This window comes from Aptenodytes patagonicus, chromosome 13, assembly GCF_965638725.1.
Source record: "Aptenodytes patagonicus chromosome 13, bAptPat1.pri.cur, whole genome shotgun sequence".
Taxonomy (NCBI): Eukaryota; Metazoa; Chordata; class Aves; order Sphenisciformes; family Spheniscidae; genus Aptenodytes; species Aptenodytes patagonicus.
Window position 1 is genome coordinate 7,556,706 of NC_134961.1, and position 276,096 is coordinate 7,832,801.

General features: G+C 47.6%; 6 protein-coding genes across 14 annotated transcripts; 3 read left to right on the top strand and 3 right to left on the bottom strand.

The window, feature by feature from the left end:
• Window positions 1–573: 573 nt before the first annotated feature.
• Window positions 574–6,939, top strand: TNFRSF13B (TNF receptor superfamily member 13B). The gene is made up of 5 exons (XM_076351350.1): window positions 574–700; window positions 3,018–3,158; window positions 4,272–4,388; window positions 5,004–5,255; window positions 6,605–6,939. Exons 1-5 carry the CDS (start codon window positions 574–576, stop codon window positions 6,877–6,879), a joined length of 912 nt encoding a protein of 303 aa, XP_076207465.1. The 3' UTR covers window positions 6,880–6,939.
• A 6,481-nt stretch (window positions 6,940–13,420) lies between these two features.
• On the bottom strand, window positions 13,421–127,199 carry USP22 (ubiquitin specific peptidase 22). Of its 4 annotated transcripts, none has more exons than XM_076351348.1 (14): window positions 127,000–127,199; window positions 85,447–85,579; window positions 71,446–71,559; window positions 70,866–70,910; window positions 65,886–65,987; window positions 41,320–41,489; window positions 34,353–34,500; window positions 26,949–27,054; window positions 25,096–25,254; window positions 22,743–22,869; window positions 19,830–19,921; window positions 18,303–18,365; window positions 16,210–16,359; window positions 13,421–14,332 (listed from the first exon to the last, which is right to left on the bottom strand). In XM_076351348.1, exons 1-14 carry the CDS (start codon window positions 127,123–127,125, stop codon window positions 14,290–14,292), a joined length of 1,578 nt encoding a protein of 525 aa, XP_076207463.1. In that variant the 5' UTR covers window positions 127,126–127,199; the 3' UTR covers window positions 13,421–14,289. The 4 variants fall into 4 exon arrangements, with proteins under 4 accessions (XP_076207463.1, XP_076207461.1, XP_076207462.1 ...); XM_076351346.1 differs by lacking the exon at window positions 127,000–127,199 and adding an exon at window positions 106,664–106,744; XM_076351347.1 differs by lacking the exon at window positions 127,000–127,199 and adding an exon at window positions 101,868–101,883.
• Window positions 127,200–146,465: 19,266 nt separating this feature from the next.
• On the top strand, window positions 146,466–161,887 carry DHRS7B (dehydrogenase/reductase 7B). 3 transcript variants are annotated; one of them, XM_076350986.1, is made up of 7 exons: window positions 146,466–146,495; window positions 153,338–153,513; window positions 156,639–156,754; window positions 157,440–157,650; window positions 158,329–158,421; window positions 159,904–160,056; window positions 160,413–161,887. In XM_076350986.1, exons 1-7 carry the CDS (start codon window positions 146,476–146,478, stop codon window positions 160,616–160,618), a joined length of 975 nt encoding a protein of 324 aa, XP_076207101.1. In that variant the 5' UTR covers window positions 146,466–146,475; the 3' UTR covers window positions 160,619–161,887. The 3 variants fall into 3 exon arrangements, with proteins under 3 accessions (XP_076207101.1, XP_076207102.1, XP_076207103.1); XM_076350987.1 differs by lacking the exon at window positions 146,466–146,495 and adding an exon at window positions 149,016–149,082; XM_076350988.1 differs by lacking the exon at window positions 146,466–146,495 and adding an exon at window positions 149,016–149,065.
• A 3,072-nt stretch (window positions 161,888–164,959) lies between these two features.
• TMEM11 (transmembrane protein 11) lies at window positions 164,960–174,025 on the bottom strand. Its single transcript, XM_076350676.1, has 2 exons — window positions 173,901–174,025; window positions 164,960–165,862 (listed from the first exon to the last, which is right to left on the bottom strand). Exons 1-2 carry the CDS (start codon window positions 173,963–173,965, stop codon window positions 165,346–165,348), a joined length of 582 nt encoding a protein of 193 aa, XP_076206791.1. The 5' UTR covers window positions 173,966–174,025; the 3' UTR covers window positions 164,960–165,345.
• Window positions 174,026–176,845: 2,820 nt separating this feature from the next.
• On the bottom strand, window positions 176,846–189,454 carry NATD1 (N-acetyltransferase domain containing 1). The gene is made up of 3 exons (XM_076350915.1): window positions 189,301–189,454; window positions 181,190–181,308; window positions 176,846–180,360 (listed from the first exon to the last, which is right to left on the bottom strand). Exons 1-3 carry the CDS (start codon window positions 189,395–189,397, stop codon window positions 180,244–180,246), a joined length of 333 nt encoding a protein of 110 aa, XP_076207030.1. The 5' UTR covers window positions 189,398–189,454; the 3' UTR covers window positions 176,846–180,243.
• Window positions 189,455–193,825: 4,371 nt separating this feature from the next.
• MAP2K3 (mitogen-activated protein kinase kinase 3) lies at window positions 193,826–229,231 on the top strand. 4 transcript variants are annotated; one of them, XM_076350672.1, is made up of 13 exons: window positions 193,826–193,889; window positions 214,246–214,278; window positions 214,696–214,765; window positions 216,641–216,689; window positions 219,589–219,702; window positions 220,199–220,318; window positions 220,796–220,912; window positions 221,073–221,124; window positions 221,953–222,080; window positions 222,714–222,791; window positions 224,996–225,135; window positions 225,938–225,983; window positions 226,439–229,231. In XM_076350672.1, the coding sequence occupies exons 1-13, from the start codon at window positions 193,874–193,876 to the stop codon at window positions 226,520–226,522; spliced, it is 1,047 nt and encodes a 348-aa protein (XP_076206787.1). In that variant the 5' UTR covers window positions 193,826–193,873; the 3' UTR covers window positions 226,523–229,231. The 4 variants fall into 4 exon arrangements, with proteins under 4 accessions (XP_076206787.1, XP_076206790.1, XP_076206786.1 ...); XM_076350675.1 differs by lacking the exon at window positions 193,826–193,889 and adding an exon at window positions 195,222–195,258; XM_076350671.1 differs by lacking the exon at window positions 193,826–193,889 and adding an exon at window positions 200,477–200,546.
• Window positions 229,232–276,096: the final 46,865 nt, after the last annotated feature.

The following is a 276,096-nucleotide window of genomic DNA, read 5'->3' on the forward strand; positions in this document are numbered from 1 at the left end:
CCCGCGGACAGGGAAAGACGTTGGTCCCGGCCGGAGGCAGGGTAAGCCGCAGCGGCTCCAGCAGGCGAGGGTGGCTGGCCCTCGGTGCCGTGCGGCGTCGGTGGGATGCTACCCGCGGGGCTCCGCAGCCGTGACACAGAGACCCAGGGAGGGGGACTTGCTCCTCTCCACCTGCAGCCCCACGCGGTGGCATCCCCTGTGGCTGCATGGCCTTTTGCTCTGACATAGCTGCTCCTCTGCAAAGCCCAGGAAAGCAATAACCCACAGGGTCGCCCGCTGGCTCTCCTGACCCATGATAACCGTCTCCTCTACAGAGCAAAACGCGCTTCTCTGCAGAAGGAATTATCCCATTGCAGCCAGGCAACGCAAGGGCAGGTGCTGCAGAGTCCCCACCACTGCGAGCCCCTCTGCAACGTGGCCCTCCCCACACCCGGCGACACACCGCCCCGCAGGGTGCCTCCCTCCCCGGCCCCCCGAGCCCCGGCAGCCCAGGGACGCCCGACAAGCCAATGCAATGCGCTCTGCGTGCGGCCGATTTGCATCAAAGGGATAAGGGGAAACCCCAGGAAACGCATGGCCCAGGCATTAATCAAATCTCTCTCTAATAATAAACCTCCCGAGCAATGTGCGGGTTCGGGGCTGGAGCTCGCAGTGCAATGGCAGGAGCCGAGGGGGACTAGACACCGCGGGAGAGTCAAACGTGAGTTACCCCACGGAGGGGCTGCGCGGAGAGATGGGGGTGAGGGGCTTGTCAGTGCCAGGGCTCAGGGCCACAGCGACATTTCCAGAGTGCTGGCAGGGAGCGGAAGGTCTCCCCGGGCTCTCGCTGGAGGAGCAGAGCCACCACAAAGTGCTTCCACCCTGCTGAAGACGGTCAGTGCCATGGGGCTGGAGATGAAACAGTCACTTAATGCTTTGGACGAGGGGTCCATAGGGGAGCTCGGGGTGCTGGTCCCTGGTGGGTGCAGAGGCAGAGGGGGAAACGCAGCCGGCTCTGCTGGAAAATGCGTGGCTGCAAAGCCCGGCTGCGCCGTGCCGGGAGCACCACGCACACCTTGAGGCTCCCCGGGGAGGGGAGCTCAGCCATCGGGCAGGATTTTTCCTAGATGGGGCTGAACACCCGGCTTGGACCTGCCCTCGCAGCAGAGCAGCAGCGGGGAAGGAGCTGCCCAGCCTGCAGCCGCCAAGCTCAGACACCGCCCCAAATCTCCGTTTCCCATGCAGTTATCCCACGTGAAACCCCACCGTAGCTCAAGGATGGCCAGGCTCACCGCCATCCCCAGGGCTCGCCGCCATCCCCAGGGCTCGCCGCCATCCCCAGGGCTCGCCGCCATCCGTGGGGGTCTGCTCTTTCTTCACTTTGGGTACAAAATATCTTCAAAGATGCATCTGAGGAAAGCACCGGCCTGAGCCTCGCTCTGCCCTGGGGAATGTCTTCAGTCAGCTCGATAGAAAGTAATTATTTAATTTTATAGCAATGTTAATTGAACGAGTGGAACTATACGGCCAGCATCCCTGTGCAGAGTGGATTTATCCCTGACAATGGGAGGGTTTTACATGTGCTGCCCCAGGTAGAGGCCAATTCACAGCAGGCAGCGGAGGAAGCCCGTCCTCAGCCCCTCTGCAGGGAAGGTGCTGTGTGGGCAACGGCAGGACAGACGGACATGCAAAGTGCCCGACTGCTGCACGCTCCCAAGTGTTAGAGAGAGAGAAGGAGAGATCCCCACCAGAGTACAGGGGGGTTTCGATATAAAAATCAAAGTTTGGCTTTGCAACGGCTGTGGTGCAGAGGCTCCGGCCGAGGCAATGTGCAGCCTTTGGGCATGCAGAGGCCAGCGCCGTGCTGCGGCATCAGGGAGTTTTAAACCTTTTGGGTCCTGTCAGCACCGGCAGGAAACAGCTGTGGCTCCCCGGCACGGCTCCGCAGAGGGATGTGGTTGCCCACGAGCCCTCTCGGTCAGCAAACGGCACATTTCTGCCGCGGCCGCCCTCGTGCTGGGTTAGCGCTTCGTGCAGTTGCTCGGTCGCGCCTGCCGCAGACCCGGCGTGCGGCGCCGGCAGGTACTGCTGGGCAGCGGGGGGTCAGCAGGGGCATGGCCAGGGACCGAGACCATCGCTTGGGTTGCCTCCAAGGCCAAACCCTGCGGTGGCACAGGTGAGGCTGCAGACAGAGATATGCAGCACCCAAAGATGGGGACATGCACAAAGATTTCAGCTGCTAATAAGTAAATGCTCATTAGCAAGCTAATTCTTACAATTGTAAGTTGTTGGCTAGGTTTTTGTGCTGCTGAGGGCTGCTGCCGATGCCTCGCTCCTGTGCCTTCGGCATCACATCCAGCCCACGCAGGCACAGGGTGCACCGTGGCAGGGGAGGATGGGACGAACGGCTTCTCGCGGGGAGAAGAGCACGTCCACCTCCAGGTGTCCCAGCTGGCGCTGGTTAAACCAGCGCTTAAAGCTCTCCCAGAGAGACGTCCCTCCTTCTGCTGCTTAGGGGACTTTTACACATCAAAATCGGGTTTCGTTATGATGCCAGAAACCAAAGGGAGATGTCAGAAATTATGCACAGGATGGCACGAACCGCCCCGACACCACAGAGGAATTCAGAAGTTTCCAGAATTAAAAATTGTTTCAGAAGGCGTTGCCAGTGGTCATTCTGGTCGTATTGCTGTTATTTTCAGAAAAGCATATAAAGACAGGAGTGGTTCCCACCGTTCTTACTCCCGCAGGCAGTTGCGTGCATCCCCAGACCCTCAGGGCGCAGCCCAGGGCCACCTATAAGCCGGGGTGGTCACCCTGCATGTCCCCAGGGACCGGCACAGGACACGCTCATGTAGGGTTACAATTTGAAGGGCTTGCTAAGCCTGAAGCAGATTTTGCTGTATGGTCTTGCCCGAGCCTAGGACCAGAGAGGGCTGGGGCACAGCCGGGCATCCCCCTGCGAGGTGTCCCAGCCCTAGCAAAGGGACGAGGTGGCTGCAGGGCCACCCCGTACCTACTTGCCTCCCGTTCCGCAGCCATGGATGGGACGCACATCGGGTGGGATGCCATGAACAACTGCACCGATCAGCAGTACTGGGACACCCTCGTCTGCCAGTGCATCCCCTGCAGCCTCGTATGCGGCCGGCCCACAGTGAGGAGGTGTGCTGCCCTGTGCGGTGAGTGTCGGGCGGCCGGTCGTGGGCACCGTGGGGCTGTAGCCTGAGCGGCCGTCCTTGGACCGAGCAGGCCGCGATGGGGCAAAGCTGGGAGGGGAAATCAGGCCGTGGGATGAACCACAGGGCAGGTGCCGAGCCAGCTCAGCTTAACAGAGCTTGAAGCCAAAAACGCTGGGGAACGGGACAGCTTCTCAGTGATGGGCTGGGTCTGGCAACAGCTCAGCACAGAACAGGATCAAGTTGTCCACGTCTCTGTAGCTCTCCTTTCTGGGGTCACAGGGAACCTTCCCAGAGCTGCATCAACACTCATATCCCCCATCGGTGACACCCCACCCTCCAAAGGCAGGGCCTTGAGATACATCAGGTTCAGTTGATGTGGATAATTATAAACTCAAGCTGTACGTTTGCAAGGCTGTACTGTGAGCCCTGTGCTGGGGCAGGCATCAAGGTGCGGTAATAACAGGTGAGGAGGAAGAGAGACAGATGCATTTTGCACCCAAACCCTGTACACAACCCTGTGCATGGCCCCTTCCCTCCCCAGCGAGCTGTGGTCTAGGACTGCTGCACCCTGTCCTAGGGCACAGGGGACCCAGCCCTGTGCCACGGCTGCGTGCAGCGACAAGTCACGTCTCCCTGTTGAGGATAGGAGATGCCATCCCCGGGGTCCCGAGCCAGTGCTCAGGCAGGTTTTGGCGTGACCCGAAAAGCCGTGCAAGCCCCAGGGCGGCAGCAGCTCTAAGAACAGCAACCAGGAGCTTGCTGCCGCAGGTGGGTTACGGCTGCACACGTCTGGCTGCATACCGTCCCCTCCCCACGCAGCTGCCAGCAGATGCCTTTCCCCAGTATTCATCATACGGCCAAACACCGCTGCAAATCCCGTGGATCTGTCACCCTGCCAGCCCTGGAGAGGTTGGCAACACTTAGAGCAGCGTGCAGGTCTCGTTCTGCGCCTGTCGGAGCCGTGAGTTCGTTCAGAGCGGCCGCAGGCTCGTCCTCGCACGAACCCAGGCACCGAGGGCGGTGGGAGGGCGGTGGTTTGGGAGCCTCGTGCTCAAATGACAAGGGAGGAGGACGTGCTCAGGACACCGCGTTCGTCTCCCTCTCCTCCTGCAGAGTCCATGGACTGCAACAGGAGAACCGGCTTCTACTACGACGAGCTCCTGAAAAACTGCATCAACTGCACCACGGTCTGCGGGCAGCACCCGAAGCAATGCGCCCCGTCCTGCGAAAGTAAGGCCACGCGCGAGGGCTGGCAGAGCGGGGATGCGGGGCAGGGCCCCCCAGGGCCGGGCTGGAAGAGGAGCCAGGTTACGGGACTGAAGCTAGGAAAGGGACAGCAAACCCCGCTCTCTTCATCCTGGGAGGTTGTGTGTGTGCTGCCATTTCACTGGGACCAGGGAAAAGAAAGCCAGGGCAGGGCGTCTGTCTCTCTCCCATTTTCTCCATCATACAGTGCGTTTTCCCTTTTGCGCGTCGGTGTTTCACAGACCCGTCCTTCGGCTCTACCAGCCAGGGGCAAGATCAGCAGTTGCATTTCCCACCTTGCTGAGCTGCCTCCAGCCCTCGGGGAGGGGGAGCAGGAGGGGACGGGTTATTTTCCCCGAGATCTACAAGTCCCACATTGGGGTTGAGATGTGATCACTGGAGAAGGGGGAAGGGATCTCCCCTACCTCGCCATGGAAGAGAAATGCAAGCAAACAGAGGCGGTGCATAGCTGCTTTCAAATTCTTTCCAAGCAGAGTGCACGAGTACCATTAGCAACACCCTTTCCCTATCAAAAAGTCAATAGTGTGAAGTGTGTACCCGAGGGGTTTCTAAGCACACCCGTCTCTGCCTGGCCCACAGCAGGTGGCCTGGTGGCCACCCCCCATCTGCCAGCCACGCTGGTCACGGCCTCGCCGCCCACGGCTGTGCTGGAGCAGAAGGCGTGCGCGGAGCCGGAGCCGTGGCTGGTGGTGTACCTGCTGCTGGGGCTCTGCCTCTGCACCCTCATCTGCTCCCTGCTCCTGGGCTGGACCCACCTGCGGAGGAAGGGAGAGGTGGTCTCCTGCCAAGCCAGCACTGGGACCTGCCACCGCAGGGAGGACTCCTCCAAAGGTGAGTGCTGGCTGCACTGGGGGGGCTGGGAGAAGATGGGGAGCTGGTGGTGGACAGGCTCCCAGGTACTGCTGGGAGGGACAGAAAGCAGAGCCAGTTCGTAAGAGAGGTAGGGAGAGAAAGCAAACGACATGCAACGCGGTTCAGTCTGAGCCTGGAAGAGGAGCAGGACTGAATCCCCATGCCCGGATTCTCCATCGTAACCCCCTTCTCAGTCACTCTCTTGCAAAGCCACAGGCACAGCTTCCCGCTGCCACGCAGGGCTGGGCTGAGGGCTGGAGCTGGAGCTGCACAGTCGACCAGCAATTCTCCAGTCTCTATCCAGAGGCTGAGCCACGGGGAGGAGGAATTGCAAAAAGCCAACCCTCTTCCAGAATGAACCACCTGCCCGCTTGCTCCTTGATGCAGCCGGTCTGCTGAATTATCTTGCAGCATCAAAACCTGAAGTTTTAGCCCTGGAACCAGGGGGGCTTCACAAGTCTTTAGGGAGAAAAGATAGGGAAAGGATTACGTGCAGTAATTCAATATAGAAAAGATGTTTTTATTTTCCCTCCTCCTCTCCTCCCCTGCCTTTAAAAATAAAAAGGTCTGTCTACCTATTTATGTATACCCGTACATGTTTACATACATACACTTCAAAGCCAGTCATGCTGGGTGTCAAAAGTCACGGAGAAAAAGCCCACGAGCTGGTGCGTGGCTCCGAGTCACTCTCCAGCAGCACTGTAATTCATGCCATTCCTATCTGCTTTGGTCGAAGGACACGGTGGCATTGAACGTTCACTTTTAAGGGAGGCTGCCAGGTTCAAAGAGATTTACTATGTGCTTTTTAATACCCCTGGTGTAACCTTGCTTATCAGATCTCGGATGACGGAGCAGAGCCCTTTGACAGCTAGCGTCCAGCCCGCAGAGCGTCATGGGTCCCTTGTACTGGCCGCGGGCAGCCAGCCTGCCACGCTGCACTCGCTGGAGCTCTGGCACCTTGCACAGTGCTGCGCCGTTGCATTTGCGTATGCTACAAAAGCAGCATTTAATGAAAAGAAAGTTTACATGTAACGTTATAAATATCACAATTGCTTTAGTGCTAAACCTCCAGCCTTCCCGTTCGAGGCACTTTCCAATTTCCCCCTCAGATCTCACCTCCCAGGGTGGCAGGACTGGGTGTGAGCATGTAGGTGATGCACTACGTACAACACACAGTGCCGAGGGCTTTATCAAAGTGGTGGGAGGCGGATGTCCTCTCCATTTCCAGGACTGGTTCTTTATAGCCTCTAATGCAGCACTGCAAAGCACTTCTTGGATAAAAGGTGCTCCTAAAAACGCTTGAGCTAATACACGTAGTTTATTCGCAGATCGTCTCGTGGAAGCGGGCAGCGTTGGTGATGGATCCACCGGCAGCAGGGTCCCAGAGCCGGTGGAAACCTGTGGCTTCTGCTTCCCTGGACACGGCTCTGCTGTACAAGAGACCAAATCGTGCCACAGCACCTCCTATCATATAGGGGAAAGAGCTGCTCCCTCTCACACGGGGATATGCAGCAGAGGAAGCGCTGGGGCCATTCCCAGCCCTGACGATGGCCACTTCAAAATCATATGTTCTCCTTCACAAGAGAAGACGCTTATGGCGTGACCGTAGTGAATGTTCCTGCACAGGATCAGAAAGGAGGGATGCTCCCTCTGCCCCCAAAACACAGCTGCTTCACCCTCCGTTTCCAGTGACCGTATCGGCTTCTACCAGGACCAGCGGACCTGGCACAGTCTTTGCCCAAGGGCTGTAGGCTACAGACAGTGCCGTTTTCTTCCACTCAGGAAATGAAATTCTCATTATTCTTGTGCACTCCCAGCGATGGAAGTCGCTTCCCATTTAGCATCTTCCCATTTAGGAAGTCTTCATCCTCTGACTTGACCTCTGCAGACTCCTCCATGCGTCCCAGTCACTGGGAGCGATGTCTCATTGGGGCTTTTCATCCTGGTTCCACCATCAGCATCACTTTGATCCTGGCTCCGCATCAACACCCTTTGCAGAGACAGACTGTGGTGTCCACCAGTCCCCATGGAAGGCACACCTTTCCCTGCTTGAAAACTCTACCACGTAACACAAGCGGTTCACAAGCAGAGCTGTAAGCATCTCAAACATGGACTCAGACCCAAGAAGTTACTCATGGAAGTTATAATGTCCACTGAAAGCCACTGCCACGCTCTCAAGAGTGGCGTGTTTTCTGACTTTAACAGACGTTTCTTTACAGGACAGAATATTCAGTAAGGCACAAGGTGTAAAGCTCCACTGCCAGCTTTCAACACTGCTCGGGAGGGGAGGACAGGTCATGGGTGACGGCGAGGCTTTGCCTTGTGACAGGACACAATGCTGCACAGCAGGAGCTGGGACAGGAACCAAAATCCCCGCTGCAATTGGGTTTAAATGTGAAACCTCATCCAAGTCCAAGAACTTTCTAAAAAACTGGATTTATGTACGTCTGGTCAGGGTTACTCAAAATAGCTGGTAAAAGCGATGAACCAGCTAGAGATACAGCTGCTTTGAGGGAAGATTTTTATCTGACCTGGCTTTGAAAGCTACTGTGGAAAAATGTGGGTTTCGACACGTAACTTGAAGTTCTCATTTTTACTAAAGGAGAGTGTAGGAATTTTTTGCTTGGTGGGAAATCACTCCTGGTAGGAGCTCATCCTCTCCACTTTCTCAAACTAGAGCTTCAAACTTGGAACAATAAATATGAGTCAATATATGCACAAATTGGTGCTGGGAAAGTAGACAGCTGGAGAAAGCACGAGCAGATAGTTATAACAGACTGCCCCCCCCCATATTATGTATTTCTTTAAATGTCAATGTTTTCTTATCACTAGAGAAGGCACCTCCTGGAGGGTGACCACGACAAAGCCAGTGCCACGAGCGATGTCCGGTCACAAAGCAGAAAGGCGTTAGGACCACATGAAACCCATTAGAACTAGAAAGTGCAAGAGGTGGTTTAAGGTGAGGACTAAGAGCCCACGCGTTGGTCCAACAGCTGGTACGTGGGGCAAAGTTTTGCTGTCTTGAATTGCTCCGGGAACCAACCTGACAATTCTCCATCTCGTTATCCTCGCGTATTGCCTTTCACCTCTTCCCTCTGTCTAGCGAAGTCCTTATCCCGCAGCAGCACAAGGGACGAGTTTTGTATTGTGCTGCATTTGCATCCGAGGGGAGAAAACAAGCCTTTTCAAAACTGGAATCTCGTTTTACTCAGATGGGTCTCCTAAACACGATGGGTGAGCCCTGAAGGCCACCACCCCACGGTGCGATGGGGAGAGCAAGGGCTTACCCATGTGCGCAGAGAACAAAACACAGACCCTGGCCACCAGCAAGCCGCTGGCAGGGTACGGTGTCAGCGGCAGCCTCCGCTGGCTGGGCCTACCCCCGGACCTCCACCCACCGAACCTCTCACACTTGTCACCTCCCACCCTCTCTCGGCACCCAGTCCATGGGCTTCCCACCCTCCATACTGCCTCTACCTCCCACTCTCTCAACCTGAAGACCCTCTTGGCCTCCCACTCCCTCTTGGCCACCCTGCCAGCTCGGCCTCCCACTCCCTCTTGGCATCTCCTCTCACACAGCCATGCCCCCAGGGCCTCCAACTCCAGAGCATCATCTTCCATGGCCTTAGCTCCTGTCGTTTCTCTCCTGTGGAATCTGCCTCTGGTGTTGTGGCCTCAGTTCCCATGGTCTCCGGTCCTGTGGCCTCCTGCTTCCATGGCCTGAGCTCCCATAGACTGACACCATGGCCCCAAATACATGGCATCATTAGCATCCCAATTGCTCTACACCTCCAAAAGCCTTTCGGCCCCAGAAGCCACTTTGGCCTACAAGCATGCTCAGCCTCAACTCTTCCTCGGCTTCCCACCCCCTTTTGGCCTCCCACCCTCCTTTTGGCCTTAACTTCTCTTCGGCCTCCATCTCTACATCCAGCTTCCCCCCATGTCTCCGTTTCATTTCCAGCTCTGCCTTACTCTTCCTTGCCCTCCCACCATCTTTTGGCATCTTGCTCCGCCTTTCATCTCCTACACCCTTCAGTCTCCCCAAGAGCCTCCACGTGCATTCTTGCTCAGCCTCCGCTCCTGCTCATCCTCACGCTCCTCTTCCGCCTCCCTCAGCCTTTTGCCCTGCCCGTGCTCCGTCAGGCTCCTGTTCGTGCTCGCCCTCTCCTTACCCTCCACTGCTGCTCAGTGTCCCGCTCCCTCTATGACCTCCTACAGCACTATGTCCTCCACTCTCACTGGGCCTCCCACTCCTGCTTGGCCTCCCCACCAGCTTGACCTCCCGCTCAGGCTGGGCCTTCCCCTCGACCTCCTGGCCTCCCCAGCGCTGAAAGCGCTGCCTCTCTTCCTCTTCTTGGTTCCCCCCCCCCCACGGCCTCCCCCTCTCAGCCTCTGCAGGGTGAAGGGGTTTTGCACTTACCCTGGGGCAGCACCAGCACGTCTCCCCCCTGGCACCAGGGCTGGGAAAGCCCCCAGCCCCGTGCCCCCCTCTGCCCAAGCACTTCCCAGCAAGGATGGGGGCTCCAGGAGAAGGAAAACCCCCATAAGCAGACCCGGTGCCTTGTCACGCTGCCCCTTCCCAGCACAGAGCTCCTGCAGGCAGTGCTGGGGACGCCCGGCTTCAGCCCGGCTCCCGTGCCCCAAGGACGTTCAGGTGTCACCTCCAGGGACAGGCACTTGTCACCCGTGGGAACCCCCGGCCATGCTACTTGTGCAAGGAGATTCAGAACCTTATTTAAAAATAGGATAGAAATAACTGAACATGTGCCACCAGTTTTGCAATTAGGGCATCTCTTGAGGATCAAGAGGCATCAATTAGTCAAACGAGAAAGCTTTTAGGACAGCACGTATGCCAGCTAGCACAAGAGCTCACCCTGCATGGCGCTGGCAAGCAGCAGCTCCTGCTCCAGCTGGCCCAGGAGGCCACTCGCCTTCTCACACCAAGGCAGAGCCTGCGCTGGGCTGGGGCTGTCCCTCCCGTCACCGCGCTGCCTGCAGAGCGGCGCTGCCCGGGCTGCTGCTTAGTGCTTCTCTGGTTTCTCCAGCACTCGCTGCAGTAGACGGAGGAAGCAGCAACACCCTACAGCAGCCAGCATCACTTGTGTCCCAGAAACCGGGGAAAATGCTCATCAGAAACCAAGTCCTTCCCTCCAGCATCGATACACAAGAGGGGAGCATTCCTCACGCCCTCACAGACGTGCCTTCTCCTCCTTCAGGAGGATAACTACTGTTATCAGCATATAAAAGAAAAGGTAACATGGAGCAACTTGAACACATCAGCAGTGAGAACAATATACATGCTCCCAGCTACAACCCTTAGATGCTGGAGAACCAAGAGGAATCAATGGATTTGGTATCGCCTGTGCAGCCACTGGCCAACAGCTCTGACAGAGCACTCCTGGAGACATCACTTCCAATACTAGAGGGACATTGTAAGTGTGGGACACAAGCAGTTACAGCTGGGACAAGTTAAACTAGGTGGAATTAAGGGCACTGATTTTGAGCAAGAGCATCCACCTGGGGGTTTAATCAATTCTCACATTTCTGCTTTTGCTCAGGTTTTCATTAGGCACCAGCATCAAGTAAAGCTTTATCTCCAGTCAAGTGGCTGAGGGACAAGACAGTAGTATGCTGAAAGCCACTTTCTGGCTGTTTTTGTGCCCCACGTAGAGCCGTGTTCATTGCTGGTAGATAACAGAATATGCACTCCAGCATGAGCCCGCGTCACCACACCAGTCTTTGTTTTCAGTCATTTCTGCAGATGCTTCCTCACAACAGACCAAGCTGTGCTGATATAAAACCGTACCTCAAAATAAACAAGTCAACCCCAAACTGCTCCCCGAAATGAAGAGGGTCAGCAGCCGAAGCAGCGCGGTCATCACTCGTGGAGGAGGCGGCCCTTCACCGCTGTCTGCCAGCACGCGAGGGAGGCATAACTTCATCAGCCATTCGTTAGCGTCTTGCTGCACAGGAAGGTGCTTTGTGGTCGGCGTTTTCCTAAAGGTGATGTCAAGAGAGTTCTGCACAGAGAAACCTCCCGGTTCTGCAGGGAATAAACCCGGTGTACGAGCTGCGTGGCTGCTTCTGAAGAGATGAAGAGTAAGAGAAGGCTGTGTTTGAGAAAAAGCATCATGAGGGGTAGTGCTGCTCGTATGACAGCAGCTGTTCTTCCATTTTTATAGGAAGAGGGAAAACGCTCTCCCCTCCTCTAGCAACCTGCGCTGATTTACTGTTCCTGGAAATAGAAACATGCCTGGTACGATTCAGAGAGAGACACAGGGGGTGGGATGGCAAGGGGAAGAAAAGAATAAGAGCTTTTAATACACCAGGAATTCTGGTTTTGAAACCAGAAACAGAGCAATGAAATCCACCTCGCTCTCCATCTCCCACTGAAAACTGTCTGTACCAGCACAGTTGCACACAGCACAGCCCTCTTCACCAGCCTTACAGGCGTGGCGAAAAAAAATGAAGGCTGATTTATATGGCTGGCATCGTCCCTAAACAATTTGTTTCTGAAGGATTAACGAAGCAGACTGCATTAGCTCCGGTGGCCAAGCGCGTGCTGGTGGAAAACAGAATTCATTTGTTCAGGCTCCAGCATCAAAAAAAGCAGCCAAAGGCTCAGACCTCGGCATCACAAAGCGAAGGCATCCCCGCACCGCGAAACCCAGCCGCCGCGCGGTGGCACTCCTCCTCCAGCAACAGGACAAGGTGGGGACGCCAACTGCAGCAGCCCTGGGAATAACGAAAGGCTGATTCTCGTCTTCCTCCGCAAGCTTGCTGCATTATTAAAAGGTAGCAGAAAGCGTCGCCGAGCATCTGCACGATACCGTGCCCAGTTCGGGGAGGGAGGGGCCCCCTTTCCTGCGGATGCGCCATTCATCTGCATTTCTCCAGCCATTTTTCATTTGCGACAGGAACGCTCAGGTTAAATCTTGCGGCACCCAATTACAATTGAAAATTATTTCAAGCATGACGATAGGGAAAGACAGGTTACAAAACCAGAGTACGCTATCACTTCTGCAGCAATCAGGCTGCCTAGGTAACTCCCATGCTGTACGGTACGTTTTCTGTGTCCGATTTGGTATTCAGGGTGCTTCAATTAACTGCCCCTTCTGCCTTCTCTGTTGCAAGCTGTCGCAGAAATCTCTTGATGTACCAAACCGCCTTGAACTCTTCCAGTTTGTGTACAAATCGAACGCAATTCCACCATCCTTTTGTTCAGCTGCTCTTGCAAGATGCTCATTTAAAAAACAAACAAACCCACTTCCCTTGTTTTCCTCCTATTTCTTCTGTTAATCAGATCACTTTCCACCTCTGGTCTCAGGTAGGTTAGGCACCTGTAACTCATTTCTAGAGCACAGTATCTAAAAGGTTAGAGCCATCCATGTTTTTAACCACACTGTGGTTAAAAGTGTGGCTGGCTGGATACATAGGCAGAGCTTAGTGACCTTTTTGGTGTGGCTCTTACACCAATTTATACAGTGCCTAACTCTTACACATAGCTCCCTATAGGTTCCATAAGGAAGGGAGAACAAAGCTATTTTTGCTTGTTTAAGCTCTACGCTCTGAACGGTTTCTCTCACGGGCTGCAATCCAAGGCACAGCCCAGCCTCCTGAGAGGAAGATCCAGCACACCAGCGGTTACTGCTGGTGTCTCGACAAGCCAACGAGCTGCTTTTAAAAGACAGCGGCGGAGGGGGAGAAAAGGAGCAAAACCGCATTTGTGACAAAAGCGAGAATAGGCTGGTGCACCGAGCGCTGCAAGCTAAGGACGCCGATACGGAGGCTGTGATTCTGCAAGGAGGAGAGGAGTACGTGAGGAGTTAATACATGTGGGAGGATACAAGGAACCAATACCAGCCTAGCACATACCAGGAAAATGTGTTGTTTACTTAAAAACGGAGTGCACTGCAGAAGTGCTCAATAGCGGTGGATCTATCGCTCGATGCTGCCCCCAGCAGCAACCGTTTCTAACAGATGGCACATTTTTCAATGCTGAGGCTCTTTCAAGTGTCATATATATGCGCCTTTGGAAGGCAGCGGGGGGGGGGGGAACAAACCAAAACCAGCAACAAGAAAACAAACAATTTTGAGAAATTCAAACTTATTCACAAGATTTAAAAAAAGAACCAAGACCACTCTTACAGTATAAACACGCCAATTCATTCGTTTTTACTGATGGTTGCATTTATGAATTTCATTCTCGTGAAAAAAAGGGAATAAAAGGAAAAAAATTAAGAAAATAGCTATTTATAGAAAACAAAACAAAAAAGGGCTCAAACAGAAAAGAATCTGTGCTGATGCTTTTGATGAGCAGTCCGATGGCATTAAACATTACCTGTGCAAGCAGGCATGCTTGAAAACCTGTCTTAGTACTGTAGCTTCAGTTCCACAATCCAGGATTTCTTTTATGGTTGTTGAAAAAAAAGAGCCTAATAGTTTCATACTGTATTTATTTAATAACTAAAATTCACAAATAAAAAGATACTTGCAAAGTCCTTTAGTTGTGTCATCCCCTCCTCCTCCACTCTACTGCTTTCAGACCCATATGCATAAAAAATGGGCTTGGATTTTTAATTTTAACTGTTATATGATTGGTCGTTGGAGCTGAAGCACCAAATGGAGAAGATGCTTTATGGAGATGAGGGTATAACCCCTTGCCTTCCCACACACATTTTGGAGGAACATAGGAGATGTACCAGTGCCCGGACTCCTCTGCTCCCATTTCCCCCACCCAGAGCATTCCTTTCATTTTATATTTCCTCTGTTAAGTGACTGACTGTAGCCTCTTTTTTTTTTCCCCCTTTCTGTCCTTGCGGGACTGCATACACGTTGGACATTGTTCATTTCTTACTCCGCCAGGCTTTGAGTCAGTGTCAAGTAGGTCCTGTTACAGCTCAGTGCTAGTTGTTTTTTAATGGGTCTTTTCATTTCAGGTAGGTTTGTGTGTCGATTCAGAAGGCTTGCTTATTTTCTTCCTTGTTTATATCTGACAAGCTGCTGGATAAGGCTATTCATACTCCAGGAACTGTTTGTGATAGAACAGCAAATATCTGCAAGAAAGCAGAGGTACAATTTCAGCTTTCTGCTAAGCGTTGGAGCAGATTAGTATTTCCATTGATGCGATCATAAAAAATGAGGACTATTAATTTTGTTTTTCTTTTCAATTTTAAGCGATTCCAGGGACACGCCAGTTCCCTACAGTAACCACGGATGAGGAGGAGGGAAGCCAGCTGAAATAATTTTACCAGCAACTCGGGAAACTGAACAGTTGTACATCAAACAGCCAAACCTTCTTGTTGTACAATCTACTTCAAACCTGAAAGCTCCGGAAGATTGGACCGTGTTGGTGCCCAGACAGGCAGCATCCATTTAACACTATCATGACACAAAATACAACAGAGGGTCCTTTAAGATGCAACTGTTGCTTTAGAGTCATACTACCGAAGCATCAGACACTTAGGATTATTGCAAACTGTCTGCCATTTACTGTTACAGAAGCAAAACGAAGAACCGGGCATGTGGGTAAAACCTCATGTGTCCCAATCAAATCCAACTCCAATAATCTAATGTCTCAATCTGTACTCAAATCTGGTGTTTTAATAGGATGAAATTCTTCCTGTCCTTAATTACTTTATGCGTACTGCTACATAACGGAGCCCAGCCCTCAAGCAGTTACATGTCAGAGGGAAGTGGACTCATTTCTACATACTCTTTACACACCACACACTGACAGGGTCACTGCATGACTCTTAAAATGCTTCAAAGCACTTTTGAGACTTTCCAATTATTATCATTCCACCTCACGCCCTATGGAGCTTCCCTTGTACAATGCAGATGTATTTAGTGTCAGCCTTTATCTGAACCAGGGAAAATGGATCAGAGCTCAAACCAGCCTTTAATGAGACGCATGGGCAGCAGTTGCGTTCCGTATCCTCTCCTCCTTGCCTGTGGCAGTTTCTTCCACAGACATACCCCACCTGAGGACCAGAGCTAGCCACTTGTTATCGAAGAAAAACAAACTCATTTTTCTGCTCACCTCAAAGCACAAGTTACTTTGTCAAATCATTTAACACTAAAATTCAGATATTACAGGATAGATTTTTTTACTTCCTGGTTGAAGTTCAAAAAGTGAAAAAATGGGAAAATCTGTTAAAAAAATTATGAACTGAGCATCTGTGCCTGCAGCAATCCATGGAAATGTCAGGAATAATTAAAACAAGAACAATAAAGGCTTATCTTTCCAGTACCAAGTCCATAGTTGAAAATGCAAAATGAAGACTTCAGATTTTAAGTTACCTTATTCTTGAAACATGTACCAGTCCCCAATGCTTCCCTCAAACGAGGAACACCAAGATGCTTCCCTTGCAAACTACTGCTCTGCACTCCCAATACTTGTCTAGTGCAAATATCTGAAACCGTAATGTCAGTCTGAAATCAATTTAAAGCCATGAGCTAAGAAACAGCTCACATTCTATACCTGCCTCCCATATAGCCTTGCCACTCTGGTTCACAGTATTTTCTTAATGGCTTTTCTTCAAATCTTTTACACTCATAGTAATCCAAAGGTTCTGCAGACAAAGACTGGATTGTGTCATGGAAGTAAATACTGCTCCTACACTGGACAATCATATCCCTTTGGTTTTCAGAGTCCTTTCCGTTAGCAAGCAAGAGTTTAGACGTAAGCGCTGGTTACAGACACTGCAGAGTCAGCTGATGTCCCTCATCCTTCCCTCCTCCTTCCTTCAACAAATCCAGGATTATAAAGCAACATTCTGAAGCACTGACACATACACAGAGAGAGACATTAGATATTCAAAGAGAGAAATTAAGTCTTCCCTATGATGAAAGGGTCTTTTAACTGAAAGTAAGGAAAACCCAACAAAGGTCAAAATTCCCCTTCCTTTCTCCTTTCCAGTTCACAACTTACCCTTCACTGTCTAGCACATCCTTAATGCTAGCCTTGGTGATAATGGCATCATCACACTTGAACCACTGGTCCTTGTGCTGCCGGATGAAGCTGGTATAGTGCCCACTCTCCAAGGTTCCCTGGTGATTAACTACTGCAAACAAGGAATACCTGGTACAGAAAAGTTAATGAATAAGTGGATCAAAAGGGTAAAAACAGCTGACATTTTAGACAGGCAGAAGCTTGTGTTCATAAACGCATATAGAAATAGTAAAGGATCTGATCCATCAATAAAACTCCAGCTCTTAACATTAACTGGGAAGAGGGCATCCTTGCCCAGGGAAAAGAACCACATTTTTCTTTTTCTGTCTTGCTATTACTGCAACGCTCCAGTCTGATGACAGCTGTCAGCTTTACCAATACTGGCTTCCAAATATTTTTCTTCTAAAATAGGTCAATATTGATGCTTTCCTGAAGAGGACCACTGATTATCTAGTCTGACCTTCTATTTCCCTGAATTAGTTACTCTAGTGAAGCAGAAAAATGCATTTAAGGGATGGGGAAGGACGTAATCTTAAATATAGCTAATCTTAAATATTTCTAGTGATAAACTGCTGTACTGATTGTCCTTAATCTGGAAACTCTGTACCTGTTTTGAAATACTGAACATATTCAGCCTCGACTTCCAGCTTTCAGATGCTGCTGTGCATTTTGCCTGCTAGCCTGAAAACTAGCAGACACATCTCTGTTCCAAAGAAGGATACTGACAGACTGATCAAGTTGCTCTTAACGTTTTTTCCTCTTCTTTTCTTAAAAAGGACAAGACTGAAGTCCTTGGCTCTTTTGTTCCAAGGTAAGATTTTGTTTCCAGTCTTAAATATACTCGCGGCTCTTTTTCAAATGTTCTCCACTCTCTTTAACTCTTTCTTAAAATGCTATCCTCAAACTGGGATACAAACACAGCTGCACAACGGTAAAACCACCTCTCTAATCTCACTTGATATTGTTCTACTTATGTTCAAAATTCACAGAGCTCTTTTGACACAGTGGTGCCGCAACAAGGCACCTATTCAGTTGACTGTCCACAGAGCCACTGGTTTATAAAGTCACCCTCTTCCTAGTGGAGTCCTTTAATCCAGCTAGGATGGACACCATTCTTTAGTCCTAGATGGAGGATTCTAAGATGGCCCCAGCTGTTTACTGGCATGCAGCTTACTAAGCAGCCCAGATGTCTCTGCCCTCATTACCTAACCCTCTTCATTGTTAACAACTTCTCCAACTTAAGTCATGTGCAAACCTCAAAAGTGATCAGCTGTGTTTTCTTTCAGATCTTTGCTAACACTATTAAACCCCATACGTCTAATGAATCAATCGCTCTAGGACCACACATAACACCTGCCGGGTATCTGCTTGTATGACAACTGCACCAAGACCTAGTTAGCTAGTTTTTAAATCTATCTATTGTGTGATTCCAGTTTCTTAACAAAACTTTTAGTGCCAAATGAAGTGCCTTGAAGAATTGAAATACACAACATCAGCACATGACTGTAGCAAACAAACTTGTAGCCTTATAAAAAAAGAAAAAAAAAAAGAGAAGGTATCTGTGACCATCTCTACTCCCATACAGCTATGGATATTGCTTTCAATTACACTCCCTTCACAGTCTTGAGCAAGTCCCGCATCAGCCCGTCATTTATTCTGACTGGAATCAATACCTAACCAAGAAACCCCAGAATTACTGGGGTCATCTACTGGTGACTTTGAGTGTCCCAAAAACTTTCTTTTGGTCCTCTGGAACTCCCTTTGCTATTGCAATAGAAATAGGATTATTTAAAGGAAACACCCATCCCTTTTAATACTGTAAGCATAGCTTTAAATTTTGCTCATAGACCGATTGCTGGGGTTATCACCTTCAGATCTGAAAGTCAGCTGCCACAAAGCCACGAAAGGGTAGGCAATTGTAGTGAATGAAGCTTTATTCTGCAACAGTTCAGACTTACTGTGCTGTCAAATATGGTAATGCACTTTGCACTGCAGGATATACATCAGACTGTATATCTCCTTCTAGAAGCCAACTACCTTTCACAATAGGAGTCATGGAATGTACCACTTACTTATTATCATTGTTTAGACTATCCGTCGGCTGCTGGTATTGCCCGTTCATTCTGCTCTCTTTACTGCAACACACACACAAAAATCCAGTCACTTAAAGCAGTGGCTTCCCAAGCCAAGGAAATAGGTTTTACATGACACAGCCTGTTTGCCAAATCCAGGTCCTTATTCAAAAGCACAATGCTGCTTAGCAGCAGAGAAGGGCTGCTGATTAGGATGCTAACGATGCTTTATTTGTTCTCACAGCAATGCTACATAAGAAACACCATTTCTCCTCCCGGTCAAGGCTTCAGTGCTGCAAATGCAGATCTGTTTACGTCAAGTGTCCTATCCAGAAAACAGGTTAGGAAAAGATTTGTATTTTAAACCTGGAAAAATATCTAATTACATCAATCCTTTATCCTGTGATGGGTCAATCATCCTGGCTCTGACTTGTAAATTCATTTTGTGTTTTGACAGCAGCAATAGGATTATGCTGTTGATTTCACAGCCGATGAAATTCAGATTACTGAGTTATGCCTGCTGATTATCCCATCTATATTCCATTATGCTTGATACCTTTCATCAGCAGAGCCTGTTCTATCCAGGGAGAATTCACCACAGAGCAACAGGGAAGTCTCAAAATCTCCAGAATATACTGGAATAAACCATATATTCTTAATGTAACACTATTCAACAGAGCTGCAGGGCTCTCCTTTCTCTCCTGGCAGAAGCATCTACTTTTCTCCAGGGGCTGGGCAGCGGGAGGGGGCGAAGCTTGAAATTACTAGTAAAATTTTAGCATCAAATAGAGCCCCCGTGTTAAGAGATGCCATGTTTTGGGGCTTTCTGCATTGCTTCAGATATAAATTAAATCTGAATATCCTCTTGTATATTTGAATGGAATACCTGACAAATACTCGTTAACTGAGATGATTAAATTCCTTTCATAAAGGTGTCATGTCTTTCACAAACCTCGGAGGTGGGAGAAGTCTTACTGTTTCTGTTTAAATACCAATTCGAAATACCTATTTTAATCTGGACTATGTTTTTTCTTCTTGCAGCATTCTCTAAACAGAAGTTGAAGGTACAAAACAAAAAACCCTAGATTTGCATGTGTGCAGGAATAAAGAGGAAGAATTTTTATAACTTCAGAAATACTAGGTTAGGCATTAGGTTATGGCTAGTCTGCCTAATTACACAAGATGACTGGCGGGTGGGCACTCAGATGATGGGACCAAAGCAGAGATCTGAAGGCACGATGGATCTGAGTCTATAAATTTAACATGCAACCAGAAACATAACACACATTAATAAAAAGAATTAACGTTTAAATATAAAACCTTTTCTGGCACACAAAACTCAATAGTTTATCTAAAAATTGGTTTAGAAAAGATGCACATTTCAAGGAGAAGCTTACAGCAGAAGCATCATTATACATACTGTTCTATAACCTTGATTCAAGGATGTTCCATGTTTCATGATGCACATGTATGAACTGGTAAACAGTTCTGTCCAGGTCTTTGGGGGATTTTGAACTTGGTACACACCTGGAAGCCATGAACGGTGTCATGTCCAGCTCCAGCGGAAATGAGACATACGTAGTGATCTTCCGCCTCAGTTTGGCTGAGTGTTCAAAACGCTGGAGACAAAGTGGAAGATTTTTTTTTTCTTTAGAGAAAGGCTAAATTTTCTTTTATAAAAAAGTCCTAAGCTTAGGAACAATGACATGAAAGCGTATTAGCAGTCAGTAGCCAGGGACACCCCCAGATTTTTTCCACCGACTAGCTGGACTGGGATCCCCCATGTAAATGCTAAAACATTTCTACCAGGAAAATAAACCATAATTTGTGGAGGAAAAATACAGTATTCATTAGATTGTTTACCTTAGTATCTATACACACAAACTTATTCCCAACTGATATTAAGAAAAAAATATATTAAACAGAGACAGCACACACAGCCTTTCCCAAACCAGTGTTCATTTGCACTACACACTATTCAAATACATGGCTGCTGCCTACACTAGCACACAAAACTGGTGACAATGAGAGCTTGCCATCAGATTCACATACTTAATCCACCCATCCAGTCATCTCAAGCGACAGGAGCCAAGCCTACACAGGAATAACAATTCAAATTAAGGCAAAAATGGAATATGATAATAAAAAAGCTTTGTCCCTCCACTAAAAGAAGCCTCCAATACCCACTATTCTCTCCTCATCTTCTCAACTGAAGATTAAATGGAAACAGGAACAAATAACAGAAAGAGATGAATGAGTTTCTATTTAAAGGCAGCTTCTCTCCCTATTTCTCAGAAAATCTGCTCTATTTACACTTCAGGTTAATTGTTTTCCAATTGTGGTGCCATAACAATTCCCTAGCAACAGATCCAGACGTGAAACGCTGAGGCTTCTGTTATCTTTTGTGTTTCTTTTTTGCTTTAACACATGAAATGAAATTTGCATGGACAGGACAACACAATCACTTAGGAAAAGTAATTTATTTTCAAAAAAATCTTCACTCCTTCTGGATAACAGAAATACTGAACCAAGCGTAAGAAAGGGGTTGAGCACTTTCACATTGCCTTGCCCAAAGAGCAGAATCACCTAGGCATATCTTGCCAACTACTCTGCAATAATAAAATAAAAATAAAATAAAAACAAGAGCCCAACACCCCCAAAACTCCCCCCAAAAGCCAAGCAGCCAGCCAAGCACTCCTGAAACCTCAAGTCAGTCATGCAAGAACGCTCTTCAGGATGACCACAAACAGCCAAAGAAGAACAAAGGAACTGTGCTACTGTCTATTCCAGTCAGGCTATATCTTTGGCATATCACATTGCATATCATCTTGATTAATACTCAAGATGCAACTGAAGAACTGCTGGTATATGAGGGTGAACATCTGAAGGCATGATTGTCCCAAACAGTCTGAAAAGTCCCATAAATTACAGGAGAGGCAATTCTTTCCACCTGTAACACCTTTTTCCAGTAGAAAGCAGAATGAATCTTTTCTCATGAATACAGACCTTCCTATGGCATTCTGTTTGCGTGTCAAGACCTCTGCATTTCATTAACAAGCTTCTGTACAAGCCAGATTTTGAAAATAAATTTTAAATTGCTGCTACGCTGGATATGGAGTTGCTATGTAATTTAACAATTCCAAACTACAATCATTTCTTGAATACAGTCCGTGACTTGCTCAGTGAGACCATGACACTATCGTTACACAGCTTATTAGATTTTCCAGTATGAACGTACTGACCTAGCTTAGAGAGCTACTGGAAAATAAACCCCAAAAACTGCCTGCATGCTACAGCAAAGCTCAGCACGCACTTTGCCATGACAGCTACAAGATAAAGGTCTACTTCCAACACTATTAAAGTTACCCAGGTGTTTTACTAAAGTTCAAAGCCTAGAAGCCATGTAAGAATTGAACAACTGAATGAAGTCTCTGGAGCAAAAGGCCGGAGCGTGTGTTCTTTCAATTCACCGTTCCCCAGTTGGAAAGAGAAGCGATACAAGCCTTCATTTGTACACAGCATATAGGCTGCTGTTTTAAAATCTGTTTCCAGTCACCATGGTGGTAGGTACAACGCTGCTTTTCTTCATGTAGCTTATCTGACATTAGTATCATCATCAGATAAGCAGTTTCTTGAAACACTGGTCATCGTAAGAGCTGAGGCCAGTGATCATCAGTTCCTGCATAGCAACGAGAGGACTTTGTCATTCTGTCCCAGGAGACACTCAAGACCTTAGAGGTCTGCATCTGAAAAGCTCGAGCAGATCAAAGATGAAGTTAAATTATTATGGTGGCTGCCTCTACAATGGCCTGTGGCATCCCTTGTCAAGGGCCCTTTGCCTCTTGACACAGAATGACCTTCATCTTCTGCAATAGCTGCCTACTTTGCACCACAGTCATACTCTTTATATTTAAGACATAAAACATACAGGACTAAACTACCTGAGGGCACCAACTGTAACACTATTTCCCATCGTTACATCTGACATAATCTGGATTGGAAATGTTGAAAACTACGTCACAGTTGGGAAGATACAAGCAGCCTTCTCCATTGCAACCGATAACTTTTTCATGCTTTTCCTTCAACATGGGAGTTTCTCTGTGGCATTCTTCCAGTGGAAGTGTAGGGTAAAAATTTTACCATGCAGGATGCATGAGTGTTATTGGAGATGGGTTTCTATGCTGGTTCAGGTATTGTACTAGCCTTCCATTTTGTTTCTAGATTCTGATTAGTTAGGTTCCCACGGACATACTGCAAAGCTACATTATAATGTAATACTATCTTAATAGAAAATCTAGCTGGGCATGCAAGCTGTTCTTTATATTAATTTATATCATAAAAGATCAGTCAGTGAAAGCCAGAAGATTTGTCCAGGAATTTAGTCCATCCTCTCAGAGAGGAATACACGTCCTCTGCTCTATCTGCCCCCTGTGAACTTACTTTGAGATGAAAACAGGCCACAATGGGTAACTTCTTCATAGTGAGTTGTTTGGTAGATTCCTGGTAGCTATGGCAACCACTACATTTGATTTTGGCACTGCTTCCTAGATGTTCTGGCCTTGTAAACCTGAAAAAATATTAAAAAGCAAAGGGATGCACAAAATGATCAGATGACTTTCCACACATGCTGAAAACACTTTTTACTTCTATTTGTGGGTCACTGGCACCACAAGAGACAGAGTTCATGGCTTTTAAGTGTCATTTTGGAAAAAACCAACATCTATAATAATGTAAAGTGCTATGGTTCAGATATCCAAATCCGACATTTATCATTGCTCTACTTGGGAGCATTGCACTGAAATGCATCAGTGTCTGAGAAAGGAGCTAAATGTTAGTTCGTCTCCTACAACAGGACAGCTAATTTTCATACAGAAAGTAAAGATCTTTTGTTTTCAAAACCAAAAACATTGGTATGGAAGTTCTGAAGCAAGATGATATGACTTCTGTGCTCAGCTGCATGCTAGTCTGCAGGACACTCTTCTAGCTTGTAGCCCTCCAGGGCTAGGATCAAAGCTCCGAGATGGAAAGGGCTGTAAACACAAAGTTCTTTTTAAATCACAGATACCTTCCAAGAAAGCCCAAGTGCTGACAACTAGAAAAATCTCTTTCAAAATTTTCGGACAGGACTGCTCAAGGGAACTATAGGAAGAGATCATTACAGAATAGGGAACTGCTTAGAGAAAATATACCACCTCTATGTTCTCACAGATCTCTCTAGAGAGGAAAATCTCTCTCACTTTTTCAGAAACTGTCAGCACAGAAAAGGCTAGGAGAATGGACTGCTAAGTCTTTTCCTCCAAGTTTAGGCTTCCACGGGGCAAATAAATCATCTCCCCAGAGGCTGCTTTACAACTAGGATTTTTGAGATGAAATATTTTGAAATGTAATTGAACATTTTACATTAATGCACACACTAAGCACGTGAGGGCAACATGGTATCAGCTCGTCACTAACCCTACCTTGCCCCATTCTGTTTATGGCCAATGCAGCCTCCAGCATTAAACGATCATCACAGCCTCCTGGTCTCCCCTCTTGTTTGATTAACAAGATCTCCTTTACCTAGCCTATGTACCACCATTCTCTAGCTTTGGGTTTTGATTTTTTTTTTCCTTCTCTCAAGTCTGTAAAAAGGCTTATAAATTTGTTATTGTTGTTAGGAGTGCCTACATCTTTCTGTTTTTTGTCATATTCCTGCTCAATCCTTCCTCCTTCAAGCCAACTTCAAGTTGCATGGCTACACTGGTTGACACGAAGTTGCACACCTTCCTTGTTTGAATCGAATATTCAACCTGCTTGCTAATTTTTGGGTAAAAACCTAGACCCATCCTCTTTATCCATTAGAGTTCAACTCCTTTCCAAAATTCATACTCTTTGAGGGTTCTTTGAACCTGGATTTTTTTCCTTCCCTATCATCATCTCTCTCTAATTCTACTAATCCCCATGTTGAAGAAAATCACCAAAATTTGACTGGTTTTGCCTCTTGATGCATTCCTCCATCAGCAATTTCTCATTTGTACCAGTTCCCTTGTTTTCTTAAAATTATTAATCTTAAAAGTATCAAGAAGGTTGGAAATCCGATGTCAGAGGCTATGATTTTTTATTTCAGGAGGATGAGCTTTGCCCCAGGCCACAGGCAACCTCTTCCTCAGACAAGTATCTTCGACAAATATTTGCATGTGCCACAAGAGAATGACTTTCAGATCTGCTAAAAGATCCAAGTTAACTGTATATAAAGCCATGACATTCTCTCCAGTTACCTGTTTCCAAGATGCCTAAGTTTGCTGCTTGGAATGATCTTTTCTTTTTGAAAGCTCCATTCCTTTAATTCTTAATGCCATCCCCGCAACTAAGCTGGCAGTAGCTGACCCTCAGCTCTGCTTAGAGCAACATCAGATTCATACTTGGTGTTATAATTTAGACAAATATTAAAAGCATTGTGAGCTCTTTTTATGTGCTTGCTTAGCTGACACAACCAAGAACATGGAGACAGACACTGGTGGTTTCGATCATGTAAAACCACATTGCCTGGCGGCAGCCAATGTAAAATTTATTTTCTTTTTGTATCGTATGGCAACTGGTTTTGATTGCTTATTGTTAGGCCTACTGTTGCTCTGAGCCTTCTTTGCCTTCTCACTTTCTCTTATGCAAAAACCTAAAATATGTACAAAAATGCTGTTTGGGCATAATGCCATGACAAAGCATCACTTACTCCCATTGTTCAGCGCCACCTGGAGAACAGAACGAAGCCAAATTCTTTTTACCCCGCCAAAACTGTATTTGTCTCATTTCATACCTTCGCAAGCAGTCTGTGAGAGTGGTGGTGCCTGATACATGGCTTTCCCCATTTACGACACTGCCATCACTCCCCGGACTCAGTGGCCAGAACGGCGTGGAGGAGCCTGGCAAATCCAAACTGATGTCCCAAAATGGGTCTATCGTTGTGGAAACGCCACTATGAAAAAGAAAGCAGTTTAATACATGTTTAAAGGAAGTAAAATCAACAGTCTCTCTCACTTTAGGATGCACACCAGATACTTACTTTTACGCACTATGGGATCTACATCACCCCTAGAGGGCACTCAAAGATGACAGAAAATATAGTTGCTCCAGAGTGTTTTCCCACAACTGATTGTTTTTCTGAATATTTAAAAGCCATATGTTTTAGAAAATGTGTGTGATGTACTAAATGCAAAACATATGCATTTAATACATTCTCCCACTCACTGGAGCCCTGTGAGTCAAAGTGAACAAGCAGAGTTACTCAGAGATAGAGGTACTGGTCATACTACTGACCAGTATAAACCAGCTAACATCTATGATGATAGCTACATACAATCCAACTAGTTTAGAAGCATGGTTCTCTGGTCAAGACATGGAAGATGGTGCTTAAGGCTACTTCGATAAAAAGAGCGCCAAATACTTTTGCTATACAGTAGTGCACCGAATTAAGCTTTGCAGTTCATATTGCATCTCCTACAGCATTTGGAATTTCAGAGGCCAGAGAATAACTGCATCAAGAAGTAGCGCATGTTCTCGATCAGATTTTTCTACAAGACAGCTGAAGACAAGCCAACTACTAGACTGTGGAAAAATCATCTCAAAATTTTAACTTGTATTGACACCAATCTTTTCTTCCAGCATTCACATTTTTAAGAGAACTCCAAAACTTCAGGGGTCTAAGCTCCTTGTTTGGAAGCATTTTCTGTTTGTACTCGTTATGCTTATTTTTTGAGTTCTCTCTTCCTCTAAAACTAGTGTCTTTCACCCTGCGATCTCATTAAGCCTACAATATTCTGCCTTTTCTCCAGCTTCATTTGTGCAACTTCTTTTGTTAAAGTTTCATCAGTGCTAATATTGTGTCATAAGACATCAAGCTTATTATTATTAATTTTTATTATTATTATTTCTATGAGGATTCTGTGGCTCTACAAGGCAAAGAACAAAGTTTCATACGTTTTCCTTACAGTAAATCTTCTGCAAATCTCTCCAGGAAACTGAGAATAAAAGCAGATTCAAACAAGCACAGCAAAACAGTCCATCTGCAGGACAGCGTGCGTAATTATAAAGAATGCAAGATGGAACAAAAAACAAGAACTCTGACTTCTGCACTATGGCAACACCAAACATCTTGAAAAAGAAGTCAACTTGCTTCAGCACACAGAGTAGAACAACAAATACATTTTTCCTTACTCTTGTAAAACATTCACTTGCTGGTACCTGAGATTACATTAGTATCAGCCTCTTTGAAACCTCTCCTGATGGAGAGGTTCCCAACTGAAGGAAAATACGGTTGCATATCAGAATTTTCTTCAAATGTAGTGGCAATTACATACTTTCAAAACCAAAGAGATCTTGGAAGTCTTTTCCTCATGAACTTGGAAAAGAACAACCTTTTACACACTAGCAAAACGTTTATGTCCATAAGCCTGTGGTACTTTCCAGGTAGCTTTTTTGGTATGTCTTAATATATGACAGTTAACTAGTAATTGATTGCATTTAGCTGATGCTGTATTTAAACAGTTCTTGTCTTGCTGGAATTTTGCTGGTGTTTTATCAATATTCAAGAAAGAAAAGTTTCAGTACACTGTTGCACTGGAGGGTGTACAGCTTCAAATCAGAGTGCAGAATCAGAAGAAAATTACTTACTGGCAGACTTGACAGGTAACATCAGACTGCAGTCCGCCTGTGAAGATTTGGTCTATGATGCAGTTACAGTGGTTGGGGTTGTTGGCCTTCTTCCCATTATCATCACCTGGAGGAATGCAAACACAAACTCAGAAGTCAAAAATCCTCCCCGGGAACAGTGGTTTGTCTTGGACTGTCTCTCCAGTAACTCTTTATAATGCGAATTTATAAACATACTGCTAGTTCACATAGACAACACGGAACCCTGAAAACGTTGTGCATTAAAGAAAAACAAGGAAACGAGAAGTCCTAGCAAAATATAGAATATAATCAGAAGGTGACTAAATGCAGTTAACTCCTGTAGAGGTGAAGCTTTAAGCCATATCAGCTGTCAGCCAACCCCTTTTTCAGGGAATAGCCCTATCTCCCTTTACAGAGATTTGCTTTTTGCAATATCTGGTGTAAAGATCAGTTCCTAAGATGAAGGAGTTGCCAAGGTGGTTCATGAAAAAGACAATTTAAACTTCACTTAGAGGGCCACTGTGCAACATTTATATCTAAACAAATGGCCAGCTCTTTACCACAGAACCACTAATTTCTGCTTAGGCAGAGTATTCAATAGCACATTACTTTCCTAAATGAACACAGAGGAGAAATGTCAGCAGACGCTACTTTTTAATTCTATCCCAGTCAACTTCTGAGAGTGGAGTGAGGGGAGGAGGTTTGTTAAGACCCATTAACCTCCAGCCTGCTGCCTGCATCCTGTCCTTTCAACGTAAACATGTACCTTCCGCTCAAGTTTTCACCAGTGAGAAAATGAAAGATGTCCTTATCTGAAGTGGGAAGATAAGTGCTGTGTCTTCCTCCAGCTTCTTCGGAGACACGGCAATCCTCTAAGTTCCCAAGGGGCACAATGAACGCGTACCCATCTTTTAGGCATTATAAACTGTCATTGCAGTTCTCAGGAGCACAGCAATACATTTTTATGATTTGAGTGCTGAGATTAGGCCAATTCAGCTTTCTTAGACTAACCAGAGCATTAAGTAACCAAAAATTTCTTGGCACAGTTCTCAGCTTTAAAGCATACTCCTTCCATTCCCCATGGGTAAACTAGGAGTGATGCACTTTTGCTTTGATTTCCAAGACTGTACTGCTTATTTCCTTGGGTAGGATAGATGCAATTGGTTTTGCTTTGTAAACAGAGATGCACATACAAACTATTTCACAGCACCAGCTAATTATTTTGTAAAGTACATCTTAAGATGTCTTCCAATCTCCTACAACAGAAACTGCTAAGACAGAATCAAGTTTTGCCAGATTTCCTAGTATCTTTAACTTACTAGGAAGTGTTTCAGTTTCAGAAATTAAATACTAAGATGCTGACTCCTCAAATCAGAGCTATTACTCAAAAATAATTAATTTCTAGTCAAGCATGTCAAAAAAACACCCAAAGAAACTAAAAGCATAGAGCAAAACCCCCACCATTTTCTTGTGTCTAAGGTGCTCTAGCTCGAGTCTTCTTGCAGCAGAAAGGAATGAGATTCCCCCCCCCCCCCCCCAAATGAAGCTTTAGAAGTTTGTTGCAAAATATTATGTAAACTGACAAAGGTTCCACCTGATACTTAAGTGTGGAAAAGCAGACATAGGTGATACCTACTAAGCTGATATGGGCCACTTCAGTTAATTAGATCCTAAATGCCTCAGAAAAGCTCTCACTCAGCTGCTTGCTTTAGAAACTTTTGTTTGAATTGTCAAGAAAAGCGTATTGTCTCCTTAAAATGGCTCTTGAACAAAATGCTCTAAAATTAGATTTCAAATGTACAAGGTTCAAGCTGGGGGTTATCAGACCCAGTCTCAGGCACTTCTTGATGGGAATTCCAGCTAAATCTTACTGAACTTTTTAAGGTCTCAATTATGCTAAGCTAATGAATAGAGCATACCATATAGAGACTGTACAAGACATTCTTCACCTTTAGAAAAAGATCACTTATAAGCTTTAAAGACTACATGGGGATTTTCAAAAAAGAATTTAATGGTTTTTATCCTTGTTTTTAAAACTCCACTTTTTAAAGAAACAACATGCAACTGCCACATCCCTGTAATCTCACCATTTGAAACATTATCTCCCTCTGTTTTGTTTCGAGGGGGCAGAAGCAGAGAAACAGTGGTTAGAGATTTTCACTGGACCACAGGTAACATCCCTGTTGGACACCTTTAAGACACAGCCATTTCCGCCTACGGGAGAGAACGAACACTCCCTTTTCAATTATACAAGTCAGTTAGGATCAGTGATGAGAGGGTCTCAAAAGAATATCCTGTGAGCTCGTTCCCAGCAAAACAGAAGGGCATTACCCACTCAACATTACTTCCCATGACATTTGGTTGGAGAGGAGGAAAAAAAAAGTAAGATTACCACCTACTCACACTTGTCAATATGTAACAGATGCTGAGAGGAGGTATATTATGCAGCTGAGAACTAGAAGCTGCTAGATTGTTGTGCTCAAGTTAAGGTTCCCTTCAACATTTGTGTCTTACAAAGTAGGTTTTAGTTTCATACATTTCTGGTTTTAAAGCTGGTCATAATTCCTACTAGGGAAATCAGCAGCTTCTTGTAAGAGATCGGTCAGCACAAGACTAAAATGAAAACTTGAAAATAGATCAATGTATACGCTATAGGAGAATGGCAGAAAATTGAGTTTAAAAGTTTGGATTAAAATCAAATGCAACTCTTTAAAAAAACCAAACAGAACTTACTACTGCGTCTGTGCAATAACTAAGTATATTAACTTGTGTTCAAATATATACGCATCTAATATACTACTAAAGGTAAATCATATGTAACAACTCTAAGAACAGCTACAGATTACTTTTTAACATTGCTTTTGTTTCTGAAATAAAAATAAAAAAGTTTTGCCTCCAACTTCCATTATGTATTTTAAATGAGAAAAAGGAATTAAAAAATTGCCAGATTTTAAAAGGGGCATTTATCAAAACAAGACATTAATGTAAACTTTTCTGCTTTACTTTGGCCTGCAGTGTTCTGAACATGTGCTTGTTATTCTTCATGGCAAAGCAGTACACACATAAATTTATGTGGATCATAGCAGATGACACGTTTCACAAGCATATGCTTTATCAGTTCCTAAGAATATCATGCAGAATTCACAGAGCAGGGTAGTGTTTTACTCCCAAATCTCAGCACAACATTCTTTTTCTGTCATGATACCTAGCACCAGGCTTCAGATTTGCTTTGTAGCAGTCCTTGTTAAAGATGCATGCAAAATGCTTCATGAAAACCAGATAAATGAGGAATAATCAGCTTTAAAGTACTATTCTTTTTTTGTTAGACAATTGAGTAACACTAGCTGAATAAAGTTTGGGATAAAAATATAGGATTACTTCAATTTTTTTATCTTGCTTTTTGAACTTTTGTGTACAAATGCCCATCTCTGCCACTCTCTGCTGCTTGATTGTTGTTGCTCTTGCAATAAGTAAATAATAATAAAAAACAAACAAAAAAACACAGCTAGTGATTTCACTGGGCTGATTATTAACTTTTGAATTGCAGTGTTGCTCCATACAAGAAAATAACAACCCTGGTTTAAGTTTCTCCAAGTTTGAATATGTCTGAGACAAAGTTAGTAAACTACAAAGTGTTTGGACGATTGGAACCTCACTGTCATGGGGGTCTGCAGAATGAACTCTGAATTTCTTCCAGAGCACTGACAATTAAGATGTATCTGTCATGTTGACTAAAAGCTGACCTAATGCTTTACACACTAGGCAGAAATACCCATTGTTTACATTCCTCTAACAAATGAAGAGCCCTGGAACTCCTGAAGGATCCCACATGAAGAGTGGGGTATACTTTGTACTTGTTCTTCATAGAAGCATCTAAGAAAACATGCAAGAAGCAACAGATCAACATCTGATCATTTTCAGCATCTTCTATAATCCAGACATATTCAGAGACTGAAAATCAAAGTTGCCATGCATTTTAAAGATCAAAGGCAATACATGCCGAAGTCCAGGTGAACGGTTAGACTTTAGTACAAAGAAGGTGACCATTACCTACACAGCAAGGCTGTTTATAGCATTACGATGGTGAAGAAACTAATATCTGATGTAGAGTAAGCTCTGAATCTCATTTGGAAGCTTTAGTGGTGAGAAGGACCACAAACGCCAACGTACAATGACACAGCAGAACTCTGAGCACTATGCACCATCAAACCAGCAAGAGAGACCAGAACAGTACAAAATACAGGTACAACTTTAAGTGTCATTTATAGTAGCAACACTGGAAAAAGAATTCAGATTCAAGAAAGCTCTTGCCTTTTTTAGTTGGAGTATGCATTTAAGGACAGACCTTGTGCACACTTTGGGTGAATGGTAGAGAAAGAGGAGTAATTAATAGCTTCGCATTTTTTCCCCCCACCAAAATACTACTTTCCAGTCAGTCCATCTTTCCCCAGCTGTTGGAATGAAAAATAGTGATGCATAGGCATGACACACTAGATTCCTTTTAGTTAGAAACATTTTGTATTAATCTAGCAGCACAGAGGAGCCCTGTTAAGTGTTCAGAATATGCCCTGCACAGATGCCACAGCTCAACACAACAGTGCTAGCACAAGGAGAGCTATCACCCCTGAGACATGATTTACACAGGTGATCATACAGGTATCCTGGGCTTCCAAAACTACAGATGCCACTAAAACAAAGTATATATTCAACCAGCATTAAAAAAACCCCAAACGACTAGCTGGGCCAGCCCATATATGAATCTCAGGGCAGTTAATTTTATGCTTCGTAGGATGCAGTATTACAAAACTTATCTTTAAATGCACATCAAAATCACGTATTTTTCCTAATTTAGGCAATGACAAATATCAATAACGAGCATTCACAGCCTCTTCTAACTTGCATTAGGACACTTTCTAGAAAGCAGAGAAAATGGAATGGAAAAGGGATAAATGACCAATGTCAGCCAAACAAGTATCACTGGATATTTATACAGTTCTTAGCATAAGGAACGCTTTCATTTACTTTGGTGCCTGAAGCCTTGGTAATCATGAATAATGTCCAAAAGCTAGGGCTTTTGGACAAAATTTTCCCCATACTTTATTTTACTTCACTGTGTGTTAATTGTAGAACTTGATTACTATTGACTAGAAGCCTTAAAAGCTTTTTTGATTCAGTAAAATAAATATTTAATATTGGCAGGGGAGGCATTATTTGCTTATTGTAGCTTTAGGACATATTCTCACTATTAGTAATAATATTTTTAGATATGTGTACTTCACATGGGTGTGTGTCTGTGTGCATACATAAGTATGTAAGTGGGAAACTTTCTCATTACATAGCAACTAGTTCATTCCAAAAGTTTTTTATCGTGACTTGAAATTCTGGTTTAGATGAACTGGTTTGGTTCCCACACAACTGCTCAACCACTTCTTTTAAATTACCTTGATGTGGTATAGATTATTTACCGTAGTTTAATAAAAGTCCATTTCTTCAGAAACAGAAGTTTAAAAACCTGGGTGCACAGATGTCAAGGATCTAGCGCTAATGCCTTCCCACTAGTAGGGTTGTAACAGCTTAGCTATGTCCATGCAAGTAGCTCAAACTTAAGAATATCCATTAAATAACTGAATTTCACTCCTTGTATTAAATGTAAATGGTACCTCTGCCACAACCCAAAAAAGCTCAGTATTAAAGGTGCAAAACCCCTAATTCAATTCAAGCTGGCTGAAACCATTATGAAACTCGATACTGATTCAGAAGTCAATGTTTTCAACACATCTGTGATATCCAACCAGTAGTAAAAAAAAAAAAAAAAAAAAAAATATATATACACACATGCACGCGCTCTTTCCAAAGAATGTCTAACAATTTTTTCAAAGTTTTAGGACAGATCACAGTTTCATTTTCATTCAGGCCAGAGAGGCCAAATAGAACCAAGAATAAAGAAACTGTTGAGAAAGCTTGGTTTTGTTGGTAATTGCAGAAGATACATTTGATTCTTCATTTAAAGCCAAACCACACTTTAAAAAAAAAAAAAAAAGTCTTTTCAGATTCTTTCTCAGTTTGAAAAGAGTGCAGGGACCGTTATTGTTGCAAGTTTTTTCTTTACAAATCTGAGAAGAAAATATTCCTCCTTCATGAACTAATCAGGAAGTATAGAAGAAATACGAACATCATTTTATATCAAAAATGATGAAAAAGCTTCAAGATTTGTTAGATCAGTGGTTCAGAAACTTTATAGGAACCATGAAGTATTTCTGTTTGCAGCTGAGTTTATTCAGTGTTAAGAAGTGAGAGGTCAGTATTTGGATAGACTCTATTCCTTACAATATTCCAACACCAGTTTCAGTACGCTCATTGAATTTCAGTTAGTGACTGTCAAATGACAGATACTAATAATTACAGAAGAACTGTTCTATGTACTCCTCTCCTTAGAAATACTCTTTTTGCAGAAGACTCTTTTGGAGGACACCTATTATGAATCTGAACAAGCACATCTGCTACCACGTGAGACTATCTCAAAGATAAAAGCAAAACTTCAAAATGTTTCAAAGAAGCAGCAGCAGCCTTCCCTTTGATAGTCCTCTGATAAGCCAAAAAACTTACCTCTAAGTGCCTCTTCTAAGAAGAGCACTAGAGGAAAGCTGAGTGCTTTAAAGCTTATTTTTAGTGACTAATAGGTTTTTAGTTTGTTTGTTTTGCTAGTATCAACCCTACTATTTTTCCCTTACAAGTATAGTAAAAATTTCTGTGCTTAAGTGAATCAAGCTAGATCAAACATTGGCAGATTGGGAAAGTTTCAGTTCAGATTTAGTTCAGTTAACTAACATGAAATACATAATTTCATATGATATTATCAAATCAATTCGACTTAGATAATTCATCTCTAAAAGCATGTCACTGAATATTTTTACTGTATTGTACAGTTATGTATTTTTATATACAGACTAATAAAAGATACCAAAACCAAATACTGATTTTTCTTATTCACATTTCTGTAAGCAATTGGGCATCATAAATACAGTAGAATAATATTTAAGCAGAACAGCCATAGCCTCCCCTATGTTATTTTCATCAGTCCCATGACACACTGAGTAAGAGTTCTAACTACCTCAAGTATAAATAGAATTAAAATAGCAATTTAAAAAGACAGTGACTCACAATGATGGTTATTCAAATCAATGTACAGGCTTGTCTGCTTCTAACTCTGGGTAATTTTTGACAGTGGGAATGGTTTTATTTATTTATTTATAAATCTTTTCCTTTAAGTCTACCAAACATTTTAAAAGGAATTTGCTAAGATTGCTGTACCGGAAGACACTACGCTTGATTTAAGAAGAGATTGTTCTACCTCCTTTACGATCCAATATTCCTTGTTGATTGAAGACTCAGTACAAGCCTTACCTTTGCAGTGTCTGTGTAGCACATCTAATGCAGCAATGAGGAACTCGTGTGCATCTTGTTGCTCGTACCCTGCTAAATGCCGTGCATGAGTCCATACCAGGTGCAATAACCTATATGGAATGTGAGGAGATCGGTGCCCAGAGTAAAACTGCTCAAAGCAAAGAAAAGGACATGACTGTTAACAAGTTACACAGCCTCAGTGCATTTAATTATTAAAAACTTAAGAGTGCAATTAGTCAAATAAATTTAAAACATTTAATTCTGATGGCCTTAATAATAAAATACAGAGACAGCTTTGTATCATAGACTACTGAGGAAGTGATCTCAGAACTGAGCAGCTCAATTTTCTCCCTTGAAATTCCTTCATTTTGTGATGGATTAGCCTAAAATAAAGAGGGGAGGGGGAACAACACTCAAATTCCTTACTGATACCGCTGGCTTTTATTAAAATAGCCGGGGGGGGGAATTCCTACATTTGCAAGAGATCAGCAATTTTGTTCACAAGTTACATGCCCCCCAAAATCGGGGCAAACACCGAGGATGAGCATATCAGATGCCAACTGCCATCCAGCCCCTGAACCATGCCATGGTAACTTTCTGCATCCAATGGCTGTGCATGATCCTATCTCATGGAAAAATTTACAAGCAGGATAGCAGCCTTATGCCACTATTGGCCTTTTACTGTATAGCTACAGCAGTGCAAGGCTTTAGAAACAACTTTATTCAGCACAGCTGCTTGCAGAGCTGAAGATACCACTTCATTCACCTAGCCGACCAAAGTCGGCTGCCCGCTACCACTCCTGCAGGGTGTCACTGCTGGAGTTCTGGTCCTGGACCAGCTCCTGCATCTGCTTCAGTCAAAATCTGATGAGCTGGCTACCGTAGTGACTGCAATTGCCCCAGGTGATTTTGCCAGAAGCGTATTAGAGTGCACAGACAAATTATTCAGTCAGCAAAACCATGATGTGAAACACCACTGCCGAATGGTGACACACAGCTGGGGAGGTAAATCAACACAGAAGAGGAAGATGGATAACTGCCTACAGAAATGCATGCTTTTTTTTTTTTTTTTTTTTAAATAAAAACCAGCCAGGTCCCATTTAAAAAAAACCAACCAAACAAAAAAATGCCACCACCCCCCCCCCCCCCCAAAGGTCTGTGTTTCCCTGGGTCGAGGTTCAACTCCTTCCTTTACCCTCTCCATTTCCATCCAAGTGCTACTGCTGCAACCGTTCTACTTTCATCTTCCTGGGTCCTCACTTCTGCTGCCAATTCTGGCATCCAGAGTCTCAGACTAAAGCTAACAGTCCCTTCTTGAGCAAGCTGACTTTTGTATCTATTCACGAACCCCTGCACCGTGATACCAGTTCCAAAAGCAAAGCAGAGATGCTTGTGGTGTCCCTGCAGGGAGCCAGAAAAGGCCCAGAAGACTTTATTCACTTGGGGTTCAGGTTGTGTTTAACGGGGTAACATTTTATTTTTAATAAGTGGAAAATTTGTAAGTAATTTTCCCTAACCTTTGGAAAAGGTATTTGCCAGTAAAGGGTGCCTGCAACACCACAACTATGTTTTGTCAAGATTCTATCAAATCAATGGAGGTTTATTTTCAGTTACTTCCCAAACAGAAGACAGTAAGCAGCAAATACACAGAACAAAAATAAGATTTAAAACCCCAGCAGTATATAATTTCTCACTCTCATTGGAAAAGCTGGCTTCCTTCCCCAGCCCTGAGTTTCTCCCTGCCCAGTCTCTGAGCATTTTATATCAGTGCGAGCACAGGCACTGTGCTACAAACCTGCCTAGATAAAACATATTGTATTTTAAGGGACAGGTAGGCAAAAGGTAGTACAATCTTCTCATCTAGTCCTCACATCTGTAGGGTTTTCTGAAGGGTTTTAGTGTATTTCCTTGCAAAGAAATGTCTTTATTGCAAGCTCTGCTCTTTCCAAACAAGAAGATATACCTCTGCAGCCAAATGACACAAAACGCTTCTATAAATAGAAAGATCAATAGTTAACTCTGATGCCAACAAGAACGACACCAAGGGACTGGAGCAGTAGTATGGTAATTGAAATCTGCTGACGCAGCTGCTGCTCAACATAATTCAGGGAACTGCAGCAATAAAACTTCTCTGTTCTGTCACTCCTTACAATTAGTCCCAGAGCTCTCCAGTCATTTTAACCAACAGCACTCTCCATAATTACTCCACTGCAGACACTAGACCTGCCAGCAGATTTTACATTCTCTAGCGCTTCGTTAGGATTAGAAGAATCTAACAAGAAGCTTTATCAAATTATTAGCTATTATCACACAGAAACTAGAAACACACCTAGTAAGAGTACTGTTGAATATATGTGGGGGTGGGGGAAAGCTTCACTATTCTAATAAATAAAAAATGAAACAAAAGAATCTAAGCATACTCAATAGCAGTATTTTAACTGGAATGTATAAAACATCCATCCCATCTCTGTCATTTCCTTGTTGCTGGGAAGACCAGTCTATCACAGCTGTTCCAATCCACAAAAAGGAAAAAAAAGTCCATGTAAAGTCTTATTCAATCACTATTACACAAACCTTTTCATTAAAGTATGCAAATATAAACAATGATGTATTTGCAAGTCATCTTTAAAACACTTCAATGGCACAATTCTTCCAAACATAATTCAAAACAATTTCTGTTTAAATTTGTTTTCAATTCAGCAGTATCAGTTGTTTATATTGGAGAGAACTAGTTCAAGCAGTTTGAAAATGCTTGGTAATGCACTGTTTAATTGCTGTTCCAGGGAAGGGAAGAAAAAAAAAAAAAAAGAAAAAGAAACCAAACCAGGATTCAAAGCCTCCATTCTTACACGCAACCTCAGTAACATTAACTTTCTTTTTTTGCACTTGAACATTTGCTCTTAGATTCTAAAAGGAAGACTCTATAGGTGATTTAGAGGATTCTAGGCTTTGTATTTTGCATTACTGTTACCAAAAATATACAGATAACAGAGTCAGGTTTAAAAGAAACAAAACACCACCACACACATCTGTACTTCTTTCTCCTCCTGCCAAACACACATGCATGGAAGTTTCCCAATTACATGAACAGATACATTTGCTCTATCCTGCATATAGATCAACTAAACAGTCTCCAAGCTTTGTAATCAAGAATTTATAGGCATAAATCCTGTCCCAGGCTCCAGTCCAACTTCAGAAGGTAAAACCCCCTCTTAGAAATTGGTTCTCAATTAAGACTTTAAGCGTACTGAAAGTTTACAACGGATAAAGGGAGCGGGTAATACATGCGTCTTTCAGAATAAAAGAACACCTACTGGAGGTTTCCCAGCAAAGAGCAATGGTTCAAGGAGTCAGAAAAAACATATTGCTTGCACACACTCTGTACGTTCTATACTTATTTCAGAGAAAAGATTTTACTAAATTGGCACAAACTCTGTATTTTCCATTACAAAATGCAAGGCCTCCATCTATGGAAAGAGCCTTAACTACTTTTCTCCCTCGTACCTTTGTTGTAACTTATTTTATACATAAGCCATTTCAACAGTGTACCATCTTAAGGTATCAAAGCCATAAATCATCCCATTCTTTTTCCTTTTTGTCCACACTTCTCAACTCTCCACGTAGTTGTGCTGTGCACTTTGATAGGCTCATGAGGATGAGTAATGATGGGAATAAAGGCGGCTTTGTTCTTTACATCTCTGAGTGGATGCACTGCATTCTGCTATATTCCCAGGTATTCTTGCTATTCCAGTCACAGAGTACACTGAGATACAGATCCGCTAATCCTACCATCCTGATTGGTCATTCTGTAAAGGATTTAGATAAACCTTAGGGTGGGGACCATCTTGAAATTAATTTTCATTGGCGAAGACTAAAACACAAATACCAGTAGGTAAAAAGTAGTGCACAAACCCTTTCAGCCAAAAGGCTCAATGAACGGGTTCTGTGTGTTCTATCTTCCCTCCATCCAGTTTCACCACTATCTGTTATTCCCAAATGCTTTTCATTCCTTTTCTCATGCAGTGTAATTCAAGTCATGATTCTATTGAGAAATAGGTTTCAAGTAGCACAAATGAGAATGTTAATTGATGCAGTCAGATCTTTTTAAAGCAAACAGAGATTCAATGCTTGGCATATTCACAAGAAAAGCTACCAGGAAAAAAACCTCAATGCTAAGAACCATCTGACACTCATTACTCACCATCAACCTACTTGAAGGTGGAAGAACTTTGTAGCTTCCTATTTATCACAGAGAAATCACGCAACCTATATAAACAATCTTAAACAAAAAAAGGGACAAGTGTTTTCTGTTTAAGAAGCAAAACAGCAAAACTTGCTTATTTACGTATAGGAAGTTTCATTTAATGTTCAAAACAGTCTCTCTTTCTCCTGGAGAGCTCTTACTGGCATGCATTCACCAGATCCCCTGGCATTCCACTTGCCTAAGATCACACCTTCAGAAAAGAAGGGTGGAGGGGAGATGAAGTTAACCCTTGCCCTGATCGTTCGTCACTGGGTAAAATGCCTTGGGATAACTACATCAGTTAATCCCAGTGGGAAAGCTACGTAAAAACAAGACAGAACCTGAACCAAAGTTTCCCTGGTAATTCAATTACAAAGGAATTCTTAACCATAGCACTGAAATCTCCACTGGTTAGCTTTCCTTCATTCAGACCTCATCTCTGCAAAGACAGCGTAGGAATCTTCATCATAACCACTGCATGTAGTTGGGACATGAAAGAGAACCAGTCTGCTCCAAAAATGCAAGATTTTGGTTTTAATTCTGAACGTAGAGAAATTAAAACTCACTGGGAAACAGAATTTTACAATGAGTGCTGACAGAGCTATAAACATAACATGGTATTTACTGCTTCCAAGTTAAAATATACTGAGTTGGTTACAGTTTTGCTTGTGGAGGACTAAGCTCTAGTTTTACTTCAAGGTGGTTGAGTCACTTTTTGTTGTCCTCCCACAGCACATAGCTGCAGTATTTCAACGTGAAATAAGGACACTGACTACTGTACTGCTATCTTCACAGTCTGATATCACAGATATGGCTCTTCCCTCATTCATATACCCTCATGTCACAGAACATTAATTATTAGAACTAATGCAAGCGTAGGCATGAATTTTGATGGGGGAAAATGAAGGCTGAGATTCCCAAAGTTGTGTGTGAAATTAAACTTGATTACAACTGAAACTAATGCAAATGCTGTGTTTAAGCCCCATTTTGGCTAACAGCCTGTTCTTTGTTACATGCTTGTACATAGTCCAGCAAAAGGCATCCTCGGCCATCAACAGGGCTCCACATACAAAAATGGAAATAAAAATTATTACCTAGACAGTCTTGATCTTTCCTCCAGCCCTTCAATCTGTAACGCAATACTCATTTCTCCTTTCCCAAGGGATTTTTTAAAAATGCATGTGTGTAAGCAGAATGCGCTGATATTCATTGGAATGAGACTTTACACCACCATTTGATGAAAGGATATCAAGATTATAAAAGTATCTTTTTTTTAAATAAGCGAATAGGTTTCTGTATTAACAGTATACAGAAACTGGTGTTTCTATACCATGACTGATTTTTTTTTTTTATCTAGGCAGAGTGATCTTTCCCCATTTAACTGCACATCTGGTTTCAATAATCCTGCAGCTGCTACCTATTGGTATGCCTGCCTTTTGTTTTTACCTCCTTTCCTTACAGACTCAGGAATAATTGACAAATAAATCAAAAAATAAGAAGTATAACATACAATAATGACTGATAAGCAGCATGAAAAGTTGCAAATTCACATGAGTGCTGAGTATGAGCAGAAAACAACTTTCTACTGGAATGGCTAAGGGGGACTTTACCTTCCACATATGTTTAACTCGCCTGCAATGACTAAAAAGAATAATCTCTGGTGAAAAAGGCACCGAAGTAAAATCAAATTGAAAATCACAAGATAAAGGTAAAGCTATTTTAGGTTGGTCTCAGTTTGAACAAACTTCCACGACAGCATATACACAAAAGACATGCTCTGCGTACAGACATCTCCAGCTATCTTAAATGCTCTGTGACAGCATGTACTATAGCTTTTTTGGGGGGGTTTGGTTGTTTTGGCTTTTTTTACTTACCGAGAAAGCAGACCTATCACTGAGGAAAAGGCATAGGACTAGATTTGCTTGTTTGTTTTTAAAGACTCATCTTAAAACTAGAAGTCCATGTCTAGCCATAGTCCTTACAATTACTGATGTGCAACTAAGATAATAAATAGTCAAAGAGCTTTATTAACTAAGGAAAAGACTGTGCCTGTGTCATACAGCACAGACTAGACCTACAGAGAAAGGCACATTGCAAAGCCAATCACCTGAGTGAGAAAGGGAAAGAAGAGTAGCTCATACATAAAAGGTACAAACTGTATCAACACATTCACTTTTCTACATCCTCCTGGCCATTAATGGGTTTCCACGTAAGAGATGATAGCAAAGATGTTTCTCCCTGTTAGAAAGCACTGAATCGAGATCTTTAAAATATTTATACAGACCTACGTAATCCAGTGCCTTAAACCACAAGGCTATATACTATTGCTTTATTCTTACTCCCATTATCACCCAAAGAGCCTGTGACATATTTTCCAGTTACAACTTGCACCTTTAATTAAAGCACACATTCACCTTTAAGACTAAAGACTCGCAGATCAGTCTCAGAAGAGCAGGCAGCACTGTAATTATTTCCAATACCAGCTTTGCCTAAACAAAGGTGACTTAAGAATAGGATTTAAAAGGCCAATAGTTTCCTTTTCAGCAGTCGGGTATTTTTGACAGTAGGGTCTCACTCAGTCTTTACTGCTCTGTTTTGCCACACCTTGAGGGGAAACATAATTTACATTCCCTTTATATTTGCACATAGAACACAATCCCTTTTGGGGTAAGAAACAGCCAGTGTCTGTGGAAAGGCGATGCTATTGTGGCAAACAGCACTCACCTCCTGAAAAAGCGTAGACATTTCACAGACCAGACATGAGCTGGGGCTTTGCATTTCACATTTGTGCCTGTCGGAGAGGAAGAAATCTCGCAGCAGTGGAGTGTGGGTAAGTGCCTGGACAATACAGTTCATAAAACATGTGTTCCCAAGATTGATTAGCCCTCGTAGACCTAAAAAGACAGAAGGGGAGGGGATGCATAAGCGTTATCAAGTTAACAAAATGGTGTATTTGCATTTTTATATAGTTTTCACAATATTGCCACAGATTTACTATATATGCACAGCTCCAAGTACACAGTTTTCTATTGTTTTAGGTAGGCTATTGGTTTTGATGTACTCAAGGCACAAGCTGACCTACACTAGGATTTGCTTTTTTAAATTCTCAGAAGAAAGGAAACCCGAGAGTACAGCAACACCAATAGCATTATTTTGCAATGGCTGTTTTGCCATACATCACCAAAACATGCCCCCTCCCCAAGCTGATACCAAAGTGCAATGACAACAACTGGTTAAGTCACTATAGGATGAAACAAAACATTTAAATAAATCAATAAATAAGTTTTCAGATAGTTTGAAAGGCTTTCCCTCATGCAGGTCACGAAGCCAGAATAAGGTTTTTGTACTGTTATAATGCAACAATCATCTAAGACGGGCAGCAAAGGAAACAGCCTTGACAAAACAAAGTCAGGCTGTGACATCCAATGCAGACTTAGCATATCCTTTTTTTTTTATACAAAACCCGAGATCCGATCAAGACAACCTTAAAGAGAAACTGAACAATACTAGTTCCACACTTGTTTTAGCTAAGTTAAACATTAATCTACAGTATACATCAAAAGATTCAACTTGACATAAGAGGATTCATCACACCTTAAGTCAAATGTTCAGTAATGCCCAGAGACGATTTCTTGTGCTTGGAAACCAAGATGCTTAAAGGAAAGCTCTTTTGTTGCACAACAGAAGAGAGGTTAGGAGTGGGGAAAGCTTTTCAGTCATTTGCAAAGTCTAAGCGAGAAGAAAAACATGCTCAAATCCTTGAGTATTCTTCCAAAATGTTAACATAATACCACCATACAGGAGTGCTAAACGAGAAGAGCATCAGGTGGATAAGAATGCTTATTTTTAATCAAAAACTTACTTTGAAACAAGATAAAATGCACTGATAGATACAATTCTGGCATTAAAAATTAACATAGTCCTCTTCTGTAATATAAATGGGATTACTACACAAATGGTGAACAAAAAAACAGGATTACTTGACAGAGAACGAAGAATTTCCTTGCCATTCCGGGGGGGGGGGGGGGGTATCAGCTGGCAATGCTGTGGTAATTAAAAATGGTGCAGTTCCCTTGCAGTACACCAGATAGTGCTCAAAGGGCTCTTTAGCCTCTTTCAGCAGGAGGAGGTGTGGTCCAGTTGCTACGTGACCAGAGAGAAACGGCACTACATCAGCTTGAACTGCATACTAAGCTGTAGGCGATGGACACAGAGCCCTCTTAAATTTTCTTTCCTGTACCTAATGCAACACTGTCCTCCTTCCAACAGCTTCCTGTTGCTTCTGTTTACTCACAGTGCAGGACAAAGTTTCTCATTATATTATAGTAACTTCTACTGGGCAGAAAGCTTATTGCAATTATCTGCTTTATTTTCATGCTTGGAGGCAACAAGTGTATGCACAACATTAGCAAAGCGTTAAATAGTTAATTTGTTGTAGCAGCTTGAAATACGGTGTGATGCTTCAACTTTGTACACAATCCTATTGCAATCCCCAGTCTACATGTCTCTGCAAACAGTGTCACAACAGAAAGGTGTTGATGTTGTGCAAGTGGAGAAATGTTCGGTTGGTACCTCTTGCCTACCTCTCCTCTGTATTTTCCATTTTAAACTTACTGCTTTTATTTAAAATCACAGACTGTGCAAACAGAAGCCTGTAAGGCTCCCTGGACATGCCTGAGATGCACCAGGGTATTTTGAGAACCAGAAGAGTCTCTCCCTATTTCTCTCTGGAAAACTCGGTCCCTCTGGTTAGCGCCAGAATTCAAAGTCAGCCTGCACAGCGCAGAAGACTAGTGGAAAACCGGTAGTACCTCTAGAGACTCACCCTATCACTTTTCTTTTCAATATCTAATTGAGCAATCACAAGTAAAAGCAAACACATAAAGGCAGCTTTTTGGAATCATTTATTAAGCATCATTTATTACATGCCTGTGGCTGGACCTTCTTTCCCTGTGACCACAAGAATCAAATCTTCCTCAAAGTTGCCACCAGAAGACTAGTTACAGGCGTCAAACTCAGAAGGCTCTCTTGGTTTAGTCTACTTGCTTGGACTTTCGGTGTCAGTTTTTCATGGGTCTAAACGGACTGCTTCATACACTATGACTTCACTTGAATGAACCGAGACAAAGTAACCTGCAAAACAGACAAGGCTGAAACGTGAATACTCCAAACCCTAATAAAAGTAAGAAAGTGGTGAATGTAGCAAAACATGAGAACTTACTTGGCTGAAAAGGGAAAAATGTAAAGGAGCATACATCAGTCTTATCCTTGAGGTCGCAATGACTGCAGCTGCTATACCATCTCTTAAACTGACGTTTGAAGTGAATCAGGTATGATGCACTGAACTACAGCCAAGATACTGCGTAACTAATTGCAGCATCTTAGAAAACGTCAAAATTTGGGGTAGGTAAACTAAAGAGCTGACAGAACTCAGAACAACACATCCTCTTGTGCTTAACTTATGGGGAAAACATGAGTTTTGTTGGAAAGAAAAATAGCTAAAAATTAAAGCCTATACAGCATTCTGGTCAATAAAATATTAAGAATGTAAAAGACTTGCGTCTGCCACACCTTTTCCCTCCCCATTAATAAAGCCTGGCAATATTTAACTGGAATAGTCTAGCATTGCAACATGTGGGTCATAAATTAACAGAAAAATAACGTGCCAAAACCTCAAATGCAGCAGTCCACTTTTGCTAGCGTCAACAGTTGTCTCCACTAGCATCTAATCAGTAGACAGTATTTGTGCAGAGGAGTAGGCTAACTGTCCAAGGATTGCCAACAGGATCTAACCTCTAGTAATAAAGCTGCGGTACTTTGCAGACTTCTGCTGTGCTTCATAGCATTATCTTTATTTCTGTTTCTTATGAACTGTTTCTGAAATGAGCAAGAGCCACCAGTGAGATACTTAATATATTCTATACACAGATGTGTGCTCTTGTGGTAAGTGGAGTTAGCAGAAAAGCACTGTTGTACTTCTGAACCTTGCTAATGTAAATATTGGAATAAATTAATATTGCTGTCAAGACAATATTGTCATGTATGGTATAATCATAAAAAAGAAGACACCCTTTAATCAACATGCATGGTGTACGACCACTACTCTCATTCTGTCACATGCTGGACAGGCAGGGCATAGGCCAAGAAGCAAGAAATCTACTTCTGCAATGCCTTGAGCACACAGGTAAACCCATCTGGGAAATTCTTTTTATATTTGGTCTCAAAACTAGGTTCTAAGCAGCTGACTTACCTTTGTCAGCTTCAGTTCTTCAATCTTCTTCCAGTAACAGGTTTTGTTTTTTCAAATGCTCAAAGTAATAGGTCTGCAATACTGGGCAACAATGCTTGTTGTGATGTGATCTAGAACACTGGTTCTGCAAGTCCACCCACGCAGGTGAGATGAAAAAACCAAAACAAGATAAGGAAATTCCACTTCCCTGTGAAATGCAACTGTACAGCTGTTAAAGGTGGGGAAGCGAGGGAAATGAGAGGACCACACATGAATACAAAATACAGAAAAACCAATCAGGCGCCTATCTTGCTCTCCTGGAAGAGGTTCTGTTTGTCTCTAAAACTAGGCTTCGTGCTGGGATAGGAAAGACAGCAGACAAACCAGTCTGAACAAATATTACCACACAGAAACTGTGATTTATTTGAATGAAGGTTCTGGAAGTAAGAACATAGGTCACTATATAACGCAACTTTGTGAGACAATCAGGAAATCATTCAGATGCACTAAAGCACAGCCAGCTTGAGATCCTTTTTACGTTAAACACAGGTTGGCAACACCTTAGAGCAATTTTTTGTCCCCTACCCCCAGCCCTCCCAGTTCCCCATCTGGTGTTGATGTTTCCCTGAAGCTCCATCAGACAGTATCAGAAGTCAGTGCAAGCTGAGGAAGTGCTCACTGAAATATTTAAAGAGAGTTCAACATAACCCTTGGAAACAGTGTAGCATAGCAATGAAGATTTCTAGAACATTTTTAGGTTTTCATCCTATGTTCATCAACGGGAATTGCAACATCATTTAAGAGCATCTTTCTGAAAATGTATTTCAAGGGAGAACTGCCCTACTTCTTAGCACCTAAAACTAAAACCAAATTCTATCTCAGCTCTCAAGTTTCAGGTGCAGACCATACCATGCGTTACCAGAATGTATCTGTTACAAACACCGGCCCCAGCCAGGCCAATACACTACTGTTCCACTTGCGTGCCAGAAGCAGCGTAGTTTTGCTGATGGGGTTAGTGACAGCAATTATTCTCAAAAGATAATCCCTTTTGAAAGAAAAAAAAAATCTACTCATTTCAGAAAGCAACAGTATGCAGATACATGAAATTACAAGTCTACACAGGAAAAAGCATGACATGCTGTGACACTAGTGATCATGTAAGTTACCAAAAAAAAGAACCATGCAGTTTTGGTGAATTTATTCCACACCACTTCAGCTGAAGCATCCTTTCTCAGTGGCTGCATGAAACCCGCATGTAACTGCAGAAGCAGAAATACTGAGTCGAATGTATTAGAAAAGGTTTTTTCAGAGGTTTTTACAGAATTTTTTTTTTTTTTTTTAAACAAACTTAACAATGACACACTCAGGTATTAAATTATTTTGACAACAGTTTAAGAAAAAGCTACATAAACTTTTTGGCAGCGAAGTTAAATGAAAAAATTTCAACCACCTGATCTTAAAAACTAACTTAACAATTCAACATCTCTACCAGCAGCAAAACACACAGCATGCAATCTACCATGAAAGAAAAAAATAATCGGGTGGGGGGGGAAATGTGTTTGAGCACAATCTGAGTTTCCAAAGATGTATAAGTTGTATTCTTTAAATTCAAACAGTTTCATAGCTTTGCTTTAGAATTTATAAAGAATGAATTTCTTTTCCTTTGTTTATTCCTAAAGGGTACAAGGAGTTTGACCACATTGTTCATATTTTAATAGGAAAATTTTGACATAAAATTCTCAGAAGTTATCTTATCTTGAAATTCACCTGAGTTCTGCCAACGACATCTTGTACTTTTTCCACCACTTCTAAGACACAAGGCAAAAGCATGAATTTAGTCCTTCAGTAATAAGCCACCACATTTAGGTATTATGCCTTTATATTGCAGAAAGGTATCAAGACAGAAACTGGGGGTTTTGTTTGGCTGATTTTTAAACACTGCAAAAATAATATTAAAAAAAATAACACAGACCCCAAACAGCTTTGATGAAGAACACAGAAGGATGGAAAACATTTATGTGACCTGGTGCACGGCTGAAACACCTGTCAGCGACTACACTGCAATGCTTTGCTAGGAGGAAGCCTGCAGCAACGAGGAGGGCTTTGCTATGGGCTTTGGTTCCAGTGCCTGTTAAAGGAGCATATACAGAATGGAAGTGTATGAAATGTTTGGGAATTTCCCAACCCCCTTTCACATATATTTCAAGAGTTAATAAAAATGCCCACACAATATTCTGTTGGTTTTTAGGCCACATCAGCAGCGCCACTTCAGGAAGATGTAGTGAGCTTGAGAAAAGAATTTAAGCAAAAAAGTTCTGCCAGTACAAACTTTGAAACATCTACAAAATTCAGAGTATGGTCAAAACCTACTAAAAATAACCCTGAAATGAATATGCTCTGCCTAGAAGCAAGTTAAAGGCTATATCCGCAGAGCGATGATTTCACAGCAAGTTACATACTTGCACACAATTTGCTGTTCAAGTGGAATGAAGGCGGTCTCTCATGACCCCAGGTCTAAGACCATACAGTCAGCAACAGCACTGCAGGAGAACTTTCAACTTTGTGGTGAGCCTCTTAGACAGTCATAGGTGGACTTGCAGTCTTACTGCTGGCGAGAGGACACTTCAACAGACACTGACATTAAACCCTGAACAGAGTTCCTTCAATAAGTCAATAGTCATCTTTGTCAGATGTTAAGGTTTTTTTATGATACACTTTTAACACACACACCCCCACCCCCCCCCAAAAAAAAATTAAGTTAATAGTCAGCCTGCCAAATACCTACAATAGGAGTAAGCTACTGCAGTGCTGGTTAACGTAGCTTATGTTCAAGAAAAAGCCTGCACAACAGCAAAATATTCTGTCAATCCGAAAGGATTTCCAAAAAGGGTAAAAATTTAGGGGATACAAAACACAGAAGAAACTTTATAAAAGAAAATGCATAAGGCTACAATAATATGAACGACTCAAGATGCTGAGCACTTACAAACTGCTGAGTTGCAAGCAAGACGATAGACATTTGCAAGAGGCTAAGCTTGAAAACACTGTGCATCCCTACACCGAACCTTTCTCAGTTTTATACAATCATCAAGCTACTGAAAAACCCTCGCTAAGCAGAAAAGGTACTAGGAAGGGAAAAGGGATACGTGGCTTTGGAAGACTAGACTAAAACAATTCAGTTAAATGAAAAAGATGTGGCGAGATCCAAATACATCAAAATAATGAACAAACCACAAAAATGTTCTAGGAGCTCCCGTAACACGAGCAAACCCAGTAACATTAAAGAACACCACGAAGATGATGAGACCACCCCCTTCAAGCAGTGCTGAACAGCAAGATCAGGGACACTAAGGCTGCAGCTTCAGGCTTCTTGCTATTGCATCTCCCCATTGCCCTCACCCTCTCTCATCTAGCAGGCTTATCAGCTCGACTTCCCGCTGACACCGCCTTCCCAAGTCACCATGGGCTCTTCCTCACCAAACGCATCCTGCTCTGTCCTGCAGCTGATCAGCACAAGGAGGTTACAAACTAGACTGCTTATTACCACCCTTTTCCTCGGTACTTAAGGATCCCCAGCAGGTAAGTTGGGACAACTGCTTGAGTAAGTGCTCTCCAAACTGATTCATTGATTCAGACTGGTTAATCAGAGAATCTTTTTTAAACAGAGTATTTTTGACAGAAACAGTTAGCAAGGGATTACGTGACAGATCAAAGAAATTACAATGAACACTCAGGGCAATAATCTTTCCTCTTTGGGTTACTGCTGAACCAGGTGAAAACGTGCTGAAGTTCCCCTGTGTTTATTTTTCTGACTTGGCTCCTTTTCTCCAGTTATTCAAGGTTGCCAGGTTAGTCTGCTCATTTTGAACCACTGTAAATCCCTTCCGAAACAAACCACCTTTCTTGAGCTATACCACTACCACCGCCCACCCACTCTCCCAGCCCCCTCAAGCTATTCAATCACCAAGGGGCACAACCTGGAGAACTTCACTCACTCTTCTGCTCCACCTGACTTTTAAGTGAAGCCTTTTAAGTCACAAGTCAGAAGAGAGTTCTAGAGCAGTATTTCTTAACTTATAAAGAGAGATTTGTGATACATGTTTTCAATTTTTCTATATAGGTTATATTCTATATATTAATGTAAATATTTTCCTGTATTACGTTGTTCCATTATCTAAAAAATACCTATTAAATATCATATATGTGTGTGCATCAAGATTCATAGGCCATGTTGAATCCTGCAGTTTTGGGAGGTTGGGAGGATGACAGAGTACATTGTATTTAGATAACATTGTTATACAAATTTGGATTTCTTTTTCCTGTTTTAATTACAAACAAATATTTTCATTTGGCACTGACAGGACTCAAATAAAGGGCCAGCCCCTTCCATACTGAAGCCCTAATAGACACACACGTGCACTCCGGTGCAGTTGGAGGACACATTCTTTAGTTTAAATATCTGACCTGCACACACACCATTTGAGGGAACCGTAAGTTAAGTCCATTCTCCGGAGTACGGAGATTAGAACAGAAAGTAAATCTATCTGTATTTATTGCCACTGCTTACCCTATCCAAACACACAAGAGGAATGAGGTGGGTTGGTTTCCTTACACATACTGACCTAATGTTGGCATGCTTCCCCCCCACCCCAACCCTTCTGGGAAACTCTAACATAAGAACGAAGGTGCATAAGAAAACTAATTCAAAACATGGAAGACACTGAAAACAGAACCAGTCAGTATAAGACTATGAAAAAGAACAACTGTTAACAGAGAGAAAATAAATTGTAGGACTATTTTAGATACACTGCATTATGCACTGCACCATAAACTGCAAGTTTACCCACCCCCTACACAGACAGAAAGGCAATTACATCAGAAAAGGCTTTCTGGAAGGAAAAAAAAAAAGTATCTTAGGAAAAAGAAATATTTGCATTCTAAATGAAAACCCATCTTTAACCTTCCAATTTCTGGCAAAAGGATTCTGGATCACTGCATTTTTTCCATTGCTATTGAAATAACAGATTGCTCAACAGAAAAAAAGTTTGCTTATGTGTACAAAAGGAAATTGTCCTTGAGTTTGTTTCCAGCTGAAAATCCTGGAGTCCAGCTACAAAAGATGGTACACTGGAGGAAAGAAGTATATGCCACAAATGGCACATGTACAGCAAAATCATTAACTGTTGAAAGAAAACCAGGATATAGTAAGTATTCCTCCTTGTATGTATCACCAGCGCCAGAAGACAAAGACTATTTAGCTGGATCAATCACCCAAACCCAGGGAGTTCTCAGTTTCGGTATATCACTGCTGTACAGAGTAAATGGAATTCATCCTCGTTACTGATCTCTTCACCTATTAACACAACTTTACCCAGAGGCAAAGATGGGTTGGTCGGTCCATTTAAAGAAATTCACCAGACACATCTGCTCTATAGCTGAGTAACTGACAACTCAAAAAAAAAAAAAAGAACAGGAAATATATCCCATGCACCGAATGCAAGTTGTGACTTTAACTAGATGCTCTGCCATTTACTTATTTTTCTTAAGGTACTCATTACTGGCCAAGGGTGGTTTTGCTTTTTGAAAAGAGAGTCAATTCCCCACCTTTCAGATTACCAAGTAGTTAAAAAAAACAAAACAACATGTGAGTTCATATTTCCCAGTTTTGCTGTCTGTAAGAAAAATCTCACGTTAAGTGTTAGGACTTAAACGCAACACTTAAACGCATGCTCAAGTACTTCATTCAGGTTCACATGACAACTCAAAGTCTTTTTTTTTTCTCAGTAATTTCTGGCATATTTGTGTGCAGCTGGGCAGTTTTGGAGCGACTTCAACATTCACAAGAGACTTTCCAGATCTACCCTTTTTTGTGTTGTGTTAGGATTGCCATTCAAAAAGTAATTGTTTTTACTCTTTCTCTCCCTTAAAATATCCAAAAAACCATACAAAGTTACCAATAGGTAACAGTCTACCTACATTAAATCGTCAGGATATATGCATGGCGATGTCTGTCTGTTCGGCAGTAGAGATGAACATGTTTTCTAGCTTGTCTCCGAGGATGATCTAGTTCATCCACACCACAATGTAAAAACAACAGCACTGGTTCTGTACGGGCAAGGTTAAGTAGCCCAGACCAAGTAAATGTGGTTACATTCTGTATGCAGCCAGATTTAGTGCCTCTGCACTGCATTCCCCAGTACTTCTTGGAAGGCTCATTACCTCGGGCACCGCGCCATGTGAACATGTTCATACTGTTTACAGACCCACGCTGACACTGCGCACATTCATGCTGCTCTGAGCCTAAGCTGCATTTGCATTGACTTAGTGTGGATCGAGACAGCAATAATGTTTTTCCAGCATTTAGTCTGTCCCCTCCCCTCTTAGTTAACGGGGAATTGATTGGATTCACTATTTTTATTCAATAGCTTCAGTGACATCACATAATATATACTTACAGAAGGGACAAACTACATCAAGATAGTGCAAACGTAATTGGAAGACAGAACAATAATTCAAGAGCAACTTGTTAAATGGGAGAAACTATCTGAAATCAATTAAATTCAATAAAAACAATTATGAAGTAGGAAACAAGAAAAATTAAGTGGAAACACGAAGTAAGGAGCAATGGCTGTAGCAACTCAACCTAAATGACTTAATACTGTGCTGTAGTTCTGAGACAAACAGCATTTTGAAACTTAACAGGAATATGAGAAGGCCTGGAAGGTAATTATTCTGCCCTGGTGACAGGAAAACCTCAGCTGGATGATGTCTGGAATTGAGCACCCATTTTAAGAGAGATCTGTGCAAACTGGGGAGAGGTCAAGAACATGAGTGAAAATTTGCATGAAATTAATATTTGAGACTGGAGAAACAACTGAAGAACCCACTGGTTGAGTTAATTAATTAAAAAAGATAGTGCTGATGGAGGAAAAGCCAGGCTGACAATTTTCAAGTATGTTACAGGCCACTGCAAAGAGGACTGTAATTAACTCTTGTGGCCTACCAAAGCTATAATAAAAAAAAAAAGACAGCTCACAAGAAGTGAAATTTAATTAGGTATTAAAAATAATTGTCTCACAGTCACAAAACATTGCAACAAGGGAGTTTGGGACTCCCAGTTGTTGGAGTAGTTCCAAAAGCAACTCTGTCAGCCACCAGGAATGGCCCAGTACATTGACCCTGACTCAGAAGAGGTGTGTAACGCCCCCTCCACTTTTTCATCCCATGACTGTTCACACATCCAGATTAATATTACAGCCTGATACAAACCCACAGGAACCAGCTTTGACAGGGAAGAGGAAGGTGAGGGCATTTTCACGTGACAGCTAAGCCCATCTAACAGCTCACTGATGCCAAAAGGGATGTTCCCCTTGCACTGAGCTGGCATCTGCTTAACTCCACGGTGAAATGGTTCACCTTGCCCGTCTGACAGAAAAAGTAGTCTCACCTTGAGGGAATGAACTCATCACTTGCAAACAGTGATGAGTGTTTGACCTGTTTGAGCAGGTTCACACAGCTCACTGTGGGTCAGGACAAAAGGCCAGTGCCAGAATGAGGGAGGGATGCAGGAACTGTCGGCCTCTCTCAGAGACAGCCAGCCCTCGTATCCCCTCTACTGTTAACAAACTTCCAGCGCAGAGAGTTGTCTAAAAGCCACGGGCTGGGTAGACAAAACAGCCATAGCTCCAATGCCTGTATCCCTATTCCTACCACATGGCTCTGGAAACCAAAATTCACTGCCCTGCTGCCAATCAGGAAGGGATGGAGAACAGGTTAACAGCTGCTGCTAGGATCAGGGCTGCTAACCATCCTCAATGTCATTTTTAGACTACATAGGTATTCTGCGTATGAGCTTTTGCATTTGTGGCTCAATGCATCATTCATCCACTTTAGTAATGCAAAAAAAGTCACAAGATAATGCAATGAGATCACCTGGATCTGGTATTTCAGCTCATTTCCTTTGTGTCATACCTGCTAGTGTGTGTCAAGAAAAAAAATTAAGTTTGCAGCTATCAGCAGTGCTATAAATCAATTCTGGAGGAGCTCTGCAGTGTCCCTGTATCATGCTGTACCTTCAAGTAAAAGCAATCACATAACATTTAAACAACACTGGACTAAAGGCTCAGCATAGGAGATACATGTTTGTAGCTTATTTAAAGAAAGAATTTCTAGTAATGATATAGAAATAATCAGCAACAAATGGAGATGAGATTCAAGAAAGGTCACCTGTAACTTTGCCAGATTTGGGAGAAAAGTGCACATCTCTAAGCAATGACTACCAAAGAAGGCTTTACTATAGATTCTTCCTCAGAGCAACAGATCGGCCTTTCCACACATGCTTTTCAGACATGCATTGTTGGAAGAACTTATGGGCAAGTGACATCCTTAGAGCAAACGGATCAAACAAGTTACAAAGAGTATGTCAAACACAAAAAGTGTAGCATTTTATATTATTATTGCACAGATGAAACAAAACCCCCAAGCCAGACAATGATTCCCAAGTGTACACAGTGTGCCACACACAGAAAGTACTCTTTATACTATACTTGGACTAGGTACATCTTTGAACCAATTCACAAACTAATGATGCCAAAACATGAACTGTTTCACAGCCCAGAGGAGTTTCCATTCTTTGCCTTAGGGCACACTCCCTATGATTTCATTTACCTTTACATACTTTGTGAGTTCAGCGGCGTGCAAGCACTGTGTGCCCCTGATTCTCCAGAAGAGTACTGACCAATTACACTTATTTTTATTTCTGTTTCTCCAGGCTTAAAGCACTTCAAAAAAGGCAAGCGATTTCTTTTTAACGGTGCGGGCATGGTAAGGCAGGCTGTGAGATTACAGCCTTTCATTTACTTTGCAGTAACTGTATGCTTAGGTTAAGACCAAGCACACTGATGAGGTAGGAGCATTTGATGTTCTTTAAGTTCTCATCCTTCTGATTTGATGGTAATTTGCTCATGCGTGCACACCCTCGGCCTGGTAAAATGAGTCAGCATTCCTAAAATATCTGGCAATACAAACAAACAAACAAACCTCTTAAGGTTCATTTTTCATATAGCCCGTGTAAACAGAGAAGCTGTTTCAAGCAAGACAAGGGACTGCAAGTAATTTTTTCCCTATGAATTTAAATTAAGAAACATGCTTCCAAAACAAAACGAGTGTTTTTGACCAAACCACTGAAAAATGCATTGAATCCTCCACTAAAGTCACAGGAAACATAGCTGTAGAAGATCTTGAGAAGTCACCTGGTCTAGCCCTCTACCTCAAAGCAGAATTAACACTACCTATATTATTCCTGACAAATGTTTTCCTGAATTGTTCTTAAAACTCTCCAGTGATGAGATCCTGCAATATCCCCTGATATACTCGTATTCTGAAGTGTTCCAGTGTCATCTCAGTAAATAAATTAAGACAGAGTTTAAGAACTGCAACAACATTAATATGGAAGATACACATTCTCTATGAAATCTACAGATAAGCTCCTCTACTAGTAGTATTAGAGCTTCTGAATTAGAACAATTTTTTTTTAATATTTCAAACAGCAATAGCTTTACAAAAGCTCCTAAAATGAGGGAGGAGACAACTTGTCCAAGATACTGCAGTATCACTGGTTTTCTCCACCAGAAATTTCTGTGCACCTGAGTGGGTATGGCATGAGCCATTTTATTTCCCCATATGCTTCCCCACAAGGAGGAAGAGATAACAGCTAGACAGAAGCCTTCTGTAGGCCAAATCTAGCCAACATGTCCCCAAATTGATCACAATCACAGTAAAAAGGAACAGATCAGAATACAAGTAAAAATATTTACTCTAAAGGGAAGTATTTTGCTGTCTTGTAGCTGCAGAGCATGACAACAATCCTGACACAAGCACACACAGTTTCATGTGACAAGTCCACAAGGGTTGGGTTTTTATCTAGGTAGGATAAAAAAAAAAATATTCCAGGAGCAATTTCTCCTGGCCAGGATGTGAAGTTGAATTGCTCTTCCTGTTAAAGCAATGACTGTCTTGTATTATAAGTGTAAGGAATAACCCGAATTTAAAAAAAAAGTTCAGGAAAGGCCTTTTCATAAACTAAGGTGACAGTTATATCCACGCTTAAAAACTGATTTTAAAATATGTATGTGTAATAGGCATGCACATGAATTTATTGTCTCCCATAGCCAAGCTTAAGTTTAAAATAAACGTGGGGCAGGAGAGGAAAGGGGAGCTAAAGCCAAGGATCTCTGCAATATGCAAGATTAGTTTTCAATCTTTTGGTAAGTCACCTAGCAGGAAGAGGACCCATGAACACTCTACAAATAAAGGCCTTTTTTTTTTTTTCTTCAAGACTATGGAAAGTCAGTTTTTATATCCATAATTTCTTATCTTCAGCATTTTTACTGACCATCTGCATCACAAAATTGTTTTTCTCTCTCAGGTGTCTCAAGAAGAAATCAGTGCACCATGTTCTCAAAAACAAAAAGCTATACAGCATGTAATCATCCATGGGAATCATCTCTCTCTATTTGATTCTCTCAGCTGAAATGAGTAAGATTGAAAAAGACATTAAGTTCTGCAGCAGAACTTGTACCAAACTTCTCTGTATTCCTATCTTGGCATATCAAGACCAACTGAACAAATTTTGTTGTGCTTCAACCGGATCCAATCTCTGTCAGGATCTCTTAGCAGTGAGTGAACACATTGGGGAATGCATACATACAATCTGGATCTCAAATTTTCAGAACACGCAACAGAAGAAAACATCTTTCATATACGGCACTGGAAATAATCACATAATGCTTTGACACTTAGTAATAGATTTGATTATCTGATCCCTGTAACACACAAAGATCAATCGGCTGGAGGAGAAAGATGAAACACGGATGCACCCCAAGCACACGTCACATCAAGAGCTAGAGAAACAAAAAGGCGCCTATTTCTGCACAGCAGAAAACATGACGTGAAATGCCGCATATAGGTGTATGCATTGCACAAAATCCCTTAGCTTAACAATGAAGCCAGACCCCTTACAACTGTGGTGCTCATTGTACACTCAGATATACAGGGCTGAATGAATTTAAAGGAGTTGAATAAGGCATGGAGACGCTCCTAAAGCAACCACTTAACCGAAATAGGAGCTGCCCTGTCTCACACACCCTACAAAGCAAAGTTCAAGACATTAAAGTCCCATGAACCAGACCATGACAATAATGATTAATCTGATAATTGCAGGAAGGCCAAGGAGAACAGACAGAAGACACCCAACGTCAAAAAAAGAACAGTACTAGGCAAAGAACAGGAACTGTGTTTGTCAAAACAACTGAATGATCAATACGGAGCATTAAGACAACTAGCCTTTAAAAGCCAGTTAAGTTGTAGACCCTTCAAGGTATTTTTATATGGCAACTCGATGGCAAAGAAAAAAAGCCTTTATACAAAATAAAATACTTCAAAAGGTGGCACAGAATAAAATATTCTCTTTGCCCTCCCCCAAAGCAGCCAAACTTAAAAGCTCAGTGAGATCTTGCATGATCTGCACAGAAGCATAAGACTTACAGTGAGAATCCTGTGCAGATGGCATCTTTAAAGAACAAGAGGTACTCCCACTAAACTGACAAAATAAAATTCACACCCGCAGCCGTCCTTTCCCCCCAATATCACACCATATGCTGCCTACAAGTTTTTGCCCTTCCTCAAAACAGATTTCACAAATTAATAACTTAAGGAGTAGGCTAACTGCCAATGAAATTAAATGCATCCAAATATATTAATATGCGCAAATTATTGTTGATGAATTGGCACAGAGCTATTCCAACAATCCACAACACACAAACCATGCCACATGCTGTTTATGCATATTCCTAGTTTCAGCATATACTGTATCTACCTTCTGTCCACACAAAGCCCAACTCTAGAAGCAGATATGAAAGAGCAGAATGGAAGGTCATAGTAAATATAATCCAAAAGCGATCCACAAAAGAACAAAACTGAGATGGAGATTACTGGCCTTGCTGAAAATGCCACGCTCTCTGTAATGACACGGAGTTAATCAGGTTAAAATACAGTGGTAAATCAAAGTTAGTTTGTTTGGGTTGGGTTTTTCTAATAATAAGAAAAAGAACCTTCTCATGCTAAGGGTGCGTCTCTGCTCACGACAAGACGACAGGCACACGTTAAGACTGTAATCAGTGTAGCTACATGGGCTAATTCTGAACTTCCTTATGTGGCTCTTAATTTAGAGATTATGAAAGTATCTTTGCATTGACTGCACCACTGCACAGTGAAAATATACCCTCCATTTCAAGAAAGGCTTTGGTTTTTAGAGCATCGCTGCACGATATTGACAGAAAGAGCAATAGTCTGTAGCTTGGCGTATTGTGGTCAAGAGAACAAGAGACGTACCTGTTGACCTTAGGGTTTGCTGCCGAAGAAGGGTAAGGTCTGCTGTTTGTTCTGACAGACACAGAAAGCCAAGCACTTTTAGCACATCTGTTTTTCTGTAAGCATCCACTGTTTTGATTTTTTTTTTAAAGCCAGTTAAACACTACTTTAAAGAAATGCCCTGATAAATTTTCTTTAATTTTAAACAAACAAAAAAACCTTTATCTAAATAAAGGTATCTTGCTCAGAGGGTCAGAATCAAATTCTGGCTATATATTGCTGTTGGGTTTTTCTTGATAAGAAACCTCCCATTACCATAAAAACCCGATCAAGCAGATGATGACAAGTGACTAACATTTACTGCATTTTTCATGTTAAAAGCCTAGTGTTTTGACTGCATATTGAAGTTATATAATGACCTAGTGAAGAAAGCACGGCACAGGAAAAAAAATTAACTACCATTAGAAAGAGATAGGTAAGACAAATAGTTGAGTCAGCAAAAATTTTACACTTGAAAGTTGAATCAGCATCCAGGAGGGGGGGGGTGGGGGGGAAAGGCTTTTTTGTGCTGCTACCTAGCTGGATCCAAATGATGAAGTTTCACTTGAAGAAGTGCAGAACACAATTTTAGAAAAGTCAAATTGAAACTGTCTGTAAACTAAAAATGATGTGTATGGATCAGTAACAACCATGGATCCACTTTAAAGAAGTCCAGAGGAGGAAAATCAGGTTTGAGTTAGAAGTTTGGAACACGATCCAAGCCCTGGATTAAGAACCCTGTCTTCTAAGGAATTTCACATTGTGCACAAACTCAGTGTGTCTTCCTTTGTCTCAAATCCCCAAGAGCCACCTAGAGTTACAAAATTAAAGTATTTTCCATGCAAGTAATATGAATGGCAATTTTCCAAGACAGGATAACAGAAAAATTCAACCCCAACTGCAACCTGCTTATTTCACATACAAGTAGTTTTAACTTCGTACAGTCTGCAGGGGTTGTATTTGAGGTAAATACCCCTGAGGATTAGAATTCCGGCTTTACAAACTTGGATGCTTATGTCAACATTTCTTCATTTGCAATATTTTATATTATTGCAGCTACGCACATGCCTATACATCGGTGTCTCTCTCTGCTCTTATTTCCCCACTAATAAAACATGCAAACCAAGCTTTACAGGGAAGGAAAAAAGTCAAACCATTCACAATTTTTTTATATATATATATATTTTTTTTTAAAGAATCCTAAAACTTGTCTGAAAACCCACTACTCCTCAGACAGCAAATATACTCAAAGGTTCTACTCAGCTTGCTATTCTGTTTTAAACTAAACTGCTCCCACATAAAGCCATGCAAATTAAAACCTTCAAGCAGAACCCTGAACCTAAGAATGTCCTCCAGAACACATTTAGCGCATCACTACAAAAAAGCTGGTTCCAATGCCAACCCACCACCAAGCTCAAGGTAATTCCTCCTCAAAATTGTTTTTGACATTTCGTTAATTTTTTACTGGAAATCAAAGCAGCGGCATGGGATTTATTCTGTACACAGATATTGCAAAAAACCCAATCTCAAAGTATCTTATTTCTAAGAGCTGCTAAGAATACTCCTGATCTACAAAAGTTAGGTCTGGTGGTTCCTTCAACAATCCATACACTACTGCAAGAAGATCAACCAAAAAATACTGGGAGGCCTAACAAGGGCCAAAACTAGCCATGATTTCCTTGAATACATAATTTTATTTTCCAAGCTATCCCACTACTATTGCCTGGAGAAAAGATGTTAACTGGTTTATACCTCAACTTGTTACAGCATTTTAACTTGAAAGCAGGACTAAACCCTTGGGGGGAAAAAGTTCTTCGTAAAGGGAATCGGTATCCTTCTTTCACTAATCTTTACAAGCCGAAAAACACGCCCTGCAAGTTTCAACTATTCTTCAATCATCAAGCAAAAGATAGGCAAACATTTTATATTAGTTACTTCCAAAGAGCTTTTTTTTCCTCTTGGGGAGGGAGACTGTCTATAAAGGCTGAAAAGGAAAAGCCATAATCTTTGAGGTTATCTATATACACTACAGCAGGAACAGTAAATGGCATAAGCCAAAAAGGTCATTTAGATTTCAGCCTTACCACTGATTGATTTCAAAAAAGTAGTAAATTGATAAATACAAGATAACTGACTGATTTTAGAATCTTAGAAGACAAGAAGGAATTCACGTAATTATGTAATATTTACTTTAAAAAATATTAAGCTAATTATTCAACGATATAGGCCACATTATCACTGACACCAGCTTCTCAAAGAATTTATGGGATCCTAGAAAGCCTGAAAAGTTTGTTTTCTGTTAAAAACTGACTTCCTGGCTTACTCTAATTTCAAGCCTTACTAAGGTGACAATCCAAGAGTAGTTAATCTTTGCTGTAGGCAAACAAAACTACAGCTCGGATGCAGCGTGGCTTGCTGTCAGCAAGAGGAGGTTCCCCCTTCTCTCAGCCACGCATCCCGCTCCTGTGCTGTCCTCTCCTCACACCAGCTTTGTGCACGTGTCAGAACCTTTGTCAAGCTGTTGAGGGCAGTAACACAGGAGAACACTGCTCTTGCAAAACCACCACCAACAAAAAGCACAATGATTTCTGCCAGGTTAATGAACTGAACAGACTCTGCAACCAGCTTGACAGCATAAGAGTGAATGCCCAGGAGCGGGTGGGACCATGTGGCTGGAATTAAGGGGAAGCATACACAAGGGTGAAGAGAAAAAAAGGATTGTCCCCTGATGGAAGAAAGCTACCTCAGTTATAGCATGTATCTTCACCCTTAGCAGGTATTAGAGAGAAGTATACTGCTAGTTCTTTTGCTTAAAGCGTAGCATCAACATGGAGGGAGGGGAGAGGGAAAGATAATAAAGTCTTATTGCTTTCATCAGAAATGCTTTTTAGAGTTTGGTTCTCTTAACGTTCATTAAGGAGTATGCCCCTGCAAAACCATGACATGAAATGAAAACAAAAACAGGACAACTCATACCGAAAGACATCAGCTAATGTCCTTTCTGAAAGAGGGCCTAAAATTCAATCAAATAGTGCGATAGTAAGAGCAGAAAAACCCCCTCGTTCCTCAGTGAAGCTAGCCCAGGATCAGATAAGCATTCTGAAGAAGTACTGTTAATTAGTAAAGTCTTCAAACGTGAAGGTAAGATGACTTACTTTTCTATAACAAAAGTTTCTATAACAAAAATTTGCTCACTCTAAGCAGGCAAACACTGCAGGGACTTCAGTGATAATGTGGTCATCCCTAAGCTTACTCGCGAGCAATTAAATCAGATAATCAATGACTGCTGTGTAGATAAGCCATACAAAGTGACATTACAGCAGTGATGCAAATTGCTTTGTGGCACTAGTTTTGGAAAACTAGGTGACATGCTCTCAGACAACAATCAATACACAAAAAGGCTACTGAAATATCAAATCTGGACTTTCTTTTTACGAAATGTCTTCTGCAGAGGAAAGCTTTATATTTTATATTGCTAAAGAGGTAAACTTCAGAAGTCTAGCAAGACTTTCTGAAAGCAAATCTCTACAAACCTCAGCAAGTAAATCACAGCTTATGTTTTAGAATTCTTAAGATTAACGCCCCTCTACTTCTTAAAATTCCCTGGGAGCTTTGAGAGGAAAGGGGTTTTTTAATTTATTTTTACTATCAGGTTTATCAGTTTTAGACCTTGGAAAAATATTGCACAACTCAATCCAATGGTCAGAGCTCATGACAAGGTAAAGCAGGAACAGAAGGCTCTCCCTGCTAGAAGGGTAGCATTTTTTGATTTTACTAATCCAACCTTTTAGGAAACAGTTTTCCAACCAGATAACCATTCTAATTTTGAAGTTAGATGAAAAAAGTCACAGAGGAAACATTCACCTGAGTAGTCTTAAAGGTGGTTTTCCTTTCCTTCATCAAACAGCAGTCTAAAAAAATTTAAGAATCAGAGACTTCTAGTCAAGGTGCACTTTGTGTGGTCATTATTTCAAATATGAAAGTATTACTGCTTACAAATCAATAACTTTTAAATTTAAGTTACAGCTAAAAATTTGGTGCTGTACCAAACTATGTTTTTCATTCCATTTTTCCATTTTAGCTACCTTAAGCAGCATTCAACTAGAAAGAGTACACCAGAAAGCTGGTACATTCACAAAAAACTTCCAAGTACTAATGTAGTCTTCAACACCTTCAAGTTACTGCTACTTCTACGGAAGCGGAAAAGCTCCTGGTAGCTTGTCTAGAGAACCAGAAATATTTTCCAGGCCACTGTTCCCCTTCCCTTGCCACCTTTACATGGGAGCTCTGCTGCAATATTTATTCCACTCATGCTGCTCTTTGTCACATCACACTGCTTAGCATTGCACAGCTGCAAAAACCACCTGCTACTCCCATGTAGCTATTGTTTTTGCCACCTCCCCCACACCTCATCATTCTTTCTGAAAAGGATTTGCTCAGTCTCCTATAAAGGCTATCCCCTCTGCCTTTTTGCAGCACCGCAAATGGGAATCCCAGGTGGCTCCTGCTAATTATCCATGTGCCTTGGGAGTCTAATTCTTCCTATTGTTAATATACCAATCTTTAGCCACAAAGTCACTTCATATGCTAATCAGAGACCAGCTGATCCCAAGCTAATACTTCATGTACTCAAGAGAACTGATCTGCTGGGGGTATTAGTGATAGCAGAGCAAGACGAGCTTTGGAAAATAGTTCCCGAAAGATACTGTATCACTGTCACTTCTAGTCCAATCCCGTAATAAAAAATTTGCTTGTGAACTTGGAGCTTGGTCATTGCCCTCACTTGCTGAGGGCAGTCTCTTCACAGACAAGAGGCTGAAAAATTAGGTTTTCCTTTTACACTGCTAGAATCTAAATTTAATAATTGTTAAGTTTAAGTCTTATCTAATTTTCCATATAAAAGTTTTGGTGTTTATAGGATGTCTGAAACAGCAGCTTCAACCAAAAAATCAAGATGAGCATTTCTATTAATAGAAATATTCTATGAATTGAATAGCCTAGGCCACGATTCAGTACTGCTGCTGAGAACAACACACAGTAACTTACGAAATTTCTACTTTCCACTCACCCTCTGCGTTCCCCACAATATGCCATCCCTTCAGCCTGATCTAGTTCACCTGAAAACACCTGTGCCAGCACAATGAAAAAGGCAGCATGCTACAGCATCTGGGGCACGCAAGGTCTGAGAGCGTCTTGAGCTGATATTGCTTCCGAAGAGCATACGTTTATGGTCTGAGTAGACTATACAGTCTTCTTGAATGTCTTGAAATACAGGAACTCCATCAACATTTCAAGTCTGCTAGGACATCAGAATATGAAATGCCCCACATAAAATCAACACTATGCGAGGATTTTTCATCATGGCTTCTTGCATGTAGATAGTTCAACGTTTCCACTTGGTTAACAGTGCGTTCCAAGTCACTTTGAAGATGCTTATGTGCAACATTGGGAACAGTCCTGTGTTTATATCCCAAAAGGCAGGAATCAGCAGAGTTTCTATAGCCTGTAGCAGTGCCTGACGTGAGTTTTCATCTGAAGAGCAATTTGCTCTATGGCAAAATAGTGATTCAAGCAAAGTTACCTACTCTATCTTCTTACTAGCTGGAAAAGTATCTATGAGATGGAAACACACACTGTTTTAGAAGAGAATCAAGCAAAATTCATTGGTTTTTTAAGTTGTTTTTTTGTTTTTTGGTTTCTATTTTTGGTTTTGGGTTGTTTGGGGTTTTTTTTTTTTTGAGGATGTGAACCAGAAGTTCCTTCATTAATGGGTTTCAAATTGTTGCACCATTTAATTTCACTAAACCGAAAGCTAGGAGTTTTGCACAGTATTTCCTCTAATGAACTACCAGTTCAATCCTCCATTAGAACACATTCATTTCATGACTGAGTGTTCTTCAGATTTAATTTATGGTGCCAGTGAAAGACAAAGAATCCTGCAGCTGTATAGAAGTTCAAACAGCTCAGAAAAAGTAGCAGACACATCCAGCTGTTTGAGAAGCATCATGAGACCACTACAAATCTGGAATAAAAAAAAATCCCTTTATGTACGAAGAGGATTCTGCCACAGAGTAAAACAGTCACCTAAATGAGTGTCATGTAAATAATGTGTTTTTTTAAAACAAACATAAAAAACAAAACATATTTTGGTAAAAATACGGTAAAAAAAAATATGGTAAAAAACAAAACATATTTTACCACCTAAGTGTGTTCTAGATATGAATAACATCAATTTTAATGTATTTTATTATTAGGGCTAAAAAAATCATATGCAAGCCCTTCACATACAAGTTAAGTATACCCTTTCAAGACCATGCCTGTCCAGGTTTCAGAGTATCGTCCCACTTCCTTTGGTTATAATACTAATACACTTGTCTTACACAAATGCTGAAACGGGCATTGGCACAATAAACATTTCAGAAGGTCATCACAGAGCAGTTAAACACACCGTCTCCCAACTGACATCAGTGTATCTCTGGAGGTAAGAGAAAGCGGCAAACACCCCTGGCATTCTTCTTAAAATAGCTTTGCAGAGAGCATTTTATACATAAAAGGCAGCTAGTTATGCTTTAACAGACTCTTTTGTAAACAGAACTGATCAACAGATGTGCAATGCTTATAGATGGTTACCAACATAATCTTCATTTTCAGAACCAATAAAACTGGACATTATGCCTATTCTCTGAGCCATTTACCTACCTCAGAAGATAAACTGGATTCGCTAATATCTGCTATGGGATTGATAAAAACTTGATGTCAAAAGAATTGAGTATTAGAAAAAAGAGAGAGAAATGGGAATGTCCAGATAATTGCAGCATTTCAGTCTGCATATAGGCTCTTCACTGATCTGAAACTGCAAACAGACAAGTCAATGTGAGGAAAGCGAAGGGAAAAAGACTCTGAAGCAGATATATATTTAGCAGCAGGTTAGATGGAGAGAAAAGGCTCAAGGACAATGGCAGGTCTTTTCTTCCTTCACCTAAACCCCCAATGTATTTTTGTGAAAGCAAGCTAGTCTTTTGCTTTTAACTGTAGCCCAAAACTGCATTATGTCTCTCGGGTGCTTTCATTTTTTTCTCTTTCTAAATCTCAGCACATAGACAGCTCCAGGGCTCAGTAGGAGAAATTATTAAAAGCATGCCTGCAGAAGTGAAGAGATCAGTCATTTCCCTTATCCCCTGTGTTTCGTGAGCGCTCCCCCGCCCATGCAGCGTTGTATGAGATTTCACGCAACCAGACACGTCCTTTTAAAACAGCCTGAAAAATTTAAAATCCTTTAAGAGTAGGCATAGCATTCCTTCAAATTGGAAAGAGAAACACAAAAATGTGCTTCAATTCTTCAGAAAGGTCATATTCACCTTCAGAATTCTATCAAACTTTTTTTTTTGCCCTGCGCAGTTCTGTTATCTTAAGTAATTTGTAACAATCTTTACAAAATATCCTGGAGTTTCATAAAACACAAAATCCCAGTGTGAACATGATGCAAGCAATCTTTGCATGGTTATTTTTTCCTAGGCTGCTTGAAAGTCCAGATGTTTTTCCAACTGTCTTTCCTGTTCCACTATCGAGAATGCATAGGTCCCTTCTTTAGATTTACCCTTCTATATGCGTTTTCAACTTACTACAATTTACTCTGTGCTTCTCAGTCCATTTTTCCAAATAAATATACATATATTTTGGATTAAATATTACTTACTGTATCAGAAACATAACATTAGAAAGTTTTAGTAATTATGTCCAGTGTATTTTGACAAAAGCAAATGTGCTGAAAGCGTGACGCGTTCTCATAAAACAGTAAGTATCTTAAAAATTAGGAAAAAAACTTTTTAAACAGTTTCCTACTTCCAATGTCTATAGCTACATCTCCAACCTTGTCCCTTCACCATTAAAGTGTTACTGTGCATTTAACAGTATAGGAAAATGCCCAATAATGTGCATTAGAGCGTGTCAGGAAGCTGGTTTTAACCCCCTACTCCCCCAACCTAAAGACAGCAGAAAAAAAAAATTGGAAAACGCTGTTCATTTTCATCACCCTTCCCCAAATACTCTCCAGCCGTAAGTAGATATGCCCGCATTTCAGAGAGTTCTTTGCTCTAGACTACTGAACTCTAAACATTAAACATTTGATACGCATTTCGAAACTGCTATTTGACACACGCGGGAGAACAAATTACATCTTTTCAGAGTCAATATGAAATTGAAGAGACCCCATTTAGAGTTTAGAACATGAAGCAGAAAGACATCACTGTGCTTATTCTGTCTGCTAAAACCAGATTTACCAATAGACTGCTATAGTTAAGGATACATCTCAACTACAGGATTTTCCTTCATACACCTGCATGGGATCTCTGATGAAGACTGAGGTGCGATAACGTCACTGATTTCTGCTAAAGTCTTTAAACGCATATTGTCAAAAAAAAGTTCTGTTTTGTAGCTGTTACACAGATGAATCATCATCAGTACGTGAAGTGACAGAGCAGATATCCTTCTACAGTGAGAAAAAGGTAGTGTAAAATAAACTTATTTTGTTATCCTAATGGTTAAGGAAATCCACTACAACTACCTCAGGGAAAATATTTATGGAAAAACAACACAGAATTTTGAACATACAAGTGGCTGAGAATTGGCTTCGGAAAGGACTTCTAGAACTTACCTATGGTGCAGTTTGTGGTTATTTTTCTCCGCTTGGGGTTGTGTCGTAGCAATTCTAACTCCCGTTTGGTTGGCTCCCATGTTGAATACTTCTCTCCAATGCCTAAGCAGATGAAAAGAAAGTTTCAGGAAGTTGTTTAGTAAAAGGATTAAAAACTCTGTTCAAGTAAAAACTTTCAACATGCTGTCCATTAAGTTAGATTCAATCTATGTACAACTACAAGAGACTGATTTCTTTTTACCCCCCCAAAAAAATACTGTTCAGAAAGGTATCAACCAATCTTCCAACAAATAAGAACTAAAAGAAGAAAAGCAAAGCACTTTTTTACTTATAAAGAATACCTAGCCCAAACAAATTTTCCATTATTGGATTATAATCCTCCTTTCAGTTAAAAAGAAAATCCAGCACAATAATAAATCCACTATTACTCAAAAATGCATTTCTTTGTGCTCAGAGGAGGTCAAATGACAGAACCACCATATGATTTTAGGAGAAGATACAGGATAATCAAGAAATTTCATCACTGAACTTTGACAAGTCATTAAACAAATCAAAACTGACCCAACTTAATGGACAGATACAGGCTTAATCTTTACAGATGAACAGCAGAATTTAGTAATTCAATATACTAAACAGTTACTACATGTCTTAGGATATACCATTAGAGTATGACCTCTCCTTATAACCACTGATGTAGGACTGTGTATCAACAAGTTCCAATACTTGAGATTCGCTTTACTGACATATCTAACGTTACCTAAAAATGCAATTAGTAGTAGGTTTAAACACAACCCTCCCCCCACCAACCAACCAAAACTCTCCAAATACTTAACTACCCTTTCTCGTGAGCTGCAGCTAAAATCTGTCATTATTCTCTTTAAACATCAAGACTGTATTTCCAATACATTTCTTTTGTTCAAAGGAAAGCGCAGTAGAAATGAGTCAGGTAAGTAGTACGGAGAATAGATCTGAAGTAAGCACAGAGTTGCGTTCAGTGTAAATCTGATACAAGAAAAACACAACAGTGAAGGCTCATGTGCTGTCCAGCTAAGTACTGCCAGAGCATTCTATGTAGCACAGAGAAATTAGTATGCAAGGTCAATTATAGTGAGTCACAAAAGCAGCTCAGCATTAAAAGTAAAGAATAATAAGACGACAAGCAATCTCTTCTAAAACTGAGGATTAAAGTCAATTAAGAGTTATTTTTCACAGAATGCACAGTGCTGTGCTACAGAAAATAAATTATAAATCATACATATGAAAAGAAGAAAAGTAGAAAATATAGCTAGAGGCTTACACATTCTGCATAATATACATTAAATTTTAATAGCTCTTTGATCTTCATTTTCAGAAATAGCTATGCTTGTCAGAAGCTACCCACCCAAAAATGTTCAATTCATAGTTACTATTGACCCTCCAGGTTCTAGTAATAAAAGGTCTCATTTTCGGATTCTTGAGGACTAGAAAATTCTTATTTACATGGATGCACCCATCTCTCACTTTATTTGATTCAACAATAGATTATGCAAGAAGCATAAGAAAGAATACCCGAATCATATAGTCCCTTTCCTTTATCCAAGGCTCAGCATCAAGCTACACACCCAGGAAAACAGAAAAGGAAACTAATTACTGTGTAACAGATTGATGAGATAAAACAGCTGCAATGCTTTGAATACACTATACAGTATGCATAGGCAAACGAATGAAGCAACTTTAAGACGCACATATGGACAGTTCACATATGACAGAACATTGGCTTGCAACAAGTTTTACATTAGATGCCTTCAGCAATCCTCTTCATATTTGTAATACTCCCTTCGGAATTTATATAAATTGGTTTGTAAAAAAGCTCAAAATAATTTTCAACACCGTGTTAGTACCAGCTATTGCACTGGCCAGCTGTAAACTTGCACTCTTGCATTTGGGTTCACTGTAGTTTAAACGTGGCCAAGCACAGTTAGTATAATCTGACAATGGGATGAAGTCTCATAATAAAAAAAACCAACCCCTTGGATATGTTTAAATCCTGGTTTAAATCAAATATAACAAAATTCACACCTGGAAACACATGTGCGCTCAACTTTAGGCATGCAATAGTTCCACATATGTCAGTGGGACTATTCATATATATTTATATATATCTATATATAATTATATAGCTTAAATGCTTATAGAGGATGGGGACCAAAGCATTTCACAAGAGCAACTCTTCAAGTAAAGTTAAACATGACAGACTGGGTTACTTTGCAGGATTCTGGGTGAATCAAATTAAAAAAAGAAATGAAACCAAACAGAAAACCATATACAGTTAATGCCACAACACACACAGAGCAAAACAGACAGAAAACTTTCTTACAGAAGCCTTCCATTAGAAAGAACACAAAGTTAAGTCAGAGGCAGAAATTAAAAAGCATTCTGTCCTGGCTATATAATTTAACAAGAATATTGAGGTTTTATTACTCTTGAAAATTTGGAAAAAAAGACAGAACCATTTATTAGGAATAGTTCCGTATTTAAAAGTTTTAAAAAAAAAAAAAACAAAGAAGGAAAAAGGTTTAATAAAAGGTTTAATAACATCCACAAACATGCCAAAAACTCCAATAGAAACTATCTTAAACAAAGATTTGCAAAACAGGCACAGGTTACCATTTACAATTAAAGGAAAGTAGCGTTACAGGAGTGAAAATTCATCATTTTAAAAATAAAGCTATAAAATAGCCAGAGATTCAAGTCAGCATGTGAAATCTCCATCCAAGAATTAATTTCATTAGGTCAAATACACAAATTGTCATTTTTCAGGGAATTTATCAGGGACGTATAGATGAGTGAAAGAAAAGGCAATGAAGGCTCTAGTTTATAAAAGTCACAATTTTGCAAGTAATCATTAATATAGATTGTTTACTTTGCTATGCTTTAGCAGATCCCCTTTTTTCCCCCCCTCCCAAAAATCCAAACATTAATTAGAATGAAGGGCTCCGTGTATTCTCACCTCCCTCGTTATTGAAGAACATTCAATACCAGACAAAAAAAAAAATTGTAGAGTTGCAACTTGTTCAGAGTTATATCATATAACCCTGAACTACAGCTGGACATGGGAATTCATCACACTAAGAGTTAATATTACAAGAGTATGAAATGAATCTCATGGTATTTGGGGTTTTTCTTAAAGTTTTTTCTCCAGGCATCATGTTGTTATGTGAGCATCTATTGAAGTATATACTAATACCCTTCAAGCACTGTGGATAGAAGTTTGAAAATATACAACACTGACACCTCAATTTTTAAGCCAATCTTGGTTTTTGCAGACTGGATTCACTTCTTAAGTTCTTTAAGTTGGCAACACTATCTGAGGTAAACTAACTCTGTGGTAGAAATATAAAACCAAGACACTGAGTTTGGGGTTTGTATTAATCTTGACATTCAGTTTGGAGAAAGAAGGGTTCCCTCCTGCTTTATGCTTTACAATCTTTCAGATAACATGAGTCACTATGGGAAGGAGGGGATGGATTGAAGCAATGGAGAAAGAAGGAAAAAAAAGACTACATAATTCTCCATTATTTCTTCCATGTATCTCCCATTCGCATTCCTTAGATAAATTTGCGGGGAAACACACGTGGCTTCATGATCAAAAGCCATAAAACAAAAGATCCTATGCCATGACTTTAAAGAAAAAATGTCTATACTGTGTACTCCAGTAATTTAAAGTGTATTGCTGTCTATTCCTTCATTTTATATCTCCATTGGTCATTACAGATTTGTTCTCCAGGGACAGAAGATGCAATGTGCATATTCATATAAATATGCATTTATATATATATATATATATATACATTTAATATGCCATTTATTAGTCAGTTAACCAGTACAGAGAAGGTTTTCGGCCTGGCAGTTCCTCTCGGTGATTCTTCCCTTCACTGCACCACTTTGTGGTCCAAGACAAGAAGACGAACAGTCTTGTAGCTGTAATTACCCTAGAATATAAGCTATAGCAGCCTGACGTCCACTGAAGGACAAACTGGCTGCATCTCAGTCCAGAAGGCGCAAATACATCATTTGCTAAGGACAACAAAATTAAGAAATTGCTCTTTGAATTTTCATATTCAAAAGTAAGGAACTGGGGGGCCTTCCTCTTCAATAGCATCATGAAGTGTTATGTTGTTGTAGTTGATTAATTTGGTGCCCAAAACAACAGAGTTTAGAAGGGTTTGATGGAGTTTTCAGAAGAGGTACATATGCATTCTCATAAATGAAAGGCTTAAAAACACGTTTCCATTTTGTCTTGCTTTGAAAACCAGTGCTTCGTGCTAAAGCATTTTCAGCTGTATTTTCTTGTTCGAGGACTCACTGGCAATCTCGCTATCCTCCTTTCCTCTGACTCAATTCCCTCAAAATGGGGAATAAGCAGAAAGTAGTTCCTACTACAGATCCGATTCTAAGTAAGAGCAGCTATACTTTTGATACGCCATCGGAAAAGCTCTAGTTAATACGATGTTAGCTGCTATTTTTAAAATTGGAAATGAGGTTAAGAATGGTTTGAAGTCATATCAGCCCTCACTAAGGCTGTCACATTGAAACAGGATGCCATGGATTCAGTAAGAGACATTACTAGACAGAAGTCATCTGTCTTCAAATACAGACTTTCCCACTTTAAGAAAACATAACCCCTAGAGGCCACTGGAAATGGAAGATGACAAGCTTTTATAACTGATGCTTAAAAACTACTCAGTTAAAGGTAAATGCTACTTCCTTTCCCTTCCAAAAAAAGGAGAAAAGGTTTGTTTTGGAGTAGTTCTATCAAGGAAAGGGCATATGAAATCAAGTGTGCTGTAATTATTCAATCATTGGAACATATCCAAACAAGAGGAAAACAATTTGCACGATAAAACTGGCATTCTTAACTGTGATTCATGTCTAAAATGGCAGGATAATCAGCAAAGGGACGCTTGTTAGTGAAGTGCGTCGCCAGCCCACGCCTCTTACCTGTCATTGTACACTGGTAGTGAGAAACCACTGTTGGGGTGAAGGCTAAAAAAGAAAAAATTAGGGAAAGCAAACTGAATAAAACAAATGTGTGTACATATATTTGTGTGTAAATATTTCTACATAGATACTGTGCGTGTACCATGAAAGCACAGGTGTGTAAGTAAGCTGGCACGTTCTATTAAAAAAAAAAAATCACACACAAGGGTGGCATTTCATGTGAGGGGAACAGATTTATTGCCTATATCACCTAAATTAGCCTAAAGGAGCAGACTGTTACATTTTCTACCTAATACAGATCTGACTCTGATATTATGCAAGTTTTGCAGGATTAATGTTAGATTTTTTTTTTTTTGGCAATTAAAAATAAAATATTTTTGCTACAATTAGGTGCGGCGCACATGTTAAACTAACAGTCTAACTCCTGGAAAGTAATAGCTAGACATCTCTCTCTCCCAAGGCCTGCTCTACTATCTCTAAAGAGCTCTTTCTTCCCCTTACTGTTTTTTGCCATTGACAAATGGGAGGGACAGGTATGATTAAAAAACAGAAACAAGAAATTCAGGCAGGAAAACCAAACCTTGTAATTTCCAAGCTTTTCGTTGTTCTTCTTTGGCAATTTGTTCCATGTCTTTGTCGTATATGTAATCTTGACACATAAAGCAGTATATACCCCCATACAAAAGGTCTATGGCTGCAAAACAGAAGGGAAGTTGGGGAGGAGGAAAAAAGACGTGAGTTCATAAACTAGAAGACATTTTAAAGCAGGCTTCCAAGTCAGGCCCTCTTTCTTCTCAGCAGTCCACAAACAAAATCTGTACCTTAGAATTGGGGGGGTGGGGGCGGAGATAAAACAGAGAAATTTTTCCAGTTACAGTATCAGTTACTCAATTGCTTCTGGCACAGCAAGAAAACTGTGCAAGACAACAAAGCATTAGCTGCCTTTAAGTTGTTCGAAATTCACAATATACCTTTCAAAGACATAAGTAACCAAAAGGCATAATTACAGTGACTGACTAAAATACATGCAGAACTAGTACTGTAAGATTTGATATCTACATTTGAATTGTCTTTTTCTAAGACTTTAGTAATTTCTATTCAAAGCCATTAAACTAATTAGAAAGCACCTATCCAAATGAAGGTTCTAACAGAAGACAGCACTGAAAGCTCAAAGATAATTGTCCAGGGGAATGTTTTCTGGAGTAGTTGATTCCACAGGTTACACGTCTCAATTTCTTGTTTCACATGCCCTTTCAGAATGGACATGAACACTGACAATGTTAAAAATATTTTTCTTACACAACCCTAAACAAAAGAAAGCCAAGAAATTAAATAAATCAGCTAACTGGGAAATGACATTTTGCTTCAACATATACTGAGGAAGAAGTAAGAGCAAGCTAATCATAGCAAGTTGCTGATTTTCAGTACATAGATATGGAAAAAAGCCACAAAGGAAAGTTTAAAAAGAAGTTTCAGTGGGCACTAACAAATTCTTAGCCAGCTACTAAAATACAATCTGCATCTAGCAGACAGCTGAGAAACACAACACCATTCTTCCTCAAGAGCATATCTCCTCCATTTGTTTTATTTCCAGATAAAGAGCATTATTTAAAAAGTCTCACTACACTGGAAACTTGTTTTAAACAAAGGAGACTTTGAGACTCCAGGTGGGGTCTCACCAGAGCAGAGTAGAGGGGCAGAATCCCCTCCCTCGACCTGCATCCAAAGCAGCGTGGCCAGCAGGTCGAGGGAGGGGATTCTGCCCCTCTACTCTGCTCTGCTGAGACCCCACCTGCAGCACTGCGTCCAGCTCTGGGGTCCTCAGCATAAGAAAGACACGGACCTGTTGGAGCGGGTCCAGAAGAGGGCCACGAAAATGGTCAGGGGGATGGAACACCTCTCCTGTGAAGAAAGGCTGAGAGAGTTGGGGTTGTTCAGCCTGGAGAAGAGAAGGCTTCGGGGAGACCTTATTGCAGCCGATCAGTACTTCAAGGGGGCTTATAAAAAAGATGGCGGCAAACTTTTCAGCAGGGCCTGTTGTGACAGGACAAGGGGGAATGGCTTTAAACTAAAGGGGGGTAGATTTAGACTAGACAGAAAGAAGAAATGTTTTACGCTGAGGGTGGTGAAATACTGGCACAGGTTGCCCAGAGAGGTGGTGGATGCCCCATCCCTGGAAACATTCCAGGTCAGGTTGGACGGGGCTCTGAGCAACCTGATCTAGTTGAAGATGTCCCTGCCCACGGCAGGGGGGTTGGACTAGATGACCTTTAGAGGCCCCTTCCAATCCAAACTATTCTATGATTCTATTAAACCATTACCGTATTAGATGGCCTGCAAGAAACAGCACTGAATTACTCTGAAGTCATAAATAAGCCAAACCGCACGCTACGCAGCAGGTATTCTGCTGTCGGTCTCATCAGGCAAACAAAGGTGAAGTCTTTGGGCTCTCCCCTGTTAGTGGGCCAGTGGCCTTGGTAAGCTTGGTAAGGTTTCTTTCTAACCACATCTCATCCATCCTTCACAGCCTCCATCCATCACAACCTGCTACCCCTCTCCTTTAGTCCTGGTATGCCCTTTTTTTCTCCTCCTCCTCTTTCAAAATCACTTTTTCAATGATTATGTCAAATTGTTTTTTACTTCTGCTATTATGTAATAAAGAGAACAATTACTTCAAACAAGTTTGCATAACGTCTATTGGCTGTCATCTTGCCTATGTGCTTCATTATTTTATTCTTTTGTTTTGTCTATTTGGACCACAGTCAGTTTGCGGAAGAGGATAAGGACTGCTTACATTACCTTGTGTAATGCCTGAACACCAGAGTTTTCACCCTGGTGCCCAGAGGACTTCAACTCCTTTAGCAAAATATCGCAAAAGGGGATAAGAATCTTGGCTGTGGTGGAGATCAGTAACAAAACACTATGCCATGAGGGGGAAGGGAAAAAAAAAAACCCCACAATTAAGCTACGGAGTATTAGAGTTGTATAATATTTACTCCATTATCTATTGCATTACCAGTTATGCACAGTTTTCAACAAACAATTGTTGAAAAACCAAAGTATTGATCTCCAAACACAAAAATCAAATACCGTTCTCCATATATTTTTTTAAAAGATCCCACAAACAGCCGCCCGCCCCAATAATAAAACAGGGCTGGCAGAATATTAAATAAATAGGACCCTCTGTGAGCACTAATACTTTCAATCTACCATCAAAACGGGTAGGCATACGTTGCACTCAGAGGATTCCTTACCTTTCTCAGCTTTTTGGATTTACATGCACGAGTGATGAAGTATAGATGTCAAGATCAAAACCAACAAGAGACCACCTTACACAAACCACTTGTTCAGAGCAGATTGAATTTCTGGTGTAAAGAATCAGAAAGTTTAACAGAAACACTGGTGGAGTAAAAGCCGTAATTGTCCAGCGCCTGATTAAGGACTCTTGAGAAGATGTCCTCTCTCCAGCATACTTATGTGAACAATACAGTTGTATATATGCCAACACTTTTAATGTCATTAAAAAGACTGCAATAGGTTTTGGACAAATTACCTCAAGCACCAGTGACAAGGCGGCCTTACAGGCCTGATTACAGCACAAAGGAAGGGCAGGAGTTTCTCATGAAAGCCAAAACACGGCTGCTCAGTTTCAAGATCCTAGGAAAAGAGTCCACTAGTAAAGTTTGCAAGTTAATCGTTTCAAATTAGTATAATTTCAATTTTTCCCTTGAAATGTACTTTAACCTTCTTATTCTGGTCTTCTTGAGGTGAAAAAGAATGTTTTCTTTAGGGCAAAGCGCAAAATATCCACTGCCAAGTCACTCTGGTGAGCCACCATGCCCGTGGAGCCGGCCTGCAGGGCCTGGCAGGTTGCTGGGTAGAGGGTCCCCAACGAAGGAACCACTGAAGGGACTGTCCTCCTGACAGAAATTCTTCCTAAGCAAGCAATTCGTTAGCAATAACCAAAGTCACAACACACCAAAAGGACAAAGTCTATACAAAACTGTCTCCCTCAAACGACCTGGAGGGGGACACACACGCAAATTTCACCTCATTAATAGCAACAGGCTAAAACTTTTATTTGTTTAAACTAAATTGCTGTGAAGCTGTACCTCAAACTGAAACATCTGACCAGAAAATTCAGTAAAAAACACTATGACAGTAAAGTATGAGAGTGTACACGTAACAAATTTCATCATTTGCATTAGTATTTGGGATCAAAAAACTAACAGAAATGGGCCTCAAATTCATAAAAAGTTTGGGAACTACTAACCAAGAAGTGATGCCTAGATGTTTGAGATCAATCCAGTGCCAACTCTGCCACGATGCCCCACATTCCTCACGATAAACATCCCTTTTACAAGGCTCCTCCAGAACGGCTGCTACTCCTACCTTCCAGTATCTGCTTTTCCTAACGCTACTACTACCCCTCTTGGGAGGGGGCGGGGGAGGGTGAGATCACTATTTTAATTCAGTTTTATCTTAATACATGTACAGAATTGATTACACTGAAAAAATAAAATATGTGCTTCTACTGAATGCACTTTTTCTTTCATAGGAAAGAACGAGAAGAAATTTAAAAGAATCAATGTCATTTTATTAAATTCGATCCATCTAGTTTCCTGTTTCAGGAATTCAAAATACCTACTTGTGGATCACAGGCAAAGTAATTTAAGACTGAAAAGGCCTCTTGGAATGTAACATTTTTCTTTGCTTTTGTACCTTCTATGCTGACAACAGGCTACCATTATTTTGAAGTCAGATCTCCTTGTACCCCTTCATATACAAAATTCAAAACAGCTGCAACGCAAGAGAAAGTCAAAAGATCTCATTTTTCATTTAAAAATAAAGTTATCAGCCTGGAGAAAAAATGAGGCATCACAGAAGATCATGTGGGAACGAGAGCAACTTTATCTACTGGTGCAAGTGACAGTAAGTTTCGAAAGACAACAGCTCAAGGGTGAAAGTTTAAATTTAGGCAGCAAAAGGTCTTCAAACTCTCCATCTGGGAGCCAAGTGAACTGTTTTGTTTAAGCCCGAGTGCTTTACTTTGCCAAATATATCCACTGACATCCTTGTGAAAATGTTAAGAGACCAGGGATGATGGGAACGTAACAACACCACGTAAAAAAAAATCAGGGAATCATGCTACATCCAGAGTGTGTGTCTGCACGTGCGTCTCATCCTGTTAAGAAACTTTTATGTTCAGTTTTTGAAAAACCCAGGTGAACAGAACTAACTTTGCTCAGTTGAAAATGGGATACTTCACCGTATTATACAATGGCCTTCCATCAGGTACGATATTTGTGAATCATGCTTTGGTATCATGTTCTTTGGAACACTGGTTGCATTCAAGTACAACAAAACACACAGCAACACAGAATTCAGGTCAATTTTTACCTGTATTGAAATTAATTCCACCGTGAATTTCTATGACTCAGTCTTGGCATGTTATCAACCCGAAATCAACACACACTCATATTCTATGCAAGTCACCTACATTTTCTTCAACTTTTTTGTATTTTAAGTCAACATCCTAGGCTAATTCATAGTCCCTAATTTCTCGCATTAAGTGTTAATCATTAAACCAGTTTCAGATAATAGTCTCAAGTCCACAAGAAGTGATTTTCTAAACTTCAGCCAGCTCTCCACTTGTTCTTCTATCTGATACATTAGCACAAAACAAGTATCTGATGGCTTTCTTCCTGTTTTCCTGGCACCTGGAAACTGCATCAGAGATCAGAATTCCTGAACTGGTAAGATATTAAGGTTTACTGACATGAGTAAGAAAATCTTACTAATCTCAGTAAGAAAAAAAAAAAATATGCCAAAACACACCAGCAGACTCATCTGAGGCAATCAACATAAATATTTGAGTTTTTGTCAGAAACTAGTGAGCAGACACATTAAAGGCTATTCACACTTTTCCCTTATCCTTTCAGTCTCTATCAAGGCAATCACAGCCTTATCAACTCTCCAAGTCACAAAACAGGCATACTTAGTTTTATTTATTTATACCTATAAATAAAAATAAAAGGTTAGTCCTGCTAAATGGTGATCCAAGCTAGCTTCCACTGAAATCATTGAGAATCACAAGTACTTACTTGCAGGGTGGGGGAGAGGGGGTGGAACCCCAAACTTCCTTTTGTTGCCAAAAATGCAGTCTCAGATATCCAATCTTTTAATACACATTAAAAACGAAAGCCACGGTTAAGCATTATCCTTCCCTCCCACATTCAATATTTAACAGAAATGGTATTTTCTTCTCTTAATACTTGAAATAAAACCATTCTATTCTTCAAGTACTTCTTTTTCTTCTTTTAAACCAGCAGCCAACAGATAAGTGTTTTTGTGGGCTGTGCTCTAAAGTCTCCAAGATGCCTATACAGATCTAGAATTTTAATGTTTAAATGGACTGATTTGCCTGCAATCCAAACATGGCAACTACCCAATACTATGCTGCAAACCACTCAAATAAAACTAGGAGCCAAATGTCCAACCTCTATGCTGTACACTTGCTTCTGTGACGGTTTAGAGTGTCATCCTACATCAGCATGCGAATTCAAGCCAGGAAAGATGAGATGTTCAGATGAAGGAAAAATGTCCTAGCATCCCTGTTTTTAACTGTTATACCAAAAATGTTTTTAACTATTAATTTAGAGGAACCAATCTGTCAAAACATTTTATGTTAATTTATTAATGACCAGAATATTAACTTCAGCCTTTTGACCTCATTCAGAAATACAGATATTATACACACACGCTACTTATATGTGTGTGCATGTGCCCAGTATACTACAGAGGAGTCTGTAGCATGACTATACTTAAGCTGCCCTGCACTTCCTATTATAAAAGACATTTTGCCTTTTGCCAGTCTTCTCCCTGCCCTTCTCTGACCCTACAAACTTCAACAACTTCCCTTGTTTGTAGCAAATCTTTGAAAAGTGAAAAGGATTAAATCCTCCTGGATAAAGCACCTTTTCTTGATCCCACAAATTACTATTCAGGTTTAAAGGAGAGAAAGCGTTTAACGCTCCCTACTTAATCTTGCTGTTTTCTTCAGAAATTTGGGGACAGAATCCCAAAATCACAGCCACCAAGTTGTGTTTCTTCATATGACGTGATGCAAACTGCTTATACTCATCTGCATATTCTCATTTGATCAACAATGGAGCCTTACTTCAAAGCACTATTTTCAATAAAAGCAGTAGTAAGATCCAGAATTGCATAGAAGTTAGTAGTTGGGTCTGAGGCAAGCAGATGCATGCAAGAGCTGGCAATATGCAGATAAATATTCAGGAGGTTGGCTTTCTGAGGGCCAAGAATATTCCAGGTGGACAGAGAACTCTTCAGGAGTCATTTCTGATGCTACGAGGAGCTTTTGTGAGATGGCTTGCAGGAGCTCACAACTACCTGCACTTACCAAAGCAGCTCCTAGCAGAAGACAAGTGCAATGAACAAATGCCTGCTGTCTTCTTACGAGTCCAGTCTGGCTCAAAATTTGAGCTAAGCTATAGGAATGCCATGTTGGAATGTGCGTCACATAAGCAAATGAGGATTTGCTTGCAATACTTTGCACGATGCATCCTAGAACAGCAGATATTTTTAATGGCTGTGAGAAACATTGGAGGTTCAAAAACATACCCTGTGGCTGACCTATATATCCAAAATGCTTTGCTCCTCCTCCTCCACTTCCAATCAATGACCCTCTACTTTACATCGCAAGGATATTATTATGTTGAAGTACAAAGAGTTTGTACTTTCTATTATCAAATTTCATCTCACTTATTACTGTAGTCAATGAGGCTATTTAATTCTTATCGCAGGACTACCTAGCCTTCCTCAGTATAAGCAATACCTCTGAACTTTGTGACCGTCATGAATTTCATACACAGATATAATTCCTTCTCTTCAATGACTAGAAAATAGCAGTAAACCAGGACTGGTTCTGCTAGTAAAGTCCACGTGTCCAACACACTCTGCTTTCAGTTTATTCATCATCAGTCACCCTTTATCCTGCCACCACAATTCTTGTATTAATCCTTGTCACTTCTGCCTCGAGTAATAATTTCAAAGGGGGCAAAATGTCAAATTCTTCACTTGATCTAGAGCAATTAGGTCCAGTGTATTTCCTTTTTCCAAGAAAATCAGTTATATTATCAAAAAGACACATTAGTCTGACACAATCCATCTCTGACAGAACTAAAACCACTGTATCCTGTTTCCCATTTGCCTTCATCTCCTTAACAGACTTTTTTCAACACCCACACTAAGCAAAACATTAGAACAGAAGTCAAATCAAGAGGCTGGTAAAATGCCCAGATGACCTTTTCTACCCCTTTCTGAGCCTAGATGCAAAAGGAAAAACCAAACTGCTACTCTAGCACTGCAATACGCTGCATGGGAAGTGCTTTAATTGCCCCTTCCACGCAGAGTCTAATGGAAGTTTTAGCTGTTTACAGAAGAACTCAACTCTACTGCCATCATGCAGAATTAACACTTCAGTCAATACATTCCAACTCAAAAGAAAGTTAAATAACTTTTACTGTCATTCCTTTACATAAGTGTTCTGTCTCTACATACTGAATTTCAACAAACAGGTATGTATTAACAGCACTAACCAAATTTTTTCCTTTGACCAACTTCAAGTATAGAAACCAGCTTTTTGTCATGTTTCCTCTGAATCAGATGAAAAAAATTAGTTATTTGTTTTCTAGGGGAAGTAGAAGCTTTTTGAATTCTACCAAAAAATCTTCAACTTAATCTACGAGCATTATTATTATGCTCACCCACCCAGTTCCTCTCACCACAAAATATATTTATTGGACTGAATCTTACATCAGCATATACTTAGAAAAAACAGTTCCTCAACAAACAGTTTGTGATCGAGTAAATAATGAATGTGCTCTAACAGGACTAATTCTGAAATCAACTGTTTGCCAGTCTCCTTAGAAATTGAATGGTACTTCAGTCTTCCAACTGTTTCTTGTTTAGTCTTTTAACCACTGAACCTCAGTCCTGCTATTTCACCTACCTCTATTCTTTAACTCCAGAACAGGGCCTTAGAGCAGACCAAGACTTCATCCAAAAACTGCATTATGTGCTGTTTCAGAGGTACTATTCATGTGTTAAGAGTGCATCTTTAACAGATAGAAGCACAGCATGGAAATGCACGAGTTGGCTCCTTACCAAGGAGTTTAAATAGGTATACACAGGGCTTTGATACCATAATTGAACTAATCTAACTCAGAATGGTTATCTGCAACAGACTTTCCTAAGCCTCATACCAGTGATTTTTCTTGCAGCTAAGTAAGTGTGTGTGTGCATATATACACACACACAGAGCATGCATGTAGGGGAAAACTCTCAAGCAAGGTTACATAAATACTCCACTCAAAATCATCAATTTTGTTTTCTCATATGATATCCGCCCCCCCAAAGTTTTAATCATTACATAATAGAAACAGAAAATATTCACTCAGAGAGAACGTTAAAGCTTCATTTGGTGTCTGCCTAGGATTTTTCAGCCCCAACCAGGAAACTGATAAAAGAATCACTGCTACGGTTTCGAGATGAACTCTCTCTACAGCACCAACCTCTCTTCTCTTTTAGAGCTAGTGTTCACAGCCATCTTCCTGTTCCTGCTACTCTGGGACTAAGTTACTATGTAATTTTCCTTCATTGAGCAACTGTAGAAGAGATAAGGAAGGGACCATCAGTTTTTACAAGGACAGAAACCACCAGCAGATTCCCCAGGTGCTGGAACCTGATTTGGAAAGATTATATAGGAAGATGACAAAGTATGCTGATGGCACACATTCATTTAGAATAATCAAACCTGAAGCCCGCAAAAAGCTCCAGAAGGATTTCAAGATACTTAGGAAATAGGCAATACCACCAAGAGTGAAAGTCTAATCACTACCAAAGCGGACAAGTACCACTCAGGAAAGAAGTTTTGGAGTCACTGAGTATAACTCCCAAACAACATCAGGCTCAGTGTTGAACAGCATATTAAGAAACACAAAATAGAAGTCATGGAGGTATTAACTAAGAATACAAGTCATTAGTATAGTAAACTTTATTAATCCAAAGGCTTGTCACCACAGATGGACACATCAGAACTAAAAAAAGAGTATGATGAGGACGTTGAGAATCATATAAAGGTTTCAATAAGAAAAGCTAAAAATAGTTCAGGATCCTACGGGTTGGGAAAAAGAAACATCTGACAATATCAAAAAGATCAGGAATCCCAGAAGAGATCAGTAAGGACTTTTTATTCACCATTTCTCAATTCCTCACAAAAGAAATACAGAGCAAAGTTACAAGATCCATTACAAAGCAAACCAGAAAGACACATGCATTTTTCATATGGCTCAGAACAACCGTGGAACTCACTGCCTTTGCACGTTGTGGGTGCCAGAAAGGAACCAGGCTTTAAAAGCGGACAGGTTACTGGCAGCTACTGGAACACAAGCACCTAGAACCAGTTTCCTGTTCAGAAAGTTTTTGAAGAGCTGAGTAGTAGAAAAAGGGAGCGTACAAGGGAAAAAATGCTTAATAACTATACTGATGCCTATTCTTTAAGCTACCTCTGTTGACCACTACCAGGTAGAAGGCTGGATAGTTATGGTTCAGCTTCAGCCAGTACAACCACTTCAAAGAAGCAAAATGTTTTATGAAACTGGGAGAAGAGGAAAAATTAAGGATTCTGTATTATTAAAACTGCAACAGCAGAAACTATTTCCTGAAGTAACAACGTCTACAGACTAAGATACCACTTCGCTTAGGCTGCTGGATTTCAGATCTGTAGCATCTATAATCAGATGTCCCTTACAGTGACTTTGGTTCAGTACATTACAGTTCTCAAGGAGGGTATGGACAGACAGCCCTGCCTTATCTGCTACTGACAATTCCTTCGCATACTACGTATTTTGACACAGACCATCTCTGAGCAGTCCTAGGACATACCCATGGGTGTTTATAACTGAAGCCATTTTCATGTATTGGGCGGGCGCGGGGGGGCAGGAAATGAGAGATGCCTACACAGTAAGAAAACAGCAGTAAAAAGAACAGGAAAAGGCTAGTTTGAATAGTCCCAAGTCTTCCGAGGTCCTGAAAAGGTCATTCTTATCTACCTCTTTCTAAAGGTTTTCATACCTGTACAAAAATTTTACATTGCATTAACGATTCCCAAACCAGTGGAAATACCAGCCTACCATGCTGACCAACTAACAGAGACTGTGCAAGGCAGAGATTAAAAAAAGAAGCTCATGTAGCTGGATCTTACTTCACCTACCCGTCACCCACATCCACAACTCAAGGAATATATTAAAATAAGTACGGTATTATTAATATACACTGAATAGGCAAGCAGATGCAAGAGCACAGGTATCACTGTAAGGTCAGAGTGTGAGTGTCTAATTTATATTGCTCAGGGAAGCAGAGATAACAAGGGATGTATTTCAAGAACACTCTGGACTATGATCCTGAAGCCTCCTGAAACATATAGCAGTTAGCTGCAAAAACGTCGCTTCCAGTGCTCAGACAGCTGTTACAGCTGAAATCGATGATATTTCGTACAACTGTGATTAAGTGTGCAATTCCTGCTAGTCTCCATGGAGACTGATGTTGGCTCAGCAAAAAGTCACCAAGTGTTTTAAAATAATTCCTGTTCGTTTTGAAATTTCAAAGCACTTAACATCTGATAGGCAAAAACAAGTTATTTCCCCAACGAAAACTGCAGCAGTAAAAGCAACCAAAAGCACTAGCAAAACTACAAAAATATTTTTACAGCTCATTTCACATGCAGCTGGAAATTAAACACCAAAACATACATTAAAAAAAGAAAAAAGGAATCTCCAAAACTAGAAATCAAGCAGTCAGTTGTACAATCTTCACATTACATGTATTTGTGCACTGAGTACATTACATTTAACTGCAAAAGAATACTTTTTGGGATGATACAATACTGAATTATACAAGCCAAAATACAGAATAAACTCTTGCCCTTTTTATCTAAAGGCTATTCCTTTTGGGAAGTACCTTATCTGACACGCTCTTAATTGTAGTTATTGTCATGGTACTAGACAACAGTCTTAAAAAGCAAGAGTGCATCCTCAAAGCACTTCCCTCTGTCCAGTTTTAGTTTTCCTTTATGGAGACAGAAGATATTTCACTACAGCAGACACCAGCAAATTCTACCTTGCATAAAAATTAACTTGAAGAATTTAGGCTTCCCAAATACGTAGATAAAACAGCAGCTCACAACATGTGCAATTACGAAGCTCTTAAAAGGTTCTCTGTAAATATGGTAAGTTTAATGGTAAAAATATTAGTGTTTATACAGTATCCACAGATAAACAGGCAAATACTGTCTACAGTCTCAATTTAGCACTGTAATTTTTTAAACCTTAAACCTGGCCATAAACCTATATTGGCACAAAAGGTTTTTTATACATGTATACACTTTACCAGAAATCCTTAGATAGAGTTTACCTAGAGTAATTTGTACTTCTGCGTTGGTAAAGATTCCCAAATTATTTCACCTTATGAATTGACTTCAAAAGCTTTTTGAGATTACACCCTGTAAAAAGCAATAAAAAACCCTTTCATACAGGGTTAGTTTGTTTTTTTCAATTTTCAGAGAACGATTGAAGATGGCAAGGACCTCTGGAGGTCACCTTCTCCAACCCTCCTGCCCAAGCAGGGCCGTCTAGAGCAGGTTGCCCAGGACCACGTCCAGACAGCTTTTGAACATCTCCAAGGATAGACACTCCACAACCTCTTGGGGCAACCTGTTCCAGTCCTCGGCCACCCTCACAGTAAAAATGTGTTCCCTGATGATCAGACAGAACCTCCTGTGTTTCATTTTGTGCTCACTGCCTCTTGTACAGTCACTGGACACCACTGAAGAGAGCCTGGCTCCACCTTTTTTAACCATTCTTTCAGATATTTGTACACACTGATGAGATCCCCCTGAGCCATCTCTCCTGTAAGCTAAACAGTCGCAGTGCTCTCAGCCTTTCCTCAGAAGAGGTGTTCCAGGATCTCCACCATCTTTGTGGCCCTTTGCTAGACTCTCTCTCCAGTAGTTCCACTCTCTCTTACTGGGTAGCCCAGAACTGGACATAGGATTCCATATATGGCCTTATCAGCACTTACCAATTTCAGACATCTTCTCATACTAATACATTTCATTTTTTTCTCCTGAACTTACCATTTAAAGGACAGCTATGTATACATAGCTGTAAAGTATACAGTTTATGCTGAATATTGCTGCCTACCTTGACATCAAGAGTGATGATCATGCCACTCTCAAAGGCTAGCAACTTCATAAACATTATGGATATTCAGTACTATTTTCCAGTATTCTATTTTTCAAGGCATTTGCAAACTTAAGCTACACCACTGTGGAGCCTAAATTTTTTCTATATGGAGGAAGAAACTATAACGATTTGCTGTTTTAAATAATCTTTTCCATAAACAGTAAACTTACACACCAGTTTCTTAAGCACAGGAGTACACAGCACTGTTGGCCTTCTGGAGCATCTTTGTCTTCATGGAAGATACAGTTTGTTCCATAAGCACTTAAGATAAATTAAATGAGAATGGTGGCCACACTGGTCAAGAGAAAATTTATTCCATGAAATAATGCCTTTTTTCCTGTTTCTTGTATCACTCCACCAAGAATGTATTTTCATTTAAAAGAAAAATTGTGTCATACACCAAGCAAAATTGTATACATCCATTTTGACACAACCAGAATTTTGATATAAAATTATCAGGATTTTGCATTATAACTCTAAAATGTTCTAATCTATAAGCAGTAATTTAAAACAAAATTGAATGCTTTTGGTTTTGAACATTATGTAGCACCAAAGCTAACAGAATAGAAGAACTTGTTAGCATTTTACCAACGTTTTTGAGGCAGTTGAGGCAAAGGTACTCTGTATCAGTTACACTGTTTTCTTATTACTTAGGTTGTTGACCCCACTGGAAACAAGAAGCCAAGACAGGGGAAGGGGGGAAAAAAAAAACCCCAACCAAACCCAACAACAAAAAAACCTCAAAACACCACAAAAAACCCACCCAACCCAAAACTTTGAAAGTTTAAATAATTCTGATTGTCACTTGATGAGTCTTCTTTGTGATAGGAATGATGTTTTTTTCCTTAGCAAGAACAAAAAAAAGTGAAGATGAACTCCTGAAAAAAAGTTCACTGAAATAAATACTCTAGTTCAAGGCAGTAAACCCACCATTTTTCACACTTAGCAAAAAAAAAAAAATCTGTCTACACACATTTTTATTATTTTTCCCTGTATATGATATTAATTCATAAATACTAAGATACTAAACAGTAATAATTCAAATTTTAAGTTGTGAACAAAAACTTATCTGTGATGCAGTGGAAGCTTAAGCACCAAGTTTAAAATAATACCACTAAACTAACCCAAAACACAAATAAAATTGATCTCCCTGCCTAATGAGGTAGCTACAAGAAAATATCACCTTACTGGCCTGGAATTGACAGGGATAATACAGCGAGTTATAAAGCACCAGTGTCATCAGGATGACAGCTTACCTAAATTGTGTCGCTTTGTCTTTGCGTGCTCGTGAATATGTTTCTTTGTAAAACAGCCAAAGAAGACACAGTAGAGGCAAGAGTGGAGTCTGTTCAGGTGGGCACCACACATATGACAAATGCACGACTTTGCCTGAAATAGAGAAACAGACAGAACATGAGTGACAGAAACATATCTCCAAGGCCAGCTAAATGGTCGTAGATGTAACTGCTAGCTTTCCCTTTTACTCGGTGCCTGCAACTCGGTGGTGCAGCCCATCCGGGGAAACAGGAGTTCTGCCCTCATGTGACAAAATACCAATTAGACGTATTAACGGAGAAAACTCTTCCATTCGTCCAATACATTTCCAAGTCTTGATAGAGAACAGGCGTCATCTAAGAGCAGACGATAGTCAACCCACTTACAACTCTCAGCTTGTAGTTTAATGAACATTTCAAGCCAGGGTAAGCAGGCACTGCTGCCAGAATACACAGTCCTACCACTCCCTCGCTTCACCTGTGCATTTCTATTCCAATACCAACCACGTACCAGCAGAATGACCTACACAACCATCACAGCCATGTGCTCAAGCTGGGAGATAGATGTGTTTGAAACGAACCTGCCACTCCCCCCCATATTAACCTGTATCAGTCCCTCCATCCAGCTCACTATGAACCACGCAAACATTCACTGCTGGTGCAAAACCTTTGGGCATTACAGCTAGCGCAGCACGGGCTTAATATGACAGCAGCACAGATGCTGATTACCAGGGGAGCGAGGTCTCGATGCATCTGTTCTTGCTCAGTTCCTCAGAATCGCCGCCCACCCACAGTCCCTACCTTGAAGCAATGGGCTTTGCTGCTCAACAGCCCCTTTGCTAAGCTGGTTCAGCTTACGAACCTGGAAGTTGAAGCTAGACTAAAACTAATCTTTTGTCAGGTTAGTAAGTTTGGGGGGATGGGGGGAGATGGATTACACTCAGGTGAACATCAGAGCTTAGGGAAAGCAGATGCCCAGCAGGGAGGTAAAAGGGGTGAAGAGGCAGGAGCTTTGGGTGGTGGGACCACAGCTGTTTCACAGCACCGAGCTCCTTGATCCACTCAAAAGCTGTAATATAACTTGAATGTTAAAATGTTTGTGGGTATATGGCATTTCATTTCTCTGCTGGAAGATTCTGCCACATTCATTCATTAAATTTCTTTATACCAGCCCACGAAACAGTGGTGCAACATCAAATCCATACCAGTCAAAGAGTTACAGAAGTCACTTTTGCCCCTCTAAGACTAGCTTTGAATCGAGTTCAGAAAGCAACGTGCTGACTATTCCCCAGAGCGACCCAGAATGGGGAGGTATGTGATGAAAGTTACGATGATTCATTGGAAATTAATAAGCATGTAAGCCTAACATGATGGTTTGCATTCCTATAACAATACATTTTAACAAGTAGGCCTGGAGGAAAAAAAAAGGCAATTAGAAGGTTAAGTAGACTTTTTGACTCTCAATCACATTTGAAGCACTCTAAGCCAACAACACACAAAACCTTCTCTCAGCATTAAACTCAGGTTCTTCAACAAATCTTTTGAAAAATTACTCTGTCTAGTAAGAGACTTAAGAGGGTTTGAGGGATAAGTCTTCTGCTCAACACCACCAAAACCAATTCGGGTCCAATACCATCTGATTGGAAGATACAGACAGGAGAAATTCCTCACAGTAAATTCACTTTTCATCTCAGACAACAGCAACTGCATTCAGACATATGTTTAAGAGTAACTGAACTTCTGTAACAGCTCAGAGCTACAGGGATCACTTAGAGGTACGCCTTATTTTACAGGCTAATCTGAAAATACTATTCCTTTGCTTGTCAATATAGAAGCACCTTTTTTCCTTCATATTAAAAAAAATAAGAATCGGAATTACTAAAATACTAAGCTATCATCTAACCCAGGCATTTCATCAAAAATAACCCCCAAAGTTCTTCAGTAATATTTGCCCAGTCTGCCACAACTTAAAATTAGTGCTGAATAAATGATGCACAATCCTGTTCTCTAGTCTGGCATTTTTCTTTCAGAATACTTACAGTTGTTAAAAAAATAATCAACAAAGAAGCTTGCAATATGCCACACCATGTAACTTATTTTCTGCTTCTATAAATTAAGACTTAAATCCTGAATCTCACGTTGTGTATTGAAAGTTCTCCTAAGTTCTGTTAGATGAAAACAGATTGGTTGAATCAAAATCCACACACCTACAGAAAGAAATATTTTAAAGTAGGACCGAAAAAATTCACCACCACCAGTATATTTTCCATCTTTAGAAAAATACTGCAGAACTGTCAAACTGTTGCCTAACGGTCGCTCTTTGGCTGCAAAAGCTAAATAGGATCAGCCTATCTGTTAAGATTGCTGCTATGACAACAACTCTAGCAACTAGCTATTTTACTTAGCCAGCTAAAAATAAATCTTTTAGCATTAAATGTATTGTAAACAGATGACATAAGCAGCATTAAAACCTGATCATTTTAGGCTGAAAGGCAGAAAACTCATACCCTAAGAGTTTTTATCTCAATGAAAATTAAGAGAAATCGAAGAATGTAAAAAAAAAAAAAGCGGTAAGTTAAAAGAGAAGTTCAATCACTTATTTAAAGGAAGCTATTTATCCATATCCTCTATTTGCTCAGTATAGCTCAAGATGGTTTTTCTAAAATTGTAAGAAAACAAGGTTAAATGACAAAGTGAAGAAAGAAATCAATATCAAAAAACATAGTGGCTATTCTTAACTGGATTAGCTGTCTCCTTTTCATCTGTCTGTGCTTTTAAACAATTTGCTAAGTTAAAACAAAGCTGCCACAGTCCCAGCCCACCCCAAATAATCAAATTACTTTGTTTCATAATACTCCCACCCCTGCTCACATCTCTTGAGGCTACAGTCTAAGACAAAACAGAATACTGCAAATGAGTAATCAAAATCAGTCAGATCCATAAAGTCACAAGCTTGCTTTAAAACACGACTCAACTTTTTTAAAAAGCAAGTTAAGTCTTGCTTATGGTCCAGACGCTTTAGGGAAGTCAACTAGCATTTTGGGTGGAGAATCAACCTGCCACTTCTCCTTTTCTCTAGTATGTCCTCCTAGATACAAGAAGATCCCTTCCTTATCCTAAGGCATAAATGTAGAGTCTTCCCCTTCCTCCATACCCTCTCCTATTATTATTCTGCTGCCCCTATCATTTTATTCTGTTCCCTACTTGCTTCTCTCCTTTATTCTCCTCACCCTCAAGTACTCTTCTCTTCATCTTTAACTCTATTCTCTCTCCCCACATACTCATTCTTTCATCTTATGTCCCCAGCCAGTCTTCCTCAGTCCATACTGAACCTCTATCTGTCTATCCCCTTTAATTTTGCTTTGATATTCTAACAAACTGCACACGGAAGCCAGAAGAGGCACTGAGCATTTTCTTTCTGGAAGCTTATAATCAGTTTTTTAAATGATAGAAAACTGGAAAGAATGGTCCTGCACATATATACGGTGTATGCACACATATCGACAGTAACTGACATCATTTCTGACAAAGTTGCAGGAGCGAGCAACATTAGATATCCCAATTTCCTCTTCAGTGTTCTTTCCTCTACTGATCTCCTTTATTGCTACTAAGTGGTAGCAATAAAGGTAGTGGTAACACACACACACACACACAGATCCCTAGCAATGGTTCTGTACCTTCTTGAAAGGAGGTTTAAACAGCCTAGCAAGTGAGGGTGTAGAGTCTAGTGCACGATACACAAAAGGGACCTGGTTGTAGTGACCTGTAACACAGGTCAGAGTCTCATCTCTAAAAGGCTACCTGCTCTTGATTATTGTTAATAGCTATGATATGAAGTGAGTTAAAAAGAAAGCAGCAGGCATCAGTAGGTCAAATAAACTAGACTGCTGACACTTCAAGTCTTCCCAGATTGTCAGAATAGCTTATTATTAGTTTACCATCCTACCATCGAAACAGTGGTGGAGAAAATGAACACATCCAGCTGGCGTTTTTTTCCCTAGCAGTTCTCTGCCCGACAATTCCCGTTCCTGCTCTCCTTTCCTGGGCCAGCTCAGACTCCACCTAAAGCAAGAAGGTCACGCTGGGCACGTAGCATCAGTTGTTCCAAAGACCTACAAACCTGTTTCAACTTCATGTAATATTGGCTCCTCAAATCAATGAATGGCAGTTTCGAGTGGCAATACACTATCCCTGCAAAGCAAACTGTGCAGAAAAAGCAAGAGGCATACAACAGACACCTTAGCTACTGCAAACCACCCTTCCGTATTTCCAGCTATTTCAGAAGTAGCTTTAGAAGCTCAATTTTTATTTAATTGTACATGAGAGGAAAACATCTTTTTAAAGAAGTTTTCCATTAGGGTACTTAAGGAGTCTTGCCTCTTATGCTCACACTAAATATATCAAAGCACTTTCAGAATAGAGCTGTTTTCAGTTACAAGCTTATAAGCCAAAGACCTCCTACCTTTCACAGTCTGCAAACCATATTCACCACAAAGGTTCAACGGAAAAGATGAACTAGGTAACACTAACAAGACAGTGGGAGGCTTGGGAGGTTAAAAGATCATAAGGAAGGTGTTGCCACACTGTATGTGTTCACAAGTAACTCAAAGAAGCAGATTCTTAAGGTACTCTTAAAGCAAATACACTAGCTATGGATCCCTGCTAGTGTTTGATCGTGTACAAATTCTTAGCATTAGCAAAGTAAAAATTTCCCAATACAAATCTCTTCAATTTCCCCACCTTTTAAAGTAAGTTTTTGTGTAAAACAGACATAATATTTAGACACATCAGAAGCAAGAGGAGAAGGTATTTAATTTTCTAATATATTATCATCATTACTGAAAGTCTTTGGAGGGGTACGCTTCACTTTCTAGCCCAAAACCAAGTCTAATTCTTCAGAAAGAACTTTAATCTCAGTCTACACTGATTAAGGTGTTTGTTGTGCAGCTCTAAATATGCCTACCTACAGAATACAGGTGTACGTAGGAAATTCTCCCTCCATGCGTAAGTTTGTTACCATAATCTGCTTTGTTCCCAAGGAGAAGCATTTGTGCTCCAGAAGCGGTACGTCAGCTTAAACCATTTCTTACAAGGTACTCAAGTGGACTTGAAAGAAGGTGAAGTCCAGGCACATGGAGACACTGAGGAGTCCCACTCGTGGTTGTTGAATTTTGAAGTAGGATTTCTGTGAGAAATTGAGAAACCTATTCCAAAGTTAACCTTGGTACAACCACCACAGCAGTTATTTAGGCAGGAGAAGCTGCTAGCCCTAAAGCCAAGACGCAAAATTTAGCAATGCTATGAGATGCCTGGAAGCAGAGTATCTGTAATTCTCAATACTTTCTCTCAATACTTTCTCTCCCGTTACAATTTTATGTTTCTATGTTTAAACTTGCTTTGAGTTAAAACTAGGTATTATGAGATAAACAAATGCATTCTTCCAAGTCCCATCCCCTTTTCCCGGTGATGCTTCCACACGCTGGTGGGAGAGGCGAGTAAGAGAAAGCAGCAAATGAGGGTCCACTTGCCCAGAGCCTTAGGAATCTGCGACAGCTCCTGCAATAAAACTCTGCTTTCTTGAATCCTTAATCCCTTACAGACACATGAACAAATGTGAAGAGCCTGATTTAAAGTTTGCAGTGTTCATTAGTTTAACAGCAGAACAGGGGAAAGAAAAAAAAAACAAACCCAAAACAGAAAAGTCAGAGACTTTCAACTGAAACTTTTCAGATATGAAGTGCAAATGCCCTCAGTAGGCCACAGATCAAGACATTCAAGGGAAATTTAAACATTTCCTCACATATTCAGAGTTCCTGGTTTTTAATATGCACATTTCAGGTACAGTCAATCCTCTTTGCCAATTTTTTGCCTTTTCTATTCACCTTGCCATGTCTAGACCATAGCCTAGGCACAGACTCTTATTTTTATTCCTATCCATCCATGTTGCAACTAATTCCTGTCCAAATGTAATGTAGACACAGGAGCGCATGTTGAGTGATGAACAGCATGCTTCCCTTAGCCTATTTTTTGAAAGAAAAAAGGACAGATAATCACAAAAGGTCATATAACCGACCATTGCTTCTTTCTTTGCTGAAGATGGAGACCCTACGGCTATTCCAACAGCAGGGTTTCTTCTGCCTTGTGGGAGAAGAAAGCCAGTATTAAACCACAGCTGACAATATTTATTACTCTCGAGTATCCTTTGCACCTTAAGAGTAACAAATTTAGGTCAAATCTGCCTTATGACATTTCTATCACTTCTTAGTCTACTTTTACTTCAAGATTCACTGTACTGCTTTCCTAAGGCAGGCATGCCACAGACCCATCATCCATTAGTATAGCAGCTGGGATATTTCATAAATTTAAATACTTAAAATTTCAAAGCCATGTTCTTTGGTTTCAAGAAACAAAAAGACGGAATTGATTCTACATCTCCATGGTATGGCATATAAATCATTCCTCCACATGCTGATAGGATGATTCAGTTACTCTGAGTCAGCGCACATTTCTGACGCATCAGCTTTAAAAAAAAAAAATCAACTTAAGTATTGTTCACTCACTTCCTGCAACCAGGTCTTAATTATGATACTGTCCAATTAGAAATGTCAATTTTCTTTTTAAAAGAATATTCCATCAATACTGTAAGTTTTGTTTCCAGCCCCACTAAGGTCAGGGGTACTAGTAATGGTTTTATTAGTACTAGCAAAACCGTGCGCTAGTTACAGAATTTTGTGGCTTGGTAAGTGTTCAGAAAGTCACCTTAAAAAAAATCCAAGTACAGATAACTTCTTAAACTGGTTGTTCTAAAGGTTTGTTTAGACAGCAGCAGAAAAAGACAGTTAAGTATTTCAGCTCTGTTCAACAGCAAACATTAATTCTAAGGCACTTGCTCTGCACTGGTGTATTTGCTGGCTCCCATATTGCCATTGGGTGAGCAGAGAGATGTCTACACAGCTTTCCTAGTCTGCGAACAGGACTTTTGGCCCTGACCATCTGAGCACAAGTTTGAAGACAGCAATATCACAATTTATAATTAAAGATGAAATAGCCTAAGTTGTTAAATAACATCACAGTTCTCAGACTGAGTGTAAATAAAAATATACCATTATGACCATCTGAGCAGCTTGCTGTCCTTCTGTAGATTAGATTAACCCACGGCTAATTCCAACGAATCCTACTTCTGCCTATAAGTGAAAAAACTGTGAAAGAGGGAAAAAATGAAAGTACTGAACATGCTACAAGAGATGCTAGAAAGCAACTTGAGGAAACTTTTTTTTTCCCCTTCCAAACTGGTAAAACATTTCCATTATACCTTATTCAAGATGCTGCATCCCAGCAAGGGCACACACTACCTTTCGATAAGGCAAAGTAACATGTACATTAGATTCACGTGTTCAAACCTCAGAATTGTTTTATCTTAATTTAACCCTGATTTTGAAAAAATATTAGCGGCACAGTACCTACTGCCAGAGAAAGAATGAATAAGTATTTTCTGCAATTCAAATTCTGAAGGCAATTCCCCCCCCCCCCTTTATTTTTTCAGGGTTTTTTTTCCCCCCTCCTATCTTCGTGGAAGACACTAGCAACCACACCAGGGAAACGAGACTTGCAGGTTTTGAGGCCCATATCAGAATATTTTGAAAGATCTGCTTAATTAGTACTTTTTAGTCTAAAAGTTTTAGAAAGAACACTAATCCTATTCCTTTTTCAGTTGTATTTTTTTTGTTTTAACAAATTATCTCTATTTCCTCAGCAGAGGCTTTTCATTGCCAGATAAGTGTTCTGTGGTGCTCTGATGCCAGGCTGACAAATTCTCTGGAGGCTGTGGAGAATAGGAGTTTATCCTAATTGATAAAGCAGCCTGAGCTACCTTCTGCAGGAGCGATGGCTTGCCACAACAGCAGTGTGGCTAACCCACCAGGAACCAAAGCACAGTTGGCCAAATATTTTGACTGGACCAGGATCCCCATCCAGAGAAATAATAATGGTAGAACTGAGTTTAAAAAAAAAAAAGAAAAAGAAAAAGAGAGACACCAATTAGGTTGTTTCCAGCTCCTGAACAGGTCTTCTCAAGTGTAAAATTAACCACAAAAATGGCTGTGCAAACCTGACAGTATTTTGTCTTGTGCCTTTGGACATAGTAAACAATTGCTTTTTTTTCTCTGCTCAAAGGGTGGGAAGATGATGAGAGGTACCATGCTTTCAAGAGTTAGCTGAACACCAGAAAAATGCTCTATACAAAAGTGAATTGTTAGTAACAAAGAACACTGATCTGAAGACAAGACACAAGAGGAACACGCAGGTAAACCCTTCAAGTTCACAGGGCATAAGCAATACAGAGGGGCTGTTTCATAACACGCAAGAAAAGAGGCCAGCTATAAAAGCATCTTCTAGACACATCAGCTGGAAGCAACAACATTCAGAATAAGCCTGAAAGGACCACAAACATCCTTTGAAATAACACTATCCACTCTGCTGAAGGATGAAAAATCTGGATTAAGTTATCCCAGAAACTTTCACAAAGCAGGTAATATTCCAGCGTCCACTAACTTACGCATCAATAGCCAGAACATTCACTTTCCTTCTCCAAACTGTACCACAAAATGGGAATATTACTGAGCAGTTCTAGAGCACAGTGAGTAGTTACGTTAATAACTCATTTGCACAGCAGTACTGTTCCAGCCCTGAACTGGCAGGGGTTCATTCCCTATCACCTAAGGAAAATATGGGTAACTTTTCACTAAGCAGCAGTTGGAAAAAGGTGCAGTATAAAATAAGGAGACTCATTGATCTGAACTGAAAGAAGCAAGTTTGAAATAGCTTTGAGTCCATTAAAAAAAAAAAAAAAGACAGACGGCAAACAGGTTCCACATAAAAAGCTTTAAAAAATGCTTCTAGATGTACTAAGTGTCAGATAATATAGTAGGGTTTTTTATGACTCCACATGCTTTTCTGAATTCTTGAATGCATTAATTTAGAGAATAGTGTTAAAGACCATTTTCCACCATGCCCAAACATACTACAGCTGCTCTGAGACCAGTAAAGGGAGAGAGAGAAGGGGGGGGGGGGGGGGGGGGAATCACTGAAAGTTATTTCAGAAAAGATAACCTCCTTTTCCCCACTTCCTTATCCACAAATACTGGATTAATACATACAAAGACTTGTCTACAGGAGTCAGCAAAGCCTTCCCAGAGCCTTTCTTCCAGAAAGAACCAGACCTCTGAGGACAGATACTTTAGTTCTCATCTACTAAACTTGATCTAGTAGTTGCTAACATTATATGCCGTTACACATTAGCATCACCCTATCCTAAAGTGACCTTTCCCATTCCTAAGTGAGCTACTTCAACCAAGTCATTTTTTCCCAAGGATTCAGAACAAGAATAATGACTTGCTTGTAATGTGGTTTTTCATTCAGTAAGACCAAAGCTCCAATGAGGCTCTGCACTAAACAGCAGGATGGAAAACATCAGTAAACTCATCTTATTTGTCCCCTTCCTACTGGAAGGGACTGGTTTAAACTGTTCTGCTTCATCTCATACAATTTGCACCTAACATGTATTTTTCTAAACTAAGACAGGTGACTTCATGCTGATGAGGAGCACTCACATTATTTGTTCCACCGGCTCAACTGTAGGTGGAACCATCTCCAAACCAGGGGCAGTGACACACATTTAGAGCAACTGCAGCTGTTTGTGCAGTAATCATGCCTTCCTGCTCTCAAACAATTAGACTATGCAGCTGGAGAGTTACTTCTATTGACAATCTGTGCTATCTTAAGCTTGGAGTGTATGTACCCTGAAGGGAATTACAGTTAAAGCTCCAACACACTGAAGTCAAGGGATTATACGTATGGACAATACTCAGAAGAGAAACACATTTTTCTGAATCAACTCTGCAACGAAGGCATGTTCTTAAATGAGAACAATGTTGTAGCCAAAGTCTATCCAAGCTCCAGAAACACTGCTTTGGTTCAAGGGCTCTTCTCAAGAGAGCAGTGCAAGTCAACCTAAAACTAGAGAACTTTGATGAATTTAAGAATTGTATTTGGGGGTGAAACAAAGATTTGACTAGTATCATTTAACCTCTACATACAGGTTTTTTCTTGTTCTCCTTACTCTGCATGATATATAATGCCAAGAGCTGGACATTAAATCAGATTTTTTTTTTTTATTTTTTTATTTAAACACACCCCCCCTTTCCCCCCCCCCCAAAAAAAAAAACACCCACAACTTTTCCCAGTTTTTGTTTCACACAAAATTCCACAGCCGGTACAAGGCTGAAATGAAACTTGGGCAGGAAAAAAAAAGTTGCACAATTTAAAATACAGACAGCACAAGCTAGAGGAGAAAATAGAAGGATGCTCTAAAGATGTAATTTTGGTCTTCCCATATATAGTCACAGTAGTAAAAAAAAAGCTGTATTTCAACAAGAACAAAGCAATTCTCTGGAATTCAAATGACTATGCTGAAATTGCTTATTTGCTTCTCCTTTGGTAGGTGCTCATCTCCACCACTAGCATTTACAAATCTAAATGATTTCTCAAGTACTCTATAAAAGATGCATTTAAGAGCCTATTATGTTTTTAAATCATTTAAATAATGGATCTTGTTCAAATTAAATCGCATCTCCTTCTATAGTAAGATTCCTTTAAAAGCAGAAAGCATATTTGCCTTGTGAAAACATGTAAGCTGCTTAAGGTTCAAATGCATGTCTCTTCCCCGAATATATATGATGCATGGCTATGTTCTGTGTGTTGATTTTTATCTATTTCCTGCAATGCACCACTGCAGTAGCAAATTTCACATGAGAACAAGGGGCTTGCCAATACCGCAGTAGTGTATTCTAAGATCTAGTACAAAATCTATTACTTTACTTCACCATTCCCCCATGTCAGCAAATCACGGAAATGTTTTTAAACATCCTATTAGGTAATGTATTGATCTAATCTGCGAGCACGTGACTTGGGAAGCAATTCAAGGGGCAAGCTAAACAGACAAACCTGCCTGATGCTGTGCAGAGTCTTATTAAACCCTGCCCATGCTGCAGAGATTGTATTTTGCCCTGCACAAAACTAAGAAATCAGATTCTTCATATGAAAACAGGTATGCTCTTGGGAAGTTTGCCATACTACTTTGATGGAAATACTCCAGATAGCATCCCTTCAGAAAGAAAAGAAAAAAGAAACTTCAGGATACGTAGGATCAAAGCCCTAGCAAGTCCTACAGCCTCATTTAGAAAAGCACAGATATTTCAGCTATCTTTTCTTTAACTACTTTAAGATGTCCATAAAAATATGTGAACTTAATTAGTCCACATCAAAGCCAAAGCAATTCTGCTAGTAGGAAAGATGGATGGGATGATGCTACAGCACAGATTCTCTGTGGCATGACTTATTTATGAGACAAATACTCCCAGCAAAAAAAGGAGACTAGTAGAAAATGAGCAGCAATAGAGTGACAGAGTGCATCTGTTAGCAACTATTTGTTTTATCAAAAAAACCCCAAACAACCAATGCTGCACTAAATAGGGTAGATCCATTGTTGAGCCTAACCAAAAAGCATTAGTCTGGTAGAAAACATTTCTGCTTTTAAAAGCTTCCTATGAGTTATGCACCATTCTGTCAAGACTAAGAGTTATTATACATGACATTTTTATATTTACTGTAGCAAAGCAAGCCAACTGGTAGTACAGAAATTAACCCCATTGCTTAGAACTTTTCTGACAATTGTGGGTTTCAATGATGATACATATAACAAACAAATAAGGCATACAAGCCAAACTCTCTTCTTGCCATAAGAATTCCTCTTTGTCTAACAGGAGCTGAAGACAAGTTCTAGTCCCCTCACAGCGCCTACAAGAAAAACCATTACAAAACAATAAAATAAACTTCCCTTTTAGTTTTACAAGAGCTATACAGAACATTTGCCGATTCTCCTTCCAAAGACCGATTTGCCCAAAGCACCACAAACCATTCCCAAGAAGCACATTCCCCCTTGAAAAACATTCCAGAAAAATGTGCTGACACAGAAAAGACGATTAGCCCATACACACTAAATAGTCTTCATCACAGAACAAGTGCATCCTCTAAAATTACACAGTGAGTCTTTCGGAGAAAATAAGACCGAACATTCACAGGGTCTCAAACAACAGTGCTTTCACTGGGATGAAGCGTAAAATGGAATTATAATGGACAAACCAGGAATTTTGCTTGTCTAGTTCTACTTATGATATTAAGACACCAGCATCTGAGGACATATTTACGTTCACCTAGCTGTATATGTACTGGAATACTCTAAGCCAACTAGCACATTACTGCCTAGGAACACCCAGAGAATGAAAGCAAATTCTCAATATGCTTGCACAGAACATGCTTTGATATCTAGTAAGCTGAAGCTTACTACTTCCTCATACCTCAGTACAAAACAAATTAATAATTCATTTTACTAGAGCAAAATAAGAGGTCTTTCATTCACTAGAAAACTTTCATGCAAACTCGCAAACCTAAAGTTATGGAGATAAGACAGAGGTGGTCAGAACGGCAATTCACCCTTTAGAAGATTTAAGATTTAGACAGATGGATATTCTGAACTCTACAGATGTGCAAGTCAGCTTAGAAAAACTGTTATTAAAGCAATATGAACACAAAATACCTTTTGGAAGAGAAAAGTAGTTTTGAGTTTCCTTCATTAGAACGGGTAAGATGAATGAAAGCATCTTCAGGAAAAAAAACCTGGGAAATAAGCACCCATGACAAAAATTTATTCCTTTATGCATTTAATGAGTTTGCAAATTGCTGTGGTCCCACAGAATAATCATTACTCACAATGTGTGTAGGAAGGTGGGTGATAGTTTCTTAGCAAAGAGCTTCTGTCTTTTTACATAGGATGTACAGCCAGTTATTATGTTTTAACACTTCATGCTGCATTTGGAACATTAACTTGTTTTGCAAAGTAAGGTCATTTTACCTGCCTCTCAAAGGAGTGAATTGGGAGGAGCGGTACAGTTAAGTTGTTACTGCCTCTCAAGATCAGGGCACATGAAATTCTAGCTCCTGTTGTTCAGGAGGGCTTGGGGAAGGGGTGGTTTCCAAGTAGAGAATTTTGGAATCACCTAAATAGAATCAAGAAGCAACCAAGAAACCCTTCACAACCTGCCCCCCCCCCCCCCCCCCCCCCCCAAGAAACAAAGAACACCCCCAAAACCCAACACAAAACAAAAAAACATCACAATGCATTCTCAATCTGGCACTTCACTAATAAGACTCGGTTCTTGGAGCTGAGTTTAGAGCATCTTGTCCACATGGTAAGAAAAAAAATGCTGCCATAACAAATACTTGCCTTTTTTGTAGAAACATGGAACTACAAAGTTTCAACTGTCTGCTCCTTCCCCCCCCACCCCCAAGATAATACCAAGCACTTTGTTAATTATCTCAAAGCCAAAGTTCCATTAAGACAGGAAAGAGCATTTTAAGTTTGTTACATTTGAAGTATCTCTAACCTTACCTAGCTGTGTTTAAACTGAGTGTCTAGTATAATATACAATCTTTGTATTTTGTGGTTGAAATCTCTGTTCCTCCCGTACTACAGAAATATACACCGGCAGCAAATTCAAAAAAGCAAGGACACCATTTCTTGATGGTTTCAGAGTGCCACTGAGAAGCTGGGATAGCAATCCTTGGACAGGTTTAATACTGTAAAGGTCATAGTGGCTGTGAAGCGCTTTCTGAATTTCCATCACTGATGTCAGGACTGTTAAAGACGCTATTTTTTTTTTAAACGAAGTTTCAGTTATAATGCTGAAGCCTTCCCCGAGAAGTGTAGGATCACAACCTCACAGGAGAAGTTCTCATTTCTTTCCTCTTTTTAGTTTGTTGACTACAGCTGAAGAGATCTCCTTCTCATACTCTGATTTTATTTTTGCAGCAATATCCAACCACTCAACAATATTTTGTTGGTTTTTAATGTACCAAACAATAGCATTAAGTAAAAATCCATATATTCCCTTCTCACAGATGCCTGTAAGCCATTAACAGATTACATTTCACATATTAGTGTCATTGCTTTGTTCGGAAGACCTAAACAAATTTCTCAATTGAGATTTTTAAAGCGAGTGTAGAGAAATTCATCCTGGTATTTTTAGTAGTCTATTCTGTACGTTACTAAAAAGGAGTGCTATTAGGAAAAAAGTTGTGGTTTTTTTTTTTTTATTTAGTCACATGCAAAAGTTTGCCCTTTTTTAACACTGTAATTACAAATGCAATTATTTGTATCTTTTTGAGGTGTCATCATCAGTAGTTTTGAGTTCAGGAAATTTACTTCGATTCTGATCAGTCACAGTTTAACAAACATGAGGCAAACCTGTAAGTGAATGGAGTTGACATCCAGGCCCTAAATCTGTCCATTGACATTTATCTAAAGAGGAAAAAAAAAAAAAAAAAAAGGTCTAGAGCCTCACTGCAATGCAATTCTTTGAAGAGCAACATGGAGACCCATCAAACAGATTCAAATCTTCATCTTGACCCAGCTCAGACTGCTTGCCTACAATGAATATGAGAACAGGAGAGCATTTATGTGCAGGTCAGATGCCACTCACCGTAGCAGCAAAGGGAGAAGCTTCTACTCATAGCAGCTTTAAACTACATGAATTCACTACAAGAAAAAAGTCTGTCCTTACTACTGTGAGAATAAATATCCAAATAGGGTTAAAAATAGGTATTTTTGTTTTTGTTATTGTTTGTTGTTGTGGGGTTTGTTTATTTAACTTCCAAGCAGCTGCTGCATCTTATTAAAAAAAACCTGCTCTGGCACCTAACAGCAGAGTGGGAAGGGGCCAGAGCTTTGTATATTTGACTGGTACTATATGAAAAATTTTCATATTCAGCAATAAAGCCAGAGAAGAGGCAAGCCTACATCTCTCGTCCATGCTTACAACTGCACTGAGTGTGGCAACTGCAGCTGTAAACCAGGACCAGGCATGAACAGTCTGGAGGAGGGAAAAAGGAAGAAGGGTGCGCAGCTCAAACGGACAGTGAAAGGGGCTTAGGGGAACTGTGCCAGAACCCAGACTGTTGCTGTGACCCACAAGGCCAGAGAAGTAAAGCAGCAGCACTACCTAAAAGAGCACTGAAGGTGACGTAGCGCTAGCCTCATAGCTAAGGCTCTGCATCTCTTGAGAGTGAAGCCCTCATTACAATAACGCATCTATTACAGGTATCAGCCACAGTAAGTCTTGTCTTTGTCTACAGCTAAGGATATACGATCCAACAGTCTCAAAATCTGTGAGCAATCACAGAAGATAAAAGTATTCCTTTTCCCACTGGCAAATGTTTTCCTAACGAGAAAAACATCTCACATCACTCACAACTACAAAAACTAAGAGACAAGAAGAAAAGGGGGCATAAGAACAAAAACATTTTAAATTTCCACAAATACATGAAGAACAATCTTGCAGCAACAATTCTACTGTCACTGTTGTAGACTTGTAAATAGCGATTCATGAGTATTTTGAAATAGAATTTCTATTCCATGCTTCATCTTCTAACGTTTATTCTGTTCATTCATCATTTGGACCAAACCAGAAAGACACGGGGCTGAATTTCAGAGTTTTGAGTACTTGGAACTTTTATCAACTTCAGACTGCAGCAACCCTGAAAATTAACCCCTCAGTAGACTCCAGCTAAGTGCTACATGTTGATGGCATGCATAATCTCCTACAGCAAAAGATATGAAGATTTGACAAGAACATTTTGTGCTGACCAGCCAGACCCTGCTCTCTTCACTTCTCTTCTGTATTTACAAGAGGAAGTGGTAAACCCTTAATTCAATATAAACATTCCCTTCAACAAAGGCTGATCACTTCAGTTTAGCACCATTTACATGCCACCAGTATTATTTCCACATCTTCCTTTTTAGTAGGCTGCTTGATTACATAATGCTGCACATTGGAAACAAAAATTAGTAATTACAGTATTTGGTTTCATTTATGGACATTGTGCTCGGTTTGTCATTTAATGCAAAAAGTGTTAGTTTAATTTAAAGCATAGATATAAAAATTAGTTAAGACAAAACAAATACAGACTGCAGCAGCCAGCTGGGCTCAATGGCTAGGAAAGCTTATTAGGCAAAGCACATGCTTTTAGCTAGAACACACCTCTGCATTCCAAAAAGAAATCCCAGCAGGACAGCAAGCTTTTGCAACACAGGGATAAGAAAAGCAAGCAGAAAAACTCCCAGGCTGTTAATTACAGTGAAGGCCTATTTCATAATATCAACAACAGATCTTTCTTCCTATTTTCCTTGCTCTTTAAAGGACAAAATAAAGCAAAAACAAGGCACCTCCACTTTTGCCATTTTGCTAGCCATGTTTTAAAGAGAAGCCTGTCTCTAGAAAAGCTTCACCTACCCTCTACTGTTCCAAAGGAAGATGTTGGAAGGGCTGCAGAAGAAAGGGTGAAAATATAATTAAGTGCAGATAACATTACTTTCAGGACCTAAAACATCCCCTCCTTCCTTGATATCAAGCATGAAAGCATACCCAGAGCCATAAGCATTATACAATCTGTGTAAACACTAGTCTTTTTCTGAATTAATTAGGTTTCATAAAATTCTAATACACCTATTAAAGTATGAAAGATGGAAAGGAAGTAGACATTTCAGCCGAAGTGCTACTCAATCCTGGTGAGATAAAAACCAATCCACCCTCATGCTACCAAATACGGCAAATGCTAAGCCTCCTTTTTAAGTACCTTCAGAAGACAGTGAAAACTGAAGAGAAAAAAAAAAAGGCACAAAACCCCAACAACAACCACACACACCAAAACAAACAAAAAACCATAACACCACCACACCACTTTAATGGGGTAAAGACTTATTTTACAAAGCAATTGGGGAGTTCTGAGAACCATTTCTGGTAGCCAGCTCCAAACAATTGTTAGCGACCTTTTGAAAGGAACACAGCTTTTACTTAAATAATTGAAAAGCTGAGGCTAACAACTTAAAAAAAATCCTAAAACTATTCCAGTTCTTGAAACTATTCAGAGTTCTGCAGAACAGGAACCGTCAAGACAGAATGCTTTTGACACAATGCCATTGTTTCATTCCAGGATGCATCTTTTTGACAATACTTCAGAAGGCATAATATGCACATTGCTTCACATTCTCACAACAGGATGCTCTTCAAATTACAAAACTGGAACTCAAGTTACAAGACAGCAAAGAAAAACGTTTAAAGGTGCCGAAGAACATCTTAAAACTATATCCAAGAAAAAGCATATAAATCTCAGCAAAAGACAAAGACCTGATTTTAAAAAGAAATGCAAATGGATTCACCTTCAGCAGTTTTAACTACTGCCATTATACATGTCAGATCAGTGGAAACATTCAAAACACAATACTCTCACCTTTGAGATGCTCTACTAGCCATTAAGTCTGTGCCCTGTAAGCAAGAGAAAGTAACACGCTACATAATACATAACATTTTCCACTTCTTTTTGGTGAAGACATTAAGATTTCTATTAAAGATTTAATTTTGTCCACTGCCAGAGAGCTAGAAGAACAGTACTTTGATGTAGAAGACAATTTGCCTGTCAAAGTTAATTAATTACTCCAGTTATTCTTTGATTAATCACACAGAAATTAAGAACGCAGATAAAAGGTTCTCTAAGAGAGGGGAAATTTTTCTGCAAGTTTGCAGGCAAGTTCAAGTGTTTTTCATCAGTACTGTGAACCCATGCCCAGGCATTTCTTTCTCAGTAATGAAATAGACAGACTTAATCAGAGCAGGGTTTCCTAACACCCCATTTCTGATAATCAAGTGATAGCAGTGGTAACTGATGAGGGAAGTCGGGGAACGGTACTACCTATATGCGTTTAGCCCAAGATCTGCATTAGGACTCCCCAGTTCACCAATCCCAGGTAAAACTTATCTCATAAGAAAAATGAAGAAAAGATTTATCAAATATATTCAATACTCCACATGACCCTTTGGACAAGTGGTTTTGCACAGCAACCTCATCACTATAGTTTTGCTAGAGAAGAGTCAAATGATGACACTAAAAAGAGACAGGAGGAAAAAAATTCACATAGTGGACGGGTCAGGAACACTAGGAAGAAAGGGGGAAAACAGAACTCTAGTGAGTGCGACAACTTCTTAGGTATCGCTATTAAGGCAACTCCTTTAGCACTTGGTACAAGCAACATGAAGTAGATATAAATGCTGTTCTGTGCAGTGTCCAACTACTAGAACATTTAAATACGCAAGCATTTAGTGCAGCTAAAAGTTCATTTTGCCATTCATGTGAAGATTCATCTTCAGTTTTACGTATGACATACAGCTTGTCCTCCAAACTTTAAACAATTTCATGAAAAGAAAGACAGTAGCCCCCCCAGTAACATCCATGATAACAAGTAAGCAGGAACAACTATTTGTACATATCCCTTCAAAATCTGTAAATCAGCTCAGTTTTTATGTTTCGAGAAAAAAATATATGATTTTCTTCTCTATACGTTGTAAAACAGGAGTATTGCAAATAAGATCAAAACTTTCAGCCCATTTCATTCACGTCTCCTTTTCCTCCACTGGCTCTTGGGAAACTTTGGCTTTTGAAAAGAACTGTCCCATATTTGAAACTTCCTTATCAAATGAAAATACAACTTATGTACATATATACACACACGTACGTTAAAAAAGTGTAACCATTCTACTTAGAAAAAAGAAAAGGGAATTTGAATCTCAATTTCCTGTAAAGATAGTTTCAGAAGGTACTTTATGTACTCTCAATATTGAGTACATAGAGCTCCAGGAAGCCACTGCAAATTTTCTATCCAAAAATAGTATCTGAACACAGGTATAGTTTGTATGATGGGAAAAGATACATTTTTTTGTAGAAGCCTTGCTCTATTTATGTCTACTTATATTAATGCCACAGACATTCAGTAGTTAGCATCACACACTTGGACAGAAACATACCGGTTTCTGTAAGAGCAAAGAGACCTTTAAAAAGAGATAAATGCACAAGGAGAAACTACATGACATTCATCAGTTACAGAGAGCGTTCTGGAGCACATGCACCCGACAAATTAGCAGCATGTGGCATTTTAGTAATAACAGTGCCTGCAGAAGACGCTTGAAAGGAAGGAAGAAGATAGTCTGCTTATGCATTACAGGTGATTGGCAGCAACTACTCATGCACATGCCGTTGATTCATTCAGACAAGATAGTCAGAACTACAGTTACTGTCACATTTGTCAAACTTAAAAAGACGTAACTTAGATTATACCTGACATTAGCAAATACTGGGCCCACAGCATGTCCATTAACACTAATAATTAAGATAAGTGGTGTTTCATTTGCCAAGAAAGCATCTGTACAGTAAAGCTACAGACTGCTTTCAGAAAAAAATGGCTCAGATATAATTTACAGTTTATCTTATCAGAAGAGTTTAAGGGTACTTGGGTGCACACGCATTTTCATGTAAAGCAGAACACAGAAGAGACAACTTCAGTTGTATTAAATGTAATAGTCGTGTGATTTAAATAATCTATTTGGAAAGCAAAAATAATAGACCTGAGGACTCCCAACTGAAAAAAGACAACTCAAAATTGGAACGTGCATTGGTGGAACAAATTGCTTTTTAACTCCTATGGCAAACGTGATTGAGCTATCTGCAGACAGCAACTGTGAGAAAATCGTATCACCTTTTTTGATCATCCAGAGATTGGGTGTCACAAAGCCAGACTGGGCTGTAGTCAGTGACCTCATAATTCTGTTTAGTGGAATCTCACTTTAACATGGCTGCCACGATTCAAACAAGCTACCAGAAAAGGAAGTCTCCTCTTTGCCAGCTGAAGTCCCATAGTCTGTCTAATGATGAAGCAGAACCCGCTGTTCCTCAGGACACTTGCTCGAGGACAGCAGAGCTTACTCAGAGCTGTGAAGGAAATACCTGCTCGAGTCTGAAAACAGGACGGGAAAGCAATATCCAAGCACCCTTCCAAGTACAGCTTCAGATTTGAAATAATGCTCCAAAACGGATGGGAAAGGAAGGCTCCAGCATTCACGTACTTGGAAAAAAGATTAGTGCCGTGTCTATGGTAGGAAATACTGACATCTTGATGATAATCCTAACATAAGGGGCTTGTGCATGTGTGGAGTTAGTTACACTAACATCAGCGTAACTATTCTGTGTACCAATGTAAAATTGCCTGCAGCATGAGATTTTATTAAAAAAGATTGAATTGAAAACCAGAAACAAAGCTAGATCACCAGATCTTTTAAATTCTCAGAAAAACCCAAAAAGCATTACTGGAAAATGTGAGCTGCAAAGCCTCACAATCCACTGTGCAAACAAGTTGCTCTGTTATTTGGTTTAGAATGTAAGGTGGTCACCTGAAATAGAAGGGCTTTTACAGTTCATACAAAAATTATTCCTGGACTAGCTCAACACATCCCCCTGAGGGGTAGCTCTTTGAACATCAGAAGTTCAAACTCGCAGGTCAATATGTAAACAAAAGAGGTAAGCAGAATCCTGTTTCTTTGCAAGGGGTGGTGGCGGGAGGTGCTGGGTAAAGAGGAGGAAGGAGAGAAAGCAGTCCTATAGAGATGAATTCTAGCTACCTAAAACTGCTGGGCAAGCAGATAATGGGTTGAAATAACCAGAAGTCCATTTAGAGATAAATCATTCTGCAGTTCTTCAGAGAAGGGATTATTACCACTCAGGATTTGCAAGCATTACAAAATGGTCAGCTGCAACACCTTAAAATACAGATTTGCTATGTTTGATAAATATTCAAAATACAGTCCCATCCTCACAGCCACTGCACTGCACATACAGTATAAAACAGGGGTTTGGAGAATTTACAACAAATCCTCCATTATTTTAGTCACAAATTAACTAAAAAAGTGGGTCCTTTCGTATTTTACACATTGATCAGACTTCACCTCTAACGGTCAACATAATAACGAAGATTTTGCAAACTTAAAGCTGACTAAAATATTACAAGAACAGGCCTGGAAAGATTGCCCACCTCCTTTGTTTTTTTTTCCTAACATATTTTTGAAAGGGACTGAAGAACAACGCTCTACAGTAGTGACAATCTTTCAAAAGTGGCCACTATTTCCATCATTCTTCAAGAAGACTCTCGGGGAGGGAGCAGAGCAATGGTGTATGCATTTACAAGAACACTACTGTCTCCATTCACCTGTTCTTTGTGGCAGTTTCATCTTTCCATCTTTACAGCAAAAGAAGATACTCTCTCTCCTTGGGCAGCTAGATTCTGCTTCTACTGAGGAAAAAAAAAAGTGAGAAACAGCAGCTATTTCAAGGGATAGCAATTCTTTATTCCAAAGGTTTTATGCAGCTCTTTTGCTGCCAAGTATCCTGTTAGAAAACGGGGGAAAAAAATTCAGAGTAACCATTAATATTGCATGTAATTAAAAGAACTACTAATTTCCTCTTTTAATCAAACAAGAGGAGACAGGAACACTGATAGCCATGCACATCCAAAGAAATTACCAAAAAAAAAGATAAAGGGGAAGAAAAAAGAAGTTATGCATGTGGTCTAGCTGTGCTGCTCTGACAAAACACAGCAGACCTTGAATCCTCTTTAATTGATCATTAAATCAGTGAACCTGAGCCTTAAAAAAGCAGAGAAGAAACAGATTCTGTACTATACTGGATACCACACACCTTGAAGTATCTCGTATTACCATTCTCCACTTTTCCTTCCCAAGGTTAAGCAAATTACCATTGACTAGATATGTATTTGTTTTTAAATATAAACATACACACACAAAAAAACTAATTAAAGTCAAAAATCCATGGCAATTATATTCTGTGCAATGAAATGAAGGACTAAAACCTCAAAATTCAAATTGAGACTTTAAAAAGTTAAGATTTGGAAACACATTTATGTTGGCCAAAAAAAACCCCTGAGCTCTACCCAACAGCAACATCACAAAAAAGAAATAAATACGTGTTCTTACAGGCTTCTAAACACCAAAACACATTTTCTCATCACACAGTTCTGGTCTTTCATGATACGAGACAAAGTTCAATAGGGGTCTTCCATGAGACACTGGGATTGAAATGAGAAATACATTTTGAAACTATTTACAATAATTATTTGCATTTTTAGTAAAACAATATAGATGAAGTCACTGTACGATTAACACTAATACAACAGAACAGCGACTGTTCAGTGTACCAGTACTTAATAACTGAACGTAGACTGACTGGAACAACCTAAGTGACATTTTTCTTCTTTTATGGTTAAGATAATACCATGGAGAAAGGGAAGGCTTTACCAAAAGTAACTACTAAACCAGCCCTTACATACATTTTTTTACTTTTTTTTTTAAATTACCTACAGATACACATACATCTACATATAAAACACCAATTCAATGCGAGACACTGCCTGATAGACAAGACAGAACAGTGCAAAAAGCTTAATGAAGCGTAGGCTTAAGAATGAACCAACCACACACTTCAAACACAAAGACTGCTAGCAAAGCTAATAAAATTAATGCTTTGTTTGTTGATCATACATGAACTACAATTACAGTCTTATTGCTCTGTATTTTGTTCAAATATACCCCAGTTACCTTGGCACAAATCTACGCTTCAAAAATCAATGAATTAGAAAAGCTGTAGAAAATTAGTACATTGAGTAGTATTTCTATAATTTCTCCTAAGAAATTAACAGACACTAGATACCACAAGCAGTGCTTTTGAGGGACATAAGAGTATACTCATTTAGTTTTCCAATTAAAAAAAAAAGTTATTATTTCCAACTGGCTTCCCAGCAGCCAATATAACGGTACTTCAAGATTCTCTCTAAAAAAAACAAGGAATGGTGGTAGAAGCACAAAAACCTTATATGCTACCACAGCACGAAAGTGACAGGTTCTTGTTTTTCAGACCGAGAGAAAAATTTTCTCCTGTTAAGTGGCTTTAAATTTTAATTTCAACACATACCTGCACCAATGGAGAAAGTTATCAGTTCTGTTTAACATGCAACTACACAGACTTCACACAGAATTTAAGCATTTAAAAGAAATACTAAAAAGCAAGAAGGTTCATCCATATGAAAAAGCTGTGTTCATGCAACGGGGAGGCTAAGTCTACACAATAATTTCTGCTGACATCATAACGTCCTTCGGGGAAATGAAACTTGGCCAACAGAGTCTGCTCCAAGGCCTCACGTTAGCAATCTTGTATGAGAGAACACATTGCTGGGATAGACAGAATCAGCTATACCACCAAAAACCACTCTGACAGAAACAAGCCAAAACCATATTTCACCTTTGAGATACAGAGGGACAGTTACACCTGAACAGCACTCTGGCTTGTTCTATGCTGCTTGAGTAGCTAGTCACTAGAGTTACTTCCCTGGTGTATCCTCACTGCTTACCCCAGGGGTTTCCCGAACGGTCCATATTATGACACTCTTTCCCCATCATCTCCCCTCCCAAAACAAGAGGCTTTGCTTCCAACTCTTCCACCTTCCCTCACTTTGTATTAGATGTTGTATGGGCTTCCATCTCTCATTATTTTCAGTTTACCTACTTTCCACACAGAAACTGAAAAGTTTTTTTGCTGTGCTAGAAGGTAATAATTTATATCAAGTGGATATAAGCGGAAGACTGACTTGCAGAGAAGCCTGAACAAGCCAAAGGACAGATGGCATGGGTTCTGTGTCCCCTTCTGAATTTCAGTTCTCTCCCCAAATCAACATGGATGGTCTGCTGGTATCCACAGCTTCCCCTTAAGTAGGGAATCCACATGATGCAATCTCAAAAGTTACCACATTGCATTCCAACAGGGAAACATCATCAAAAGGTAGGACTCCACAAGCTCTGCCCCAAAGCTGCGAATGACTGAGGTCTGAAATCAATCAGTTCAAGCAAATAGATAAGCTTAATGCTTCTTGTCTCCCAGTTGAACAGTTGAATTTGGGAGGAGGGAACAGCTGCTTTGGACTTGAAGATCTGAAACTGCAGTCTCACTGGGAAAGAGAGAAGTAGGGTATTTATCATTATCTGCTTCCCTTGTTCTTCCCCATACTACAGGAACATTAACAGTTTTCAGAAACTCTTAATTATTTATTGCTCCCAACATACTAACAAATGTTCTTTGGCAGATGAGGCATACTTTTTAGTATGCTCTTCCATTGATCTAGCTCGTCCCTGTTTCCAAAACTAAGACAGACTTACCAACACTTTCTGCTGGTTAGGGCATTAGCTGGTATAGTAACAGCTTATTAAAGCTCCAGACCCCTTACCAAAGTTAACATAATAGTAGAAGTTTGCACATGCTTGACATTGGTTAAAAAAAAAAGTAGTTGTTGTATTTGCTATTAAAAATAACCACAGTGCAATCCGCATTTTGGTGGGAACAGAGAACTCATCTTGCAATTTGTTCTAAACAAATCCCTGTTTCTGCACTCACAGAAATGGTACCAGTAATAAATTCAACATCTATAACGCACATGGCAAGACAGATTCAGCCTCAATCCATCATTTACTCAGACATGTCAGTGGAGGCCAGAAATACGATAGAGAACTCAACCTTTCTCTAGTCAGTTCCAAAGAGCTGTGCAGGCTACCCCAGCAGCAGGATAAAATTGTCTGGGCTCTTAAAGCCCCTATATACAGAAAAATGAAAGGCTAATACATATGCACGAATCACAGCATTGGGATGGGAGCGACAAGGGAAAACGTGGGAGTGAGGGAGAAAGCGAATTATTAAGTCTTTTACCTGAGCAAAAACCAAAACTGCCTTGGCATACTTCACTTCAAAAACCAGTTAAGAGCTTGAAGCAAAACCAGGGGATTCTTGAGGAAAGTATTACAATTGCAAATCACCAGTAACCTCACAGAGTAGAGCAAAAATATTACATGAGATCCCATACAGATTTCTAGTTCTGATCTCTTGCTTTGTTTCTATGGTTATAAACATGTGCAGTGTTTTGTGGACAAATACATGGTCTTTACGCTTTACAGAGGGATTAAAAAAAGGATTTGAGAGTACCGCCCCAGGCCTTCTTGAGAGTATCCCAAGTTGCTTAAAAGCTATCTCTGCCAAGTAAAGAGGTGGTTTTCTCAGGTCTAGAAGAAGTCCTTCCTAGTTCTGATTTTCAAGATGGTGTTTCCTATAATCTAGTAGTGCAAATAATTGAGGCACAAAGAATGAAAAGTGGGGAAGGCTGCATGACACACATGATTTGGGTGATATTAGAGCAAACTTTCCGACACCACATTTTTGCCCGGATCTTGACCTATGGGAACACATTCATAATAATGTAACTTCTGTGGCAACTTCTCCTAAAATATAAGAGAGGATAAAGTTATTGGTGACACAATGCCTAGCCACCGGACATTATGAGATTTATGCTGGAAATACACCGGGAAAAGTGTATTAGCAAGTTTATGTCTGACTAAACAATCAGTAAATCTCACTTCCCTGGTAATCAAACACCACCGTGCACAAAATGTAGTTCTTTCAGAAGCTATCCATTAAATAACTTGCATTTTTCTGCAGCATGTATATGAGGGCAAATGTTAAGTTGTCCTGGGGGACCTCAGTTCCTATACCAAAAAGCCACCGATTTTCCTCTTCAGAGCTCTACAACATCTCAGAGACAGAGCAGCTACTGATGTAAGGGCTTGTAGAAGGGACAGATGTGACGAAATAACAGTGATGACCTGTACTCTGATCTGGCTTGCAGTATCATCTTCCAGTGAGCCCAAAAAACCAAGGAGCTTGTAAGTTACAGCCATAAATTCCAGGAATAGAATATGTATCCTTGGGTATTTAGAGCAGCATATAATAAAAATTCCAAGTGAGATAAAATTATAACCACCTAACCTAGCTAAAGCAGTTGTAACTAAACCAAACAGCATCTTACAGGCCAGTGCCTAGATATACTGGCTGTTATCAAACAAGAGTTCACAAAGTTTCTCCTTCTTTTGAAAGATCATAAGGACACAGATGGCAGAAGAAGTTACAGTTCTTCAGAATCAAGCCAATCTAGTCATTAGCACATGTTCTTAAAGAAAACATAAAACTTCCATAGCACCCAACTATTGCAGAGAACACGACTAAAACAGTAAGGGGGACACTGTTTAATTCCTTTTTAAATTGCCCTCACCCTACCTTAAAAGCCTTCCTTCCTTTTTAACCTGAACACAAAATGGAACTTCCCTACAAGCAAAACCAGAAAAATTAGCCACGATCAGAAGTTCATCTACCTCTTTACTAGTGCTCCACAGGAATGTGTTTCACTATATAATAGTTCTTCCTCCCTGAAGTCAGAACAGTCAAAAAAGGGGGAAGGGAGGTTGACTGCACTAGTTCTACAGCATCTGGCTATGCAATAAGACTCCTGAAATAATTTTCTCCAGTGTAGCACATAGCCAACAAACCTGGCAAGAAGCAACTTTAAACATGTGTTGCTGTGACAGTAATGAGTTACCACCCCAGTCTGCAGCAAGATTAACACTTACAACCTTGGCATGAAGAGCAGTCTGCTCAGATAGTATGTCAGGAGTAGCGCTCCATGATCAGACTCGAAAGGGTGGGCTCATGTTAAGAAATTAAGAGCACAGAAATGCAGACATTTGCCTAAACTGTAAACAAACAGATAATTTCTAGGGAAAAAGGCAGTGTACAGCCAAAGAAGTGGGAACATCAAGAGAACCTCAAGGTATGGAAGAAAAAAAAAGAAAAATGAAAAAGCAGCCATTGAAAACAAGGTACCGCCTATGATGGAGGACGTACTCCAAAGAACAATTACAGAACAAAAAAAATAGAAGACAGCCCACCAGATTCCTCCTGCTTAACACAAAAACATTAAAGTATCCAGTCAAACCAACCTGACATGAAATAAGCTACTCTGAAAGCTAGGTGCAAATTGTACAAAAAAAGCAATCACCGAGTCCAATTTAGGACGTTACTCATGCCGAGTTACAGAGTTTATCAAATCTTTTGCGTTCTACAACAGTACGTGCCATTACCTGTGAGTTAAGTGCAGATTCAAAAACAACTTTGGCCTCATTGGAAGGTCAGAGATGACATTACATCAAAACCAACTCTACTAAGGAGTTCTCTGGCAGATTCATGGTCATCCATTCCACTTTTCCAGCTAACTGACCACAAAGAGGAGAAACCTGAAAACAAAGCTCCTTACCACAAGTTTCTTAAAACAAAAACTGCAGAGGGAAGTGAAGAAAGCCATGAAGCTGAAGAAAACATGGTGGAATCTCCTTCCTGCTTGAACACTCACCATACTTAGACCTTCTTTTGCTTTGCAGAATTGATAGGACTATAAAGCATGACTTCTGCTCTTTGATCTGGTTTGCTAGAATTTTTTCTATAAACGCAGTTAGGAGATTCCACTGATCATCAGCTTCACCTCTAAGGCAACTTTACTTTGCTTCATGAACTAGAAGAAATGTATAATATCAATGCTGATAGAATTGATTTCACAGATTATGTGTTCTACTTCCAAGATCTTAACCTGAAGGAAATACTTTAAGAAGTTAAGCGGTGTGAGTTGAAGCATATGAATAGGTGAGGTTAAGGGATTCAGCACTGAGGGAAAGCAGGACAAAAGGATTTAATCTCTTAAAAAAAAAAAAGAAATCTAATTCACAAACTATTAGTAGTAGCTGGATATAAAAGTATGTTAAAGTGACAGGAACAGTCTAGTGGGCATCACGATCAGCATGGTTTTACATAGAACACAGCTTTCTGCATGACAAAAGGAAAATTTTACAATTTCCTTGAAAAGCTTTATTTCAAACACGTATCTGTAAGTAGATACAACATACCTCAAAACTCTCAAATATGACAGCATGAGAGAGAATTAAAAGAACAGTATGTGTTGAGAATTTTGTAAGGAAGTGATTGCAATTCATCTACTATCTTGCTAGGAAATTAGCTCCAATTCCCTGAGATTAGAAGCTTCTCTGTAAGTAAAAAAGTAGCAAAAACGTTGTCTAGCAACGAGGAGTAAACACTGAGTTGAAGCAGATCCTGTAACTGAAGTCAGTTTGGAAAAATCTACTTTGTAAAGAAATCAGGGAAGTGCATTTAAAGCTTCTTAATACTGGCTTGTAATGATGAAGTGAATGCTGTATTGCCTGGGAAGACCAACCTTCATCCAAGGGGCATAGTTTAGTGTGAAGTGTCCACAGACCAGACTCCAGTCTTCTGGGGCAGAGTGCTACCACTTAAGCGCCACTGAATACTCTCAAACACTAATTAATTCATACTATTCATAGAGATCGCACTTACTGCTGCCATCTACAGTTGATCACTCAGGAAAACAAAAAACAAACCAAATCAATCCTAACAAGAACACATTACCCCCCAACTGCGGCGAAATTACAAGGGGGCTAAAGTACAAAGTTCTCTTTTTAATTCCCCCAGAGCAGCTTGTGAATTATTTCTCACCATACTTTTCTTCCCAGTACTTTGTTACTTCAAACTAGTGTATCTTTCATGATAGACATAGCCTTAAATCATTCGTCTTTCCTAACAAAGACAAAATGATGACTCCCAAATCTACGTAATGTCCTACGGGATGACAAAAATACCAGCATTCTGTCTTCAAGAGCAGAGACAGATACTATTTAGGTTGGAATATGATAGCCACCGCTTTCTGTGGTCCATTCTCCTTCTAGTTCACTCCTCCAGCACAGAAAACCATTGGAGCAAGGAAGCTACAGGGCACATCCATCCTTGCCTCTTCCCACTAGTATCTATACAGTTCTGGAGGCTGATGGGGTTTTTGTAAATTGTTCTTCTGAGGAGAAGGGCCTTTTTACACACTCTCATATTGAGTTTATTAGCTTATCTAAATCAGACGCTTGAACTATCTGACCAAAACAGGCTTATGTGCCTCCACTGGGTTTTTTTTTCAGCTACAGTTCAGCATGTTGGGTTATATCAACTATCTGTGCAGCAAATGGCACCAGAGTAAAATCCAGGCTTGACAGCTATTTTGGGCTGCTGGATTAGAAGTGTTAGCTGCATTAATGGGGCAATGAGAACAAAGTCTTCTGTGACAAGAGAGTGATGAAACACCAGGTAAGTTGGTGTATCTCAGCTCCTCTAGAAAACGTCTACTGTTTGAGCAGCCACAGGTAATATGTTTCTTCAAGGAGTTTCACCCATTTGCTGTCCTCATCTCCACAAGATGGAAATTTTCAAACGCACGGTTTTTGCAGGGTACGTCTTCTGCAGATGAGGCTATTCTGCGGCTGCTGGAAGACTACTCTGACTAAGCTTGTTCTTGAATACAAAGAAGGCCACAGGGTTGAGGTGGACCAGCAGGCCTACCTGAATATAATGCAGTAATACCAACAACAGATTTCACTGGTATTCTAAGAAATAAATTTCTTTTAGTAAAAACTATGAAGTCAGCTCACCAAATGAAGGGATTAAAACTTCTGTTATCTTTCATTTTGAGCATGTTTAAAGTTGTCATTCTCTGGCAGTAAAATGATGGGTTTGGGGTTTTGTTTTGTTTCAATAAAAAAAAAAAAAAGAAAAACCATCAACAAGCTTTTTCTTGTCTGGATATCTTATAGATAACAGCATTTTTCAGTAGTCAGGAAAACAAAGCAACACATCAGGAAACACCACACTTGCTCAATATTAAGATAGATTTTTTTCGATTTGATTATCTGTACAAGCTATGGAATTTAACATGTCACAGATATAGTATGGAAGCATAAAACTAGGAAAAAGGAGATGCTAACACACCCAAAACGTTTCAAAAGCTGAATTTGTGCATCTCCTCAAAAAAAAGACCCACAAACCCCCTAGTCCAGCCCTTTCCAGGGCTGCACCAGTACAAGAGTAACAGAGTACCAGCACAACCGCTTGCCCAAGGATGCCCTGATGTGGTTGCACAGCTAGCACCTCTCCTCGACCCTAGGAAGCATGTTAGGGTTTTACCAGAGTGCTGCTATTCTCCTGCTGTCTCCATCTGGCACACCAGTCCCACAGAGCTACAGCCAGCTGGCACAGCTCAGAACAGCCTTGGGGCTGCTCTAGACTACACAAGGAAGCAGGCCAGAGGAAAACCAGTACCATAAAGAGCTAATTTACAATCCCGTTATCCCATTATCCTCAACTATATGCAGCATGAGCATGATCTAGGCACCCACCCCGTGACCAGATGCTTTAAACAAACAAACACACACACCCCCAAGTTAAAACATCTTAACAGAGTTTGATTATAAAAGACAGAAATCTTAGAGACAGGCCTGTTTAAAGAAGGAAACAAGTGGCTCATAACTTGATTACTTAGAAAAACACTTTTCATTTCATTAAATTAAATGTAATGTGAAAAGTGGATTTTCTATAATAGCTGATCACAGATTACAGGCATTCTACATTCCCTGGTTCATTTATTTTTCACAAGGAAACTGGAGTAGAAGCAAGTTATTTGCATACAGGAATAAGTTCTAATGACTGCAAACATAAGACAAGTTTCACGTATCAGGCTCAGCACACACTAGTACATCTGTGAAAGCATGCAATACTTACAACAGCAGGTACAATCACACAACTGTAGCGGTAACAGAGGTCTACCTTCACAGAACCTTTCAAATGAAGTTAGTATTAGCCACACTTTACAAAAGAAACCATTAGTACATGGAGAACATTCAAACACAGTCAATCTGTCAGTGGCAAAGTCTGGAGGAAGGCAGCAGTTGTTACTCAAACTGCCTTACGCAGTCTCCAAGCGCCACCACTCAGCCCCTCTGCCATCACCCAGGCACTCCTCCCCTCAAGCTACTAACGCTACAGCTGTTTGTTCAACCCTACATTGACACATAACATAGAGCCAATTCAGGTGAAGTATCATTAAGAGGAGAAAAAAATCTTTTTCATCCTTATCTGTTCTTTCTGGTTCACAGCACAATCGCACCGACATGATGCAGCGAATGGTATGACAGCAAGAACATGCAGCCAAGAGCTGGTAATTCCCTAGACTGTTAAGGAAAGACACACATACGCCCACAGCCAAAGAGCTGGATTTCATGTTCCCCACTCACTAGTCTTTGGGGATAATGCACAAAGGTCCAAATCTCACATCTCTTCCTCTCCTCTGGTAAATCGAGTATTGCTCTGTCCTGTAACTGAATGGCATTTTTGTCATCCAAACCATTTGCCAACTCCATCACATACTTGTGTCTCACTAGTACCCATATATATAGCTAGTTTTAAAATTTTAATTCAAGCTTTTAAAATCTGACAGATTTGCTAACTTGCCTTTTCCTCCTTACAGTCATTTTCTTGTGTTCTTTTTTTCCACTGCTTAAAACAACTTGTCTGCAAAACAGCTTCAAGCTACAGGTACAATGTGCTTACAGAATTAAATTGCTTGCTTTATAAAGAATTGCTATAATAAAGTAATTTTTCAGGTTACCACTAAACTGGAATTCTGTTTTCCCACAGAGTTTTGCAGTACGCAGCCTAAGACAGACAAAAAACCTCCACCTCCTACTGCCTGAAATCTTTCGATAAGGGCCTGAAAACTTGCATTCCAATTATGAGATGTCCCTGTGACCTCAGACATACCAGGATCTCTCCCCTCAAGTTTCCTTTTTGTAAAATACTTAACCGCATGGATGAACAAAGGATTTACTTGGCATCATAAAGCAATTTCTCTAATGCTCCATGTATATTTTTCATTTTTAAACTTGGCACTATTGCACAGATACACAGTGACTCCATATAATTATGAACTTTGGTACCATTCCATTGCACTTTGTGATTGAGATCCCTTCAATTAGCAAACAAGTGGTTGACAGTAACTCTTCTGCACATGCAAGTCTGAATCAATTCTGATAACTGAATCAATGCAGATTATAAAGAGATGCAGAAAAGAAATTTAACTTATTGGGGCAACACTAGAACTTAAACATCAAGAAAAGTTCTAAGAAGCAGAATTACTATGTGACAAGGAAACACATCACTAAAGGTAGTAATATAAAATTATGCTGGACAAAGTGCAAGATCAATTTCGTTAGGGAACAGCCTCATCATGAGAGACAAGAGCCTTGTTCCTCTTTATGCACATAACTGCAATAACTCTTGAAACTATTTTCACTACCTTCCTCATTCTGTGCTCCACTTCACTGTTAAGATCAACCCACAACCAAAAACACAAAATGCAGTCACAAATGACCAAAGAATTGAGTGTTAACCGTTCAGATAAACATATCCAATAATTAGCTTTTGGGGGAGGATGCTTGCTAAGAGAGCATGACAAAAGTCAGCAACGTACAGAAAACAAGATTATATGAGGATTTCACCCTGGTTACTAGCTGCCAAGCAGGACAGCGATCCAGTTTAAGAAGAAAACTGTGCAGTAACATGAAGAAAACGAAGCACAGCAAAGAAGAACATAAAACGTTAAGACAAATTTTGCATTTGTCACTGGAGGGCACAGGATCACAAAACCTCACCTAGCATAAATGAGGTACTGAAATCAGTCAGCTATCCCAGCTGTCTTCACTTATGAAGTCATCATACATCTGCTGTGCAATAAATCTTACCTTTATTTACCAAATATATTCTAAAGAATGTCCCTTAAAATCTGACTTGCATGCAATAACAAGCCTGAATGCACAGGCCAAAAGCCCAAATTATAATTAGACAAACTTTGTGAAATAACATTAGGTGGTTTGAAGACACAAGGAAGGGAAGATTAATTTTTTTTTTTTTTTTTAAACAGAAATTATGGGAGGAGGGAGAAGGCAGAAGTAAAGGTTATAGCTGCTGTTTTCTCTCCTTGTGCTAACACACACCAAAGCAATAGAATTCAAGTCTGTACCTTATGCAAAACAAAAGCCCTTTAAAAACAGAAGCAAAACATACATATAAAAGCCCTGGCAGTCAATTCAGTAAGATGAACTCAAAGTCAAATCCTATTTAAAAAAAAAAAGGCTACTTGGATGCATGAACTTCTGAGTGACAAGCGAGGCAATTACCACAAATGGAACTCAGTGTCACACCGGTGTTTGATACTCCATCATCCCCATCACTTAACTATATTCAAGTACTACAGGGTCTTTCATGTGTTTAGACAAAAATAAAATTATTACTAATTTTGTAATTTTTACTTTTTGGATTTATACATACTACTTTTTAAATTATGGATTAACATATATATATATATATAGATTAAAACAACTTGGTTTAATATACTAGGACAAAAGTTGCAACACAGAACTCCAGATTAAGATGCTAATGAAAAAGCAGAGATATTCTAATAATCTCTTAAGTGAAATACAGATTAATCATCTCTACAATTTAATTCTACACAAATACAACTCATTGAATTTATGAATAGTTATATTTTTACACCTTACATGTATGTGCAGAAGAGCTCGGCTGTGTGTGCAAACCAACTGTCACATTGCAAGAACAGCATGGTATAAGAACAAGACCACGTAAGCGTAGTTAAACCTCGGTTCTCTTTTCAGAGTTATTAAGGCAGCGTCACATTTAGTCAGCTGCTTCTCGCTACTACTTTTAATATGAGGATATTTGATATATTTGACACGTTTAACGTCAGAATTTGTTACTGGACATCAGAACTTCCACAGGCCCCAATATTTATGCTAAAAAGACAGTACATTTTTTAAGTGTGTTGAAAAGAACTTTTGTTACCACGTCTACTTTTTTTTTTTTGAGTTTCACCTCGTCTAACACCCAATTTTTTAATTCAATGACAAATTTAGTACACTGAAGACCTTCACAGAAATATTTCCCAGGGATATGCTGACATCACCAGTGATACTATGCAAAAGGTAGACAAGAAGAACCATGTTAATTTCAAGCTCCATTAAACACAGGAAAGGAAGAAGGAGAAGGGGGAAAAAGTTATCTTTACCAACTTGGAAAAGGAGCAGAGACAGACAGAAAAGAAATAAAAATTTTAAATTAGTGTTACACATAACTGACAGGTTTTAAAAAAAAAACAAACCAACTTGAGCAACATTCTACCCAAGTAGAGAACTGAAAAAAGTCAAGTATTTGCTGTATTTCACACACAAAGGAATGTGACAAGACAGACACTTACTGCTAATCAGTTACCAACTGATAAAGTGAATCTCAGGTTACTTTGAGTCAACTGGTGTCTGGTAACAGTTCACTTTACTGATCGTCAAATAGGTCTTGAAATAGATAAAATGATTCTTTTTCTTAAATGAGAGATATCAACATGGCGGAAGCCGTCCTAGCACTGAAGTAAACCACAGATCGTTCTGGAGTTGCTATGCAAGTTGCATGTGTTTTGAACCAAAAAGAATGCAGATTAATTTTGCAATGAGTAACTCTTTACAACATTGATTATATCACTAGCTAATGCAGCAAAATTCTTATCTTGAATTAAGCAGTGTACATAAAGGACGGCCAAGTCAATATGTAAAAGAATACAACTACCAAGACAGAGCTTTCATCCAGTCAGAAAAGATCTATCAGCTTCTAGAACTGCTTCTGCTAAGAAAAGGTTCCCAATTCAGGCCTCTTGGATAACATATGGCTCTCCCTACACTTCAGCACTGCTTGCTGACAACACAGTCCAGGATAACATAATAAACTGTAATGTCATCATAGCATTTCACTCACTTAGCTCCACTGCCCATAGGTTAACAAGAGATTGGAGATAACTGCTCTAGGCAGCTCTTTCTGTCCCAAGTCTAGAAAGGCTCTAACAACGATGGCTCTTTGCATGGTTAAAAAAAAAAAGGATTACTTTTTAAAAATATAGTTCTAGTAAATCCAGCAAAATGCATACAGGTCACCTTCAGATTGCCTTTCTTGTGATGTCACTATAATTGATACATAAGCAAGAGTACCTCTGTATCTCCTCACCTTAGATGCTGCCATGTGCTACAGACACATTATAAATACTTGGAGAACCATGGGAATACAAGAATTAAAAACCCAAACCCAACCTTTTCAAGTAGGCCCTATCAGCCAAATGAAAAGGAAGGGTATGGCCGACAAAAGCGCCCTACATCTACCAGGAAGAAGACATCAAGAAACCATAGTTCCAAGTCAATCGCACACAAACAGGAAAAACTATGGGTGCTAGGTTTAATGTGAGAAACACAAGCTTTTAAACCAAGTTAATCTTTCTCTGGTTTAAAACAATTCAGCCACCGCAGCCACCGTTGGGAATCAAACTAACAGTTGCAACAGCATTTGTTACGGAGCAGGATCCCCAGAGCATGTCCCAAAGGAAAACACTTTTTTTTTTTTTTTTTTTTTGCTCAGACTCAAGTAGTAGTAAGTCAGGAGAAGGGGAGTCCACAATTCACAAGCAGGCAACTTCCACTATCAGTCAGTAGCATTTGCCCGTTGGTTTGTTACTCCAGTTACTAAGACAGAAAATCCACAAATAAAAGAAGGAGAGTAGAAGGTTTGAAACTGATTTGCAGCTCCGGTTTCACGTTAACGCTACAGATTAAGGCCTGAAACAAAAATGAGGATATCAGCTAACCTTTGTTTGGGGTTTAAAGCTTTGATGGCTTAAAATAAAGCTCAACAGATAGTCCAACAGATCAAACAAAGCCACTCCGCTCTGCTCACCTTCACACTACTAGCTGTCATTCTAGTTTGAAAGCTTTCAACATTTTCAACATCAAGCAAATGAGATCGTTGACTGCAGACAAAATTAGAGATGCTACAACTGCTGCCGACAAACAGCCTGGCTATTAGCAAACCCTGACTGCTGATAAGACTACAGAAAAAAAGAAGCCTTCTTGTCCAGCATATCCCTATTTTTTCCCTTCGTCAGCTTGTGCAGATCCATCTTCTTTCTCTGCAACAGAGAACAAACAAATGTATGGGGAAAACTGCATTTATTGTGCTTGTTTGTCTCTCCATCCATATTAAAAAAACAGAGAAGGAAATGGTTCCAATACAACTCCTATTCATGAGTCAGCTTCAGTGAGAGATCTGCGTAACCTTTAACTCAGACTGCAAGTGCTGACCTGAGAGAGAGATATGAGCAAGTCTTCGGGTAAGTCCTGATGGTTCAGATCCCACAACTCAGGAATTGTTATTCACCACCATAGAGTTCATGGCACAAGACTAATTCCTAACCTTTGGCCCAGAAACCAACCATTTATTTAAAAAAAACATGGCAGAGGATACAAAATAGGGATTAACAGCACTAGGAAGAGGAAGGCCTTGTATTATATTCTTCTTCGGCACCAAAGACATAAGCTCAGTGGAGCATTTTCAATCTGGCTTGTCCCACATATGCAAGGCTCCGCTGTGTATGGACCTAAAATCTCATGTCTGAATCTCTCACACCAAAAATTGTGTCTTCACACCAAGAGGAAAGAGAACGTTACCTTCAGCAGGTCTAAGGACCTTTCTACTCCTTAGAGGTTAAGAACTAGGAAGATTGTTCAGTTATGAAACTGGAGACCTCCTGAACAATGAAGCTTGCAGATCATTTTGACACTTCTTATGGGCTTTCAGGGAGAAGGTAGTCCCCACAACACATGGCAAAGAAGAACATCCTTCCTGAGTGAATCAGACAGTTCACATAGGCAGCCAAAGCGGAGTATGGAGCTGAAAAAGAGACATGCTTCTTGAATCCTGGACTCCTCTTTCAAATTCTCCACAGGATTTGTAATCCGGAAGTTTGGTGCATATGCTAAAAACGTTAAAGAAAAACAAGCTAAGATTTTCTTATTAATTTAAGCAATCAAAACACCGAGCCTGAGAACGCAGCACAGCCTGGTAAGGTTCCTTGCCCATCTGTTACGGTACAAAGCAAATCACCTAAGCAACACTTCCCTGTTCCTTGACAGGTATATGGGGCAAGGCTGTAAGGGAGAAAGCAAATAAGCAAGCATGCCTCAACAGGCATTCGATGAGAAGTTCCACCATTAGCTTACCCTATGACTGCAAGGTCATTTTAGCAAGAACTTAACACGTTGATCTAGACTGTGAACCACAATACTTGCTACGGAAAACATGACATGGCATTTATTTGCTAAGATATTAAGCTTTTTCTACTTTGAAAGTTAGGAAATGAACCAAAATAATTTCAGTTTTAAGTATCTATGAATTAATTATCTGTCAAATATGAGAAGGAAGGAAGGACTGAAGTTGCAAGTACATGGGGAGAAGGATACCTCTGGAAAGGTCATCACCCATAAAAGAAAATGTTTCTTCATATCTGAAAGCATCAATGGAGGGTCCATGTAAAGAGAGAATAACAGAAAAAAACAACAGAAGCTCTCAAACAGGAAGAAATATGCTAGAATGCACCCGCTGTCAATGACAGCATACAACCCCTGACAGGCAATTATTCTTTGATCTATTGGCAGAAGCACAGAACAAACATTCTGAAATTCCAGATAGGACCTTGTGCATATCATGACTGCGGTCATGATGAGCAGTTTACTTCTATCATGGAGAACCTTTTCAGAGCAGTGATAATAAGAACCATTCAGAATGAAAAAGACGGTTTTCTCCAAGAGGCATAGTCCAGTAAGACAGAATTTAATTGTAAATTCAGCTGCCCTTCAAGCACTGAAACCATTACTTACCAACTCCTAAACACAAAGATGCATCTACATGTCTAACTGCTCACTGATGGGGACAAAAAACTACATTCAGCACTGCAAAACAGATTTTTCTTGTCTATAATTCTAAAGGAATAAGCAAAGCATTTCAAGCATGACCCCACAGAAAAATGGAAAAAGCTGACACGAAGGCAGTAAGTCTTTTTAGCATCCTCTGTCTGTTCCATAATTCCTGAATGGGAGGTAGTGGTGTCAAATTTAAGGACCTCTTATACAGTGTTACTTAATTAAGTGTGAGGTAATTTCCACATCAAAATATTCAAGGTAAAGTCCATGACCTATAGAAACATGAGCTTTGCCATCAGCTTATTAAACAAATTCCAACTATCACAAAATAAAAAAATCAAGGGTTACAGGTCAAAATCCTAAAGCCAAGACGGTCAACCCTAATTTTGCGCTACCTTACATACAACTTAAGCCCTGAAATCTAGTTCCAACTTTTAATCCAATGTGGGACTTTTAATCCAACTTTTAATCACAATTGTTACAATTTCAAGAGCCATTATTCAGATTTCTTCCTACCCCTTTTCCTGTTCCACTCTTCAGTGTGACAGACAGGTTTTGTCTTTGCTTAGGCTTTACCATCAGCAACACGTTTACACTATGGCAAAGCCTTTGCCTAGCACATGCTGCACTTTACTACTTCGGCCAAGATGCAGTGAGGTGAGGCAAGCTACAGCCTCGCTCCTTCGTGTAGATACAATGATGCACCATGACGACAGCTCAAATCCTGGTGTAGACAACGCTTCAGAAGCAACCATACTCCCAAAACCTTCACCAGAATGCCGGTATCTACAAAGATATGTACATAATTACCTCTCACTTCTGACTGAGAATTCAAATATACGTTCAGGAGATAGCTTTCCAACTATGAACTGTGCTTTACAGCTGTTCTATTCAAAACTCTGGGTGTAAAGCATACTGAACCGAGAGCTGATGCTCATAAAGGCTTATTCGCAGAAAAGGTACATATCAAAAACGAACAGCAAACAGCAAGCAGTGTTAAAATGGTCTTCCAAAGCATAATGCAGTAGGCAGCGTAAGTAAAGCAGGAGGAATGGACACTTTCTGCCCCCTGCAGTTTCCATTGCTATCTAGATTTTTTAAGACAGCCTTAGGAGGGATAGTACGTTACCATTCTAGAAACCTAACAATTTACATCTGGCTATCACCAGACAGCCAAGACCTTTTTTTACAGCTAGGTTCATCTGACTAACAGTTAAACTGACCAACGCTTCCCATTAACGATCAACTGCGTATGTCGAATGTTTTCTGTGATAAATGAATGATGCGACTGTCCTTGATTTTGCAACAGAAAAGAAAATCACCTTCTACCAAACCTTTAATTTGACCTCATCGTTTTGATTAGGATTAAGAACAAGAATCCTCACCAATAAATATGTACTCTTAAGCAGTCCGAGCTATGCTCCTAAAATATATATACATATATGTATATATAAATATACCTAATATATGTATATGTAAAATATTAAAGGACAAAGGATTGTTTTCTAGTTATTAGACTATAAACATGCCTCCAAACAGAAAATACCATTTCGTCATATTCTACATGTAAAACTGTAAGGCATATATACAGACAGAGAATTTCAGTAAAGAAAAATTCCATGGAAGAAGGTCTCACGCCCATACGCAGGAGAGGTAAGTACCGTAACTGTCGTTTATATACTTTCTTCAATCTTTACAAATATAGACTGGGAACTGAACCCCAAGTTCAGCTAGCCAAAACGCTTCCCTATATGTGACCATGTACTCCCACATATTTCGGGTTGGCTGAATTCAGGAATCCAACTACTTTCAGACCGGTAACCTGCTTAAAAAAAGTGTGTGGGGGGAAAGCATTTTTAGCATGTATTTGGAAAACTGATGTTTTCCATGAGATGATAGGTAATTTTGAAATAATCCTGTTCTGCTTCATGAGCCTGGCTGTGCAAAGAGGAAGTAAGAAGAGATTGATTACAATGGAATACTATTTATTTCCAGCTGTTTTTTCAAGCAATGATGAACACATCACTACCATTAGATTTCAGAAGAAAAAAACCCAAACTTGCAGCATACAAATGGTGTGCAGGTTACAAAGGATGCCTCATAATGGGGGGGGAGCTAAAGTGTTAATCTTGCTAATGATATTTTATTTTCATTCTTCCACATAACACTTGGTTTATATTTGTCCGAGACATCTTCCTACCTCACTCGTCATTTTTTTCTCCCGCAGCACATGTATAATTTTTTTGTCCATTTAAGCTCTAAGTACCACGTATTAAATACCAATTTGTATTTTGACAGATTAAAGGCTAAATAAAACCAGATTTTGACTAATATACTTCATAATATTGACTTGTAGGGGATTATAAGTACCGAAAACAAGTTTGACTGTATTTTGCAGGGCTATCAAGTAACTAAATACATTTCAAATACGTTTCTTCTGAGATGCCATTTTTTCCTCTTCAAGTAAAAAACTGGAAAATTGGATTGTCCTGAGAACATAAACTGAACGCAGAAAAATGGTTAGCCACCTCACCCCTGAAGTACATCTTTTCATACTCTAGTTCTATTATGAATAATAAACTGAGCGGCTTAATGCAAAGCAACTGGGATCAGAAAGTTTTCAATGGGTTGCTTCAACATAAACACAATCTGTGCTGTCCCAAAAAACAAGTTTTGCTACTTGTAGCTGTTGCGCTCCCCTCCTCAGTCGTGAATATGATGACTGATAGAAATCTGCCAAGTCACTTTGAAGTAAAAACCAGTTGATTCTAGGGAAACCAGTAATCGGTTGCACAGTTGAGAGAGAAGTCCTCCAGAAACATGCATGTGGATAGGGATGTAATTTTATGAGATACGTGGGAAAAACGCTCTTCCTCTCGCATTTTGCCTCATTAACACGGATTTTTTTCCCGGTGTTTGCCTGCGCAGTGCATGTCCCGAGCACCACCACACTCCGAGAGCAAACTCCCCTCTCCCCTTCCGTCTACTCCGGACTGAGTCAGTTCCTTCTCTCCCCCCGCCCCACTACAGCGGGAACCCCCTTTTCCAAGTGGATTATCAGAACGAGCCGCTTTCTTTTTTTTTTTTTAAGGGGGGAAAAAAAAAAAGTAATAAATAAGCCGCCCCCCCCCCGCCTCCGGGACCCGCTGACACGCTCCCAGCCATTGTGCCTCCCCCCTCTCCCCACGCACACGCCGCCGTGCTCCGGGCGGCCCCGCCGCAGCCCCCCGGGCTCGGGCGCGCCCCCGCGGGGCTCCCCCCCGCGCCCCGGCGGCACAAAGCTCCGCCGCAGGCCGGACGTGCCCGTTGCCCCGGGCCTCCCCTTCCCTTCCCTCCCCCCCCCCCCCGCCGCCGTATTCCGGGAAACCCTCGCTGCCTCCCGCACCTCCGGGAGGAGGCGGCGGCGCTGCGGAACAGCCCCGCTGCGGAAAGCCGTCCCCGCCGCCGGGGCAGGTGGCAGGGAGGGAGGCCCCGCCGGCGGGCGCCGGGGCTGGCTGCCTCCTCCATCCCGGCGACCGGCCCCGCTGTACAGCCCCCCCCCCCCCCCCCCGCACCCCGCCCCGGAGGCCGGAGACACCGACCGCTTCCTCCTCCTCCTCCTCCCTCCCTCCCTCCCCCCACGACCGCGTGCCGGAGCCCGGGCCCCTTCCCTGCCGGCGGGGCGGGGACGGGGCTGGGGGAGGCTCGGGCCCACCTGCCCCGGGGGAAGGGAGAGAGGGAGGGAGGGCGGGGGACCCGTCCCCTCCCCGCGCCCGCGGGCAGGCCGAGGCGGCGGAGTGCGTGTGAGCGGCGGAGGGAGGGAGGGAGGGAGGGAGGGAGGGGAAGGGGACGGGAGCGCGTGTGGGGAAGGGACGGGAGGGGAAGGGGGGTGGATGCGGGCCGCCCCCGGTACCTTGCGCTTCCTGGTCTCGGCCGAGCCGCTCCACACGAAGCACTGGTAAATCGCCCGCAGGTTCTGCTTCCAGTTCTCCACCTTGAAGCCGGTCACATGGCAGCACCCGGCCGCCGGCGGACTCATGTCAGACCCCCCCACATCAATCCGCCCGCAGACGGGCCGGGCCGGCGGGCAGCGAGCCGGCCCCTTCCCCCCCTCCGCAGCAACCGCACGGACGCGGACGCGGGCACGGGCCGGGGCGGCCGCGCGCCCGCCCGCGCGCCCCCCCCGCCCCCCCGCCGCGCGCCCGCCCTCAGGGGCTCCGGCCCCTCACGCCGCCGCCGGCCGCGCGGCCTCCGCCGCCCCCGCGGGCTGCTGTGGGGGCGCGGGGAGCGGCTGGCACATAGAGCCGGGGCTCCGCGCCGCCACGGCCCCCCGGCTCCGAACAAAGCGCGGCGACGGGCGGGCAGCGCGCACTCCCTCTCGCCCGCCCTCTCCCTCACACACAAAGATGGGGCTCTCTGAGGCGAGGAGGAGGAGGAGGCGGCGGCTGTAGCGGCCGCTGCCGCCCCCGGAGTGGCCGCCGCTCCCTTCTACCTCATAGAGGCCGCTGTGGAAGCGGCGGGCGGAGGGGAAGGGGAGGGGGGGCGCTGGCGGCGGCGACCCTGGCCGCGGTGTGAGCGAGCGTGTGTGGGGAAGGGGGCGAGTCTCCGCCCGCCGCCGCTCCTGCTCCCCCAGCCGGCCGCCCGCTCGGCTCTTGTCTCTTTAAACCGCCCCCCCGCCTCCTTCGTCGTCTCCTTCCTCCTCCTCCTCGCCCGCACCCCCCTCCGCCCGCCGTGTGCAATGGTCCGAGCCGCTAACTCAACCTAGCCCGCCAGGCCCGGAGTGGGACAGACCAACGGGGAAGGGGCGGTAGGTGCGCCCCCTCTGCCCCGCCACCCTTGAGGGAGGGAGCCGGAGGGGGAAAGAGCGCGGCAATTGGTCTCCCCGCCTGTCACTCCGCCGCTGAGGTGTCCTTCTCTGGCGTCTCATTGGTTTCTTTCCTTTTCTTCTCCCCCCTCCACCCTTCCTACCTAGCATTTCCCCCTGCCGGAAAGGGGCGGGAAGGACTCGGCCGATTGACAGGACATCCGGCCAACGGAGAGAAGGGGCGGGGCCTGTGTGGCGAGTGTTGCGGCGGGATGGGTTGGAGCGGTCGTCAGTCAACGTTCCAAGACGAGAGGGGATTGGCGATGGCCGGCTGAGGGGGCGGTCCCTCCCAGCGGCAGCCTGCGCTGTGGGGGCAGCGCTGCTGTCACATCCGCTGGTCCCGGCTGTTTCGCTGCTCCCTCAGTGATTTCCTGAGGGGAGAGGGGCGGCGGCGGCCGGGCCGCTCCCCCGGGGCAGGGCTCCAGCTCCCCGGGGCAGGGCTCCCGCTCCCGGGGCAGGGCTGCCACCCCGCCTGTGCCTCTGTGTGCTTGGCAGAGGCCGTGCCAAGCCTTGGGGCCTCCGCGCCGCTCGGGGCTCCCGCCCGGGGGTGGCTCCGGTAATGCCACAGCGGGCTCCGGTTAGGTCAGCCGGTATTGCGGGACAAAATCAACATGAGAGGCAGGCCTTGCCCCTTCCTTATCGTTCGCAGGTTCGAAAAGCCGAGTGCGGCTTTGTGGGGGCAGGTCTCAGTGTAACAGGCCTCGCCGAGCATCGAGATGGCTGGGTCTGGGGAGAAGGTCCGTGCAAGGCTCTGATTTGCCCCCAGGACCATATATGGTCCCTCTGTACTGCCATCCTTCTCTCCTGGTGTTTCCTTCCACAGGGAAGGAACAAAAGGAGCGTATAGCCAGAACTGGTATTATTTCAGCTTTTTCCTACAAATGACTATACAAGGAAATGAGAAGACAGTGAAAAAATTTTGAATCTGTACGTAGTTCTTTGCTTGTATGCCACACACGCTATAGGGTTACGTGATGGTGGAATGAGGCAGGAGGAAAAGGACGGGAATTTTGCCGAGATTTGTGAAAAGAGAGGCAGGAGGCTTTGCAGAGGCTAGGTTCTTACACAAGCCCTGGAAGGACTGTGCAACAAGAAAGGTAGTGGTTAAGTACCACTCCATTATTTTATCAATCCATTTTTCAATACGTGCTATTTACATTCTTTTTCAGGAGCTATAGCCTTTAAGTCTTTACCTGGCAGATTTCTATAAGGCCCTGTCCAGTTCCCTGGCCTACTGCTGCAACTTGCAGAAATCAAAGACAATTGCAACTGTCACCTGAGGACAGAATCACTTTCTGTTTTCTTTAGAGGTGCTGCCATTTTAGAAAGAAAGCAGGGTATCTGGTGGTATAAGAGACATTTTTTCATGATTCGTGTATAACCATGAGGTTTGGTGGCAAAGCAAGTAGGAAACACGGGGCTAGCAAAAGACACGAGTTTACACACAGTCATGGGTAAAAATGTCTCTTGAGGGTGACGGGTTAACATGGGGAGTATATGCAGCACCAGTTCCTGTTACCTTTTCAAGAAGAGGTGTAGGTTACACGCTCGCTATGATAACTTACTAGGTCTAATGGTGATGTAGGGTCAAAGAGAGGGTATAGCCTCACTGGATTTCGCACGTAATGTTCTGAAACTGCTTCCCTAGCAGTGCAACTAGCAACCTCTACCAGGTTGTGTACACAGCGGGATAATCGGGCCCTTTCCTGTTGAATGCAAAGGTCTCTTCGCATCGTTTTGTTCTCCTGTGGGGCATTTCTAGTTTTATTGCTGGAGCTGTAATCCCCCAACGGAGCAGCATAATGCTTCCAACCGCAGTCACTTGAGCGTTGCAGCTCTGACACCAGCTACTTACCCTAATGCATCAGAGAGACTATGAGCCGTAACAGGACTTCTAAGCCCTCATCCTTTCTGTGTGAGAAGATCCCTGCACATGCGTGACACCTTCCTGATGCTAACGAATACAGTTTAATGACTCCAGTGTTGAGCATTTCCCACATCAAGGAACGGCTGGACATCTCGCTAAGACAGTTATTCCCCGCAGTCCGAATGGCTCTTTTATAAACATAGGAAACAGTACGAACCAATTAAGCTATACTGTCTCCCATGCTTGGGACAAGCTCCCTGATGATACCTACGTAGCTTCCTCTTTCCTTCCTTTGAACCCCTGACTACAACCCTTTGCTTGCAGTGCGCACAAAGAAGCTGAGGCTCACTAAACGACTTACATATCAATACCGATGTCTGCCTGATGACTAGTAGGTTGTTTCCCTCAACTCTGCTGCTCTCAAAACCTCCCTCTTATCTTGTCCTAGCTCCTAAGCTGTTTGGAGCAGGGACTTGTTTTTTGGTTTGGGGAGGTTTTTTTGCATTTGTCCAGTGAGGATTGGTGGGGGTTATGAGGTATTATAATCAATGCTAATAACTGAGCTAAAGAGAAACCTTTATAGATCTGAGAAGGCTCTCCCAATGTTAAAAAACAGCCTCATGCGTTTGGCGATGATCCTTTTCTACTTCCACTAAGTCAATGTTAGTATTCCTTATTGACTTCAGTTGTAACAGACTTGTACTCTAAATGCTGCACACTTGTCCTATAAGACAAAGACAATACCAAAGAAACTTCTTACATGCCATGATCAGCCATACGCTTTAATATCACTCTGATTTTAACACCGGATCTACAGCAGACATATTCAAAAGAGTGTCTCACCTAAGAAATGTCATAAACTGTTTTTAATAACCTTGATCTGAACATCTACCAGATCTCTAGCAATGAAAAACCAGCAGGAAAACATAGATCTTCTACATTTACAAATCAAACAACTCTTTTATCTTCTCAAAAGAAATGTACATAAGTCATGATGGCATTCTGACATCATCTGCTAGAATTAAGAAGTAATAAAAATTCTCATCCAGATACAAAAGGGCCATCAAAGGAAGCTGCCGATTAGTTTTAATTCAGAAGCCAGTCTTCAAGCAGACCCAGGTCTCTCTGACAATCTGCCTTTTCTCTGTAGTCTTAAAATTAGCTAGTCATCCACGCCTCGTTTCCATCACCATGAATCAAACCAGGACATTAGCTGTGATCATTTGGAAACAAGATATATATGTTGTAAAAGCACATTGACTGGTAGAACTTAACAATATGTGATATTGTCTCTATGTTTCACTGTGTGTCTCTGTCATGCTACAATGCCATCCCAGCAAAAGCAGCGTAAATTCCTTTCTTCCTAAATATGCTGCAAAAGCTCTGGTTTGTACGTTCCTATAAAACACAAAATAGTTTTCTAAAGAAAAGTTCCAGAATGTGCATGAGGCTACGTGCCGAGATGCTGAGGAGAAGCAAATCAATTAGTATACCAGACGGCGTGGATATCAGCTATATTTGGGAAACTAAAACTTCATGGTCAAGCATTCACTAATCCTACCCATAGCCTGCTTTGCCAATAGCAAACCAGAGCGAGATGTGGTGTCTTTGTTCCTACCATTGTTCCGCTTTCTTAGCCCATGTCACCACCAGAGGCATTCAGTCTCTTCCTAGGTTCTCTGAGAAAAGATTCGCCACCTCCTTCCTTTCTCTAAAGTTTCTCACTATGGCTTCCAGAGGGAATCTGGAAACTCATTGCTAGACGCTGCTGTTAAAGTAGTATTTTTGAATTTGGCTTTCTTGTGGTGCTCGAGGCATCTCAGCTTCAGAATATGGCCCATTTCATTCATTATTAGCCAAACGGAGTAAAGTTCCAAGGGTCTGGGTGCCCTGAGGCCTGTAGCAGGTGAAAAGTAGAAACACATTGACCTTCAGGAGAACTAACCATTGTTTCCAAAAGCAGTAGGCATAGAGAGCCACCCTCTACCCTGTGAAAGCCACCTAAACATCCCTCAACAGATGGGCAGATGGAAGTTAAAGATTACCAGCATTTAGTTCAAGGTGGATAGAACTCAATGGGATGGGTGATTAATGTCCTAACAGCATTTAGTATTTATTCTGTGCGATCTCAGTATCTTCCAGTTAAACAAAAACCCCGGTATTACTACAGTCTAAATCCAAGTGGAGAGTTATTCTTATTCTGCAGCAACCTACTGTTACTAATCTTGGGCTTTTCTCCATGGCTACCACATCAAAACAGGAGATAAAGATAAAAGAGATAATTTCTGCCATTGAAATTTAAGTCTCTCTCTCTGAAAAAATAGGATACTGAAAAGACAATACATATGTTCAATGCCCTGCAGATCCTGAAATTTTCACGGAGATTTCTGTGCCACTCTTTCTTGCAGAGTCCTCATGTTTACTCAATGTAGGGTGCGGTGGTGTTTGTCTTACACAGAAGTAACAAGAATTGTGAGTTTATAAAAATTGTTTTCTTTTAAGAAACACCTGCATTTGCTAGTGTTTCCCTCTCAAAGAACTATTTCCTTTGGAAAAATACTAATTTTTCTCTCTGGCCATTTCAAGAACAATTACCACATTCAACTATTCCTGCTCCCTGAGGTTTCATGGCCCACCACTTGAAGACCTGCTGAGGATGTGAGAGGCATTCTTTGAGACACAAGGAACCCACATGCAGGACACCCATCCTTGACCACACCTGCTATCAATGGGAGCTGAGGCCCGCTGTCATCTCCCAAAGGCAGGAATGTAGAAATTTAAAGATCGACTCTTAGGGGACATTTCCAAGGGATGGACGTTACCTTTCAAACGTAAAGTTCCTCCAAGGTTTTCCTGGCATTTATTCTCCATAAAGAGGAGTCTCTTTAAGCCAGAAATCCAATCTGAGGTTCTTGTTGTCAATGAATCATTTTGGAACCAGAGTAAAAATCCACTCTAAAATAGTCTAGAAAAGGACGGCTCTTGAGATTTTTTGAGGCCAGCTCCTGACATGGGGAGCTTGAGGCAAGCTCTAGCAGGGGGCACTGTCATTAAACCCTTTGCTTTCCATCTTGTGAAGACGCCGGAATCTTTCCTGTGAAGTATAAATACTTCATACTCTACAAACACTTCTTGATTGTTCCAGCCCACACAGTAAAGGTGACACAGCAGCACAGAGCAGCACTCAAAACAAAACAGGAGTGGAAAATAGTGACAACATTTTGTCACGTAGTAATTGTCAAATTGGGGCCTGCTTGCTACACACACACACACACACACGAGAGTTTGCAAGTTCGCTGTCGTTTAATTTACTCTTGGGCATAGCTTGGGAATGTTTCTAGAATAAAACCTTTTGGTGCAGCAGACAGCTTGGGAAAGGATTTGCCACTGGGGACAGGAAACAGTTTCAATCCCTCCTGTGTCTCTTGCAGGAATTTTTAATTTTAAAGCATTGATGATTATGCTAATTAGTGCTTACCCCCAAATGACAATGGAATATAAATGTTGATAGTAGCTAAAACATACTGCAAATGTGCAACAAATGCTTCCTCCAGAGAGTCATCTACGTTACATGATAGCTCAGCTGGGAAGAAGCAGCGTTCTTCACATGGAAAAGTGAAATAACTGTATCCTCAATCCATGTCATCCCAAGGTGGCACTTCTAGACTTTGCTGGATAGCCATGAATCAATTGTTACTTTATCACTTGGACATCCATTAAAATGTCCAATTTAGTTCTTGGGTAAACGTAAACCTTTCCCTGAGATCAGATGTATGAGCAACATCAAGGATTTAGCTAGGATTCCTCACATAAACTTGGATTACAAGTGAAGCTGTCTTAAGTTTGAACCTACAAGAAGCTGAAGACCCTGGCTCCAAAAGTGGATTTGAAGGGGGCTATTCAGGAGCTTGCATTGCTCGCTGGTTTGAAACTCAAGGACTGAATAGCTTGCAAAGTTCTTAATTCTGCACATGCTTAGTGGAACTGAGAAAGGAACTCAGGAATACGTTGCCATGAAGTAGTACTCCTTAAGTGTCATCCTGCTTCTGGTAGAGCAATCAAACCAGACTCCTAAGTAGGCACTCCTCCATATAAAGACGAGAGAAGCACGGCTTGGGTATTCTGTGGTAGATGCTGGACTTCAGCACTCACTCCTTTTTGGCTTCCCCTGGACCCAGGTCTCCAGATATGAACCCCATTTCATCTTCTAGTAAGAGACACGGAGAAGTCAGCCTGTGTTCATATGGCTAAAATGCACATCAGGTTGTACATCTGACCGCAGGGCTTCAACCTCTGGAGATATAGGCAGAATCTGGTGCATGATTCTGCCTGAAGCCGATTGCCTTTAGTTCCCAATAAAGTTCATCTGAGAGACTTCAGACACCTCACAGTCTGTAGGGAGAACACCGTGTACCTGCTCATTTATCTCGGGGACAAAGTGCTGACCTTGCTACAAAACTGAATTGGTTGTATAGTCCCAGCTACACCAGCTTCTCTAAAACAAAGTTTTTGTTTTCAGCCCAATCCATTGGTAACGGCACCTGATAGGTGCCAGATTAGAGGTTTCCACGTGGCTCAGTCCCAGTATAGGGGACAGAGCGGCTTCCTGAATCCACAATATTCAATGACAAAGGGTTAGTTCAGCTGCACAGGTCCCGCCAGAAGGATGCTTGTTAGTCCAAGGAGTACAAAGATAGGCGGATTTCAATGAATCAAGCTGACGTAGAACTTTGTACTCAACTCCTGAAGTTTTCCCTTGGAATCATGGATCCCTGTATAGCTAATTTAAGTCTACTGACAATAAGCTTCCTTGTCTTTGTGATCTTTTGCAGACCTCTTCAAAGTAGTGCACAGAATTCCAAGGATTCATGGCCCATAGGTTGAAAAGAGTCCTAGAAAAACAGAATGCCGGCGCTTATTTTTCTGAAGATCATTTGTTAGATTTCCCATCAGTGCTGTCATAGCATGAAATCTTGGCCCCAGTTGAACTCAACAGGAATTTTGCCACTGACTTAAATGGAGCTAAAATGTCACTCCTGCTATTTGTCAAGTCAATTATATCCAGACAATACTTTAACATCTGGCTTCAACTGAACACGCAGAAAAGTTCATTCCCTTAGTCTCTGAAGACAACACAGGACATTGGCTATCACAATAAAAATGAAAAAATTGTCCTTGGCAAGCTGCTTGTAACAAAGAGTGGATCCATCCCGTGACACTATCGGAACCAAATCCCTGTTCTTTAGCATACAGTTACTGGCAATAGCATAAATGGATTCTCTGTCATTTTCTGGGAAGAATGTCAAAAGCACCCATCTACTGTTGAAAGTCATTCTGTTGTAAAAACTTTGTTTAGAACAACAGATCTGTCCCCATCTGTGGTTTCCCACAGACGAGGAGGGTTTTCACGCAATTCATCTTCTGTTTCCCAAGCCACTGGAAGGGCCCTTGCTAGGTTAGATAGCAGCTGATCTATCTAAACCCCTCTCTGAGTATGGTGATCAAAGGTAAGGCTGAAGGATAACTGATCATAGAATCATAGAATTGTTGAGGTAGGAGAAGACCTTTAAGATCATTGAGTCCAACCGTTAACCTAGCACTGCCAAGTCCACCACTAAACCACATCCCTGAGCACCACATCTACGCGTCTTTTAAATACCTCTGGGGATGGTGACTCAACCACTTCCCTGGGCAGCCTGTTCCAATGCTTGACAACCCTTTCAGTGAAGAAATTTTTCCCAATATCCAACTTAAACCTCCCCTGGCACAACTTGAGGCCATTTCCTCCCGTCCTATCACTTGTTACTTGGGAGAAGAGACCGACACCCGCAAGGTTTATAGAAGGACAACTGATGTGAGTTCGTTTCCCTCTCTAAAAACCCCACTGAGACAAGGCATTATTGTTTTATTGCAAAATATTCAGGCTAGGTCAACCACAAGTGTGTTACATCTTTTCATGGCAGAAAAAAATAAAGCTATGGAGTTATTTGATCAGTGGTGACTTAAAAAATCTATTTGAATGGGAAGAATCATCAGAGGATGTCTGGAAGAAAAGGGACGTGCAAAGAGAGGGGCTTTTATGCTTAAGGTAGACAAGGATCTGCACACTTGTTCCCTGCTCCAAGTCCTGGTGAGTTACCATGCTGCACACCTGTGCAAAACCAGCTTCCTTCCATCTTGTTCCATCCCCTGGGAAGCAAAACCAAAATCAGTCTCCAGTATCTGATGAGCCTTAATTCCCAGCACTTAAATAATTAGCTTCCTAAATGTACGAAAACAACTCTCATTTTCTGGATTAATGAAGGAAGCTGGGTTCCACTGAGCAAAGCTATTAAGGAGCTGCTAATGCACGGTTTGATTTCATTGCCTGCCACTAAACACAGAGCGATGTGGGCTCCTGGGAGAGCAAGAATACAAGGAGAGCAATGCTGGAGGGTTAAAGTGGAAGGCAGTGGGGGAAACCCTAGCAATACTTCGTGGTTTTATGCAGAGGGAGGGCTGGTTTTATTTGTGTGTCTGCTGAGTTTCATCTGGGTTTGTGAAGATGCCATATAACCCAAAAGAAGGCTAAAGCTCAGGGAGGTCCTAAGGGGTGGATAGTTTGCTTTAATCACAGACCAGGCAAAGGCAGTTTCTGAAGCAGGGTAACAGAAATGTAACACACACGGAAGCCTAAACCTTAGATAGCTGTGCAGCAGCTTCTGCCCAGGTTCTGTAACTAAGGCAGTGGAGAATGGCAGAGCTGTAGCGCGATGTTTTTCACAGTTGGAAGGCTACAGTGGTACTGGAGCGTGCTTGTCCTCCCTGCTCATTTGGCTTATGAGTTGATAGGAAGCTGGTTGCAAAGAGTCAATCTTTTTCTTGCCTCGTCTTGGCAGGTACAGGCATATAAACTCTTCAAAACAAACTTCTTTCTTTTATATCTAGGCACAGGACTGCTGATTTCATTTTTCCTATCTGGATGGAAAAGGGACTGAGAAGATGTCAGAAAAGACTGCAAAGGCTGCTTTGCTCTGTCCTGGGAGATTTAAACCTAGGCCATATTACATGAACAACTCAACAGTGTTAGGGCTGTTCCCCTCCCCTCTCTGCCTCACTGTTTTGCTGCCTTGCCGCAGACTCTACTGTTTCACACAGGCAGAACCAATAAGCCCACACTGAACCTCTCTATGTGGTACATGGAATGGGGAACAGAGAATAACTAGGAAATCAGGGCTTTTGAGATGTAACTACAGCTATTCAACAAATGCAAAGTCATGCAACTTCTCAGACACGGGAGATAGAAAGGCCTAGAGCGTTGATTTCCTTAGATTCTTCAACCATCAAAAAGCCCTTCAGTATGTGTCATTCTCCACCACCCATTAGTACATCCGAATTAGCGGACCTGCAGTTCTGGATGTGGATTTGGGACTAAATAGCATCTTACACTGAAGTTCTTCTAACTCCAGTACTGTCAATGTGCCCTCAAGCACATAACATCTGTCATACCCTACAAAACAAAACAAAACAAAACTAAACTAAACTTTTGACCTCTGTAAGAAAAGCCTGAAATTGTAATGGAAGCCCCGGGTTAATAAGGAAACCTTGGTGCAGGCATGCAGCAGGAGTTGAGAAATTAACGAGGAAATCAATGGAGCTGCGATGGTTTATGCAGCAAAGTTTGTGCTTCATAGCCCAACTTTCAGAGATAGGGACCAAGGACACTAGGGACCTGCAGATGCTTAAGAACCTCAGCACCTTCCCAAATCAGGAGCAGTTTTCTAGAGGTGGCCATTCAAAATTAAGCATCTTTGAAAATGCAGAGATGCTGCTTCTTATGTCAGGGCTTGTTGGACCACTGACTTCAGAGGAGTTACACCCCGTGTAGTTTAGCTGAAGCAATCAGGAAATAATTATGTACAGTGGAGAGTTAAAAGACGGTAATTAAACTGTACAAATAAATAAGTGACTAAAAAAAGTCCACCCAAAGCCTACTTTTGGAGCACTATTTAATGTAAATGAATCACTTAGTGGACAATGCAACAATCATCTGTTCAGCTTCTATTAATTATCAAAAACAATACAAAAGGATTGGCAGGGAATAGCCATGTGCCAGAGGGAGCCCTTTAGGAAATACCACAGAATCCGGACCGGCTTTTGTCTGTTCTTCTATTGTGTTCTGACAATGCTTCGCTAATGAATGTCCAACGTCGTCATTTCGGTTATCCTTTTTATTTCCCTCCCCAAAACAAATCAGTAGTAATTTTGGCCTTTCAGAATGAACTGAAATGCTTGTTCTTGTTAGGAAGACTTCCACACATTATTTTTCAGTTTTGCCAACGTCTAAGAGGCTGAGGATGTGTGGTCTCGGGCACCTTGGGAAATCCCACTGTAGGTGATGAGGCAAAATCCTTTGATTTGGGCAAAAATCCATTAAGTTTTAAAGAAATCATCACCTATCTTTGAAACTTCAAACGCTTACTGAATTCAGTACTTCGGTGAGTTGTATACTCAGTAAATTCATCTTTTGTTACTTAATTTGAAATGACACTAACCTCATTCTAAGAAATACACTACTTTTCAATAGGGAGTATTTGTAGTGATCATGCCCAGCATTATCTTGAGAGTTATCTGCAGGAAACTGCAAGCTAAAGGGAATCCCCCTTAGGGATCTGGGGAGGTAAACCTACCAGGCAGACACCTATGCTAGAAGAAACAGAGGCTAAGAAGACAATATCAAGCACTAAAATACTGTCATTATGCTTCAGAACTGACGATCCACTGGCATTCACATCTCTTAGAGTTACTGGTTCGGAATATCTGAACGTTCAAACTTGACGGCGTAGCAGGTACCCATAGGGGTACCCTTTGCTTACCTGGTTCCTTGGCTCACTCCTACGTTGCTGCCGCAACTTACAGCTCCTGCAGTGTTGCTGGTTCAACTCTTTGCAGGCACGCAGTGTAAGCCAAATCACTGAAACAGTCTGAGTTAAGAAAAAAGAGCAACAATGATACACAAAGGAGAAAAGAGTGGGGCAGATAAGTAGGCTTTGCTGCTGAGAAAAAGGCATGTGGAATGGCACCCAGGTTTGACTTCTCAGGATAGTCTCTGAGGTTGTTTCATTTTGTATTAAACAAAATCTTGGGCTCTGCAGCAAATTTCTGCAGCCAGAGATTATTTTTGTCAAATCCAGTGACGACAGAGTACGTGGGTTTCTAGGTAACACTAACTAAAATTTGAGATAGAAACACACACTTCATAAAATCTTGCTACTAGCTCAGTGTTCCAAACAAAATAGACAGAGATGGCATCAAACCCCCTAGGGCTTATGCTTGCAAAATCCCCACCAAGTTAGCTGCATAGCTTCGCTTGCAATTCGGGAGTTTTACTCACAGCATGTATTCAGAATGCCACTGAAGGTGGGACTCGAGGGGAGGGCTGCCAGCCCGTACTGTGACTATTTGTGATATTACTATTTCCTGTCCTTCAGCTGGAGATCATTACTGTTGAAGCAGAGGCTGCAAAATGGGTGGCATATCTTCTCCATGGCCACCACGCTTCAGTGCTTGGAATAGTAATGCAGCCTGAAATAGTTGGCAGTTTAGATTAATACGCTGGGCTGTGAATGGCGATGCACAGTCCAGCCTGCCACCTCGGGTACTGGACAGAGACCTCTGACAGCGACATCGAAAATCAGTTCGCCTGGAACTGGTAGAGCTCTTTGGGAGACACCATTAGTATCGCAACTGCTGTGGTACTTTAGTTCAAGATACACGGTTCCTAGTACCTATTAGGCAGAGCTGCCATGTAGAGTTGTGAAAATGGGTGGTTATAATACCCTAGAGCAGGAATCCTGAATGTTGCCCTTTGACTAAATATTTTTACCCTGGACAGGGGTTGGGCAGGGAGGGACAACTACTCAGCTTCTGATAAACAATAGTTCATTTCGCAAGACCATTGCCACCATTTGCACTAATTGACACTTTTTTTTTATAGCAATCTCTGTTAAAAGACAAAAGATCTCAAGTATCGTTTTACAAGGAAAAAAACCCTGATTACGTTAACACACAGTATATTAAAGGCATCATCCTAGTACTGAGATACACTGAGAAGAAACCAGCATAATTAACCCCCTTTGTCTAATAAACTTCCCCTAAAATATCCCCAAAAATGTACTCAGTAAAACTCTGTTCCTCCCTGCTCTGGTAAAGAATTTTTTTTTGTTAGTCCCTCGAGTGGTTGCCTAAGTCAGCTCTCACTGTAATTACATACCTCACAGCAGTGCGGGGAGACTTAATTAAGAGAGCCACTGTAGGTGTGTTGCCAGACAGATACAACCTAGTCCTGTCGGAGGAGGCACTAGGATCCAGCTGCAGTGGGCATGTTAGGGAAGACAATTAAAGTTTGCAGAGGGTTTTGAGATCCTCCTGCAAAAAGCAGCATGGACACACCCAGCAGCCTTTATTCAAAGCCCCTCAACTCCATCATCAGGGAGTCTGTGGTTTTAAAAATCTCTCTGTGCTCACCAGGAGACGCTCTGCCACACTGCAAGATTTCATATTCTCCCCCCCCACCCCGCTTCAAAAAGTGTGACTCACCAGTTTCAAACGGTGACATTTCATTCCCAAACTATTCCGGGAGCAGCTGGCTCTATAACGCATGGGGATGTGGGGAAAAGGGAGGAGGGAGGGAAGAGCCAGATTGCAGAGTGAAAACTACTTATTCTCTCCCCCACACAGGTATGTTGCTTTTAAATTTCAGAACCGCATAATTTGGGACACGCTGGCAAATTCCATCGGAGGAAAACAATAAACCAAGCAGATTTCAGGAAAAATATCCACACGCGCCAGTGATGCAATTCCCTCTCAGCCAGGAGGGACTGGGAGAGTGGTTTGCTCTCCAGATCTAATAGACGTGAGGAAATGCACTGTCCCCACTTCTCACTCTTCTTACGAGTTTGAACCCTGCAGTTCTGGGCTGCTCCTTCAAATGGCTTCTCTGTGATGCAGACCCAGGGTTTAGTCATCAGCAAGATCTTACTAATGATGAACAAATGTATGTGCAGTGGGAATATGACAACAGGGGAATGACAAAGAAATCACTGTCAGCTCCCAGTCTCGAAAGGAGTTTTGTGTCACACTGCAGTTCAGCATCGCTCATGTCCCTGCCGTGGGGACGTCACTGCCGTAAGCATAACATCCAGCACGTGAGGACGGGGCTGCTGCAGGCACCGGCCTTGTGGGCTTGTCAGCACGCACATGAAATTGCTGTCATTGGTGCAGTGCCAGAGGCAGAAGCATAATCTCTCCTGGCCTCAGACTATATATCTTGTGCACGGCTGATTGGCGGCATAGCAGCAATCCAGCCCCGTTCATTAATGTTTGTAAAATTCCGCGGGGAGGGAGCTGTAAGTGATGCGACCTCGCAGCCCCCCCCCCGATGGGAGTGTCCGGGTGCACGTTTGCAGCCTGCGAGTCAGCCTGGCACGAAGGCACGGGCGCAGCAGGCTGCAGGTAGCCCCGCGAGCGCGTGAGTGTGAACAAACGTCATGGCTGCAGGCGAGTGCCAGAGGGGCGAGAGCCTCAAAGGCAGACTCGGAAGGGGCCAGCACAGGACGGTTATCGCCTGTGTGTGCTAGACTGGGGTGCTGGGGGCAGGCAGCCTGATTTGCCCTGCACACGCTGTCACAGATGATGACGGCACACCACCACACACCCTGCTGTGCCTCATACTGTACGAGCTCATAACCGATCCCCGTGCACGTCTGCACAGGAAATGTTTGATTACAATTTCATTCATCTCCTCTGCTGCCTTTATAAAAGGGAAGGCTGTTCTTGTGGCTCTCTCTACCCAGCAGCAGCTTGGGACCTTGCATTGGCAGATTCAAGCCCATTCCCATTCCTTACCTGGCGAAGCCTTACTGAAATCGGTGCTCATTCAAGGAAGAGGAGGCTGGCTCGCTGCTTGATATGGGCACGCAGCAGCAATGACCTTGGCTAGGTAACCATCTCCTGAATACAAAGATGGATATAAACGCAGCAATTCCCTTTTTAAAAAAACAACCAATCTTCTGCTAAGGTAGGGAAAGGCAGTGGTTTGTTAAATAAATGCGTCTGTCAGAGCTGGATTTTTTTTTTCCCCAGCTTCCCTAAATGCCCTTCACCAGCAGAGAGGGGGAGGGGACCTGCTCTTTGAAGCCTTCTCCTTATGGGAATAGAAAACACGGAAAGAATTCCATTCTCTGCCACAGCCCAGCAGCACTGATACACGCTTCAAAAACCAAAGCTCAGAAGACAAGCTGGCTGGGGTGCGGGTGGCTTGGAGCGTGTATTACCACCAGATTAGCCCTGCTCAACCAGCATCATTAAGTGTCCCCCGTAGTGTTAAAGCACAGAAAGAAGAGGGGAAGGAATGGAGACTGGGGAAGAAAAATTAGGAAATTCTGGGCAGAAAAGAACTGCCGTTATTCAAATCTTTGATCAAAAGCACCATCTAGTGAAGAAAGGGATCACTGCAGCTGGCATCGCTCTCGGGCAGTTGCATCCACGACAAATGGAATTTGACTTTCACCACAGGTTTGCCTACTAAAAAAACCAAATATCACCATATGCACAGCCCGCGCTGTATCTGAGTGAACCAGAACACGTCCAAAAATTGCTACCCGCTGTGTAAATATTTCTCCATTGGAAATGTGTTCTCCTCCTCCCATCATCTCCCACCAGAGAATCTCAGCCACCCTGAAACCCGCAGGGAACGAGGCACCACAGGAAAAGAGTGATTTCCATGTTATAATTTGGGAGTTAAGGAAAAGAAAAGGTAAGCGACCGGTCCAAGGTCATGCAGGAAGCCAGAGGCAGATCCGGGAATAGAGATCGGCCACCCTGGACCCAGGGATGCCTGAACAATAGCACAGCCTCTCCCTCTGTTGTCATTTAACTCTTTCCTAACCCACCAAAAAGCAGAAGAGGGGTAAGCTATACGCTTCCCTGCATATGTGCCTGCTGCCTTACAGCTCTCGCGGGCCCAGCCCTCAGACCTTACCTGCTTTTACCGCTCTAAAACAAAGAGGGAAGGCAGCGGGGAAAGATGGGGTTGGATATCCTGAGATCAGCAAAGCTGCAGGTAGGAGATATTTCTATACACGGGGCCTGAGCTGTCCACTCGGCAATTAAAGCCATGGAAATGGTACCTCAGCTTTGCCATGTCTCTATTTCTGTGTGTGACAAAACATCACTATCTCCCCTGGAGGCGTTCAACTCAGTTAAAATGATTGTGGTGTGTGTTTGAGGAGCTTTAGCTGCAGGAGGAGAGGATATTGCTCCTTCTTCCCCGGCTTTTGGGTTAGCTGCAAAGGTCAGGGATTTGCAGCACAATAATACATCGGAAATGCAGTCTCGCTAAGCCTACACTGTTTTCATACTGAGCTTGGAAATGCTGCAGTGCAGGGTCTGGAGAAGACAGTAATTATAAACAACTGGAACCAAAACTCATAGAAACTAACTAAAAAAAAAAAGACTTAGGTGGTGCAAAAACCTGCGAGTGCAGTGAACTGAACCTAGAGCAAAATTCTCCCAGAGAGAAGAGCTGAGAGACTAGTGACCAGGTGTCCGGCAAGAGTTCTCCAAAAGGAGTTTGATGTCCTTGAGCCAGAGCCCAGTTCCACACCAGAGCTATAAGTGGCGCAAAAATCAAGACCGTCTTCTCGGGTCCACTGCCTGGAAGGGACACAGATGACTATCTGTGCAGAGCTGCAGGAGCAAAGAATGGAAAAGCCCCAAGAAGCCCTTCTTTCTCTATTTTCTACCTTAGGTCTCTGTTTCTTCCCCTAAAACCCTAGTCCGTTTTCATTTGCTCCTATAAATGAGGGGAGGAGGAGAGTCCGCATCAGAGACTGAGACAAGAACATCTTTAATCATGCCACAGCCCTTTGAACGTTTACATTTTCCAGCCAAAGGTGCTGTGCAATTGGGAGCTTTCAGTTCAAACTAGTTCAAGGATGTTTTCCTTGAGGAAGGTTTTTGTTACCCTGTGGGGATTTCTGCACAGATCTTTGCTCTTAGGGTAAGGAACCAAAGCTTTTCTTAAGAGAGAAGCTACATCTTATACTCCTTGAAAAAAGGTGACAAATAAGAGCCTGGTAGAACTAGAGCACAAAATTGTTGCCCTAGAGAATAGGGTTAAAAGGCTGTAGATGTGCATTCAGTGATGCTCGCAGTAAAGCAGATGTCACCAAAGACAAGTGCAAATAGTTCCTTGAGTTTGGAGATATTTTTCCCCTCAAAAAAGAGCTCCTACACTTCAGGAGGGCAGCGATAGAACAGCAGGATGTTTGTCAAGGAAGTGTTAAAATGCTAAAAGGATTCCAGCCCTTTGCAGTTCTGGCCTGACACAGTGAGAAAGAAAAGAGGAGACCGAGTGCTAATAAAAACAACAGGCATAGTTTCAGAAGACTATACCAACATTTACCAGTCAGGCCTGTGTGGTCTCCAAAACAAAAGTCCTAGATTCAGGATAGACTCCCCTCTAATGTTTCTGCGAACAAAGGCACATCGAGGTAAGTCGGTCACCTAACTGCCATCCAATCTGCAATGTGTGAATCAGCAGGTTTAAATCAACGGTGAATTTGTTGCTAATTCCACTAGGTTAACCGAAGAAAACAGAATCCCGATCAAAGCAACAAAGTCAAACCTTAGTTTAATGAATTCCCTTCTCTGATCGCAGCTCCAGTCTAACCCCTTGCTGTATGACTCGCTACTCACACAATCACTGCAGGGCACTTGGTTTCAATCAGCTTTGCCAGCACCTGCCAGTCTGGTGACAGACCATTCCCCGTTAAAATAGACAGGCTGGCAGATACCAGGTAAATGACCACAGGAGCTTGGACAGAGCTCTCGGGCGACTGAACGAAAGAGAATGCATTAGACCACAGCTCATCCTGCCCTGCTTTGGTGGGAAAGATGGTCTGAAATGGCTTTTTCCAGCTCTCATTTTCACAAGACTGAACTGACTACAGCTTCCAGTAAGGTTGCCATGACATAAATTACTTCCTTCTGTTTTTTGTTTTTCAATATCATTTGCGTAAATAAAATTATTCTTTCCTTTCATTTTGCATTGGTCCTGAAGCCAGAAAAGTGCATTACCATCAGACCTTTCAGAATGTGATTTTTTAGGAAGATCTTGAATTCTTTTCTCGCTTTTTCCTGAAATATCGATCCCTTACTAATGGCAAACCTACTGAAATGAATTCACAGCTTCAGTGTATTTTCCTTATTAGAAGAGAGGAGCAGAACACCGTCATCATAAAAACTTCTGATAAAACTGACTTTCAAATACCTGTCATAACAAGCTATCCTTTATCTCGCTGCTGTTCACAGGGAAAAGACATCTGGGATTAACTGCCTTTGTCTCCGGATTATGCTAAAGTATTTCCGACTGCCTCTGTAAATGTATCTTCTGCTCACACACACCGTAACAAAGAGGTGGAAGAGCTCCCTGTGCTGGGATGGAGCCACGCACCCTTTCCTTCCTCAGGGCGAAAGCTCCTTACGCCACTGAGTCCATTTGGACTTTGGGCTTTTGGGATCACTGGGGCCTCGGGCTTCCAAAGGCCTGGTCAGCTCTGTGCTCTATGGCCCCTTATCAGTGCCATTACCTCAAGGAGGAGATTTAAAGCTACAGAACCTGTAGCACATTCAGGCCCCATTTCATCACGGACAAACTGAAATGCTTCCACACCGCGGCCGCAGTCTGTCAGCATCACTGCGCAGAGCTCATTCAAAAACGGAGGAATTGGATTTCCCCCCATCATGGCTTTGAAAGGGACTCTGCAGAAGTGCCTCTTTTCCTCCTTCTGCAGGAATTCACCCGTTGTTCCTCATAGCCAGGCACTGCACACAGTCCCGTCACATGCAGCTTCTCCACCTTCAACTTTCACGCGGAGGTGTCGGAGAACAGAATTTAGGTCAGCGTAACCAGCAACGTGCCCGTAAAATAATGACCGCTGCAAGTGGGAAGTCTTCCGAGCTCGCCAGAGATCCCGTTTGGAGGCCAGATGGGTAATTACGGAAGACTCCCCCGAAACAAGCCACAGACGCAGCCTGCCCAGCTCAACCGCTTAGGAACAGCCGAATTTCCGTGTCTTGAACCTGATGGTAAAAATTGGCCTCAGCTGCAGGCGCCGGGTGAAGCCAAACTGCACCCGCCGACCCATTCTCCCGCCTCTACCCACGCCCGGCCTTCCCTCGCCCAAGGGGCCGCGGCTTGGGCGCTCCCCGCCCCATTCAGCAAACCCCGCCGAGCAGCTCGGCCGGAGACGACCCTGGAGGGGGACACGGGGTAAGCAACGCCCGTGCGAAGGGCTGGAGTCCCGCGCCCGCGGTGAAGCCTCGGCCTTAGGGCCGCGGGTGGGGAAGGCACGACCCCTCGGCCGGGCGGGAAGGCCGGACCCGCGGCAGGAGGCCGCACACCCGCCCGGGGGGAACCCCGGGCCGGGAGCGCCGTTCCCCGGCCGGGCGGCACCCGCGGGCGGACCGCCGAGGGCAGGCCGCCCTCCGGCGGCGGCTTCCGGTTCGCGTCGCGGAAGGGCTGTCCGTCATTGGGCGCTCTGGCGGAAAGCCCGCCTCTCCCCCGGCGGCGCCTCGGGCGCATGCGCACGCTCCCGGCACTTCCGGCGGTGGCCATGGTGACGGCGGTAGCCAGGTAGGGCCCGGCGGCCCACCCCCGCCGCTCTCCCCCTGCCCTCCGCCCCGTTCCGGCGGGGAGGCGGCCCCTTGCTGCCGGCGACCCCCTCAGGGCCCCGCTCAGCAGCGCGCCGGGGCTGCCGGCACCCCGCCGTGACCGCCGCTGGCCGCGGGGCCTGCCCACCTCCGCCCGCACGCCGGTGATCTCCCCAGGGGGACCCACGGGGGTGGCGGGTGTGGTCCTCCGAGTGCTGAAAGTCTGGCAAATGTGAGAGGTTGGGTCAAAGTGCCCCCGGTCTGTGAGCAGGGAAACCCTGGGCTCTCAAGTACGTAGTTAGGCCGCACCTCGAATACTGTGTTCAGTTTTGGGCCCCTCACTACAAGAAGGACATTGAGGTGCTGGAGCGTGTCCAGAGAAGGGCAACGAGGCTGGTGAGGGGTCTGGAGAACAAGTCTGATGAGGAGCGGCTGAGGGAACTGGGGTTGTTTAGCCTGGAGAAGAGGAGGCTGAGGGGAGACCTCATCGCTGTCTACAACTCCCTGAAAGGAGGTTGTAGCGAGGTGGGGTCGGTCTCTTCTCCCAAGGAACAAGCGATAGGACGAGAGGAAATGGCCTCAAGTTGCACCAGGGGAGGTTTAGATTGGACGTGAGGAAAAATGTCTTTATTGAAGGAGTGGTGAAACATTGGAACAGGCTGCCCAGGGAAGTGGTGGAGTCCCCATCCCTGGAAGTATTTAAAAGACGTGTAGATGAGGCGCTCAGGGACATGGTTTAGTGGGCATGGTGGTGTTGGGTCGACGGTTGGACTCGATGATCTTAGAGGTCTTTTCCAACCTTAATGATTCTATGATTCTAGTTCATCACTGTTACAGCTATTAAATACATATTTATATATAAATCAGGGTGGGGAGAGACATTAAGCCAACTCTCATTTTCGCACTGTGTTTTAGGTGGTTCTTGATTTGGTAAATGTCTGCAAAACACTTTCTCTGGCATGGCAAATATTTTAATTTTCTAATCGTGCCACTTTGATTTACCTTTGTTTGTGTCCCAAACACCAACAGAGGATTTTCAAGTGGGAGGGTTGGAAATGAAGCTTGTAACTGAATAAAAGCGGCAGGGAGATTTGTGAGAAGATGATTTCTCAAGTCTAGTCTGCTCTTTGGGTGCTAGAAACATATTCCGCCCCTCCGGCCCCGTACCATGGGGCGAGGTGGTTGTTTTGCATAACAATCATGTAAAAACATAAGCAGGATGCCATTGAATGACTACTGAAACACAACGGATGGTTTTTCTAGGTGTTGCTTCAAGTAACGCTTGTGAGATGGTAGCTTGTTCAAATCGCACTAGAAAAACTTAATTCAAAATATCACAACTGATACTTACCCGCCCCTCAGCAAACCTCCAACACGTGTTCATTGTTGGCAGCGACTTACAATGAGCCCTACCAGCGCGTAGCACTGCTGTGGCACTCTTGGTAACGCCAGTTGCCATCATTTCTTTCGAGAATTCCAGCTGGGTTATTGTATTCCTTCTCCCGAACCCCTTCTCTGTTTTCTGTTTGAAACGGTTGTATTGTAGTGAGGAGCTCTGTCCAGTTCCTGCGTTCCTTCTGAAGAGTTTTACTGGTTTCTGATGACCTCAGTGTATTTTTTTACATTATTTTCTGCTTATAAAGTTTGGAATGAAAGCTGATTATGTAAGCATGTAAGCGCCCACTGGCATTTCAGTAATTCAGTTGTTTGAATTAATGTAATCGCTGTTTTCTCTCATTGGGTTTTGAATGAGTTTTTTGAAGTTTAACTGACCATTTATGGGGATCTTGCGCATCAGAGAAATTGTCGGCAAATTTCCCATTGGTGTGTATTAAATCACTGATTTAACAGACAACGCTATATGACTGGTTTTTGTCCGGCTTAGATGTCTGTAAGTTTGATTTCAGTTTCTTTCCAAAGCAGCTGGGTCAGTAAAACTGTTTAGCTGATATAAAATGCAAGTCATGCTCACTTTTCTCCCTGTCAAACATGGCTCATAAGGGATTTAGTGAATTTGGTCTGCTGGAGGGAATGCCTCCAGTAAATACCGGGTTTTGATGCAGAGTGTGATGAGAAACTCATCCGTCTCTTCAGTTGTGCTCAAAGTTCTCAAGAATCCTAAGGAAAGACAGAAAAAAGTCCTTTTTGTTTTAATTAGCATTAAAAAAAACCATATAAAATCAGTGTATGCCCCAAAACTAATTACAGTAATAGAGAATTGCAACTGATTCACAAGTTGCCTTTTTTTTTTTAATTGATCTTTATGGATGCTCTGGATTCAATACTAGAAATTATTTATTTAGTACTAGAAATAATCAGAGGGTCATCATAAGTTTTGAATTCACCTCTATCTTTTTAATCTGGGGGTTAAATTCCCCCCACATTTCAAAGGTCACAGACCGTATTCCTGAGGTTTGTTTTTAGAGGCAGTTCTTGGCTGTGCTAGCATTGGACAGAACGCATTTGCTTGGACTGCTGCCACTTCCAAATTTAAGTCAGGTCTGTCCTGTTAGAAGACCAGAGGGAGACACCATCTCACAGCGTCACTGGCAAGTGAGTTCTTTTCAAAGGTAGGATATTGTGCTTTCTTCAGACGAAAGTCGGTAGCTAATCAAGCTTAGAGCTGCTGTGCTTCTGGACAAGGGCTTCCTTAGAAAAAAATGACTTTTTTCCCTCCTTTTATCCCCCCACCTTTGAAATGACACCTTTTGATTTCTGAAAATAGCCTCCCAGTTGCTGCCATTTGTCATGTAAATGACAATGTGATTCTAGGTGGCTGAAGCTAAAGGAGAATAGGTGTTGTTTAGGGAAACTATCGTGGGTTTAGTTTCTTTTAGGACTTGATCTCATCTTTGCTGCCTTTAGTGCACTCTTGACCTTATTAACTAAGATCCTTGTTCCTTTGGAAGTTGTTGTCCTGGCTTTTACGGGATAACATCCAGTTTTTGTTTTAAGGGGAAAGTTTTTTTTTTTAACTGGATATATGTGATTTATGTTATGGTAAGCCTTTCAAAAAGTTTCCAATTACCCGTATTTGCTTACATTATTGGTGTTCTTATTTCTGCTCTCTGATAACCTGCAGGTTCCAATCCTGCCTTTTGGGATGGAGAACTGAGAATTACAGGACTTTATTTGAACTGATTGTGAGCAGTGGCTTCTCTCCTGCTGATAACCTGGTGTCATAAACATTATCTGTTAAGAATTAATGACAGGCTTTTTCAGCACGAATACCCAAATTTTTGAACAAAGGCGATAGTGGGGTCTCAGACCTTTGAGCAAGAGGTCTGAGGATATCCGGTTCATCTCGAATTAGGTGTGGAAACCCATGTGTTCCCCACCCTCCCCCATGTCTTTAATGTGACATGGCATTATCTGCCCTGGGATGTCTTTAGCTACTTCAAAGTGTTATCTATCTTAAGTTGGGTTTCATGCTTTTTATCTTCTCCCAGCCTTTGTCTTGCAACTTAGCATTTTTGTTGATGGGAATCAAGTCTTTTTTATCTGTGATGTATCTCATTCTCCTTCAGATTGCAGCAGTTTTTTTCCTCTGGCTTTTGCAGCAAATAACCCTAATACTGAACAGAACATAACTTCTCCTTCAGGTTCCAGCAATTCTTTCCTTTGGTCTTTCCGTCAAATAACCCTGAAAACTGAACAGATCGTAACTGCCACCCTGTTGTGTCAGTAGCCTGGCACTGGGCTCCATAAGATGGATATTGTTGAACGTACTGCAGTGTGGCTCTAAACTTGACCTGATTTCCATGTTCTCTTGTTCCACTGATACTTATTTTTCAATGATTTTTTCCAGCATGTTCAATATGACAAGCTAAAATAAGGACTCATGGGTTTGTGATATAAGCTAGTCTATGAAATCAAAGCAAAACTTGTTGCTGTAGGTCTAAAGTGCTACAGAAATTCTTTCTTCTTTCCAAAATGATTTAGTTCAGCTGGGTTGTCCTCTTTCTCAAGTCTGACTGAACAGAGATTTTCTTTGTTCTGGGGCTCATTTTAAGGGGCCATTTGAGTACCTTCCTTGAAAGAAGGTACTGCAACTGTAGGCCCTAATAAAAAAGGATCTACACCTCTGATCGGCTAGTCCTTCTCTCTCTTGCTCCCCTCCTTCATCCAGTCTTTCTCTTCTCCATCCTGTATTTCCCCTCCCCATATATCAGAGGGGGTGACCTGTTGATTCAAACTCTATCCTGGAAGCTGCAGAAGTGGGTTGTTGCTGCTGACTGGGTTCATGGCTTGCTGCAGCCTTAGGGCAGAGACTGGGTAATTTGCCCAGTTCCTGTATATAACTGGGGGGGGGGGGGCAGGGAGAGAGAGAGAGAAAAATAATAAAAGGCTAGGAAAGATTTTTCAAATTAAAAAGGATTAAAGGCAGACCTTCTTTGTTTAGAAAGTAGATGAATAAGTGATATGATTAAGGGATAAGTTAAGCAGGCATAACTGGTTCATACTGATGAGCAATGGATGCTACCTCACCGAAACACAGTTAGCTTTCAGTTGGTAAGATGGGGGCTCGTTTTCCACCAGCCCCTGTGGCAGAGTTCAGTCCTTGCAAACTCAACCTTTATTTTTGCCAAAGAATGTGAAAGAACTTTGCTGTAATCAAACATGGGACTCCCCTCCCATCCCCTAGTGTGGTTTAGTTAGAAAAGGTGTCAGAAAAGCCCCGTCTTCCCAGTTACCTTTTCATCTGCTTTACCCAGTCATCTGCATTTTACTGAAGTCAGAAGCAAAGCTGGTCAGGGCCAGATTTTTAAAATGCCTCAGCTTCAACATGGGTTCGTAAAGGAAGTGCCACTCCACCTGTCAGCTCCCACTTTGGAAATAACAAAAGGTCCTAAATGGGAGCTGAAGATTTTTGATACCAAAATGTCCTATAAGCCACGCTGCTCAATGTCAGCACAGCACCTGTTGTCCCTGCCCACATCATGTCTTCTGAGTCTTAGGAGACCTTTGAGAGCAAAAAAAAAAAAGGGACAACATAAAGAGGGCAGCTGCTTTTAATGACTAGCTGAACATGAACCAGTAAGGAGAACCTCCTGCTTATCCAGCCTAAAGGCGGCCAGTGGCCTTGTGTCTAAACAGCTCTTTCCCGGGAATTATTTTAGGGGCGATACGCACTCTTATGTTAAATCAGCTCTACCAGTCTTCTGCTGTAAGTCAGTACAAAATACACACTCTTTATGTGCACTCAGCACAAAGAGGTGGAAGAACAAGACGCTGGTGTGAGCAGCTGGGTGCTGTGCTCATGCACTGCTTTGCAACGGAATGAGTTTAATCCTCCTTTCGGGTTTCTGGTTTCCCACTTTGGGCATACTCCCTATGCCCGGGGGAGCTTGTGGCCTGGGTGTCTAGCTGTGTTATGCACAGTATTTTATTGTGTTCTAGCTATACCTCCAGAAATACTTATTTTATACAGTTCACTCACTACTGGTTCAGCAAGCTAGTCTGTTCACTGACCAGCTACTTGAGGAATTCTGTCCAAGCCCCTGATGGAAATCAGAAAGAGCCTGGCATTTTCCACATTAGCTCTGTCCCACGACATGTAGAGCCTCTGTCATCCCTTCAGCTCCATACGAGCTCAGTCCTACTTAACGACACTGAATTCTGGCTTAGCATTATTAGTTACCTCCTGTTTCTGCTACTCATGCTGTCCTTTTGTTTGAAGTAGCCTATGGGTTGCGTGCCCAGACCTTTCCAGTATCTTCCTGGTAAAGGCCGATCTTGCAGGTCAAACTGCGAGTTCAAACTCTACCTGCACAACAGGGAAGATATGCTAATATTTCATTTTGACTTTATGTGCACCCCAAAAGTTGTATAGATTCCAGGAAGGGGTTGTAACTGACTTTACTGTGACATCAAGCATAAAAGCTTGGGGTTATATACAGTGGGAAAATTAGTGACCTTTTTTACAGCAGAAGTATCACTTACTCTTTGGCCATGTAGTAAGCTGTAACATAAACGACTCCCTTGAAGGCAACGGCTTAGCAAGGAGATTAGAGCTATGCATTGGTATCAGAATCCAATTCCAGGATGAGCTAGGTCTCGTAGATACCTTTAGCTTGGGTTTCATTCACAGGTTTAATTTCAGTATATTAGAACACAAGTTCATACTGTTAAACTGCACAATTAATGTTGGTATAAAAGTAAAGAGCATGAATGTAGGCGTTAGCCTACTGGATTGGACATGTGGTTCATTTAAATCAGGTAACTTGTCTCTGCTAACGGGTGGTGAAAGGCACTGGAGATGGAAGCACAGATTTCAGTGCATGAAGGAAATAACGTGCTGAGAGAAAACTTGCTCTGCATCTCCAGAAGATAGACTGGCTTATATCCATCTGGGATAATACACAGTAACTGGTCTCTGGCACGTAGATACTGTGGTACTGGCTGTTCTAGAGAAATCTAAGAGGTTTTTTTACAATCAGAAGAATGCAGACATATCCCAGCTCTGAGGAGCTTCCACTCTAAATACACTTTGTATAAGAGAATGAATCTAGAGCAAAATGGAAAAGCATGTGAGAACAGCAACTCGGAACCCAAGTTTGTTAGATGACAGCTGACAAGATCCAACACCAAGTGTCCTGCTGGGATGTTCAGATTAGCATTTAAATGCTTAAAATTGGGTACTGATGTAAACTTTTGAAAGTCTAAATGAAGGGATGAGGAAATCTGTCGAAGGTACCTCTGCATGGGATTTGGTTTATTGGTGGCCTAAGGCAGGGTTAAGAAAAAGGATTTCCCTAGTTTTCAAGCCTCTGCTAATTTTCTTGATGGTGAAATGGTCTGTTTCCTTTCATCTTGTGGCTCTAGGAAGACCGTTCAGAAAGGAAAACTCATGGATCTCACAAACACAGTCATCATCCCACTGCTTTTTGGCAGCTTGGGGATCTTCGCCCTTTTCCGGCTATTGCAGTGGATGCGGATGCGAGCTTACCTCCAGGAAGCAGTGGTTGTGATCACAGGGGCTACCTCTGGCCTGGGAAAAGGTAGGTACCGAAAGAAGGGCCCCAAAGGCAGGACAAGCAGAGGGTTGTGGAAGGGATACCTATTGGAATAAAGCAGTAATGAGCAGAAAGTTCCTATTGCTCTGAATTTTGAGAGACATAGCTTGCACAGCCATAGCAGTTGTAACTATAGCCAGCGCAAATTTTGATGGAAAAAAGTCTCAAAATTTGTTGACGAAAATTTTAGTCGTGCTGTATAAACTGGAGCTCATCAAAGCAAGGAACAAGTTATGCTGTTCTTGTGCTGTCAGGGGTCTTTTCTCTAAATCCTGAAAAAGCCAGGAAGTCAAATTGTTTCTCCAAAACTTCCCAGAACTGGTGTTCTGCATTCAAGTTTGTTTTATTTCCAGATACCCTGCTATAGTTTCTACTCCTTCTCCCTGCCCTCTCCCCCAAGTTAGGGTACCTTTTCTCTCGTGGTACAAATCCGTCCATTCTAAATTCAAACTCTTGGCAATATTAACACCAGTGAGTATTTTTTTCTAAATAAAAACACAGGTGGTTTGTTTTTTTTTTCCAGATAAAATTTATTCTTTGTTTGAGTGGATAGGTTCTCTAATTCTGCTTTCTATACTTGCTTTAAAAGCTTCTTGAAGAGAAGATAAGGTGCTCTCTGCTATCAAGGCCTTTCATTAGGACGAGTACATTTATAGAACAAATAGAGCTTAAACTGATGCTGTCTTTGCATCTGAGTTTGTCCTTAAGGATAGGGGCGTTCAGTAACTGAATGGCCAAAGGAGACGAAATGGTCCTCTCTGCCTGTCAGAACCGAAGAGCTGGGAGTGGTAAAAGAATTTGTATTTCACATCAAGAAGAGAGAGAACTATTATCTCAGGAGAGACCTTCCAGCTGTGATAGGCTGGGCAGATGAAGCACTGTGTGTTGTTGGGTGTACAGATTTCCACCATTATACAGTGAAGTTTCCCCCCTTACTGATTCATTGGCAAGATCTTATACTATTCCCCTCACTCCCAGTTATTAATATACTAGACCACCTCTAATTACTGTGTGTTCTTAAACACCCTTCGTTACCACTCACTAATCTCTTCAACAAATAAGCAATTTGTCTCACTGGATCACGGAGGGGTGGCGTAGAAGAACATGCGATTGCCTCAGCAGCTGGTAGCACTGAAACAGCATGGCATCCATTCTTCAGCCTTTTCCTGATGAAGAGGATCACCTTGACGAAGCCATTCGCTCCAAGGCTTCCAAAACCTTTGGAGGTGTTCACTAAAACTGAAACTCCTAAGACCAGGCCCCACTGCAAGGTAACCGTAGTCCCTCTTAAGAAGGGCACGTAGTCAAAAGTTGCTAAGCCACTACCCATTGTATTTGAGAAGTCGTGGCAGTCCGGTGAAGTTCCCACTGACTGGAAAGGGGGAAACATAACTCCCATTTTTAAAAAGGGAAAAAAGGAAGACCCGGGGAACTACAGGCCAGTCAGTCTCACCTCTGTGCCTGGGAAGATCATGGAACAGATCCTCCTGGAAACTATGCCAAGGCACATGGAGGACAGGGAGGTGATTCGAGACAGCCAGCATCGCTTCACCAAGGGCAGGTCCTGCCTGACTAACCTAGTGGCCTTCTATGATGGAGTGACTACATCAGTGGACACGGGAAGGGCTACAGATGTCGTCTGTCTGGACCTCTGTAAGGCCTTTGACACGGTCCCCCACAACATCCTTCTCTCTAAACTGGAGAGCTATGGATTTGATGGGTGGACTGTCCGGTGGGTGAGGAATTGGTTAGATGGTCGCATCCGGAGGGTTGTGGTCAACGGCTTAATGTCCAGATGGAGATCGGTGACGAGTGGCATCCCGCAGGGGTCTGTACTGGGACCGGTACTGTTTAATATCTTCATCAATGACATAGACAGTGGGATCGAGTGCATCCTCAGCAAGTTTGCAGATGACACCAAGCTGAGTGGTGCGGTCAACACACCAGAGGGACGGGATGCCATCCAGAGGGACCTGGACAAGCTCGAGAAGTGGGCCTGTGTGAACCTCATGAGGTTTAACAAGGCCAAGTGCAAGGTCCTGCACCTGGGTTGGGGCAACCCCTGGTATCAATACAGGCTGGGGGATGAAGGGATTGAGAGCAGCCCTGCTGAGAAGGACTTGGGGGTACTGGTGGATGAAAAGCTGGACATGAGCCGGCAATGTGCGCTCGCGGCCCAGAAGGCCAACCGTATCCTGGGCTACATCAAAAGCAGCGTGGCCAGCAGGTCGAGGGAGGGGATTCTGCCCCTCTGCTCTGCTCTGGTGAGACCCCACCTGCAGCACTGCGTCCAGCTCTGGAGCCCTCAGCATAAGAAAGACACGGACCTGTTGGAGCAGGTCCAGAAGAGGGCCACGAAAATGATCAGGAGGATGGAACACCTCTCCTGTGAAGAAAGGCTGAGAGAGTTGGGGTTGTTCAGCCTAGAGAAGAGAAGGCTTCGGGGAGACCTTATTGCAGCTGATCAGTACTTCAAGGGGGCTTATAAAAAAGATGGCGGCAAACTTTTCAGCAGGGCCTGTTGTGACAGGACAAGGGGGAATGGCTTTAAACTAAAGGGGGGTAGATTTAGACCAGATAGAAGGAAGAAATGTTTTACGCTGAGGGTGGTGAAGCACTGGCCCAGGTTGCCCAGAGAGGTGGTGGATGCCCCGTCCCTGGAAACATTCCAGGTCAGGTTGGACGGGGCTCTGAGCAACCTGCTCTAGTTGAAGCTGTCCCTGCCCACGGCAGGGGGGTTGGACTAGATGGCCTTTAGAGGTCCCTTCCAACCCAAACTAGTCTATGACTCTATGAAAAATTAAGAGGCACAGGTAAATTCGACCAGCTGATGGGGGAGGATGCATAAACAGCACAATAACTGCATAACCAGCACAGTAACTGAACACTCCAGCTGCCTCACCGCTGTTGCACGCCTGTGAAAGTCACAGGAAAATGGCATCTTGCTGTGACTTCACTGTAAATCAGCCTATCACTCAGGAGTAATAAAGCCACCTTAGATCCTCGCCAGCTAAAAGAAGTTTCAGCCTATCACCAGGTATGATGTGGATCTGCTGCTTGTCTCTGGCATTCAAACATCTACTTTTCTCTCTCCCTTGCTTCCTCCAAAGAATGTGCAAAAGCCTTCCACGCAGCTGGCTCCAAGCTGGTGCTCTGTGGCAGAGACAGTGAGAAACTCAAAGACGTGGTGCAGGAGCTTTCTACCATGACCAATCACCGAAGGAACGTAAGTGTGGGAGAAGGAGAGGCTGCTTGTCTTGTGCGGCTGGGATTTCTGTTCGTGTTGTTACAGAAGTTACAGAATTGCTCGTGGGTTTTTCCATTGAGCAATAGGAAAAATGCAACTCTGTGGTTAGGGATAGATATTGCTATAGGAGTACACTGAGCTGACATGTCATATCTTGTAAAAACCCTACAAAAAAAAGCCATCTGAAAGACTCCTTGCCTTGTAATGGAAGTGAAAGCATGCGAGTGTGGAGCGCCCAGACCCCTTGCATATGTGTATCTGGAAAAGTGACTTTCCTTCTGTTGGCTTTTTTTTTTGATGTCTAGTTCAGCTGACAGTGGCTAAGAAAGGTATTGCTGGCTTCTGTAGAAGACACATGGGTTAAGTTTTTTACTTTTTCAGATGCATTTTTTTTAATAAGACAACAGTAAACTTTAGTACTTGAGGAGGATCTCACTTGCCCCTTTCCTAGGCTCTGGTATAAGGAACAGGCTACAGGAGCAGAGCACAACCTGCTTCTGTCACGTACTCCTACCAAATGGAACTGCTGCGCTCTAATTGCACAAGGTTTGGCTGATACTGCTTCTGTGCTTCCAGAGCTGGGAAATCCCATCATGAGCATAAACATACAGCACATTCAGCGCAGCCTGAACTGGGTTTTTTGCTAACTTTTGTTTATTCACAGACACACATACCTCACACTGTGGTATTTGACCTCTCGGACACTAAAACTGTCCTAAATGCTGCTGAAGAGATCCTGAAGTACTTGGGTCACGTGGACATACTGATCAACAATGCAGGCATCAGTTTCCGAGGCACAATTGTGGACACAGGACTGGATGTGGATAAGAAAGTGATGGAAACAAATTATTTTGGTCCTATAGCCCTCACCAAAGGTACCCATGATGCGGATTACAGGGGGACAAGGGATTTGGCTGATACCTTCTGCAGGCCAACACAACTAAGCACAGCTTAACTTCTGTTTGTAATTGTATTTGGTACAGTACAGTATAAGAGGGGAGGAAGGTTTTGTTTTATGGGCAGGCCTAAAGGACATGCTTGGGAAGTACCTGATTAGAGATACTGTCTTTTTTAAAAGACCTCCCGACTCTTGTCCGGCAGGAACTTATGAAGAGAGATACGGTTAGCCTGCCTGCGCTGATAAAACCCTAGAGAATGCAGTATGGGTTCTAGGTGAAGCTGTAGCTTTCCTAGGAAGCTGCTTTGGTTACACAGAAAGTTCAGCCTGGAGGGTGTCAGCTGCAGGAAATGGAAAGATGTAGTGGTGGCAGAAAAGAGCAAGTCCTGCTGACCATGCCTGTGGGAGATCATAGCAACTATAACAGCCTTTGTGCAGCCTCGCTGGCACAAGGAGCCTCCTCATAGGTGAACATCCCAGCCAGACTGCAGCTTCAGTTAGAGGCATCCTAGGCACTATCCCCTGCCCAACCCCTACACTGAACAAGGATCTTGTAGTTCACTTAGGCATCTTTGAATGCTCTGAAAGCATTGATTCTTGACAGCAGTAATGGCAGGACTGTTATTCTGAATGGGTCTTTTCTGTCTTTTGCTAGCACTTCTCCCCTCCATGATCAAGAGGAGACAAGGCCACATTGTGGCCATCAGCAGTGTTCAAGGCAAAATAAGCATTCCTTTCAGATCCGCATGTAAGTACCTCCACAGAAGATGGGGAAGACATATTTGGGGCACCAGACTGAATGAATACTTGGCTATTGCTTCCACATTTAGCTCTCTGTAGAGCTGGCTGCATGCAGGGAAGGCAGAGCTGTGCATCATTCTTAGTGTGGTCACAAATCACTGACAGCTGTTGAGGAAGGCACTCTCAAACACAAAATCTTAGCTCTGTCCTGAAGTTGTTAAGGGATGGGGAAGGAGAATGTGTTTTCAGTGTCTTGAAAACAGCTTAATATTCCTATCTTAACACTTGAGAGTCCCTATAAACTTTCTGATTAATTGCATTTTATCCTTGCTGTTTGCCTGGTTAATCTCCTCGAAGAAAGTAGGAACCTTTTGTTTTAAGAAGTTATGAAGTGCCATAGTACAACCAATGCCAAAATAAAAGCCTAAAGAGTTATCTTGATCCAGCAAACTCTTCATGCTAAATCAGTTATGACAAGAAATAATATTGGTGAGATTACTGGAAAAAGCCTTATAAAAGATGGAGGAACTAAAAGGAGAGTGTTTGGCATACAAGCATGTGTAAATCACTGAAAATAAACATAAAAATGGGAAAGTACAGTGGTGATGGCATAAGAGCGATAGGGCATGATGCTGAGCGAAGGAGAGCCTGGAACGTCTGGGCCAGATGGCCCAGATGGTCTTGCAGATGATCTGGGTACGACTGCACCAAGAAGTGTGTTCTGAAGAGCTTCCAGGGCACTTGCACGGTGATCAGAGCCGCGTGGGCCTGGCAGCATGGAGCTCAGCTCTTGCCTAGGTCCTCAGACAGGGTCTGCAGCCTGCGCTAAGCTCTGTGCTGCTGGTGTCAACCCTGCAGCCACGTTGAGGTGATGGCAGTCACGGTGGTAGTGACCAAGTATACATGGAAAGGGAGCGAGCAAAAGGAATCGCTCAGCCATTTAACAGGGGGAAATCCTGCCCTAGGCCACAATTCTCTGCTCCTGTCTGCTTGTGTGATCAGGTTTTGACTTGTGTGCAGCCAAGCTCTGAACCTGCTCTGCAAGTCCATAATGCTCAGCGCACGTATGCTGGCAGGGTGCTTGGCAGCGAATGTCAGCTCTGCCCTCCTGTACTGGCATCGCATTCCCCCAGCCTCAGCCTGTCTTATCAAATGCTTCCCAAGCCAGGCTTCATGTCTCCTTTATCGCGAGTGGGAGGCAGCTTGGGTTCACTCCGTAGTGCTTTGGCACGGCTGTGATATTAAGCTCAGGATCCTAGCCAGTTTCCAACTTGGGTATTTACATTTTGCGTTCCTAAATTGCCTCACTCCCACTACCTGTTGCTGCCATTCACTAAAAAAAAAACCCCCAGACCTAGGAGTCGGAGAGCAGCTGCTGGGTTCTTGCTGAGAAGTGGCTCTATTGCAGTGAAAAACCCATGCAGGGGAGTGAATCGTCCTTCAGCCCTGCTCCTTCTCCTTAGTGCATAGTCCTTTTCCTGTTTTTCAGATGCTGCCTCTAAGCATGCTACCCAGGCCTTCTTTGATTGTCTACGAGCAGAGGTAGAGCAGTATGACATTGATGTGACGGTTGTAAGCCCCGGATACATTCAGACAAACCTCTCTCTCAATGCTGTAACAGCAGATGGATCTCGCTATGGAGGTGAGATACGATTTTGTGCCCTATATCTAAAGCATCTCCACCTCACTGAGTTACTCCAAAGTGTGCTTGCAACATACGGCCTCCGGTGGGGACACAGGTTAGCCCTGAAGTATCAAAAGACAACTTTGGATGCAGGGTAGGAACAGTAACCCCCAAAATTTAGCCTTCCTAGACAGCAACTACTGACTTCTAGCCCAACCCTGAATTATACCTGCCTGTGCTCCCATACACAACTGGTGTAAAAACCAAAACCATACAAGCAGCCATGTACAGCTGGAACAGAGCATTCCTAGGAAAGGTACTTAAGTGTGGGCTTACCTGCTGGCGCTGGTGCTTACTCGGCTTTCCTTTGGCAGTTATGGACAAGAACACCGCCGAAGGACAGACAGCCGCAGAGGTCGCTCAGGTTGTTCTCAATGCGGTGGGACAGAAGAAGAAGGAAGTACTTGTAGCTGGCCTAACACCTTCCCTGGCTGTCTACCTGCGAAATCTCTTCCCCAGGCTCTTCTTCACCTTAATGGCAACTAGAGCAAAAAAGGAGAGAAAAGCAAAGGACTCTTAGAGCTCAGGTCATTGGAGCAGTAACTGTAGGGAGAGGCTAACCCCCTGCAGTTTGGCTGGGACATCGGTGGAGGTGCTCCCGCAGGAAAAACCTTTCTCAAAATGCTGCAGTGTACCGTTGCATGGAGGGTGGGAAGCAGTTTCCCCCACATCAGGGCAGAGCCACTTGCTGGAAGGCAGCACCTAGACCTCACCTGAAGCAGGGTGCTTGGACAAAGGGGGAGAGCTGAGGCTGCAGGGGAGGCCCATGTGCTGGAAAGACAGCACCTTACCTCACCTCACTCCAGGCATGCTCAGCTTTCCTGGCCTGCTACAAATAAAACCCACCTGTTTTGCCTTCACACGAGCAGATTTTAGCTTTCCCCACCCCGTGGCCCCTGTGAGATACAGTCCTCAGCTGGGAGCTCTCGTGATCAGTGTCTCCTTCCCACTCCTTCCAGTCTGATCTACAACATGTTGCTTGAAGTGGGAAACTTCACAGAGCCTCTGCTTGTTAATATGCCAACTCATCTGATAGGTTAAGCTAAAGTCAAGTCCAGTGCCACTTTTAGAGAAGTAACTGATGTAAAATTTAAGTTTTATTTGGCAATATTTTCTGTCTGAATCATGCCTTACTGATGTACAGGGACATTTAACTCTGCGCTACCTGACAGTACAGTATTAACCCCAGCACAAGTTAATGCAGGGGAAGCACTGAACAGATAGAAAGCAGCACAGCGAGGTATGCTGTTGCGTGTAAATACTGTGCAGCTGATAGCAGCACACCTGGTTCACCTGCAGGCCTAGAGCGCAGAGTAGGTGCGATTCTGTAGATGCCAGGTGTGCTGTCTCCTGGCAAGCAGAGGAGAATCTGTGTGCGTAGGGTGGACGGTACAGGAGACAGACCCTTAGTTCTCATCTGTTTTAAAGCAATCACGGATGCTAATTAGCATCACATCCAGTGGGGGAATGATGCCCGCCTGTTCACGTATCACAGGCTTCAGGGAGTCTGACAGCCTGAGGGAGTGCCATATTCTTTGACCCCTTCTCCTCAAGTGAGGGATACCAGCACCACTAGGAAAAAGGAGTGGCTGCACAGAGATAGTTCAGGAAGGACAGAAATAATCTTTTTTAACTTAGAATTGAAGTAAAGCCTTCTAGTTGGAACCAAGGTCCAGACCCCTGCTGCCGCCTCCATGCACTTACCAGCATTTCCCATGTGTACTGCCTTGTATGTCCTGCCTGTGAGTGCACATCTGATGACAAATAAATTACATTGCTATGAAATTAATCCTTTGTGCTACTTCAGCTCCTCACAGCAGGTAACATTAGAGGAAGGGAAAGCGGGAGAGGTTTGTCTTTCTTTTCTCTTCTTATGTTCCTGCAAGGTGCTATTGTACCAGTGGTAGTTGCAGAATAATATACCTCATCCCAGCCCTCTTTACATCATCTGCTGGCTTACAGTAGGCATAGTGTGATCCACACAGAGGATTAGTCACACTAAAACTCTAATACAGGTGTGCAGGCTCAGCAGGACCTTCGCCTTCAAAAAGCCTTTTCTTGACCACTACAGATTTATAAGCAATCTCCGAGAATCCATCCCAGACGGTGACCAGGACGTGTTTAATGATCACAATGCTGCTGCCCAGTTGGGACATCCTCTACCATTTTCACTGGGGCTGAGGTTGCACATCTGTTACATAAAGGCCTAGGGTTGAAATTACTAGTTGGAAGCTTTTGGGCGTATATATCTTTTTTCCTGTTAAGATAGGAAACCAAGGCATTACCTTCTCTCCCTCTCCACAAGGGGAGTCCCTGTAAGCATTAGTTGTGCTTTTCCTTTCATGTTTTGCACGTTCAGGTCCTCTGTTTCTTGGCAAAACATGGTACTCCTGCCAGTCTTGTCCAGCTGCTCCGTCTTCCAGTGTTCCAGGTCATGGCTACCCAGGAAGGACCGAGGGGCCATTTGCGTTTCTGTGTTAGCTTCCAGGGTGCTGAGGGGTGTAACACGTCAGGCCTGAGGAAAAAAAATGACCTGTGGCTCCCCTGTAGTTACTGTTTGAACTACAGCTCCAAGTCAGGGGTTACTGAGAGTGTGCACGTTCCCCTTTGAAAGTAAATCCCCTCTCTGTGACGAGAGGAATGTAGCACGCTCCATTTCAGAGCACCTCCGTAATGGTCAGGATGGGCAGCAAAGCGTGCGGGGCTTGTCCCCAGCCAGCGTAACCCACAGCTACCGGCATGGGGGGAAGGCAGGTACAGCGACCATCCATGCGATGCAGTGAAACACATGACCCTCGAGACCCCTCTCATTCTCCCGGGTCACCTTGCGTAGTTACAGCGCTGACTTACTAATAGCCAGGATGTCACCGAGCATTTTAGCCAGATTATCACTAATATTTCTTGGAAAACAAGCCCCCCTACCCCCCATCTATGTCCTCTCCACCTCAGAACAGTGAAGGGTGCGTTTTTAAAACAGACCTACCTGTTGTGACAGCTAAGCTGACTTTTCACTTTTCCTCCTGCAATACGAGACCACAGGAAACTTGCTCATTTTTAACTCGAGAGTCTTTGATGCAAGCCATGCGTTTAGGGAGCCTACCAAGGGCTAGTCCTTCTGCCACAGTGATCATTCCAGGCAAGGGAAGGCTTAACGCAAAAAAGCACCAGGACCACAGGGTTTTGGTGAAGCAAAGAAACTAACAGCCCTGACAATTATTCTGCATTGATTAAAAAAAGAGCAGGAATGTCTTTTGTGTGGCTAGCACAAGGATGTTTCAGGGCCTCCTGCAGCAATAAAGTACATATTAGCTATGGCAGATCTGCCACTAGTTTAAAATTCATCCAGTAGACGGGACTTTAGAAACAAACGATGTCGGGACTGGAAAGGCAGCCTACCCAGCAGCCTTGGCCTACCCGCAGAAAGATGAAGCAGTTGCGTTTCTTCCCCTCCTCTCTGCCAAGGCAACTGTACATTGTTCCTATAAATAGAGGCGCTCCGGATCCCAGCTTCTTTTAACCTTGGAGGGAGACAGCTCGGCCGCTACCAGCGAGAGAGGCAGAGGGCTCTCGCCACCTAGAAGTGCCTCGATGCCACAGGAGTTTCCTCCAGCCCACCTGCCTGCTCAGGTACGACTGCCTACGCGGGTGGTAAAAGCACTTGCTCAGAACTCCCGGCAAACCCCGCCTGCCCAGCACGCACATGGCTGGGATGCATGCCCTGCTAACACAAAAGCTGCATCAGCAGAAAAAGCAAAAGTTGGAACCCTGGCCAGAAAAGCCTGCTGCAGTCTGGAGGCGAGGAAGAGTTCTTGGTGCCTGCTGTTGCAATTTGGAAAGATAAAGATAGAACTACTGAATTTGGTTTTCGACCCGAGACTCCCTTCCAAGGTCAGTGCTTCAGCTGTGCAGGTCAGACTGCAGCTACCCCTGAAGCAAGCAGTACACCTGCGTGCAGGCAGCTTTTATTACAGGGCTTTGCTCTTGTATTCAGCTCATAACACTTAAAGCTGTGCCAAGCCAGCCTTGTAAATGCAAGCCACGCCTATTTTCCATCTGGTAGGAGGAGATTAAAGAAAGCAAACCCCTGTCTTTTAAAAGTAACTGGCAGATCTTGCAAAACAGTAAATACTGCCCATTCTAAGAACAAGATTTTGACAGTTTTAAGCTAGAAGATGAATTAATGCACAAGATGGAATTCTAAAATTTCAGGTAACACAGTTACAAGACTCAATCACGTGGATGCCTTGCAGCAGTAGCGGGCAGCTCCAGAAGTGTGTGTTCCAAGCAAGAGCAGTGGAATTGCATAGCCGGGGCACAGCCGTCCGAGTGTCAGCGGCGGTAACAAAGCACAAAGGTAAGACAGCTGGACTCCTCCCTCGGCAGTCCTCAGCTGCACGCGGTACAACGCGTTTCAGTGGAGATGTATCTACATGAGGAAGAACTTGTACAGGAACTGAGCAGAATGTGTTTGTAGCTGGAAACTTAAGAGTGTTATCTCCATTGTGCAGAGAAGTAATGGTTGGGCAGGTGGCAGGGCAGCAGAGGATTTGGACACCTTTAGCCCCAGCCATCAATGTTTAAGCAATTACCAAAACACTGGGGTAACAAGTACGCCCTCTTCCAAGACACAAAACTAGTCAAGCGAGAGGGAAAGCAACACTCTACAGCTATTCCTTCAACAGATGGCTGCTGCGAAGTAACATGGATGCTGCTGCCATGTGCAACAGACAAGAGGAATATCAGGTCTGTGTGTGAGCATGCATAAATGATCACCACCACTGGAGTTCTCAGCAAAGCCTCCATCCCCTAGAAGCACACTATAAAAGGGAACTATGATAACAGTAACAAGAGAGCAAAACCATTTGAAATTCTCATCCTTTAATGGTCAATGATAACTTCTGGCTGGTTCTGTGTAATACAATTAAACAACATACTTAAATGTTTCAAAAAAAAAAAAAAAGGAAGCTCTCACCCCCCTTTCTATAGCTTTCTTTCATCGACATTCCGCTGCTGGACTGGACTCCCATGGCCTAACATACAGCTCGCAAGTCACCACACATCCACGTCTTAAGTGTAACGAAGAACTGAAAAACCTTGGTGCACCAGTGATGTGTTATTTTAAAAATAACAGCTCTATTAAACCAAATCCTTCCCAGTCTCCACTGCTTCTCAAAGAGGAAAAACAAAATGTTACTGCGGGAGTCTTAATACACTCGTCTTTGTGGGTTTCGCTCTTCCCTGCTGAAGTCATACAGCATAGAGTTCATAGATCTTCTTTACACAGTACACCAGGGCAGCGAGTGCTATCGTGTTATGCAGTCTCTTTCTGTGCAGGTCGTCCTTCCTCACCAGCACCACCGGAGTGGAGGAGGTGAGCGTATGCAGGGGCAGGCGGGAAAGTTTATAGGCATCGTACTCTACTTGGTACTTGCAACAGGGATCAAATTGCCAAGAGATACCATAAAGGGTGCAGCAAGCCACGCTCAGCACGCCAGCAGGCAGGGAGATGTAGTGAGAATAATCTACTGGAAGTGCCAGAGGGGTGAAGAGACAGGTGGTGCCCGCTAACACGGCGGTCTTGTGCAGGCAGTTCCCGACAGTGATCCAGCGGGCCGTCTCATCCCCAATGCGAGTGGGCTCTATCACTATGTATTTGTACTGGGCTTCCAGCGCCTGCTCCAGCTCATACTCAAACTGGTCCTGAGCATTCTCTCCATTGTAGATCTCATGCACGATGTAACAGTCCGTGGAGGACAAGGTGACCCTGTTAACAGGAAACACGGAATTAAAACTACAGAGCTTAAAGACGGACTTTTCACCTGCCCAGCTGTGAGAACAGGAGAGAAAAATGCCCCAAGTGAGGGCAGCCCCGCAAGGTCAGTCACTGCCTCTGTTCAACGACAAGCAGCTTTTTCAAATCAGGATTCATTTCACATCAGCTAATTATGCCTGCTGTACGTGAAGTCATCCCAAAATAAGGCAGTGTATTTTTCCTTACCTCTTCCTAACTTGGAGGAGCTAGAACATTGTGAGAAAAAAGGATCTTGTTAACAACCCTGAAATGGTTCCTCACACTGATACCCAAGCAGTTTCTCTAGAGATACCGGAAGCGTCACACCTTAGCGACCGCACCACATCAATGAATGAACCGTACAGACTTAAGGAGTTTGCACAGAAAATAAGACTAGCAACTCATCCATCAAGAGGGCAGGTTGCGCTGGAAGGTTTTAAAAGAGGAAGCATCTTCAGATGAATGTGTTTGCTTTCTCCCCACAATAACTACCTCCTTGCCACTGATGCAGCTTGCTATTTAGTCCTCCATAGTAAATCCAACCTAGTAAATCCATAGTAAATCCAACAAGGATGGCCAAGAAACATTGCTGGAAGTGAAGGTGAAACAGGTAGCAGAGCACTCAGTTTGTTACAGAACGGTTCACTCCCTCTCCTCAAACAGGATGCGGCAAAGCAAGAAAGGAACTTTTTTTTTTAATCCAGGCAGGCTTTAACAGTGAAGAAAGAGCCGCTCACTTTACCTTGGAGCAGGCTCCCTACTGACAGGGGACCGATTCACAAGACTTGTACATCCCCCGTTTGAGTAGCAGCTTTTAGCTACCTGAAGTCACATCAGTTTCCACCTTCCCTCCACCCTCTTCACACACATCACCTTAGCTGCAGCTACAGTAATGTAACAGATGGCTAAGTAATAGGATTATGACTGTTTACCTGCGCTGAGAAAGCGTAAAAGCCCATCCATTAGAACAAGGCAAAATCCTCCCTTCTAAGCAGAAGAAATAACTATTTCTGACATACTTGTGCTTAACCAGAGCAAAACGGAGCACGTGGCCTCTCAAGGATAAAAATATCTAGCAGATTCCTTTAGCAGAAGGAGAACAAGCCGCACACATATTCGACCTAATCACAGCAGACAAAACAGCCTCATCCCAGCAGCATTTAGACCCTCCCAATATTGGGAGGCAAGACACTGCTGAGATGGAAAATGAAACTGGCACTTTTTGCTCCGTTAGTACAATGGTACTTATGTGCATGCACTGGAAAATAAGGGAGAAAAACACATTCGCAAGCCGCTGTGTTACCAGACATTACCCTTAATGTGCAGCTCCATTCATGCTGCAAAGGATATCGTGCAGTGGCCATCTGTAATCAAGAATATTGTTAAATTATAAGCTGTTGCCAGAAGTAGCTGCTTTTGTGAACAGCGGCAAACATACCAAACAGCAGGACCCAAGATGTACCAGCCTCTCTCAAAGCAGAGTAATAAGCAGTTTCATTAAAAGTCTGGCTGGAATTTATATAAACTACAGGGAAAACTCAACTTACAAGCTACAGAACTTGGCCTGTTCACAGGTAGAAAGAAAAATAAAAATCCACCTGGATGCTGTGTACACCAGTGGCTTCTTTAAGGCCATCATCTTGTCAGGTATCGTTTGGAAAATTATGATTAACCCTTTCAGCACAGGACGTGGTGGGCTCCGACGTTCTGTAGCGAGTTGGCAAGTATTTAAAGAAAAATTTTGAAGGACAGCACCTATATAAAAGATTTTACAGAGTACTACATCTCTAATATAACTAAGTATATCAGCTAACATTAAGGAGTTTCTAACGAAGAACTAGTTAACCAGGTGTTACGCCGATACATTAAGGACACAGCTGGTAATGGTTTCTGCCAAGGATTTTTTTTTCTTGGTGACAACTGTTCCACATGCAGCTTCTTCCAAATCAAAAATTCCAGTTTCATTACAGAAGACACGCTGAGCCTTAAGGTAACTCGGTAAAACACCACCAATGACTATCTGAAACCACTTGCTAAGGCATAATGACTTCAGGGAAAAGCTATTGCTGAAAGGCATTTTCAAGCTGGAAGCTGACCCAGTGCTAACACAACCCTCCAGATAAAATTGGTGTTTCCTACCAAGGAGGATGTTCAGCGTTTTGTAATACCTAGGAACATGCAGCGTGGGTCTGCAAAACAGAGAAGCAGAATCCAAACTCACCTAAGAACTCCGCAGAGGCTTAGGAACAGCACAATAGCCTAGTCACCCCAGGATCTCCCTGCCATCACTGGGAAAACAAGGGTGAAGCAAGCCCATTTCTTCTCTGCCTGTACAAGAGCCATGGGGAACTGGGCTTCCAACTCCAGGAATTAAGTCAAGTAACTACATTATGTGGGATTTCTCCAGGCTCAGTGTCAGGACAGGCGGCACTAACCTATCAGCCTCATCTGAGCGAGGAGAAATCTTGCCTGTTCTTCCCTCTGAATATCCCTTCTTTCCTTTCACCGTAATGTACGCAAACCGAGCCATACCACAAGCAACAGCCACCTGTCAGAGAGAGCAGGAATCCAACAGACTTTGGCCAGAGGCAGTACTGTCCATCTCTTCTGGAATCTTTTGGCTTGCCAGACTCTGGGGCTTTATAACAATAAAGTCAAGAAAAGCACAATCCTCCTAAGCCAAAACAAGCAGATCTTAAAATATGTTCTGCTGAAAAAAAATCACTGGGAAATAAACTGCACAAAGGCTTCATCCCTGATAGAGCCTGGCCCCTTAACTATGCTGTTTCTCCAAATTAGTCCTCTAATATGGGAATAAATCTCTATCACAGTGCTGAAGCTGCAAATGGCAAAACGGGCAAACCAAAAACAAAGGACAAAGAATGAAAAATTAGCTGTTCAAACAATAGGACACATGAAGAGTCAGCAACGCAAGCAGAAAGTCTCCATTTCTGTAACAGAGGAAGCGGGGTTTATCACGTATTACTTTCACACAAGAACTGGCTGCCCCTGGAAGATGAAAAGCTGAAGACTGGTTTGTTTTCAGATGATATAGAAAGAGACACATGAGATACGTGGGCTTGAGAAGGTTTTAGGCCTCATTGGCTTGCAGAGTAGGACTGAGGACCTCAATCCACAGACGCAATCTCTCCTGACACAGCCTTTCAATTGAACGCAGCAGCTGCACATGAACAAATCCAGTCAAAGCAATTGGATTTGCTCAAACACTGGAGACTATGGAGTTTGCCTTTTGGAGCTTGTCCCCCACCCCCCAGCAATGACAAAAATGCAGAGCTATGCAATCAACCCCAAGCTGGCATCCACTGTTTATGAAGTGTGGCGATTTCATATAAATTCCATTTTACTTAAAAGAATAGCAGATAACCAGTGTCAGAGAGGATCTAGTTCCAGAAGTCATAAAATGCTGCCACATGCTCAGAAGCCCAGCATGCTATTTACTAGACAGAGCAGAACCTAAAAGCAGTCGTTAATATTATTCAATCAAATGTGTTTCCAGGACCTGCCTCCCCACCCCAAAAAAAGAGGGCTACGTTAAAAAGCTGTACAGCTGTTCTATAAGAATAGTTCTGGACCTTATATCCAAATAGTTTATTCTGTTGCAGGTTCACACATCCTATTCTTGAGAAATTTTAAATGTCTCATTCCTGGTGCCAACGGCACGCATAGATGGGGGAATGTGACAGTACTCAACTATTCAGTATAGAAAGATGAAAATAATTTAAAATCACTGATGTAAACTTTTGGTATTGCCAAAGTTATAAATAAGGAATCAGTTGTGAACAGAGCTACCACCAGCAGGAGGGGCGGAAGTGTCTGTCTTCGCTATAGGGCAAGCTTCAAATTACATTTGGATTACCTTCCTAACATGGGAATATCGGAGAGCACTGGGAGAGGGGTGCTGCAGCTGGCTGAACAATAGCAACTCCAGCGGTTTCCCAGTTACAGCCCTCAAAGCAGCTCCATTTCTCTGCCTCCAACGTGGAAGCAGCCTCCTAGCTGCCTCTTGAAAACAGCAGCCTGTCTGTTAAATATAAGTTTCAACTGGATAATCGTTATGGATGAAGAGATAAATACCCTTTCTAAGGAGGAGGAAAAGACCTTAACTTTTGTCAGGTGCCAACTGGCAAAGAGAGAAACAAACGAACACAGCGCTGAGAACAGGGCAGATGACAACATCCTGGAAGAAACCCCAGCATCCTTCTACCACTGTCCACTTGCAGGGGAGAACGACTGAGCCGCACGAGTTTGTTGCTCTCAGCCTAATGGTGTTCCTCGATCTGCCAGCTAGGCTTTTGGCGAGGGTTTCAAGTCATCCATCTATCTCAGTTCTGCAAAATGTTCCGAATTGCAATTAGAAACAATCTCAATCTGCACAAAGCACAGGTACAGTTCTGTGCAAAAATAGTTCTTTTTAAACCCCTCCCATAACACGGAGGTCAAGTTTTGTTTGCTTTTTTAAAAGAATGTTCCTGGACAACAGTATTGCTCAGAGCACCAAACATACATTCAGATTAACTGTAAATGAAGACCAGTCTGATTAGTAGGTTAAAAAAAAAAAAAAAAAAAGAGAAGCTTGCAGCAGTGTGATAACGCCTGTCACAAGCAGTGCACACACACACACACACAAAATCTAGTTTAGCAATACAACAGAGGGACTTCATGCTGGCTGTGCAAGTGGACTGCAGATAAAGGACATTACCGATGGCCAAAGCACAATGTCTGGGGTCATTATTAGCATCTTAGCCAAGCTTGAGTAAGTCAGTAAAGTCAAGGCATGACAAATTCAAAAACTAAACTTCCCTCCCCCCACGTAAATCCTTCTTGAAATTTAATTTAATTTCAAGATTAAGGAATGAGCCATGGTCTGGCTTTAATTCTCAGTGGAAATACTCCACCTCAAAGTCTTATTCAACAGTGTATTTTCCTACTCAGGAGAGCTCCAGGATATGGCATACAGAAAGTATGAACACATCCCAGCTCAAGCACCCAAAGATTTGTTTCTCTGCTGAACGTCCACACGATCTACCAGTCTCAGGCCATTAGCCACGGCTGTCAGGCCTATGGCTTCTTAAAGGCCATTCTCAACAGGTTCTCAATGGATGAATTAAAGCGGAGGAAGAATGGGAAGATCGTAGCAATAAAGCAAGACTTCCGTTCAAAATATACACCTTAAATACAAATAGGAAAGAGAACAGGAGAACATAGATGAGATCTTCAAGCAGCCTCAGCAAGGGAAGACGACACTGAGGAAAACATCCCCAAACCGTAACAAAAAACTCCAGCCACCAGAACAAAAAGAGGTGTCAATTTTAAGTCAACTAATGATTAGCCAGGCTAATGGAAATAGGTCAATCATTGCTGTAAGCAAACAGAGTACCAGAAATCTGAGCAGCGCAGGTAGCGAATGGAGAGACCTCTTTAAGGGCGCAGAGAAGCCAGTACATGCAGTGGTGGTGACATTAAAGCTGTTCTTTCTGGAGTTTGTTAGAACATCTCCCGGGGAAACAAATGGCATTCTGTCTTGTGTTCTGGCGGTCATCGTGCTGAATTTTATACAAAAACACTAAGTACAATTCAGTGTCTGTTCTGTATAAAAAAGTTGTTTTGGTCTACAAATTAACAATTCCCTTTAGACAGTCTCCATTAAAGAGTCTATCCAGAATGAAGAAGAACAAATATTTAGTTGGTTCTCTTCAGTGTTTTGGGTTATTTTGTTTAACCTTATTATTTCACCACCAGAGCGCCAGCTGGAGTTCACAGCCAACATCCTTTGAAACTAATGTCCTTACATTTAGTCCTATTGAGGAAAGCACTTTCTGACCAATTACAGACTTCCTTGTATCAATAAAGTAATTTATGAAGGGATACAGTCTCCACAGATGAGAGTTGCTGGGCTTTTTTTTTTTTTTCTTTTTTTAAATGAAAGCTGGTCTAGTCTAATGGCAGACAGTATTTTATTCACTACTGAGTCTCCTCACACCACCTCCCAACACACAGATGCCTTTCAGACTAGCTGGCTGACAACTATAAAAACTCCTTGAAGCAGCTCATTTATGAGGAAAGCTGGATTAGCATATTCAGTTCAAAGGAACGTGTCTTCGGACAAGAATCCTGCCCAGTGTAAGAAAACTGTATTCACCATATAAAAAGCGTATGTCATCATTTGATGACATCAGGTCTGTCAGCACTGCCTTTTACACAACTTGCGTTGCCAGCAGTCAAACAAGATCAGTAGGTGTGATTTAGGATTAGCCGCTGATGGAGAGAGGCAGAGGCCCAGTCACGCGTATCTCCAGCTCTGCAATTGCAAGGAAGAAGTAGTACCTAGCTGACATCACCCAATACCTATCAGAAGCATGATCTTCCATCACGTTCGTACGGGACGACACCTAAAAGAACCACCATCTTTTGATAGGGATTGTGAAACGCTGGTCAGTGGTGTCTCTTGTTCTGCTATGTCACTTCTGTGCTTTCTTATACTTAGCTATATGCTTCTCATTGCCAAAGGAAAAATAATACATGCGGCAGGTTCATGAAGTAGCTCATGTTTATGAATAAGTATTTTTGATCATAAGATCAAGAGTAATCGTAGCTTAAAAAAACCCAAACAATCACCTCAAACTACAATTAGATTATTGTATAGTTCACAGATTAAGTTAGAAGGTAACAACTCACTTTTAAGTCTGCATCAGTTTTCACCCTGGCAGAATAATTTTCATTGACGTTATTAAGTGCTCTTTTCCATGTTTTTTTTCTTCACTTCTGCTGGGAGGACAGGGCTACCACATGAAAACTCCACACCTCATGTGCTTAGCGCTGGGGCAGGTGCCAGCACTGGGCGCAGACAACTTTACCACTATGCCACTGAGCTCTGTGGTATTCTTAGTTGTTTATATAAACTACACTGATGCAGTAATTCCATTGGCTCTTCCAGTTCAATTACTTTTAAATTCCCTGAACACAGACAGCATTCCTGCAATTCACATTAGCGCCAGAATTTTAAGGGCTACTTGCGGCTCTCCTTAGCTATGTAGATTCAACACCATCAAAAAGAATACCGTTGAATTACAGCAAGGGAACAAAATAAAGCAAAAGCCACAGCAAAAATTAAGAGAGAGATCAGAGTCTCTACATAAGGCAGCAGGACAAAACTCCTCACAATAAAAACGCAGCAGCTTTCAGCAGCTGCTGGTTACATCAGTCAGCCCTGGGGCAAACCAGGGAAAATGCCAACGTAAGGAAATACAGGATTTAACTAGACATTTTAAGTAGGTAAAGAACTGCGCATACAGATTTCAAAGTAGCTCAGCAAGATTTTCCTCTGTCTCTTTTTGCTGTTTTAAAGTTATGATTCCCGAACTTCTACAGCTACTCTGCGGGTAGCTCCAGCATGTCCTAGCTGCTCCTCCGTCCTGACAAAGGCAAAGAGGGAGCGTTACAGAGCTCTCCGCGAGCGCCGAAGGCGGCAACCGCCGCCCGCCCCGGCCCCGCGGATCAGGGGAGCGCGGCGGCTCCACGCTGAACCCCCAAGCGGCCGGGACCGCCGCGGCCGCCCGCAGAAGGAGGTCACCCTGGAGGTCGTCGTTACCCTCACCGCCTTTAAAAATAGCCGTGGAAGGAGCCTCCCCAGGGCTGGCCCTCCTCCACCCCGGCCCCGAACGCCTCATCCCCGGCGGCGGGATGGGCTGCGGCCACCGCCACCCTGCGGGCCACGCTGACCTTCCCCGGCCCCGGCCCCCTCCGCGGCCCCATCCCCGCGCCCGCCCACAGCGGGAGACCGCCGGCCCCGGCGAGCCCCTCCGCCCCAGCGCCACCTCAGCGGGGCCGCGTCCCCCGCTCGCCCTGCCCGGCAACGCTCCCCTCAGCGGGGCCCCCGCCCTTGCCCCGGGGTCGCGGGGAGCCCCGGGCGGCTGCAGCCCGCCTCCTCCTGCTCCCTGCCGGCCCGAGGCGCCTCAGCAGCCCCGCACCCTCCACCCCAGCCACAGCTCACCTCTCCCGGCCGCCACCGCTGTTGGTGCTGCCGGGGCCAGCGCGCCTCCTTCCCCACGCCGCCATCTTGGAGACACTCGGCTGGCAAATGTCTCCGCCAACGGACCCAGGGCCCGCCGCGCCGCCCGAGGGGAAATGTAGTTCGCGGGGGCCGCCGGAACCACGCAGCGGGCGGGGGCGAGCCCACGTACGGACTACAAGTCCCACAGTGCCCCGCGCCACCACCCGGCCGCGGGGGCCCCTGGGACGCGTAGTCCCCTCGGCGGGTGTGGGGATGGCGGGGCCGGAGGGGGGCCGGGGCGGGAGCCCGGAGGGGGCCCCCTGTCACCAGCGGTCGGCTGCGGCGGGCAGAGCGGCCCCGCGGCCCTTGGCTCGGCCCCCGCTCCCGGCCTCTTCCGCCGGAGCGCCCCAACGGGAGCGGGCGGGCCATGGGAGGAGCGCCGCGGCGAGTCCCGGCCTGCCCCGCGGCCCCGCCACGAAGGGGGTGCGGCCGGGGCTGCGGCCTCCGCCGCGGGCGAGGCGCCCCGGTCCGGGCTGTGGAAGCGGCCGTAGGCAGGAGCGCGGTCAGCTCCTGCTGGGGTTCAACAGTCCTCCAGAGCCCGAGCGTTGCCTTGTTCTCCCGCTCGAAAAGAAACACGCGATTCCTGTTGGCAGGCGGAGGAGGAATGGAGGACCTCCTCCGAGCAGCACCCCCCGGGGAAGAGAGACTGGGCTTTGTTGGGGCAAACATGGCCCCTTTAATCAATTCTGAAAGAGGAGCAGGGAATGGGGAGGCTCCGCCACTGCTGCATCTCTGAGGAGGAATAACAGTTCATAGCCAAACGCTTCTCTAGAAAACGAAGTGCAGGTTTGCCACTGTCACAGGTTTCCCAGCTCCTGTCCATCCAGCAGCGGTTGACGCTGGAGGTTTTGTGGGGATGTTCCAGGACCCACCCTGTCCTTAGCCTCTGGCCCAGGGGGCACCCCCCAGCACAGCAGGGTTACCCAAGGGGACCTGTGCCGGGGTGCTTGGATGGTGTGTCTCCAGGATCCTTGTCCTTCTTCAGGGCTCTCTCTAGCTCCCAGTTCTGACTCCTCCCAGGAGAGGAGCCTTTTTCTCGGGAATTGGTTTTCCCTTAACAAACAGCAGCTCCCTGCTCCGCTGCCTCCCCTCTCCCGGAGGTACGCTGCGCTGCCAGCTATCCTCAGCTCCCAGCACATGGCGGAGAGCGCAACCGGCCTGACGGTGCGTTTCAGAAGAGAGCAGCGCCGTCTTTGCATCTCCCCTTCCCAGAAAATGCCTCTTTTTGACAACATTATTTCCAAGTGATGTAATGTCACTAAAGAGAACGAACCCATGGCTTCCTCCACCTTCCCAGGCATTGCGAGGCCGCGCTTCCAGGCTGCAGGGCCCTCCCGCACCCCTGCTTTCTCAGCCGTAATTTGGGGGTCATCTGTTTCGACGGAGGTAAGTGGTGCATTTGCACAAACAAGAGGTGTTTGGGAAGCGTGCCCAGCCTGGCAGAGTGCGCAGCCGAGCGGCGGCATTGCTGGGGCAGGCCGGAGCATCGGACCCTCTGGAATGTGGAATGTAAACAGAGCATGTTACCAGCGACAGCCCAGCTTCGTGCTATAACCCAAACCTCCCGTGCTGTCTCCCACGCCTGCTCGAATTGCAGCCCAGGGGCCACTTGTCACGTTGGATCAAATCATAACTGTAAATAAGCTGTGCCCCTTCTCCCCACACAACCCCCCCCCCCCGCAGCCCTGGCATTTTCAGCTATTGAAACTCCGGCCTCAGCCCCCGTGGCTTGCACCCGGCTTTAGGAAGCAACGTAAACACGTTGTGCTGGGAGCCTGGGTGCTGGGGCTGTCGCTACCAGGGCTGAGGATTGCTGGCCCCAGGAGAGAAGCGCCTCGTGTTCCTTTGAGTCACCTGCCCACCCGCCTTGCTCTGGACAAGCACAGCAGGGAACAACGCCGCCGGCTATTTAAATGTTTTCATGCCTTAATGTTTTCAAACATCTTAAACCGATGAACACAAACGTTGAGTGCCTGCTCGCGAGAAGCTGCATTTGCAGGACAACTCCTGAAGACTGTTTGGCCCGAAGTCTCGAGGCAGGACTGGTAAGCGTGAGCAGGGGCGGATCAGCCGGCAAAGGAGAGGAACCAGTTGTGATCCCACTCACCCCAAGCTCTACGCAGTCACCACGAGGTCAGCCAGCCCTACGACCTGAAATAAAATTCAACAGCTTCAGCCCGTGCCTCCCTGTTGATTTGCAATGGGAGCATGCTGGGCTTACCTGGGATCTGGCTCCGAGGTGCTCCGCGATGGGAGAAGGGTGATGCAGGTAGCATCCAGGTTAGGTGATGAAAAGACACGAGTGGCTGTCCGCAAATCACAGGGAGCTGCGGCCAACACCAGGCCTGCGACCAAGCCCCCTTTGTTCTGAACCTAGCGAGGGTCTTATGGACCCTCCATCATCCTCACCACCTGGATGGGGTTCTTCTTGCACGAGATCCTCTTCCTCATGAGGGACAGGAGTAGCATTTTCTCCATTTTTTGGAGGGGAAGGTTAGGCAGTAGGAGAGTAGCTGCTGAGTACACCAACATGCAGATCTGCCAACTTCTGCCTGTTCTCTCATCTTCTCCAAGACACTGCCAGATGGACGGGAGTTACCGTCTAAGAGATTTGGGGTTAGATTTGTTAGAGGATGCGCTTTTTGGGGATGAGAAAAAGATTGTTTACGTTTATGTAGAAAATGAATACGCAGCAACAAGACAGCAAAAATCATACCCTGGACATGGACTGGAGGGCAGGGTTGTTTGACAGGACCTGTGAAACAGGCTCTCTGCTGCAGTGACCTAGCCCAGCAGTGACAGAGCTGGGGATGCCCGAGGTCCCCTGGTTCCGTGGGCACCTCCTCTTGCCTCCCACCAAGCGCGGCACAGCGAACCACTGCGGGTCAGTTAAGCCACACTTTTTATTGTGTTGTATTCCATGCAATATGTTCATGTTTTATAGTATGACAGAGGGAGGGATAAAGATAAATGTTAGACATAAACAAAAGCAGAAAGGTCGTTTGTAACAGGTCCTGAGAAGGAAAGGCACATCGTAACCACCGAATTCAACAGAATGGAAACCTTGGACAGAGGAAGACAATGCTGGAAAGCTGACGAAGGATGGGGGTGTTTCAGGTTGGGCGATGTGGAAGCAGGTTTGACGGCACTCTGCATTTCCCCACCCACCAAGGTCTATAGTTCAAATGGGTTTGGGGACCTCAATATTCAACCAACCCACTTCCACACTCCCATTGCCAGAGAGAGTCCAGGATCCCCAACTCCTCCGGGCTTAGTCAGCACCAAGGGGCAGCGCAGAACTCAAAGCTCCTTCCTGCAGAGACGAGCTGGGAAAGGGCGGCTGGCAGAGAGGCAGGAGGGAGGGCTGTCCAGTGCCGAGGGACCCCGAGCCATCTCCCACCTGGCAGCGCCAGATCACAGGAGCACCGTGGACCGCGGCACCGCTGGTGACCTGTGGGTATTGCTATTTGCCGACATCAAAAAACACGGGGAAGGAAAGGCCGGGGCAGAGGATGGGTACAGCAGTGAAACGGTTGGCACGGACACTGGCACACATCTCCGTCAGGTCAGACACCGGAGGGATTGTAGCACCTCGAAGGGAAGCAGCAGCAAAACTGTGTGCGGTGCCTGATTTAAGGCAGTGATCGCCACTTGTGATCCAGCGCCAGGAAGCACGAGGTTCCTGCCAGAGCAGCACGAAGGGCTCCAGGGTTGGGCTTGGATGCTGGGACCCTGCTGGTGCAGCGACCACAGCACACCCTCCAGCGAGCCGCTCTCATGCGGCAGACATGATGGGGTGCTTCTGGGAACTGTCGCACAGTGGAAATGAGCACAAAACCAGGGCAGAGGCTTGCAGCGCTGGGCTCACGCTATTGCTCCCACGAGGCAACCAGGCACACATCTCTTCCAAGCACCCAGCCCCGCTGTGACAAAGATACGACGGTGTCTTATCTTGGCTTGCAGGAGAGGAGACGGTTCAGCTTCACCTTGGGATCAAGAGCAGGGACGGTTCTGTCATCACTTGGCTGTAACAGAGACAGCCTTGCTCCTGTAACTAGACGTTGAAGTGTGTTTTGCATGTTAAAGAGTGAACATTTAGCAGCCCAGATTTCTTCTTCAGCCCCTTTTCTTTAGTTCGTTACCTGCGACCTTTTCCCAGTCCCTCTAAACCATCCTGAAGGTCGCAGCCAGGCTGAAATAGGCAACAAGAGGGCAGAAGCACGAGGCAGCGGCAGGGCTGAGCCTGATGCCTTTCCTGAGCAGCACAAGCCAGAGATGGGTCTGCCGCCGGGCACAGGTCCCTCCCCAGGCAGGTGGTGGACACGGGCGGGGGTCTCACAGCCTGCGGTGTGGCAGGGCAGGGATGGAGTTTGGGAGATTTTACTCAAGCCTGCGGGCAGAGGGCTGCGTTATGTCGGCGGTGGGCAGCCCGCGAGCGCAGGCAGGTGGCAGGGCTTCGCCTCGAGCCTGTGGCTGGGAGGAACAGCTGAGGGCCTCCCTGGCCGAGATCAGGCACAGGGTCTCCATCTCTGACCAACCCAACCAGGAGAGAAGATTGTAGGAACTTTTGCCTTTGCCACCATGGACTTTGCACTGGGCTCTGGGAGAGGGCTGAGCTGCCTCTTGGCCGGGGCTTCATTCGGTCCGTGGCACAGATTGTAAACTTTAGTCCCTGCTGAGAGATAAGCTAGGTCTGGATTTAGCCTCCAGGTAAAAGGCTCTTTAGCTCATTCTGCCCGGCTGCAGCCCCCAGCGGCTGCTCAGGGCTGGCGTGCCAGCAGCACCGTCTTCCCCACCGCAGCCCTGCAAAATCCCGAGAGCTCGTGGGGAGATGCTCTGGGGTCTAGCTCAGGCCCTGGAAAGCCTGGGCAAGGCAGGACAGGCAGCAAGTTGGAGCCAGGCAGTGCCCTGCCGTCACGGTGTTACCTCTACATCCGACTGTGGCAACGCTGAGCTGTGCTACGGGGTCATCATCCGCAGAGGTAACAGCGCAACGCGAGGGTGTTCCTCCCTGCTGCTGGCCGAGGACCCCACGATGCTGCTAGCGCCCAGGGCTTGGAGCTGCGAGGAGACCAGTGAGCAGACGGGTAATGCCCTGAGCTGGGGCTTCTTTCCAAAGGCCGTAAAGAGAAGTGATCAGCATCCACGCGGAGGCAGGCAGCTCTAGCATCGAGCCCTGGAGACGGGCCAGGACCAGGTCCCGGAGGCCTTACCCCTGATGCTCTCAGGATGCGATGACGGCTCAGGCCTTAGGATCTGGGGCACAGACAGGGGTGCAGAGCTGGAGTCGAGGGAGATGGGGTGGGGGAGAGCCTTCCTCTTCAGCTGCAGGAAACCACCCTGGTGCCTGCAAAAGCATGGGATGTCCCCTCATTGCTTAGGCCAGGGCTGGCCGTCGGGGCTTGTGCCTCCTGAGCAGGCTGTGTCCACGCCAGCACGGACAACACCGATAGCAGGGAGCAGAGACAGGAACAACGGTCCGCGACCCTGCAGGGATGCCATGCTGGGGCTATGTACAGACAGCTGGGCAGGAGCTGGCATCTTCAGGGAGCAGCGTCTGTGACTCAGCCGTCTTTCTTCCTCTGCACACTCACACAGCATATGCTCTGCTGCAGCCCCTGTGGCGGAAGCCCGCTCCTCACATGGCTCCTGTCTCTAGGCTCGAAGGTGTCACCATCCCAGCGTCTCCACAGTCAGTGCAGCAAAGCCCCCAAGGCACCACCATGGCCCACACGTTCTCACCTGCGCCCCACATGGGCTTGGGCAAGGCTCGGTGCCCAGCAGATGCCGCAGGGGATGAACCTGCCGTGGGGCTGGGGCTCGCCCAGCACCTCCCTCTGTCCCACAAGGCTTAATCCACAGCATCTTCCCCAGCTGCCGGGAGGAAAGGGGGGCTGGTGCCCTGTGACCACCCCTAACCAACATCCCCCAGCCAGTTCACTGCTGTCGCCAAGCGGAGGGGAGAGGATGAGGCGCAGATTGAGTCATCCCCTGGTCTTGTGATGGCGTTTGGTGGAAAAATCATCCTCTTCCACCCCCTGGCTTGGGAAGAAGAGCACCGGGGGGCACCACGTGTGCCCAGAGCCAGCCTGGCCCAGGGGCTGTAGCCATGCTCACACGTGGGCAGAGAGGAGGAGGTCGTGCCCACACTCATGCATCACATGGACGTACTTAAAAAAGTGGGAATTGTGAGTGTGGGAGGGGGGTTTCCTGAGACCGCAGAGAAGCAAAGGCCGCGTTGAACAGTCAGGGACAGGCGTGCTGGTGTCAGAGCTGTCCTGCCTTAAGGCTGCAAGTGTTCCAGGTACTGCGGCAGCGGGTTCTCCTTGACGTATTTCTGAATGTACCAGCACGTCAGGTGAGCTTTCAGGTCCTCCTCCACCACAAAGTCCAGGGCTGCCTGCAACCAACCAGAGAGGACAGATGGGTTATAACCAGCACCCCCAGCCTACAATCTCCTCTGAAACATCCCGGGGGACCGGACTCCCGTACCCAAGGTGCAGCTGGGGGAAACGGCAGGTTGCCCTCACATACGCCCTGCGTGAGGCAGCCGGGGGGAGAGGGCTGGGGGGAGGGCATGGCCGTCCTGCCACAGCCGCCACAAGGTCCCCAGTTTAACCAGAAGTGTGCAGGGACCCCCTGGGTAACCCTCAATGCATCCAGCCTGGTGGATGCTGCATTGTGGGTGACCCAGCCACATCACGTGAAGGCCACCTTTGTCACCTATTTGCCCTGGCTTACAGGGCTAGGGAGCAGCTGTAACCCCAAAGCATCACCCCGCAATCCCCCACCACCACTGTGCTTGTGGCTCCTCAGCTTTCCCTGCACGGCTGCGGGCCTCAAAACAGGGCCCAAGGCAGGAAAAGGGCTCACGAGGGCCCTGAAGCTTTGAGATGAGGGGGTCCAGCCCCCAGGAGAGGCGCTGCATCAGCCCCTGCAAGGTGGGCGCGAGGGCTGTTCGCTGCGAGGAGGAAAGGGCCGAGCCCGGGCAAGCGGCTGGACGTGCTGGCACTCACCCAGCCCCTCTCACCGCCAGAAATAGGAATATCTGACCACGGTTTTCCATCTGCTCCGCCAGCCACCCCTATCTCCCATCGGAGCGGGGATGGTTCCTGGGGGGCACGCGTGCAACACCGATGCAATGGGGCCTTGCTTCAGCCAGGGTCTCTAGCCGCGGCTGGGACAGCGACAGCTTCTGCCCAGGGGAGAAGGGGTGGCGGGGGCTGTACCTTCGCGAGGTGCTTGGCTATTCCTCTCCCTCGATAGGCGTCCGGTACTTCTGTGTGCTGCAAGTCCACGATCCGCTTCCCCACATATTCATAGAGCAGCACCGCCTTGTCGTGGCAACCTGGGGGATGCGAGAGAGGGGTGAGGCTCAGGATGTCCCCGGGGAGCCCCAGGCTCCCAGCCCGCCGTCGGATGGAGCCGTTCACCGGGGAACCCACAGCAGGGGACAGGCAGCTTGGGACTGCTACAACAGCCCTCGCGCGGCTCCTCACGCCCGCGGGAATGGCTGCGGCACTGGGTGGTCTCACACAGTGGAAAAATCTCAGCAGAGATTTTGCTTCTGGTGACACTTGGACATGCCTGTTGGTCCCCCTCCCGAGGCGCGAGCAGAGGTGGATCTGCTTGGCTTTTCCAAGCCCCTGGACCTTTTCCACCCAGCCCTAAATCAAGGGCCGACGTGCCAACACAACGCGTTTAGGGTAGGAAAGCAGCTGGCAGGGATGGGTGGGATGTGTTGATGGGAGAGTGAGCAAAAAGAGGAGGGGGAAGAACAGGACAAAGCTGATCCAGGTAACGGCCGATTCCTTTCTCTCTACAGCACAGAGTTTTTTGTCATGGCATATAAAACAGGACAAGACTTCTTGGCCTGGTGTCGCAGCATTTGGACAGACACATTTTGGGGAAGATGCTGGGAGAGAGATGAATCCCACAAACACACAGGAAAGCGTGCACAGGCATGCAGGGGGGTTTGTGCACACACATTTACATGCGCGCACACACGCACAGAGGCTTCCTGTTGCGACACCCTGACCTTTCTCACAGCAGTTCAGTTACAGGAAAAAAGAAGTTTCAGCACACGTGTAAACCAGAGGAGGGCTAATAACACCCCTCCGACTTCGTCTGCAGAACCCGAGCTTCTCTCTTCAACGCAAAAGCAAACATTTCATTTCTAGAGGGTTTCTGTATTTAAAAGTGAGTTTCAGAAATGCAAGCTTCCAATCCAAGAGACAAGCTCAATTAAAATAATGGAAACCTTTCCTTTCCCTCCAATGGTTATTGGAGGGTGAAGGGCCACAAGGTTCACCTGCATTTACTATATGCTTTAGCTGAGCTCACTACGCTTTATTTTATTGCATTTCAGCTGACAACTCCAGCCCAGTTCCCCTGATCGCTGTATTTGAGAGGCACTAGAAATGAGACCATTTGAATTTTGTGCTTCAAGAGAAGCAGCTCAAGTTTTTGTTCCTGCTCCTTTTAGGCAGAGACTCAATCCTCCTACATCGGATGGAAACCTTCGCATTTCCAGCCTAAGTTTTTTCCTGCTGGTTTCTACCCGCTCATTCTTGTGCCAACATTGTTCTTGGGTGGACATAAATAATTTCCCTCCCTGCCATCCCCCCAAGTATTTACAGGCATCAGTCCTGCCGCTCTCAGCCTCTAGTTCACCAAAAAGCCAAGCTCTTTTAGCCTCCCTGCAGCTCCCAGGCTCCCCCCTCTGTCTCGGGACAGAGGGTTTGGGGTGAACCGCTGGGACGGGCAGAGGTAACGGGGTGGGGAAGGGGCTGAAGGGGTGCTCGCCTCTTTCCCGTTAGGAAGACCAGCGCAGATGAGATCCTATAGCCCCACTTTACAGCCACAAATCTTTGCGGGGGAAAAAAAAGGGAGAACCGCAGCATTTCCCCGTGTGGATCCAGGCACCCGAACAAAGCCAAGAGCCAAGGGAGCAGCTGCAAGCTGAGCTTTGCCCCAGCAGCAGAGACCTGTCTCATTTGAGAGAAAGCCCGCCCAGGTCGGGGCACAGGCAAAGCCGGCTGCCCTCACCCTCGCATCAGAAGCGACACATTCAGCGGCAGCTCTCTTAGAGGTGCTATCGGCAGAGGTGGCAGCACCGAAGGCTGTAAAACGCTCTTATAATGGTGGCTTTCACATGCTCCAGACCTTCCACTCTGCTCTCCTCCCAGGCCAAAACTTTCCATAGACTCTGCCTGAAGCTTTAATAAGTTCAAGATTAAATCCTTCTCTGAGTGATGACAGAGCAAAAGAATGTTGGGGTTTTTTTTAAATATACTTTTTTATATTATATTTTTTTATATATATGATCCATATAGAAGTATCACCCACGAAAAAGCAGAAGATGATGCAGTGTTTGAGGAATCTCAGATCTGCCCTGGACAGACTTTCCCTCGATATTCGCTGTACCACGTAGCACCACAAAACCCCAACCAGGACAGGAGCTGCAGTGTGCCACTAGCGTACAGATGAACACAGGCAGAGCCCAGAGGATTTTTACAACCGGCTCTGCAGAGAAAACCAGTGCCGCCAACACTGTGGGAAACTGGTCCCAGTTCAGAAAAACATCCCGGTTCAGCCAAGTACATAAATGCATCTGTACGTGCTCACCTCGGTGATGGGACCCCGAGCCACCCAGCTCATGAAACAGGGACACTCGTGCCATAGGGTTTGGTGCAGGCCCTGCAGGTGACACCGATGGCTTGGGAGGAGATCGCTGCTGCGTCCCCACTTCTGCGCAGCCCCGGGGCTGGGCTGGGCTACACCGAGCATCTCCTGGTCCCTTGTCTCTAGCTCCCCGCTGCAGGATGGTGGGTGATGCAGAGCCACAAACCGAGGAAGGTGGTGGAAGAGGAAGCTCCAGGCTGCAAGAGGAGCTGATGGAGGCGGACAGCCAGAGGTGAGTGGTTATGCTTAAAGGTCACCGCAAACACACCCTGCAGCCCCTCCAGGCAAGAACATGCCAAACCAAACCCATAAGCTGGGCACAGATGGATGCACGGGACTGCACCGCCCCAGGGGCTGGAGGTGGGAAAAAGCCCTGATCAACAGAGGAGAAAAGCCGGGATCCAAAAGGATTTCAGTCTTGTAAGACAGTATCCTGCCCGGATTCTCCACTGTCTGCTGTCAGGCTGTGCACTCACGGCAGCCCTGCCTCCACGGTGATGCCGGCTCATGGCACAGGTCCTGCAGGAACAGCCTCTCCTGCAGATCGAGATCCCTCTTCCTCTACTGAGCGAGGCTGAAGGTGGCCAACAGCTCGTGAAGGGAGGGGAAGGACTGGCCGGCGGAAAGCCTGTTTCCTTGAAAAACAGCTGCTCTGCACATCCTCTCCCCACCGTCCTCACTGTGGCCCAGAGCCTCCGGGAAAAGCAGGGTGAAGCAGGCTGTACCCCCAAACCAGGACTGTTCCTGGGCTCCCCATGAGCAGCTCCGGGCACAACCCTTCTTTTCCCACCAAAAAGCCTCCCCGGGGCCAGAGGGAGGAGGTGGGGGAGCAGAGACACGTTGCTGCAATAACGATGCTGGAAGAAGCCTTGGTGCTACGTACCTTGGGCATGGGGGGCTGCCCCCAGCAAAGGGAACACTGCAATGCTGGGGGAGCTGGAAGCGGCGTTGACCCCTCACAGGAGCAGCCCAGCCCCAGCTTGTCTCAATCCCCCCTGAAGAGAGGGGGCACACAAGCAGAAACCACACCAAAACATGGCATAAGAGGGATGCCGCAAGCCGGCCTCCCGCCTGTCTGTCTCGCCCCCTTAGACTTCGGGGCAGGGATTTTATCAGCCTGCACAGACGGAGCTTGGCAAAACAGGCTCAGGTCTCGGCCGGCCCGAGCAGTGCCCCATGAGCCTGATCACGATGTTTGACTTGCAGACACTCCCCTGCGCAGCACCTCGCCTTTGAGGCCACCGCGAGCGAGGAAGTCTGAGTCAATGCAAATCAGTACAGCAAGAAAGAGGAGCAAGAGGAGGCTGCACGATGAAAATGGCAGCAATGGCAGCACAGCTGGTCCCCAGCCCTCCCTCCCTCCCTCGAATCACAGGGTGCACAGGAAAGGGGAAGCTTTTACAGAAGGTGGGAGAGAGACCAGGTCTAAACTTGCTCTCCATGGAGGGTTTCCACCAGGACCAGTGGCACAGAGCTTCCACCCAAGCAGGGCAGACAGCTTTGGGCAGCAGACGAGGCCCCTGCACCGCAGGCTCAGCCGCACCACCAGACACGAGTCCCCAGGCCGGGCGGCTCGTGAGCCTTGGATGAACAAGCAGGGAGCCCGGCCCCAGCCCCAAGCTGGGGAAGGGACACGGCAGGCGTCCAGGAAGACACAGGCACCCTGCTCCAGCCCATCCTTCGCTGGTCCCCTCTCCCCGGGTGTGCACGGTACCTGCCCGGTGAGGGGATGCTGCAGCACTGGCAGCACAGCAGGACCCGTCCCCCCAGCCTGAGGCCTTCTCCCTGTCCCTCTGTGCTGGCCCCAGCCTACAATACACCATTGCGTGCCTGGGACCGGAGCAGGGCAGGGGTCTGGTGAGGGCTGGCTGCTGCCTGCGGGCCAATTTCTGCACTCACCAGCCTTTGGAGGCAGCCCCTGAGCTCCAGCCTCCCTGGGGCACTGCTGCAAAGCCATTCCCCAAGAGCAAGGGGGGAGAGAGCAGACGCCAGCCCCATTTCCCGCTTTCAGACCCAGAGGCAGGCGGGCTCGGCTCTTCTGGCTGCTGAGCTGAAAGGTGGCCGCTGAAAGCTGCGTGTGGGGCAAGCTGAGAGGACGAGACGTCCCAAGGAACGCGTGCATCCCGGGCCAGGGCTCGCTGCACGCCGCGGGCTGGCCTTGCTCCCCAGGGAGCCACTGGCACGTTACTACGGAGAGAAAACACAACAGAGCACAACAGACAGCGCCGAGCGGTGATGGCGCAACCGTCACCAAGGGGCCTCGCTCGGAGGAGCGGCAGCGGCACTCTGGTTTGAACCAGTTTCCTGTTTAGGAGCTCTCTCGAGGCTACTGTGGCATGGGAGAAGAGCGGGGACATCTTGATGCAGTGGCCAGTGGCCAGATCCCTTCATCCCCCGCTGCAGACGCAGCAGCTTTCCCCTCCTGGAGGGCATCTGCCCCGACAGGGAGGAAAGCACCAAGGCACGACCTGCTCCGGTTTTCCTAATACGCCCGAGCCCAGACCCCTGACAAGGAGCTCCCGAGACTCAGATCGGCAGCAGGCAAAGCAGGAGCTTCCAGCCACTGGATCCTGCCCAAACCCAGCTGGGGAGGAGCGGGAGGTTTGGGAAGCGTGGCTTGCTGCACCCATGCATTGAATGAATGGGAGCGCGGGTGTGCGAGAAGCCCGCGCGTCCCTGAGGAACCGGAGCCCCTCGGTGCAGGCGGTGAGCCCGTCTCCCGACTGGAGAGCCTGACGTGTTTGATGGGCATCAAGAAGTCAGAGAGGCCACTGCTAAAAGTGCTGTTCCCCTGCCCCGAGGAGCTGTGCCAGCAGCTGGCCTGACTGGCCGACTACTTTGGGGTGGGGGTCTCTTTGGGTTTCTTGTTTTGACCAGAAATTTTATCTCGGATCCAAAAAAAACCCCAACTACTCCTGACAAAACCAGCCTATATGATGCCCATGGAAGTTTTTAGCTTTGACAAACTGCTCTTTTCCAACACAGTCGCTGCATTGGGAGGTTTCTGGCTAGCTCATGCTGTTAGTCACATCTTAACCGATTACAAATCCAGTTGGGCTTCTTTCTACCCTCCTCTCGGAGACATAATGAAGCTCGGTGAGGTCTGGTTATAATCAGCTTTACTTTCAGCTTCTCAGTGCTTCTGCATTTGGGATGTAAGGAAAAAGGGAACATGATAAAGTGAAGCAGCTGTTTCTACCAGAGTTTTAGGAGCCATGTGCAGCAATGAGGGCTCAGAGAAGGGAAAGACAGAGCAACCCAGAAAACAACCAAACGCAATTCATCTTTCTTGCATACAAGGAAGGAGTCCCGACACGAGGTTACATGGGGGTGCAGAGGCAAACACAGGACGACACTGAAAACGCACACTTTCACAACTAGTTCACAGCTTTCACAGTGCCTCAGGCCTCTTGCTACAGGGATTTCCATAAGAATATCACCACAGAAAGTTTTCTACCCAACATCACACCACCGTAAACCACCAAGCCATCAGCCCAGAGAGCAGCTGTTACTGGAGATGAGCAAAGCCTGGCTCCTTGGTCCACAAGCCCGATGCACCTGTGTTTTCCCAGAGCATCACCCACACTCGACATCTAGCTGAAATTAGGACCGAGACACCAGAGACAAGCTGACCCTGGAGCCCACCGGCGAGCTGCAGGTTCGCCCCACGGGCTGCCGTTCATCTCTGCCGCAGTGCAGTAACACGGGGCAAAAAGTGCTCTCAGAGGGACACGTGGGTCACACTGAAACTAAAATCTGTGCCTGACCCGTTTCTTGTCATTCCCCTGCGTGCAGCAGGGAAAACCTGCCGGAGCATTCAGCATCACTGATGCTCATCGTGCCAGGAGCAGGAGCGATGAAGAGAGCAGTGCAGGAAATAAACACCCTGCCACGCACTCCCACAGGGATGGTTATCTTCTGACCACCTTCCAGGGCTTGGCTGTTATCAGCAAATGCCTAAGGAGAAGAAGGAGAGGCGGATCACCCACCCCGTGTGCTTTTAGTCAGCCCAGCGGCAGGAATACCGTCATGCCAGGACGCTGCTCAGCTCAGCTTCCTTACGTGGCCGGTGCTGAACTCACAAAAAAAGGGTTCAGTCTCCCTGAACTCCTGGAAAAAAACAACCCTGATCACGGGAATCCACCTACAACCCTGGGGAAGGCTGTGGCTTCCCCGAGCCGCAGTGGTCCGCTCCTGAGGCAGGAGGTTTTGTGCCTATTTACACACGACTCCCACCATGGGTCCCACAGTTGATTCTCTCACTCTCGAAGTCCATCCTCTCCGGACCCGACTCATCCCCACTCAGCCGCCAAACGCTACTCGGCTGGCAGAGTTTTTATTCGGCAAACCACAATAAAAAGATTACATTTCCCTAATAACTGTCGGTCCTTAGCTCTCCCCTCTCTTTCGTGCACATACGAACTTCGCCGACAGCGACAACGCTGCGTTACAGCTCTCGCGATGGCAGTGGGGACCCGTCACCTGGGACCTCGTTTGATCTCTGTTTGAAATAAGCAGTTGGTGAAATTGTTTTCTCCGCACCCAGCACACACGTCTCCTCCTTCCTTGCTCCACCACTGCTGAGCCTCCAGCCTGCGCTTTGTAATTAGTGGTTGAAATGAAAATGGGGCGGGGGGAAGAAGAGTCTAAAATAAAATCCAGACTATTCCTGTTGTTTTATTGAGAATGCCTCCTACAGTCTGTATAATTTCTGAACTACCCGTTTCATTTATTTTTTTTTTTTAAAAGGCAACTACCCTGCAATTTCCGTAGGGCAGCGAGATGGCCTGTTTTCCCCAGAGTGGATCTCGGCATGACAAGCAGACAGGGAAGAGACGTTGGGATCGTGGAATATTTGGGATTAACCATTAAGAGGATGGCTGGAAAGGAATCGGCATGCCATAAAGAAATGTCAGTGGCACCTACTTTTCTGTTCACTCTGCCTGACACGTGACAGATCTGTTGGGGGGTCACTGCGTCACCAGATCCCTGCAGCCCCGGTCCCACGGACGCTCGTGGCAGCTTGGCTCCGTGCTGTGGATCCTACCGAACCGGGTAGGATCCCACAGTGCCGGGGCCCCTGCGGGATGCTCACACCCCCGAGGGGCTTCCCCGCAGGAATCCCACCAGAAAAGCCACCGAGCAGCTCACACGCCAAGGTACGCGCCCCCCCCCCCCAACCTGGCATGGCACCTCCATGTCATCCAAAGGCACCTACTCCGGGGGGGGGGGGGGAGGGGGGGGGCCGAGCTAGTGCCCCCCAAGACCTGTCCAGGCCAGCATGGGGCTCCACACCCCAACACCAACCGAGGGAGCCAAAAGACCCCCAGATCTCCTGGGCCAAGCTTTTAGGGGGGCAGGAAGGATGGGATGGGGGGGGGGAAAACCAGCAGGAACCAGGGGCACTGGGGAAGGTACAGGGGGGCTCAGAAGAATATCAGGAGGGCACAGGGGCACCGGGGGGGGACGACGATGGTGGCAAGGTGGGGCGTACAAGGGAAGGTGCCGTGGGACACAGCAGCACCGGGGGCACGGGGAGAGGAGCGCTACGGGGGAAAATGGGGGGGTTGTAGGTCCTGGGGGTCCCAGGCAGGTAGAACCGGGGGCAGAGGGGAGCAGGGAAGGTACCGGGGAGCCCCGGGCCCCCGTGCCTTACCGTTCAGCCGCACGGTGAACTGCCGCCGCTTCCGATCGTGCTCCACCTGGATGGGGCAGCCCTGCTCCAGGAGACCGAGCGGCGCCGAGTGCGCCATGACCGGGCCGGGCCGGGCCGGGTCGGATCGGGCCGGGCCGGGCCGTACGCGACACGGAACCCCGGCAGCGGCGGGTCCCGTCCCGGAATCCCGAGGGCGGCGGCGGCGGAGGGGGGGGGAGGAGGTGGGGGGGGGGGGGGGGGGAGCGGCGGCCGGGCCGGGCCGGGCCGTGGCGGCGGGCGCCGCGGGGCTGCCACCGGCGCGCGGCCGCAGGAAACCAGCTGTGCGCCACGTGCCCGCGCCCCAGCCAATGGCCGCGCCGCCGTTTTGTTTTGGTACAGACGTCCGGCTCTTAAAGGGGCAGCGCACCCGGCGGGCCCCCGCGCGGGCGGGCACGGGCACGGGCACGGGCACGGGCACGGGGTCACCCTCACCCTCACCCTCACCCTATGCCGGTGCCGCCCTAGTGCTCTGTACTGGTGCTGCAAGGGTGTACCGGTCCTGTACCGCTGTACCGGTCCTGTACCGGTGCTGCACCGGTGCTGCGCTGGGTACTCTCTGCTGGCTCACTGGTGCTGCGCTGGGGCCCAGCGCCGGGGCCCTGGTACTGCCCCGCCGTGCCGTCTGCTCTACGGTAGTTGCTGTAGCGGGTACCCTGCCCGTGTACCGGGTCCTCTGCCCCGGTGTACTGGTGCTGCGCTGTAACTGCCCTGTTGTACTGGTACTGAACCAGCACGCAGGGCTGGTGGGCTGGTGCTGTGCCGGTGCCCTGCACCGACACTGCGGGGTGCGGTGGAAGCCCCAGGTCACGGCCCCCGTGCCATGCTCTGTCCCCCCAGGAGCAGGCCTTTTCCCAGGACAGGGGGGTCCGGCAGTGCCCCGCTGCGGGGCGGCGCCACGTCCCGTCACCCTGCAGCACAGAAAACCCTGGAAAGCACCAGGAGGCTTGTCGGGGTGGCCCACACTGCTGTGCGAACAGCCGGCTTCTAGATGCTCGTCCCAGCGGTCCCAAAAGCAAAGGAAACCTTGTGCATCAGCTGTCACGGGACGCCACGGATGCCTGGGGGGGGGACGGACACATGCCATAATCACTGTTTGTGGGACAGTTGCACTAAGTGCACCCTCAAAAACAGAAGCGCTTGAGCTTCCATGCGCGACGTCGTGTACATCAGGGTCTGCCCAATAACCTCGGTGTATCCACCACGTGCAATACCGGGGGAGGAAATAGGGGGGTTTGTCTCCATGCCCGTGGAGCTGTAGCAGCAACACCTCGATATATTTGAACTGAAAGCTCCCGGAGGTAGGAGCTGAGCCTGTCCGAGGCGTCTGCACGCCGGCTGTGCAGCGGGGCAGGCTGGTGGCTGCCTGTGCAACAGGAAAAGCAGCAACACCTAGAATTAATCTGGAACTCGTAATAGTTCACTGGCAGCTACTCTGCACCTAAATACCATCTCGTGTAGCTTGGCCTTTGTTTACTCATCCCTTTGGCTCCTGCTCCCCGAGTTAGAGTCCATCAGCTGATTAATTCATCAGGCCGCTCGATTTGTTTGGTTTGTGCTGCTCCATCGGCCGGTGCTCGTGCCGGGTGCTGGTGTTGTGCCTGTTGGGGTCACGCTCTCCTGCTCCCACCTGCAGCACCCGCCGGCCCGCAGAAATAGGTGTCTGCTAGGGAAGAGGGCTTCGTTACCCTCCTCCTTCATGAAAGACTAGAAAATGTCGGTGGTGAGATGCTGTCCTTCTCCTCATCCCCTCCCTGGCAGCCTTCGCTCCGCCTGTGCTCCCACGCCGTGTGGCGGTGCGGGAAGATAAAGACAGCAAAACACCCGGAGCAGGGGAATGCAGGGGAAGGCAAACACGCTGCAAACAGCCGGGCCAAGTACAGCCGCGATTTTGCAGGGAGAAAAATGAGTGGCACAAGCCCAAGGGCAAGGGGGAGCCTGGGGCAGGCGGAGAGAGGAGCCCAGTCCTGCACCCGGCTTGGAGCTGTGAGGGAGCGCCGATGCCCTTCAGCACAGTGATGCTTGGGGGAAAGTCAGTCGCTTTGCTGGGAAGCCTTAGGAGAGAGGGGAAAGGAGAAGCAGGTTTTGTACAGACAAAGGCAAGGGGCTCCCCGCTGTCTCTCTCTCGGCGATCCCCCCGATCGCTGTGCCGGGGACACCGGGGATGCCCCGTCCTGCTGTGAGTGGATTTCCGAACCAAGCCTGGCACAGCCCTGCAGCGAGGGGCCAGCGCCGAAGAGTTGAGCATCAAGCGCCAGCAGCAAAGGTCCCAGCATGTCCGGTGAGGTCTGGCCCTGGGACGCACCCGCGCCTCCCTCCCTCCCTCCCTCCCTCCCTCGGGCTTTCCTTCCAGAGCCTGCAAACCCGCAGGTTTACCTACAGCACCCTGGAAACGCAGAGCGGCCTTCCAGGGGTGCCAAAAATCCAGCAGCCGTGTTGAAATTTCTGGGAGCACTCGGGCTCCGCTGGGACGCTTCGCTCTGCCTTTGCCTGTGATGATTCCCTCTGCCTCGGACCAGCAATTACAGCTGCCTCTGATCTTTCAGATACACCTCTCCAGCAAAGAGTCTGCCGGGCCGACGACAGCGGCTCAGGCAGACAGAGGAGGTGCAGGCGAAAGCAGCCATGCTTGCAGGCACTGAGAGGTTGCAGAAGAAAAGGAGAGGTGCTCCCAAGAGGTCCCTATGCCCTGCCTCCGACAAGGAGGTGACCACATGCTGCCTCTGGTCCCTTCCTCGCAGTCCGTGGGGGTCCCCGGGCTCCCTCCCCAGCCCCACACCTTCCCACCCTGTCGGATTTTGATGCCGGGCGTACCCAAATTTCCATTCATGCTTCTGCAGCGCTCCTGCACCGGGAGGCCTCGGAGCAGGCAACAAACCCCTGCTTGTGAAGTGCCCGGCGATTCAAGCCGGGCGAATAAAAGCCGGGCGGCTGTTTCATCCACCCCTGTAATTGCAGCCGGGGCCGGCAGCGATCTCCAGCCGTGCCTGGGGGTGCAGGCGGGGGAATGGGGCAGCACGCAATGTGCTTGGGGACAGCAGGGTCGTGCCCTGCGCTTACGACGACGCCCCTGGTGCCGCCAGCACCGAGGCCGGGTGTCGAAGCCGGTCCCGCCGGTCCTCGCAGGTCCACGTCCAGCTGCACGTTTGCAAAGGTGCTAACGATGCTCTGCCCTGCAGCGGCACCCCCCGAATTTCGCACCCGAACACTGGCCCAGCCCAAACCCGTTCGGATCAGCCGGGCTGGAGTTCAAACCCCGTTGTTGATGCAGAGATTAGTACGGCTAAACGCCAGAAAGGTCCACTCTGCTCCCACCTCCTGCTTGCCCAGCCCAGGCAGTGACAAGTGCAGCTCTTGCGTCAGAGCTAATAACCCCGTGGTTGAACTGGAGCGGAGTTTTTTTGGAAAGACTCCTTGCCTGTGTTGAAAGACTTGAAAGGTGGTGAATCTACTACGTCTCTCGGGAAGGTAATTGCTCTCCCTATTAAAAAACCTGTAATTTATTTCCCATTTGAACTTTTCTAGCTTCAGTTTGCAGCTGCCGGATCTTACGCCATCGCTGCTGGATTCCAGGTCCGTTTGAGGCACCAGTCCTCTGCACAGTTGCAGACCCCAGCCCGCCCAGCTCCTTCCCTCCTGCAGTGATTCCCTTGAGCTGTCTGGTTTTGAGGCGGGTTTTCCAGCCCTCAGACTGATCCAAAACGCTCTGCGAAACGCGAAGCTGAGAACAGGCTGCGACGGACCAGCCGCGATTTCACCACGGCCGTCTGCAATTGCCACCCCTCCAACCCCTCCTTCGTATCTGTGCGGATCCCACTTAGGAATTTCAGCCAGAAAACGGCACTCGCCATCTCCTTTTTGCTTGTTCAACTGCATCACTCACGTCCTGTAGCCCAGCTCGGGTGTTTGGGGGAGCACCCTCACCCCGGGACGGCCCACGGCACGTTGCTGGGCTAGGAGGGATTGATTCCTCAGTGATTCCGAGAGGAATAAATCCCCATCCATTTTTCAGCCAGACCCACCGGTGGTACCCACGGCGTGTGGAAACAGGGACCCACGGAAGATGCGATGAGCTTGGTCGGTCTCAGCTGCACAGCACCAGACTCCCAGTCCAGCGCCACCCTTGCCCCCACGCTCCGTGCCCGGTGCGTGGGGCGAGGCGTGGCGCAGGACGGGGGCCCCCCGGGCCGTGCTGCCGGCAGGGCTCCGCGCCCCAAACGCCACCTCTGCCCCGCGAGTGACCCGGCGGGGTCACGCCGGTAGCGGGGACAGCGGGGACGCCCCGCTTGCGCGGCACCGCCGCTCTCCCGCCCGCCCGACTCGCTTCACCCTCGCAGCCGTGCCCGAGAACCGCGAAGCTCTTCCCGCGGAGGCCGTAACCACGCCTCCTCCCCGCCGCTGGCCAATCCTGCCGCGCGGGGGGCGGAGCCCGCCGCCCGTCGCCCCGCCTCACCGCTCTTCCCCGGCGGCCGCCGCGCTGGGCCGGACTCCGTCGGGCGCCGCGCTCTGCCCGGGCGCCGCGGGGCCGCCGCCAGCCATGTCCCTGCCCAGAGGTAGGACCCGGGGGCTCCGGGGGGGGCTCCGGGGGGAGCGGGGCTGCGGCCGGGCCGAGCCGAGCCGAGCTGAGCTGAGCTGAGCTGAGCTGAGCTGAGCCGAGCCGAGCCGAGCCGAGCCGCGCCGCGCCGTCGGGTCTGGCGTAACCCGCGGGGACGGGGCTGTTGCCCAACCCGCCGGGCGCGGGCTCCCCGCTGCCGCCGGCCGGGGCTTCCTCTGCGCGGGCCCCGAGTGTCTCCCCCTGCGCCTGGTCCCGGCTGAGGGCCGCGCTGCAGCCCGGCATCGCTCGCTGGGGCCGGGGCCGGGGCCGGGCTGCCGCGTCCCCCTTGAGCTGCAGAGCCCGGGGCGCGTGTTGCTGCGTGGAGGGGACGGGGAGCGAGCGGCCCGCGGAGCCTGCGGGGGGGGGGGGGGCGGGGGTGAGGCGCCTCTTGGCGCGGGGAACGATAAAAACGTGCGAGTTTTCGTCCGCCGCTGCCGGTTTCCCCCTCGAGGAAACCGCCGGCGGCGGCTCGGCGGGCGTCGCGGCTGGCTCGGAGCAGCGGGCGCCGAGGACGGGCAGAGCCCTCGCCTGGGCCTCGACGAGGCGGGAAGGTCAGGGCCGAGGGTCCCGGTCCCCGCGGCGCGGCGGTTCGTTTCGGTTGGCTGGGGCAGAGCCGTGAGCCGACGCCGGCCTGTGGGCCGGGAACGCCGCGGCGGAGTTTCCCCGTTGTCTCCGTCGTACGCGGCTGGCAAACGTGACCGTGTGTCACGGGTGTTATTTATAGAGCGTGGCCGTGACTAAGGTGGCCCGGTCGCTGTCCCGAGGTGGGCGCCGGCCGGCGGGCGTCGGCCCGGGATGACACCCCCGGCGTGCCGGGGTTGAGGAAGACGGGGACACGGCTTCGCCGGTGTCTCGGTGCTCCGGGGAGCCGGTTGCATCAGCGCCGTGAGCGGTGACGGAGGAGGGAGCGCGGGGAGGACGGTCGCTGCCAATCTCTTATCACCGGAATAAAATTTGAGGGGTATTCCTTGTTCGGGAGCGATGCACTGGAAACTTGAAGTCAGGGACCATGTGAGCAGATGAACGCACCTCGGCGTGATTTCTTCCCCCCCCCCCCTTTTTTTTTTAATAATCTGCGTCTTAACCGGAGGGAATGTGGACCTGAGTTTCCTGTTTGCTGTGTAAGCAGGGTGTGAATCAGCAGCGATTTACAGGGCTGCTGAGCGGAGCTGCTGACTCACGGGCAGGAGCACATGCCTCCAGCCGCTGTCCCGCGTCGAAAGGGATCGACCCGGCTTCTTTAAAAAGGCTCTCGCCGGGACGCCCGAGCCCAGACCTCTCGCTCGGCCTCGCAGGTGCCGTGGGCGGTGTGTGGATGGAAGGAAGAGGTGAGCCTGGCCAAGGGACCGCTCGTGATCCGCGGGAGACGAGGCCCGAGCTGGGCCCCGGGAGGATTTTGGGGGAAGCAGTCTGGCTGACAGCAAAAGGCGATGCCTGCGGGAGCACCTGGGAGCGTGGTGCTTTCCTCGGAGGAAGTTTGGAACCCTTCCGTGCCTGCAGGTTTCTGGTTGCACAGGGCTGTTGGTTGTGACGAGCCGGTTCATTCATACAATTATTCCCGATATCCTTTGCTGGAGGTGTCGTGCGTATGCCGAGTGCCCCTGGTCTCTGCTGGCACCAGCAGCTCCGGGTCCCCATCCGACCCGAGCTCCTTTGCCTCCGTCAGGGCAGCATTCAGCATGGGAATCAATCCTGAGCGTGTGTAATGCATCTGCCTCTTCAGAACCCCCTCCTCTCGTCCCGCTGGCTGTTCACTGTGCCTCCCCTGGGTTCTGCATCTGCCTCGGAAGCGCCAGCTCTCCGAGCGGGTTTGCCGGCTGTGCGCTGCCGCGTAGGGATGCTTGTAGGTCCGAGTGCCTGCATCTGCTGCTGGGACTGTGGACGCTGCTGGCAGCGCTCGCGGCAGCTCCTTCTGCCTCTCCTTTTGGGTGGCCGGAATTTAAGCTAAATTTCCGTAACTTTCCTTAGGGAAATTCAGCGAGCGGCCTCAGGTTTCCTTTTGCTGGTTGCTTTCCCTTCTTGGGCTTGAGCTGATCATGGTGGTAAATGGAGGGTGCTGCGTTGAAGCTCCCAGGTTGGCTGTTTCCATGACAGATGCGTACCAAAACTCGCCTGCTGTCATTTTGGCTTAGTCACGGGGTTGTCTCCTGCCTCAGGAGTTTTTGGGGATGCGCGTGGCTGGCCGTGACACGCGCGATAGGAATGGTGCTGGACGAGAGCTGTGCCTCACTCTGCGCTAAACATAGCTTGTGAGATAAACACCTTCTGGGGATTATGCGAAGCTTAGGAAGGATTTCGGCTTTCTTCCTCTTCCCATTGCTCCTATCTGCTTGATCCAAATTATCTCGCAGGGTCAAGCGTGTGGGAAAACGTCGCTTGGTTTCCTTCCGTGTTATCTTGCACTGTCAAGTCTGATGTTTACTAAAATATGCAAAAGCTCCCCGTTGTCTCAGGTCACCAGAGCTCCCTCGAGCTGTGTTTCATGGAATGGGTGGCACTGAGGGAAGGAGTTGTGGGCAAAGCTCCGGAGCTGCCCCTCTGTCCTTGCAGAGCTTTGCAAGGGACACAGCCTCTAGCCGCAGGTTGCAACACGTGGCTGGTCCTGGGCATGATTTTCCAACAAAGTCTGCACCTTTTTCGGTGAAATGGATGCTGTGAAGGGAGGGGTGTTGTATCCAAGAGGTTAAAGCAGAAGGGGAGGAAGCCTCGGGGAGTTTTGCAGCCTTTGGGTGCGTGCAGAAACGTGGCGGAGGGTGCAGGGTCTGTGTTAGACTCTGTGTACAAATCCGGGCTGCCACCTTTCCTCTGGGGCTTCAGGCGTATTTTCTGCCTGCGCGTGCAGCCCGTGTGAAGACCTGTGCGCCCGTCGCTGTGACTCGGGTGGCCTCTGATGCCCGGGAAGCCCCTCCTGGAGGAACAGGCAGGGCCGTGCTGGCGGGGAGGCGCATGACTCCTGAAAATGGGGAGTTTTCTGGAAAAAGTGGCCATGCAGCTGTGGAGAGGGAGGATGCACATGGGGTCTGGAGGGAGAAGACCTGCTTGGCCTCCCCTGGGCTCACCCAGCGCCGATGCCCGAGTAATTCAAAAGCAAGTCCTTCTCTTTAGGGGAGAGATCTTCCTGCGGGAAGATAGGTGCTGTCTGGGAGAGGGGGCAGGATCTGGCTAAGCCAGGCTGTGTTTCTGGGGAGGCAGCTCTCCTTTGACACCGAGGCTTGGAAAAATCAGCGGTGAGAAATGCCAGAAGCCGGGGATGAACTGGTACTTGTTCTGGTGGTGCATCTAATCTGGGTAGGTAAATAAGCGGTGGGGACGGGTCCCTGCCGTGCCCTCTGCAGGAGCACACCACCGTTACGCTATTTGGTCGGCTCTGAATCCTGTACTGTCTCGTGTGCCATTCACACTTTTCCTGCCACCAACCCAAAAAAAGGCAGTTCTGCTGAAAATATACGTGGGGCCGTGACCTGCAGAAGCAGGGCTTTGGCTTCGGGCTCCCGTCGCCTCCAGGCAGAGCAGCCACCAGCCCGGTGTCCCCTGGGTGTGCGTGGGCAGGGGGGTGGCAGAGCTGGGAGCTCTGAACCCACAGAGCCAGGTTTTTATTTCAATTCTAGCTGAAGCATCACGGAGCTTGCATCCAATTAATTATAACAGTCATAGAGAGAGCGCAGCGCTTTGCTCCTGCCCTCCTCCTCGTGCCGCTTTCTGCTAGCGTAACGGTGGGTGCCTGGAAAATACCACATTGGACGTGATAAATATTTAGCTGTGCTTCAGCAATCCATTTCCCTCCCTGGAGTGATGCTCCCCTGCTTTTTTTCAGTGGATAATGCTTCTCCCCGAAGGCTGCTGCTTTTATTTTCCAGCTCTGGGCTGCAGTCCAGGGCTGAGCCAGAGTTTGCTTTGCCCCCATTGTTTGCAAAGGTGGTTATTGCTGGAGAAAACTCCTATGTGCTTTGTAGAGCTTCTCTTTGGGTGCCTGGGAATGGGTGCGGGTGTCTGGTCCTGGTGATTTTGTGACCTGAGAAGCCACCGCTGCAGACGTGGGGCTCTGTGGGTTTTTGGACGGAAGATGGTTTTCACTGGTGTTAATAAGGCACTGCCCGGGCAGGCTGTTCGCTGGGGAAGGAGCTGGGAGAGGAACTTGCGTTGGCTGGGGAGGTGATTTTACTCTACCAACAAAAAGTTTGGGGTTTTACTGGCATGACTCAGGACTGCTTGTGGGTATGTATGGAGCTAGATCTACCTCTTTTGCTGACAAAACTCTGTAGTGCTGGTCGAGTGTTAGCTAGGGATTTTGAGTGGGAGAGAGGGCAGAGAGAATTTTTTATGGTGTAAACTGGAAGTTTCTATTCTTTTTTCAGCCTGGGGGATACCCCATCTCCCCACAGCCCCTTATCTGCATGGGGACAATGCTGCACTGATTTCGTGGCAGCATTGTGAGTCTAAATGTTCGTCGCCCCAAGGAATACCGTAATTACTGGGCAGTGCTGTAGCTATCTCAGATATCATGGTAGTGTCTTGTGGCCCCAGCTGGCCTCAGTCTGCAGTGGGTCCAAGTCTTTCCTCCCTTTCCTGGAGCTGGGACAGGGCTCCCTGCCCGCATCTTCCATTTGCAGCTGCTCCTCTGTCAAGCACAAGGCTGGAGCAGAGTTGCTGCCCATGCGGGATGCAGTGGGTTATGGTGTGGCTGAGGGGAAGGGCGGGATTTGGGGGGGGTCTTGTGGTCCCAGCAGGTAGGGGAGGGAGGAAATCGCTGCCTAATAGTGGGTGAGGTTCTGGACCTGCAGTGGGATGAAGATGGTGTGAAGGTGGGGGGGAGGTGGACCCTCTCCAGCACCCTTTTCCCCCCACGATCCTGTGCTGCGTTGTCCGTGTGGCTCAATTAATCCACGGGTATAATACCACAGCGCTCCTTTGTGCGCTGTCTGCTCCCATCGACCTGTTGCAAGAGATGATGGTCGGTGCTTTGGAAGAGCACGTCCCTTTCAAGCTCTGGAGGCTGGTGGGCTTTTCTGCGTGGCATGATTGCCCTTGTGTGCTGCTGGATCTAACGTAGGGGGAAACGGGGAATCACTTGAATCATGAGCTTTAAGGTCAGAAGGGACGATGGCGAGCATCGTGCTCGGCTGGAGGTCAGGACGTTGCTTCCAGGAATTACTGCAGCCGGTCCAACAGCTTTTGGGCAAATTAAGCCAGATTGTGTAAAGAGACACTCGATCTTGTTTTTAAAGACGTCCAGTGCTGGAGTTCGGTTTCTCCGAAATGTGAGTGTTGTGACCTCGGGGAGCTGTTTGGTGCACTGGGGTGTGGTGCAGCGGGATGTCTCTGCCCTGCCCCTGGCTCCCTCCTGTCCCTGGGAGCAACGGCTTTATAGCCCCGCTCGCCGGGGAGCGAGGGAAGGAGAAGCGTGAAGGTGATGGCCTGGCTGTTTCCTCCTCCTCTGGGAGCTGGCAGGGTGCACGAGGGGCTGGGGAGGGTCCGGCACCCGCCGGGCTGCCGCAGCCTCCGTCCTCCTGCCTGCACTGCACTCTGGGAGGTCGCTGCTGAACTAGGTCTGTCCTGTGTGCTAAGCCTTAATTTCATCATTTGAAGGGAAATGCTTTTTTTTTTTTTTAAATATAAATTTCTGTTAAAAACATAACTTGAGTGGAAGAGGAGGCAGGATGAGGAGGAGACAAAACTTACCAGAAGTTGTTTGTAGAGCATCCACCCTTCCTCCCCCCACACCACCACCAAAGAAAAATCTAGTTTTGGAAAGGAAGAAGCCTCCAGAGTGCTGAATACAAGTAATTTCCCATCAGAGGCTGCTAACCTTAGCTGTGGTTTGGCACTGGCATCAGCCTAACTGCTCGTATCCGATGAACCTCTCCGAGGATGATGGTGGTGCTCGAACCCTCTCCTCCCTGGGAGCTGCCTGTTGGGCAACAAGTGTCCCTTGTTGTGGGGCGTTTGTACCTTGCCTGTCCCATCTCCTGCCTTGATAGTGCCTGTCGTATCTTTTAGGAAACTTAAAAGCAGCTTTTAATGATTGTATTTCATTCCCATAAAGGTCTCGGAGATTTCCAACCCTGCAGCTGGGATGGGGTCCTGCCGGCATCTCTTCGGCGGTGCCAAGAGCCGCGTCCTCCCTTACCGTCTGCCGGTGACGGGTGCGGGTGGGACCGGCGGTGCAGTGACCCGCGGTGCAGGGCAGAGGGACAGGAGGGGAAGAAGCTCGTCTGCAGGGCTTGGCAGGTGACAGTCATGTGTCTGACAGATCATAAACACGCAGGGCTGGTTACGTGGATGGGCTGAGGGTGGTTTAGGGGAGGATGACGAGGTTATCTAGGGAGTGTCAGCTTGTCTGGGCTTGCAGGCCACTTAGATACTGCTTTGTGGTACGTGTATATAAATTCCCTCCTAGCCCGAATCTCGCGGGGACGGCTGACGGAGCAGCCTGCCTGCGCTGCGGGAGTCGGCTACGGTGGGTCATCTTTACTGGTGTTGATGGCAGCCCTTTGAGATAGCAGCATCCTGACCTGGCTTGCTGGAAGGCGTCTGTCATCCATCTCAAAGCAGCCGGAGCAGATGTCCTCTCCTGCTGCACGCATCTCTCCCTGCAGGAGACTGTTTCCCATTAAAGGTAGCGAAGGGCAAGCACACCGCGTGGTGGAGGTATTTTTTTGCTGTGGGATGGAGATCTTGGTTTACTTGGTGTCAGAGTGACAAAGCTGAGGCTTGAGAGGGAGACGATGGAGCAGCAGAGCGTGCAGCCCCGAGGACCGGCGAGGGTGGTCCCTCTGAGTCAGTCCTGAACGTGTGCCCCACGGTGCAGGGGGGTGTGTTGTCCCGAAGGACATCTTTGCAGCTCGTCACTAAAAATGACGTGGCTCTTCTGAGAGCCAGATGTGCTCACCACCAAGGCTTTTTAAGAAAGCTGCTCTGCATAGTTAAAAATCCCCTGCCGCTGCGGACCGCTTGGTTTCTCTCCTGACATGCTGCCAAGTTGCACCTCAGCCAAAGATTAAATGGTCTTGTGCTGATACGTTGCTTTGGCTGTTCTTTGTCATCTTCCAAGCACCTTTAAAAGGTGCTCGGGGGGGTAGGTGGCAGGCCCAGCCCCACGTGCCTGTTTGTAAAACCCTGTGCTTGCACCCAGAAAATTCCTGCCAGCGCAGGGCAGGGCAGCGCAAGGCATTTTTGTGCATGTGCACGTGTGCTCAGCTGGCTTTCGAGGTTTCCCTGGTCTCCCCGCAACTAAAATCATCCGCCCTGTGCCGAATCCGTACCTGGCTTGCCCACGATGCTCCCTGCCAACCGCCGTCCCTGTCGGTGAGAGCTCGGTGGTCGGAAGACCCAAATGATGTAACGGTGCAGAAAGGAGGATGCGGGTGCTGGGGGGAGGTGGGAGGTGGGTGATGATGCTGCCGGTGGACCAGCACGGACCTGTACCAGCCTCCGTTCTGCGCTCTGGCTTTCTCTCTTTGGCAGCACCCATTTTCCTTAAGGCTGGAAGCAGCTGCACGCTGCCTTAAGGCTGCCAAAAAAGGAGGCGGTGGTGGGTGTTTTAGATCTGCTGCTTCTACAGCCCCCTGTGTTAACTCTTCATTAGCATCTGCAGCCCGTTTCCTCCAGGTTTTTGGTTGATCCCTGCGATTGCTTGGCTGTGAGCATCGCTTGCCTCGAGCATCAGTAGTGAGCACCGGGTGCCGGAGGACGGCTGGCACCGGGCAGGGCTGGGGTTGTCCTCCAAGCCGAGGATACCTGCGAGGCTGTGCCGTGGCCAGGCTGCCTCTTGCCCAAGAGAAGCTTTCCACAGGTATTAATTATGCTTGCTCTTGCCTGGTTTGCTGAAGGATGCCTGGGTGATGAGAGTAAAGCGGAGGCTGGAGGAGGTGCCTCTAGAAATCGCCAGGCAGAAATTGTGAGTGATTATTAATTGAAACTCTTATCGGCCTTGCGTTGTGCTTTGCTAAGGTGCTAAAAAAAGACTCAGTTTTTCCTCCCGCTGCTCTCCTGTATGCGTGGTTTCTTTTTCCGTGTACGTTCCACGTTGCTGCAAGAGTTTACCCTTAATTTTGGATCCAGAAAGAATTTCTTGTTCGGTAACTGTGGATTTCCCTGTGGGGTTTTACAGTCGCAGCTCAGCGAGGGAAACTGTGCGTAACCGTCACAGGGAAGGGAGCCAGCCTGCGTTTCCCTTTATCTTGAACAGGTTTGACGTTTCACACGTCTCCTCCCAGCTCCTCTCCTTGCCATTTCGCACAGAGCCCTGCTCCTTTCCCCAAAACGCTGATGCGAGGCTCGCTCTTCGGGGGGGGGAAAGGGGATTTTTTAAAAAAATTTGTTATTTCTTATTTAAATGGAAATGGTTCTTGGAAGCCCTAAGTGTGCCCCACGAGAAGCTGTAGGCTGAACTGCACTGAGTCATAGCTTGTGAGCTGGAACGTGAGCCGGATGCGTTGGGACCGGCCTGTCTGTGGAGACCACTGGCTTCCTGGGACGGAGTGACGGCTCTTTAATCCGGCTTTACTAGGAAAAGCCTGCCACGCTCACTTCCCCCGAACGTCAGAAAAATTGCAGTGCAGTAGGTGGATTCAAGAGAGGTAGGCGAGGAGTGGAAAAAGGGGGGGGGGGGGGGAATAAAGGCCACCCAAAGGGAAGCAGCGGAGCGAGGCTGTGCCCTTCCTGCCGGCGGCCACGTGGGACCATGGTGGTGAAACGCCGTTGAGCTGCGGGCATGTCGCCCGTGGAGCCCCTGCCTTTCCCAGGCATGAATCAAAGCTGCCCTGTGGGTACTGGGCAAATCCATCACAAAATAGGTGTTTTCCCCACGCAGAGCTGTTGCAGCCTCAGATAAGAGCCCGCAGGGGGTGAGGCGGGAGGGGATGGTGCAGGGTGATGCTGGGCAGTGGGGCTGGCAGCAACTTTCAGCGTGCTGGTGGTCCAGCCTTTAACTGGGGAGGGATTTTTAAGCTTTGCAGCAGGGAGTTTGGAGGAACAAAGGAGAAATGTTTGCAGGTGACTTCTGCAAAATGTGAAGCTTAGCAAGCATGTGGTGCTTCTCTTTATATGTAGATCTCTCTCTCTCTGATAGATAGATATATCTTACTTTAACTTCCTAAACTGATGAGCAGCAGGAGCTGATCTCATGGACCAGCTGGGTGTGGGACATGCTCTGGGAATGTGGACATACATCTGTCCTCTGGGGCAGAAGAGCAGCAATGGGAGAGCAAGAGAGCAGTGCAGGTCAGAGGGATGGTGTGGTTAATGCCAGGAAAAGAGGCTGCAGGTCCGGCTCGCTGCGGCTGAGCTCTCCTGGGAGTTTCGGGAGCCAGCTCTCCCCTTGGTACATCAGCCCTTTCTCGTGGCCCCTGTTGCAAGCAGGTCATGGGGACCAAACGGGTCACCTGCTGCCTCTCTTGACTTGGGAGCATTGTTAGTGGTTAAGACTGAAGCTTTTCAGCTGGGCGCTGGGGTTTGTGTGTGGTAACAGGCTTTACATGGAGATAAGGATGAGCGGTGGCCTGAGGGGAATTGGACAGTCTCCATATTCCCTGGCTGCTCTCAGCCTGCAGTTTTTCCTTTGTCTCATCTGAGCCCGGGGAGGCCTCCTGGCTCCCCCTTTACCTCGTGATGGGGTGGATTTTTCTCTCACAGAAAAACTCAGTGGAGAAACTGGGGGCTCCAACTGGCTGTGTCTGCTTTACACCAGCTCTCTTGGTGTGATGAGCCCTTTGCATTTGAGTCTTTTGCTTGGTTCCCTGGGCTGGGGACGGGACAGGGTGAGAGAGGCAGGGGAAAGGGATGGCACCAAAGACGCACTGAAAAGAGCAAAGAATTGGTGTGGGACAGCAGGAGATGTAGGGGAGTGTACCGTGGTGCTTGCCTGCTGCTTTCCGTAAGCCGCCAGATCGGCACCCTGCTCCGAAAGAAATAATTGAAGGTTTTCCCTGCTCTTCCACCCCGGAGATGCAGTGCCGGGTCACTGCCAGAGATCAGAGGTTTTTCTCTGAAGATGTGCAGGCTTTGTCTGCCTGAGCCACAGCGACATCCCTGGGGCATCCTGGGATGGTGGAGAAGCTCCTCTCTCCTGAGCCGTGCCTGGGTGCTCCCTGGGTTCCTCTGTCTCAGCTGGGGAGAGCATCTTGGCATGGATGTAATTGGGGAAAACCACGGTAAAAATGGCAGATGAGCTTGTTGGGTCTGTTTGGCATAAATGTGCGTGTTGGTTCAGGCAGGCAGAGCGCGGAGTCGGTCCTGCCTGTGCCGTGCTGTGGCTGGCGATGATGGACAGACCTGTTCTCGCTCCTGGATCCCCCCCAGCTGAGTTTGTAACATCTGCGGTGAGGTAACAGGCGTAAAGCATGTGAACTGTGCCCGCTTGGTCCCGAGTCATCGGGGAGCAAGAAACACGAGGTGGCGGGATGTCACCCTCCAGGTCCCAGAGGGTACCGTCACTGCGAACCGTCGGAGCAGCTGCCTGCCCCGTTCTCCAGCGCAGATGCTGGTCTCAAAGTCCTGCCTGAAGCCTCCGGGCCAGGAAAGCACCTGGGTCGGTCTCTTGTTTCTGCCCCTCTCCTGGAGCAGGTGGCTGTGGACAGCGAGGCCTTCCTTTCCCCCCCCCCCCCCCCCCTCCATAAATTCCGTTTTCAGAGCAGGTGCCTGCTCCGTCTTACATCATTTGCAGAGATGAAATCACTCTATCCCTGCCCAAAATAAATTGGAGGGAGGATGGTAGAAAGCTTTTTTTTTTTTTTTTAAAGAATTGCATTAGAAGCAGAGAGGGAATACTTTGCCCTCTTGCCAAGTTTACAGAGTTTTGGGGACACCTGGAAGTACTTGAATTGCACCAGTTTGGATAGAAAGAGTGTCTATTGACTCTGGAGTTGAGTTACAGCTGACAATTAAAAAGGCAAATGATTCTTTTCCTTTCCCAGAAAGAAAAAAAACTAACCGTGTGCCTCCTGTCAAGCTGATCTATTCCAAAAATGGTTTAAGTTTTCTCTCCCATCAGGAAACTGTCACCAGCCGGTCACATCAGTTCCAAACAGGTTTTATTTTTTCACGGCTTTGCCTATGGGCTGAGAAATCAAAGGGAGGAGTATTGCTCCGGGGAGGGCTGGGTACATGCTGTCAGGGAGATGGGCACAGGTGACAGTGGCTCTGCCTCTTCCTTTTTCTCTCTTTTTTTTTTTTTTAGCATGCTCTTTGCTCCTCTCTAAGCACCGTCTCCTTTGCCTTCTCCTAACAGTTAAGGCATCGGGGTTGCGATTGCTTCCAGACCTTTGTCTCGTGGCAGCACGCCAGCATCTGCAGCTGAGCTGGTGCAGCCTGAGCCGGTGCAGCCTGTGCTGGTCCCACGAGATGGCTTGTAGCCGTGGGTTTCACGCTGGCCGTGCACGCTGTGGGCTGGCCAGACCTGTGCGCCGCCTAGCTCCGTGGTTCCTGATGAGCCGTGGGTTGGGTTAATTACCCATCCCAACCGTTTTCCCACCGCCCCCCAGCCTACCCTCGGTGGGTCCATGTTGGCATTGCGCTGCAGCTGAGCTTTGAGGAGGTGCAGCCTCTGCCCTCGCTTTTTTTTGGGAGAAAACCCAGCTGGAGCGATGGATGCAAAGGAGGCAGTCTCCAGCCCCGCGGAGGTTGCTTTGCCTGCACCCTGGCTCGGTGCCTGCTCCAAAGAGGTGCCCCTGTGACCGTAACCACCTTCGCACTGGGGTTTTGCACAAGCTCTGGGGCGAAGCAGCACGAGTCTTGGCATGTATGTAGCGTGTCCTATAATGGCATAGTGCAGATGCCAGCTAGCTGGTGCTTTTAAGCTTCCTAAAGGCAGTCTGGTCTCTGCTCGTGTGGGTTTCTCAGAGGGGAGCCTGTGTGCTCCATCGTCACGGGGCTGCAGGATAGCAAGCTGCCACCTGGGAACAAAACACAAAATCAAACGTTTTTTCCAGCCCCCGGGGTTATGCAGGTAACCTAAAAATACAGCTGGAATGTAACTGGGTGGTGACATCCTCCCCGGAGCCGCCGGCAGAGCCGGCGCGGCTCGTGGCAGCGTTATCTGGCTGGTGCACGGAGGCCGGGCGTGGCTCCGAGCCCCAGAGGTGGCAGCGCGAATGTCGGCCTCTGGCTGTTGGGTAGCTTTGGTTAACGTGCCTGTCCCCAAATCCCTTGCTGGGTACCAGGAGGTCGCACCCTTCTCCCTTGCATCGGTCTCCCCCTCACCCAGCCCCGGTGGCACCGTCGGTGTGACATCCTGCACGGTATCGGTGATCGATCATCCCCAAGCACCGTCCGAGGGGATGAGAAAGATGACCCTGTTACCTTTCCGATTGGATTCGGTTCAAAGGCTTTGTTTAAAAATAGAGCTGCTGCAGAATTTCCAGGCTGCGGGTCCCGTGCATGGCTCGGGCACACGGGGCTTTCCTGTGGGATGGGCACCTCGTACGTGGAAAGTCAGGTGCATCCCGGGCTTGGGGCAGCGGATGCGTTACAGCCTTGGCCAGGGAAACCGCTGCAATTCCCAGTCAGACAGCGAGGGGCAGTGGGCATTGGGCAACGTGGCGCTGGGACGGCACGGCCAGCTGGTGCGTGGACTTTTCTCTGAATAGAGGGAAAGAGGTATCCCGTGAAAATCGCCCCTCTCCTGCTTAGGCAGTGACTCTTCTTTCAGGGCAGGTGAAACTTAAATTTTTGCTCAGCCTCAAACACGCACCTATAAAAAGCTCCTTGCCGACCCTAAATGGGGCATTCCTTTTTTGCCGCTTGCGGCAAAGCAGCTCTTCCCCGGTCCCCGGCTGCGATGGTGACCCAGCCTTAACCAAACCGGCCTCGGGAGACGCTGCCTCTCCGCAGGGGAAGGGTGGGGAGAGGGGCCTGGCATTGGCAGGGCGCTATTTGAGCTCGTTGCTGTTTTTAAGGGTGTGCTCTTCCACTTATTCAAGCCAGCCCACTGGCAGGAGGCTGCTGGGAGCGTGGCTGCCATCCCACCGGACCCTCGCCTTGTCCCTGGCTCTGCCCCAGCGTACCTGGACCTGCAGCAAGTGCCTTGGTTTCTCCCCATCGCAGGATTTGCTCCCCCGGCTTCCCTCACCAGTTACGGGGTGATGTCCCAGCCCAGAGGCGTGGGGAGGTTTTGTTAACACCAGTGAAACACCTGATGCCTTTTGTTCCTCCGGGATTGCCAGTAGCGTATAAAGGGCTGGATGATTAGTGTCAAATGGCGTGTGTCTTTCAAGGCCGGGCAATTCCTACTGTGTTGGCAAACTTTTGAAAGAGCTGCCAATGGTGAGGCTTGAAAGGATGTTTGGGTTTGGTTTTGTTTTTTGTTCCCCCCCCCCCCCCCCCCCTTCTTTTTGATGCTTTTGAGATGTGGGGAAGCTCTGCTTTACACCGCCCCTGCTCCTTGGGCACTGAAACCCAACAGGACTAATTCAAAGGAAATCGTGTTTCCCATCCCACCTGCTGGGTTAGGGACTTTCTGCTCCAAAGCAGCACTGACTTTGTGGGTGTCTGTAAAGATCCTTGGAGCGTCTTATGTCTGGGTCAGGGAATTAGCTGTCAAGCCAGAGGGCTAATGACAGGAGGACAACGCAGCATCATTCTCCCCAGGAGTGCCGGGGACGGGTGCCAATAGCTCTCGGTGCCATCTGTGATAGTAGCTCCTGTGTCAGCATCCTTTCTGTGCTGATGATCCGTGCCTGAAACTATACCCTGGGAGTGGAAATGCGCCTGAGAAAATATCTTCTGCAGTCCTTCTGGGGCTTATATAAACACTATTTAAAATTAGAGTCACTCATTATGTTGGTATGTGCATTTACCTTGACCTCTGACTTTTCTGCCTGCAAATGTGTATGGCCCGGCACAGCCTGCAAGTTAGGGAATAGCTCAGGAGCGAACTGGAGGCATATTTTCTATAATTAGTTTAAGGTAAAGAAGCTGGTACAGTATCTCCCCTCCAGGCTGATGGGGAAATCAAAAACAAAACTGCAGCCTGTCAAAGCCAAGTCCGGCTTTGATCAGGAACATCAGCACTGGCTTCTGCCGAGCTGGTTTTGAGGGAAAGGGGAAGAGCAGCGATACTTTGCCACGGCTTTTCTTGCATGTGTTTGCAGAGAAATGAATGATTTCTGCACCCCCCCCCCCACCCCCGCCTCCATCTCTCTCCTTTGCTATTTACCAGCCAAATCCATGCAGCAATTTATATTTTGACACCAGAGATGCCGTCTCGGTTGTCACCCTGGAATAGCTGCTAAGCTCTGTGCCGGTATTGTCATGGAACAATATTTCTACTATTTGTTGTGGTAATAGTTGTTAGCGGCAAAGCAATTAGCGTGTCACCTGCAGCACAAAGAAATGCGACCTCTTTCTATCCCGGCACCCCCTCGGCGCCCGAACCAGTGAGCGTGGGCTTCCCTCTGCTCTGATGACCGGCTGATGCTGGGTGGCAGCAGGGCTGTCCTCGAGCAAGGGTCGCTCCCTTGCAGGTGGGATGCCTGGGGAGGGGGACGGAGGAGGCAGGAGCGGGCTCTGCCTCTCTGCCTGCAGGCCGGGCTTGAATGATTTAATTTGTCGGAAGAAAACGCGTCCCACCGGGATGCACTGTAGCAATCCAGTGCTTCAATGGCTCCCGGAGCTGGAGCTGGCTCCCCCCCAGTTTCCTGTTGACGTCATCTGCTATTTCGCCGCTGCAGTTTTTACAACTGTTGAGCTTTCAAGGGTAATCGGAGCCGAGACCGGCCAACCTCGGCAGCTGCCGATGAGGGAACGCGGCGCTACCTTCCCTGTCTCCCCCCGCTCGCCTTCGCTGCTGCTCGCAGCCTCGCGGACCCCCGGGAGCTGGGGTCGCCGGGTGAGGGGAGCTGCGTGAAGCCGGCGAGCGCTTCGGGCCATGCATTCCCACTGAAAATAATCATCTGTGCTTGCAAGAAGTGCCGTGTGCTGGATCCTGCGGGATTTTTTTTCCCCTCCCTCCTTCAGCCCGCCCCGCCATCCCTCTCTTCTGCCAGGCGTGCCGGCGCTGTTCTTCATTTCTGGGAAACCATGGACAAGAAGCAAGGTAGATGTTGCAATTTCCAAAACACGTGGTGGGGGAGAGTGAAGGGCTGATTCTGATGCTAAAAGAGGCCATGTAACTTTTTTGGGTCAATCCATGTGGTTTTACTTCTTTCTCCTTGCTTGGGTGGGGGGTCGGTGTTTGCAGCTGGGGAGCTATTTTTAAAGCACTGGAAACTTGCATGTTTTGCGGGGGGGAGTTGAAACACTGGCATCTTAATTGTAAAAAAAAAAAAAATCTAGCATGGCTAAAGGAGAATATTCGGTGGGTAAAGCTAGCTCCTGGCTCCGGTTTTGGTTGCATTCCTGGGACGCAGGGTTTTCCAGCAGCTCTTGCGTGGTCCTCCCCTGCTAAAAAGCCTGTTGCACTGGAAAGGCGGGCGCCCACGGCAGCCCCGGCAGTCAGGAGCTCTCATTCAGTGCAGGCCGACAGGTTGTTTTAAGGCTGAAAGGGGCTTTTTCTGAAGCTTGTTTTTTTCCTCCTCCTCGCTAACTTTTTTTTGCAGAAGTGGAGAGCGCGGGGCAGCGATGACCCGCAGGAGCCCCTCTCTGCAGCAGGATCTCGGCGGGCCGATGAGTGATGGCTTTCGGCAGGTTGAGAGCCTTTTTTCCACTTCCACAGATAGCTTTTTCCACCCTCAACAGTGGAAAATAGCACAAAGTGTGCCTGTGAGGAGCTGGCTCTCATGACCAAAGCAAACAAATTCCCCTCTCTGCTTTGCACCCTGCCTTTAATTTCTTCCTTTCTTTTTTTTTTTTTGGATGCTTTTTTGTTTCAGCTCTTTCTTTGCAGCAGGGCTGGGATCCAGCCTCCTGCCCCATCCATGGCATTTGACTCTCCTCCTCGGATCGAGGAGAACCGGGATGCATCCGAAACATTTTCCCTGGCACTAGCAAAGCGACGTGGCTCTGGAAGCAGCCTCCCGTGCTGCAGCCGTCCCCAGGACTTCACCTGGGGCTGGAACCAGAACCCTGGGGAGGCAGCGGAGAGGTTTAATTTCAAAGGTCGGCTCAGGCAAATAGTTTTATTTACAGTTCTTTAGATTGTCCTGTTCGTTTCTCTCCACCCACGCCAGCGGAGTGGGAAGGATAAACCTCCCGGGGAGAGGTGCAACTTAATAGGACTGGAGTTGGTGGTGGCAAAGACGAGGATTCAGATGTTGAATTAAGCAGTTCCAGGAAACATCTGTCTCAGTTCTTAGCTGGTGGAGGTTATACCATGAGAAAAGAAATTGTTAGGCTTTTTTTTTTTTCTTTCTTTAGGAGGAAATGGTTCCTTTCTTAGCATAAAGGATGCAGTTACGTGCCTGCAGCATCACGTGGGTTACAATCTCATCCGCACCAGGAACTTCTGTCAGCTAATTTTCCCCTGCCCGGGCGCAAGGCGCTGTGCCGCGTGCCCCCGTGGCCGGCAGCCCCTTCCGCCGCCTGGAGCGCTGTGCCGGCAGCGCCCAGCCGTCCCGCGTGCTCAGGGCTGGCAGTGGAGCCCTGGGGCTCGCAGGGGTAACCGGGACGTGTCCCCAAATCGCTTTGTCCTGCTGCCTTTTTGCCCACGTGGAGGGATCTCTAGAGGGGAACTGTGTTGCTTTGTGCTTGCAGCTATTCCTCTTGCAAGAGCCCAGTGCCCTGGGAAACTAGCGTGTTTCCAGGATTTTCAGGTGACATAAACCGTTCTTCACATTATAGCCATTCCTCCTGCACCGACCCTACCGGGATCCCAAACGTGGGAGAGACAGTGCCGAGGCCTTGCTGGTGAGAAGGAGCTGACAGCAGCTGCCTGCGGGGGCTAAAAGCAAATGCTGCCCTGGGATGTACTCGGGACAGAAGGGCTTGATTTGCAAGGTCTTGTCATGCCCATCCCACTGCCTTTTTGTTCCTCCCATTTTATTTTTGTCCCCCCACGCCTGCCCAAGTCCTTCCTTCAACCTCATTCACCCTGAAACAGCGCGTGGGCTTTCCCTGGGGGGCTGCAGAGGCTCAGAACGAGGTCACCTCCTGGGGGGTGATGCATCCAGCTCTGGGGCTTGCAGCAGGCAGCCCGGCAGCCTCTGGGTGCTTGAGGGGCGATCGCTGGGCTTTGCAGTAGCGAGGAGGCTGTGCCGTGCCCCCACCTCCCGTGTCAGGGCTCTGCCTGTCCCGAGCAGGCTGTGCAGAGCTTCGGGGCAGGACTGCTTGTCTCTTTTTTTTTTTCTTTTTTTTTTCTTTTTTTCTTTTTCTTTTTTTTTTTTCCGGGCTGTGCTCAAGGGGAAGTGGTGCCTGCCTACTCCACCTCTGCCTGGCCAGACCCATGCCGCTGCCGCTGCAAGCAGCGGGAGAAGCTTGCAGCAAGAAGCAAGAGTTCAGACGAGCCTGCAGGGTGCTGGAAAGCTCGTGGCAAATTTTGGGAGAGCTGTAACAGGCGAATCCAACCTCCACCTCAGCTCCCCCGTCTGCAGGGCAGCATCGTGGCTGATTTTATTCCTGCAGGCATGGGCTGAGCTGGGTTTTCCACCAGCGTAGGTGGCCCAGCCAGAGCCTGGGAGTGGTGGCAGAATACCTCCGGTTTAATCGGTGCTTTTTCAGATTGGAGCTAGGAAATGCATTTTGGGGCTAGGCGTGGCAGGGTGGGAAGGGGATTGTCACTGACCCTGGCAGTATGATGCTGGGAAGTGAAGGGCAGCGGTTTGGGGGTACAGGGAAGTGGGCTGATGTGCAGGACCGCTGCTATAGCAGAGTTCACGGGGAATGACTGATGCGCAGAGACGTTAATTGACTCTCCTGTATGGTGCAGGGGGTTTGTAACGGGGAATCTCCCCATCCCTCGCTGGCCCTCTAACCCGCGCTTGCAAATCCTCCTGTCTGTGAGCTTGGGCTCCACCGAACAATGCGCCCCATTGATTCCTGACCCCGGGCTGGGTGCTCCCAGCTCCCTCTGGCCTGGCTCTTACAGCCAGGGCTAAGGAAGGGCTGATGCCGCAGCCTGCGGGACGCCTGGCTCGGGGAGCGTGTGGACCCTGCTCCCGCCGCGTGAGTCACCGTGCTGCGGCCGGCACTGCCAGGGTAGCAGCGGCACAGAAGGTGCTTTGTGCCGGCTGCAGGATTACTATGGCAATTGGGGAGAGGGAGAGCAAACAGATTAAGCAAAATATCGGTCGGGATGGGGGACGTTTCAGGGCTTCATGTAGAGGTCTGGCAGGTAACTGCCTGGGGGTGCTGCATGCAAACCGCTGTCTGCATTTCGGAGCAGGTCACGGGGGAGAAATGCTCAGTGCAAGGCTCCTGGTCAGCAGCGAGCTAAATCCATCCCCCTGGATGGGATGGGATGTGTGTTCATGGTGAGCTCCCCAGCTTGCCTGGGTGCAGAAGGACTCTGGGGACCCCAGTTTTTAGGTTCTGTGGTCAGCCTCCCATGCTGAGTAGCGAGAGGCTGGGTGCAGGAAGGGGAGGCACTTCTGAACCCGTGGATGGCATCTTTCCTTTGGCTCCGTTTTGCGTTTGCTCCTGTCATTGCTCAACCAGGTATTTTGCAAAGTGTCGTCAGTGGGCATGCTGGGCTATTGATAGTCCCCTTTCCAGCCCTGCTGGGTGGGTGATGGGGAAGGGAAACTTTGCAGGCTCACGAATTAGAAGCTGTGATTGCTGTGACATGGTCAGGTCTCCAGAGATGGTTTCCAGCCAAGCGGGATCGGTTTGGGGTGGAGCGGCTCGCTGGCTGGTTTCATTGAGCTGGAAGTTCACATTGCTCTTGTAGCTCACAGGAACTGCGCTGGTCCCAGACCTTATGGGCCGGCTCTGATGCAGGAAAGGTGGCAGATAAGATGGGGATATGGACTGATCCGTGCTGATTCCCTCAGCAGGGAGGGCTGCTGCTGGTCCCGCAGTTGGGACCTTTGCAGTATCTTGCAGACCAGCTTTCACCCGCAGCCTCAGCGAGGTTTGCATTTGGGGAGGGACAGGACTGGTAAAGTGAGTTTCAGGCACCTGTTTTAGCTGAGGCATCTGGAGCTGGCGGGGGACAGGGATGGGGACGGAGGCTGGCTGTGCTGGGAACATGCTGGACAAGTATCGTCATTCTGTCTCACTGCTGCTGCGGGAGCTCTCGCATGGTGCTGTCTCTCCTGCTGAAATCCCAGCTCCTCGCCTTTCCCCCTCCCTTCCCCAGCAGCCTTCGCAGTGCTGGACTTTGTCCGCATGCCTGTTCCTGGGAGCCAGGCAGGTAGGAGCCATTTTGAAGGGCTGTCCAAGGCCATGCCGAGCTGTCTGCTCCCAGCCCGGTGCCTGGAGCACACCTTGCTGTTTGTGCTTTTTAATGCATCTTCCAGGTCTGTGCAGCCAGAATTGCCTTTAGCTGCAAAGCGCAGCTGCCCCCTTGTCTCTCTTGGGGGGGGATCAGGACTTCGACGCTCTCAGCTGTATCACTTCAGCCCCCATCCCAGCCCCTCATGGTCTGTTTATTTTCCCAGCGAGCTGGGGTAGGTGGGTGAGCTGTTTGCTGATGGAGGAACGGCTGGGGCTTCGGTGAGCAGCCTGGGGTCAGCGGCACCGCAGGGAGCTGATTCTCAGCCCTGCGCAGGTCTCCTCTGCCCATTGCTGCCCGCTCGCCCCCCCCCCCCGCCCATGCTGGTTATCTCTTGTCCCTGTAGTTTCATCTGCAAGTGCTTGGCCTGCCCTGGACCTGCCTGAACCCCGTTTCCCTCTGCAGCAGTAGGTTATGTTATCTCAGTGCTGTTTGGAGTTGGGGAGGAGAGGGAAGAGAGCATCCTCTCGCCAGTCACCCCTGATGAGGTCGGGCCTTGTCTGGCGGGGTCTCAGCCTCTGCAAGCCTGCGTTTGTGGCCGGTTCGCTACTGGCTTTTTCAGTCAGCTCCTATCTGGTTTTGCCCTGGTTTCCCCTCGTTGCGTGTGGGGTGTCCCCTCCCCTGCTGGGGCTAACTCCTTGGTTTCGCTTGAGGTCTGATGGCTGTCGCCCTCCGTGCCAGATCCAACCCGCGCTGCAGAACGGGTCTGGCTCTTCCCGAGAAGGCCTGGGTGGGGGCCGGAGGGCTGTGGGGCAAGGATGAGCCGGACAGGGAGAGTTTTCGGGAGCCCTGTGCATCACTAATGGCATGGGGACCTCTTGTGGCTGGAGAAACGGGGATCGGGCCAGGCTTTGCTGGGCTGGGCTCCGCCAGCCCGTCTGCCTCCCTCTGCCTGCAGCCCAGCCGGGAGGGCTCTTCTTGGGCCGTGCGTGGGACCGTGAGGGATACAGGGTTGGTACCCGGCGGGTCTGGAGCATGAAGGCTGAGCTGGCGTCTCCCTTCTCTCTTTCAGATTCCAAAGGATCCTTGGAGCCGCACAAACCGGGTAAGTGCCCAGCAGAAATCGCAGCTTTAACCCATCTCCTGAACATCAGCAATTAAAATCCCCAAAGAGAGGGGACTGTTAATGGCCATGAAGGGTAAAGAGCACTTTTGGGGTGTATGAGGAGCACTGCAAGGCAGTGCTTGGCTGTGAGACTTGGAAAATGGTCTCTGTCAATGTACCGCTGGGTATTTCTGCAGGCAAGTGCTTGACAGGGTCAGAGACCCACTTGTGCTTCTGGCTCTTCCCTGAAACTTTGGGCAAATGGTCCTGAGCACTGTGACCTCCTTATCTTGCCGTAGCTGCACAGCGTAGGGGATCCAGGCCCTGCCTTCCCTACCTGGTGGCTGCAGGCAAGAGCATGCTTGAAGGAAGAAAAGTAGAAATGCCAGTTGCTCATGTGTGCATCTTCTCTTCCAGTGAAAAGCAAGAAGACACGGGAACTGAGGATAACATGTATCCCCATCAAACAGCCCGTTGCCAACACAACGTAAGTGTCTCTCCTGCTTAAAGCCAGCCGGCGGTTCTCTGGAGCTGGATTCAGCACCGCCTCAAGGGGAATGGCCCACGACGACTTCACAAAATCAGCATAGTTAATTTCTCTATCTTAAGCTCTGGCTAGCGGGTGATGAGAAGGAATTACACACATCCGCACATGTGCGTGCAGACACATGCACCGTGTGTGTCTCTCTGGGAGGTGCCTGTTTGATTTGAAATGGCTGAAAGGCAAAGGCTGGGAGACTCTCCAGTCTTTCTGCCACGGCTGTGCCGGTGCCAAAGGGCAAAGACGTGGTGGAGAGAGCAAATCTGTCCGAGAGAAGAGGGGAAGGTTTTTAGTGCAGGGGAAGAGAAGAGGTGGTGGCAGCTGGACCACGGCAGGAGCAGGGGGGAGAGGGTTGGGTGATGCTCCGCACGGCAGGGCATCCTCCCCCTGACCTGTGCGTCAGGGCTAGTTTGAGTTGTTTGCAGCTCCTCGCCTTGGTGGGAGGAGGACACAGACATCTTACGTTGTTGTGCTGCTTGGTGCCGGGGGCCAGTGGCCAGCAGTATCTCAGGGCACTGGAATTTCTCTCTGCCCTGCGTGCTTTGTGCGGCTGATGCTTGTTATGCTGTGGGGGAGAGCCCAGGGTAGTGGCGCTTGGTTTGACAAAGAACAGACGGCTAAAATTCCTCTTCCATGGTGCTCTTCCAAAACACCTTGGGCTGCGCCTCCACTGCTGAGCCTTGTTTGCTCCAGAAACCCTTTCTAGAGACCCTCCCAACTCCAGGAGAGCAATGAAATCGCCAAAGGGGAAATATCGCTACTGAAAACCCCAGGTAGATAGGGCAGATCTGCCGGAGGGGGAGCCAGGGGAACTGCCCATTAATGCTGTGCAGCCTAGCATGCACCCTGCATGCAACAGCCACCTCCTTCTCCCATGGGTGCATCTGCCTCTGCTCCTATCGGTGTTTGAATTTCCCCTAGAGAAAGTGTCATGCCGGAGTTTGCAGGGCGCTTGCATGCCCAGAGCACTCGTGTAAAAGCTGGTGCAAGTTATCCGCGACTCCTTTTCTCTGTGCTTTTCAAGCTGCAGTGCAAATATTTGCGCAGTGCAAGGCTTTTGCTGTGAGCCTGAAGTACTTCCTTGAAGCTGGAGGTTGCTGTATTGCTCTGATGGGAATTGGGAGGCTAAACCAGTTGGGCAATCTCCACTCTTAGAAGGTCCCAGGGGATGGGGAGAGCAGAGAAGCGAGGCACGAGGGACAAAACACTCGTGTCGGCTCTAAAAGTACCGTGCTGCCCGTAATGGGAAGTGAGCAGCAATGAGGAAAAAAGCCATAAAGGAAGACTTTCGCCTGCACAGTGTTGTGCAACGTGTGACACTGAAGTGCTGCCTGCTCTGCCTGCCACACTGCCTGAAACAGGCCTGCGAGTGTACACAAATGACTCACGGGTGAGGAATTACCTGTTGTTCCCTCGGCGTTTTGGGCTACGTGGCTGTCCTGTTACAACACCTGCCTGTCAAAACATGACAGCTGAGCTGCTCTGCCACAGAAACGTCTCATCCCGTCGGTCTCGGTTCCTCAGGCTCTTGAGCAGGGATGGTTTTGTAGCTTGTTGGTTTGATGCATGTTTCACCTAGCTGACGCTCTGGGGTTCTCGCTGACTGCGTGCAGCAAGTGCCTCGTGGGTGTGGGCTGAGGTGTTACTGGCACAATTAAAGCATTTGTGAGTGTTTGGAGGGGGCTGGTTTGAACCCATGACAATAAGACGCAGTGGAAAGCAGCGGCTGAAAGTGCTCGAAGGATCTTGAAACCTGGCTCTGGCCAAGAGGGTTAACGAAGCTGGGCTTTCTCCTGACTCTCTCTCTCTCTCTCCTTGCAGGCCCCCAAGGAACTTGGACTCCAGAGCGTTCATTACCATCGGAGATAAAGTACGTGTCAATGTGGTTTCTTTTTTGCTTGCTTCCAATTTTGTTTGCCCCTTGTATGGGGAGTTTTATGAATCATGCCTGACAACCTGTTAAATCGGATCTTGAGATTTCAGAGCACCCCATGAGAAGGACAGTGCCGTCCTGATGCAGTTTCATGGCATGCATTTTTGCAGGGACGAGACATCCCACAGCAGGACCTTTGCCCTGTGGAGCAATGGGGTGTCTGTGTGTATTTAGAGCAGTGACTGTTGGGGAGCTGAACATGTCACCCTGCCTGCAAGATGGCTCGTCTCTGAGCCCGTGTGCTCGCTGGCTGGTCTCTCCTGCCTGCGGGCAGTCCCTGCAAGGCAGGTGGGTGTCAAAGGCTGGGTGTGCTGTTTTGTCTGTAGTGGGAGATGACAGTGGTCCCTTGACAGCCCCACTGGCCACCTCGGTCTGAATGCACGGACCCAGGCCATCCACCCCAAATCAGCGTGGCCTCACTGCGCTCCCTGGCTGTCCCAAAGTCCTCTCTGTCCTGCTGACCCACAGGGCTGCGTTACTGCCCGTGGCCCAGGAGAAGCTGGGCACGAAGCGTCTCTCTGGCTCTCCAAAGCCTTTCCTAGTGACCTGGTGAAAAACACTGCTAGAAATAGCCACTGTCTCTCTTTTATTTCATTCTCTTGTTACGGGCTCTCCTGGGCTGCAGAAGGCTTTGCAAATGAGCTAAAAATACCATGCATCGGATCAGCCCTATATCTAGCTGCTTACCTTCCAGGCTGGGAGGTGGCTCAGCTGATGGGATCTGGGCCCCTCAGCCTTGGTGCGAGGTTTTAGGGTTAGGGGACAGATGGGAGAGGAGAGGAAGCTTTGGCTGGGTCCAGGGGACAACCCTGCTGCCTGTGTCATTTTCTGGCCATTGTGTCGTGTGTATTAATAGCTCGGGGACAGATGCTCACTTTACAGCCTGGGCATGGCATGTGAAATGGGAGAGTGCTGTAGCTTGGGGAAAGCTCTCTAGACTCGCTTCCTTCCCTGCTCTGCCTGCACTGGTGTTTGCAGGAGGGGTCTGGTCTGGGTATTTTTGGAGTAACACAATGTGGGATGGAGGAAGAGGGCTTGGGCAGAAAGCCAGCTTTGGGCCACGGGGTGGATGACGACCTCGGGTCCATCGGATCCGTGCAGGTGATGCCCTGCGTCCCCGCTACCGGCTCCAACCCCCCAGGGCACGGGGTGAGCAATGCTGGGGAGGGGAGCGCCGGCTCTGTTGGTGCATCGCCTCTGTTCCTGGGCAGGGCAATGCTGGTTCCTGGAGCGTGCTGGGAACCGCCAGCTTCTGGGGAAGCCTTAGGGTAAATGCCAGGGAAAAAAACCACAAAACAATAACCTGGAACAAGTGCAGAACACGTGTCCTGAAAAGCACCACCAGATCCTTCCTGGAGGTCCCTGCAGGAGCTGTGAGCCTGCACCGCTCCTCTGCCAGCTGCCTGGGGCGGCAGGGTGGGGGGTTGGATGCATCCCCATTAGCCCCGCGGTCCTCGTTTCTGGATCCACCGTCCTGCCCAGGAAAGGGCCGGCACCTTCCTGTGCTGGGCAGTGCATAGCTCAGTGCTGAGCTCAAGCACAGACCTCTCTTGCTCCCTGCCTCAGCCGCCTGCCAGGCACTTCTGGCTCAAATAAATGGAGCCAGGGCTGGCGGGAAGGTCTATCGGACCTGGTCGTTGCTGGCCGTGCCGTGGCCAGCACCGAGGGGCACTTGCTGGCCAGGAGCCCAGCAGCCACATCTCCCAGCTTGGCTCCTTAATGCCAAAGGCTGTTTCCTCTCCACTCTGGGCGTAGCTCGCAGGCACGGTATCCGGCGCTGTGCTGTGGATGTTTCCCACCCTCGTTGCCTTTGTGGCTACTGGGGCAATTTGGCATCCTGGTATTATATTTTTGTTCCTTGAGACCGGAGGAAAACTGGAGGCTGGATAAAGCCTGGCTAAAAGAAGGCCTGTGACTTATCAGGAGAGATGAACGCAGAGTCCAAAAATAGCCCCTGTCTCACTCAAACAGTTTGTGCCCTGCCCAGCAGAGCAGGCAATTACAGGGTAACATGTCTTTAGGGAAACTTGTCTGTGGGTTGCGCAGGAGCTCGCTGGCTCCCTGCTGTGTGGGGCACTCACTTGTCTGAGCACTGGCAATGGGTTTTTTCCACCTTGAAGCAAGACTTATGTAGTTGCACTCGCCTGAGCTCCTTCATTGGTGCTAACTCACATTTTACCTTGCCGGCTGCTTTCTGATGGTGGGAGAAAGTATCGAAAGCAGGTAAAACGCATTTGAACTCCCTGATAATTAGGAATTGGGTTGCTGCATGCACCATCCCATCTAAGAGAGGCTTTGCACAGGCGGAGGTGTTATTAGACACATAGGTGTGTTTGTGACTGATGATCTCTTGGGATGTGGGGCGAGGTGGGGATCCCTGGCTGCGCACGGGGATTTGGAGCTGTGGCAGAGGCTCCTGACTGCTGCCCATGTTGGCACGGGCGCTGCTAAAATCCTGCAAGTAGTTCAGCAACCGCAGAAATACCGTTGTGTGGGTAATCCCAAGCAGGCAGAGAGGCACCAACCTTTGGTGTCCTTTCCAGTGGCAGCATGCCCTGGCTTAAAGGATGAAAGTCCTGATCTCTAGCTGCAGAGGGGGAGTTAAATGAGCCCTGGTGAGTACGGGGTGAGAGGGTTTGGGCTCTGGTTCAACAGAGCAAAAAACATATTCATCTTCTCTAAGCGTGGTGCCCCTGGTACATATAGGAATTGTTGAAGCCCTGTAGGTACCATCATTTGGAAGTGCTCTGCATGAACAAGCTGCAAGCATTGGACCTCTGCTGATGTCCCTGGTGATACGCGTGCCTGTGTCTGATTTTTGTCTCTCTTCTTAAAGAACTTCGAGGTGGAAGCTGATGACCTGGTGGCAATTTCGGAGCTGGGCCGTGGGGCCTACGGCGTGGTGGAGAAAGTCCAGCATGCGCAGAGCGGCACCATCATGGCTGTGAAGGTGAGGACAGCTGCTTGCTGAGGGAGATGGAGGTTGGGACGTGCAGCTCCAAGGGAGCGGAGAGACTCTGCTGAACTCCACTGGTCGCAGCAAAATGGGGACAGGCTTGTTCTCGGTTTGACAGCCTCGTATCCCCAGTGTGGCTTGGCTGTTGGAGGGTCTGGCTGATACCAGCTGGACACTGTGGGGTTGATCAGCAGGCTCTGAAAGCCAGTCTTGGTGCCTGCAGTTAGATAGTGCAAGGTTTGGATGTCAGAGTGCCTGTCCAGGCTGCTGGCCTGATCCTGCATCCGCTGAAGAGCTCGCCAAAGGTTTGTCATTCATTAAGGTGCTGTCTGGAAGAGGGAATCTGGGCATCTCTTGGGGTTCTACTGGGTGCAAAATAAGCCCAAAACACTTGCTCTGGCCTCAGAACTGCAGGCCCTCTGAATCAGCCTGAGGGATATTGGTGTTATCCCACCTACATCAAACCCCTCTTCTTTCATATTTGTCTCAGAGGATTCGAGCGACTGTGAACACTCAGGAGCAGAAGAGGTTATTGATGGACTTGGACATCTCCATGAGGACAGTTGACTGCTTCTACACTGTTACCTTCTATGGAGCCCTCTTCCGCGAGGTACTGAGCTGGTGGATGGCTGGTGGGCTGCATGGCACGGGCCCCTGCGATTGCGCTGAAGGCGCTAAACTGTCCCAAACCACCTCTGCTTTCTTCAGCCCATCTGGGCTGTTTGAGATGCTGCCATGACTTAAAGTCAAAGGCTTGTCTCCGTCAGACAGTGTTGAGCAGGTTCCGTTCCTCACTTGCATGGCAGGTGCCGAAGCACGTTGTCCATGGCCCAGACTAGCTTTGGGGTAGACCCTCTAGGGGAGCCATCACAGGTGGTTTTGGTGGTAACGGGACATCTGTGCCCATCACTATCCAGTGCGGAGCCTGTGTGCTGGTGGTGTGGCCAACAGTGGCTGCGCGGCAGGGACCTTGGCTTGCCCTGTGTGGAAGGGGCAGTGTCTGTTTGTCCATTCGTCCCCACCTCTCCCTTCAGCTCCCGGGGATTTTCAGGGAATTCCCTCTCAACTGTTTTTTCTCTGTCCACAGGGCGATGTGTGGATCTGCATGGAGCTAATGGACACCTCCCTAGATAAATTCTACAAGAAAGTGCTGGAGAAGAAGAAAACCATCCCCGAAGACATTCTGGGGAAAATGGCCGTGTCTGTGAGTGCCTCTTGGGTTTTTACATGGTTTTGTGCATCCCCTGAGCCCATTGGAGGTCTCTGTTCGAGTCCACAGCGTGTGGAAATGGGTGGTGTGTTTGCAGTGGAAGGCTGGTGCTGTGTGTGATTAACGGATACTCTTTCACTGTGTTTGTTCCCAGATTGTACGAGCTCTGGAGCATCTGCACAGTAAACTGTCTGTAATCCATAGAGGTAGGTGCTGAGTGGGGTTAACGTGATGTGGCTGGAGATCTAGCCTTGAAATAAGTTGTGTGAGGACTCCTTCCGAGGAGATGTGTGGTGTGTGCCTCTGGGATGCCTACGGTGGGGTCTAATGGTACTTGGAACCATTGTGGACAGATCTAGATGCCCGAGGCCTATTCCTGAGAAGTATCCTTCATACATCTGCTTGCATGATGTTGTTCTCATCCTCCTTTCCAGATGAAGGGTTGAATATAATAACTGAATTCCTCACTACCTGTATTTTTATGGGCATCTCTAGCTCTCTTTGAGCACAGAGATACATTGAAGGCAGCTCTTGGGGACAAAATCCCCTAGCCTTCCTGGCTGGGTAGTTCTAGCAAGGTGAGGGCTGAAGAAGACCTTGCAAATCACAGATGGGAGTTGTAACACTCACTAAGGTCCTGTTCTTCATCCTGGTATAGTTCCTTGTGTAGTTGTGGACAGATCATGATGGGCATGAGACAAGCTGTCCTGAGAACTTGGTAGAGTTGAGCTTTTAAGGCTATGTTGGGCACATAAATCTCTCCTAAGGAGCTGGGCATTAACTCCTCAACATCTTATTTCAACCTTTTGACCTGCCTCGTTAGAGAGGAGGTGTGTTCTGCCTGGAGGGGCATGGTTATAGTTTTACTTGTGAACAGCTTTTATTGAAATAAGACTGGTGGGGTTTTGTCTCCCTTCCCTTGTGTTAGGGCCTGCCCGCTCCCCTCCCAGGTCGGTGGGGGTTCCCTGTCTTGTCTCAGGCTCTGTGATACCTCTGCAAAGGCCCAATCTGCCCTCTCGTGTTCTCTCTCTTAGACGTGAAACCTTCCAATGTGCTGATCAACAAGGAAGGACATGTGAAAATGTGCGATTTTGGGATCAGCGGCTACTTGGTGGACTCGGTTGCGAAGACCATGGATGCCGGCTGCAAACCGTACATGGCTGTAAGTGTGCTCCTGTCGGGCTGGAGCCGGCAGCCTTCAGCTGCCTTCAGCCCTTACTCGAAGAGGCTGCTGCTTAGAAATCAGTCTTGGTTCACCTCTGTCCTGAGATAGAAACCACTTCAGAGTGCTCTGGGCTTCCTGACTCAGCAGAGTCCTCCAAGGATGGGATTACCCTCCCCGTAAGCCCTGCTGTGTGTTAATCCCGCAGCAGATTCTTCCTCTGCCACCTTCCATTTGCAGAAGGGTAAAAGACTGGCTGGTGGTGGTTGGAAGGGCTGCTCCTTGTTGGCTAGAAAATGCTGAGGCTTTTCTTGGCAGGATCATTTAATTTCATCCTCTCAAGTCAGTATGAATTTCCCTTTGCCGTCCGTGGCATCTGTGTGGGTAGCTTGTGCTCCTGAGGCAGGGATCATGCTGCAGGAATAGTACAAGTCTCACTCAGGAGCTGGAGGGGAGAGTTTATGTGGATTGTGTGGAGCAATCAGTGCTAGATTTAACCTCAGACTGTGCCTCCATGGGGACATGAGCTGGGGGAATCCACCCAACCTGGGTTTTGAGCCAGAGATTTGCTCTGTGGGGTTTGCACTGGGAAAACGAGATAGAGTTGTAATATCTTCCGTTTTGCTGTTACAGCCGGAAAGAATAAACCCTGAGCTGAACCAGAAGGGCTACAACGTGAAGTCAGACGTCTGGAGTCTGGGGATCACAATGGTAACACTGAGGGCTTGGACTGGCACCCTGCAGCCCTGGGGTTGGGACAGGGTCTGTACCGGCGGGGCTCTAACCCTGCCGTGAGCGGTGGTATCTGGTGGCTTCAACCCTGGGTGGATGCCCACCAAATGGGGCTAAATTCTGATTGTGATAGCTCAGGGCATGAGATGAATTACCCAGGGCACAGGGTAGTGCTGCTGCCCTGTGCACACAGGGGTATCTCACTCCGGGGCAAGGTAGCTGTGAGCCGGGGCGTGCAGCCAGCATTGCCATCGCTGCTGCAGCTCTTGCCAAGTCGGCTGGCAAGCTTGCCAGGAGATAATCCGTCTTCTGCCCCTTCTCTTCCCTCCTCTCCTTTCTTGCATGTTCCTGCTGGATCCTGGGGGATACATAAAGGCCTGTTATCCCCACGTGGTTCCCTTGTACCCCTCCGCTTGGTTTCACAGAGCTACTTGCGTACAATGCCAGCTCCAAATAGCTCCAGTTAGCTCTGAACTCTGTTGGTGTGGATGGCAGGCTCCCAGGGAGCAATATCTGGATGACAGTGGGCTTAGCTGGGCATCCAAGAGTCTGGCTTTTAATTGCTCTGCGGTTCCCCATGCGTGGGCTGGAGAGGCAGTCAGTGGAGCAGGGTTTGCTGCAGCTGGGTCACAGCCTTCCTCGTGCACTCCCCTCCCGTGTTAGCAAAGCCTTGCAGGAGGACCGGGGCGAGTTAGCCTGCCCTGCTGCAGCAAGGGGTGCTGTGCATGGTTTGCAGCAAGTCCTGCCTCAAGGGTAGCTCAGAGCAGCCAACAGGAAGGGGAAATACTTTCAGTTCCAAAATCCCATCAGCTGCTCAGGATGGTTTATCTACCTCCTGCAAGGAACGGATCTTGCAGAAAGCAGCTGAAATCTTCTGGCGCCAGAGGACAAAGGAAATCCCAGCTGTTGGCTCGAAGGAGATGCCGCCTGGGAACATGTCTCTCGCTTTCCAGGAGACTGTCTCTCTGCGGGTAGATTATTTTCAGGAATTTTTCCTGTGCCCTGTTAGCTGTGACTTGTTTTGGACGCTGCATCCCTGCGTTTGTGTGCGCTGCACAGACCTCTTGGCAAATATTCCCTCTTCCCCGCTAGTTTTGTCCGCAGTGCCGAACCCAAGCCCCTCTCCTTGGTGTCCCCATGCCAGTGCAGAGCAGAGCTGGGCTGGCTGGCTGGAAATGTAATCAGCTCCGGCTTTCCTCCCAAAATGCAGGAAGCTGTGGGATGGGAGATTGCGTGAATGACGAAATCTCTCAGCCTTTCCAAAGCTGGATGGGAGAGGGGACCTTGCTGAAAGCCTGCCAGCCTGCAGTTGAATGGAGCCCCGACCTGTCTGATTCCCTCTAACGTCTTCCTCCTGGGCTGGCTTCCTGTTTTTTTAATTTCTGAAGGGGTTTGATTGATTTCAGACCGCCCGGTTTGAGGGCCATTGAGTTGCAGGGCTAATCCAGGCCTTTCCGGGCTGTTGGTTTCATTCAGTTTTCCAGCAGCAGGAGCTGAGCTCCCCAGGCCTGAGCCAGAGGCAGGCGGGGGTCCCTGGCTCTGCCCTGCGTCCTTTCAGGTTTCTCATTCCTCCCACCCCGTCCCGTCCCGCCCTGCCAGGCAGGTCTGGAGGTTCTGCTGCCTGTCTCGAGTTGGGAGCCAACCCTTGGCATGAGGCGACTGCCCAAGAGCTGTGACGGGCTTTTTCCTGCTTGAATGGGTGACAGAGCAGAGGTGACTTGTAGGAAGGACCCGGTAATGGAGGTGGTTTGGCAAAGATCTTCCTAAGTGATGTTCTAGCACTTAGTTTTTCTTGGGTTTGTGGATTTTTTTTTTTGTGTCTAGCTCATACAGTACTAGTCTGAAACCCAGAGGCTGGCTTATGGAGAGCAAAGCACTTCGGAAGCTGGTGCAGAAATGGCGTGCTGTTATTATCTGTTTAAATAATCCCATTTTACATATCTTTGGTGGCTTCCTGTAAATGCATTAATATGCTGAGTGAGCCTCAAAAGGAAGTATTTTTGGCCTCTGGGTCTTTTTTTTTTTTTTTTTAAATACAAAGTGGTATGACCCAAATTGAAAATAGTTTGTAAGGAAAGAGCTTTTTCATTTTGAATCTGAGCTGGCTGCAGAGGCTGAGGTAGGCAGGCTGCGTGGGGTTGCGCTCGTCCTGGTGTCTCATGTCAGCCTGTCTCCATCTTCAGATCGAACTGGCCATTCTTCGCTTCCCGTACGAGTCCTGGGGGACCCCCTTCCAGCAGCTCAAGCAAGTGGTGGAGGAGCCTTCGCCCCAGCTGCCCGCCGATCGCTTCTCCAAGGAGTTTGTGGACTTTACGGCGCAGTGGTGAGTCTCCGTCAGGGACTGTTGGCTTCTCCCAGCCTGACTGAAGAGGAGCTCTGGTCTGTGGGGGTTGGAGCAAAGCGTGGGGCTGGGTTTGTCGTCCTTTTGGAGCCCATTTCCCCCCACCTCACCGTACGGAGGCTGGTGCTCGGCCGCGGCAGGAAGCGCTGCCCAGACTGGTTTTGCTCTCGGCCTGACTCACCCAGGCTGGTTGGAAGGCACAGAGGTTTCTCTTCTCCTTTTGCTGTCATTGCTGCTGAAATTTTGGTGGTTCCTGCAAAGCGGCAACGAAATGAGAACGAACCCCTGGCAGCATCTGGGTGCCTCTGGGTGAAAGCTGATTTATGGCTTTGTGGGTGCTAAGTACAGTAGCTGCTCCCCTCGGGGTGTCCCTCTGCTCCCTGTGTGCTGCTTGGAGCTGCCAGGCAGGGGTGAGCCCACCGAGGCAAGGCTCGAACGAGTCTTGAGGTGATCTGCCCACCCTATAGATGGTGAGAAGCCATCTCCTCTCCTCCCCGTTTGTTCTGGTCTGTGCGGACAAGCGAGGCTGTACGGAGCAGACTGCAGCGAGTTGCTTGGCTTGCGTTTTTTGTGGCAAAACACCATGAGTTGGCCTTTCCCAGTTACCTGCCTGGCTGCTTTGCTGGTGGTTCAAACCTGCTGGCCGAGGAGGGAGAGGAATGGGTGCTGCCCATGAGAAGGATGTCATGTTGGTTGGGAAGGGGAGATCCCTTGTGATAGACCACATACAGCAAAAAAAAAAAAAAAATCCTACAGCCTCTCTCTCCCATTTTTTGTCTTCCAGCTTAAGGAAGAACCCCGCTGAGCGAATGAACTATTTAGAACTTATGGTAAGTGCGAAGCCATTTCTGCTGGTCTTTATCGCAGTGCGTTTCAAAAGTCAAATGCATGGTCCAGCAGGTCCTAGAAAATGGGACAACAGGGCGTGTGGGTGATTTTTCAGGCACAGAGTGGGATGGGTGTGTTGATTTCACGGGTGTTAAGGTCAGGGTTTCTAGGTGTTTTCTACCTCTGTTCTATCTGCTCTTGGTGAGTTTAGACCTCAAATGATGGTAGTACAGCTGCCAAGGTGGGCTGTCCCGCTGGGGTTGAACCTAGAAACGCCAAACCTGAAAGCGTTAGTTAATCTTTAAGCTAAAGGATGGCGTCTGTGGGAGCCTGGGGAGGAGGCTGGTGTCCGCCTCTCCCCCAGCACCTCGCCAGCTGCGTGACATGCCCCAGGGACTGCTCTTGGGCTTGTCTGTCCTTGGGTGTCAGCTGATGTTGTCTTTGATCTTGTTGGCAGGAACACCCTTTCTTTACCTTGCACGACACCAAAGAGACTGACATGGCCTCCTTCGTGACAGAGATCCTCGGGGAGGACTCCTAACTCAAACCTCACAGCTTCGTGCAGTCCCCTCCACCCTGGCTTCCCCGCAGAAGGGCGAATGAGGACTCGAGTTAACGGTGGTTTGCACAAATCGCACTTCCCCAACCCGTGGGCATCTCTGGCCCCATCCGGCCTCACAATCTCTTTTCTCTTTGCCCTGTAAATGAAATCCCCCAGGATGAGCCTTTTGAAGCTAACACCTTTCCAACTAAGCCACAAAGAACCGAAGGCTCGGGAGTTCCCTGCTGACGCCAGCGTATCCCTCCTGGGAGAGGACTGTGCCTGTGGCGCCTGAGCCGGGGCAGAGGGTGCCAGAGGGCATCTCCCCTCCCCAGCAGCCTGGTGCACAGCGCGGGGGGTTTGTGTTTCTTTGCTGCTTGGGAAAAGCAGAGAGAAAAACTGCTGCTGCGCCTGCCCAACTCTTCTCCCCTGCCTGCCTAAAGCCCCTTCCCTGGCGTCTGGTCTCGCTCGCCTTCCCTTTGTGCCTGGCTCTCTGCCCCCAGGACCCTACACAGCTTTTTGGGGGGCTGTGGGGCTCCCTGGGCATGCCGCTGTTCACACCAGAGGCTGTTTTAATGCCTGGCTCGACATCGTAGTGACCCTTCGAGGCAGCACCAGACCGCGTGTCCCCCTCCCTCAATCGATACGCCACTCCCTTGGAGGGAGCGGAGGGGGGAAGCATTTTGCGATGAGCTCACCTTGACGCAAGCTGCGACCCACGCTCTCCCCACGCCTGCCCATGGGACTTCATCCAGCACCCAGTGCTCCCTTCCTCACATGGGCACAAGGTGATGGAGAGACAAGCAGGTCCCCGGGCGCTGCCTCTCTCCCCTCCAGCCCTGGGCTGGGAGGATGCATCCCCCCTCCGGGCATCTAATGCCTTTCGCCGCCCCTGCCTCCGCCTTCCCTGGCTCCTGGAGAAGACTCCATTTCCCTCTCCTTTCCAACCTGGAGCTCACGTAAGACCTCGCACTGTGACACCCGCTCGTTTTGGAGGCCGTACTTGCACCCCTCGTGTCCCGAACTGCCTTCGAACCCTCCAGCTGCCCGCCGAGGTGTCAGCCGAGATCGAAACCCCAGTGACTCGCACGGGGGCTGCCAACAGTTGTACATTTTATGTCTATATATAATGGACTTTGTAACATGTTTCCTAGTTTTAATCTAACTTGCTATAAATTAAAGCCCTTCTGTGTGGGAGGAGGGAGGAGCAGTTCCTTCTCCGCTAACAAATCCACTGTGAAAACCTGATGTGTTTCCCCACTCTCACAGCCTGAGCACTCTGCAAGGAGCTACGGGAGCAAAAGGGATTTCTGTCTTCTACTGTACGTGATCACGGGATAAACGCACCGGCTGTGGATTTTGTTGTTTTTTTAATAGATTGAGTTTTCAGAGGGATTTTTTTTTCTTTTCTAATATATATTTGTGTATGTGTGCGAGCTATATATATATTATATATTTTTAAATCAATGATGAATGTGTGAATGTCTATGTGGCCAGCAGATTTGGTGAATTGGCTAGCATTTTTCTGGCTAAACTTGGGGTGGTGGGGAAGGGGTCACTAGAAGATGACACCCTGGCCTAAGACTTTTTTTAAAAAAAAAAAAAGCATCTATTTTTCAACTGAATCTTTTAAAAATGTTTTCCCTGAAATTCGTGCCCTGGACGTCTGGATTTCAGGGTGCATTTCCAGCGTTCAGGGTCCCCCACCCAATGAAGAGTGATGTCCCCTTAAATTCATTGCTCCCCACTCCTGCAGCCCGGGGTTTGAAGCGGCGCTGGGGACCCTCTGCCCGGGAACAGGGCTGCTCCAGGGCTGCTTGACACCATCTATTCCTGTGAGCCGCTCCTGGGGGAAGCGCTTTTCCCCCGTCACCACTCTGATCCCCTTCCCCGAGTCAACGAACCCCAAGAAAATCAGCCCAGGCCCAGCTGGACAAACCCTTCGGTTCCACTCTGCCCCCCCACCCCACCTCTTATAAAATAAAGTGATTGATGTTCTCCATGTCTCCCTCCTCGATCCTGCTCTGCAAACCACCCGACGCTTTCCGGGAGCACCCTTACCCCCTTGGTTTGACAGCCCTGCAGCTGAGATGTACAATTGTATTTTTTTTTTTCCCCATAGTTGGTTACTTCGGATTGGTTTTTGTTTTGATGTTGAGCTTCTGTTTTTTCCCTTCTCTCCTTGGTTTGACCCCTTTCCCCTTCCTTTATCTCACCCTTTTTTGGTGCTTTGGGGAATGGTGATTTTTTTTTTTTTTTCCCCCCATGTTTGGTTGGGTTTTTCTTGCAGCATTTCTCCTCCTGGAGAAAGTCCCCATTCCTGTATTTTGGGGAAAGGGAGCATCTGCCCTTTCAAACACTGGGGAGATGCCCCTGGGGTGGGCTTGGGCCCCTGTGGATGAAGCAAGGCTTTGCTGAAGAGGCAAACACAACACCTCCGTGTGCCGTCTGCTCCGCTTCATTCGACGTGGGTCTTGCCTGTCCCTCTTCACATCCGAGGCTTTCCTGTCCTGCTGCGTCCCCTCTGCCATGGCAGGGGGGAACGGCAGCCCTGGGGGGAACCAGCTTGGCTTTAAGGTGGACGAGGATTTTGACACGTATTGGTAGCCCCTCTAGCCTTGTATTTTTGAGAGTGGTCTGTACCCATTAAACCCAGTCATTCTTTGCAATAAAATTCATTCTTTTCAATAAAATTCACCCTCAAACCTGCTTCGTCGCCTCTTTTGTTGCAGTTGGAGCATCGGTGTTTGGTCAGGCTCCTGAGCACACCGGCGATGGGTGGGCAGCAGCCCGGGATGGGGTCCTGCCACCAGCGTGCTTTCTCCTCGTACGCCAGTCCTGATCCGGGGGTTGTACGAGCCGGGACCCCCGCAGCAGCAGCACCCCCGGAGCAGCACCCCCCGGGCCCCCCTGGGAGCGCTGCCAGGGGCCACCCAGGGCTTCTGCTTCCCCCCCGGGCCGGGCAGGAGGGTGGGTGCCGCTTGCAGGGGTGGGGGGAGATGGGGGGGGCAGCGGGGTCCGGCTGCCTGGGGCAGGAGGGCAGCGGGGTGCCGGCCCCGGGGGGGGGGGGGTCCCGAGGGCGGCAGGGGCTGCCCGCGGCCGCGAGGGGGAGGCAGCGCCCGGCGCCGGCCCCGCGGGGGATGCGCCTCCGCCGGCGGCGGGACCCGGCGGGGTTCGCCCCCCTCCCCGCGCACCCCCCAACCTGCTGTGCCCCCCCCCCCCCCCCCCCCCCGAGCACCCTCCAGCCTTTCCTCGGGGGTGCATGGCCGGGATTAGGGCCGGGGGGGGAAGGGGGGGGGGAGTCCGTCGCCGCCTGGGCATCGTCCCCCTGGGCGGCGGAGCTGCCCGTTTAGCGGGGGGGTGCGTGTGTATGTGTGTGTTATTTCACACCCCCCCCGTGCAATGGGGCAGGGAGAAGGGGAACGGCTCCCTCCCAAATATTTTCCCTGCCGGCCCCCGCCAGGCAGGATCAGGCCGGGGACACCGGGTCCCTCAAGCACCGGGAACTCGGTGGCCATGCTCTGCCCGGTGATGGGACCGAAGGGTGTCAGCGATGCTGTGGGTGAGCAGGGACCTCAGGAAAACCCACCGGCCCACCCGCGTGGCGTGGGGAACGCGCTCGGAGGGGGCCCGACCTGCCGCGGGGCCGGGGCCGAGCTGGAGGGCTCTCCGTTTCAATTACCAGCTTAATAGCGACATCGAAACCCATTAAAAATGCATCAGTGCCTCCGAGGAAAGAACTTCAGGAGAAGCAGAAAATTCATCACTTTGAGTTCCCTTATTAGGAGAAATGGTGGTTTTTTTCCCCCATTTGTCTCAAATGCAGGCGAAAAGAGGCTATTTCTGCCCGGTGACTTCCCTGTGGGTCTATCTCATGAGGTGTAAACAGGCAGTCCCCAAATCTGGGCGAGGGGGACACAGCCCTTGCTGCAGAGAAGGGAAAACTCAGCACATCCAACATGGGGAGAGGACGTTGGGACCATCAGGGCTGCAGCAGCTCAGCCCTCCTGAATTTACGTGCCAGCAGCTTTCCCTGCCCTTTGCTGAGCAGCATGTGTTGGGAGCACGGTCTCTCTTAAGAGGGCAGAGCCCCAAATGTGCTCTCCCAGTATAGCGTGGGTCTTTGTACTGGTCGTACTGGCCCTTTGCTGGGCTGGTGGGTCTCCCCAGGAGCTGCTGAGCTGGAGCTCATGCCGTTCCTGAAGAGCTGTTTCTGGAGGAGGGCTGGCTAATAGCATTAGCAGGGGGTGTGATGACGCAGCCAGTTTTCTGGGGCTGCGGGTTATTTATTTTGCTTAATTTTTCTTCTTTTTCTGAAGGTGGCTGAGACTGTATCTAGGGCGGGTTTTTTTTTTTTTTTTTTTGGTTCAGGTGGCCTGTGGACACCTTCTAGATCGATAGCGTAAATTAGAGGGTTCACGCAGGCCATTGGTTTGTATGAGATGTGTTCAATCCTCCCCTAATAGCTGTCTCACCCAGAAACTTCCAACGCTCCCACTCTCGTAGCACCTAAGTGCTAATGAGCTGAAGCTGCAGAATACCAATGAGACCTCAGGAATATGGTTCAGCCTTTCCAGGCCCAGCCAGGCTAGCCTGAGGCTTTAAAATCATTACAGCTGGCACCTGGAGGGACTAGCGTAGCCCATCAGAGAGGGAAGGGGTTAAGTGAGGTGCGCTTGGGTGGAGAAGGTCTTTGCTGCCCGTGGTGAGATGCTGTGGATGTCTCCCAGCTCTCCTCTCCAAACAGAAGGGTAGGTGGCTTGTTTTGGGGCGAGGAGAGTTCAAGCTCTGGTTTAACCATGGGTATCCAGGGGCTTTGGTGCCCTCCCTTTTTCCCCTGATAACTGGTCACCCCTGGACAGGAGTTTCTAAGCTTTGCTCTGTTTTCACCGCTGGCTTGGATAAAGTATCTCCCAGCCTTTTCTGTCTGTCCTAGCAGCCTGGTTTGCAAATCCGGCTCCAGCCTGTGCGCATTTATGGAGCGAGCCATGGGACCGGTCCATGTGTAGCTGCTTTGCTGCTGCATTCCCCTGGGACCTGCATCAGGGCCAACGGCAACTCCCCATTGATGGGGTGCTGGAAAACTGGGGTGACTTTCTGCTGCCTTCAGCAGGAGCCCCAAGGCAGGGGGAAAACTCCCGGCTTGCCCGGCAAACGTGGACCTCCTGGCTTCCCTCTCGGCTTGAAATTCCTGTTGATTTTTCAGAGGTGGGGAAATGTGGGGGTGGGAGAAGGAAGCCTTAGCAGTGCAAAGCCTGAAAATATGGAAGGTTGAAGTGAAAACTTCGGGGGGGGGGGGGGCCCGAAGAGGTCACCTCCTACGCAGGGAGCCCCAGTCCTCTAGCAGGTTTGCCTGGAGGCTTTCCAGCCCCCGTGAGCGGTGGCTCTGGCCCTTCTGCTGTGTTAACCTTTCTCGAAATACCAAGCGGTGCTGGAACAGGCTGTTTATTTCCAGACGCCGGGAGCGGCGGTGAGTGCTGCAGGCACGTGGGCAGAGGGCTGCGGAGAAGCCTGGCAAGCCAGGGCGGCTTTTGCACTTGATTTACATCTCGGAGCAGCTCGGGGTGGAGGAGATGGGAACCTTGATGGACCAAAGCAGTTACCTTGATATCAGCTGTGTTTTCCTTGGTGTCATTCCGTGCTCAGGGCCGCTTATGTCTCTTCTAGAGTGATAGGCTCTTTTCTTCTTATGGAAGCTGAGATTTCATAAATAAAATCCAAGGTTTCAGACAAAAGCTCCAGCTTGGGTCTGAAGCTGCCCCAAATGCCATGAAGCATGCGTTGCGTGCGTGGCTTCTCCAAGCATCGCCGCTCTGGCTCAGTGAGGCAATTAATTATTTCCAGACAAAAACTTGTCCTGACCCTCTGCAAAGGCCCTGCAGAATATCACCGTCTGCAACAGGTCCTGTTCAGTGTCGGCGACGAGAAGCTGTTGAATGAGCTTGAGGGTACCCCAGGATGTGACCGAGCAATGGAAGCCGTGCCTGGTGAGCCCTTGCTGGTGGCAGGAGGCGTTTAGCTGGTGTGCAGCTGCCCCCGCTGCTGTCCCCAGCCCTGGGAACAGGAGCCCCAGCCATGCTCTTTGCCTCCCCCCTTTGCAGGGCTCGTAATTGCTGTGTAAATACACAGCAGCTGCCGTGCAAATCTGGAGCTGCCTCACCTGGATTGGTACAGGCTGGTGCTGCACAGCTCTGGGGACAGGGAGCAACCTGGCAAAGCCAGGCTGGAGTGACGGGCAACATTGCTGGGTGCAATTTTGGGAGCCTGGGGTAAGCCAGGAGGATGCAGAGGTGCTGGTGGTTTCTAGGGCTCTGCCAGCGCAAGGTGTCGGGGTGGCAGCAGTGCTTCTCAGGGAGCGGTACCTCCAGGTTGTCTTCCCACCCCATTGGTTTTCTTAGGGCTGTTGAGGTTTTTTTGAGACTTATGCTGTGGCTGTCATGTGCCAGGGTCTGTGGCTTTGCTCCATGCCTCATCCGGGGGCTCTTCCCCCTTACAAGGGACCGTTGCTGCACCTTTCTCCTCAAAACCTCATTTCCTGGCCCCTAACGTGACGGGGAACCCGCAGTCCTGGGCACAGCCACATCTACTCGCGCGTCCGAGGATGCAACCCTGGTTCCCGCAGCGCTTCTGGGTCCTGGGACAGGGGTTCTAGCCTGGCTCCTGTGGCCATCAGCGCCAACGAAGGGTTGGCTCTTGTTTGGAAAGACGTTTCGTGGGGCCTTCCTGCTATCAGTCTCACCCCAGCTCCCCTCCCTGCTCGCTGCCTCGTGCTGAGCCCCCACCTCTGGGGGCAGTTGGCATCTGGTGCCAGAGATGTGTTTTGTGGCAAGTGCCTGGCTCGCTGCTGGCTGTCCCGGCAGGTTGGCTGCGCTCTTCCTTTTCCCGTCTATTAAAGAAGCGAAGCAGAAGCTCGGGTTAAAAGGAACTAGAGGAAAGAGGTTTTCAAAGTGTTGTGAGGGAGCAGTCGTGGGGCTGGGAAAGGGGCTGGTTTGCACCGAACAGCCATGCAGGGACGTGCAGCATCAGGGCTTGTGAACCCCCATCAGCTTTTCTCCTCTCTGGTGGCCAGGAGGGACTGTGCCTACGGTCCCATGTTGCGATGGGAGCAGGGAGTCTCCTGAGCAGGTTTGGGGTTGCCTGAGCTAGGAGAGCCATCTCCAAAGTCACGGAGCTCTGGGGCTGGAGACTCTGCCCCGAGCAGCAGATGGGGCCAGGACAGATGCTGCTGCCCTGTCGGGGGCTGGCTTTGTGCCTTCTTGCTGAAGTCTGGAGGATTTTGGAGTGTTGGAGGGGGCCACGCAGCCTCTCCTCCCAGAACAAGGGCATTTCAGGGTGCAGATGTTGCCCACAGGGTTGAGCTGCTCTTCCAGGGCTGATGAGCCACACCAAGAGCTAAATAAAGTGGGAAAATCCCCTGTTTCCAGCACCAACTCTGAGTGGGCTGGTGGCACGGGCTGTGCCTGGCTCGGCAGCTGGTGGAGAGACACCGGGAACCAGCCCAGCTCTCGGACCTTCCCCAGGCAGGCCACCCCCATCCTGCTGGAGATGGGGTGGGAGGTCTGGTGCCCTTGGTCACCCGTCCTGGCTGGTGATGCTGCTCTCGGCAGCACCGTATTGAAATGGTGTTTTCCCCGGAGCACCGGCGCACACTGAATGGTGAGCTGTGCTGCTTTTTGAGAAGGTGGCCAGCCTGTGGAGCAGGCTGTCCCGGACCGTGGCACCTCTCCAGAGAGCTCAGAAGGGCTCTGCGGGTCCTGGCGGCGGTGGCACCCACCTCCCGAAGGCCATGGTGGCCTCCTGGGCTCTGACCTGGCCCCTCTTGGCTCGGAGGGGGTGAGCCAGGGCTGGGATCGAATCCCATGAGGACCCTCCTGCTTCACCAGCCCGGCAAACCTTTGCCATAACTCAGAGCCAAATCGACAGGAATTTGGGTTTGATGTATTTTTAACCAGGCTGGAGTGCCTGCTCGTTCCACGTTTGGTGAATCTTGCTGGAGGTCTGGGGGACATCAGTGAAGATTGAAAGGTGGTTTTTGTGGGTTCAGAGCAGCCTCCATGACCTGTGTGTGGGGGGGGATACCTCCCCTCGGGGAGGGGGTTGCACCAGCACCACGGGGCCATGGTGGAGGTCTCCACTCCCCTTGCACTGCCCTCCCGAGCTGAGCCCCATCGGCAGCAGGACGTGTCCTTTCTCGTTGTCCCGCCTCGCCCTGAGTTTCTTTAATTACAGCTTTGGGAGGGATCTTCCCCTTTATTCCCCCAAATCGTCTCCTTAATTAAAATCCTCGATCTGGGCCAGCGGGAAGCAGCTGTTGCCTCTTTGCTGTGTGCTTGGGTGTGTTGCAAGCTGCTAACCTGATCGCTGGCCATGCGGGGACAGGATGGGGGACAGCATGGGGACAGGATGGGGCTCACGCAGGCGTGGGGGGCACTGGCATCGTCACTGCCCTACCTGGCTTCTCCAGGCATCCCGAGGTGATGCTGAGTGGAGCTGGCTGCTATGACCACCCTTGCCTTGCCCACGGGAGGGCTGAAATCGTCTGAGGTGTGAGCGGGAACTGAGCACCCGGTCCCTCCGCATCCTTCTCACCATGGAGGCCCTTCCTGTGGTGATGCAAATGGCCTGAGGCTGCCAGCACCCCGGGGAGAGGGCACTGGACCCAAAACCAGTCATTTTGGGTTTGCCCAGTTCCTGGTGTGGAGAAAGGCTGAAAGATGCAGGTGGATGAAGGTGATCGGGGAAGCCGGGGCTGGGGTTATGCCTTGAGCTCAGTTTGCCCCTGGGACCCATGATGTGTCCGGCCAGGGTCAGCTATTTCTCATTCCTCCTTTCGTTCATGCACTCGCATTTTCTGAGGAAGCACAGCGGGAGCTGGCTGCAGCACTGCAGGATCAGAATCCAGCACTGGCACCTCGCAGAGCTCCTGGGACACCTCTGCCACCCCCGTGTCCCCAGCCTCGCCACGGCTCAGGGCCATTCCCTGGCATGGGCTCTGCAGCTTCATTATGTTTTCTTTCAGAAATAGCCCAAAGAGGTGAATTTACCCCTCCCCGCCTGCCTGGGGCTGGTGTTTCTGCAGCGATCCATCATCGAAGCCGCAGGGAAGTGTCAGGAACAATTAGTGAACCGGTGGTGTTAACTTTATCAGAGACAATATGTTTCTTAATGAAACTTGTGGAAGAGAAAAAAAAGAGTGCTGACAACAGATGTATTATTTCACCTCCAATTTACTGGCGCATGCATTTTTCATTCATGGAAGTGGCTGATATGCAGATTTATTCAGAGCGGAGCAGGTACAGCCCTCGATGGATCAATTCTTGCAGCACGCTTAGGACAAAGGGACCTGGCTGAGCACACGGCCGTGCAAGGCAGTTCCCAAAGCCAGCCCCAAATTTTGTGCCCAAGATGGGCTAAAAGGCCAATCATCTTTTTTTCCCCGAATCCACGTTCTTCAGCCCCGATTCTGTTCCCGTTTTGGGCCAGGAGAGATTTCCACTGACCTTTGTAGCTCGTGTCTCCCATGTACTTCATACGGGGTGGCCTGGGTTGACTTTTGGTCGTCTTCCAGCTCCGCTTTGCTGGGGGAGCCAGTGCTCGGTGCAGCCCAGGATGGCTTCACCTCCACCCTGTTTTGGAGGAACACATCCAGCCACAGACAGTGGAGGCTGGGTTTATATTATGGTCATATTGAGGTGGCTTCTTCAGGAGACCCTTCTTCCCTCTGTCAGATGGGTTCTGGCTACTTGGTCACCATCGTCATCCCTTGAACCCCAACGCCAAAGCCAGGTGCTTCTTGCTGGTGATCTAAGTTTGGCCTCCAGACGTGTCCGAAGCTCTTCGCCTTCCGTATGCAGCGCGTTGTGGTTTCCCTTTGTGTTTTGGGGGAGTCAGCTCCCCCGCGGTGGTGGAGGGGGACACCCTCTAGAAGCCAAGTAGAGTTTCATCTCCTTGCGTTGATGGAATTGAATCAAAGAAAAATATTTGAGGTCTTTTTCCCTCTCATTAGGAATGGAAGATGGGTCTTCTCTCTTCTGGGTACTATACAACCAGCATGAATTATTTAGGACAAAGCATCTCTCCGATAAATAATGTTTTTATGTGGGGAGATTAAATCTGATTTTTTTTTTTTTAATAACAAAAGCAATTTCTCTCTCATAAGTCCTCATATTTCACACAGTAAAGAGATCCCAGGCATCCATTTCTGTATTGATCAGCAAATAGGTCCTTGTATAGATTTAGTTCACCCAACCTTGTTTAATTTTGGATTCATTGATTCAATGCAAAGATCTAGATGAAAAGCAAGTGGGCTGTTTCCAGTGCTGGTGATGCTATTTTTAAATAAATCTAGTGCATGCTAAAATAAATATGCAAAGCATTTTGTAAGTCCGTATATGGGTGGGGAAGAGAAGACCAGATGCACTAAAATATTTAACAAACTTTTTCTTGATTTTTCGAAATGCATGTTTTATTTAGTAAACACTAGTGAAATTTAATCTCATCCAATATTTGCTCTGACTGGCTGTCTCGCACCCATCGCCTGGTGTGAGCAGGTACGCGGGACCTTGAGGGAACAGTCTGCGCGGTGACATTGGTGCCACATTTAAATGCAAAGCTCATTAACCGTGTCTGGGATTTTTTGTTTGTTTCTTTCTCTTTTTGTTTTCACGTTCGTTACAAGAGCAAGAGATGAAATACCCATCTAGAATTCCCTTTCATCTCCAGGCATGTTATTTTTTTCCCCTCCGTTGCTGAGATGACAAAGTTTCTCCTCTGGAATTTTATTTGATTTCAAAAGATGAGAAAGAATTAAAAGCATCTCCGGGAGGCTGGGCTCACCTTACTCTATCTGGGATCCTCCAGAAGGTGAATGCGTGAACTGGCAAAGGCTCCTGGCCCCAAGGGATGGAGTTCATCCTGGGGCCGGAGCCACGTCCCAGCTTTTCCTCCATCTAGGGGTGACCATCCTGCAGATCTCAGCCCGCTTTCCCGGGGAACAGCGTCCCGCTCTGGGTGTACGTTCCTGTCTCCTCACAAACCTCGGCTTTCAATCCAATCAAATTTAATTGAATTGTGGTTTTGATCACATCTGACGGCGGCGGAGATCTTGCTGATAATCAGATTCCCATGGGTGACACAGGGACGGGGCTGGTGGAGGAGGGAGGTGAGACGGGGGCTTGTGTGCCTGTGCTGATGCCACTTGGTCCTTACGAGATACCAGAGAAGCTACCCAGGGGCCAAGCTCCATCCGTCCTGGGATCAGATCACGTTTTGGGCTTAGGTGAATTTACTGCATGTCTCAATGGGGACTTAACCAGACAGGTTGTGTTATTTATGGTCAAAAAAAGCCAATTTGCTTGGCAAAGCCCTGAGGTGGCTCCATCTCGCTGCAGCTGGGGGCTGTTGGGGAGCACCTCCAGCATCCCCCCACCGCTGCTGCTCCAGCACACGTGGTACCCAGCTTGGCCTCATCCTGACCTGGCTGGTGTCTGGACGTGGGCTCAGCTCGCCGCCTCCCCTGCGTGCCTGCCCTGTCTGCTATCGCTCGCACCAGCATGTGCGCAGCCGGGGACAGCAGCGATTAATTACGGGAATTCATATGTGATTTACATGAGTTCACCTGGAAGCGCAGCCCCTGGGATGGGGGGAATATTCCTCGTAGAGCCGTGCTGCCCCCTGCTCCAGATGCCTTTCTGTCAGCAAGTGTTTAATTGGGCGTTTATTGTGCGTGTAATTTTGGAGGTAATGAAGCAGGTGGGGAAGAGCGAGCCGGCAGCCTGTCCTCCATCCCCGCTCCTCGGCAGCGGCTTGGATGCTGCAGTGAAGGCATCGGAGATCCCGAGCGGGGCTGTGGTCCCTTGCCTGAGACACCGGGCGTTTATCCCCCAGGTTGGGGGGAAAACAATAACCCTCTATCCTGACCTCAACTTCTCCAATGAGCCATCGGAGGGACACATCTGTCCCCCCACCCCAGGGTATTTGGAGGTGAGACGGTGGGGCTCCCCAGTGCAACCCCTGGTACCTGCAGCCCTGTAATATGGTGCTGCCATCGCACGAGGCCTTAAGCCTTGCACTGAGTTTGCAAGGCCTCAGGACTGAGGCTTGGTGGACCTGCTCTGTCTGAGCTTTTCTTGACCTCCCACAGCTTTGTTTTACCTGGTTTATCTGTAACAGCGGTTTTTCTAATTGAGCAGGTAGCTATGGCTAATTTATTTTACTTCTGTTTGGGTGGTACAGCCCTAGTTTTATACAGATATCAGTAGCAAGCAGTTATTCCATGTAGAATGAGATTTTTTTTTTTTTTGACTAATATAATGATGTGGGATAGAGAAATATAGGTCTGGTATGAAAGTAGAGATGTGAAAAGTGGAGATGCGGGATGCAGCATAGAGGAGCGCAGACATGGGATGGTGAGACCTGGGGTCCAGGGTTAGCAGTGGAGACCCCACGCCTATAAACAACTCGCCAATGGTCAGTGAAGGACATGCAGAGCTAGAGCTAAACAAAACTGGTTTTAGGGGTAGCAAGGAGAACAAAGAAATAATATCTAACATATGTAAATGGCATGGTATATAGTAAATTCAGATTTAGCATGGAGCTGCAGACCAGTGCAGAAAACGCAAGGTTGTAAAAACGTTAGCAAACATGTAAAGATGACCCCAAGTGGATCCTAAAGTGAGGAAGAAGAAACCATCAACACGAGCATCATATTCTTCCCGTTGAGGACTCCAGATGCTGACCACTTGTCTAACAGGGGACATGAGTGCTGGGGGACGGGGACGTGTCCCCTCCTGGCTCCCGCTCCCCCCTCCTGCTGCCACCTCTGCTCTGGCTGGTGGGCAGCCGTGGAGGTGGGAGGGAAGGGCCGTTCCTGTGACCTGCGCTGGGGTGGGGGATGCTCCCCTGCAGCCTGGTGAGGAGGATGGAAGAGGGTTTGCCGTATTTAGGAGGCTGCGGAGCAGAGGTTGTACCAGAAAGTGTCACGAGCTGAGGATGCGAAGGGTGGGCAGGTTTCCAGACGGTATCAGTGGTCTCTGCAACAGATTCCCTCCCATCTGGTGATACCCAATCCACAAAAATTAGGGTAATTTTTCTTGCCTTTGATGAAACCAACACTCAGATCTCTTGTTTCCACTGACTCATCCTTATCAACAATTTATATGACGGGCTCAGGAGAAACATTCAGTGCAACCAACTCTATCAGAAGTCCCAGGCAAGGATTTTAACTGAAGCCCCCAGGTCCTGAGCATTCAGGTTGTCCCAAAGGACACCCACTTATATTATTCTTGGGAGCCGTTTGCTAATCATCGTGCTGGAGGGAAAGGTGAAGGCACGGTGGCTTTGCATGATTCCCAGGGAGGGTTGGAGACACGGCTCTCTGGAGTGAGGAATAATCTGCTGAGTGAGGAATACTCTGCAATTCTCTCTGTGAATAATCCAGACTCCCGGGAATGCCGGAATGGAAAAACAAAGGGAACGGGAGAAGGAAACTTTGCATTTCTGCAGGGCTTCGAGTCCCCGAGGCACTCACTCCCCGCCTGTAGCTCAGCACGGACCTGCGGTGTCCAGGAGTAGGTCTGTCCATCCGAAAGGCTGGGAAAAAAGGGAGGCTGGGCAAATTCAAGGGAGAAAACCTGTTGTCCCTTGAATGCCCCTGACTTCTTTGGAGTTTTTTGTCCTTGCTTTGTATTTAAGGCCCCAGACAAAGACTCAGGATTGCTAGTTTCAAAGACTCTCAGTTGCTTGCCTTTCATTGCTGATTGTTTTTTTTCCCCCTTTATACCTTATTTTCATAAATTACCCCTTGAGAGGTGCCAAAATATTCAAATTATAGGAAACAAAACCAAGACCACCCGGGCTGTGTTTCTCTGTGGCTGCAAGTCAGCAGATTTCTGGGGAGTTTCAGCGGATTTCAGGTTTCAGCGGATTTCTACTACAGTGAAGGAAATCAGACTTGATCTCTGTTTTCCAAAGTTTCTGACGCTAATTGAAGGTAGCATCTCCTCTCTGTGGGCATGCAACTATGGTTTAATACATCTAATCTCCTTGGATGCACTTGTTTATGTTAACTACACCAACACTTGTCAACAGCAATTCTGCCGCTTCATTCTTTCTAACTTTTTTTTTTTCCTGGTTGATTTTTAACACCTGATTGCTCTGTCATCAGCCATCTCCTGTGACTGCTGAGCTCAGGCAGGACATACAGCACCCGTGCACTTATGCCATCCAGCCTGGCTCCAGCTGCTCAGCCTGAACTCTGCCGAACAGGCAGTACATGGAGTGCGACTGTGTCCATCGGCCTCAGGGGAGGATCACGTTGTGTCCAGGATGTCTTGAAATCAAGAGAGGGTGATCCAACACATCCTTCTAGCCTTACGTCTGCAAAGCTACAGTCTTTCCTTGGCCATGAAGGTGACAATGCCATCCACTGCTACTTTAAACAAGGCAGTGTTGGGTCTCTTCAGACCCAAGTGATTGGCACTAGTTTGGCCAAGTAGAGTTGAGCGGTGGCTTCCCCAGGGCTCAGACTGGTGGGACTTAGGTGGGATTGGCTGAACAATGCTCCAGCATGGCTTGGAGAGGGAAGAGACCCATGACAGTAAACTGCCAGGGAAGTATGGAGGGTTGTAGTTGTGGAGTGTAAATGAGAAAAGAGAGACTCCTGCGAGGACCCTGCAGATGAAGTGTGTTAGCTCAGTGCAGAAGAGAGCAACAAGGCAAGAGCCCTGAATATCATGGCCAGAGGATGAGAGAACACTGCCAAGCCATGCAGCTGTCAAACAGCCCAGTGCTGAGCCTGGAGGAGACATGGGGAGTTTGAAAAGGAAACGACAAGGTCAAGAAACTGAAGTGTAAGGTGACAGCTAGAAATAGAAGGGACCAAGTGCTACTTGTATCAGAGGTATCATGGGGAAGGCATGAAGAAATCCAGCCCCGAGGTACCCAACTCCTCATCCTCAAGCCTTTCCCCTTAAACCTGGTATAAACTATCCTAATGGCTCTTCTCAGCTAACCATGAGAGGGGACAGAGCCAGGCATGGCAGCCAGACACTTCCACCAGTCCACTGGTTTGGTTCAGATCACTAATGAGCTAATTAGTTGCTATGGAAATGCAATGTGGGAGAACTTTGGGGAGGAAAAATTATAGGTAATTTTTATTTGTTTGGGCCCTGTTCCTATAGCAACAGGAGAACTTGTCACTGAGTACCAGTTGGTTTCCATGGAGTTGGCTGCTAGTTCTGGGTTATTAATGCCTCCAAGCATAAAACAGTGTGACTTACCTAGTAGGACTTGTGGGTCATCCTCCATCACACGCATGGGAACTTTGCATTTAGCCAAACTCCTGGCCTTGCTTTTGCAATGAAGCGAGCATGCTCCCAGAAGTTGGGTAGGAGTGTTCATCGTCAACAGATACAGTGCTAGAAGGATCTATTAGATTCCCCCTTCCTTGAATTCAGGACCTTCTGGAATGAATAATCCATCACTTCATAGCTTGTTCCACTCGCAGCATTGCCTGATTTTTAATTGGATTTTCTCTGGGTTCAGCTTCCAGATGCTTGGCGTTGATCTGTCTTTCTCTGCTAAATTAAAAAGTCTTTTAGCACCTGGCAGTTTTGCTGTAAAGGGACTTATTGTAATTAAGTCACTTCTCATCTCACCACAACTGGTTCTCCTGAACGAAGCCATTTGTTTTCCTTCAGCCTCTCACTGTGAAGCATCGCCCGTTTTTGCACACCTCTGAACAAAAGGGATGCGGTCTCTGCTTTGCAGCCATGTTGGAGGTCTGCCGAGGGACCTCTCCAAAATCCTTCAGAAGCTGAGCCTTGGAACCAGACCAAACATTAAAGAGACTGGATTTGGGAGAGAGATTGGTTTTATGCTAGGTTATAATTTCCCTCCCACCAGCTAACTCCTCAGCCTTCCGTAGGTGATAATTACCCAGTAGGAGCTAAAATGTCTCTCTCCACTCCCCACTTATCAACCCATACTCCGCTTTGAAGGCATCAGCCACTTCTTTCCAAAGCATCCTGACCAACTCCTGCAGCCCTGTGAAGCTTGGAGCAAGTGCGTGCAGCCTCTGTTGACTTTGAAGGTGGTGCAACAGCTACCGCCTCTCCCAAGGGAGAGAGAGATCTCGCTCCAGCTTTGAAGGCAAACGAGGTGATCAGCGTGTGGATAAACCTTTAATGATATTTGGCTGAGTGCAGCACACAGTTGGAAGGGAGGCACGAAGCAAACCAGCTAGCAAAGGGCAGCTACTCGTAACCAGCCCTTCTTCAAATTTCTTGGCAAGCTTTGCTCCTGGCCTCGCAGCTCCGCATGCTGTGCTCACAGCTGCTCCTTCGCCGTTGGTGGGGCACAACCCAAATGTCTCAAAATGAGGGTGCAGAGGAGGATGGAGGATGAGCCTGAGATGAGGGCTGCCTGCGGAGTCGGGAGGAGAGTCCTGAGCCACCGAGGTGGGGTCTGGCTAGAAAACCCGGAGAAGCCAAACCTTCAAGGTGGAAGAAAGGCTTCATGCAAGAGTTCCTGTACCTCCTTAGTGCCTCTTGAATTACAGATAAATTCTGTTAGAAATCCCTCTGCAAAATCTGTGTTTGTTCTTTCATGCATTTCTTTCCAACGGTGGTACCCATGGGGGGAGAGCCTTGAGACGTGCTGTATTTAGGCAACCAGTGACATTGGCTTTAGCATCGAGACTGGCTGTTCGATGGAGAGTGACACCTGGATGAAGGGGGCACATCCAGCACACCAGGAACCCAGCTCCAGGTTGGGAATCCAGGACAGGGATGCAGAAGATGAGAGCAGCAGGTGCCCAGGATGTGACGTGCTGGCAAAGCACCGTGTGGCCCCTGCCCCGGGGCAGCTGGCGGGGTCTTTCTGCCCATATCAGTGTCTTGGCTATAAATCATCTCCAACCCAGCTGCAGCCCATGAATCATGGGCTTCCTGTCCGCAGCAATGCTACAGGCTGACTCATGGCTATGGAGGAGTGTTTCATCCTGACCCCACAGCCCTTTGATTTCACCAAGCACTGTCGTGTATTTGCAAACGAGAGGTCTCCATTTCAGGGCTCTGAAATCTGGCTGGCATCCTGCAAAGACACACGGCAGATGGTGCTTTGTCCCTAGCTTCACCTGGTTCTCCTCCTCTCCTTCCTTCACTCGTGGCTGGCAAGAAATGCTTCCTTGCTTGGTTTGATCTGCAGCTCTCCCAGGCATGGCTTTGCTTCTCCTGTGCTTTTGGAGCCTCTTGCGAAATCAGCGTTTTCCCACTTAATGTCCCAGCCTTCCTGAGCCCAGGGCAGCCACAGCTCTGCACCAGAACAGGCATGTGGCCTCATCGAGGTGTGGGAAGGCAGCTGATACAGGCCTTATTCAGCCATCCAGAAGCTGTTCGAAGCAGCATCTGCAGAGGGGTCTGAGCACGGAAAGTACCCGACACCTGGGAGGAGTGATCAGCCTTTGGGAGATGGCTATGAGTTGCGGCGCTGATGACAGTGGAGCTGCGCTGCTTTGCTCTGAGCATCTGGCACCATCGTTGGCAGAGGAGGGGAAAGGATGACACGTCCCATGTCGCAAGGTAAGGCTGGGTGCCAGCTGCGAGCGCCTTGCTGGACCCCTCGGGGATGTGATTGTTCCTGTCATGTCCATGCAGGCTTCCTCTTCTCCAGCCCACGCTCTGAGGGGAGGTGGTGGAGCCACCTCGGAGGGGTGTGACAGGAAAGGTGCTCCTGGCCGGCGAGGCCACCGGCCGTGTGACTGGAGTGCTGTGGTGAGCACCGGAGATACCACCCAGCTCTGCGGTGAGGGTGGTGGGAGGAAGAAGCAGTGTCTGGTTTTATGACGCACAAGCACATGCTTTTGATCTGAGTAACCTTCTCCTGACAGAGTTAGGAGCCTTCTGCTGCACCCTGTGCTCCCAGGGAGGTCAGTGGGAGAGCCGTGGGGCCGAGCGCGTCGTGTCCTGAAGCATGGCAGCCACGTCTAGTACCCGTCCGTGAGAGCTGGCAGCGGGAGGCTGGCCACAGAGGAGCTCCGTGGTGGGACAGGCCTGGGTGGTTTCTCCTTGTCACCCAGCAGCTCTGCCATAAGTGCGACAGGCAGGTTTGGGTTGTTCTCCACAAAGTAGGCGAGACCTGTTTGGGTATGATGTTGTCCCAACCTCCTGCTCCAGGTTTCTGCTCTCCCCAGCCCTTTGGGATGCTTTCAGCCAGCCTTGTCAGGGGGATCACTATTGCTGAGATGTCTTGGTGAGCTTGTGGTAAAGCCTGAAGTCCTTCCCACCACTTATTTCAGCCCCCTGATACTTACCCCCAGGATTTGTCCATGCTGTAAGGGTCAAAGAAGCTCTACAGCAAATGAAAGACCACAGCTTCACGGTCCACCAGTTTTCCACCCATGTTGCTGGTTTTAACCAGCCATAGCTTGGACTCGGAGCATGCTGTGTCCCTGCAGAACTCTGGTTTTGCACTGCTTGGCCCTGGGGCAGCTCAGGAAGGGGCAGAGAGCAGCGTTTGCGACCTCACAGCTTCAGTCTGAAATAAAACTATGGAGTGTAAAGGCATATTATAACGGCAAATACCAGAGCTACCTAGGAGCAAGCCCAGGTTGGATTAGTCCTAGGTGAGAAAGCCCTTTTTCCTCAAGGAATGGCCATAGCAGACCCCAACACTGCAAAGCAGAGAGCAAAAGCATCTTGAGAGCTGAAGGTCTCACTGGCAGCCCCTTTTCCTCCACCAACTGTGGCGAAGAGGAGGCTGTATCTGCCAAGGGGTGTACCTCCTGCAGCCTCCTGTCCACTCCCTGCCCGCTGACGGCCTTGCCTCGCTAGGAACGTGTCTTTCCAGGTGAGCACGGGAAGGTGTTTCCTGTGGAGCCACTAACCAGCGGTTGAGCAAGCGTTGCTGGCTTGAATGCAGGTTTTCCTACTGCCCCAGCCCTTTCCCTGCTCTTGATCCATACACGGGGAAATACCTTCACCGAGCTGCTGATGCTCCCTGGCTCCTCAGCCTCACCCACGGGAGGAGTGGACACGTGGTGGTCGGCTCTGGGCTCCGGTGGCAGAGGAGAGTGGCGAGGGCTGGCTCTGAAGAGGCGAGATCTTTCTCCATCAGTGCTTTGGAGGTAGGAGCAAGAGGAGAGGTCCAAGAGCTGTCATTGAGAAAGGAGCTGATTGAGTGCGAGTCCATGTGGGTTGAGTCAGGATGGGTGAGCGAATGTGGCTGCTCTGGCCTTGCTTCACTTCTCGCCGTGGTCCAGGAGGCTTCTTGATTGTCAGGAAGGGGCATCTGGACTTTCAAAGGGGTGATCTCCAGCAGTCCGTGCCTTCCAGTGGGCAGGGATGCATTGTGGCTTTTCATGTCCTACAAGAGGCCCAGGGGACAACCAGTCATCTCCCCGTGGGACCCAGAAGGGTTGGGAGGAAATCTGGGCGTTTTCTCCAGGGCCGGGCTCCTTGTCTGCCCCCAGTGACAAAGGATGTGGTGGCCTGGGGATTATCTCGGTGCTTGAAGGGACTCGAGGTGGTTTCCTGGTCTACCTTGGAGCGCAGCAACGTGCTCCAGCCCCCAAGCAGGGCTTTTCTTTCCCACCTGGGCAACAAGGCGAGAGCAGGCATGCTTTTGGGGGAACCGTTTCTGCGAAGGGTTTCCCTTGCTCTGCCCTCCCCAGCTCGCCAGCAGCTATGCTGTGCCCGTTCCTGGGGGCTGTTCACGGCACACAGGGCGATCTCTGATGGGACTCCCTGGACTTTCGGTCACCAACAGGGATTTTTTTACTCTGTGTATGGACAAGTCATTTTGTGTCTCCTACAACCTGCAGGGCAGGTTGTCCTGGGGCCAGCGTGTCTCTGTGGATCCCAGCCTCTGTGTCTGTGCCAATGAGGTGCTCACGGTGTCCGGGGTCGAGGGGTGCTGCTGTGGGGATCTGACTCCAGGAAGGACCCACAGGGCCGTGTCCCGTCTTTAGGACACGCTGCTTGGTTCTCCCTTCTCCATCCTGTTCAAACTTTCATCACCAAATCAGCTTCTGCAACAGAGCAAACATCCTCCTGTAAATAATCTGCACAGATGGGGCTTTATTTGAACAAGCTGATGTGCACTGGCCGCAGAGGATGGTGCAACAGGGTGCTGGAGTGGGGAGACCTCGCCCAGCCCTGCCCTGGGCTTTTCCCGTGGCCAGGGGATGCCTGGGATCCCCAGATCTCTTGACCGGTGCTTGGAGCTGGGGAGGTCCAGAGAGTTTGGTTCTGCCGTGGGAGAGACGTGAGAAAATAGGTCTCATCATGGTGGAAACCTCGATGGAGCTGGGGAAGGAGGGAAGGAGGGAGGAGGCTCCTGCTCCCCTCCAGGTTGCTTCTCGCCTCCTCTTGAGCTGCTCTGTCCTCCGTGATCAGAGCTGCCAAAAACAGAAAATGTTAAAATGCTGTCAAAGGTCTCACCTGGAAAACCTCAAAGCAAACAGGCATCTGCATTTCCCAAGGAAAACTGCTCCTTTTGGAAGCCCTGAAACGCTTCGACACCCTTGAATTTTTTGCTGCCCCCTGTAATTATTGCCTCACTTTGTGCTGAATTGGTGAAGAGCTCCTGTTTCCCCAGAACCTCATTTTTCAGGTGAATCACCATTAGCTGATGTTTTTCACTGCTCCGACTTCAACGGTGGGCCGTGGGGGCTCGCAGCAGCCATGGCCATGGCCGAGGGAAGAGGAGGTGACTTCCTGACCTCGTTAGCACCGGGTCCAATTCATTAAGAGAAAACACCCAGAGGAGGAGGAGGTGTGCTATCCTTGCATGACCGATGCTTTGCCATCAACCGGACCAGCAAACCGGGCTGCCCGGTGGTGCTGAGTCCTGGTCCGGGGATTGGGGGGGTCCCCTTGCCCCCCTCCAGCTGCCCAGGGGACAGGAGCTGCCCTTTGCTTGCCACAGGCAGGCAGGCAGGCAGAACCCAAGAGTCCTGCACGTTGCCTGCCCCTTCCTCATCTGGGGAGTGCATTTTTGGGGACAAACTGGAAACACAGGGCTCTGTCCTGACCCCTTTTCCAACTGAACAGCAGAGCCAAGCCCGGCCAGCCGGGAGGGAGGGAGGCATCTCCCCCCAGCTACGTCTGCTGGCTGCAGGTGATGGATGTCACTGAGCCGGGCAGCTCTATATATTTCTAAATCATAGCAGAGCAGCACAGCACTTACCAGCCTCAGAGACTTCCATCTACCTGGCAGCCAGACCCGAACCTGAGCTGCCCTCCGCCCTGGCCTCGGTTCTGCTTCGCTGCCGGCAGCCGGGGCTGCTCTTATTTTTAATAGAGCATTTCTAGATTACGGCAAGTGACAGAAGAGTGATTTGCGATGTGTCAGGTTTCCTACCCTTTCTCTTATAGCACCGGCTTACAAAAATATGCTCCCTCTGGGATTGCTTCGGTTCCATCTTTGTTGGCCAGTTCAAATTCCTCTTTATTATTTGTATTAAGGAGGGCTTGGGAAAACTTGCTGCCTCGTGGTACCAGTGCCCAGCAAAGGCCAGTCCCTGCTGTGGCTCCAGGGTGAGGAAGGCTGATTTCCATCCCTGGGGAGATGAAGGGAGGTGCCCTGGGACACACAGGCAGGGAAAGGTTCACCCCGACACCGCTGGAGGTGAGACCCCGGCCATCATGCAGTCCAGTTTTGCAAAGACTCATCCCCTACGTGCCCTGTGTGCGCTTTGCCTTTACTTTGAGGTCTTGATCTTACCGCCTTTATAAAAATCCCCTGCTCGACAGGGAATCTGTTGGCTTCGGCGCGTGTCATGAAGCTGTTTTTGGCAGGGACGGCCGTCTTGGTGGGCCAGAAGCCTTGTGCGCTGGCTGCGGTGGACATGGGGCCAGGGGAGCCGGGAGCTGCTGCAGCCCCTGCTGCCTCCCTGCGCAGTGCGGCGTGGAGCCGGGGCTGATCTGCAGCACCAGGATCCCAGTGACATCAAATGAGCAATTAGCTGAGGCTGATGAAAGCATCTGAGGGAAGAGTTCGCTTGCAGAAAGGAGCACAGATCATACCTGCTGTTCCCCACCACACCAGTGTGCCAAGCTCTGCCTCCCTATGGCTTCTCCCCGCTTTGGGAGATCTCAAAGGGCTTCACAGCCATCACTAAATTAAGCTTTTACTGGGGAATCAAGACTGTCTCTGCTTCCCAGACAGGGAAACAGGAGGACAGGATGAGGTGAAGTGGTTCACCCAAGCCCGTGCAAAACCTCAGTGGCAGATCTGAGTCCCAGCCTGCAGCGTGGCTGCAAAGCCTCCTGCTAATCTCTGCTTTATTGAAGAGCACTGAGGGATTTTTAGTGGTCCTGTTTAGATCACTCATTCACTTTCCTCTCCTTAGCTTCTCTCCACCTTGGCAGAGTTGATTTCCTTTATTAGCTCTAGACTTTCACTGCGGTGACAAAGCTACTAGAAGATCCCTTCCCTCTGCAGGCCCCCCCTCTTAAAAAACAAATGAAGCATCCTTAGCTTGCACGAGGGGATGCGACTATATTTCCTAGTGCTAAAGGTGCCAATTCTTCCCTTCGAGAGCACTTCAAGCACTTACACTCCAGCTTTTGAGAGTTATAGCACAGATCTCGCCGAGAGCTGAACATTTCCAGGACCTCAAGGAATACAGAAGCAAGGGAGGACACGCAGAGGATGCCATCAACCTCCCTGGGGCATGCAAGGAAAGGAGAAGGCACCCTGTAGGATGGGGGAGCCGGGCTGAGCTGACGCTAGCGACCGTCCCAAGTAGGTTGGATCTGTTGATTGCTGGCTGCAGCCCCTTGCCGCGCTGGGGGCTGGACCGCCGAGCTGGAAGGAGCCCAGAGAGAGAAAATTGGCTGGCAGAGGGTCTGGTGAGAAGTAAAGCGCTTGTTGCTCAGGCAGGAAACTGCCATGTCTCCCAGAGCTTGTACCTCTGCTAAAGGTCCCCCTCGGCCGGGGATGGCGTGGGCAGTGCTGCATTACCCAGCCCGAGAGCTGCCTGGCACGACCCGCGTAACCACAGCTCAAAACCACTGAGGAAATGCAAGTCCTGGCTGTTGCCACCTGCAAGGGGACCGTGCTGCAGTGTCCCACCATGGCACAGCCCTGAGCTCAGCTCCCGGTGCCTCCACCCCGGCACGCGTGGGCTCTCGGCGCAGGGCAGCATCCTCTTTTGCTGGCTGGCAGCCGCTGTGGCCAGGCAGCAGCACTTTGGGTGGCTGAGACGCTTCTGCAATGGCAGGACCTGGCTTCGGGTCTGATCCTGGCCTGGCAAAGCTCTGCTAATGCAGCTCCTCTGGATCAGAGCCAGTGAAGCCGGGGCTGGAATTTCACCTTCCTCCACAGAGGGAGGTGCTCAGAGACTTGGATGTGCACGGGCAACGGCTCTCTTCTGCTCAGACGTTGCTCTGATTCCCTAAGCCAAGCGGCAACGGGAGCTGCTCGCCCGGCAGAAGCCGCTGGGTGGGACCGGCTTGTGGCACAAACACAGTGCTCAGCCTCCCAAAAGGCACTCAGGAATGCAAACCCCTGCCTGCCGCAGGCACGGCACGGACGAATATGGTGAGTTGTTGGTCAGGATCAAGGAAATACATATATAAGCCATGGCAGGGTAGGTGGGCAGAGGAAAAAGTACAGGGTCTCGTTCAAGACCCACAGCTGCGAGCAGCCTGCATCCATCCGCTCTCCCCCCGAGCTGTTCCCAGACCCCTGTGAGCATCTGCTGCTTCAGCCAAAGGTCAAAACCAGGCAGGTATGGAAAAACCTCCACTGCATTTAGTGGATTTTATAGAGAAATGGGGAAACTGAGGCACGGAGATGTGCTGAAAGTCATGCCAGGAGTTAATCTGAAGTACTGGGAGTCCCTTGGCTTACGTTACCCTCTTTCTTCTCCCTCCTTCTCCGGGCTGAGGGGGTCAGGGACAAGGTGCGGTCCCTTCTTCGTAAAGAAAACCGATAACTTCATGTTCATAACCTGGGTATGCGGCAAAAACGTATGCAAGATGGAAAGGGTCTGGAGAGGCTGGTTTCCAGGAGAGGCTCTTGGATGCTGAAGGACCCAGAAATGCCAAAAAATTCAATGGCTGTAGCAAATCTAGAGATCCAGCAGGTTTGAAGCCGCCGAGGTGGGTGTTTTTCCGAGGGGGTGGGAAGGGGATTTGCAGGGGTGAAATCTCCCTGGCAGTTTTACCATCCCTTTAAGAAACTGGGCGCCAGTCTGAAGGAAATTGGGGCCCCAAATCAGCTTTCACCCCCCTGATTAAGCAGGAGGAGAAAATAATAAAAGCACAGTGTCCCGCCAAATATAATTAACAGGAAAAAAGAGATTTTTCAAAGTTTGGGTCCTCAGAAAGGATGTTTTATTCATAGCCCGGCAGGGAAGTGCTGGCGGTGCCATTAATTATGGGAGCTGCTGGGTGCTGTGCCTGCTCCGGCGAGCTCGGCTCGACTTTATCATCCTGACACCCGGCGCGGGGAATTGGGGCAGCGTGGGGAGCCCGTGGGGCCAAGACACCAGCTTGGGCATACTCGCCAGCGTGAGCCCCTCTTCTCCACCCTGCAACCATCCATGATGCTGGGTGTCCTCGGCCATCCAGCGGGTCCTGCCGCCCCACGCCGGGCTCGGGGGATGAGCGTCGCCTTGCCAAAAAAACGGAGGCGGCGTCGAGGGTGGACGCCTGCCAGCCGAGCAGCCGCAGCGGATCACTGCCCTCCCCGCCGGCAGACGCTGAGCAGATCTTGGCAGCCGCTGGTGAAGCAGCGCAAGTTCACAGCTTGGTCGGAGGCCCAAACAAAAAGGGATGATGATATAAAAAAGCACATTCAAAGCAGACCTAACGTGCTCGGTGGCACCAGGGCAAGCCGGCAAGGCTGGGGCTGGCCTCTGCCCAGCTCCTCCGTGCAGGGTGAGGGTGGTTGCAACCGTCCCTGGGCTTGGTTCACCCCTAGGAGCAGCTCACAGCTCTGAATATTTCCTATTCTAAGAAACCTCCACAGTAACTTTCCAGAGACATAATAAAATATTTGGTGTTCAGCAAACTCAAGCAGGTGCAAGAACAACACAAGGGGGAAAAGGGACCTGGGAAGGGTCCCTGTGGGAGGTGGCCGCAGCTTCCAGAGATGGGAAGGAGAGGGACCAGTCCAAATGGGACCAGCCTGGAAGACAGGGCTGACCCTGTGGCAGGACAGTCCTGTGCTTGGGCAGCTCTGAGAAGGTGGCCTTCAAAACGCAAAGCATCACATTTATAATATTGCCATGAAAGAAACGTCTCAAAAAATCTCTTTGAAAGACAAAAGTGGTGAAACAAGGGTGTAAAGTGGGACAACGACCTGGGCTAGAAGAAGAGGGCAACCGGTGGCTTCGTTAGCTCGGCTCCAGGGTTGCATCCAGGAGTGCTGATCCATGCCCAGGCCAGGCACCCGGCTGGTGGCATTGCACAGAGAACGGGGTCTTTTGTGTCTGCAGCATCTGAAAAGGCAGGCGACAAAGCAGGAGATGCTTTGAAAGGGCAGGAGCATCCTCAGGGGAGCAAATGCTGGATTAATGAGGGAAACAACCTCTGGCTGCCTGGCAAGGAGGGACGGTCCCTGGGAGCGTTAGGCAGCGGGTGGCCCGTGGTGCTGAGCGGTGTCCTGGGGACCCACGGGGCTCCCCGCCATCACCTGCAATTCAGGGAGCTGGAGTCGATGACAGGGGACAGTCCTGCCTCGCTCCCCTGGGAGGCTGCTGGGACCAAGCGCTGCATTAACCCATCTCTTTTAATCAAGGTAATGCTCGCTTGCACCTGGGCCCAGGCGGTGTCACGGGGGAGGATTAATCGCCGAGCCACGGTCCTGGCACACCAAAACCTGACTCCAGTGACAGCCTCGGCTCAGATGGCCCCACTCATCTGTGCTTCCTAATGCAAACAGCACTTCATTTTTTGAGGAGATGCAGCAAGCAAAGGGAAGTCAAAGGGGCTGCCTGAGCACTCCTGGCCCCCGTTCTCAGCCCCAAACCACTCCTGGCCCTGCTACCCCATGGGCAGGGCTCCACCAAACCCAAACCTCCGCCGCTCCATGGAGGGACAGGCTCCGCTCCCACACCTACCCTGGCTGCTGCGGGCTATGGTCTCATTCGAGAAGGCTCTAAGAGCAAATAACGTGTCTAAAGAGTTTTATCTGGGGGATCCCATCCTGTGCGCAAGGGGCTCATATCCCCCAAAGTGCAGAGGGACCCAGAACCTCTGCCCTGGGGCAGCCTGGGCTGCATTATAAGGAAACCAGTGTCAGCGACCCAGAGGGATGCAATTAGTTTATCTGCTGTGGGTATTTGAGGGAAGATGGTGTACTCTGCCCAACCGAGCCTAATGAGAGGAGAGGCATCCTCCTCCCCAGCCTGCTGGGTTATATATAGGAGGAAACAAGTGGGGTGAGTTGGATGCTGGAGGAGAAGAAGGGCTGCCTGGTGTGGAGTTTGGCGGTGGGATGAGCTGTGCCAGTGCTGAGCCCCTTGGGTACCCCCCACTCCGGCACGGGGGTCTCAGCACAGCATTGTCGGGGGAGGCGGCGTGAGACAGTCTGTCACCGCAGCAGGGCTGGGCTGGCTCCCAGGCACGTTGGCTTCATCTGTTCCTGCAGAAGAGCCCTCCTGTTCAGCCTCTGCAGCCAGCCAAAGGTAACTCATAACCCTTGCTCAGAGCTGGCTCTGTGCAAAGCCACGCGCTCTATAAAACGCCATGCTCCCTGGGGAGAACCCCCCCCATCTATTAGGATTTTTCAGGGACACCTGATGTTGAGCAAACCTCCCCTGTAGTGTGGGGTGGATGCTCTTGGAAAGCAGATCTGGGAAGTCATAAATTTGTGGGGAGGAAAGAGTTTGTCCATGGGGGTAGATGAGCAGGGACCTGCACCTCGCTGCCTGCACTGTGCAGGGTTAATTAGCGGCAGCCCGTGCCCATCCCTGAGCCCTGCCGTCTCGCTCTGAACATGTCAGTCCCTGAAACTTTAATGCCTTTACACTGGTCCTTCAATTATTAAGCATGGAGGTAATGGAGAAGCTGAGCTGGGAGAGGTGGCTGGGATCAGCCAGCATGCGTGGCTGCCGTGCACGGGTGCAATCCTGCATCCCGGGCACGCGGGAGGCTGCGGCGTGGCTCTGAGCGTCCCGTGGCTGCTGTGGTCCTTCACACAGCTCAGACATTGCTTTGGCCCCCAGCCTGCTTTGGCTCCATCCTCCGTGCTTTTGGGATTTTCTCCCAGCATGTTCCTGCCCTGCAGGGACCACGGAGGGTCCCGGTATCTCTTACTCTCTGCCTGTGGTGTGTTTTTCTTGTTAAATTTGCCAGAGGGAATTGAATTTATCAAAGGGCTGACAGAGGAGATGTCTGCGAACCCTCTGAATTAACGCCTGTGACTTGGTTGTCTGTAACCTGGGGGAGATCTGTGAGCTGTGTGATTGTTTCCAGGGTCCTCTCCCTAAGGCACAAACAGTGTCGGATCAGGCTGAAGGGGAATGAGCTCCCTGGGCAAAAAGCAAGTGTTCTCAGTGCTGAGATGGGGCTTGTCTGCAGCCGCGATCTGAGCCTGATGGTGCTGGGGAAGAGCATCCCTCTAGCTACAAAATGGCACCATGTTTGCCAAAAAATGTAGAACTCTTGTGCTAACAGGGTAATTAATTAATTACAGCTCATTAGATGAATTACAATCCCATTAGTGCCTTTGGATCATGGTTGTGAGGGGAAAGCTGATCCTCAGAGGATGCGAGCGAGGGCACCACAGGCTGCTGAGCGCCGCTGTTTGCACTGGGGAAACTGGGGGTGCTTTGGGGCTGACTTGTGGGGATGGGGTCATGTTCAGCCGGCCCCTCTTGGGAACCCCTAAATGATGGCCCTTCGCTTCCAGGGAAGCACGCGTGAAAATTGCTGCCACCTTCCCAAAACAGAAGTGCCAGCACTGGTATTTCCCAGCCTGCTCCGGGGAGCTTGCGCTGGGTGTCAAACTGTGCTCTGTCCTGCTGTGTTCTGCCTATGTCCCTTTTTGGAGACGGCTCGTGAAACTCTGCCCTGGATCAGGGTAACGGGCTGAGCCCACGTGGGACAGGTCATGGGATCCTGGCTCTTTGCTCTCTCCGGGAACGAAGCCTCCCTCCTGCCCCACTTCTCCCCTCGAAATCCCATTAACACTTCCTTTATTCTTTGCTTCGTGTTTCTGTCACTTGCTGGTCGCTCATTTCTTTGATCCCTTTAATTTATTATTTTTATTTCAAAGAAAAATTTTTTTTTTTTTTTAAAAAAGGCTCCATCGGCAAGGCTAGGTGAGCGTGGACCTCGCTGATTAAATATAGCAGTGAGATGTGCTGATCACAGCACGCCAGCCTCGGGGTGTAGCACTTGTCCTCTCTGCGCTTGGGCCATTTCCCCCCTCCTCCTCCTTCTCCCTGCCGGGACGTGGAGGAGTGCTAGGGCCTGCCGCGAGTCCAGATAAACTGCTCCAGACCTTAAGCCCCGACTAGAACAAACACTAAGTTTCCCCAGTTTCCGTTCCCTGAGCCTGATGCTCAGGATCTGGGCATTTCTGTAATGCAGCAACGCACCTCATGAATAAAGATTAAGTTGATTAAAAAGGAAAACCCAGAGCAAGGCAGAATAAAAGTGATTTGCAGAGATTAGATGCTCTGGCACATCAGGAGTTCCCTAAAGGGCTGAGCTAACATGTTCAAGTATAAGAGCTTTAATCCCTCTTCCCTGTTTTGTAACTAATGGCTTTGGGTTGGGATGACTAACTCTCCCATTTGATAATCGTCCCTGTGGGACACGGGTGAGATTTCACGTGCCGAAGGACCGGCCCAGTCCAGAGGCCAGCATCCTCTGTTGTAGCCTGTTCCGTGCTCTCCGTGGGATGGGCTTTGGGCAGGCACGCAAACTGCTCCCTTCGCAGTGGCCAGACACGGGGGAAATGGAGCAAAGGAGGGGTATGAGTGTTGTGGTTTAACCTGGCAGGCGGCTGTACACCACACAGCTGTTTGCTCCCCCTGCCCTGCAGTGGGGTGGGGGAGAGAATCAGGGGGAAAAAAAAAAAAGAGTAAAATTCGTGGGTTGAGATAAAGGCAGTTTAATAGGACAGAAAAAGAAGGGAAAATAATAATAATGATAAAAGAATATACAAAATAAGTGATGCACAATGCAATTGCTCACCACCCGCTGACTGATGCCCAGCCAGTTCCTGAGCAGCGGCCCCCCCGGCCAACTCCCCCCGGTCTATATACTGAGCATGACGTCGTATGGTATGGAATATCCCTCTGGCCAGTTTGGGTCAGCTGTCCTGGCTGTGCCCCTTCCCAGCTTCTCGCTGGCAGGGCATGGGAAGCTGAAAAGTCCTTGACTAGTGTAAGCGCTACTTAGCAACAACTAAAACATGGGTGTGTTATCAACATTATTCTCTACTAAATCCAAAACACAGCACTGTACCAGCTACTAGGAAGAAAATTAACTCTGTCCCAGATGAAACCAGGACAAGGAGCCTTGTACCCCAGCAGGCACAGCCTCTTCCATCCTCCTGCATCCCAAAGCCAGGGCATCCCTTGCTCTCAGGTGCCTGAAGAACAAATTTGCGTGAACGAGCCTAAGGAAGGGGGGGGGAATCAAAGTTTTCTTCTTATTTGCAAAAGCAAGACTGAAAATGAAGCATCTCCGCACGATACCCCAGCAGACAGCGTCATGTCCCAGGTCTCTGGTGCAGCCAAGGCAAGTTGCCCGACCCCTCAAGCCTCGTGGGCTGCCGGTGTCACAACCTCAGCTTTCCAGCCACCACACAAAAGCAAAGGTACATCCTCCCTGACAATTGGGAAAGAGGGGGGAACCCCCCCCCTCTTTTCTTTCCCCAGGGTATCTTCTTCCCTGGACTGCCCTGAGGTCCGAAGCACTGGCTGCCCTGGAGGGCTGCCCGCTTGTTGCACGCCTGGGGCGAGTGCTCCAGCATACGCTGGGAAACAGGCACTGTGTATTATTTAATGAAGCAGTGGGGAAAGGAATGTGCATATGTAATCTAGAAAATCCTTTGTCCGGGATTTACAGGGGTAGATATAAGGGCAGAATCCAGCCCGCTCCATTTTAATGACGCAACCCGTGTCTTCATCAGAATTTATTATTTGCTTTCAGGTCTGCAGCAACGTCTCTATTCTGGGCCAGGACCTTGTCTTGTTAAGCCCTGTTTGAACGAGCAAGACCATTCCTGTACCCGAGAGATTATAAAGTAGTTGACCTTTTAATTCTGGCCTGAAAATGAGATGCTTTCTATGCCACATTTCCCCCCCCCCCCCCCCCCATTTTCTTTCCTCTCTAGAGATGCTGTCACTGAGCTAGCACTGGCTGTGCCCAGCTGGAAAACCAGCCCTGGGGCAACATGTGCCCGTGTGGGACCTCCGCGTGCCCCGACATGTGGGGAAGCCCACCCCGAGGTGGGCACGCCTGGAGCGGAGTATCCTCAGTGCTGTCGGAAGGAGGCAGCTACAGAGCAGGATGCCAGCAGCGGCGGGGGGTAGAAAATTGAGCTAATTTTAAGATTTCCATGATAGATTTCCAAATTGGATTACATGACATAGTTGCCGGTGATGGCAGGGTCTGGAGTTGATGATTCAGGGTCCTCTTCCCTCCTGCCTGTCTCTGCGTGACCCAGGAGCTGTGACTCCTGCTGTAGTATTTTTTTTGTGCGAGCCAAATTCCATCATGGGTAATTACACCCCGTCTCTTCAAATTCCTTGGGGAGCATCGATGCGATTTGCTAGTCCTTTTCCTGCTGAAGGAGTCTTGGGTTGCAGCGAGCGCTGCAGCCCAGAGGTGGCTGCATTGCAGGCGTGCAAGCCCCGGCAAGCGCCTGAGCCTGCGAGAGACTTGCAGGGGCTCGCGCTGGTGGGGCTGGTTTGCCGTCTGGTTGCTTATCAAAATAAAGCGACTGCAGAAATGCAGCTGGTGGAGCAGCAACTCCCCCCTGCTCCGCTCGCTTCTCCCTGCAGTCACAACCATTCATCCTGAGCAGTTGTATCCAGAGCTGTATTTTGGCAGAAATTACTAGCCCATCAATCCAGGCAGCTATTTCTTTCCCCCTGCGGCTTCAGAAGGCAGTAAGTCCGCAGCAATACAAATATTGAAATGCTGCGTGTGGGGGATTAGTGACTTGGCAATTAAAATATTTGACCTACATCTTGTTGAGTACCAGCAAGGTCAGATGGAGCCATGTTTCTTCCCAAAACTTCTCCCCAAAGGAGTTTTATTATTTGGGTTACTGCTATTTGAACAGGCTGTTTGTTTCCTACTGACTATGAAGGGAAGGGCTTGGGGACTGGGGCTGTGCAGCTGTGCGAGGGCTGGACCCCTCAGCAGTGATTCCTGGGGGTGCCGGGAGCGGTTTCTGGAGGCAGGTAGGCAATCTTCTCTACAGCACAAACACCCCTGAATATTTACAGGACTCTTCCCACAAACACAGCGGAGAACAAGCATCTCCTTTTGTTCCTGAGATTGTACGTGCTGAGAATCCTTGTCCAAACAAACGAGCGGGTTTTTCTTCCAGCAAACATCACAGATCTTTTTTTTTTTTTTCTTCCCCCCCCCCCCCCCCCCCCTTCTCCTTTTCACATGTTGTTCGCTCTGTTCTGCAAACAATGTTCTTTTTAAGCCCGGGCAGAAAACTCTATCTGTCTTCAGAGCATGATGTGACGGCAGAAACCAGCGATGTCCGCTTGGCAATGAGATTAAGTGGAAGTCATTTATAAAGGTCCTCTCATCCCAAAGCGAGGGGAGGGGGGAACAAAAACAAAACCCCCCGACACTGCTTGATTTGAATGGCTGGGCACACAGCTGGGGTTACAGGGATAGTAGTCAGAGGGTTCACGGACGCCTCCCAGCCCGAGATCTGGCACAAACCCTCCTTGGTTTTGAACGGCAGCGAGTGGCTAACGGGGCTGGAGGATAACTGTGAATTTGCTCCCTTGGACCACGGGCTGTTGGTTGTTCCCCCCAAAATCGCTCATATAGCTTGCAGCCCCCCACGACCCAGGGAAGGGGTTTTGCTGCAATATGGGCTGAGGTTTGTGCTGTAGCTGAGGTCCTGTATTGTGGCTGGGTCCAGCAGCTCTGCCTGCGGTTCCTGCCATCAGACAAGTGTCTTCTCTGATCCTGCCTGCTCCGGGCAGGGCTGCTAAAACACCAAGCTGCGGCAGCCTGATGGGAAGTGTGATTTCAGGGGTGATTTTTGGAGTCTCTACCTCCCGGAGCTGAGCAAGGGAGGCTGTTGGCATCTGCTAAATAAGCATGGAGGTGGCTGCAGCCCTCCATGGGCTGTGATCCCGGGGAAGGGCTGTGCAAAAGCCCTGTGGCTGGTCTGGGGGTTGCTGCTGGCTCCAACACCCCAAAATCGCAGCGCTCCTTCCCCTACCTGGTAAGCGGGCAGGTGCTCAAGGATGCTGTCTCGGAGGAGGAGAAACCCAGGCCATCATTGCTCCCCACCAATGCTCAAACCGAAGCCCGAGAACCCAGCGTGAGTCTGACCCAAGTGGAGATCCTCACCTCCTGATAAAAACCTGACCCTGACGTTTTACCCGTCCGACCCAGGAGCATGAGCGTTTGCCAAGAGACTCAAGTAACAGGTTTACCCAACAGCAACGATGTTGGATTTTGGCAGAGGAACCATTTGGAAATGGAAATCAATGGGCTTGCAGAAACCCCAGGCTCCGTCATCCTGGATGGAAGTCAAATCACTCGCCCATCCTCTCCGTCCTGAGGGGCTCCCCCATCCCTTCTGCTGCTTCCCAGTGGGATGATGCTCCCCAAAAGGTGTGGGGTTGGGGTGAGAAATTCCCAGTTGCTTCTGTGGACTCACCTTAGTGAAGGTCATCGCTGCTCTGTTTGCAGTTACGCTGCCTGCTCAGGTCCTGCTGGGCTTTCCTTGCCTCCCCAGGCTCGCTCCAGGTGGGTTTTGATAGCTTGTTTTTATTGAGTCGTGCTGGCCTTGGAGTCCAACGGCAAGCATCTCTTGCGGAGCCATAAATGTCTTCAGGGCTACCAGCTTGTGAGCCAGCAGGGAGTGGGGAATTGCTGAGTTTGGGTAAATTGGTCATTAAAGAAAACAGTTCTTCAGGTTCCTCCCTGAGTAATGCACGACTTCTTAAAAAAAGAAACAAAAAAACTCCCCAACAACATACACACCAGCACGGCCCAAAAGAAAAAGCACGTTTTTTTCATTCAACATATTTTCCTGTACCCACTCTCTGATTTTCTTTAGAAAATGAACTTCTGGCTAAACCTATTCAATCTCACAAAGCATTTCAATTTTGACAGGAGTGCATATTCTGGAGGAACGTGGTTCCATCAGAGTTTCTCCGGCCAACTCTAATCCCAAATGCCTTGCTGTGACTAAACCTCATTTCTATGTTAAGTACCTTAGCTTGCCTGTAAGGGCCAGGTAAAAACTCAGTCAAGTAGCCTCCCTGCAGCTGTCTTGTCAAACATTAGGGTTTTTAAAATTTTCTTCTTTTTTACTTTAATGGAGCGGAGATGGAAGATCCCCTGGGGAGAGGCACGGTTTGATCCCTGATAAACCAACCTGAAAATTTACACTGGGAAGCTCCCTTACATCAAAGGAGATGAGGGGGCTTGTTGGGAGTCCTGGTCCCTTGGGGCTGGGATCTCGGAAGCCCTTTGCTGCTTTGTCTTTTATTATCCAACATCCAGAATGGAGGGAAAGAGGAAAAAAGTCAAGAAATTCTGAGGAAGCATCTTTGAGAAGTGCAGAGCGCCTGGGGTGGTGGGCAGCCCCAATGTGCTGGCTGCAATCCTTAGGGAAGAACATATATACATTTCTCCTCTCGCATGTGCATATATACCTGGTGGCAGCCAAACTACCAGCCCAGCGGGGCCAAATTTAAGGCCCAGGCTGCTGTAGCAGAGGAAGGGCTTTCCTCTTCTCCCAGGGACCTGGATCGCACCTTCTCTGGGTACTACACCTCATCTATGCGATGCTCCTTGCTTCGCACGCTTGCTGTCCCCATGCGAGGTGCACGTGCCACCCGTGCATGGCAGGAGGGTGAGGTCCCCTCTGAAAAGGAGGGTCGTAGGAAGATCCCCAACAGCTCCGTGTGGGAATTACCCCTCCCTGGTCTTTGCAAGTCATTGTATCGGAGCATCCAGGAGCAGCAGGTATCACCCGGTATGATCTGTCATGGAAAACCCGCATCCCAAATGGGATTCCCTGATTCACCCTGGGGGAATGAATACCCCAGTGAAAGGGAAAGAGCCTTTTCCCACCCCTTTACGAGCTCCCTGCCCTGGGCTTTGCTGGGTGCTGTGCTCCTGTGGCCAAACCGCGGCTTTGATCCGGCGTGTGCCGGCAGCTGCGCGTGCTCAGCACCGGCGCTGCAGAGGCTGGTGCTGATTCCAAACTCACGCGGCCTTTGGAAAATACGTGATATTGCACAAAATGGGGGAGGGAAACATCTGAGAAGATCACGGTGCTTCACCTTGGCTTTTGGAAACGTGAAGTTTTTGTTTCAAGAATAGTCAGAATACCCTGTTGGAAGATTAATTTATTTTTTAAATGGGGCTTTACCTTTTGTGGTCTGGAAAATGCCTTTTAACTAACCTAGAGGAGAACTGTGATTTTACAAATGGGTGCAATAGCCTGGTAAGAAGCTGGTTCATTTTGGATTGAGCAAACTGTTTTGAGCCTCATGGAAAAAACCTTTATAATATTGTCTTTCACTTAAAAAAAATAATTTATTTCCATCTGAATGTACGCTTTTTCTTTTGCTCAACAAGCCAAAGAATGGCTCAACCCTTCATCTGCCCAGCTCTGGGCACCACTGAACTCCTGTTTTCCAAGCCCCCCCCTCCCCGAATACCTGTCACAGGCAGCTGATCCCTGTATCTTCCTAAAATACAGCTCTCTCTTTTCAGACTGTCCTCTTGCCGTCCGGGTTTCCCTGACACAGCCCAGGTGTCCGGTGCGGGTCTTGCCTGTGGCTTTGAGCGGAGGATGAAAACTGGGATTTTTGTGCGGGTTTTGACCGGTTCTTCAACTCTGTTTGCAAAGTTTGAGCACTTGCCTCTGGAGCCTGCAGCTGCCCAGTGTCACTTAATGCCGCGTGCTCGGGGACAGGACTTGAGCAATTCGTTAAGGTTTTATATTTATTGCCGTAGCCTGGGTCTGAGGGCTGTGGCTGCTGCAGGCAGCTGCCAGACGGACCCGTTTGCCCTTTCCCAAACCCTGAGAGCTGCCTGTGAGCGGGCAGCAATGGGGCAAAGGGGCCTTGCCAATAACAGGAGAGTACAAATATTTGCTGATGTGTTCCTCTCTGCCAGCTGCAGTGACAGAGACCCAAATTCTCTGACCGACTCTATTTTCTGCCCAAGCCCGGGGGCCGGCAGTGGCACAGCCAGCTCAGCCTGGGGCAGCAGCGCTGATGGAGAAGCTGCTGGTGCTGTTTCTGCAGGGATGAGTTTAACCTTGCTCCTTGTCCAGGACCGCCCCGGGGAGCCCGGGTGGTGCAAGTAACGCTCAGGCTGCTTTATTTAGCAGCGAGGGCTGGTGTGAAATGCCTCTTGTGAAAGACGGGGACGGGTTGTCAGTGGCTGCAGTGTTTAAGTGACCTGTCAAAGAGGAGCAGGGAGGCTGGGGCAGGCAGAGGGGCAGGTCGTGTCCTGTCTGCTCCCTCGGCCGCTTGCTGCCCGTGCCTCCTCCTGCTGACATCTGTGCTCATGTGTGATCTGGTTTGGCAGAAAGACGGTGTCCCATGGATGGGCAAGTCCCCCAAGGGTGGTGCTGGCAGGTAAAGGCAATAGTGAGGCTTGAGCCCACTTATTTGGTTTTTTTTTTTTGACCAAAACCCCTGTGCAGCCACGTGGGTAAATCCCCTGGAGATGTGAGCCCGGAGGCTCACATTAGCATCTGCCAGCGCAGCCCCTGCCTCAGTTTTCATCTCATTGAGCAGCCTGGAGGGAAAGCCAGCGCTGACAGTTTAAGTGCTGTAGATGCTCACAGGTTATCCTCTGCAGCCTGCTAATGCCCCAGCCCAGCTGCTTTTACCCCTGGCTGTGTCTGTCCGTGGGCTCTCTCCAGCCTCCCAACTCCGGCGGGCTCCAGGAGGCTGCTCGGGACAAAGAGGAAGGACCTCTGTTGTGCCTCTCGCTGCGCTGAGAAATTTGGGGGCTAACCTGCAACAGAGGAGACTAGGATCTGAAACTTCCCAAGCGGTGGGAGCTGAGTGCTGCCAGAGGTCTCCTGGCTTGGTGTGATGTCTCCATCACAGAAGGTACTTAAGGTCCAGCCAGGCAGCTGTGGCTGGGCTGGAAGGACTGGCCTTGCTATGGAGGGGTGCTGAGCTCTCCAGGCTCTCTCCAGCTGCATACCCAGCTACCAAGTCCTGGAGGACAAATAGTTTGGGGGCAGAAGTGACTTGCCATTTTGACCCCTTCTTCTGTCCTTTTTTGCCATTGGGGATGGGTGGCTCTTCTCCATACACCATGGTTTCTCCTGGAGCCTCCTCTGGCAAAGCTGTGGAGATGGGTCACCAAGGGGTTCTACAACCATATAACAGGTCCATGCTGGGGAAAGCCCCTTCTGGCCCCTCAGGCCACCTCTTGTGCCTCCCTCCAGGAGGACGTCGCTGTACGAGAAGGCTGAACTGGATCCGATCCCAGGCCAGAGGTGCTTATATAAGATATTTACTGTGTGCCCCAAGACCGCCTTGGGAAGAAGCCAACGTGCTGATTAGGTGACATCTGCTCAGGACGGGGTGGATTTTGCCTCGGAGCATCTGCTGCCTGGTCTGGTGGTCTTGGAGGCGCTGCCCTGAGGTCGTTTATGTAAGAAGCCAGTTGGGCTCTTTAGCTGCGGCAAGCCCTTTGAGAAAGCCTCTGGGTTATACGAGGTGCCTGTCTGACCCCTGGGATGTCCAGCCTGCCTGGGCTCTGGTATGAGCAGCCATCGGTCGGCTGGTCGCTGCTGCTCTTTCCTCCTCCCTGTCCTAAAATAATCTGCTCTGTGGGTGAGGGAAAGGGAGCTGAGCACTGGTGGTGGAGTGAGAAGAGCAAAAAGGGGATTGATGGTTTCTCCCTGGTACTATGAGCACCGTGGGCAGCCCAGGGGAGCTGCCCTTCGCCGTTCCTTTTGGAGCATCCCATGGTAAAAAGCCAAAGCCGTGCTCATCCCGGCTGGCCTGGGATGTGGAGCTAGCGCTGGGCTTACGCACGAGGTCTAGGAAATCCCATCTGCTGCCCCAAATCCTCCCCCCAAGCACTGCAGGTCACGACAGCAGCAGATAAGCTTCTTGCCTCCTGCTTTGTCCTATGTTTTCTGGGCAGGGTCCCAGCACGACATAGTCTCTGGCCTGATCTCAGGGTAGTGGCGTGGTGAGGGCACATGGTTTTCCCAAACTGGCTCTTTTTCTGCTCTTCAGCTGCAGATAAGGAGCAGGCTCCCACCTCTGGCTACTGTGCAATGCACTGGCCAAGGTCTCCTCAAGCGTTTGTCCCACAGACACGGCCTGGGCCTCTCTGCATGCAGTGAGGCAGGGTCAGCGCCTTTGAAATCCTAAAAAGAGTGTCGTGACCACATCGAAAATGTACACGCCATCAACTGGGGTGGTGTAGGGTCATGTTTTATGGAGGATATGATTGCTTGGACCAGCGCTGCTCATGATGGAACAAGGATCAGCCTCCCTGAGGCGAGCAGTGTGCACATGAAGGAGGAGAGAAGCGGAGGAAGAGTCAGAGGAGGATGCTGGGGAGCAATATCCCCTCGGGACTCTGCTGAAACAAGCTCTAATGGGTGAAATTAAGCTGAATAGAAAGGGAAAATTTCCTGAGATGTGTTAGAGTCTCCCAAGGGACACGGCGCAATCCCAGCAGCACGGTCCCCATGGCAAACACAGAGATGCAAAAGGTGGGAGCAAACCTCAGCGTGGGATCTGTGTCCCCGTCACAGGGCAGCGCTTGAGTTTGCAGCGAGCCTGAACCTGCGGCGTGGCACAGGGCCGGCCTGCTTAGGGACGCCAGTGCTGGGATGCGACGGCTGATGCTGCCAGTGTCCGCGTTGTGGCTAGGGCTGGAATCCAGCTGGAAGCTGGACGGAGCAATCCTTTATTAGCAAAATCTGCAGAGTTTCACTGGCTACAAGTGGCATCTCATTTTGTTGGCTGGCAGAAATACAAATGTCTTTTTTCCCTGTGCTAGCCATTTTGGGGGAGAAATGTCTCACCTGCCCCATGGCTTTTCATGGGACAGATTGTTGCTCCTGGCTGATGGTTCCTCAGGCCCAATCCTACCTTTGCTTTTCTTTCCCAGGCGAGCGGATGCAAAGGTGCTGAGCCCGGGGAGACGGACCTGCTGGGCACAGTGCTGCTCGCACCCAGCCTGCAGAGAGCTGCTCTGCACCCCTGCACAGCGGTGGCCAATTCTTGCCCCCATCAGCACTTTCTGGTCCCCAGGACCTTGTGCGTGGTCTCATAAGAGCACCGCAAGCGCTGACCTCGGCCACTGTGCTCCTCCTGCCGGCAGTCCTGCTCCTTCCCTGCCCTCCCTCCCTCCTGGCCACACTGAAGCACAGCCAGAAACCAGAGGTGCGCAGGGATGTGTGCTCTCCTTTTTCCAGATAAGTCTACGGCAGTGCCACCGTTCATTGCTCCTCGTGCCCTGAGTTCAGCTTTCCTGAGCTGTTTCGGTTGCGCTCCCTGCTAACCGGCTGCTGGCGTAGACCTCGAGATGCCCTGGACATGGAGACTAGGTCTGAGCATCCACCTCTCCATCATCCAACTGCTCCTTGATGTCCTCAGCTGCTGTCCCAGGCTGAGATCCCCCCCGGTAAACCCCCATCCCTATCACACAAGTATCTTTTCTTCTGCACCAGGCCAGCACCCTGTTTTCTCCTTTGCTGCGTGATCACGTAGCCTCCATGAACGCTTTTGGGGGTGAGAGCGATGCCCACAAGCCCATGCCATCCTCCCATCCGTCCGCCGCATCCCTTGGCCCGTTGTCTTCCTGAAACCTGCCGGGACTTGGCCCTCCGCACTGCTGCGCCGGCCAACAGCGTGGCCTGGCAGAGCCGGCACCCCGCACCGGCGGTGATGCCAGCGCCCGGAGCAGATGGCGGCAGCCGTCCGGTCCCTTTCCCACGGCCGGTTTTTCGGCCGGGAGCACGGCGGCCTCAGTGCGCGGGTGGGCAGCAAGACGGGAGCCAGCTCGGCCGGAGAGTCAGGGGCAAGGCGTGTTAATGGCACAGAGAATGGCTATTTTTAACTTTGATAGATGAGAGCTTATTTCCTGACTTGGCTTGTGCGGTGCAGTGGCATGCGTGTCTCCTGCTGCCCGCACCCAGCAGATGGGGACAGGGGGACACGGCTGTTTTGGGTCATCAGACGGCAACCCGGAGCCCGAAAATGGCCTTTCTAGGAGCAGAAGTGGGAAGGGAGCGGGGAGCTGGGATAGCAGGCTGGCACGCCACGGGGACATCCCGCAGCCCCGCAGCAGGCTGGCATGCCTTGAGTTTGGGGTGTCTCAGCTGGGCTCTGGGGTGGATGCTGCATCCATCAGCCTTGAGTCTTTCTCTCAGCTTGTACTTTTGAGTCCCAGTTATCATACTGTGACCTACCATGGGGCTTCAAGCCCTATCTCCCCCAGCACCCCATCTCCCTCCTGCTGCAAAACCCCTTGGACCAAGCAGGGGAGATTCCCATGGGAGCAAAACCCTGCCTTGACATGGGGGATTTGTGAACAACCCTGCACCTTTTGGGGTTCAGCAAAAATTGGTTGCTCAAAATCCCGCCCTATCCAGTCTTCGGGCTTTTGGAGGGGCTGGAGGATGGTGGGCCATGTCCCTGGGGCCAGGCTGCTCACCACGGGATGGGGAGTGCACCTGGGTGGTGGCACCCGTCCCGAGCGGCCCCGTGCCGTCGGGAAGGACGGGTGACTTAGCACGTTTCCCCATCCCCGCTCCCCCCTCGCCTCCCCCTCAGCCTCTTCCTCCAGGAGCCCTGACACTAATGCAGTGCGAGCGTGGGATTTATGGGCGGCAGCCCTCCAGTTGGGCCATCTGTCTTGATTAAATTAGCCCTAATGGCTCTGTACTGACTTGCTCGCAGCCCCACGCAGCCACGCTGCAGGTGTTGGGAAGAGGCCCGCCGGAGACCCCACCAGGTGCACCCCCTTGCTTCGCCCTCTCGCCCTCCTTTCCTCGCTTCGATGGCCCCTAAGTGAACGGCCGAAGCTGGCCTGGCTGCAGGGTGAGGCCGTATCCTGACCCGAGCTATTCCCCAGCTGAGGGGCCACGGGGTTCCCCGAAGCTGCAGTCCTGCACCCCCCGACGGGTGCGCTGGGGGCAATGGGCTTCCCCACGGCTTTCCCCAGCCCCGGGGCAGCGGTGCCCAGAGCCGATGGCAAAAACATGGGGAGCCTCTCTGCTCCCCCAGCGGGTTGGGTGAATCCCGGGCCTTGCCGGGATGGAAATCCCAGGCTGTTTCTTTGCATTTCCCATAGCAAACCGGGGAGTGAGGGGTAAGCCACCAGCATGGCAGGGTGATAGGAACACCAGCTTCGCCAGTTCTGGCTGCCCAGCTCCCTTCTGCCATCCCAGCCGGCTCCAAGGGCTGCAGCCCCCCCAGGGTGCCCACGTCTCCCCCCTGCGTACAAGCCCCAAACATCTCCCACTTGCTGCTTTGCCGGAGAAACACCCTGTTCACGCAGCTCGAAATTGCCGCTGGCAGCCCCCCGGCGGAGCACCGCGCCAGGGAGCGGCGGGCGAGAGGGGACCAGGGCTGGGGACCCCGCAGGCGCTCTCCCCTCCCCGGGCGGTGCCTCCCTGCCTGGCCCTGGCCGGCGGCCAGCCGCCCGCCCCAGCCCTGCAGCCAATTTCCGGGCTGCCCAGCGCGTTAATTATATTTATTGCTGCAGGGAGCGGAGGGAGCCAGGGGGCCGGCACGGGGAGCTTGGGGCTGGTACCGCCGGCTGGGCACCGGGGCCGGGAGGGACGGGGGGTGGGTGGGTGGGTGGGTGGGTGGATGGGTTCGAAAAGCTTTCCACAAGCGATGAGCACGGTGGGTAGCAGGAGAGGAGTCCGCAGGGAGGAGCAAGCCAGGGTGCGAGGGGCTGCCGGACGGGCAGAAGGGAGCAGTGTTTTGGGGTCAGGACACTGATGGTCCCCCCTCGGTTCCCTGGGTGGTCGTGCTCATGGCCACCATGCCCAGCGTGCGAGCTGGGGTCCCCTCTGATCTGCAAAACCCCAATTCCCGCTGTTAGCTGAGCATCCGTCGGGGTTTAGGTGTACCGCTGCCAGAACAAGGCCCTGCAGTGCTTTTCATCCTGGAATTTCAAAGTGTTGGTAAAAATTCAGTATTTGTGGGGTTGGTGCAATGGGGTGAGACGGGGCAAGTTAGCGTGGAAGGGGAGTGGAGGCAGCACTGCAAGCATCGTCCTGAGATGCTCTGGAGTTCGGGGGTGTTTGGGAGCGGCGAGGGGAAGCACGATGCTCCATCGCCGTGCTGGGGAGAGGATGGGAGCTGGGGACAAGGAGAGTCACTGCTCTGGGGTGCTGCCGAAGGGAAGAGGAGAGGGAGGGATTGCTGGTCTCAAACCCGTGGTGGGAGACGAGGAAGAATGAAGAGAAAGCTGGGAAGAGATGGGAGGCGATGTAAAAGGGAGATGGAGCGGGTGGGGAGGCAACCTCTTCATGTGCTGGGGGCTTTATAGTTTTTATGTGACTTGATGGCTGCGTGACAGCCAAGCTGAGCAGTGTTGAGCATCGCTGTCGAGGCTGGAGGTCTCCTAGCTGTGATTGTTTTTTTGAACGAAGCCTGCGAATCCCCAAAAAGGAGCAGGCAGCAGCCCTGGGATCTTGCAGGCGACCGAGCGTGGAGGAAATTTAGCAAAAATTACAGATGGTGGCTGGTTTGCATCTCCCTCTGGCTGGAAGCCAGCCGGGGTTGTGAGCCCACTGCAGCGTCCCTCTGCCACCCGCTCCCCTCCGTGGGGGGAAAAGGCTGCCGGAGCAGGGTTTCACTTTGACCCTCTCCAAAAAGGCCTCGCTGTTCTAAGGACAGGGTGACCTGGAGACACCGAAAACCTCCCAAACAGCTTAAAATAATGCTCACCACCAAGAAATAAACTTGGACTCCAATCAATCTTAAAAGAAAAAAAAAAAAATCCCCACCCGCAATAAAAAGAAGTGGCTTCAATTCCCAGCCCTCCCTCTGCCCCCGGCTCCTCTCCACACACACAGACCCTGCCCCTTAAACCAGCCGAAAGCGGAGCGAAGCCTCTGGGGATGCGGTACCCGCCATCGATTTTTCATGGAAGGCGCCCAGAAAGGATGGTGATGGACTGCGGGGTCGCAACCCCCGGACCGCAGCAGCCGGCGCGGGGGAGCTGAGATGGATCTGTCGGGAAAGGGTTGTTGCTTCGTGGCGGCTGTGGCTGTCGGAGCCGGGGCCGGGCTCGAAAAAGCAAGCGGAAGCCATCAAGGTGGAGGAGAGGAAGCAAGGAAGAAGAAGAAGGGCCGAAGGACTCGGGCGAAGCAGCCATTAGGAAAGTGCTGATGCAGAGGTTCACTTGTGTCTACGGGCAGAGTTGGAGTAGTTGCTGTTCACGGACAAAGGCGGTAGGAGGGAGTGGAGCTTTGTAGAAGCTGGAGCCTGTCTCACTGGGTGTCTGTGTTTCATTCCCTGTCAAAAGGCTGGGAGCTGGGGGAAAAAAGCAGGGAAGCGGCGAGCTGCAGCGCTCGCTCAGGATCAGATAGCAAGAAAACCAATAGCAGAGAGAAAGGGAAAAAAAAAGAAAACCAACCCACATCAACCAACCAACCCACCCACCCTCCACACTGAGGCTGAAACAGGCAGGTCCCTGCCAACTCCACAGCACGCAGCAAGCAGGGAAGAAGTCCACCCTCCCCGGGCAGGAGCGGAGTTGAGCCCGAAGGATATTTGATGACACTTTTTGGCGACGATGGGTCCCCCAGCATCTTCCAGAGCCCATTTGAGGGTGAAGGCTCTGAAAGCGCAGAGGGAGTTTGAAGCTAAATTCACCTGAGTCTGGATTTCTTGGTCGCTGGGATTTATCTATTTTTATTTTTTTTTCTCCAGGGGGTGGCAGGGGGAAACCGAACCAAGAAAAAAACGTGGGGTGGTTTTTTTTAATCTCCCTCCTTTTTTTATTTATTTTTTTTCTTTTGGAAGAAGATACAATTTTTTTTTCCTGTGGCTGGAATGGAGGGGTTGGGTCTGTGCCTAAGAAGCAGCAGCCGAACGTCGGTCCTGGGAGAAACCCGAGTGGATCTGGGGTCCCTCACCAGCTAACTCTCCAGGACCCGCAGCCCCACGGCCGGGGGGGCTGGATGCAGTGAGAGGTAAGTGACTGCTCCGGTGTCTGCCTGCCAGAGAGCCGGCACGACAGCTCCTCCGCTCCTCCGGCTCCGTCTTAATCCCAAGTCAGAGGCAAAAACAGCAGTCTCATAGTGAGTCAATCACTTCCACCTATTGCAGCCCTAATGGAGAAATAAGACGGGGAAGTTTCGCAGCGGCAGACTCAGGGGTGAAGTTCCCCCCCCCCCCGCCTCACCCCCGTGCCCGAAATGCCAGGTTGGGGGGGCAGATTTTGCAAAGCTGACCGCCGTCACCGTGCCAATGCCGTGGGCCCCCTCCCTCCCCGGCCGGCGGCGAGGGTTTGCCACTGCCTTTTGGGGAGTGCCGGTGCCTCGCTGGGCTCCCGCTCGCCTCCGCTCGCTTCTGCTCACTTCTGCTCGCTTCCCCCAGCCAGCTCGCTTTCTCGGCCAAAACTTTTTGCACACCGGCTGTTTTTGGAAATGCCCGTGTGGGGTTATGCCCCTAGGCATGTGCACACATGTATATGCACGCGCGTGTGCGATGCACGCTCGTGTGACCCTCCGATTCCCCGCTGCCCGGACCTGCCCTGCCCGCACGGGGGGCACGCCTGGGCTGAGCCCAGGAGCTGGCGGAGGCGGGGGGGTGCTTCGAAGGCAAACTGCAAAGCGCAGGGAAAAAAAGCAAAGCAAGCCGACAACGACAGCAGCAGCAGCAGCATAATTGCATCACTGTAATAGTATCGGCGCTGAGCGCAAGCCAGGCTAGTAAAATTGTCCAGAAAATGAGCTGTACTAAAGTGCCTCCAGTTAGCAGCACCTGCACGCCTTCTCTGGGTGCTTGAGGCTATTTGTATTTTTAGAAGTCTCTCTTAATTATAGAGCAAAGAGTGTTAGAGGGAAAATGGTGTGTAGTTAGCAGCATTCGTTCCCAGACAGTTTTGCAGCAAATATGAGCACAAAATCGCCAAATACGTGTTTTTCTCCCCTCTGCACTTGTGATTTTGAACCACCTGTTTGTTTTGCAGTGGTGTCGGCAAGTGAGGGCTGGATTTTTTCCTTCCCGTTCTTAGAAAGCATGGCGATGACTTTGCTTGCGTGTGAAAAGGACGGGGAGTGATCCCCTTACCTTCTCACAGCCCCTTCTGCAACCCCAAATCGACCCCAATCTCATAAAGGGCTGCGAGACCTCCCTGCTCCCAGCCTGAGGGTGACACCGGTGGGGACAGGGGACTTGCGTGCCGGTGCTGGGTCTCTCGCAGGCACCAAAGCTCCAGGGATGTTTTACAGCTCACTGCAAAAAAACCAAAACCTGCAACAACTCATTTTGCTTCTATAAAGCTCCTTCCCCTCATCCCCTTCTCCGCTCTCGCAAAACTTTCCGGGGCCTTTTGTTCTGAACAGCAGGTGAAATTTCCTTTGTGTGAGCACAAAGCAATGAAGCCACCAGAAAATAATGAAAACAAGACTAAAAAAAATAAAAAAAACCACAAAAAACCCCTCGCCTGCTCCTTTCAGGCCTGGAATAACAGCGAGCGTTCCCATCCGCACCGGATAGGCTTAATAAAACACCGGCTTTGCTGGGGAAGGCACCTTAAAGGCCACTTTATTTCTTGCCTCTGATCTACAACACACTTTGAAATCCTGTATTGCCTCTGCTGCTCTTTACCCAGAAGAGTTGCTTTACCTATGAAGTCAAGGTGGGTTTTTTTCTGAGCCCTGAAATGAACCTGGGGGATATGGCGAGTCCCCTGGGACCAGCCGGGGCAGGATGGCAGTGTTCCCCCCCCGGCTGCGCGGCACGGTGCTGTGGTGCTCCGTGGTGCTCCGGGCACGGCCGTGGCTTGCTGCGGGTTCCCCCCACTCCTCGCCGGCTGGCCGAGGCTGCAGGGGCAGCTTCGCCGGCAGCGCGGTGGGAACTGTTCCCCGCTGCGGATAAACTTCGGAGGAGCTGTCGGGGGAACTGCACGGCGAGGTTAAACCCGGCATTTTCTCCCCAGTTGGCATCAGGTTTTAGGGTGTAAATGTGCTTGAGAGACACGGGAGCCTCACCCAACCTCTGTGCCGGGTGGAAAAGAGGACGGGTTGGTAGTTTTGAGGATGCTGTCTCTGGAAGGAGCAGGAGTGCCGTCACTAAGAGGGATTGCTGGAGGGACGGATCCGTCCCCCTCTCCCATTGCCGCTCGGGCACGTGGCATGCGGAGCGGGCACCTTATGTAAGCAGCGATGGCAGCACCGGGCCCCAGCCATGCCGTGCCATCCTGCTCTGCCACTGCCGCCCCCCCCCCCTCCCCCCCCAGCCTTGGCCACCTTCCTTAGCCCCCATTTCGGGGGTTCCCTCCAGGTGCAAGCGCTGTATCACAGCGGGGGCAGCATAATCCCCCCCAACGGCCGGGGGGGGGGTGGGCAGGCTGGTGAATGGCTCCAAGCCCAGGGGTTTGTCCGTGGTTTCTGCAGAGTTCATGGTTGCATCTTTCCCGGGGTTGCATCTGCTCCAGCGTCCCCAGCCCTGGAGAGGTGGCACCTGGGGCTCAAGCCCCTTTCTAGGCTCTTCTGCGCCCCTTGGCTAAGGTCCAGCCCGGTTTGGGTTCGACAGCGCAGGGCAAGGGCTGGCTCTCGTGGATGAGAAGGGAGAAACCAGCCCAGCTTGCACCCGTTCCTTGTGCTGCCGACTCGCTGCAGGAGCTGGGAATTGTCCTCCGAGCGTGGGGACACTGGCTGGCAAAGGACCTGTGTCCCTGTCCCAGATCATGAGCCTGTCCCTCCATCCCACCTGCCGGCTCCCGCGTGCCCCAGAGCTCATCCATCCGGCTGCCCTGCACCCAGTGTGCCCGAAATGGAGGAATGGAGAGAAAAAAAAAGAGCATTAAGGGGCTCAGAGAGACCCTGAGCCCCGGGGAGCGGAGCACGGCGGGCACCTTGCTGCCCTGGCCCTACTCCAGCTTCTGAGTTGGGGTGGGAAGGAGAAAGGTAGGAGTGGGGTGGCAGGTGGCTGGGGGGGTCCCGGTGCTGCCCCCATAGCTCTGGGTGACTGTGGACCCATCACCTCGCTGCGACATGCCCCTCTTTCACCGTTCCTAGCTCATTCCTAGCTTGTTCCCTTGTCCTAGCTCGGTCCTTTGGTCCCAGCTCGATCCTGGTTCCCAGCTCGATCCTGGTTCCCAGCTCACTCCCTTGTTCCCAGCTTGCAGCGAGGCAGGACTGCCGGTGGGCGAAGGTTTTTTGCAAAGCTCTTTCAGATTCCCCCGTTGGACTTTTGAAGCATCTGGTATCACTATCTCAGCGTCATTATGAATTAATTAACATTAATTCCCTGTTCTGGTATCTCCTATTGCCAGGAGCCTTAGCCTGGGCTTTTTTTCCCCCTTCCCCCAAACAGAAATGGCCAGATCCAGACTACGCCTGGCAGAAAGCCAGGCAGAAGCCACGTGGTTGGGGGGCCGTGGGCTCCCCATCCCTGTCCCCGTCCTGCACCGTGACAGGGGATGCTGCCAGGCCCCTGCCAGTCTGTTAGCTGGGGTAGGGCTTGGTTCTGGGGGAGCCCTGATGCTGCCAGTGCTGCCTGCCCGCTTGCTGTGCCACCAACACAAGGCACGGGTGCTTTACAGATGGGTGGCACCGGCTGTGCCATCCCCTACCTCCGCTTCCCCGCAGGGCTGCGAGGCAGGTGATGCTGGGGCTGTCCTGTGGGGGAAGGATCTCCCTTTTAGCTCTGGGAAGCCCTGATCCTGGCTCCCCAGCCTGTGCTGGAGGCACCAGGGATGCTCTCCTCAGGGATGCTGACCCAGGGTTGCTAATGCCAAGGCTGCTGTTCCCAGGAATGCTGATCCCAAGGAGGTTGACCACAGGGATGCTGTCCCAGGGGTGCTAATGCCAAGGATGCTGGGAGGATCCTGAGGGATGCTGACCCTCTAGAGATGCAGGGATGGGGATATAGACATAGCAGGTGGATGCAGGCTGGGAGAGAGGCTGGGATCCTTTGCCCCAGCTGCGTTCATCCTGCTCCATGAATCACCCCGAGGGAGACACAACCCAGGAGTCACAACCTGGCCACCCGGCTCCATCCCTGCGCTCTCACCTGCACGGGTGAGCCCCGGTAAAGTCGTGGCTGAGGGCTGCAGAGGGACTCGGTGGCATGTGGGTGCAGCACCCGCCGCCTCCCAGCCCCATCCCACCCCATCACCTGCCCCACTCCCTGCCCTACAGCAACCCAACCCTCCTGCACATGTCTGTCCCCCCGCTTCTGCCCCTTGCCACCACCATGTGCCCCGTGGCAGGGCCACAGCAACACCCAGGGCCACCCCAAACCCCACTGCACCCCTTGCAGTGTGGGCTGAGCCAGAGGGGGTCCCCCCCATGCTCTGTGAGCCCTGGGGCTGAGGCGGGGTGGGGGTGGCAGCCCCCGGGCAGGCTGGGGGATAACCCCGGTGTCCTACATCCCTGGAGCCTGGCTCGGGCTTACGTAACGGCCGTGCTGCAGTCTGCTCTGCTCAGCCGCCGGTGCCACTGGCAGAGCTGCAGCGCGGAGCCCATCTCCCTGGATATTTGCTTTTTGGGGAGAGGGGGGAGGGAGGGGAACACTTGGGGGGCAGGCAAGCCCCAGGGGGTGGCCAGGACCTGGCGGAGGGGGGGTGGTTGGCAGGGCTGGCTGGGCATGAGGGCTGGGGCGTTTGCCTCCAGTCCCATCTGTCTGGTGACCTTGGGAGCTGAAATCCCCCCTGGGTGGCAGCACCCTGCGGAAGGAGAGGCTGGGGAGGGGGAGAACAGAGAGAGCCCTGCCCCAATCCTAAGCGGGGGGTCAGGTTAGAGACCCTGCTGGCATCCTCTGCCAACCATGCTCCCACCTCTACCCTCCTCGGAGAGCATAGCCCCACTGTGCAGATGGGGAAACCGAGGCAGGAGGCTGTGACTCCCTGTGGGGAGGAGGTACCAGGGTCCCTCTGGACGGGGAGGAGGAGATGGGACATTACCAGCGCCTCGGATACCCCCGGGCTGGAGATGCCCAGGTCCAGGCTGAGCTCTGCCCCCCGGAGCCAGTGTCCCCTCTTGGGTCTGGCATGTGGGCGCAGGGACCTGCTGGCGCTCGGTGCAGCAGCCTTGCAGCGAGGTGCAGCGCTGGAGCTTGCTGCACATGTCATGATCCGGTGACATGGGGCAGGGGGGACAGCAGGCCGGCCGCAGCACGCTTCTTGTCCCCAGCTTGAGTCCCCAGAGAGGCGCAGGGTGACAGAGCGGGGAGCCTGGGTGAGAGATCTCGCTGCCAGGTCGTGCCGAGGCCGTGGTCTGGTGGGGGGCCAGCGCGTCACCGTGCCTGATGGCTGCCAAATGCCGGGGCGCACCTGGAAGCTGCGCCAGTGCCAGCAGCCACTGGGAGCCCAAGGGCTGTGGGTGGGCTCCGGGTGCTGGTAGCAGCCCCGGGGCTCGGGGTGGTACTCGCTGAGTGTCCCCCTCCAGCTGAAATGTCATCGCAGCTCTGCTCTGGCATGGCTCGGCTCCGGCATGGCTCACAGGAGGCAGGAGGAGGGGTTTTGCCTGGAGGCACGCAGGGCCCCGGCTCTGTCCCAGTTGTCACCTGGCACTGCTGGGACCCAGTGGGTCTCTGTCCCACCCCGCGGGTGCGGGGTCTTCTGGTGTCACCGGGAGCTGGGCTGCGCCTCCGTGGTGCCTCATGGCCAGCGCCGAGGTGGCCTCAGTGGGGGCAGATGCCACCACCCGTGGGTGCCACCCACCCGCAGGGACGCCTGCCAGGGCAGTGTGGGCATCGCTGTGGGAAAACCCAGTGTGATCCCAGTGCGAAAAACATGGTGTCACCCACCGGTGAGAGCCAGGACTCCCCATGGGGACCGAGTCCCCGAGACCCCCACCTCCCTCTCCCCCTTTGCCCCTCGTTCCCAGGCTCAGCTGGCATTTCTCCCAGGGCTCCGTGGGATGGAGCCCAGCCGCCCCCCAGCATGCCGCAGAGCCTGCCGCCCCCCCTGGGCACCCCAGCCAGCCCCGGCACCCACGGTGCACGGCACAGGGACCCCAAGCCAGGGGGAACCAAGAACGCCAGTGAGCTCATCCCTCCCACCCGGGCCGGGGAAATCATTGCATTGTGCTCGCTGCAAGAGGCTCAAAGGCCTTTGGTTCCCTTTTAGGACACGGCTGGAAAGGAGCCACCGAAACAAATGCCAGGAAAAATAAGCTTTCAGTAGTGGCTACTTTCTTCATGGGTTTGGAGGGATCCAAATGCAGATCCCTCGCCTTGGGGAGCCCTTTGG

Excerpts from the sequence above, each read along its gene's own strand:
- TNFRSF13B (XM_076351350.1), top strand. The coding sequence starts at position 574 with ATGGCCCAGGCATTAATCAAATCTCTCTCTAATAATAAACCTCCCGAG. Across the intron at positions 4,389-5,003 it reads ATGCGCCCCGTCCTGCGAAA|CAGGTGGCCTGGTGGCCACC; the intron begins GTAAGGCCACGC and ends CCTGGCCCACAG. Across the intron at positions 5,256-6,604 it reads CAGGGAGGACTCCTCCAAAG|ATCGTCTCGTGGAAGCGGGC; the intron begins GTGAGTGCTGGC and ends GTTTATTCGCAG.
- USP22 (XM_076351348.1), bottom strand. The coding sequence starts at position 127,125 with ATGAGTCCGCCGGCGGCCGGGTGCTGCCATGTGACCGGCTTCAAGGTG. Across the intron at positions 27,055-34,352 it reads GCTACACAGACACTGCAAAG|GTGATGATAATGGGAAGAAG; the intron begins GTAAGGCTTGTA and ends GCATTCCTCCAG. Across the intron at positions 18,366-19,829 it reads ACACCGTTCATGGCTTCCAG|TAAAGAGAGCAGAATGAACG; the intron begins GTGTGTACCAAG and ends TGTGTGTTGCAG.
- DHRS7B (XM_076350986.1), top strand. The coding sequence starts at position 146,476 with ATGGTGACGGCGGTAGCCAG. Across the intron at positions 157,651-158,328 it reads TCCTATAGCCCTCACCAAAG|CACTTCTCCCCTCCATGATC; the intron begins GTACCCATGATG and ends GTCTTTTGCTAG. Across the intron at positions 160,057-160,412 it reads AGATGGATCTCGCTATGGAG|TTATGGACAAGAACACCGCC; the intron begins GTGAGATACGAT and ends TTCCTTTGGCAG.
- TMEM11 (XM_076350676.1), bottom strand. The coding sequence starts at position 173,965 with ATGGCGGCGTGGGGAAGGAGGCGCGCTGGCCCCGGCAGCACCAACAGC. Across the intron at positions 165,863-173,900 it reads AGCGGTGGCGGCCGGGAGAG|GGTCACCTTGTCCTCCACGG; the intron begins GTGAGCTGTGGC and ends TCCTGTTAACAG.
- NATD1 (XM_076350915.1), bottom strand. The coding sequence starts at position 189,397 with ATGGCGCACTCGGCGCCGCTCGGTCTCCTGGAGCAGGGCTGCCCCATC. Across the intron at positions 181,309-189,300 it reads GTTCACCGTGCGGCTGAACG|GTTGCCACGACAAGGCGGTG; the intron begins GTAAGGCACGGG and ends CGCATCCCCCAG. Across the intron at positions 180,361-181,189 it reads TAGCCAAGCACCTCGCGAAG|GCAGCCCTGGACTTTGTGGT; the intron begins GTACAGCCCCCG and ends GGTTGGTTGCAG.
- MAP2K3 (XM_076350671.1), top strand. The coding sequence starts at position 200,492 with ATGTCCTCTCCTGCTGCACGCATCTCTCCCTGCAGGAGACTGTTTCCC. Across the intron at positions 200,547-214,245 it reads GAGACTGTTTCCCATTAAAG|ATTCCAAAGGATCCTTGGAG; the intron begins GTAGCGAAGGGC and ends TCTCTCTTTCAG. Across the intron at positions 220,913-221,072 it reads TGGGGAAAATGGCCGTGTCT|ATTGTACGAGCTCTGGAGCA; the intron begins GTGAGTGCCTCT and ends GTTTGTTCCCAG.